The sequence below is a fragment of the Rhinatrema bivittatum genome, chromosome 6 (genome assembly GCF_901001135.1).
Source record: "Rhinatrema bivittatum chromosome 6, aRhiBiv1.1, whole genome shotgun sequence".
Taxonomy (NCBI): domain Eukaryota; kingdom Metazoa; phylum Chordata; class Amphibia; order Gymnophiona; family Rhinatrematidae; genus Rhinatrema; species Rhinatrema bivittatum.
In genome coordinates, this window is record NC_042620.1 from 91,667,914 (window position 1) to 91,956,271 (window position 288,358).

The window sequence follows — 288,358 nt, forward strand, 5'->3', positions numbered from 1 at the left end:
AGAAAAAAAAAAAAAGGAAGAAACTTAGCAATGATTAAGGCTCTTGATTAGCAATCATAAATCAGAAGTCCAAATAGATTTTGTATTCATGTGCTTAACAATTTCAGGACAAAGGAAGTGTTTCTGGGACGGTAACTGATGTGTTTTGGATGTTGCCTGTGCTGTCAGCTTGGCACACAAGAATGTCCTCTTTCATTAAATCAAGAAAGACCTTTCACTGATTTGATGTTGCTGGCTTCTAACACTTGAAACACAAATACACTTATAAGCTATTCTATACTTGTAGATATATAAGAGGAGCAGCGCAAGGCTGTCTTGCGCTGCGATTGTGACATGGGGGGAATCTGCGTGATTTAGCCAGGCATATTAGCTTGAGGGGGAGGGGTGATTGCGAGGTTAGGCGGGAAGAGAAGCACCAATAGGGAGGACTCCCTGGCTGCGCTTAGCAGCATTTGAAATCTGTAATCCTGATTGGAGGTTAGCTGTGACGTGGATATCCCAAACGGCCAGAATTCTTAGGCACTGAGAGGGCAGGCGCCTGACTTGTTGTCTTCCCCACGTTGTCTTCCCTTCCTTCAATTAATAATTCCAATAGTTGAGACGAAATAAGCAGGATCAGCGACGTTAGATGCTGAGAGGTAAAGAGAGGGGAGGTAGATCGGTTTCCTCTCACACCACGATGTCAAAGCGAGGGCGGCGAGGGCCGATTGCGGCACGCCTCCTCGGGCAGACGCCATGGAGCGGCGTTTCCCTCCCTCCCAAGTCCCTCCCGCCTTACCCGGAGGAAGCCAGCTCAGGTGAAAGTGGCCCTGAGGCAGCACCTTCTGAGGTGAGAGAGACAGGGACAGCGAGCGGTGCAGATGTTGGAGCTCATGCGCTTGAGATCTCTCTCAGCGCCTCGGGCAGTGAATTCCCGCTCTCCCCTTCCTTCGGGGGCAAACAGCCCAGCACCCCTCCCTCACCTGGGGGTCCCAGGCCTGAGTTTGTATGCGTGGTATCCGGCTTGGACGAGGCCCCTGCGGGTGATGGGGCCCCAACAACAGCGCGGTGGGCTAGGCAGACATCTGGAGAGCGGCAACAGACATCCGGAGAATCGTGAGATCAGAGAGAGGGGACAGGCAGCGAGGAGACGGGTTTAGGAGAGCGTGAGCAGAAGGGGCAGGCTGCCGCAGATACCGGAGGTCCGGAGTGGAAGACAAGTGATTTGAGGACGCAGCAGAGGTTTGCCCAGGGTTGCCTTTCAGGACGAGAGGCGTTCCGATCGTTATAGAGGAGCAGAGGGTCAAGCATTCGGTGAGTGTGGACACAGGTTTTCCTACCTCAAGGAGTCTGTAGTGGAGAGCCGGGGAATAAGGGCAGGGAAGGGATTCCTTCCTGCGCACCCTCGCAGGGTTCATGATTTTGGAGGTTGGGAAGCTTGGCATCCACGTCCCAGCGGTGACACCTTGGGGTCCCCAGCATTAAGTTCCCCAAGCAGGGAAAGGAGGGAGGTAGGCACACAGCATGGTTCACAGCTTAGATGTGATCCTAAAGAAAGGACAAGAATTAGAAAGGAGAGTGCAGTGTATGGGATGGATATTGCCGCTGGTACTTCTCTTGTTTCAGGTACAGAGGAGGAAGAGACACCAAATATGTCCTTAAAGGAGGCCTGGAGAGCAGTCCATGGGGAGATTTTCTACACAAAGGAGACAGCATGACGAGGCTTTTGGCAGTAGAGCAGCGGAACCCATGTCTGGCATCTTGCACAGGGCGTTATAGAGGAGCAGAGGGTAAAGAGGGTATAGTTTGTAGCAAGACAGCTAGCAAAAAAGAAACGAAAAGAAAAGAGCTTATACAGATAGCTCCAGTTCGAGTTCTGACTCATCCACTATTTCTTCATCAGATAGTAGTGGCTCGAGGAAGTCTACGCGAGTTGGCAGAACAGGCCCCAGTCAAGACATGGGTCACCCGGCTTTAGCCTCCTTAACAGAATTATGGGAAGGGATTCCCAGGAAGTTACGCAGCAGAATCAGGAGAAGAAGATATGTCACCATATTTCAATTATTAGATGGAAGGAGGGGGGTAAAAAAGAGTGGAGGAAGGGGAAGAAGGGTGGTAATACTTCGGGGCCCAAAGTTTCCAAGAATATAATTAATTGGGTACGAGGTTTCTTTAGGTTAGCAAGCATTGTCGGCCATCACCAGCCCGAGCAATACGGGGCACACCTAGCTTATGACGATAGCATCCTTGGCGCGTTCAAAGATTATGAAGGTCGGGCGTGGCTCAATTACAATGAAAGATTTAGGGAAAAAATGGCTGGGAACAGGTTTATGTCTTGGGGCACGCAAGATATCAATTTATGGCTAATACAAATGACCAACAAGAGTGCGGGGACTAGTAAGCTAAGAACATAAGAACATAAGAAATTGCCATGCTGGGTCAGACCAAGGGTCCATCAAGCCCAGCATCCTGTTTCCAACAGAGGCCAAAACCAAGCCACAAGAACCTGGCAATTACCCAAACACTAAGAAGAACCCATGCTACTGATGCAATTAATAGCAGTGGCTATTCCCTAAGTATAATTGATTAATAGCCATTAATGGACTTCTCCTCCAAGAACTTATCCTAGCTCAGGGAGTTTCTGCGGGAGTAGGTGGTGGCGCGCCCTCAGCTGGAGGGAACTTAGGTTCAGTGCGCGAAGCATGGCCCAGCGCGAAAGGGAGTGACTGACTCGAGAGGGGTCCCGGGAAGTTCAGATGTATGCTGGAGATTCAACAAAGCCACCTGTTTACTCCCAGAATGCAAATTCCGGCATGCTTACTCCTCTTGCAATGGTGCCCATCTGGTGTCCAAGTGCCACGAAGTGCAGCAGTCACTTGGGATCAAAGGAGTCAGTCAGGTCAAGCGCCCGTCTTAGGGTACCGGGGTAGGGACCAGTAGTTGAAAAGGGGGGGGGGGTGTTAAGCACACAGGGTTCAGGACAGGGATAATATCCACAGCCCTAGCACAGATGGGAGGTACAGTGTCTAGGGTTTCTCGACATGGTGGGGAGATGCAGGGATGCACATTACGGTAGGGGAGGGCAAGTGTTAAAAAATAATAATAATAATAATAATAATAGTAACCCCAGCACAGGAAGGTAGTACAGCCACATGCGACAGGGAATAGGGAGTGGCCGGAATTTAGGAGTATCCGGTGCTGTTCCCCAACCAGGTTCGTAAGCAGAAGTGCAACGTGATCAACAGGTGGTTCGGGGTAGTTAGGTAGAGGGCGTGATGATGCATTGTTTAATTCTAATGGTGTTCCGGCAGAGTGTCTCAGGAGCCTGAAGTATGGAGATGTTTATCCCGGATTTTGCAGGACATCAGGGGAGGAAGAGGAATGGACGATGATTCAGAGCTCGGTTGCACTGGCAACTTGGAAGTCTTACATTCAAGGAACCAAAAGCAGTGTCAGGTTTTTTACAAAAATAGGGATGGAGAGAGGGAGGAGTGCTAGAGCATGCTTTGATCAAGTTCATAACATGGGCTAAGTATAACGGTTATTCTGTGGCCACCGTATGGTCGCAACTGGCGGGTTTTGCTTTTTTCTAAAAACTACTAGGATGGGGGAACCCTTTGAGTAGCTTCAGAGTGCGTCGGGTACTGGGGGGCTGGCATCGCAGTTTAGGAAAAAAGGTGGACTTACGACGGCCCATTCGTTACGACGATTTGGTAAAAGTGTCAGAACAGTTGCCTAAAGTATGTTGGTCAAAGTATGAGGTGATGTTGTTCAGAGTAGCGTTCTCGTGGGCCTTTTTTGGAACCATGAGGGTCAGTGAATTGGTGACCAAATCGCGGCGCAGTGATCGAGACTTGGGGTTAACAGTTCAGTGCGTACAAGTTAATTATTCAATGGTGAAACCGGTTATCCCTAAGTCTAAAACAGACCAGACAGGAAAAGGTTCCTTCATTACCCTAGTACCGGCAGCGAATGTTCGGGTGTGTCCGGTCCGGCAGGCACAGTATTATCTTGTTTGGTGCCCGGGTGTGAGCGGATCTTTTCTAGTTCATGAGGACGGTAGCCCTTTGACATGTTATCAGTTTGCCAGGGTGTTGAGCTTGACCATTAGCAAGGATGGTGGAGATGCACGGTTCTATAGCTCACATTCATTTTGGATCGGAGCAGCCACATCGGCAGCGGAAGTTGGCATATTGGAGATTGGGATAAAAGGTATCGGGCATTGGAAATACAATGCTTTCCAATCATATGTAAGGCATTAAGATGAGACGGTAAGGCAAGTGAAAAGAGGGCGGGGGGGTTGGGAGATTGCTAACTTTATCCATTTTGTATTTCAGAGCGTATGGGGGTACGGGGTTTCGAAGGATGTGCCTGGATTGTGGGCCATTCATACATTCATCGGGTGCAAAGAAGAGCACTGAAGCATCCGTACGGGGAACATTTGGATCTAGAGCGGGTGGGATGGCGTTTGGCATGGTTCAGCAAGAGGGGCATGGGTTGGGACAAACTCTTGCCTTTCCTGTTGGAGAGAATTGAAATGTGGGGTGAGCCGAATGTTCTCCTCATACACCTGGGAGGCAATGACATAGGATCAAAATCATGCAGGGAGCCTCTCACCTGCTTGAAGAAAGACTTATCACAAGAATGATCAGATGGCCACGGGTGCTTATTGGGTGGTCAGTTGTCATAGTTAGATTGCGGAATAAAGACGAGGTGATTTGGCAGTCAGGAGTTAAAAAATTAAACAGACAGATGGGAAAATGGATGGGGTGGGAGGGGGTGGGAGGGGGGATTCTGGGTTGGGCATCCCTGTCATGGGCGGTAGAAGTGGGGTTATTCAGTGGGGATGGGGGTCCACCTATCTGAAGTGGGTATGGACCTGTTTAAAAACTCATTACAGGAAGGGCTTGAGAAGGAAATTAGGACGTGGTAAAGAGGCTGCAGTTTGGGGGAGCAAGTCGACCTAGGTCGGCTTGTCTATGGCGGTATACCCGAGCCCAGGGGATCTGAGCCTCGTGTAGTTGGGAGAGCTGCTACACGGGAGGACCGGAGAACTACGGGGCTAAAGTTCCCGGTTTGAGCTTACTTTTGCTGGTTCGAGGCGGAGTAGGCAGGGAAGGGGGAGGGGTTTCCCTTCACCACTGGGGGGCAAGGTGGTGGAGAAAAAGGAGGGAGGAAAGGGAGGAGGGGCAAGTTGGGCTGTTTAATATTTTCAAATTGAAGGGTTAGTTTGTGAGTTAATAAACCGCAGCCTATTTAAATACCAGTTAAATGTGTTGAGTGTTTATTTCGGGGGGGGGGGGGGGGGGAGTGGACCACAAGTCGAGCGCAAGTATTCCATCCCTACGTTAATGCAATAACCAAACCAAGCATGTTAAGGGCTTTAGAATGCTTCTAAAGTCAGCCAGTCTATAATTCGGACACTTCCCATAAGTGCAGTGCCGGTACTGTAGCAATGCTGGTCCTGGAGATAGCAGGGCATTTGTCATCTAAAAGCTCATGTACTAGAACATCTTTATTTGTTGGTTCTTTAAAAGGTGTAGCAACCTACTGAACCTTATGTCCCTTAACAAAAATACTATTTGAATCTTATTTCTCAGAGTGATTGCTTACACTTGCATACAAGATGTGTTCATATTAACTCTTTACTTGTTTTCCTACTATCAGTCCCAGCAAAAGCAATTTTCACAAAAAATTAATGCAGACTGCAAAGTTGACCTAGAATTTCTTTTTTAAGTAATTAACAGTTCAGATTATCTAAAGATGCACCATAAACAGGTATTTCTATATCAGCACACCTCTAATTAAAATTAACATTATTTACAACCAGGCATTAAGGAGTCTGAAGCATCTGTAGTGACAAAGAAATATGTGACAAAAGACTGCAGAAGCTGGAAGAAAATTAATTGGCTTGAGCCGCCTTCTTAATATTAGAGAAAAACTACTGGAAAGCAAAATATAATCTTTAGGCAGAACCAGCAATTATCTCCTCCTACCTCATTTGTAAATACATTCAAGTCTAATTTTGTAATATTGCGCAAATGTTAGCTGGCAAATATGTGTATAAGTTACACCAGTTTTCAAAGTGGACTTAACATGCATAAGTCCGCTTTGAAAATTATCCCAAGACTACATGCACACAATTACACCTGCTATTTGATGGGCGTAGTTTTACTGAGAGAATTTATACACATACTTTTTTTTAAATCAAAGAGTATGCGCACTAGCCCCAACTGTGCCCAGACATCACTCCTGGAACACCTCTGCCCTAAGTGGGTAGTGTTCTACTTTACCTGCAGAAGTCCCTTTGAAAATTATCTTCTTAGGGTAAAATCAACAACTGTAGTCACAAAGATGTTCTAGCTCCCTGATGAACTGAAAAGAAGCAGCAGGAACTGACGAAGCATTTTGACGGAACAAGGTAAGATAATGATAATGTCATAGAAGCTGATTCACCCCCGATGGTGACTTAGAAAAGTTTCCATCAAAAACGTACTTGCTGATATGGTGAAGTGAAAAATGCAACCATGAGGTTCTGTGCATCTCTACAACCCCAAATACCCCTCATTAGGATTTTAGGCCTGCTTCTATCCTCTGCTATGCACTATTGCATTCTGTGCATCTCTACAACCCAAATACGTCTCATTAGGATTTTAGGCCTGCTTCTATCCTCTGCTATGCACTATTGCATTCTGTGCATCTCTACAACCCAAATACATCTCATTAGGATTTTAGGCATGCTTCTATCCTCTGCTATGCACTATATTATTGACTTCATTACAGAGCATAGGAGGCTCATTGTCCCTTTACAGAAATGCAAAGTCATTCTGCTGAAGCTGCCAACATCTGGAACTGGGAAAAGGAAGTCCATGGATTTTGTTCTCATTTGATATCAGTGCAATCTAATGGCAAGAAGCCAAAACTGCTTGCCATATTTTAATCTGCTCATAGTCTCATTTAAATATGTTCTACAACACTTCCACTATCCAGCTCCACTGGGCACAATGATAAAATTTTTTTTAAAAAAGTAGAAATAATGCACATAATGAAAAGCTTGCATTAGAGTAAAATTAAACCTTTAGCGACCTAGGAAAATAAAAATATTAACAACTGCAGTCTTGAAAGGCCAGCCTGTACAATATAAAATAAAAAAACAAACAAACCCAAAAACTAAATATTTTCCCAAATGTGTACTCTAGTTTTTCCTTAATCGATGAATGTTCTCCTACCCATAAAGGTGTAAAACAATTTCCTCAGATGTTAAAACACTTTGAAGAAGTAGGATTCCACTTTCCCAATGCTGCAGTGGCCTAACAGCTCGAACAGACCAACCATTTTAAACAATCATTGGAAATGAAGGGGCAGTATAGAAAGGTGTCCTGTCTGTTCATATGTGCCATTCCTTATAGAATGGCACCTGAAACAAATTGTAAAAGTGTCAGGTCATGAACAGAGACAGCATCTGTAATACGATCTTCATTTGGGTAATGATACAAACACATCTACCAATCAGCTCTTAGATGAAATACTCTTGTACTTCCCAAGCTGTCTGGGATGATGCTCTTTGACCAAACTCTTCACCATCCTCCAATTATTTCCCCCTCCTCTGTATCTCTTTTCTGCCTTCGAGGCCATTTTGTTTGGTCAGGGAAGATAGGCAGACAAGCATTGTACACAATGAAAATCTCACCAGGATGAAGCAGAAGGCTCTAGTGCAGAGGTTCTTAACCTTTTTTTGGCTGGGACACACCCGACAAATGGTTCTCACAGGCATGACACACTGAACATGTGACCGTCACTGGCTAAATGTAAACATACACTCTGAATCCAGAGGAACCCCCTCGATCCCCAACAATGGGTGCAGAGCAGAACTAGGGCATTACCTCTATAACTCCTCATACAAAAAAAGATATTCTGGTTCTGGTAACATCTTAGTAAAAGCAAACAAACTCTCCACTACCAGGTGCAATAGCCTTTCTTATGAAAAGACAGTAATTTACCACCAATGCATATCTTATTGAGAAAACACAACAAATAAGATTGATGCAAATCCCTACATGCTTAGTAAAATACCTCACCTCAATCACACAAAAAAAACGACCTTCACCAAGTACAGAAAGACCACAAATTATAAATATGGAGACAGAAACTGGAATGAAAACTCAAAAAAGCCACTCTGCATGCAATTCAAACCTGGAGAAATGGAAAGAGAAATATAGCACCCAACATAGTCCCAGGATCTGCAATAATGCACACAAATTAATCCGCACAAAGTTACAACTGCATTATGGAATACATTCAAACAGTAGCAACCCTATCTATGAAAAGGCAACACTACAAATATTAAACCAGGCCCTAAACACTAATACACCTCCTATTAGGAAAACAGAATAAGCCAAGCTGCTATAGATCCCCACACAGAAATAATTGTAAAACTATACTAATAAATAATTACAAAACAGCTGATGAACAGAATAACATCCAACAATTAAAAACTCATAAAAGTTATTACAAATTGTCCAAATACCAATAAAATATTTCAAAACAGCAGACATCAAATAATGCCCAATAAGAACAATGGCAGTCAAACAAGAAAAATAAACAAAAAGCCACCGTTACTTACCCTCTCCAGCAACTCTCCTACTCCTTTCCCTTGCAGGCCAAAAGCACTCACCAGAAGCAGCACTGGCTACTGAAGCTCTGTCCTCACAGTCCTCTTCCTTAGAGCCCACAACCAGTCTCTTCCTTACACATACCAGTCACCTTCCTGACCAGTCTCTGTCTCTCACACACATACACACACACACACCAGTCACCTCCCTGACCAGACTCTCTCACACACCAGTCACCTTCCTGACCAGTCTTTCTCTCACACACACCAGTCACCTTCCCGACCTCTCTCTCTCACACACACCAACCAGTCATCTCCCTGACCAGACTCACTCTCAATCACACACATGCTCTCTCACTTACATACAAACTCTCAATGACACACAAATTCTCTCTCCCCCTCTGGCTCAATCTTACTCAAGACCCCTCCCCCCCCTTCTCCCCAGCACAAATGGCAGCTGCAGTAGTCTCCTTCTCCAGCTCCTGTGGACCGAGAATGAAGAATCCCATCAGCTGGGGGGGGGGGGGGGGCTAACTCTGTTCTTTCTTCCATTGCTGATCGCTAGATGCGCTTCATTTTGGTCCGGGCCCGCCCTGCTGCTGGTACTTTATGCACATACTTGGGAACTTTTGATTTACAGTTATTCTGAGATGTCATCCATTATTTGGGTTGGGGACTGGCTCCGAGGTATGCGCACAAGCTTTCTCCTCTCATACACACTCACTCTTAACACACTCATGTTTACTTTCATGCTCATTTTCACAGACCTGCTTGCTCACATTCCTCGCATTCTTCCACACAAACTCCCTCTCCCTACCAGCAGCAGCAATCTCCTCCTTTGAGCTCCTTGGCAGCAATGAAACTCCTCCTCTATCTTCTTCAAGCCATGCCCTCTTTGTCTTCTACTTCTGCTGTAGGCTATGGGATGCCCCCTACTTCCTGCCCCACCAACCAATCAGAAGCTTCCTCCCTTCTTACTACTCCCACTGGCAGGAAGAAGGGAGAAGGCTTCCCATTTGCCAGCGGGGGCAGGAAGAAGGGAGGAGGCATATGATTGGCCTCAAAAGCAGGAAGAAGGGAGGAGGCTTCCCATTGGCCAGCAGAGACAGGAAGAAGGGAGGAGGGAAACACAACAGGTCAGTGGGATACTGGGAGCTGCGACACACCAGTTAATAGCTGCTCTAGTGAACGAAACCGGCTTTTCAGTTGCCCAAAGATGCATTCTATAATGGTTCTGGTGGAGCAATGAACATGGTTGTAATGCTCTTTAGAGGCAAAGAAGGGTTGGCGGTAAAGATCAATCAGGCCAACAGAGGATTGTTTCTTGGTTATGAATCCCACTAGGTCTCTTTGGCCGAGTCTCCAATTTACCATCTCTAAGCAGGATGCTAGAATATTGCTGGAATTTTCAGCTCAGTATTTAGAAGTGATATAAATTTAAATTCTGTTTTTTTTTTAATTTTTATATATTTCATAAATCAAATACAATTGTACTATGCGATTTACATAGAAAACATATAGCTTTCAGTTTTTCACAAACATAAAAACAAGTTTGCTTACTGTAAACGTTGTTTCCGTAGATAGCAGGATGAATTAGCCATGCTGTCATGGGATCTGTCCATCAGGTCCGGGAGGCGGAGCTTGATAAAGCAGAGGTTGATTTTTGCATCCTCTGCGCCTGCGTGTGTGTGTTCCCGCGCAGGCAGATCTACTCTCCTCAGTCTGTGCTTAAGCAGTTGAAGTGTTTGAAGTATTGTGATTGCCAGGGTGGCGGGCAGGTCAGCATGGCTAATTCATCCTGCTATCTACAGAAACAACGTTTACGGTAAGCAAACTTGTTTTTTCCCGTCGATAGCAGGGCTGAATTAGCCATGCTGTCATGGGAGTCACAAGCTCCCCAATATATGATCGGAGTGGCAATCACTTATTATGTTCTGTTGCAGATTGTAGGACCGTGTGACCCAAACTAGCATCTGCTGACGTTTGCTGATCTAGGCAATAATGTGTAGTGAAAGTATGTAAGGAAGTCCAAGTAGCTGCCTTACAAATGTCTACTGGTTGAATGTTTCTGAGATGAGCCCAAGATGTTGCTAGGGCCCGAACTTGGTGAGCTTTTGGCTTACATGAGAGAACTGCATTCCTTTTGTCATAACAGAACTAAATACATTGGACTATCCAGCTGGAAATAGTTCGTTTGGAGACTGATTGTCTCCAAACGAACTATTTCGTTCTATCGAAAGATAGAAAGAGTTGTGATGGGCGTGTCGAAGAAGACGTCCTATTTCTGTAATAAGCGAGTGCTCTCTTACAGTCCAGGGTGTGAAGCAAAGCTTCCCGTGGCATTGTATGTGGTTTTGGAAAAAACGTAGGAAGTTCTATACTCTGATTAAGGTGAAAAGCAGACACAACCTTCAGTAAAAAGGAAGGGTGAGTTCGAAGAACCACCTTTTGGTGAAAGAACTGTAAGTAAGGTTCATAGTGTACTAGTGCTTGCAACTCACTAACTCTCCTAGCCGATGTGACTGCTACGAGGACTACCACCTTCCAGGTAAGGAATTTTAAGTGTGCTGATTCCATAAGTTCAAACGGAGGAAGCATGAGTTGTTCCAATACTATATTAATATTCCACGGAACCGGTGGTTTGGTCGTGGGGGGTCTGATATGTAGTAGACCCTTGAGGAAACGGGCAAGCAAAGGGTGAGTTGCTATAGAGCCTTGCTTGTAGGGCTAATGGTAGGCCGCGATGGCACTGAGATGGACTCTAATTGAAGTCGTGGCTAGGTCTGATTCAAATAATGAATGAAGGTAGTCTAGCAACCGTTGTGGTGAACAGTCCATAGGTGATACCTGTTGGGCTATACACCATGTAGTATACCTTTTCCATTTATACTGGTAATTGTGTCGGGTAGAGGGTTTCCTAGATTCCATTAGGATACGTTGAGCTTGAAAAGAGACGTTTTGTTCCGTTAGCACCCACCTGTCAATCTCCACGCCGTCAAGTGTAGGGACGAATGCAGTGGGTGTAACAGCGTTCCCTGGTCCTGCAATAGCAGATCTGGGCGTTGTGGTAGTCGTATCGGCGTGTCGCTGGAGAGGTGCAGTAGGTAACTGTACCAGGGTTGTCTCGGCCAGGCTGGAGCAATGAGGATCATCTGAGCCTTGTCCAGTATGCATTTTTGAATTGTTCTGGTGATCAAGGGAATGGGTGGAAACGCATATAGCAGTCCCGCCGTCCACGGAATGAGGAAAGCATCCTGTACCATCCGGTACTGGCTTGGACGAATTGAACAGAACTTTGGAAGTTGTGCATTGAGTTCCGTCGCAAATAAGTCTATCCGTGGCGTGCCCCATTTGGCAAAAATGCTGAGCACTACCTCCCTGTTGAGGGACCATTCGTGTGGGTGGAAGATTCTGCTCAATCTGTCCGCTCTCGTGTTCGCTATACCTGGCAGGTATGTGGCCTGGAGATGTATGCTGTGCTGGTGCGCAAATTGGAAGATGAGTAAAGCTTCCTTGCAGAGGGATCAGGAGCCCGAGCCTCCTTGCTTGTTGATATAGAACATCGCAACTTGATTGTCTGTGTAGACCATGACTCTTCGTCCTTTCAGAAATTGCTGAAAGGCCTGGAGAGCGTTGCGAATCGCACGAAGTTCCAGCAAATTTATCTGCATCGTTTGTTCCGTGGATGACCAAAGACCCTGTGTCTCGTGGACCTCTAGATGTGCCCCCCAACCTTTCCGAGAGGTGTCTGTTGTTAGAACCGAATCATGCATTGGCTGTCTGAATAGAGCTCCCTTTACTAATGTGGACGGGAGAAGCCACCAGGTTACATCCCTCTTCATGTCTGCGGTGAGGGCAATTACTTGCGTGAGTGGTTGGGAGTGTTGGCTCCATTGTCGTTTGAGTCCCCACTGTAGCCGTCTCATGTGTAACTTGGTGTTCGGCACTAAGAAATTGGCGGCTGCCATGTGGCCAAGAAGAATTAGGATTTGTCTGGCCAACGAGGTTGGTCTCAGAAAGAGGTCGTGCAGAAGCTTCTGCATTTGCACTTGGCGGTCCTGTGGCAGATATGCCCTGGATTGGGTGGTATCTAGATACGCTCCTATGAATTGTAGTTGTTGTGTCGGCATTAGGTGAGACTTCTTGAAATTTACCACTAATCCTAGTTGATGTAAACAACGAAGTATTTGATTGAGATGGTCGAGAAGGCGGTCCTGCGACGGTGCTACTACTAGCCAGTCGTCTAGATAAGGGAAAATTGTCATCCCCCGTTGTCTGAGATGAGCCACCACCACTACCATGCACTTGGTGAACACTCTGGGTGCCGCTGATAACCCGAAGGGTACTACTCTGTATTGGTAGTGCTGCTGCTTGTAAGTGAAGCAAAGGTACTGCCAAGAAGAAGGATGGATTGGAATGTGAGTATATGCATCCTTCAGGTCGATGGAACACATCCAATCGTTGGGTTGCAGTAAGGGTAGGATCGATTTCAGGGATACCATTTTGAATTTCTCTTTTATCAGAAATGTGTTGAGTTCCCTGAGATCCAGAATGGGTTGGAGGCCCTCCGATTTCTTGGGAATTAGGAAATATGGGGAATAGAATCCTCGATTGTAGCTGTTCGAGGGTAATCGCACTATTGCCTTCTGTTGGCAAAGGTGTAATATCTCCGTCTGGAGTTATGGATGGTCCCGGGACGGCCTGAGGGTTAGGACGTGTGGGAGATTTGGTTTGGACTGAAATTGAAGCCGATAACCTTGATTTACAATGTCCAATACCCATTGATCCGATGTTATTTGATCCCAAAACGCAACCCGGGCTTGGATTCTTCCTGGCGGCGAAGGGGTGAGTGATGGTGGCTGCAGGCTCAAAAAGATTGAGTGGCTTTAGGAGCAGCTGACTGCTGTTGCGGTTGTTGGCCTTGCGCTCGTGGCCTGCCTCTGCGGGGCAGATTAGATTGTTGTTGTTGATGCTGCTGCCTCTGATATGGTTGATACGCCTGGTAGGTTTGACATCGGTATCCTGGATATTGACGGAAAGGCCTTCTTCCGTAGGCGGATCTACGTTGGTAAGGATAAACCCGCTTCAACGGATTATAATGTGATTGAGAGTGAAGGGATTGAACCGCCAACGCCTCCTTAAGTTTACCGACTTTTTCCTGTAATTTTGCCCCAAAGAGGTGATCACCGGCACAGGGGAGGTTGGCAAGTTTCCCGTGCACATCGTCTCTGATGGAGCTGGACCGAAGCCATGCCGTTCTACGAGCTGCTATGGCTGTCGCTGAAGCTCTTGAGGAGGTCTCCATACCCTCATAGACTGATCGAAGCAGGTGTCTGGAACATTCCTCCATATCATGTAGGGTTTGAGGTGTTTGTGCACCTACAGTCGAAAGGAAGCTTTTAGTTGCCTGGATGCAGTCATACAAATATTGCACCATATAAAACTGGTGGTGCATAATGCGTGTGGTAAGCATCGAGTTTTGGTATATTTTTCTTCCCACTTCATCCAGATAGCGATTGTCCCTACTTGGCGGATAGGTAGTATGGATTTTTGGCTTCTTAAACCGCTGCATAGCGGACTCGACAACCACTGATTCATGTGGCAGTTGTTGCATGGTATATGGAGGTTCTTTTTTGATCCTAAATTTAATATCGGATTTCCTGGATACTGGTTGTATAGTTTGAGGAGTCTCCCAAGACTTCAATAGTAGTCGATGGAGTAGGTCATGAGGCGGGAGCGTGGTTGGTTCTCCCGGCACATCGAAAATTTTCAGAAGCCCCAACGTCTCCGCTCTGGGGTCAGGATCTTTTTGAATTTGCAGGTGAAGGATCTTTCCAATCTTTTCCAAAAACTTCGGATAGGAGAGATCTTCCGGAGGTGAATACGGCTCCTGTTGACCTTCTGGAGGGTCGGAGGGAAACCCTGTTGATGAAGTAGGGGAGTCCGAAAAGGAGTCGTCAGGTTCATGCGATACCGAAACCGCCGGAGAAATCGAGATAGCTCGTTCTGCGAGGGGAGATTGTTTGTCACTAATGTCCTCGAAAGGGTCCGAAGATCCCTGATCTTGCGTGGGGCCTGCGTCATCCTTGTCTAAGATAAAGGACTTTTGAATGGTTTCGTAAAATCCTGACAAGGATTGTGACAGCTGCCAAAAGGCATCTTTTGTGGCCTGTGGCATCACTTGTGGTGCTTTGTGCACTGGTTGATCTTTCAGAGGACTAGATGGAGGGTATGAGCGCTCCCGTCCACACCCCAAACCTGGAGAAGCGTGCGAGGATGTGAGATATATCGGGGAGTCGTGGTCCTTGCGTTGAGATAACCGTGAGGATCGAGACGTGGAAGGGCTGATTTCCCTATGTCCTCGATGCTTATGTCTATGGCCCCGGTCTGGATCCAGTTTCCTTTCCTTTCCATGAAGAGAAGCTGAATCACGTGAAGAGGTATGAGTTCTCCGGGAATCGTGTGAAGAGGAACTTGACCTCCTATGTTGAGAACTGCGTGAAGTGGAGCTGTGCGCGTCCGATCTTTTGCGTTTGTGACTTCCCTTCTGCGTTACAGCTAAAGAAAACAATTTTGGATCTTTGTTAGTAGGTACTGACACAAACAATCCTGCTTGCTCCTTCGTCTGCTGCCGTGGTGGAAGGGGAAATGCATCCTTAGAAGAAGCTAGTGTCTGCCTTACTATGTGCGACTCCGGCTCTTGTATCGGCGCCGTTTGGCCTTCCGATCGCCTTGGGGTCTCAGGCGCTGTATGGCGTTTCGGTTCTCTATGGCGTTTCGACGCCGTGTGGCTTCCCGGCGCCGTGGTATCTCTGGGCATCTTATGGCTTTTTGGCGCCGTATGACCTTTCGGCTCCTTTTGGTTGTTCGGCGCCGTATGGCTCTCCGGCGTCTTGTGGCTTTTCGGCGCCGCTAGGTCGTCTGGCGCCGTGCGGCCTTCCCGCGCCATATTTTTGTCCGGCGCCGTATGTGGTTTCGGCGCCCTGCCGACCTTCGGCGCCGTGATGGTTTTCGGCGCTGGCGCGATCTTCGGCTTCGTACGATCTAGCGGCTTGGAAGACGCGTCTTTTGGGCCCTTAACTGTTGGCGCCAACATATGCCCCTGTTTCTCCGGCGCCATGGAGGCATGCAAGGCCGGCGCCGACTCCTTTAGAGATGTATGGCGCCGTTCCTGCGCCTCCTGCCCCGTGTCTCCCGAAGGGCGCGGCGATCTGGGCCCTAGTTTCAGCGTCGTGTGGCGCAAACCGTCCTTACGTCTATGAGGCGATCTGCCTCGCTTCGAGCCTCTATTGGACGTCGATTGACTAGCGGATTTTCGGCTGTGAAGGGTTGCAGGGCCCTGCTCCCCTGTTACCTGGCTATCCGAAAGAGCCTTAGGTGCCGAATATTTCACCTTCTTCACCGGTCCCGGTGAAGAATGGGCCTCCGAAGCCTCAGGAGTGCTTAGGAGCTCTTGAAGTCTGTAGGCCCTTTGTCTTTTCGCCCTGGGGGACATTTTCGCACAAAACTCACAGTTAGACACATCGTGTGCGCTGCCGAGGCACCGGTAGCACCGGTCATGCCCGTCGGTGACCGACATCACCCGGTTGCAGCGGCAGCGTTTAAACCTGCTCTTGGACATGAGGAAAGTCTTGGCTCCGCGTGCGATCCCGCGCGCGGAAAAAACAGACTGAGGAGAGTAGATCTGCCTGCGCGGGAACACACACACGCAGGCGCAGAGGATGCAAAAATCAACCTCTGCTTTATCAAGCTCCGCCTCCCGGACCTGATGGACAGATCCCATGACAGCATGGCTAATTCAGCCCTGCTATCGACGGGAAATAATTAATTCACCAAAAGCATCTAAAATAAAATAACATAAAACAAACTATAATACATACAATAAAATCCTATCAATTTCCTAGTTAGACTTTATTTACTATCTCTCAGCTGTAACTAAACATTTCCAAAGGCTTAAAAAAATAAAAAAGGTTTAAGCTGTTTACGATATATCTTAATATCAGTAATAACATGTAATTCTTTAGATGGAGAATTCTCTAAGATTGGCCCTATAGTAGACAATGCCTGAGAGCATATCCTAAGTTTTGTTCTTTTACAGAAGGGACACTTAACAAAAGATCATGCTGTGGCCTTAAATTGTAATCAGAGAATATCTTGAAAATATTTCTGACAAATAAGATGGCCCTGAACCAGAAATGGCTTTAAAAATCAGGTCCAAAAATTTTAAATGTTATTCTCTGCTGGACTGGTAGCCAATGCAGTTTAAAATAGGAGTAATATGTTCTCCAAAATGCACTGGTAGAATCAAACAAGCAGCAGCGTTTTGCAACCACTGAAAAGCTTTTCAATGAGATTTTGGTAGACCAAACAATAAAGAATATAATTTATCTTTGTTAACAGAAAAGCCTGAATCATGTTTCTAAAATCAGCTACCAATATAATTATTGTCACCAATGTCACAATAAAGGTAGCTTAAAAAAAACCATTCTGTGTTACTCTTCAAATATGTAATAAACCAGATAAATCAGAAGCAAAATAAAAACATAGATTTCAAACCGATTTCACAAATGGGATAGAAACCCATTCAATATCTTATATTAGATCTGTAGTAGGTGCAGAAGTTTGCGATAGTCAAATAGCTTGAGTTTTAGCAAAGTTCACAGCTACATAATTGGATGTCATCCAGCTTTTAACAATCATTAATTTGTGTCATTGTAATTTGCAAATTTGCTTGTACAGGGAAAAAAAGTTGGATGTGATTTCTGTATATTTTATAAAACAGAAAACTAACATCCAAAGAACTGATGTAACGATTAAAAAGGGTCGCTGAAAGCACTGATTCTTGCGGGATCCCAAACTCTAAATTATACCAATTAGAACATTGTTGGTCAATTCGTACCTGAAACTGGCAGGATTAGATAAGATTCAAACCATCTGTATACGCCATCTCTTATTCCAATATCATGTAGTCTAGTTTTGTACCATTGAATAATGACCGATGATTATTGATAAGGCCGAGTAATAAATACTCAAACATACACCGATGACCCCTAGTATGAAGGTCATTCATTCAGCATCTAGATGAAGTGATATATTTAAAAATTTAAAGGGGCTAAGGAGCACTATTGTTTGTTTTTGATTTATTTATTCCACCTAACCTCTGTATTATTGACATGGGAGTGAAGTGTTTTTTGACTTTTTTTTATGACTATACAGTAGTCAGTCAAAGAGGTGCAGTGTGTGTTGCCTATCTGGATTTTAATAAGACCTTTGGCACTTTTCCACACAGGAGACTTGCAAACAAACTAGATAGTATGAGAGTAGTACCAAAGATTAACTCTGTGAGGAACTAGTTAAGCCATAAAACTCAGTGTGGTGGTCAGTGGAATTTATTCTGAGGATCAAATGTCCGGTGGGATACCTGAGGGCTCAGTGTAGTGCAGAAGGACTTAAAGGGGAAAATGATGAAATTACATTCTTACTTCCTAATTTCCTTTCCTTGAGTCCTGTCAGATCAATCCAGACAAATGGGATTTGTTCCTCTCTATCAGCAGATGGAGGCAGAGGGCAAGATTTTACCTGACATCCTTCCCTATATAGCCTGGTACAGCAGGGAAGGCATCAGCAGTCTGTTGCCCAAGTTAGTGCATAATCTTCTCTTGAGACTTAAATACAAAATATTGAACCCAACTAAGAAGAGAAAAAAGCAATAAAAAAGAAATTATAAATGGAGAATATCAATGGTGGAGAGATTCTCGAATGCTAATGTGATAACCAAAAAGAATTGAGCACTGGCCTTATTCTTCCTTCCCCAGCTATATTTGCCTCCTAGGGAAAAACATTTTTTCTCTTTTACAAATTGCATCATTTGTCTAGCTACTTTGCTTTTTTTTTTTTTTCTCTGACCACCATTCCTTCAGGATAGGCTATAGACTTGTCTACAGGACTCAAGGAAAGGAAATTAGTAGGCAAGAGTCAAATTTCATCTTCTTCATCGCCAGATCAGACCAGTCCAGGCAAGTGGGATGTACCTACGCAAGAACTATCCCAGATGGGAGTATCCCAGAGCGGTATCCAGGACCCCTGTGGTGAAGGCAGTGTCCTTCTTTGCCTGAAGATTTAATCTTCATTAATGGGATTTAATGACTGCAAGAAATCCCATGTGGCTGCCTTGCAGATTTCTGTTGATGTCACCGACCTGTATTCTGCCCAAGATGCTGCTTGCACTTTCCTGAACCCAGGCAAGGAAACCACTTGGTTAAGATGAAATTGATACCACCTTCGGTAAGAACCATGACACCAGTCTAATTGAAATTTTCTCTCTTGAAAACGTAAGGTAAGGATCCTTGAAAGCTAACTCTTGCACCTCCGAGTTTTTCCTTGTCGAGCAGGCCGCTACCAACAATACAGTCTTATTATTTATTTATACTCCACTTTTCAAGCATGTCAAAGCAGATTACATTCAGGTGCTGTAGGTATTTCCCTGTCCCCAGAGGACTCAAAATCTAAGTTTCTACCTGAGGCAATGGAGGGTGAAGTAACTTGCCCAACGTCACAAGGAGTGGCAGTGAGATTTGAATCCTGGTTCACAGGAAATATGAGAAAATACTACTTTGCCAAGAGGGTGGAAGATGCCTGGATAACCTGTGGTAGAAGCCAGCACTGTGCCAGAATTCTAGCATACGTGGGACATACATAGAGGACAGTGGTTTGAACAGAGTTGAGAGACTGTTGAATTGCAACTAACCAATTCTTAATCCATCAAGAACAAAGGCAGGGAAAGAGGTGATAAAGTGAAAAGAAGACATAAATAGAAAAATCACAACTTAGTGATACTGGAACCAGCAGGCTACAAATCTCTAAAAACCAACTGGGTTGTGCCATCATAAGAACATAAGAAATTGCCATGCTGGGTCAGACCAGGGGTCCATCAAGCCCAGCATCCTGTTTCCAACAGAGGCCAAAACCAGGCCACAAGAACCTGGCAATTACCCAAACACTAAGAAGATCCCATGCTACTGATGCAATTAATAGTAGTGGCTATTGCCTAAGTATAATTGAATAATAGCCATTAATGGACTTCTCCTCCAAGAACTTATCCAAACCTTTTTTGAACCCAGCTATACTAACTGCACTAACCACATCCTCTGGCAACAAATTCCAGAGCTTTATTGTGCATTGAGTGAAAAAGAATTTTCTCTGATTAGTCTTAAATGTGCTACTTGCTAACTTCATGGAATGCCCCCTAGTCCTTCTATTATTCGAAAGTGTAAATAACCGAGTCACATCTACTCTTTCAAGACCTCTCATGATCTTAAAGACCTCTATCATATCCCCCCTCAGCCATCTCTTCTCCAAGCTGAACAGCCCTAACCTCTTCAGCCTTTCCTCATAGGGGAGCTGTTCCATCCCCTTTATCATTTTGGTTGCCCTTCTCTGTACCTTCTCCATCGCAAATATATCTTTTTTGAGATGCGGCGACCAGAATTGTACACAGTATTCAAGGTGCGGTCTCACCATGGAGCGATACAGAGGCATTATGACATTTTCCGTTCTATTAACCATTCCCTTCCTAATAATTCCTAACATTCTATTTGCTTTTTTGACTGCTGCAGCACACTGAGCCGACGATTTTAAAGTATTATCCATTATGATGCCTAGATCTTTTTCCTAGGTGGTAGCTCCTAAAATGGAACCTAACATCATGTAACTACAGAAAGGGTAATTTTTCCCTATATGCAACACCTTGCACTTGTCCACATTAAATTTCATCTGCCATTTGGATGCCCAATCTTCCAGTCTTGCAAGGTCCTCCTGTAATGTATCACAGTCTGCTTGTGATTTAACTACTCTGAATAATTTTGTATCATCCGCAAATTTGATAACCTCACTCGTCGTATTCCTTTCCAGATCATATATATATTGAAAAGCACCGGTCCAAGTACAGATACCTGAGGCACTCCACTGTTTACCCTTTTCCACTGAGAAAATTGACCATTTAATCCTACTCTCTGTTTCCTGTCTTTTAACCCGTTTGTAATCCACGAAAGGACATCGCCTCCTATCCCATGACTATTTAGTTTTCGTAGAAGCCTCTCATGAGGGACTTTGTCAAACGCCTTCTGAAAATCCAAATACACTACATCTACCGGTTCTAATGTTTATTAACCCCTTCAAAAAATGAAGCAAATTTGTTAGGTAAGACTTCCCTTGGGTAAATCCATGTTGACTGTGTCCCATTAAATCATGTCTTTCTATATGCGCTACGATTTTGATCTTGAGAATAGTTTCCACTATTTTTCCCGGCACTGAAGTCAGGCTCACTAGTCTATAGTTACCCGGATCGCCCCTGGAGCCTTTTTTAAATATTGGGGTTACATTGGCCACCCTCCAGTCTTCAGGTACAATGGATGATTTTAATGATAGGTTACAAATTTTAACTACTAGATCAGAAATTTCATTTTTGAGTTCCTTCAGAACCCTAGATGCATACCATCTGGTCCAGGTGATTTGCTTCTCTTTAGTTTGTCAATCTGGCCTACTACATCTTCCAGGTTCACAGTGATTTTGTTCAGTTCGTCTGACTCATCACCCCTGAAAACCATCTCCGGAACTGGTATCTCCCCAACATCCTCATTAGTAAACACGGAGGCAAAGAATTCATTTAGTCTTTCTGCAATGGCCTTATCTTCCCTAAGAGCCCCTTTAACCCCTCTGTCATCTAATGGTCCAACCGACTCCCTCACAGGTTTCTTGCTTTGGATATATTTAAAAAAGTTTTTATTATGAGTTTTTGCCTCTATGGCCAACTTCATTTCAAATTCTCTCTTCGCCTGTCTTATCAATGTTTTACACTTACCTGGACAATGCTTGTTTTATCCTATTTTCTTCAGATGGATCCTTCTTCCAAGTTTTGAAGGATGTTTTTTGGCTAAAATAGCCTCTTTCACCTCACCTTTTAACCATGATGGTAATCATTTTGCCTTCTTTCCACCTTTCTTAATGCGCGGAATACATATGGACTGCGCCTCTAGGATTGTATTTTTAAACAATGTCCAAGCCTGTTGAACACTTTTAACCTTTGCAGCTGCACCTTTCAGTTTTTTTCTAACTATTTTCCTCATTTTATCAAAGTTTCCCTTTTTAAAATTTAGTGTTAGAGCTGCAGATTTACTTATTGTCCCCCTTCCAGTTATTAGTTTAAATTTGATCATGTTATGATCACTATTGCCAAGTGGCCCCTCCACCGTTACTTCTCTCACCAAATCTTGCATTTCACTAAAAATTAAATCTAAAATAGCTCCCTCTCTTGGTTCCTGAACCAATTGCTCCATGAAGCAATCATTTATTACATCCAGGAACTTTATGTCTCTAGCAAATCCTGATGTTACATTTACCCAGTCAATACTGGGGTAATTGAAATCTCCCATTATTATTGCACTGCCAAATTGGTTTGCTTCCCTGATTTCTCTTAGCATTTCATCATCTGCCTGACCATTTTGTCCAGGTGGACGGTAGTATACTCCTATCACTATACTCTTACCCAACACACATGGAATTTCTACCCATATAGATTCTACTGAGCATTTACTCTCTTGTATGATCTTTATCCTGTTGGACTCTATACCCTCCCGGACATAAAGTGCCACACCCCCACCAAGTTGATCCTCCCTATCATTGCGATATAATTTGTACCCTGATATAGCACTGTCCCATTGGTTATCCTCCTTCCACCAAGTTTCTGTGATGTCAATTATGTCAATCTCATCATTTGCTGCTATACACTCTAACTCTCCCATCTTACTTCTTAGACTTCTGGCATTGGCATACAGACATTTCAAAGTGTGATTTTTGCTTGTTTTAACAACCTGCTTTTCAGTTGTTTGGGATAATTCGGAAATCATTAGCGTTGGTGATTTTTTACATATAGGCATATTGGTGATTGCAATGAAGATCAAGTATATGAAGATCGAGCCATATTACTTTCAGAAAAAAATTAAAAACTTGGCTGTTCACCCAAGCATACCCTTGAAGAAGCCTCAGGGTCACCTTCACAGTCACATACCACACGTGATCGAGTGTGGTATGTGACGAGTATATGAAGAGTGCAATGAAGATCGAGCAATGAAGATCGAGCCATATTACTTTCAGAAAAAAAATTAAAAACTTGGCTGTTCGCCCAAGCATACCCTTGAAGAAGCCTCAGGGTCACCTACATAGTCACATACCACACGGTTGCGTCCTCTTTCCGCAACTCAAAGGAACTGTTTTTTCAGTCAACTGCACTTTCACATAACTTGCCTTATCATATACACTATGTAAATTTGTAAATCTGCATATAATTCTTACCATGTAAGCACCTACTGTAAGCACCTACTGTCTGCTTATATGCTCTGCTCTCCAGTTAGAAATTGTTAACCTATCCTTTTTTCTAACAGCCTAGTTCCATATTCCCTGTTATAATGTAACTTTTTGCTTTCATTGTTAACTGGTTCACCCCCTAGTTTATTGTAAACCGGTACGATAAGACCTGGTCTTGAGCGTTGGTATATTAAAAGAATTTAAATAAATAAATAAGGTAAGGAGAAAATAAGGGGATGGATAAAGAAAACACAACTTAGCACCACCACAGGCCATATGGTAGGTGGGGTGGTAACAACAAAGTACAAATTCCCAGAAACCAACTGGGCTGGTGCCAGCAGGTTGGTACCGGCTGGGTACCATTCAGCAAGGCCATGGAAACCTAGATGGACAGATATTTGGGCAATAGCTTGTGTCCCACACCATGAGCTCTCCCAGCAAAATGGTTATAAATATTTTAAATAATCTTGGTAATTGTTTAGATTATTACAAAGTTTAGTGGTAAGACATGGGGGGGGGGGGGGGGGGAATAGAGTTCCTTTAGTGTTGAGTTAAATATAGGAACATTTATGCACATCTACAGGGAATGATACAGAACCAAAGAAGACAACAAAAACTTGGATAAAGAGGGGTATGCCACAAGCACTCAAGCTTCTAAAGCTGGCAGTCGGGATATATCCTTAGCAGAATGAACTAAAATAATTGAATAGACTGGATGGGCTAATAAGTCTTTTTTTTTTTTTTTTGCTTTTATATGTTATACTGCTAGGAGCCAGATATTCTAAGCATATGTCTCAAAGACACAAAACAGGAAAAAACTATGTACTTCAGCCCCTATATTACTATGTAACAGAGCTAAGGAAGTGTATACAGGCAGGAACCGGACAGGCTAGTAGGCCAAATGGTTCTTACTTGCTAACACAGAGGGGAGTGACCTAGTGGTTAGAGTAGTGGAGGGAGACTTCTGTACAAGACTGCTTTTCATACTCATGTATGAATTTTGTAATCTGATGTGATTTCATATACAAAGAGGACCACAAATACCGCCATAAATTGCGATATAAGTTCAACATCGAAAGATGAACGCAAGTCTCCCTCTAAAAACCGTCTCACTTGGTAACTGCTCTCTTGTTCTTTACAAACGCCCTCCTTAACCTCGGCTGGGAAAATGCGTGAAGTAGCCGCTGATGGGACCAGACCGGGCAGTCCGCCTCAATACGGGACAATACAGCATTAAATCCCAGCAGCACGCCGGAGTACAGAGGCCGAGATTAAGGTCCCAACGCCTCAGAATCAAACACACCCCATTAGCCAGCTCCCTCTCCCAGTCTGGTCCTGCGCACATCGCTGCCGGAAGTCGAAGCGGCCCTGACCCCGGAAGTGCTTCTCATAGCAGGCAGTGCAACTCTTTTGAATGAAATCGAGCTGATTCACTGCCACCGCGGGAGCCGGGGGAAGCGAGAGACTCAGGTATGGGAGCGCTGAGGCTGTCGGCGCGGTCAGTGAGACTATCGTGCTCTCGGGCTTTGCTTGGTGTGGGCCTGACGGCTCCCCGTCAGCGAAGCAGCGAGTGAGCGCCGGGCCTCAGCTTTTGTCTCCGGGATGTGGGCAGACGCTGTGCCACGGCCTCCCCTCTGTGTACACGCTAGGAATGTTCCCGGAGCCCCGGGCCGGGTGTATGATCGCTGCTTCTGTAATCTGGGGCGTGGAGGTTCTGTTGGATGCGGTATATGCTGTGAGTACAGTACATGGGGACTGCGATGTGTGTACTGTAGTGTTAGATTGTCTCTTGTAGGTCTGTGGTATACATTGTGTGACTGGAGAGTTTCATGCTGTGTACCAGGAACAGAGAGAAATGCAGACTCATGGCAGCTGCCCCTTGTCTGTTTTCCTTGTATTGTAAGACAGTGATTGATTTACACCTCCTTTACAGCTGAAATTTTAGGAACTGTTTTAAAATCTTCACTTTTTTTTTTGCCTTGGAAATCATTGTATTTTTATTTTGCTCTGTATATAGCAACTTGATTTTGAAATCAATAACATTTATTTCAAGGTGTACAGTTAATTACTGGCATATGTCTTTGGAATTGAACAAGCCCATTTGGACATAGTGCAGTACATACCATGCTGGATGTTAATGCTAGATGTAGCTTTCAGCTGATGTCATACCTCAGTTTCCAGTTAAAATCAATTGGACTGGATCAAATTTTTGTCTGGTCATTGTTGTTTGTATAATTTATATTGATTTATTTGTATTTTATATGCCATATGTAAATTGCTGTAAGATCATGAGAGGTCTTGAATGAGTAGATATGAATCGGTTATTTACACTTTTGGATAATAGAAGGACTAGGGGGCATTCCATGAAGTTAGCAAGTAGCACATTGAAGACTAATTGGAGAAAATTCTTTTTCACTCAATTTAGGGACTAGTTACTGCTATTAATTGCATCAGTAGCATGGGATCTTTTTGGTGTTTGGGTAATTGCCAGGTTCTTGTGGCCTGGTTTGGCCTCTGTTGGAAACAGATTGCTGGGCTTGATGGACCCTTGGTCTGACCGAGCATGGCAATTTCTTATGTTCTTATTGTTAAAGATGAAGCGTTACATAAATGTTAAATAAAATGCAATTACTGCAATTCACTTCTGACAGGACTACCTAAAACGACATTAAGACCACTCCAATTACTGCAGAACGCCACAGCCAGAATCCTCACTGGCAAAAGAAAATCTGACCACATAACCCCTGTGCTAAACAGTCTACACTGGCTACCCGTAGAAAAAAGAATTGAATTCAAAACCCTAACCATCTTACACAACACAATATACAACGCTGAAAGCACCTCCCTAAACAACATTTTACAGAAACACAGATCACAATACATTACAAGAACCACTAGCAAATTGCAACTTGACGTTCCATCAATATCTTACGCCAAACTATCCAACATAAGAAACAGAGCCATCTCCATAGCAGGACCTAAATTTTGGAACTCATTACCAGAGTACTTAAGCTCACAAATCAACACCAAAACATTTAAAAAAGAACTCAAAACATGGCTCTTCAGGCAAGCCTCCAAAGACTGAATCGGCTAATTACACACAACATAATTAACCACTGACTGTTAACTAATATCACTGATGATTATATGATGGATGAAGGTTAACTCTTTATTGTTATTATTTAAAATGTTGATATTCTATATTTAATCATAGGTTTAATTGGTGTTGATACTTGAAGTTGGCTATAAACAACTCGCTACCAGTGTCATAATCCGCCTATATCTCTTACCTTCCTGTTACACTGTTCTACCAGCTGTTACTAAAATTGGAATATGTTCCATAACTTGTTTTAATATGTTCTATCAGTTGTTCCATAACCAGTTGTTCCATAACATGTAATATATTGTTGCTATCAGTTGCTTCCCAAATTGTAATATGTTGTTTTACTTGTAAACCGGAGTTAAGGCATCTAGCTAAACTTCGGTATATAAAAACCTATAAATAAAAATAGATTATAAATTGACCATGGAGCCCTACTACTTCTTTCCTGTCTTTCAACCAGTTTTTTTTATGTACTGTATTTCAGACAACATTCTAGTTTCATTATGAATTTATGGTGCAGATCTTATGAAAAGTTTTTTTTTGTGTGTGTTTTTTTTAATTCAAGTGCATCATATGAACAGGATTTGCAAGCAAACTTGCCCAGATAAAGAAACTGATATGAAACTTTTATAATGGAGATAAACAGCCCTAATGTCATCATACACATAAATGTGCTTGACATCTTTTTTAACAGATCCTTCCTCTTTTCAGGCCAGTCAGTTCAGCACATAATGAGAACCGTATTATCTTTTTCATATCTGAGCTAAACAGTGATGTCTTGACAATCAACATGCACAGTTTCCCATGTGGAAAAAGGAGTAAATAATAAGGTAGCCAAAACTCATGGTGAAAAACCCTAAAAATAATTGTGAGGCCCAAAGTTGTAGGATTAGCAACCCCTGTCTAAGAAATGAAGAGTAGTGGTGTTTGGTGACTCTTGTGAGGGGCATGGAGGCAGCTACTAAACATGCTGTCCTGGGATGCATGCTGTCAGGTGAAAAGACATTAATAAGAGATTGTCAAGAATCATCAAGCTTACTGACTATTATCTGATCCCTTGGAACATATCAAGTGACTTCATGACTTTGGGAGAGAGGATGAGGCAGATAGATGCTCAGGCGATTTTCTCAATTCTCCTGGTTGAAGGTAAAAGCAGAGGATCTTGCATTCTGGAGGTGAATAAATGTTTATGTAGATAGTATCAACGAGAGTGTTTCAGCTTCCTGAACAATGAGATGGTGTTCAAGGACTGATGAACAGAGATGGTATTCATTTATCGAGGAAAGAGCAAAGTATTTTCCAGAACAGTCTGACAGACATACTGAGGAGGGCTTTAAACTACAATTATAGGGGATGGGTGAAAAAAGCCCTTGGGTAAGTATAAACTCTCAGGTAAGTAAAACAAATACTTGAATAAAAATGGGGGAAATACAGGGCAGAATCTGGAAAGCCATGTATACCAATGCCCATAGTATGGGAAATTAAAGTTGTGAATCTAGAGGCAGTCATGGCAGACTTGGATGTAGTAACTGTCATGGAGACCTGGGAAACAGAAAACAAGGGCTGGGATATAGCTATATCAGGCTACAGCTTATTCAGAAAGGACAGGGTAGGAAAAAAAGGGAGTGGGAGTGATGCTATATATAAAAACAATATTAACCAACAGTGTCTTATCTGTGGCTTTAATCTGGAAAGAGGAGATGGAACATCTCTTTATATTGATGTGATATACAGACCTCCTTTGCAGGCAGAAGAAACTGATAGAGATTTAAAGGAGGATATTCACAAAATTGCGATGAAGGGGGAGGTGCTATGACCAGGTGATTTTAATCTGCCAGATGTTGATGTGGACATCCTGGCTGTAGTATCCTCTAGAAGGAGGGAGATCCTAAATTCTCTTCAGGGAGACTGTTCCATCAACTGATAAGCTAAATGGGATTGGGTGATACTGGACCTGGTGCTTTCCAATGGGGACAGTGCTTTGATCTCATACTGGATGATCTGGGATCCAGTGATCACCATATGGTGTGGTTCAATGTAAGAGCATAGGTGGTGATGGTTCATTCCAAGGTGAGGGTCCTAGACTTCAGGAAAACTGACTTTGTTAAATTTGGGAGAACCTCAAGGAGTCGTTATCTGGATGGTAAAATCTAGAGGCAGTAAAAGAAGATTGTAAGGGCAACAAACATTTTTATTAGTAAAGTAGGAAAAGATAAGAGAAAAAAGAGACTGATATGTAGTTCTAGAAGTAGCTGACAAGATAAGGGATGAAAGGTTAGGTTTGACAAACCATAAGAGATGTCAGAAAGAGGAAGACAGGCAACAATATCTGGAAAAGCTAAGAGAAGCAGGCAAAGTAGTCAGAGTGAAAATGCAAATTTAAGAAAAAATAGTAAATATGGAAAATGAGGGCACTATTTTTTTTTTTTTTTAAACATATTAGTGATTAAGAGGAAGTACAAAAGCGGCATTGTAAGATTTGGAGAGAAATTTGTAGAGGCTGATGAAGAAAAACAGTTATTTTGTTCAATGTTCACCAAGGAAGAGCCAGAAAACAGACACAAAGATTGGGTGTGAGTAAATGTCATGATTTTGTAAAGGTTTTGTTCATGGTGAGCTAACAAAACTAAAAGTAGATAAAGTGATGGGGCTGGATGGGCTACATCCAAGGATTTTAAAGGAATTTAGAGAAGTCCTGACAGCTTTGCTGTCTGACTTTTTCAATGCTTCTTTAGAGTCTGAAGTAGTTTCAGAGGACTGGAGACAGGCAGATGTGTTTCCTTTCCACAAAAGCGGAAGTAAGGAGGCTGAGAACTACAGGCAAGTTAGTATGTCCTCCTGTAGTGAGTAAATTAATGGAATTGCTGCTAAAACAGGGATAGTGCAGTTTCTGGAATTACATTACTAGATCAAAGGCAGCATGCTTTTATCAGAAGTAGGTCTTGTCAGATGAATCTGATACATTTCTTTCGCTGGATGACCAGAGAGTTGGATCAGAGGAAAGTGTGAGATGTAATGTACTTGAATTTCAGTAAGGCCTTTGACATGGTTTTGCATAGGCGACTTATAAATAACCTGAGTGCCCATAGTATGGGTCCTAAAGTGACTGACTTGGTTAGAAACTGGTTGCATGGGAGATGAAAAGGGTAGTGGTAAATGGTGTTCACTCTGAGGACAGGGACAATAGTAGCAGTGTGCTGCAGGGATAGGTCATTGGACTGGTTCTTTTACACATTTTTGCAAATGATATTGTGGAAGGGCTATTGAGAAAAGTTTCTTTTTGCGCATGATACCAAAATTTACAATAGTTTAGACATCTAAGAATGTGTGGAAAACATGAGGAGGGCTTTACTGAAGCTTGAGAAGTGGCCTAGAGTCAGGTAGCTAAGATTTAGTGATGAAATAGTCATATATTTGGGCTGCAAAAACTCAAGGGAGTGGTACAGTACAGGGGGTGAAATTCTGGGCACAAAACAAGAGCAGGATCTGAGGGTCATCTTATCTGAATGTCTCAAGGTGCCAAACAGGTGGATAAAGTCATGGTAGAAGCCAGAAAGATGCTTGGGCACATAAGGAGAGGGAATGGTCAGCAGAAAAAATGAGGTGATATTATCCCTGGTGAGATCTCATTTGGAATACTGTGCACAGTTTTAGATATTGTACCTTCAAAAGGATATCAACAGGATGTTGGTGCAGAGTGTGGCTACTAAAATGTAATTTTATTATGCGTGTTTTCTTGTACCCCGCCTTGAGTGTATGAAGGGTGAGTAATAAATATTCTCAAATAAATAAATACATTGGTCAGTGGTCTTTATTTTAAAGTGTATGGGGACAGGGGAGATATGATAGACATTTAAATACTTCCAAGGTATCAATGTATAGGAGACGTGTCTCTTTCACCAGAACGAGGGGGGGTAATGGGATAAGCGTGAAAGGGGGTAGACTGAGGAGTAATATAAGAAAGTATTTCTTTAAAGAAGGGTGGTGGATGCATGGAACAGCCTCCCAGTGGATGTGGTGGAGATAAGGACAGTATCTGAATTCAGGAAAGGTTAGGACAAGCACAAGGTTTCTCTGAGGTGAGTGGTAGGAATTGCAGAGCTAAACAGTTGTGTGAATGGGCAGACAAGATAGGACATATGGCCTTTGCCCTGATGTTTCTATAAATCCAGAAGATATGCTGCTGATGCAAATCTAGCACGTCAATGGGTGGGACAGACAGTGGCCCTGGACCTATGGAGCTTTTAGCGTAGTGATGATGACTTCTGGGCTTGAGTACAGCAAACGGGTCTGCTTTTCCAGATAGTCAAATTATAAACAAGTTAAGATAAAGAATGCAAATACCAATCCTCAAGTGCCACAAAATGATCTGACTTTTGGAATTTCCACAATGAATATTCAATAAGATATATATTTGCATGCATTTGAGCATTAGTGCACTAGGTAAATATGCATATTTTCTATTTGAAAACAATATTTTACATTTCTGTTTTTTATTTACACATCAAGTTCATTTGAAATATATTTCCATAGAGAGAACATCCGCATTATGCAGTGGAAAAGAGGTCAGATAACATGTAGTGCTTCTTTAAATTTAGAAAATATCAACAGACTGCAGCTTGACTCTTGTGGTGTTTCATTTGCTTTCCTTAATGAGTTTCCATCTTGTTATTCAAGTCTTCACTTCTGGGTTGGACCCACAGGTTGAGAAGTGCTGATGAAGCAGGTGGTTCTGTGGCAGGGCAGAAAGTACTTGGTCCCTATTGATTCCTATTTTAGCTCTCCCTTGACCTATGTGGCATCACATCATTGCAGTAGTAAAATAACAGTGAACTGCCTCGCTTTCCAACATTGTATTTGTATAGAAAGCAGAACGTGATAGCAATTGTTTCATCACTCACTGTAGTTGAGAAGGATATTGGTACAGATTTGACACTTTGGGTGTCTGGTAGCTTTAGTTTTGTAATTGTCAGACAATGCTGCATTCTACCAGTCTAGTGGTAGACAAGAATATTGGATGCCGTCCATGGGTATTATGATTTTTGTCTTTCAAGTAAAGAACATATGTGTTCTTTAAGAAAAAGCATACTTTAGAAATATATAATTGAAAGCACATTTGTATTCTGAGATAGCAGATTTTCTTTCTTTTTGTATGCTTTTTTTTTTCTGTTGAAAGGCTAAATCTGGATGGCAGTAGCAGGAAGTCTCAAACACTTGTATGGTTACAAACATCAGACTAATTTAGATTACAATTTATTGAATCTTTGCCTACATATCAATGGTTTATTTCAAAGAAATTGGCATAAAGATGAGAATACTTTACCTTTAAATCAGCAGCACTATCTGAATTTCATACAATATAAACCTGCCTGATAGTTGCTTGTGTTTTTATTTTGGTCTTATTCATAACTTTTTATTCTACTGACTTTTTCTTGTACAGTCACTGTTTTAAATAGAAGGTTGCACCTTTTGATTATGATCACACCTATTCTTTATGAAAATGTTCTCTGAATTTAAGGCTATCTTACTTTTCTTTTTGTAATATCTGTATAGGATTTTGATGAGTTACTACAGCAGGCTTCAATAAGTTACAAAAAAGTAGAGTTTTACATCGATAAACAAGATGAATTAGCCATGACATGTTGCACTGAACGGACTCATCTTTCCTAACTAGTAGAGAGCTTTGAGCTTTACTGAGCATGTGCAAGAAATCTCATGTGGGTGTTGCCTAGTGAGTGTTCTCAGTTATTTTTTGTTCAAGCACAAGTACCTTTTTTCTCAAAATCTTCAAATTTCTTTCTTCTTTTCTTCAGTAATATTCATTTTTCAGTTCCCTTGCTGTCCCTGCAGCACCCGCACAGCACTTTCCAGTGCTACAAAAAAGGAATAACTTCCTCATTTTTTTTGCCTCCTCAAGATGTCTGGCAAACAGAAAAACACAGTGAGCGGTTTTGAGAACTGTATCTGTGGTAATATCCCTCATCAAAGAGCACAAATTGTGCTAATGCTACCTTGGCCAGACAATGACCAGGCAAACAGTTATATGTAGACAGTTGTCCCCGTGCTCGCAATGCTCCAGGGCTTAGAAAATGGAAGTACTGTGTAAGTCCCTCCAGAGGCTGCTGTCACTTCTCCACCCACAGTGCTGCTTTGCCTGCTTCTTTGGGAAAAAGTTGAAAAGGAGCTCCTGAAACCTCCATTAGTGCATAAGGCCATTCATTGTATTCATTGTAATTCGCCTCAAAGTCTGCGGGAAAGAAATATTTTTAAATAAGTAAATAAATAGTGCTGACTGCCCTGCGTCGATAAAGAAGTGACACCACTTTTCATTGCTTATTGGTGCAATTGACCCTGAAGAAATATAAGTTGAAACATGGTGCATTGGCGCCAATGAAACATACCTTGACGCGTGGTGCACAATTCTCTTTGAAGCATGGTACATTGGCACCAATTACTTTCAACATATCGATGCATGGTGCAGTAGCACCATCTGCGCATTGTGCGTCTGCACCACCGATGCATAGCACACAGGCATATGGTGCTGATGTCCTTTCAGTGCAACCATATTGAAGCCTTCAGTACATGCGCCATCAGTACAATATTGGTCGACATCATCTTCATTGATACATTTGAAGCAAATCCACTCAACACATTCGAAGCAGACTTCCTCCAAATCCTTGAAGCACTCTGTGCCGTCAAAACATAGCTCGTCTGTATTGACAGCATCAACACTGAGCAGTATCGTATGACGCTTAGAGCCCTGGATCATGGCCATCTTGCGAGCATCTCCATGCAACTCTATGCTGGGTGACCAAGGAAAGGTGAAGAGAGAAATTTCTTACCTCTACCTCTACCTCTCTCCCATTACCAGAGCCCTTATGCCATCAGGGCTATTAGCAGAAGGATTGCGTCTGGAAACACCAGATCCAATCTGTTCCTTTGTACCACTTACCTTGAATATGCTTCTTATTCAAGACCAAGAGCCCATTCTTGTCTCTAAAAAAGATGTTCTACCTCATACACCAGGTCAGAGGACATGTCACTTGCTTGATCAAATAGATTTGGTAAAGAATTTCTTTATCTCTCTGACTAAGGAGACTCCAGGAATTCTACATGCTCTGCTCTCCTTTAATGCTACGGTAATCCCACATGAAGGAGTCCCAGTATCTCTTATTAGGGTAAATTCATCATCAGAATCCCTCCAGAGAGATTATTCATCATCTGTTGCAGCAGAGTTCAGTTGTTCAGAGGTTGCAGACCAGATCTTCTACCCTCAGAAATAACTGGGGGAGAGCCTCTTTCTCCATCTTCATCACTGGGGTCCTGGTTTAGTGTTCTTATGTCCTTGGGTTCCAAGGAAGGTTCAATAGGAATACCCTCTGACCCCGTCCAGAGCATATTTTTTCCCTGGAAGACCTCACTTATTCTATGTTTATAGAAAAGTTGAGAACTCTGTTAGGAGTAACTATATGAAAGGACAAAGACCCATGAGCGAAAATGTTTTGTCTTCAGATTCTGGATTCTCTACCTGAACCAGTGACTCTTCCAGTTCACAACATTCTCACACAGTTGCAAATGAGAATATGGGAAAATTCTATTACCTATATTCCCTCTGCAAAGAAATTAGGTCTTAAGTATAGAGTGTAAAAATCATCTGGTTCAGACTGGTTCAATTATCTCATCAGTCCATTATCGTGGAATCTGTATTGAAAAAAGACAAAACATGGATTTATTCAAATTCACTTCCAGGGAAAGGTCCCAGACTTCTTGACTTTTTTTTTTTTCCCACAAACTTATTTCAAAGCTCAATGTTAACTGTTCATATTGCTGTTCACCAGTTTTACATGGTATAGTATCTCCATGAATACATGCAAAAACTTAAACCTTTCCTTCAACCTACAAAGGGAAGAAATTGTTATCCTCAATCTCTTCTAGATGCAGAAGAGGTCATATGACAACATCTTTGTTCTGCTTTATGACTCATTTGATGCCATATCAGGTACCTTGTTTTCCTCCATAGGAGTTTGATGTATGGCCTGATTAAATTTTGCGGATGTGCCTTGTTTGGAGGACCACCTGTTTGGAGAAAATCTCAAAGAAATGATCGCTCAAATCAAAGAACAGAATGTGATGATCCAATTCCTCTCATTGGGAATTAAGCAGCCCTTTACTTCGAGACACTCCTGCTCTTTTATAGAAGACAATACTTCCAGAGATACTCTTTCTGCCCTTTTTAAGAGGTACCGACTTCCATTTCTTCTGGCTCAGCAACAGCAGCAACTTCCATTTCGTCGTCGTGAACACTTTCATCCTGAGCCAACAAAGCAGATTCAGCCAAAGCCTGGGCCTAATTTTTGATCTCTCTGAATCTCCGGCAGTTCCACTCTCCAGTAGGGAGAAGAATCCAAATCTTTCTGAAAGAGTGGCACCAGATAACAAAGGACCTCTGAATCCTCAGATCGTGGAATTTGGATACTGGTTGCGTTTCTTCCAGTTATAACCGCTTCTTCATTGTTTGATTTTCAATCCAGGTCCATCTCGCATAGCACAACTTCTTCTTGAAATGGAATCTCTTCTTCAGCAATGGACAATAGACAGTCTTGATATCCCAGCCCTTGGATGACAAGATTTAGTTAATCATTTACAACCTCATGTTCTTGAGAGAGAATTTGCAGCACTTAATATATTTTTCCCAGATCTACGTAGATCACATTATCTATAGTTCATTAAACAGGTACACATATATCTTCCTTCTTTTTTTTTTTTTTTAAATTCTTGTGCCATAGTGTTTCCTCTTGTTTCATTTTTTATGTGCAATTATGTCAGTATTCTAATTTTTTATTATATTTTTATTTATCTATATGCCTGTGTATGGAGTTGTGCAATATTACTTATGTTTCTATTATTTATTTGATTAGCCTTATACGTTTCCATATTATTTACATTTTTATGTGAGATCTTTGTGTTATTTATGTTTTTATATGTATTTTAATGTTATTTTAAATATTGCAGCTCCTTTTGTGTGGGCAAAACTCGGCCATGGTCTGGCAACTACTGGGCATTATTCTTAATCACAATAAAGAATCTGTTTTAAGGACTTTTGATCTATCTCTTCCTTTGTTTACCCAGCATGGACAGGAACTTCTTTTCTCATCCCCAAATGGATGAGTGGATTGAGACCTCTAATCCTAGAGAAATTCAAAATTCCCTCAGCACAATTTTTCCTCCATCTAAAAGGGGGAATGGATGTGTACCCTGAAACTGAAAGATTCATATACTTACATATCCTTCCATCCCACCCATTGGCACTACCTTTGCTTCAAGGTAGCCTTTCCCACTATAAGTACTTCCCTTCGGCCTGTCGGCAGCTCAGAGAGTTTTCATGAAATACTTGCAGTGGTAGCTGCTCACCTATGGTGTCAAGGAGTCCAGGTATTCCGGTATCTAGACAATTGGCTAGTGACGGCCATCTCCCAAGTGGAAGTATTGCTTTCCTTCTTCAGTGTCTTTTTCTTTTTTTCCTGTAGAGCTCTTAACTTGTGGTTGAGTGAGCTTGTGGCTTTTCTTTAAGAAATTGCCTCTGAAACTTTCCACCGTCCTTTTTGGGTTTTCTCATGATTTCATCGAATGCGGGTCCCTCTCAGTTCCCTCTAGTTTCCCCAGTCAGATTTTTCGTCGCTTCGGTAAATTTATTTTTGCTTCCATTCCCCCAGTGGCAGTGTTGACTGCCGGCCGTCAACATCTCTCATTTTTTCCTTTTCTTTTCATTTGTCATAGCCTCATCCGGTTTCTGTTAGAGGACCATGTCCATTATGGACCCCCACGAGATGTGTGTCCTCTGCCTGGGCGCATCACACTATGTCAGGGGTTGCCACGTGTGTAGACAGATGATGCCTAAGGGACATCGCGCTTGATCCGACAAGATGGAGAAGCTTTTTGGGTCGAACGTCCGAGCCATCGACGTCTGCATTGGCGGCATGTGCACTGATGGACCTTAGAGCCACACCAAGCCATAGGCATTGTGGGGCTGTCTGTTCTGTCGACGCTGTCGGCAGATAGGGGCGCTTCTCTTGGTCTCTTCTAGATCGAGGATATCGGGTTCGTTGTCATCGACCTCTGCACTGGGGAAGCCAAGAAAGATTCGGCACTGGTCAACTTCAGTGCACAGTGCTGGGCTTGGGAAGGTGCCGGCTCATGCCGTAATGCCCCTGAAGCAACCCTGCGGTGAGGAGTGCCCATCCTCCATCGATGCCAGGGGTCCGTGACGGTATCCACTAGTTCTGGTTCCAGTTGCCAAAACACCTCGGGGATCCGAGGAAGATTTGGCCACCCCTCCTGCCTCTCAGTCGGTTTTGGCATCGGTAACTTTTCGAGGAATGCAGGGTCCAGGTAGCGGTGCGGTGGGCATTGTAGGGCATCAGACCGGTGGCGCCGGCACTTGCCCTTCTGGAACCGTTGCTGGAACGGCTCAACATGCTTATCAGTGTGTTATCTACCCAGTTGGCGTCTGTTCCCGGGAGGCTATCGCCCAGTGGGAACAATAGGGTGCTCGTTGCCAGTTCCTCTGACAAGGAAGCTCCATAGAGGCCGGCAGGGACACAGAGGCCTCCAGCCCACCATCCAGCTTTGCTGGGACTGGCACCAGTGTCACCGATGCCCGTGCCTCTGGACGAAGGCCGGTGCACACAGGGCCCCATCCCCTGTGAGCTACAGTGAGGATGAGACCCCATATGACCCCTGGAGGGACAACACTGTGGAATTCTCCTCCGAGGACTCGGAGAGTCTCCCTTCAGAATTATCTCCTCCAGATGAGTGAAGGAGATCTCATTTGGAGGACTTGACCTTCACAGGTTTTGTAAGGGCAATGGCAGAGGCCATCCCGTTTCAGTTAATGACTGAGGAGGATACCAGACATAAGATGCTGGAAATTCTCCAATTGATGGAGGCTCCTAAAGAGATCGTGGTGGTCCCTGTGCACGAGATCTTTTTAAGGAGTTGCTGCTGAGGATCTGGGAGCACCCCCTCACAGTACCTCCCGTCAACAGGAAGGCAAATGGGGTTTACCTCATCCAACAGGCTACCGGATTCGAGAAGTGTCAGCTATCACACCAGTCGGTAGTGTTCAAATCTGCTCTCAAGAAGGCCAAGTGCTCTTGGACCACGCCTCGGCGCCCCGGGGCAAGGATCATAGAACGATGGACGCTTTTGGGAGGAAGGTGTTCCAAGGAGCTGTGCTCATTGCCCGCATTGCCTCTTATCAGCTCTACATGAGCCAGTACTCACGCAGCCTCTGGAAGCAGGTGCAAAAGGTGGCTGAACAACTGCCTCAACAGCAGCAAGACCCCTTCTTATTGCTGGTGCATCAGAGCCTGGAGTGTGGAAAACACTAAGTTCATTGAACCGTTGATGTCTTTGAGATGGCATCTGTGCCCGCAGAATGGCATGATTGTGGGCCTCGTATCTCCCACCGGAGGTCCAGGAAAGACTCGCTGACTTGCAGTGCACAGGAGAGAATATCTTTGGAAATAAGGTGAGGGACCCATTGGCCCAGTTGCGGGATCACCATGAGACCCTCCAGCAGCTCTCCGCCAGCAATTCAGACCCGCCCTTCTCAGCCAGGAGATCTGCGAGACGGGGTCAGAGTAAGTCTTTCTACCACCAGAGGAAGTACTATCCTCTGGCCCGTTTGCAGAGGGTGAGCTCTCGTGGCCATCCCAGGCAACAGAGAGCTCCCCAGCCTAATCTGGGGATGGGGTTTTGACTGGATTGTAAGGAGTATAAGCCAGCCCACCTGCACCTGAGATGCTGGACCCCCCAGTCGGGGGCAGGCTACGGTTTGCGGATTGGTGGCCCAGTATAACTTCGGACCAGTGGGTTCTGTCCATCGTCTGTCAAGTGTACAAATTAAGCCTGTTGGGTGTCCTGCCAAATTGCCCCCTGTTCCCGTTTTTGGGGCCAATAGCACATTGGGAGCTACTATTACAGGAGCTCTCCACCCTTTTAATGGCCAGAGCAGTTGAGCATGACCCACCAAGGCAAAAAGGGCAGGGATTCCAAAGAGAACAGGGGGACTCTGGCCCAACCTAGACCTGAGGGCCTTGAACAGTTTCTTAGAAAAGAAAAGTTCAAGATGGTTTCTCTGGGCATCCTGATTTCCCCTGCTGAAAAAAGGGGACTGGCTATGCTCCCTAAGTTTAAAGAACGCATAAGCTCACATCGAGATCTTCCCAGGTCATAGGACACAAGTGAGATTTGTGGTGGGAAAATAGCACTTCCAGTACAGAGTGTTGCCATTTGGGCTAGTGTCGGCCCTACAGATCTTCACGAAATGGCTGGCCATGGTGGGTGTTCCCCTCCACAGACCTGTAATGCATGTTTTTCTGTATTTGGACGATTAGCTGGTCAAGAGCACCTCTCAGGGGCCGATCTGGCCTTGCGTTTGACCATCCAGATGTTGGAGTCAGTAGAGTTCATCATCAACTACCCAAAGTCCCATCTCAGCCTGTCACCTTGATTGGACTTCATAGGAATCCTTCTAGACACAGCTCAGGCAAGAGCCGCGCTTCATGGCGGTCACTTGGTGTCCATAGTGGAGGTGATTCAACAGAACCAGCAGATTTTAGCTCGGCACATGTTGAGGCTTATTGGGCCACATAACCATAACCGTGCATGTTAATCCCTTGGCATACTTATACATGGGCAGAGCACAATGGACCCTGAGGTCGTAGTGGCGCCAAGCCACGCAGAACCTCCAGGCTCGCATCCGAGTCACTCTGTCTCTCTGGAACTCTGTCTTGGTGGCGGGCTCTCTCGAATTTGGAACAGGGACTATCTTTCCAAAATCCCCTACCCAAATTGTCCTAACCACGGATGTGTCCACCTTGGGGTAGTGAGCTCACTTAGAGGGGCTCCGCACCCAGGGCTTATGGTCCGTCCAGGAAGCACAGTGTCAGATCAACTTCCTGGAGCTCCAGGCAATCGGGTATGCGCTATGGGTTTTCAGAGATCGTCTGTCCACAAAAGTTTCCTCATACAAACAGACAACCAGGTTGCAATGTGATATGTCAATAAGCAGGGAGGCACAGGGTTGTCCTCCTGTGCCAGGAAGTGGTCCAGATCTGGTCGTGGGCCCTTCGGGGCCATATACTGGCTGGATCGGAGAATGTGATAGCGTACAGACTGAGTTGTGCCTTTAAACCCCATGAGTGGTTTCTGGACCAGGGGGTAACGAACCGGATCTTCCGCCTCTGGGGGAGTCTGGAGGTGGACTTGTTCAAGTCCCCCTGCAACAGTAAGTGATTCTGTTCTGCTCCCTGTACAGGTCAGAAGGCAAACCAACCTTTGACGCATTTGCCTGACATTGGGGCAGGGGACTTCTGTATGCGTATCCTCCAATTCCTCTAGTCACGAAGACTCTCTTGAAGCTTCGCGAGGACCATGGGACTGATACTCATAGCCCCTCATTGGCTGAGATAGATTTGGTTTCCACTCCTTTGGGACTTGTCCATTTGGAAACTGATCAGTCTAGGGACTTCCCCAGATTTCATCACGAAAGAGAGCAGAGCAGGTTGCGGCATCTCAACCTCCGGGCTTTGTTGCTCACAACCTGGATGTTGAGAGGTTAATCCTGCAGCTGCTCGATCTTTTATGAGGATGCGTCTCTGGTCCTAGTGGCTTCCAGAAAGCCTTCCACTAGAAAGTCCTCCGGACCTAAGTGGAGGAGGTTTTCTGTGTGCTGTGAGCAGAAGGCCCATGATCCGTTCTCCTGCCCCACGCAAAAACTGCTTGACTACCTTCTACACTAATTGGAGGCCGGCTTGAAGGCCAACTCTGTTAGAGTCCATCTCAGTGTAGTTGGTGCATACCACCGAGGTATAGATAGTGTACCTATCTCTGTACAGCCGATAGTTGTACTCTTCATGAGGGACCTGCTTCAATTGAAGCTTCGCTTAAGGCATCCCACTGTGTCTTGGAACGTCAACAAGGTGCTAGCTCAGCTGATGAAAGCTCCTTTTGAGCCGCTGTGCTCCTGTGACCTGAAGTACCTGACTTGGAAGGTCATATTTTTGGTGGCAGTCACTTCAGCACACTTTAGTCTACTCTCCACGATGGTGTCTGGATTGTTTATTTGTTGCTCTGCTGCAATCCTCTGCTTGGGACTTGCCATATGTTATGACTAATTTAGCCTGCTTATAAACGGAAAAAGTAAATTTACTTCTGTAAACTGTGTTTTCCATAGATAGGATGAATTAGCTATGCTAAATGCATGCCCACCTCCCTGGAGAGTGGACTACTTGGTTAGGATTAGCTTTGAGGAGACTCATGAGGAAATGCTGCGTGAAAATTTTCATACCTGCTCAAAACCCTACTAGCTAGGGGAGATGAGTCTGTTTGGTGATGCTGGATAACATTATTCACTTGTCATGGTTAATTCATCCTGCTGTCTATGGAAAACACCGTTTATGGTAAGCAAACGTGCTTTTTTCCAAAGAGTGAAAAATTAAGGACTAGGGGTCATCATATGAAGCAGAAGGACGTGAAGCTGAAATGGAATATGAGAGAATACTTTTTCACTCAGGGTGGTAGACTCCTGGAACAGACTTCCAGTGGCGGTGATATTAACCAAACCAGTAGGAGAATTTAAGCATGTATGGAACAGACAAAGAGACATTAGTGGTGGAGGGATTGAGAAGACCATGGATCTGTTACAGGTTCATACTCCTTGGGGGAATTCTGTCTCCTCACATACACCTCTCACACACACACTCTCTCCTCCCCCCCCCCCCACACACACACACATATACACAGACTCTCAGGCAGACACTTAACCACCCACATGGCTTACAACAAACACACGGGCTTACACATACACTCTCAGGGCCTGGGCCCCATTTTTAGCTGCCAGCAGGATGCGGTCTGCTGGCAGCCCCCTGGGTCTCTCTCTCTTTCACCATGGTGGGAATGGCGTGAGAGAAGGTAAACAGGAACAGAAGCAGAGGTCAAAGGAAGATTCACATCTCCACTTGCTCTAGGCCAGTGGCAGCAACCCATGGCACTGGACAGCTGAGCAGACAATGACCTCTGCTGCTACTGAATCAGGAAGCTAGCTCCAACCCTCAAATGCAGCAGCAGGAGCTGCATTTAACCAAACATCTCCAGCTGCTGTGGGGCTGGTCGCGCTCAGAAGGAGATGTTTGACTTCACCCGCAGAGGTAGCGTCTAGAGTCCGCTCAGCTCCTCAGTGCCAGAGCACACGTGTAAAAGGCTGCAGACCTCTGGCCCAGAACAAATTGAAATATGAATCCCCACTTGACATCTGCCCTTGTCCCCATTCACCTGCTTTCCCCTCATACCTCGAGCCCCCACGAGAAACAATATTCCCCCCTCTCTCTCTCCCTTTCACTTCTTTCTCTCTCTCTCTCTCTCGTTGGTCACCAATTGTATGGTCCTGGCCTTCACGCGGTGGAGCGTGCTAACCTCGCCCATGCCGCGCTGCCTCTGCGCGCTTCCGGTGATGCTTCCTCTTCCGGCAGGCGAGCATACTAGCATGGCAGTCTTGGTGTCAATGTAGCTGAGACTGCTGTGCTAGGCGAGGGAGGAAATTTTGCTGGAAGGGAAAATTCTGCATAAATTCTGCATTCCACAATAGCGCAGAATTCCCCCAGGACTAAGTTCGTGAGTCGGGCACAAATAAGCAGACTGGGTGAACCACGTGGTCCTTCTCTGCCAACATCTGTGAACCACAGTTAAATGTTTGGCAGGCTTAAAGAGTTAAAATATAATTCTGTTCTTTTACATTTATGTTGGCGTGCTCCTTCCTTGCAGCCTCTGTGTGGCAGGGAATAGTCCCAGTCTGCCACTGAAGTGGCTCCTCCTGGGCCAGAAGCAGGTGCCAAGTTCCAGTTTTAAGGCAAATTGGCACCTGGAAATTTTCCTCCTCTGGGAACCATAGTTGCTTTCTATCTTATGCTCCCACTTGCCCTTCCTATTTTAGTACTGCAAACCAGTTTGCTGTCTGACTTTATTCTTGCCTCCTCCCCACTCTTTAGCTTCTCTATTTTCTCCTTTCTTTCTTGAATTCTCTTAGTTTTGCTCTTATCACCTCCATGGGTTAGTCATTCCTCTTTCTCTCAAGAAATGCGTCCTTATCTTTCTCCAACTTCATATCATGACCTTCTGTCTTACACTTACTTATATTGAAAAATGCTTGATATATCTGCATTGTTTATACTTTCTGAGATATTTGAATGCCTGTTTTATATTTTCCTTCCCCTTCTCTCCTCTGTGGCCTTTTAAATGTCGCCTCATGCATGTGCTGCAGACGCTGCATCGCTTTGGTAGCCCTCTTTTGGACTGCCTCTGACAGGGCATGCAAGCTCAACCCCAGCTTCACAAACCACGAAAAAATGTACCTTCATAAGACTTTTAAATGCATAAACTCCTAGCATTTTAGAGGTTGCCATACCTGGGAACTGTTGGGATGTCTCATTCCAAAGTAAATGGCTTTGAAGGTTTTGGAGAGATGACGGGAAAGGAAGGAGGAAATTTAAATCCGTGTTACTTGAACATGATCATGCAAATTGTGACATAGGTACAAATATAGTTTTCATGCAGGTAGATGCCTCCAGAAAGGTAAGGTTAAGGAAACTGAGAGACCCATCTTATCCACACAAAAGCAGTAATTTCTGACACTGTTGTGTACTGCAAAATGTCATCTATTGCTGTGCTTCGGAGGCATTGTTAGATAGTTGGAATATTTGGGTCCCAAAATTCACAAGGGAGGGTGGAGATCCCCCTCTGAAGATTTGTAGAGGAGGGATCTTGAAAGATTCACTGTGATGATAAACAATCTACTGGCAGTCCATATTGTTCAGCCACAAAATCAGCTAAGTGCAGCACCTTGCCTGACCTGCCCTATAAAGGCTTATGGATCAGTGGCGTGCAGATCACTATAAAAATATTTGGGGCATAGGTCGCCTATTTCTAGTGATGCCCCTGCTATGCTTCCTCTCTCTCATAGGTTCCCCCCTCCCTCCCCTTCTTCCTCTTCCATGCGCAGCCTCTCTTCCTTTCTTTAGGTCTGCTTGAGCTCCTCTTCCTCTGTGCTGAGCCTTGACTTCTTATTCCTGCAGTGGTGCAAGGCCATGGGTCCTCTATGTCCCCCGCCTCAGCCCCTACTGCTTTTGCTTGCTCTCTTTTTCATCTCTTCATTCTCTTACTCTCTCTTGTTTGCTTTCTTGTTAGTCTCTTCTTGAGTTATACAAAATAGTATGGGATCTCTACAACAGTGCTTCTTAGCCAGTGTTGCATCACAGTCGCAGCAGCTGAACTATTACTCTGTTCCTTTGGCTGTCAGGAGGAGAGTGCCACTTCCTCTAGCTTCACGCTGACATCTGAACACGTAGGACCTGTTGGCACCACATATTCAAAGAGAGTCAAGCCCACCAGTAGTGTAGGCTGATAGAGATAAAAAGTGCCACTCTTCTCCTGATGGATGGAGGGGGAGGAGGATCACTTGGGACTGAGGTGAGGGGCAGTTGAAGAGGAGAGAGAATTGTCCTGGGGGAAGGAGAAGGAAGAGAGATGATTATGATTCCATGGGGTTTGGGGGAAGATGATGGCTTCTGGGTGGAAGGGTGTGTGGAAGGGCGACAGTGATGATTGTGTCCAGGAGGAAGGGGGCATGTGGGAGGGAGATGGACAAGAGATGATGATGGTGGTGGTGTCCGGGAGAGGGTTTGTGTGTGTGGGAGGGAGATGACTATGATGGTATCTGGTGGGGCTGTACAGGCTATTTCACGCCAGACCCTACAAACCCTAAGGTCAGCCCTGCATGTGGAGTTAGCAGGTAGCAAGTTTTTTTTTTCTCAGGCACTGCTGATCCTACTTTCCTGTCTAACCTTCTGGTTATGCACACTCGTGCTGGAGACTAGTACTGGCCAGATATGCCTGTAAACATCTGTGGCTGTTAATTGTGTAGGACCTTCGGATGCCAGTGCTCCTCCTGAAGGTGAGGGGTAATGGCATCTAGGGATGTACTATTGTTTGTTTCTTTTCATTTAGCACTTGATAAAACTCAGAATGAGAAATTAAATGAAAATTTTTTTCCCCCTACATACCCTTAATAGAAATCAGGAGAGATTAGAAGGGTACATAATGTGAGGTGGGGAAAGATGGATTGATGACAGATGAGGAAAGGAAGAAAAGAATTGAGTGATGCTGATCTGAGACAGGGACAAAGCAATTAGAAGAAATCTCAGGAAGCAAGCAGCCCTGGTACACAAGTGTGTGTGTGTGTGTGTGTGTGTGTGTGTGAGAGTGAGAGAGAGAGAGAGGCCAAGATTGTTGACAACTGGTGTGTGTATAGATGAGAAGATGCATGTTTTACAAAGGTTTGCATGTAACACATATTTGACTTTTTTCCTATTTATTTATTTATTTATTTTATTTAACAGTTTTATATACCAACCTTCATAGTAAATAACCATATCGGATCGGTTTACAATTAACAAGAATAAAAAACTGGGGTAACTATTCAAGTAAACGAAAGATAAACAGTAAGTAGGAATGAGTCAAAGTTACAATCAACAGGGAAGAGAACTTGGAAGCTTGCAACAAGCTGGAAAGAAGATAAGGCAGGAAATAAATATGAAGTGATGCCATAGGGCGTACGGGTTAAAGCTTAATGGTGCTTTAACCTGGGAGAGTCAGAGTCCATTCGTGAGTATAATCATCATAACGGGTAAGCGTGAAGGACAACTAGTGATTGTCTGGTGGGTCGGTGAAGGCTTGGTGAAAGAGCCAGGTTTTAAGTCTTTTTCTAAAAGTTAACAGGCAAGGCTCCACTCTGAGACTTGAAGGGATGCTATTCCAGATAGATGGGCCAGCTATCGAAAAAGCTCTGTCTTTGGTCATCGAGAGGCGTGAAGCTTTAGTAGGGGGAAATTTCAGGGTGCCTTTGAGAGTATCTCTAGTTGGTCTGTTAGAGGAGTGGAGTTTGAATGGGATTTCCAGGTCGAGTTGAAGATGATGATGGATAGTTTTATGAATTACGGTGATTGATTTGTATAGAATTCTGAAATTAACTGGTAACCAGTGTAGGTTCCTGAGGATGGGAGAGATGTGTTCGCTGCGGCTGGTACTGGTCAGCAATCTCGCAGCCGCATTTTGTAACATCTGCAGTGGTTTGGTAGTGGATTTGGGAAGGCCTAGGAAATGGGCACTGCAGTAGTCTATTTTGGCGAACAGTAGCGCTTGGAGGATTGTCCTGAAGTCGTGGAAGAATAAGAGTGGTTTAAGTCGTTTTAGAATCTGTAATCTGAAGAAACAGTCTTTGGAGGTTGTGTTGACCATTTTCTTAAGGTTTAGACTATTGTCTAGTATTACCCCAAGGTCTCTAACCTGCTTGCAAGTAATGTGAGAGATGTGTGGAGATGGTGGGGAGATATTGATTTCGTTTGAGGATATGTGGAGCAGCTCTGTCTTGGAGGCATTAAGAACCAGGTTTAAACTGTTGAGTAGATTAGTGATGGATAGAGGGCAGTTGTTCCAATGGGTGAGCGCTTTTGAGATTGATTCTGTTATCGGTATTAGAATCTGCACGTCATCTGCGTACAAATAGTGATTAGGTTGAGGTCTGTTAACAATTGGCAGAGGGGGAGGAGGTAAATATTAAAGAGGGTAGGAGATAAGGAGGAACCCTGAGGTACGCCAAGAGTTGATTTAGTTAGGGGTGACTCTTTATTGTTGATTTTGACTTTGAAAGTCCTATTGCTGAGGAAGGACTTGAACCAGTTGTGGGCAGATCCGGAGATGCCGATGTCTGTTAGGCGATCCAGCAGGATGGTATGGTTGACGGTGTCAAATGCCGCCGAGATGTCTAACAGGACCAACAGAAAGGAGTGTCCTTTGTCCAACCCCATGATAATATGGTCAGTAAGTGAAATGAGAAGGGTTTCCGTGTTGCGTGATTTACGGAACCCATATTGCGATGGGAATAGGATCTTGTGGTCTTCAAGATATTCAGAAAGCTGGGTGTTTACCAGTTTCTCCGTTAGTTTGGCAACAAATGGGAGGATAGAGATGGGTCTGAAATTAGCTGGTACATTAGGATCTAAGTTGTGTTTCTTGAGGAGGGGCTTGAGTGAGGCGGTTTTTAGACTGTCTGGGTAGCTTCCTTGCGTTAGAAGGCTGTTTATGATGCCAGTCAGAGGTCCTGAGATCACATTTGGGATGAGAAGCAGGAGTCTCGATGGGATGTTATCAGCCGGATGGCTTGATGGTTTCTGCCTTTTTAAAAGGGATTCAATCTCTTTAGTGGAGATTGACTCGAAACTGTCAAATTTGGGTTTAGTAAGAGACTGGAGATTCTCACCTGGCTTGGGAGGTGTAGAATTTGAAGGCAGGAGGGCGAGTGTATTTAAGATCTTCTGTTGGAAGAATGTAGCGAGCTCATTAGCCTTGGAAAGAGCTTGTTCGTCTGGAATAGGTGGGGGGGTAGATTTGGTGATTTGTGTCACGTAGGCGAATAGGGCCTGGGCATCATATTGGAAATGGTGTATTTTGTTTGCATAGTATTCCTTTTTTTTTCTGTAGAATGGCGGTCCTGTAGTGATGTAAGAATCCCTTGTATGTAGAAAGGGTAGAAGTGTTAGGGTTTTTCGCCATCTGTTTTCCTTATGGCGTAAGGTCTGTTTCATTTGTTTAAGTTCAGCGCTGAACCAGGGTTGATTTCCCTTTTTTGTTGGGTTGATTGATTTGGAGACTAAAGGGCACCATTTGTTTGCGACCGCTTCTGTAATCTTTTGCCAGGAGGATAGGGCTGAGTCGGGGTTAGCTAGGTCTAAGTTAGAAAGTTCTTTGGAGAGATGATCGCTGAGAGTATCTGATGGACATGCTTTCCTAAATTGAATGGTGGAAAGGAGTGGGGCGGTGTGTGTCTGTTTGTGTGTGGAGAAGGAAGATTCTATCAGGAAATGATCTGACCAAGGGATCGGGGTACAAGAAGGTTCTATAGTGCATGTGAAATTGGAGTTGATGAATATTTGATCCAAAGTGTGTCCAGCTTTATGTGTGGGGCTATTGATGGTCTGAGTAAATCCCATAGCGCTGAGGGTGGTGAGGAGGGCTTCACAGTTTGCAGAAAGAGGTGTTGCGTTTGTATGGAGGTTGAAATCCCCCATGATCATTGTTGGAAGGTCTGAGTTAATATGTTTCACGATGGATTCTATGAGGGGTGACGGGTCCGTTTCTAGAACTCCCGGGGGAGCGTAGACTAAGAGTATTTGTAGATGTTTTGACTTGACTAGACCCATTTCCAATTTGGACTTTGTCTTGATTGAGAGTGCGGTCAGTCTGAGTTCTTTCTTGGAGGCTAGGAGGAGTCCACCTCCTCTTTTTTTGTGTCTATGGAAGGTGAAAATGTCATACGTCTGGATGGGTAGTTGGTTGGTTAAGGCTATGTCCGAGTTTTTTAACCAAGTTTCTGTGATGGCACAGATGTCTGGGTTGGAATCCAAAAGGTAATCATTGAGGATATGTGTCTTCTTAGTTAAGGATTGCGCATTGAAGAGGGTGACTGATAGAAGCGTGAGGCCTAGAAGTTGGTTCAATGGAGATGTCATGATAGGGATAATTCTTTTTTGTATGACGTTAGTGGAATTAGTTGAAGGTATTCTCCTTTGGTTGTGGATGATTTACAATAGAACCAAAGTCAGTGCAAGAAGAAAACTTGGTGTAGTTCAGATATTGTGATAATACTGATATGCCCCGGGATTATTTTTTACTTTCCTCGCCAGAATATACAGGAGAGAAAGCTCAAAACTATTTCCTTCTACATTCATTTTGTATTTTTAAATTGCAGGAATATTTTGTGTAAAGAACGCCTCGTTGCTTATGTCACAATCCATGATCTGTGCTCACCGATCTCTTGTTTTATAAATGCTTGAAGTTTTGCTTGAAGAGCCCCATTTATCCAGGGATTGCTATTGAGGCAGAAAATCAACATTTGAAGAAGTTACCCTCCAAAGTAAAACAGAATTAAGTAGCACATTTTACTTTTTGTTGTGTTGCAGAAAATGGTAGTAGTCAGGTTTTTCCAATTTTAATATTAAATTCCATAGGGAAAAATATTCCAAAGAACCTGTCTTAGGGCCTCATTTACAAAGCTGCTTAGGCTGGTTATCGTGATGTAAATGGCCCTGGCTGGCTGAGCCATGCTTTGCCCCATCATATGACAGGGTAGCCAGCACCATTTTGGAAAATGGCCGCTGTCTGGCACAGATCCTAGGCAGCGCTCCAGGCTCCCCACTACTTCACCCGGATATTCAATTATAAGGGGTGGGCTGGGGGGGGGAGGGGGGTCTGGAAGGTGGGCTAGGGTTGGGTTCCTAGCCTCCGAAGGCCAGACTTTTGTGTCAAAGGGAGTGGTTGGATGTGGGGACCTTTCCCCAGAGGTAATTACCTTTTTAAATATGTATTTTTTTAAAACATTTTTGTCTCCTCTAGGGCGGCAGGGGGTATATGGAGACACCCAAGGTCTTTCATGCACCTTAAGTGGGATTAATCAGAGCCAGTTAGCCCATATAAGACATGGTGGCCCAACAGTCCTAGGCCCACCATTGTGTAAATTTTAGGGGCCCTTTAATGCCATGGTATTTTTCCTGGTGGCATTTTACCACTGGGGAAAGTACTGCGGTATTCACAAAGTGGCAGTCTTGAGAACTGCCACTTTGTATGTCCCCTGGTATTTTCCCCTCTGGGGGAAAAAAGCTTGATAAATGAGGCTCTTAGCTGAAAATGAGCTTAATTTTGTTAGCTATAAACTAGCTTTCTAGGTTGAGGCTTAAAATTAGCCAGCTACGTTAAATTCTGCAGTGTTTGCATCCAGAGTTAGCTGAGCTAAACTTAACTGACTCGCTGAAAATCAGTGTTAACTGGCTACGTCCTTCCTTGACCACTGGAATGCCTCTGGAGCCACCCACTTTTTCAGCGGCTAAATCTAGCCATGTAGTTAAATTAGGAAGCTAGATTTATTTATTTAAATATTTTCTATACCGTCACAACGGTTTACAGTAAGGTGCATAAAATGTAGCTGCTCACTGGGGTGATATTTTCACCCTGTGAGATCTCCTGCTCCTGGACATGCCTGAGGGAATACCTGTTTACTCCGCAGTTAAAAGCATGCATGCTGTGGAAGCCTGTAAATACTTTTAACCAGTCTGAGGAGGGCAGTTTTTCAAACTAGGCAAGCTACGTAAGTTAATTGCTTTGAAAATTGTCTTCTCCATGTATACCTCTTCAGTATTTTTTTTTTTTTTTTAAAGTATAATGAGTTTCATTAATAAAAACTTTTGATGCTTATCCAGAGACTCATAATCTGCTCACAGTATCCTTCACATGCAATTTTGATGATAACTGACAAGCTGTAAGTTAATTAGCACAGAACTTACTAATGAGGATGTTACAATTTTTAATTCAGGTGTAAGGATTTCTATTTGTACATTTCTGGACAAACTGAAAGATGTGCATTCCTTCATGTAATAGAGATTTTAGGCACGCTCTTGGTACAGGTATTAATTAATAGTCTACAGGAAGAGAATATTTATTGAATTACTAGTAAAGTTTTGAGAAGATAGTTGAAATGGCTCGTCTGCAAAGCTAGGGATAACCCAAACCAAAGCAGTAAAATAAGGTCTGTTAATTAGCAGGGAAGACGGCTTCTTGAATTAATATGTGGTGTTAATTAACAGGAAGTCTGATGTTGTGTTGTAATTACCACCAATATTTTTGACATACTGAGTGACTGAAGGTGAATTATATATATGACAATTGAGTAAACACGTCTGTGTTTAAGAGAATTTTCTGTCGTTTTCTGTTTTCTAGAAATATGGACAGACTCTTACGGCTCGGAGGAGGTATGCCTGGGCTGGGCCAGGTTAGTACACAGCACAACCATTTTTCCTCCTGTTTTTTTGATTTGTGAATACCTTACTGGTTAATACGTTGTACCAACAAGAACTACAGCAAATATCTAATCCAGTTGTGTAAGTAGAGCACATATGAGGCATAATCTACTAGACCTTTTCTCCCAATCTGTCTGTGTGGGGCTCTAAAGCTTAGTAAATCAGGCCATAGTATGCTATGGAACAATGATATATGTCTTTAAAAAAAAAAAAAGTGAATTCATGCTTAATCCATTTTTGGATAGAAAGCTTGGATTGAATTCTGAAGTTGTTCAAGAGTTGCCTGCCTCAACAAATCCTGGTGTTCTGAGCTCCTCTTAGCCAATGCTATGAAGTTTTGTCCCGTTGTAAGAATATTTTTTATGGATTGAGCTCTTCAGGGTTTTTAGGCCTGGATTTTCTATCTGCGCATGGCTTTCTGAATCCCACGGTGGCGGGGCGGGGGGCAGGCCTGCGAAAGCCGGCAGTGATCACACCACTGCGGTGGTATCGCTGCCGGCTTTCGCACCCATAGCGCCACTGTGAAAGGTGGTGCTATTGGGCGTGCTACTGGCGGCGATAACTGGTCTTACCTTATCGTTGCCAGTGAAGTTACCGCCATGTCTGCCCTGACGCCGCCCCGACTCTGCCCCTATCAAGCTATCGCACGCGAAAAGAGACTTTTCGCGTACAATACTGATAGAAAATGACCCCCTTAGTTTGTAAGTCTGCGAGTTGTGGCTTTTGAAGATAAAATCCCACTAAATAGTTCAAACAGTTTTAGAGGGAGAACTAAAAAGGATAATTTGCTTTGAAGTGTCTGAAAAATCTGAATATAGATCAAAATAAAAAATATATCTCTCTCTGTGTATATATATATATATATATATATATATATATATATATGTGTTCAACATACTTCTCAAAGAGGCATAAATTGAGGACTAATGCACACCATTAAGATAGCATTTGGGGGAGGGGGGATCTAGCATCACCCACAATTTTACATAAGTTTCCCACCGCCACTCTAGACAAAAGATCAAACAGTAGTACCTTGGGACAGAGGGGTAATTTAATTTTTGTCACACTGTAGATATAACTCACTCTCTTATCCCAAAAAACCCGTGATACAAGAACATGACCAGAAACCCAAGTACCCTCCACCTGAGTGCACTTAATACACATAGCCACAGTTGCCAACTGGAACTTCTGTGCTAATGTTTGGGAAACATAACTTGCCAGAAATTTATATTGTATTTCTTGCAAGTCCACCCGGCTACTATTAGAACGGAGCTTGCGGAGACATCGTATGTAATGCTCACCTGGAAGTTGGAGCCCCAGGTCATTAGCTCACCCCTGTATTGATGACTCGTAGGTGTGCCTAGGTTTGTGTATATAAAAAAAGAGAGAGTTGAGTCAGGTCTTCAAAGTCAAAAAGGTCTGTGAAGAATTCCCTGTGCACATGAGACCAATCTGATACCCCCAAGGAGCGTATGTAATGGCGTAACTGCACGTACTGAAAGTAATGTTTATCATTCAAAGAAATTTCTCCCTGAAGATCAGGGAATGATTTTATCTGACCCATATCATCTAAGAAGTGGGCTAGCAGAGAAACGCCTAAAGTAGCCCAGGTTGTGAATACAGTGGAAAATGTACATTTCCTATGAGCGGTAGAAACTGAGAAATAGAAGGCCTAAGGCATAATAAGGAGCATAATTGGTGCCAAGCGTGCATGAGAAGGATAACTAAAATATTATTTCTGAGAAAGTCTGGCAGAGCTGATTGAGATGAATGCAACCCTGCTCCTGGGCTGGCTCCTAAGTAACTGCATTCCAAGGGCAAAGAAACATAATAGCCAGTATTGAGGAGCCAATCTGCCACAAGATTTAAGTTAGAAGCAAGATTATAAGCCCTAATAGTGAGCCCCTTCCCATCAGTATCTCATTTACCCTTTAACTTAGATAGTGCTGTACGAGGTTTCTTCCCCCTCCAAAGGAAATGCCTAAGCACCTGGTAAAATTTCTGAGTGTCTCGGGTTGTTCAGATACATGGAAAAGTTTGCAAAAAATAAAGCCATTTAGGTAAAATAAACATTTAGAAAAGGGCTATTCTACCTGCAAGAGATACCGGGAAGTCATGCCAGTGTCATAAAAATCATTGCATAGTCTGTAGTAACTTATTGAAATTGAGTTGATAAATGCAACTCGGATCAGCATGCAGAAAAATCCCCAAGTACCTCATGGACCCTTTGACCCAGCGCATAAGGAAATTTGGCCCCCATAATTGTTGCGTAACTGGAGAGAGTGGTAATGCTTCTGGTTTATCAAGGTTTAATTTCATCCCAGCTAATGACAATTTCCTTAAGTAACTCTTCAAAGGAGTGCACAGGGTTAGTGAGATGCAGAAGGATGATATCTGCAAAAGCTGCGAGTTTAAATTCAGAAGCATGCCCTTCTTATGCTCCTATAGCAATTCCCTGAATGGCACTGTTATCTCGGAGGCTACTTAATAGAGGTTCTAGGGCCAGTATAAAAAGCAAAGGGGACAGAGGGCAGCCTTGCCTCGTACTGCGCCCCAAGAAAATATCAGAAGACAGGTAGCCATTCGCATAGAGGGCCTCCCTACAGTTATTATAAAGGGGTACAGACCGCTTTAGCAAAAAAACCCCAGTACCATAGGCCTGCAAAGTATGCAGCAAAAATGGCCATTCCAACCCATCAAAGGCTTTTTCTGCGTCTAAACTCAACCAACGACTGTATCTTATGTCGACGGCTCCATTCCATAGATGCCAGAAGCTGACGGATATTGGTGATGCTATATTGGCCGGGAAGAAAGCCAACCTGATCTGACCCAACAAGAACAGGGATATACTTGGCCAACCGTGTGGCCAAAATCTTGGCTAAAAGTTTAACATCAAAAGAGATTGGGTGATACGAGGCAGGCAATTGCGGATCTCTGCCTTTCTTAGGTAACATCATAATCCTTGCCCTATTCGGTGCTAGCAGAAATAGTTCTACCTCTATCAATGTCTTGAACATTTCTCCCAGTGGTAAGGCTACCTGCTGGGCTAGGATTTTATAGAATTCGAAGGGAAAGCCGTCTAGTCTTTGCATGGGTGTATTTTATTTCATGTATAATATTTGTTGGTTGAGATAACAATTAAAGAAAGAAGCAGCAACAAAAAAAGCTCAAAGAATCCATACAGATTTTTGAGAAAGAAAAGTGTAAAAAAAAAAAGTCAGGTTGGAGGAGCCTTGGCGATTGCATTTCTTCATGGTGAGTGAATCTTGGGTACATTTTTCATTCCCTTCTTTGAGGGTTTACTTGTTCACAATGTTGGATCCACTTGTGAATCTTACCATATAATTCTACTTGGTTGTTTAAGGCAGAGTCATTAAATTTTAAGTCCATTTAAATGGTTCAAAAAGAAAAGCAGACCTTTTATAACAGAGAATAGAAAGTTTTGACTTTTTTTTTTTTTTTTGGTCCTTTTATTTATGGATTTTCAAATAAATGTACAGAAACATTGGCAATTTGGTACAAAGTTCTGATATCAATACACCGAAGCTCAAAGCAATTGAGAGAAGATCTGAAGGAAAAGCTGATGCATATCATGGATCAAATGGGACCTACTATGACCTTAGAGGTGAAGAAGAAAATAGTAAACAAATTCAAAAAGGCATGGGATAAAAAATGTGGATCCCTAAAGGCTAGAGGTAGAAAGGAAGAAAAGGGTGCATGGAGTGGCAGCTACTACCCCTATCCAATTAGCTTTCATGATTTTGACGCAACTGCAACATCACTGTCTTTGACAGCGGTGGTGGTGGTGGTGAGGCGGGATGTCAGGGTCCTGACTTTTGCACTCTGGGATACTGATGCACAGACATTAGGGGAAAAAGTCAGGACTGCTTCTATGGACAAATCCAAAAGCATAACATGTTCAAGCAGCATTGTCTGAATTATCAAGAAGACTGCCCATCCTGTAAAAATTTTGACAGCAGTGATTTTAATATGGGTTTGACAGTGCAGGGTTCTGGGAACCCTGTAGAAATGATCAAAATCAAAACTCAATAAATGAAGATGTTGCCAAGCATTTCCAACTTTCATTCAAAAGTGCAGTAGATTTTGGTCCACCAACACGGACCACGTATTGCCACTTGGGCTGCGTCGAGAAGGACAGAAACCCCAAACTGCCAACAGATAGATAAAAAGGGAGGATGTAGACAAACAAGGATCTAAAATGAAACAACAAAAAATGACAGAAATGGCTACATAAAGCAACATATATGTAACAAAGTATGTAGCACCAAATCTGAAACAAATACTGAACAGGAATATAAAATAATAATATATAACAAAAACTAAATAAAGAAAAATGTAACAAGAAAAATGAAACAGAAAATGTAACAAAGGGGAGCGGGAAGGAAGAACAAGGCAGCGTGGCATTAAATAATGTGTACAGTGTGAAGGCGTACCTAGTTTCACAGTGTCAGGGAAAATATTCACTTGAAGTGGCTCCAAACACTATCAGATGGGTTTAAAGGTGAGTAGAGGCGGAAGAGGAATATATAGGATACAAAAGAACACATTGTAGTGTATATTTTTAAGAGTCCATACTGCGTGAAGGAAATGCAGGCAAAGTAAAAATGCCTGGAATGGTCCTTGCAATAGCTTCTCTGATAACTGAGCCAAGAGAGAGGGCAAAATCAATCTGGATGTAGAGAGTGAAAAAGGAAAACTAAAGATCTAAAGGGGGGGGATACATATCATAAAACGGATAATATATATTTTTTAATGGCGATGAATGTCGGGTCAAAAACTTTTATAAGCAGCCATGAAAAAGCGCAGTGCCGTGGCATCAAAGAATTTTATATCGGGGCACCCTGCAGAGATACAGAAACAAAAGAAAACCGCTCAAAAAAACAAAACAGAAAAACACAAATCGGGTACTGCCACGCAGAAGAGCAGAGAAATCAGGGGGAAAGCAAAAGTGGCATGACCTACCGTCAACAAGATCTGATCAGTGTGAGTAAGAGGGGGCAACAGTGGGAGTAAAGCACTAAATAAAGCTTAAATGGGGGTGGGGCTACCCTCCGAAGCGTGCAAAAACAGGATAAGGAGGAAACAATCATTATGAAGTAATCCAGGGAAACTGTAAAGGATCGAAACAAAACCCAAATGCAAAAGACAAAAGCCAAACAGGAATAGAAATAAAAAGAATAAAAATTAATAAAAAATGGAAATAAGAAAAAAAGCAAAAATAAAACAAAGCAGACAAAATATAAACAATCAGAAAAGCAGTTAAAGAATTATAAAGGGCAGATCATTGGATATCACTGTTTAAACCGAAGGGATGTACCATGTTTAAAGTGAAAATCCACCACTGTTCCCTTTTGATCAACCATTCACCAAAGTTGCCCTCGTGAGTTCATGGAGTAGGGTCCTCAATTGCAAAAAAAAAAAAAAAAGGAGGTCTTCGATGTGATGATGGAGATCATGCCAGTGCAAAAATTAAAGGGGCTTCTTCACTGGAATTGCGTATGCAATATTTCTTACACTTTTCTTGTTTAGTTTTTGTTATATTATTATTTTATGCTCCTGTTCAGTAATTGTTTCAGATTTGATTCTGTATACTTTGTTATATATATTTTGCTTTATGTAGCCATTTCTGTCATTTCATTTTGGAACCTTGTTTGTCTATACCCATCCAAATATTACTAGCCTTAACAGAAACATGGGGATAACCTGCATGGAGCGGCAGTTACTTCCATAAGAAACTTGCTGGGCAGACTGGATGGACCATTTGGTCTTTTTCTGCCATGTTATGAGAGATGTCCTATGCACTATGTTATGAGAGATGTCCTATGTACTATGTTATGAGAGATGACCTGGACATCTTAGCTCTAACGAGCATATGAACCTGTGAGTTATAAAGTTAAAGCTACAGGCTTAAAGGTGTTGGTGCTGAGTCACTAAAGGTTGCTTTTCTGAGCTCCAGGGGGAAGGTACTTGGGAGGCTATGCTTTTCCACCTTAAACCTGAGATATCCAGTTCATGTTTACAACACTCCTACAAATAAAAATGTATCATTGTTTTAAGATGCTTCTAGATACTTTGCCTCTATTTGCTGCTTTCTCTCTTTTCTTCCTGTAAAAAGAGTTTTTGTCATCTAGCTTGCCAAACCTCAGACTATATTTTTTATATACACTGATTTTCTATAAACTGTCACTCTGACTGGAGTTCTGCAGTCTGCAACTCAATTAATCTGAGTGACAACTCAGGGCAAAGTAAACCAGTTTTAATGCACAATATGGTGACCTTGAAACTGTGGTGTGACTTCAATCTGATTTTTTTTTTTTTACTTTCCAAGAGTTTTATAAACTCAGGTTTATTCGTCATCAACTGCTGTCTTTGATTACAAAGGCTGACAACTGCAGTAAAACCAGATCTCTCTCTGCCTTTTTCTTTCTTAGCGTCCAGTCAGATGAATCCAGAACAAGTGGGTTATGCACCTCTACCATTAGATGGAGACAGAGCAAACTGATGTCACAATATATATACCACTACAGTGACATCAGCCTGCCAGTATTCTTAGCCTCCAGCAGATGGTGGACTTGCATCTCCTACTGGATATTGCTTCATTTTGAGAAAGGAGAATTAAGGAAATTTGCTCCATTCTCCTACAGTGATACCAAATGGTCCTTCCCCCAGTTGAGAATTCTTGAGGTGACTTCCATGGTCCCTCAGACGAGTGCCTTGGTCTGGTAGTTGGTTTTCAGCTGGTGTGGACTTAGCTGCTTAAGCAGCTGAAAGGCAGCGGGTGCAGGAAGCAGAGCACGGTGGTGACGGAACATAGCCTCTCCACCCCCCCCGCCCCCACAGCCAGAGACCATCTCTGTACTCAGCCAGATAAGGCTGAGCTCCGGTAAATTAAAAGAAAAAAAAAAAAGTAATATACAGAGACTTAGGAGGCTTTTGTTGCATAGGGCTTCCTCCTTTCCCTGGTCTCCGTGCTCAGCATTCTGTTCTGACGTTCATTCCACTCCGTGGGAGGTCGAGAGATGTGGGCAGCCTGGCGAGTTTAGCAGCTTCCTTAGGCTTGGCCCCGCTCTGAGGCTTTTTTGCTGCGCACTGTGTGATAGGCCACAACGGCATTTTGTGTGCTTTCTCACTGCCCTCTTCAGGATTTTCGGTTCGGCGTATGCATCTAGCTGTGCACCCAGTTTTTGAACACACAGATGAGCCTTATAGTCTGTGCGCCCAAGTTATGTGGCACTGTAGTGGCTGCACACTTATCTGTGCACACAAGTTGTACTGTGCGCTTAAGTTTTTAGGGTGCTTATCTTTGGGACTCCTAAGCCTTGGATGCCTATTTAGGTGTCTAGGTGTGGGTCACCTAAGTGTTGGATGCCTAATTTGGAAATATGTATATATTATTAAAAAAACAAACAAACAAACCAGCTAAAAGCGTGCCTCAGACTGCTGCTCAGCACGCTGTCGGTCATAATAGCGCTTATACCTAAAGGAGCCTAAGCACCTTTCTCTGCACTGCCTGTCATATTAGGGCATCTCAGCCAGGAGTGCCCTCTAACATGCCAGCGTTGTTTGGAGGCTCAGGGAGATTTATCTTCCTCTGAATTCACTAAACCTGGTTCTTCCCAGCCAGATGTAGGTCTAGGTAAAGACGACTCAGGTTGGATATCTGAATTTGGACCTCCCCTAAGTGGTTTCTCAGCAGGGGATGGTGCTCAGTGAGTATGCCTCAGGTGCCTCCTGGTTTGCTTCTTCTACTTTTTCATGGGTAGAATTTTTCCAGGGGTTGTATTCTTTCTTCAGGTGCAGTCTTCAACCCTGTCCAATGCTCCCAGAGCAGAGGCACATGTATGATCCTTGCCTGGACCTTCTGTTAAGCGCTGAAATACTCCTAGAACGGCTGCGGGACTTTTGGATAGAGATCTGGAAGGCATGGATCATGGTGCCGATCTTGGCTCTCTTGAGGATGGTGTAATTCCTTTAGGATTAGAACCGTATAGAACTATGCTATGGTTCTTTCATAGAGGTGAACTGCCAGCTCTGTTCTCCCAGACTTGGGAAATGGTCGGGGTTCCTGGGGCAGATTCCGGGTTTGAGCCAAAGAGAAATCCCATCTTGGTTTCCTTGCGTAAAGCCTCTTGTTTTTTCCCCCATGATAGAGGCCATTCAAGAATTGATTGATCTTGAGTGGGGTGCCCCAGTGGCTAATTTCAAAGGGGCTTGGGTTCTGGAAGGGCCTATACCTTCTTGATCCAGTGGTAAGAGAGTGCTTATGTTTTCTGCAGGTAGATGCACTTGTATGTGCAGTATCCAAGTGGACCACTATTCTCATGGAAGTAGGCGTGGCCTTGAAGGATGCTCATGACAAAATGATTGAGTCTATCATTAAGCAAGCATTTGAAGCAGTGTCGGTGACCTTGCATATCGCTGCTTCTTGTTCCTTGGTGGCTGGCTTTTGTTTGCTTCTGACCCAGGAGATTGATGACTCTGGGGTAAGCTCCAGGGCAGTTATGGAACCAGCTGCTTCCTTCTTGGCAGCTGCAAGCTGTGACTTGGTCATCACTTCAGCCAGAGGGATGGCTTCTATAGTAGCAGTCAGGCATCAGTTATGGTTGAGAAATTGGTCGGCTGATGCGATCTTCAAGGCTAACCTCACCAAATTGCCCCTTTAAAGGCTCGCTTTATTTGGGAGCGAGTTTGAGGAACTGGCCAGTAAGTGGAGCAAATCTCTGGTTCCTCGTTTGCCGTAGGATAAAAAGCAGATGCAGCGCTCCTTTAACATGAGAGGTCATGCTTGAGGATCCAGGTGTTTTTGACCCTATAGAGGAGCGACCTTTCAGAGGACTCAACCTTTCGGTGGGTCTCCATCCTTTCATCCCAGACAACCCTGAAGAGATGTGGGCTCGGGTAGTGGCACCTCACGAGCCTCCCAATAAAGGTTTGCTGACGCACTCCCGGGAACAGAAATTAAGGGGATACCTCTCTTTTATCAGAGGTGGGTTGAAATCACAGTGGGTCTTGGAAGTGATGTGAGAAGGATATGCAATGGAGTTTCGCAGTGTTCCTCGGGACGTGTTCATGGAGTCCCCCTGCCTCTCCCTGTAGAAGAAGTGGGCAGTGGAGAGTACATTGACGAGGCTCCTCGGTCTGAGGGCTGTGGTCTCAGTGCTCACATTTCAAGAAAATATGGGACAATATTCCATTTATTTCGTTGTGCCAAAGAAGGAGGGCTCCTTTCGTCCCATCCTGGACCTAGAAGGTGAAACATTTTCACATGAAAACCTTGTGCTCTGTTATAATGGCCTTGCAGTCGGGGGAATTTCTGACCTCTCTGGATCTGTTTGAAGCATATCTTCACATTAATGTTTTCTGTGGTTCACAATTCTGGGTTACCACTTTCAGTTTCAGGCGCTGCCCTTTGGTTTGGCCACCGCTCCCAAAACGTTTTCCAAGGTGGTAATGATAGTAGTTGCGGCAGTGTTGAGAAAGGATGGAATCCTAGTACACCTGTAATTGGAATACTGGCTGACTCGAACCAAGTCACCAGAAGAGAGCTGCATAGTGACTTACAAGGTTATTTGCCTGTTGCAGGAGCTTGGCTGGGTGGTGAACCTAGCCAAGAGCAGTCTTCAGCCTACTCTGTCACTAGAATACTTTGTGGTTCAGTTTGACATGAAGATGGGCAAGGTTATCCTGCTGGAAGCTCAAATTCGGAAGTTGCTAGCTCAGATCCGTCTGTTGTTGAACATTCTGCACCCGACCGTATGGTCTTACCAGCAGGTACTTGGCTTAATGGTGCCAACCCTGGAAGTGGTACCATGGGCAAGGGTGCATATGCGTCCTTTTCAGCACTCCCTGTTGGCTCAGTGGAATCTGCAGCGTTTGGACTATTTAATTTGGCTCTACCTGCCGATGGAAGTCTCCTCCCAACTGCAGTGGTGGCTGCAGGCAGATCATTTACGAAAGGGAGTTTCCCTAACCCCACACAACTGGCTAGTACTGACAATGGATGCGAGACTTTTTGGTTGGGGAACTCAAGAGTCGGGAGCTGACAGCGCAAGGGGCTGGAGTGCAGAGTCTCTCTGGAACATCAGTCAGCTGGAAGCTGGGGTGGTCCGGTTGGCATGTTTACAATTCGGCAACAGGCTGCATGGTCAGTTGGTCTGAATAATGTCTGACTATGCAACAATTGTGGCTTACATCAATCGGCAGGAAGGTACCAAGAGCCAACTTATGGAATGTGCAGAGATGCATCTCCAGATTATCTCAACGTCACACGTTGCGGGCGAAGACAAAGTAAGAGCAGACTTTCTCAGCAGGGAGAGTCTGGACCCAGGAGATGTTGTCAGACGAGGTGTTTTGACTGACTTTGAATTGCTGGGGTCTCCCGTTCCTAGACCTGTTGGTGACTGCGCAATGCAAAAGTTCCGTGTTTCTTCAGCCACAGGAGGAATTTATTGAAGATCAATGCCCTAGAGCAGGAGTGGCTGGAAGGCAAGTTGCTGTATGCCATCTAACATGGCCCATGTTGGGCAGATTGATTCGAAGGATTGAACACCACAGAGGGATGGTGCTCTTGGTCGCTCCAGACTGGCCCAGGAGACTGTGATATGCAGATCTGCGGAGGCTCCTGGTGGATTCAACTCTTTGACTTCCAGTGCACAGGGACCTATTCTTCACGAAGATCTGACTCGATTTTGTATTATGATATGGCCCTTGAAAGGGCTCGCTTGCTGAAATGTGGATATGCTTCGGCAGTGATTTCCACCTTGCTAAGAGCTAGAAAGTTCTACACTTCCTTGGTCTATGTGCAGGTTTGGAGAGTGTTTGAGGCCTGGTGTGAGGATCGAGGTACTCTTCCTTTCCTTGGTCAGAATTCTGCTCATTTTGGAATTTTGCAGGATGGCTTGAATAAAGGCTTGGCTTTCAATTCTTTAAAGGTACAAGTAGTGGCTCTTGCCTGTTTCAGGGGTCAGGTAAATGGAGGATCCTTGTCTGCTCATCCTGATGTGGCTGTCTTCCTCCTTTTGTGATTCCGGTGCCCCTATGGAGTCTTAATTTGTTTTTGGATTTTTTGGCAGGCTCTATATTTAGACTGCTACGTACTCTGTCCCTGCAATTTCTGACCTTGAAAACTGTGTTCCTTGTGGCAATTTGTTCTGTGAGTAGGGTTTCCAAACTGTAGGTCTTGTCTTGTTGGGAGACATTTCTCCTGGTGACTCCAGGGGTGGTTCAGCTGCACATATACTGTTATTTCCTTTTTACCGAAGGTGGTTATTGAGTTTCACTTGAATCAGTCCATCTCCCTGCTGTCTCTGGACAGAGAGAGAGAGATGTAGAGGAGTGTCATCTGTTGCGACCCTTGGATGTTGAGGCATATTGTCAGGTATCTGGAAGTTACTGAGCCTTTGCGGAAGTCAGAACACCTGTTTGTCCTTCATGGCGGTACTATGCAGGGAGAGCCAGCCTCGTGGGCTACAATTGCATGCTGGATTAAGGAGGTAGTCTCAGCTGCATGCATGGATGCTGGGAAGCTGTTACTTAGTCAGGTTAGAGCTCATTCCACTAGGGCTCAGACAGTGTCATGGGCAGAAGTTAAGTTCTTGTCGCCCATTGACATTTGCCGAGCTGTGAAGTGGTCCTCCTTACACACCTTTTCCAGGTATTATTGTCTGGATGTTCAGACCTTAGAGGATGTGTCCTTTGCACGTTTTGACTGGATTGTGGACATCCTCCTGCCCTATTTGGGAGTAGCTTGGGTACATCCCACTTGTTCTGGATTCATCTGACTGAATGCTGAGAAATGAGAAATTACTACTTACCTGATAATTTCCTTTTCTTTAGGACAGTCAGATGAATCCAGCTTCCTTCCCTTGGCTGCCGAATGATTGCATAATGATCCTCCTGTGTGCCTACATGTTATAGGGATTACTGGTAAGTGTTACTCAAGTCCCTAGACTAGTGTTACATTCTTTTCTTTTTTTTTTTTTGTTTGTTTGTTTATAAACTGTTTTTATTATAAATCTCAAACAGATTCCATTTGAACATTGCAACAATAGAACTAAGAAACATTACATCAGTGTAGGTCTTTCGTTTCTGATAGTCCACATGATGTTTAACTGCTTAATATGTATACTGACTATGTATTCTGATTGTACAGTACAATACTGTCAAAGTGATATCCTTTACATCTATAAACACGAGTCACATCGTCTGAACTGTATGCTAATAAACAACTGTTTCTCAACCGCCCAATGGTATCATATGTGTATGATTTATTTCCCTTCCCCTCCCCCCCTCCCTCTCCCACCCTCCCTTCGGTCAGCTGTTTTGTAGCTATGAAAGGTGAAAAGTGAGTCTGTGAGGTAGTCCTCCCTGCAAACACCTCCTTGGGAAATTCATCTTATGGAGTCTTAGTCTATGGTAGCTATTGCGGCATCACATTTGAACTTTATATTGAAAGCTGTTTGGAAAGCCAGAGTTCATAGGGAGACCAAATCTTATGAAATTGTGATATTCGTTTTTGTTTATGTGCTGTGATTTTCCCCAGATTATGTAGTGTCTGTACCCTGGCTTGTATGAACGCCATAGAAGGGATTTCTTCGGATTTCCAAAATTGTGCTATAGCACTTCTAGTGGCAACAATACCAAATTGAACAAAATGCATATGGACTACCTTTTCCTTTCCAATCTCCAAATTGAGGACCGCCTGGGAAGCATTGACTGTAATTGGTTCGCGGAGGATGTCTCCCAGCCAATCAAATAACTCTGACCACACCTTTTGTATCTTAGGGCAAGTCCACCACACATGTAGAAAGGTGCCCGTATCTCCACATAACTTCCAACATTTTATTAGAAATATCTAGGAACATGTGATGCACTTTGTCCGGGATAGTGTGCCATCTATATAGCAATTTATATCCATTTTCTATGTGTCCGGCTGATATCAGGCCCTTTCCGATGTTTTGAAATATATGTGTCCATGTAGTTTCTGATAATGTGGTTGGTAAGTCTCCATTCCAAGCCCTCAAATGTGAATGTTGAACGTTAGTTTTCCCAGCAAGCATGGAATATAGTTTTGAAATAATTTTTCCCATCTTATCGGCATGCCTACACATACATTCAAAAGCCGAGATGCCCTGGGACAAGATCCTCCCCTATCACCCGACTATGAATAAAATGCCTAATCTGTAAATATGAGAATATTTCTCTAGGGGACAATTGATACTTATGTTGTAATGTCTCAAAAGGAATCATACCTACTGGATCGCATAAATGTTCCAATTTATATATTCCTTTTGTTCGCCAGTAGCTAAAAGCTGACTGGTGTTGACACGGCCCAAATAGATTATTGTGGAAAATATGGGAGCTGTGAAAATAGGTCTTGTTTCCCACTAACAGCGTGACCATATATTGTATGTTATTTGAACTGTTTCAGGAAGTATAGTGGGTAATCGCCATGAGGATTTAGGTTGCCACACCAAAGCTGATTATAGGCATAGAACCAAGGATGGCCTATTCCAGTTTCACCCATAGCGGTTGTTTTCACTGCTTATTCCAATCTATAATCGCTTTTAGGTGGGCTGCTGCATGATCCCAGTGTAAGTTAGGAACACCCATTCCGCCTTGCACCTTTGGTAAATACAGAACTTTTTTTGCTATTCTTGGCCGTTTTCCTTTCCATACAAATTTGAGAAGCCGCCTCTGCCATTTGTCTATCATTTTTGGCGGTACAGCAATTGGAAGAGTTTGGAAAAGATATAAAAGTCTGGGGAGAATATTCATTTTAAGGACCACTATTCTACCTATCCAGGATATATGGTAATGGTCCCATTCCTCCAGACTTTTGTATACCTTCTCCAGTAGGGGTGGGTAATTTAGTGTTACATTCTTTTCTGAGCGCAATGTTGCCTGTTGGCTGAGTATTGCAATAGTTATCTGTTGTTAATCAAGTTTTATTAGTCTGTCTACAGTTGCTTTTGAAGGAAATACTGGCAGGCTGAGGTCACTGTAGGGATATATATACTGTGATGTCAATTTGCTTCGTCTCCATCTGCTGCTAGAGGTACATAATTCATTTGTTCTGGATTCATCCAACTGTCCTAAAGAAAATGAAATTATCAGGTAAGTAGTAATTTTTCATTTTTTATTTTTAAATCTTGACCTTTGTTTGTTTTTTAATTTTTTCATCCTAGACTACTTGTCTCTTGTTTTTGTCTTCAGTTATGCTCTCCAGCACTAGATTAGTTATTTTGCCAGAATCTCTGGATGACATTACCATTAAATCTTATTTTCCTTTTGACTAGGTCTTGCACCAGGATAATTTCACCTCCTGCCTTCTCGTTTGAGATCGTGCTTTTCTAGCTAACTTTCAGAATTCTCTCTGTAACATAACATTTCAGATGCCTGGAATTTCGTTGTAATCTGGGAAGATGTATGTACTTGGTAGCCTTTTCTTTAACTTTTAATAAAAGTTTTCCTAAAGCTCCTGACAATCTCAAGTCTTTTTTTATTTTTTATTTTTTTGCCATCCCAGTTCTTTTTAGACATTTTCCATCGTTTGATTCAACTAACTAGATATTTATATTCTTTAATATGTTCCATATGCAAATATTGATATTGTTTTCTGATTATCATAATTTTCTTTGGTGTCTAAGATCAATCCATAGACCTTACAAGTTATGCATAATCTATTTATCGTCTCATGTAGGTCTTATTTCTTGGATGCCAGTAATACTGTGCCATCAGTATATTGAATCAAGTTTATGCATTCCTCATTTTTCCTAAATTTCCAAGATTAAAAATTCACTGTATAAATTAAGTAAAAATGGGGAGAGGATGCATCTATATCATACTCTCTATTTCATGTTCTTTGCATTTGTTGCCAATGTTCTGACTTTAGCTGTTTTGATTCCCGTATAAATTTATGACTAAGCTTTCATGTTTAAGTATCCCAGCTCTTAACATTGGGCCTGATTTTCAAAAGTGTTTACACGCTTAATACTGGGTTTTACATGTGTAAATGCACATTATTCATGTAAATGGGCTTTTGAAGATTAGTACTTAGTAACATAGGTCTTTTTCTGCCATCACTTACTAAGTGGTCTATTCAGTCTGCCAAGCAAGCTTTAGTTATTTATTCTTTTAATTCTTTTTTTTTTTTAACATTTTTATTTTGTGAAGGGTAATAACTGCTGCTCCATGCAGGCTACCCCCATGCCCTGTTAAGAGCAGTAACTGCTGATCTGTGCAGGTTACCCCTTATCTTCACTTCCATCCTTTTAGCCACCAGTGTCTATCCCAAGCTCTTTGAATCCCATTACAGTTAGTCTTAACCACCTCCACCAGGACGGCATTCCATGAATCCGCGACCCTGTCTGTGAAGAAATATTTCCAGAGTCCACCCTCCTTGGAGCTTCACACCATAACCCCTAGTTTTACAGCTTTCAATTAGAAAAGGCTTGATTCCCATGGATAATTTATCCCTTCAAGTATTTGAATGTCTCTATCATATTCCTCAGTCCCTTTTCTCCTCCAGGGTATACATGACCAGGTCCTTCAGTCCAATCTCATATGGCCATTGAGGCAGACCCCACACTATCCTGGTTGCCCTTCTTTGGATTGCTTCAATCCTAACTTAGGAGCATAGTAACCAAATGGTCCATACAGTCTATCCAGCAATTTGCTTATGGTAGTAAATGCCACTTTACGTGGGTTACACCCATGCATTCTCTTAAGGGTAATAACTGCCGTTCTGTGCAGGTTACCCCCATGCAGACATGTTATATCGCCCCCTTTCTTCATTTCCAACAAGCTAAAGCCTTTAGGGATCTGCAGTGTTTGTCCCATGCTCTTTGAATTCATTTGTTTTCATCTTCTCCACCTCTTCTGGGATGGCATTCCAGGTATCCACCATCCTCTCTATGGCGAAATATTTCCTAATATTGGTTCTGAGTCCTCCTCCTTGGAGTTTCATATTGTGACCCCTAGTTCTACCATTTCCTTACCAACAGAAAAGGTTGGAAGTTTGTGCATAATTAATACGTATCAAGTCTGTATCATATCTCCCCTGCATTTCCACTTATGCAGGGTATATATTTTTAGGTCTTTCAATAGGTTTTGCCCTCAGTAAATGCACTTAATTCGGGTAAATGGCCTTTGAAAATTGCTGCAATAGTATGTTACATTTATACGCATAACTCCTTTGAAAATTCACCAGTTTTATGATTTCTCTAGTAAATGCACCGGCACAGTCAACAAGATTGGAAAGTTGTTTCATGGAATACACAAAATTTCCAAATGCATTCTTTGCCTTAGCACTTACTAACCAGGGGTGAAATGCAATCACTATGTTCTTCTGCTTTCTGACACTCTCTTCTTCCCTTTAAATAATTTCCTTTTGAGAGAAAGGTGGCAGGAATACATGATATGTGTATGTCTTTCCTGGCACCTCCTGCTCCCAGTGCATTTTTCTCTCTCACATACTTTCCCACTTATGTTCTTCACTCCCCAACATCCTCTGTTTTCCCATCACTTTCCCCTCTTCTTCCTCCTACCCTACAGTTTCTTCCCTTCCTCATCACTCTCCTGCTGTAGTGTACCCTTCCATCCCTTGCAGGTGCCTGAGATATGGCCACCTCCTGCCAAGCATTGTCTCTCTTTCACCCACGTGGCTGTAATGGGGAGGTGAGCCAGCCTAGACAGTGTATTTATTTTGCCCCATATCTGCATTTGGAGGGGGCAGTTTTTTGGCTTCTGCCATTCAGGTTTGGGAAACTGCCGGCTTCCTCTACTGTTCTCCATCTTTTCCGTTTATCATCTGGCCATGTAGACAAACTTATACGTGTAACTTCCTTTGCCAGGAATGATATCTGTGTAAGTTTCCCTGCATGCGCAGATGAAAAACACAGATGGACCTGGTCAGATATACAAGGCATTCCAATACGTACTTTAAAGAAAACTTTTGAATCATTCTTTCACTATCATTCATAGAAAGCAAATGCTGCTTTTATTCCTTTTCTAAATTCTAGTTTTCTTATCTAGATGCTGTTTTTAATGATCTGCAAAAGCGGCATTGTTGTGATATCATTTACTAAGCCATTGTAAGTGATTAACGCACAAAAAACATTGTTTTATCACAGCGATTATCACATGATATTTGGCCTAAAAAACACCTCCTTTTTAGATGAGCTGTTTCCAAGCATTTGCATGCATAAAATTTTCAAATGCATACAAAGCAGCTCATTAATAGGTAATCCTATGCAAATAAAATAATGCAGCTTTCGTCAACTGCGTTATTTCCCAAAAGGTTAGCTAAAACTCGAGAGTTATAGCTTACTTTATCCCAGGAGGCATGGGGACACTAATGCGTATCATGATGCCTCCCTACATCAAACTAAAGGGCAACACAGCCCGAATGCACCTCCAAGCCTAAAGGTTCTCCTCCCCTGCAGGGGCTCTGAGCAGACACCCAATCCACCATCAGACCACCTGTAGAGATGGCCCAACATGAGAAAAAGTTAAAAAATAAAATAAAAATAAAAAAAATAAAAAACATTTAAATAAATAAATAGATAGACGATGTAGTTATGTGGTGACGCTCTATTCCCAAACCCCTCCCTTTTGTAAAAAGTCAACCTCCCAACCAAATACCTCCCCTGATCAAATGCCCTTCCCACCCTGACACTCCACCGGACCCCCTCTCACTTAAATAAAGTGATCCTAGTGGTCCATTGATGGCTTAAGGTGACCCCTAGGTTCTGGGCCAGTTGATGCCATCTTTAAAAATGGTGCTGATTGCCCTTTGCCCCATCACGTGATTGGGCAAAGACCAGTCTGTTCCATTTTGGAAAATGCCATCAGCTGGCCCTTAGCCCAGGGACTATGTCTGGCCACCACTGTATCACCAAGATCACTTTCTTTAGGTAAGAGGGGACAGGCCACTAGATCACTAGGGTGCCTGTCTTATATTAGAAGTGGTGGGGGCACTAGATAACCAGAGACTAGGTACTCTGTAAGAAGGTGTTGGGGAAGGGTGGGAAGGCTGCTACTGGGAGTAGGGAGTATTTGTTTAGTAAGAATTTGACCTTTTACAAAAGGAAGCATTTGGGAAGGGGTCGGAGTATTGTCATTTGACTATATCTATTTTTAAGCTTTTTTTCTCACGTTGGGCTGCCTCTACAGACAACGGGGTCTGCCGAGACTCCTGGGGGCATTTTTGCATATTGGGTATGCATGTTCTTGGGTATGCATGTTCTTTTAAGATAATGGCGTCCCTGGGTGGCTGCCATTGCATGTTTTTGCCCATTTCGCCACAATATATTTTTCTCCTGGCATTTTTCTGTGCTTCCCCACGATATTTTACTGGGGAGGGTCCAAATATCATGGGAAGGCCTACCCCTGTGATACTTTTCCTCTCCCATGATAAAATATTGTGGCATAGTAAATGGCCTCCTAGTTGTCCACGTAATCTCTGTGATCCAGTTCTTTGTTAATTTTGGGAGCTGGGATAAAGCGATTTGATTAGGAAGTCTTCTGGGAATTCACCAGTGATATAAATTCTTCACGATTCTAAAACAGATCTTTTTGTTAGTTTGGTAGTGGTGGTGATGGGGAATTGGTTTGGGTGAAGGAAAGGACCAAGGAAAGGAAAACAAGATTAATAAACATAACCTTTTAGGTTTGGGAAGAACAGTGCAATCCCTCAGATTGTTTCCAGCTGTATATCCACGTAGCTGTGTTGATATATATTTAAAGCTTCTATTCTTTGGTGTTTATAAATTATAAATTTAGGTGTGTGTTTTGTTTTCCAGCCAGATAGGGTTCTTTGAGAGTACAAAAATCAGTGGTTACCTGTATTTTCATAGAAGTTATTGCTGGGTACCTTTTTCCAGTTGAATTAAATACATGCATTTGTGCAGTTCAGGAATCATAATCACAGAAAAAGCCAATAACTGAGTAGAGGGTCAAGGCAAGGGGGAGAGAATACCAGGCAAAGTGGTGTTTTTCTGGTGTTTATCTAAGAACACCTCTCATTATTTTTTTTGACCTGGGGCTTTTTTATTAGTGTTTGTAGGGCTTCTGATTTTAGATAAACATGTAAGTCTGGTTTATTTCTTCCATTTACTAGTATTCCGAAACTGTTTTGAGCAATTGTCTTCAACTTCTGGTCTTCATTTTTTGTTCTTCCACTGAAGGTCCAGGAGTCTAGAAGATTCCAGGTAATTGCCATCAATGGAGAGTGAGCAGAGCACTCTTGTCAGAAGCGAGGGAGGAGAAGATAAGGAAGCAACGGGGTGGAAATAATAGCAGCAGGAAATCGGTCAGCAGTGCCTAACTCCTGCCTACTACTGCTCCTGGAGATTAGGAGAGAGGGAAGTAAGGAAATCTTAAAGTAGAATTAGAGGGTGAGATAGGCAGAAGGTAGAGAGGAAGGGCTGGAGCTGGGAGAGAAGAAAAAGGGAAGAAAAAATAAGTGATAGAAGTGCAGTTGATCAAATTGACAAAGGAGAAGGAGTAGCTGTCGGATTCAGAATTTCAGAAAAATAGATCTCAGATCTTATTCTTATGTTCTTATCCTAAGGAGAAAAACAGAACATGTTCATGCTAGTGAATTTCTCTTGGCATTATAAAAAATATCTGCTGCTTGTACATGTACATGGCACTTTTGGTAAAAGGGAATTCATCACTGTGTCTCTAAGATATTCCTTAAAGCACTGGTGGATGAGGGAACATTGCCTCTTGAATGAAGTTGTGTGTAGTCTGCTCTTCTTCTCTCAGCACTGTAGACTACATTTTAAATTTCACTGTTATGTAGTTGAACCTTAAAGTTTCATGACAAAATGTCATAGTGGATGTTACTAAACTTTAGGTTTATGCAAACTTCTTTATTTTTCAGTTTTCAAAATAGTCTTTGCTTATTTAACATTAGATGTCTAATTTTAATGTGCCGTTCTTTTAGATATTGTCATCATTAGCTGTTTTCTGTCCCCTGATGTTTAAGGGTTTTCCTAGCAACTTTTCAGATATCTGCAAAACCTACTGTCTCATTTCTTCATTTTGTAATTCATTTGACACCTCATTATAATACCTTCCACACTCATTGAAGCACCGTGCTCTGGAGCCAAGTCTTTTTTACTTTTAAAAAGTGCTGTTGGTGGTATTTATAATAATGGAATTTCATAAATTCTGAAGATGTTATAAAAGAGAAATACTTATGAATTATAACATTTTTAACAGTCTTTACGCTATTTTTCCTTTATTTTTTTGCTTTCAGTTTTTTCCTCTAGGATCTTGTTCTGCTTCTAATTGCTGGATCTAAATGGAGCCCATCTCATCCTTGTACTTTTTCTTTAGAAAGACAGAGTGGATCTCTTGTGCTCTTCTAATCCCCTTTTCCTACTTCTGACCACAAAGCCTGCCAATGTGGATCTCATTAGCTTATGTAACCATCTCCCTCAGCAGCAAAATGTAGTCCTGGGGGAATTCTGAGAGAGAGGAGAGGGTGAGAGAGCAGGGAGAGAGGTGTGAGAGGGGAGAGGTGTGTGAGAGAGAGCATGGGAGGTGAGAGATTAGGGGGGGGATGCTTGAGTGTGGATGCCAGAGGGAAGGGAGCCTATATGAGGAGATTGTGAAGGAGTGTGTATGTGAGTGAGAGATTGGGAGCTCATTTGTATGTGAGGGTGCTAGCCTGTGTGAAGGGATTGTGTATGTGTTAGACAGAGCCTGTATGAAGGGGTGCATGAGAGAGAGACATAGGTAGCCTGTGTGGGTATGTATGCAAGAGAGAGGGACCCTGTATGAGGGGATGTGTGTGTGCGAGAGAGTGAGTGACAGTACTGAGAACGGGGTCCAACTCTGGGACTAGCGATAGTGGAAGGGGTTGAGCCTAGAGGTGGAGGGGAGAGAGGCTGGCAGGTAGAGGAGTTGGGGCCTGAGAGCGAGTGGAAGGGACACTCTTACAGTGAATTTCTAGGGAAATTCTGCTCAAAATTTTTAAAATTCTGCATCTCTAAATAATAACTTTTTTCTGTTTTAATTTAAAATGTAATTACTTAGACTGTCATGTAAATTGTTATTTTGACCAATATAAAGTTTGCAGAATTTTTTGTGCACAGAATCCCCCCAGGAGTAAAAATGTAGAATTTATTAGGCATCTGTGCTCAAACTGCCTGTAGATGTTACTAGAGAGGAAAGGTTTTTGCTCTGCCTGTTTCCAAATAGATTTGCCCATTATCAGATGACACATGACAGTGCTAGACCCAGATGGACTAAAATTCTGAAGATACATAACGTTTAATTATTTCTTAATAGAACTATACATTTACTTAAAGCATCTCATCACCAAACTTTGGGTTAACTGTGTTGAAATGGTACTTTAATTACTTACCATTTTTTCTTTAACCTGTCTGAAATTACTGATGTTTGAAGGCTGAAATTTTGTGTCAGCTGCCATTCAACATTTTTCTGAAATGCCTCTTAATTCATCTTTTCTTTTGCTAAAGTTAACATGTTACTTATGTAACCTTAATTACAAAACAAAAGAATAATGTAAAGTGAAATATACGTACATGTGTATATGAAATATATATACACATACACAGGCATAATTGCTACACATTGTTCATTGCAGGTTATTTCAGCAGATTGTACAGGATGCAATAATGAGACATACTCTGTTACAGAAGCGTGAGAAGGAGAAGCATACTACAGAATTTGGCACAATCTGCCAGTAGCTGTTGAAGCCTAGAATAGCAGGGGTGTTGCAGGTCAGGATTGATGTGCATTGGCAGAGATGTGTGGGGAGTTTTATAAAGCTTTTGCCCACACAAAGTCTGACTATAGCCAATGCAGTCAATCCTTCACTTTCATGAAACTTGTTTACAGTTAACCATTCACTGTTAGAAATCATAATCAAGGTATCTCGAGATGCCCTTTTTACCTTCAATACCCCATCTCTTACTTTCAGCATTCAGTCTTCTGTTATATTAAGGATGCCCTAGTTAAGCATCTGTGGTCCTTCTGTATCTCCAATAAACTGCAGCCGATTTTCAAAATGTGACAGTGAATCTAAAGACTGACGTGTTGTGTGTGCCTGATTTTTCCAAGAACATAAGGAAGATGCTGAAGCATTAGAACCACTCACCAGTTCTGTTGTGGGTGCTAGTAAACACTGAATACCAACAGCCAGTAAGAGATTATAAAATGTCTCATAATAGAAGTATAGTGCAGCTTTCCAAACAATGCAAAGTAAATCCCTAGCTCAGAGCTCCCAAGCCATTCCAGTCAGTTAAAAATGTCCCCAGCCCCAAATTTACCAATGGGTTTGTTTGTATAACATTTTCCAAATGTTATACAAACAAACATTGACATTATAACTTTATCTCATATATGTTAATAAGAGTGGATTCTTGTAAGTCATATGATTTCTTATAAATTAAGCATTTTAACAGCCTTGGCAATTTCCCTTGGTTATTTTTACAAGTCTGATCAGTGCAGTCTCATTGTACTAGAATTACTCTTTTCTTCACTGCACCCAAACTAGTCTGGCTTCAGAGAGTACCTTCTCAAAGCACCCTTACATCCCCGCCCCCCCTGCTTTTTCTTATTTAGTATAACAATATATGTTCCAAGTTCAAATACTGCTGGCCTCCATCCTGTGTCTTATGATGCTTCCATGAAGGCTCGGCCCATGGAGCAGTGGGTTAGGCTTTTACCCATCATAAGGGTGAAGGCTCTGGGTTAGTATCATGTTAGCTGAGGTTAATAACATAAGAAATTGCCATTCTGGGTCAGACCAAGGGTTCATCAAGCCCACCATCCTGTTTCCAACAGGGGCTAATCCAGGCTACAAGTACCCAAACACTAGGTAGATCCAATGTTACTGATGCCAATATTAGCAGTGGCTATTCTCTAAGACAACTTGATTAATAGCAGTTAATGGACTTCTCCATGAACTTATCCCCAGCTACACTAACTGCACTAACCACATCCTCTAGCAACAATTTCCAGAGCTTAATTGTGCATTGAGTTCAAAAGAATTTTCTCTGATTAGTTTTAAATGTGCTACTTGCTAACTTCATGGAGTGCCCCCTAGACCTTCTATTATCCGAAAGAGTAAATAACAGATTCACATTTACCAGTTCTAGACCTCTCATGATTCTAAAGATCTCTATCATATCCCCCTCAGCCATCTCTTCTCCAAACTGAACAGCCTTTGACCTGTTTAGCCTTTCCTCTTAGGGGAGCTGTTCCATCCCATTTATCATTTTGGTGACCCTTCTCTGTAATATTTGGAATTCTCATTTATTTTTGGAGGGAGGGGACACAGGAGAACAGAAACAGTCAGAGAGTTTCTTCTTTAAGTGGAGATCAGAAAGTTCAGTAGGAACTGGAGATGAGGTCGATACCATCATGGAAACCATAAAACTGGTGGTGGACTTATAGTTGAGACTTATTACACATAGCCAAGGCTCAAGACAATAAAGAAAATTAATGCAACTGCAGTAATAACAATTATGTACATCAGTTTCTTTCCCAAACTTTTAAACCAGTTCAGGCTTAGGAAGTCTCAGACATTCTAGTCCTACTTGTAATTGGATAAATTGCAGCTTTTTGAAGGAATAGAACATATTTTAGAAAATGAGCATGACTTTGATTCAAATGGCAAATAAAAGAAGGTCCATTGGGACTAAAAGTCAAATCAGTTCCAAACCTTGAGCCATCAGAATACAAAATGTTATTCTTATTGCAGATGGGCCTTTATCTTGGCCTTTGGCACACATCAGCACTTGACATAGGAAATACTGACATTAAAAATCATTTTTATCTCTGTCTTATGTCTGCCCTTAGTGGGGAAGGGGGACTGAAAATGACCAATTGCCTTTTGTCCACACAGCATGTAATTAGTAAGGCTTAAATAAGTGTGCTGTAAAATTAATGTAAGTGTTTTGTGGGATGTGTTAAGCCTTCAATACTAGTTAACAACAAGGACATGGGTTTTGTAAGACTCCTTTGGCTGGGGACTGTATTTCTGTTCGTAAACTTTCTATCCTATTAGTAGTTTCATTAGTCAGGGATTCTACCATGGTTGAGATTACATGTAGCTGCTACAGTTAGGCTATACCCAATTGGGGAAAAAGGACTCCCACAAAACCATGGACTCGTGTGGATCTTCCAGCAAAAGGACTTGCATTATGATGTGGGCATGTAGGAAGGTTGTTCAAGTGGAAGCAAGGACTAGTAAAGTGCTGGAAAATGAAAAAATTGTGGTGTTATGAATTCCAAGGCTATAGCACTCGTTCATGCATTTGCTCCCGTATTCATTCTAGAAAATAAACCTCAGGAAGATTGTCACCGTCGTCCTTTTTTTTTTTTTTTTTTTTTTTTTTTTTTTTAAGTACAGGATAGAGGCTGGATTTTCCCTTATTATAATAGTTATGGGCAGGGGTTGCAGTATTAGTAAGTTTAAAGTAATGAGTTTGGATAATGGAGCACATATAGGTGGGTGTACTATCATTATGGAAACAGTACCATATATTGGGCATAAATCTAGTACCATTGAGATATAACAGTTTTAGTACATTTAAGTTTGAGGGCATGTCTACGTGTTCCCATACATTGCACACACAGGCTCGCATCAAAACAGAAGGCTGCAAAAGAAAATACTGGCACTGGGTGGTATTTATAACTGCAAAAATAGTTTTGTTCAGCGTCTCAAAGAGTGGAATGAAATGACCAACACCTCTTTGTCCATGTTGTATGCATACCCAACAGTTGGCCTAGTTCAGCAGTCGCCAACTTAGAGCCACAAACAGGGGCATGTTTTCAGGATATCTACAATGAATATACATGAAATAGATTTACAAACAATGGAGGCAGTGTATGCTGATCTATCTCATGCATATTCATTGTGAATATCCTGAAAACCAGGTCTGTTTGTGGATCTCCAGGACCGGGGTTGGCCACCCGTGGCCTAGTTCATAGTCAAAGTAATACAAGTATTTGTAAGGTATGAGCATTCTTCTGGTATTAATCTGTGAATCAGAAAAACAGTATGTAGAAATTGCCATGGTATGTTTCTAAACCAATGTGCAAAGCAGTAGGCTAAGGAGGGGGTTTATTATACCTGAACATAAACCACCACTTCTGATGTCACCTCAACTACTCGTCTGCTTCTTGGCTGTCTGGTTCTTTTCCGGGTTATTTGCCTTTCTGTTCTTGGTCAATGCTGTCATCTGCTTCTTACTGGATTGGGAAGCTTTAATGTGAGATACAGGACTCAGTAAGGTCCCTTTCAGCATGGTTTGAGAGCGGTTCCCTGAAGAAAGTTTCTGATCAAGATTGTCATCAGGTTGTATTCTGTGTGTGATGTCAGCTTGTGGGTTTGGCAATGCAGCACTGCTCTCTTGTGAGGTTTTAGAAATAGTTTAAGTTAATACTTTGTGATTTGTTTTCAATGATTTAATATTGCAATCAATCAAGTTTATGACCGGAGCTGGGGGTGTTGGCATGGGGCACCCAGTAACCACTTCAAATGGGTTCAGATTAGTGATTCTGGCTGCTGAACCACTAATACTTATCAGGAATGCTGGCAGTGTCTTTGGTTAGTCTAGTTTAAATGAATTACCGTAGTTCATCCTTTTCAGTTTGCAGTGATCACTTATTCAAGTTCTCAACTTTTTACATATGCATAGAGGGTCCATTTGCAGTGATAACGAAATATTATGTTGTACACACACAATACAGTTTTGTACAAATAATTTTTCCACTGACCTCAACCTTGTATAAACATTTTCTCCCTTTGGCCACATGTGCCATTTCATTAAAAGGCAATAAAGATTAGGTTGGCAATGATAACTATATGTTATCAGAACACCATTTACAATTATCTTTTGCAAGTTAATAACTCATATAGTAAAAAAAAATAATAATAAAAATTCAGTCAATGTATGTGAAAATGTTTGAGTTAGCATAAATGTCTTTCTGGATGGCTCATTTAACCAAGGCAGGTATCGAAACAATATCGAAAAGGAATAGTAGAGTTCAGAAAAACTATGTATGAAATTAAAACAGAAATGTCCAGCATCCAATAAATGATAAACAGAAAAATAACATGATAGTAAAATTCGGTTTGTTCACTTTTCAAGATTTTACTCTACGTAAAGTAAGATTTAAGCCAATTCTACTTTCAAAAAAGTGTATGTCAGGTGCTTTCATGCTTCTTTATAATATATGGATTACTGGAACTTTGAAATTAGATATACTGAAATTAGTGGTGCTGAATTTTATCCAACCTTGGTAATGAACAATAACATGTCTTTTTCATTAAAATGTATCTTATACGGATATAAAAGCAGGTAAATATTTTATAATATTTCCAGCATCTCCTAAGGCTATGATTTAACACTACAAGTCCAACAAAATCCACAAGAGACAGACCTTGTGAAATATCTGGTTCTATATATGAAGCTTTTTAAAAAATATACAGTATGGTATACATTTGTGTATTGATGAATGTTGATGTAATATCCAAAAATCTTTGCTTAAATGCTAGTATTTAAAATATAATTTGAACCCTGTAATTAAACTATACATTTATCCATTTTTCAGTATTGTGCAACTTATATTTTAGTAAGAACAATTTATGAATAGATGGGATGATTGTCAGAAACAGCCATATTTTGTAAATAAAATAGTCCAGATATGAGCATTTTCTTTTAAAAAGTAAAATTAAAGAAAACAAAGAAATTAATTCAGTTAATGGGTAACTCAATTTAGTTTAGCTGAGGAAAATAAGTATTGTCACTGTGCATTCATGCATTGTTTAATACCTGTTCAATTTTTTCCCTATGTGGCTTATAAAGAAAACTTAGATGCTAATATGGTCATCAATCTAGATAAATGAGGCTTGACCGACGTGCTGCAAATGCACAGTAGAGAGCAGCTCTACTGTGCATGCGCAGAACAGAATGCTCTGAGCGACATGCCGCCCCAAGGAACAGATCGGACCAGGGTGTGTCAGAGGGGAGGAGGAAAGGGCAGATGAGCCGCCGCTCCGAAAAACGGCTCCTCTGACATGTTAACAGCTTGTGCCTGTTCCTCCACCGCCGGGGGCGGGCTTAGGCTGTTAACATGTCGGAGGAGCCGTAGGGATGGCTGAACCGGCACGCACAGGGACAGGAGGAGGAAAGGGTAGAAGAGTCGCCGAGCCCGTCCGTCCACCAACGGGGAAGGGGGGAGGGAGTTGGGACAGCCGGAGCAGATCTAAATCTCGCCTGTTTTAACCGTCACGCAAAGGGACAACAGCCAGCCCTGTAGAAGAGAAAAAGAGGGAGTGGAGGGAGGGCTGAGGGGGAGAGGGCAGGGGTTGTGGATGAGGTGAGAGGGGATGGAAGGAAAAGGGAAGAGGATATGAGTGAGTAAGTGGGAAGGGTAAGAATTGAAGAAGGGAGCAGCTCTGACCGATGGAATTTCGCCCGTTTGAACGGGCCTAACAGCTTGTATACAAAATAAACAAAGTTTAAAAATTGCTTCCAGTATCATTTGCATACTGCAGTATATTGCAAAAGGTAATCAGAATTATCTTGAATGATGACAAAATTGTGGTATAATTATCCAGAATAATACTATATCTGTTTAATAGGTTATTAAAAAAGCATACTTAAGTTTATTGGAGTAAACACAACTTTGATAACAGAGAGCAGAGCTTTCTCTGAATTTCTGCAGATAGAAAAAGGAATTTAAGACAAACAGTAGTTCTTTAAATTTGTTTAGTCAGATGGTACCATCTTACCTTATATTATATCATAGTCCGTGCCGGTAGCACTACCTATAATATATTTGGGATTGGGTTTTTGGCTAAAAAGTGCCATGTGCTCTCCCTCTTCAGCAATAACCAGGTAATATAAACTGTAGTACTAAGGCTTACGGTTTGGGATATTTTTGTTTATGCTTCTACGACTCATTTTTTTCTATATTTAATATTTTGATAATTCAGTGATGGTTATGAAAGCTTTTAACATGGGTTGCTACATGAAGAAAGCATACACAGTGAAAAAAATCTTAATGAATATTAAATGGGGCATTCCTCTAGCGAGGTCTTTTTTTTTCTGTTTTCTGATATGTTGTGTGTGTTGGGGTTTATGAGGTATTTTTCCTTTTGTTAAAAATAATTAAATAAAATGTCAGGGCCCTACCAGTGGGTCTTGAGCTGCAGGCTGTGGGAACAGCAGGCTGGAACCCTTCGGGGAGAATCTAAAAAAAAACATCATGGGCTGGTGAAAGAAAACAACCTACAACAATAAATCTTTCACTTGAATGTTAAATCTTGATTTTAAAAAATGTCTTGGAATCTTATGAATGTGAAAAAATGGAGGAAGAGACCTCATGCTGGCTGTTGAATGGTGGGAAAGATCTAGATAGATATATCTATCTAGATAGATATATCTATCTAGAGCTTTCCCACCGCTCAACAGCCAGCATGTCAAAAGTCTGAGGCCTTTTCCTCTATTTTTTCACATTCATAAGATTCCAACCAACTAATCTAATAGTTGCAAAGCTTAAAGCTGTAGTGTGCATGATAGTCCTTATAAAAAAAATTAAGGTTTGTTGGAGGGGACCTATTTTCATATGTGATGGGAATGCCTAGTGGTGGCTACATTTTGGAGCAGAGTTCAGGTTGTTATAGGCCAAATGATAGGGGCAGATTTTTGACAGGCACCTAAGCTGTGTCTACTGAGTTGTTGAGAGGCTCTTTATCTGCCCACATCAAAAAGGATCTTGGCTGATCACCTGTTGTATGCTGGCAGATTTACAATTGCCCTGTTGTTGAAATTGGCGCCTTTGCTTGAGGTCTGGAACAACAAATTTATGATATTGTTATGATAGAGAAATTAACTCACATGCTGATGTGTAATAGGGACTTGTATGAGAAAATCTTGGGGGCCTTCTGGGTGTATTGGAATGGTTGCATTTAATAAGGATTTGGTATCTTTTTGGGGTCAGGCTGGTCTGTATAAGACTTTCTGTACTTGTTCCTTTGCTGGGAGGGGATAAGTTTATGGGAAAGGATGGCTTCTCCAGCTGGACGTTTTTCTGGTGTATTTACATTGTGCTCTAATCTTCTTTCACTGTATATTGCTTTCCATGTAATGGCATGCTCCTAAGTTGTTAAATAAACAGTTTAAAAAAAAAAAGGTTCAACTGTTACATGAAGTTCCTACCTGAGCTGATTAAAATATTCACATTTAAAAAGTTGCAAGCATGCTTTTTGACTGTTTAAAGATGGTAAAACAGGAAATGTTTTCAAGATCTTTTAAACATTTGCTGAGAGCAAGAGTTGTCAAACTTTCATACATTTTTTTTTATATTTTGTAAACAAATTTTCATTCATAAGTAACTTTTTTTAATGGTTGTATATTAATGAACATGTAGCGTGTAGAATCTTGCTGCAACGAACTTGGCAGAAAATTCTATGTCATCTTGCTTGTAATGTCTAAGACATTAATTAGGGACTAATTTTTATTGGGAAAATATTTTTCATGCTGTAAACAATTCATGGAGAATGCTTGCATTGATACATTTTTCAACCAATGCAATTTGAATAACATTTCACTTGAATGATAGACACACACAAGAATTCATATCTGCAAAACGTTGTGGTACATGGCAATGCATTTGCGTTTTCATACTTCACAGGGATTTACTCTGAGGTCACAGAATATATTTGGTGGCAGTGAATAAAACTGTTTCAGTAGCTCTTCCAATGTACAAATGTAAAGGTGGATTTTAAAAGCCTGAAGCGTGCCAAAACCGGGATATACGCGAATAAGTGTGGCCGACGCGCCGAGCAGATTTTAAAAACTGCAAGAGTACGCGCACACTTGCTGCTACGCTCACAAATGAAAAGTTCCGAAAAAGAGGCAGGTGGGTGTTCCTGGATTTCACCTTGAAATTTGCGTGCTTGGGGTCCCCTGAAACGTAACTTTACTTCTGCTATGGATGGCGTGTAAGTCGTAAAACAAACAAACAAAAAAAACTAAACAAATCAGTGGGGTTTTAAGAGTCAGTACTAACGGGGAGAAGGGAGGCTATTAAACTAAAGGGGCTTTGAAAGTCCTATCCTTTTCCTGGGCAAACTGGGAATGAACTGGTAAAACGGATAATGGTGTCGGCATACTTGGCTTTTAAAATCCCCCATTTACACAGTTGAAGCGGCATTTGTGCACATAAGCTCTTGTCCACTTAAAATTGCGCACACATGCGAGTGTTCAGGATATTTTTTAACATGCACACCTGTTATAAAATGGCTGCATCTCTGGCACGGGCTGGCAAACACGCGCACATGTGCGCCTGCGTGCCTGTTTAAAGGTTACTGTCCCTGTGTCCATATGGTGACACGTGGTTTTCACTTTTCCCTAGTTCTTATTTTCAGAGCTAACTATACCTTCAACAAATATCACTAGCATGTTTCCTTGACTGAACCTCTTGAGTGCTTAGTTAAATGGCCAAGGATCAAATATATTCACCTTTTTTTGCTCTAATTGGAACATTTTTATCACTAGCTCAAATATATTTCTATACAAATATACATTTTAGTTATTCACTTATCTGCAAGAAATATATTTAATAATTTAAACAGAACTGAACTATTACATTCATTATCAGATGATATTTATCTAAATGAAAAAGTGCTGCGATTTATAAATCAATAGAGGTGGCACATTTAATATGAAAGGAAAAACTGTTAAGTAAAATAGACTTACCCCTTACTTTCTAAAGTAGCTGGGGCACTGAAGAGAACTGCAGAGCTGAGGGCTGATTAAAAGGTGGTGGAGTCAGGAAACAAGTGCGGCTATTTACCATGGTAGGACAAAAGAGCTAAAGAATGGTTAGGTAACATGGACCATTAGGATCAGAGTACCCCAAATAGCAGTTTTTAGAGAGCAGTTATAATTTAAAGAAAACAACACGAAAAGAAAATCAATGTATTGGAACATCTGACAGTCAGCAAGAAGGAAAATAAGGAATAGAATCTGGGGTGGAACCTGAGATAAGGCAGGAAAAATGTTAATGTTAATGGTAAATGAGCAGATTTAATTTATTGTACTTTAAGATTAGCTTATGAAGTCAAAATACGATTCTAAAAGTTAACAAGACAAGCAGATACAGTTGCAATGATTTTTGACACTGAAATAAACTTAATCAATTATGCTTATCAAGCTAAAACTCTTGTTTACATTCACACAAATGCATTACTTTTACTACTAGAAGCAGTATAATGAAAACAATTTGGAAAAAAGTTAAACTCCAAAATTAATTATTTTTGGGGGGGAAAGGGGAAGGGAGGGGATACTTAAAAAAAAAACAAAAAACGAAAAAAAAAACAAAACAAACAAAACAATTTTCAGATGGATTATCCTACAAGTCTCAATTGCATCACTAAATATTATTGAGCTTTATTGATCTTTGCTTAAACTAAATCAGATGACAAGCCAAATTAACAAAAATATATCATCATTCTGTAAACTGTAATGGAGGAACATTGTAAGACCCATTTGTAGGAGGAGTCTGATAGTTCCTCCTCATATTTTGTAAGCTATCTAAAAATAGATTAATATTGTCTGTAAATAAATATCTCTTCCCTGCATCATCAACTCACAATTTTGGAATTAATATAGCACTCTCTGTCTTAAGGAGAAATTTTTTTTTTTAAGAGTTCAAAATTTCTTTTGACAAATTTGTGTAGCTCAGGAAATACATAAACTTTGAGAGCTCTGGTATAATAAAGTTCCATATGAATTAAATAGAGAAATAGCACATTGTTTTGAGGATTCCATCAGAAAAGTAATATGCCATTCAATTAAATAAACTTTCCAGAAATCTCGTCCGTTTTTAAAAGCAAGATACGAGCTACAGCTTGATGAAAAATTGTTCTTAACAGGGCTGGCATGGTGGATCAATTGCAGTGCACTGCTAGGTGGAAAATCTGTTTCATTCCTGGGTCAAGCGTCTGCTCCCTGGGCTGATTGAGTGTGCTGCAGAGATAGTGTTCATAGCCCATGAATGGAAGACGAGCCAACTAGTGCTTAATGGTGACACCTAGTGACCAGATAGCATCTGTGCTAGCCAGGTTCTGGAGTGAACCTCAATTTATGGTCCCTGCCATCAACTGTTGCTGTGATGGCTGTGTCAAGTCGGGAGAGGGATATAAAAATATGGGGGGGTGGGGGGGTGGGGGGAGGGGGGGGGGGGGGGGGAGAACCTGGGTAGTAGCAAATGAAGGTGCTAGGTGCTGTAACCCAGTAGAAGCTGGTTCCAATTAATCTAGAATCCCAAAGTAATAGAATGCCCCCCCCCCCCAAAAAAAAAACTTCTTTTCAACAAACTAATAATAATTTTCACATTCATAATACAAGATTTTACATAGAAGACCCTTCATATTTCTCATCCACATTTTGTGTTAGTCCTAGAAACCTAATTATATTAGGTTTGTTTGTTTTTTTAAAGATGGGATGTGAGATTCAGCAATCTCTGCCTCTTCCTTTGGGCTTCCCTCTCATTTGAAACTGGGGCTAAGTTCAGGAGCCATGATCTGTCCAATGTTTGGGTACTTGCCAGGTGCTTGTGACTTGGATTGGCCACTGTTGGAAACAGGGATACTGGGCTTGGTCAGACCCAGTATGGCATTTCTTATATTCTTATGTACTTATGCAGCATCCTTGGCCCCAGGAACAGAAGACCTAACCCAGAGATCGAGGCCAAGTCCTGTGCATAGTAGTGCACAGTGCTGTTACCAGACTGGCCCCTTAGATTGTATTTTATTACTAAAAGCCTCATTCTGACTAGTAACAGCAGACATTGATCTGAGTCCGACTAATTTATCTATAACCGAAATATCTTCTTTTATCACTTTCATTACAGGAAAGGATCAAAAGCTTTCTGGGACAAACTAGTCAATTTGGACTCAGATCAATTTTCTGGTCAATTTTTCATTTCAAGAGCAATAATTCCTTGAAGTACTTGAAAGGTATTTTCACCAAACACTGGTAGAACTTTTTCACCATAGAAATGAAAGAGAAATCTGTAATAACTTGTTTAACCAATAATTCAGAGATATGTACAGGAGCTCTGCAGATATTCTATAGCTGGAAAGATAGAGGATCTAGGTAAATCAGTGAGCAAATGTCTATCAGTGCCAGGGGATTTACCCCATTTCCACCTGTGACAGGAACTGAAGCCACCCCTTTGACTAGTGCTGTAAGAGAATGCACTACAAATGAATCCATGGCTACTTGGATTCTTGGGCTCTGGGTGACTCCTAAAATTGAATTATGTTGTGTTAGACCACCTTCCTTGAATAAATGTTTGATGCAAAGCAGTTTGTAACAAGCAAAAAATACAATAATAATCATAGTGGCTTGCAAAAGTATTCAACCCCCTAAAAGTAGCAGATTTGTGTGGATTACAAATGATGCTTACACAGATTATTCCAGATAGTAAGTTTATTGCAAACCAGTATGCTTTTAAAGTAAAATTTCAAAGTCGTATTTCATTATTTCTTTGCATTTTTTGTAAAAAAAAATAAAAAAATAAAAAAATCTGAAAAATGCTGCTTGCATAAGTATTCACCCCCTTCAGACTGGTAGTTGGTAGAACTATTATTTTGCTACAAGAACAGCTTTAAGTCTTTTGGAATAAGTTTCTTCCAGCTATGCACACTGTTTGGGAATGATTTTTGCCCATTCTTCCAGGCAGATTTGTTCCAGGTTGTTCAAGTTGGTTGGATGACGCTTATGGACTACAATTTTCAAATAGTGCCACAAATTTTCAATTGTATTGAGATCTGGACTTTGACTTGGCCATTGTAGAACATTCACTTTTTTGTTTTGAACCACTCCTGTGTTGGTTTGGTTTTTGTGCTTGGGATCATTGTCCCAAGTTTTAGGGCCTCATTTTCCATTATCGCATTGGTAACGCATTAGGGGGCGTTACCAATGCAAATGAGGCTTCTTTCGTGCAGTGGGAAAACATCACGTGCGGCGATGTTTTCGCCATTCACGAAAACAGTAGCGCAATTCACGATGTTTTCCCAGTGTGCGATGATGCTTTGGGTGTTTCATCGCAGTGCACGATATTTGCCGGTTTTTGCAATCGAATCATCGCAGTCCACGATAGTTCCAGACAGCCCGTTTCAGGCGCCGGAGGGGGGGGGGGAGAGAGAGAGAGAGAGAGAGACTTACTATAGTGCCTATGCCCTAGACAGGTATTTTAACCCCTATGGGAGGGCCACCTACTAACTCGGGGTGGGGATTAGGTATGAGCGTCGGGGGTTGGGGGCCACTTTCGCATTCCACATGAGACCTACGGACAGAACAGTGCTCTCTAGTGCAGATTTGCTGGCCGTCGGAGTGAGGACGCTCACTCCAAGAAGTGGTTGGGCAACGTTCTCTCCACCTAGCTTGTTGTTGCCCAGGTAGAGTGTCCATCAAGCTAGGTGGAGAGAACGTTGCCCAAACCACTTCTTGGAGTGAGCGTCCGTAGGTCTCATGTGGAATGCGAAAGTGGCCCCCAACCGACGCTCATACCTAATCCCCACCCTGAGTTAGTAGGTGGCCCTCCCATAGGGGTTAAAATACCTGTCTAGGGCATAGGCACTATAGTAAGTCTCTCTCTCTCTCTCTCTCTCTCTCTCTCTCTCTCTCTCTCTCCTCTCTCTCTCTCTCTCTCTCTCTCTCTTCCCCCCCCCCCCCCGGAGCCTGAAACAGGCTATCGTGGACCGCGATAACCCTTTAGTGGCCCCCGTAACGCAAATCTCAGGGTTGTAGCTATTATCCGCGATAACAGCCGCGCTAACACTGCGGCTGTTTCGCCACACACGATAGCTTTGCATATGCTCCGCCCCCTGACAAATTTGCCGTTATCGCGATTTGCGAATTTATCGCGCGCGGTAAACTCCTTTGAAAATGAGGCCCTTAGTTTCTTAGCAGACTGAAGTAGGTTGTCTTTCAATATCTCCCAGTATCTCCCAGTATGTTGCACCATCCATCCATCCTTTAATTTTAACAAGATGCCCAGTCCTGCTGAGGAAAAGCTTCCCCACAACATGATGCTGCCACTCCCATATTTTACTGTTGGGATGGTGTTGCTGAGGAATGGGCAGTGTTAGGTTTATCCATACATAGTAAGAACATAAGAAATTGCCATGCTGGCTCAGACCAAGGGTCCATCAAGCCCAGCATCCTGTTTCCAACAGAGGCCAAACCAGGCCATAAGAACCTGGCAATTACCCAAACACCAAGAAGATCCCATTTTACTGATGCCAGCAATAGCAGAGGCCATTCCCTAAGTCAACTTGATTAATAGCAGTTAATGGACTTCTCCTCCAAGAACGTATCCAAACCTTTTTTAAACCCAGCTACACTAACTGCACTAACCCCAATCCTCTGGCAACAAATTTCAGAGCTTAATTGTGCGTTGAATGAAAAAGAATTTTCTCCGACTAGTCATAAATGTGCCACTTGCTAACTTCATGGAGTGCCCCCTAGTCCTTCTATTATCCAAAAGTGTAAATAACTGATTCACATCTACTCGTTCAAGATCTCTCATGATTTTAAACACCTCTATCATATCCTCCCTCAGCTGTCTCTTCTCCAAGCTGAACAGCCCTAACCTCTTCAGCCTTTCCTCATAGGGGAGCTGTTCCATTCCCGTTATCATTTTGGTTGCCCTTCTCTGTATCTTATCCATTGCAAATACATCTTTTTTTGAGATGCGGTGACCAGAATTGTACACAGTAGTCAAGGTTTAGTCTCACCATGGAGTGATATAGAGGCATTATGACACTTTCTGTTTTGTTAACCATTCCCTTCTTAATAATTCCTAACATTCTGTTTGCTTTTTTGACTGCTGCAGCACACTGAGCTGCTGATTTCAAAGTATTATCCACTATGATGCCTAGATCTTTTTCCTGGGTGGTAGCTCCTAATATAGAACCTAAGATCGTGTAACTACAGCAAGGGTTATTTTTCCCTTTATACAATACCTTGCACTTGTCCACATTAAATTTCATCTGCCATTTGGATACCCAATCTTCCAGTCTCACAAGGTCCTCCTGTAATGTATCACAATCTGCTTGTGATTTAACGACTCTGAATGATTTTGTATCATCCACAAATTTGATAACCTCACTCGTCGTATTCCTTTCCAGATAATTTATAAATATATTGAAAAGCACCGGTCCAAATACAGATCACTGAGGCACTCTACCCTTTACCCTTTTCCACTGAGAAAATTGACCATTTAATCCTACTCTCTGTTTCTTGTCTTTTAACCAGTTTGTAATCGACGAAAGGACATCGCCTCCTATCCCACGACTTTTTAGCTTTCTTACAGGTCAATACAGTAAAGTGCGGCCGCGGTTACCCCGCTCCTAACCCGCTTTCTACTCACTTTCCGGCCGCATTAGCCCTTCCTGCGATACACAATCCCCTTTAACCGATTCTTACCGCCTCTTTAAATCACCGGGTAACCCCTTCCGCCCGCAGCATGTATATTAGATGTAAACGATCGAATTAGCTATTCCCTCCCATACAGTAATGTGCGTCCCGACTATTGCTTTTTTACCCTGCTGTTTTGCCGCGTGTTTAACCTGCTAACTTACCGCCTACCCTTACCCCTGTTTTAGAGGCAGGGGTAAGGGTAGGCGGCAAACTTTCCCCCAGCCCCCGCTCACCTGCCCTGGCCGCGTCAATGGGTGCTGGTCTCCGGGGTAGCCCCAGTCCTCTCCCCCCTCCTCCCGAAGCAACGAAAGCGGAAAAAAATCGAAAAGGTGAAAAAAAAAAGTAGCAACGAAGTGGATGGTTCTCCTACGCTCGGGATTGCCAGTCCTCTCTCCCCTCCTCCCGAAGCAAGGCGCGTAAAGCAGCCTTGCTTTGGGAGGAGGGGAGAGAGGACTGGCAGTGTGAAGCAACGACTTACTTTTTTCGCAGCCCTCCTCCGGAGACGGACCACGGCTCCCCTGCTTCCCGGAGGCGAAGATGGATGCCTGCACGGGCGAAAGCGGCCCCTGTGCGTGCATTTGGGCTGCTCAAGACGTGACATCACATGTTCTTCGCTGGGAGGCAGGGGAGCCGTGGTCCGTCTCCGCGGATGTCCATCTCCGGAGGAGGGCTGCGAAAAAAGTAAGTCGTTGCTTTACACTGCCAGTCCTCTCTCCCCTCCTCCCGAAGCAAGGCTGCTTTTCGCGCCTTGCTTTGGGAGGAGGGGAGAGAGGACTGGCAATCTAGAGCGTAGGAGAACCATCCACTTTCTGGTACCTGTCATTTCAAATGTCATTTGAAATGACAGATACCAGCGTGTCTGTGAAGCATTAGGCCAGCGCACCCAGGATACTGTATAGCGCTTTATATAGTAAAATGGGTTGCGAGGGCCTAACGCTTCACGGACGCTTCTTGGACGCGGCTTGCATTTGCAAGCAATTTTAAATACAGTATCGAGCGGTAGGTGAGCCGGACTGTGCGTGCAGCAACCGCGGGTGCGCCCGGCACTAACGCAGCTCTTCCTACCACTCCTTACTGTATCGGCCTGTTAGAAACCTCTCATGTGAGACTTTGTCAAATGCCTTCTGAAAATCCAAATACACTACATCTACCGGTTCACCTTTATCCACACATTTATTAACCCCTTCAAAACAAGAAGAAAATTTGTTAAGCAAGACTTCCCTTGGGTAAATCCATGTTGACTGTGTTCCATTAAACCATGTCTTTCTGTATGCTCTATGATTAGTATAGTTTCCACTATTTTTCCCGGCACTGAAGTGATGAGGCTCACTGGTCTATAGTTTCCCGGATCACCCCTGGAGCCCTTTTTAAATATTGGGATTACATGGGCCGCCCTCCAGTCTTCAGGTACAATGGATGATTTTAATGATAGGTTACAAATTTTTACTAATAGATCAGAAATTTCATTTTTGAGTTCCTACAATATTTTGAATTTTGGCCAAGAAGCTCCATTTTTGTCTCATCTGACCACAAAACCTTATCCCACATTTTAGCTGGGTCGTTCTTATGCTTTCTGGCAAACTCCAGATGTGCTCTGATGTGATTTTTCTTCAGTATTGGCTTTTTTCTAGCCACTCTCCCATGGTTGACTGGTGCACCTGCATTCCAGGGTCAGCCACTGAACTCTGTAGCTCCTGCAAAGTGATTGTTGGCCTCTCTATGGCTTCCATCACAAGTCTCCTCTTTGCTCTGATGTCAAGTTTTTAGGGACGGTCTTGTCTAGACAGCGTCTGGATAGTATGATGCAGCTTCCATTTCCTCATAATTAATCCAACAGTGCTCACTGGGATATGAAAGCACTTGAATATTATTTTGTGGCCTTTTCCTTTCTTGTGCATGTCTACAACTTTATCTTTAATATCCTTAGAATGCTTTTAGAATGGTACTGGAATTAGATGGGCTTTTATCTTTCTTTTTTTTTTTTTTTTTTAATGATTCTAATGACTTTTAATGATTTTAATGACTTAGTTTTTGGGTAATTGCCAGGTTCTTGTGGCCTGGATTGGCCACTGTTGGAAACAGGATGCTGGGCTTGATGGACCCTTGGTCTGACCCAGTATGGCATTTTCTTATGTTCTTATTCACAGGTAAAAGCCAATTGTTAGGGGAATATCTTTAAATTATTTATTTCTCTTTTTTTCTATACCACCTATTGTCAATAAATAAATAAATAAAATACAATATCAATACAATCTACTAGATAAGGGAGCCCTGACCGACGTGCCGCAAATGCGCAGTAGAGAGCAGCTCTACCGCGCATGCGCGGGCGAGCACGTCGGCCAGAGTGCCCGAAAAAAAAAATGGCGCTGGGTTGCTAGGAGCGGCGGCAGCAGCGGGAGGAGCAGTTGCGGCGGCGGCGCACGAGGGAGGGTGGCTGGGTTTTTAGGTGTGGATGAGCTGAGAGGGGGAGGGAGGAGAGAGTGAAGGGAGGGAGGAGAAGAGGAGGGAGAATAGAGGGGAGAGGTGGGAGGGAGGGAGGAGAGGGGGAGGGGAGGGAGACTAGAGGGAGGGAGGGAGAATGAGGGGGAAGGAGTGGGAAGGAAATAGACCGAAATTTTTTTTTTAAATGTAGCCCGTTGTTACGGGCTTAACGGCTAGTATAGTATAAAATATACAACATGAATAAATAAGTTAACCTTCCCCCTCTAAACCCACTTGCTGCATAACTCTTCAGCCCTGTTTCTTTACCTTTAGAACTGATTATAAGTCTCCTTAAAAAGCTAGGTTTTTAGTGTTTCCCTAAATAGCTTGTGCCCTCACGTTAGCTGTAACTCCTCCAGCATTGAATTCCAGAGACCTAGTCCTGCCACTGGATCACTTATTTATGCACCATGTTCAACCTAGCTTCTTCAGTGGCAGTCACTAAAAGACCTTTATTCACAGACTGGAATTCCCTTTGTGGCATATACCACTGTAATCCGATCTTTAACCATCCATTTTCCAGTTTATAGAGTACCTTATGTATTATTACTAACACTTTAAAACAGATTCTAAAAGATACTGGCAACCAATGAAGGTCCTTAAGTTACAGGCATGATATGTTCGTACCTCCCCACTCCACAAAGTACTCAGGCCGTGGAATTTTGTAACAACTGCACTGATTTAATCATGTTTCGTGGTAACCCTAGAAGAAGTGAGTTACAATAGTCAATATTAAACTTAGAGCTTCCACAGTACATTTTTTCAGTTTTAATTTTGTTCTATAAAAAGTGCAGATAAATTAATGAATTGTGACTTTGAAAATTTACTTTCAGAGCATACTGGTTTGCAATAAACATACTGTCTGGAACAATCTGTGTAATTTGTAATCCACACAAATCTGCTGACTCTTTAGGGAGGTCAAATACTTTGCAAGCCACTGTAGTTTAATACATCAGTAAAATTATGTGTTATATATCTGAAAAATCTAGGATACATCAATAAAATGCAGTAATACACTGACAAACTAGACACACAATTGAGTCCAACCCCACTCTCACTAGGGAATGGCAACTACTAACCCAGCTGCTAAAAAAAAAAAAAAAATAGCCTGTGTAGAACCAATTTGCTCCCTAAAGTCTCTTCTTTGTTACCCATTTATAGTTGTCTACCCGCCCCCCCCTCCCCCATGGCAAGCTGCCTTTTGAGCTAAGTCTGCAATGACCTTCTCAAGAGGGGCAGTTCAGATGGCACTCACTGGAGTTGGGCTAAGCAGTAAACAGGGCAGCCTGGATTTCCATTGGAGAGGTTGGAGCAGGATGACACAGCTCCTCTCTCATGGCCCCCTCAGTCTCCCTTAGGTCAGTTACTTCCTGCTCCAGTGTCCTCTCCAAGACTTGAGCAAGCTCTAGCCTATCACTTGACAATGGATTGATCCTAGTTCTGTCCTCTGTATACTGCACATGTACTTCACAATCACACAGTAATTAGCAGTAATCACCATCTAATGCAGGGGATCCCCAAATCTGGTCTTCAGGAGTTGCATTTCAGTTGGGTTTTCAGTATTTTCACAGTGAATATGTATGAGGTATATTTGCATACAGTGGAGGCATTGCATGTAAATAGCATGCGTATTTGTTGTGGAAATACCGAAAACTAGACTGGCTTGTGGCCCTTGAGGACCTGATTTGGGGATCTCTGGTCTAGCTATTGAAAATGTCCCTGTCATTTTTTAAAAATGTTTGGAATTATGAATGTATATGAAAAATGTGCAACTGGACAGTAGCCAGTGTTAAACTCCTGGGCTCTAGGTCACTCTTAAATGTGAATGATCTGGATCAACCATCTTTAAAGGTAAACAAACAGGAAGACTTCACCAAAGTTGCAGAAACAATACCAGAAGTATGCCTCGTTGCATCCTCAAAGTAAAATTCCACACAAAAGAAAGTGTAGCCCACTGTACTTACAAATAAAGAGAAAACTACAGTGACACCCTTCAATACAGATCTCTGCCACAACTTTTCCCAAGACTTCCACTGCACATCCAATGTTAAAAATCAGACAGCCTCCAATACTGGCATCTCAACTGTTTCTCATAGAAAGAGCCTGGAACACACTTCTGCTCTTTTGCAGTCAAGCCAACAACAGTCACCTCTAATACCAATAGAATAGCAGCCCAAAAAGCAGCTTGGCCTTTCTTGTAAGCACAGCAAACCAATGAACACTTCCAGTGCCAACATAGCAGGAGTCTGAGAGAAACAACTCAGCTTCTGCCTTTAACAAAATAAGAGCCCGAGAAGTGGTTTAGTATCTGCTGGAAAAACAGGAGTCTGCAACTTGCCTTGTCCTCCCAGCAGGAGCCCAGAAAGCAGCTCAGCCTTTCTTGCAGACAAAATGGTCCAATGGGCAGAGCACAGGTTGGATCCCTTCACTGACTGGTCCCAGAAACTCAGACCTGATGTTGCAGTGACTCTCATCCTATAAGGAATAAGAATGCTCTGAAAAGTACAGAAAATTAGAATAAAGTGGGGAGAAATAGGCTCGAAGGAAAAACCAAGAGGGCTCCAGAGTCACAGAAAAGGGAACAATTTAAAAAAAAAAAAAAAAAAAAAAAGTTACATCTCCACCTGGAATAGATAGAGTGAGAAATGTTGATGATGACAATGTTATCCCTGAGTCAATCCACAAGCAGTAGGGGATTGCTGTAGAGAAGATTGTTTAGGACTTATCAGAGCATTTGTTATTGGAATAGTGTTCCTCAGATCTATAAAACACTCTAATATAAGTATTTGTTGGATATTACTTTCATGCAGGCGATACAATAAGAAACGCAGGAGAACGGGTGCTCTGATTTGATCACTCGCTGTCCCAATGCTCGCCCAGCAACCTCTCCAGGGCACGCGATCCTGTATTTAAATGAGGGGGTCACGCTAAAAAGGAGGAGCTAGGGACAATAGCGCATCCCTAGCTCCTCCGTATTAGCAGAAACCCAGGAGAGGTGGCTATCAGCAGTTCAGGAAACCGACGCTCAATTTTACGAGTGTCTGTTTTCCAAGCCCACTGACAGGCATAGGTTAGGAAAACGGACACTGATTAAAATTGAGCGTCCATTTTCCTAATCTGACCAGCTGACACTTTAAAAAAAAAATTTAAAAAATTTAATTTTTTTTTTTAATAAACATTTTTGGTTCCTCCAACTTAATATCACTAGGATATTAAGTCTGAGGGTGTACAGAAAAGCAGGCTTTTCTGCAAGGGCAGGCATTCATTTCTGAGCGTAAAATGTGTGGCTTGGCCACACTTTTTTTTCGGTATCCCGGGTGCATAACTAATAACCTCATCAACATCCATTTGCATGTGATGAGCGCTATTAGTTTCGGGAGGGGGGGGTAGGATACGCGTTTTCGACGCACTAAACCCCTTACAGTATAACAGTAATTGTAAACCGGTGCGATATGTATCCTGTACAGGAGCATCGGTATAGAAAAGTTAAAAATAAATAAATAACAGGTAGTGGACGTGCGTCAAACAGTGTGCTGGGCCAAGTGCACTTTACTGTATCGGCTCGATGGTTTGGGACTTTGAGTGGGGATTCTGGCTGTACTTTTTGACTAGGTAAGACATTAAGAAGTAATTTGGTTGCAAAAAAATGAGAAAAAGCCTTCATTGATGTTTGATTATGCTATAAATTGATCACTTGTAAACCAACTGTTTTTTGTTTATGGTAGTGTTCCCAGTCTTTTCCCAAGGCACATTTATATTAACAAAACTTGTTTGGCGCACCAATCTCCGCATTGCAGGCACTGTGGACATGGAGAGAGCTCATATGGTGAAAAGAAGAAGCTATTGGCTCCATTTAAAAAAGATTTGGACAAATTCCTGGAGGAAACGTCCATTAACCATTATTAAAGTTAGAGATGCAGAAATCTGCTGCTTATTCTTGGAATCTATCTACCCCTTGGGATCCTGCCAGGTACTTTGGCCATTGTTGGAAACAGGGTACTGGGCTTGATGGACCTTTGGTCTGACCCAGTTTGGCAAGTCATATGTTCTTAGGAAGAGCTAGGGAAGCACTGACGTTCCCACCAGTCTCTTTCAAATTTAAAAACAAAGAGCTGGGGGGCAGGGGTGTGTGTGGAGACACACACAAACCCTTCACAATGGCCTAGTTCCCTCTATATACAAGTAGAAGAGAAGGGAGAAGTCAGTGTGGTGTGGGTAGACAGCTCTTTTAGATACCTCGGCTGCTGCACATGATTGCCAGAGCTCCCAACACTCAGAGTAAGTCATATCCAGTGCTTGGTGCATACGCTCTCACTCAGCTTGGAGTGGAAAGACTCAAAGGGGTGTGCCACAGAAAGCTTGAACTGGCTAGCCATACTTTTTATGCTGCCCATTAATTTCCACACTCCAGAGCTCAGACTGCAGCTAGGAAAAAAAAGGCATGCATGGTTACACACATTCTCAGGAAGGAACTCCTACGTATTCAAGAGCCATCGCTGGTGACTCTTGTTACTGTGAGAAACTGAGAGCACAGCCCAGATGCTGTTCTGGATCTGCGCATCAGACAGTGGTGACTTTTCCGTGGCACATCTGATCGGGACTAAAAGGCATGGCACACTGGTTTACAGAATAGCGGTGTTACAGCATCTTTCTGCTGTAATCGTCTTTTTTACTTTTTGTTTGTTTTTGACTTATGTACACTTTTAGGTGGACCTTTGTGGATATCAAATTTAGCCGCCTTTTGCTTTTTTCTTTATTAGGTACAAAGTATGTGGCTCATAAAATAAAGCATCTATTTCAATTTCATCCTGCTACACTAGTTCTGTCCAGTCCTTATATATGTGTGAATAGGACTGGACTGGACTGGTGTAGCAGTATTCATGGAAAGAATAACTTGAAAAGTTTTCCCCCTTGGAGTGTAAATCCTGGGAAAGTTGACCTTTTAAGGATTCATGTTGAAATGTTTTCATTTAAAAAAAAAAAAGAAAAGTAAACTTTTTAAACAAATCTAATACTTTGAAAGAAGAAATAGAGCTGTTTTATACCAAAAGTCACTTCTTCATTTTGCTCTGGTTTGATCTTTTTGACAGTGCTGTTACATGTGTGTAGTTTCTGAAAACTTGTATTTTATTTATTTATTTGTAGCTTTTATATAACATTTGTTTAGTAACATCACATCGGTTTTTTGTAGTTTCTTAGTCTTGATTCTTAGTTAATTGGGACATTCTCCAAGGAAAAGCAGGATGGTAGCCCTCATACATGTGTGACATCTTCAAATGGAGCCCAGATTCTTTGATCTCAAAGAATCTAGAACTTTCAAACATGCCCTACTGAGCATGTGCAGCTGTGGTCATCATCCGTCCCTCAGTTGCTTTTTTTTCCCGCGCAGCCGTGTGATCACGGGAGCCGTGTGTCTCACGGAATTCAGTTTTGCTCTCTCCTTACAGTTTTTGTAAGTGATTTTTTCTAGAGCTGCAGCTGTTTCTTTCCTTTTACCTTACGGTAATTTTATTTCTTTTCCTTTTTCTTCTTTGCTCTGTCTGTCAGCCACATGGCAGTCCTTAGTTTCTGTGCTGTCTGGCAGAATCTATTTCTATCCCTTATTAAAAAAAAAAAAATCTGCGGCAGTTTAGTATCTGTGTCCTCTCCTTGCTCTGTCTGTTTTTGTACCTTTATCAGATGCTGGCAAGACTGACTGAATGAGGTCCATGGGTGATCTGTGTAAGTTGCTGAATCTGAGTACTCACCTACCCGGGCAGGAGTTCCATGTCGTTTTCACTGATCGATTGGCATCGATGGAGGTTCAGACAGTGCAGAGACTGAACCCTACAAGGGAGTAGGCACCAGGAGGGTAGTATTGGGAGTCGTCGTCTTCCTCAGAAGAGGAATATGTCTTTTGACCCCTCCCGTTTCACAAATCCCCTTTGTGGGGAAGCCCCTGGGAATCCATCCCTGGCAGTTTTATCGCTGAACCGGAGCTTCAATTCTTTGAATTGGTGCATCTCCTTGTAGGCCAGGGCCTGGGGATGGCAACGGCGGTTATATGGCCATTTTTGCTGGGGTCCTTCGTTGATTACCGTGGTGACCCTCCTCTTCTGAGGGTGGCTGCCAGTGGCAGATTGGTTGCTTCTGATTTTGTTTCAACTCTCAGCTGGAGAGTTGACAGGTTTTTCGGGATTGGGAGGCCCTGATTCCCATTGCTTTCCTGTTCCTTCAGGAAGCGGGGCTTCAACTTGGTTCTAGGGCAACTCTTTGGGTTCCCCTCTGGAAGCCTGGTTGTCCACCCCTGCAAAGAGTGTCCCTTGTTCTCCATTTCCCGGAGAAGGCATGTCACTGCTTCTGACTGGTGCGTGCTTGGCTCCTTGTGGGATCTGAGAGCCGGTCGAGCAGTAGTGCTCTTCTTAGGTCATCCTAAGGCACACCAGAGTAGCTTCCCAGTGAAGATTGTGGGTTTCTCCCATCCAGGAGTCACCTTTGATACCTGCTGATCTCAATGGGCGATTTTTGTTAAGAATCACTATTTGCCAGTCATTTTCGCCTGCGAGTCCCTACTTTAATCTATATAATTGGCAAGTATGCCTTTCAACCTATCGCCATATCCATGGCTGAGGGAGTTGGGAGACAAGAACCTCGCAACAGAGGTGCTGCTCTTTGATTGCAGTGGCTTGTAAGCTATACTTCCCCATTTTAGGGATAACTCTGTCTGCAGGTAGGGGAATCTTGGTTTATGCAACAATTGTTCCATTTACTGAACTGCGTGCTTCCTTGGGGGAAGTATATGCTATCATGGCCGAGGTATTAATACCTAAGCCAGTTCAGGTAATCTGTTCCGAGACCCTTAGAGTATCCAGGCTGGTGAAGAAATCTTGTTCGACAGGGGTTTGTACTTGTGGCACCTAGGCTTCCTGTCTCTTAGTGGAGTGTTTCTGGATTTCTTCCCTGTGGAATTCACTCTCAGTTCCAAGCAGGCTGAGGGCTCTATCTTGGTAGGTAACTCCCTACTGGAATCAGCAGCGAGTTATTCGCTTGCAGTTGAGTTGTATAACCTAGCGACTTGTGTTTACCCTGGCAGACCGGTGGTCTGCCTCCTTGTGTTCTTGGCTCCTTCCAAATTCCAGTTAGAATTTCGAGGGGAGGGGAGGAAACTAAGGCATTTGTGGTATATCTTTGTGTAAATCTGCAGGGAAAGATACACCACTTTTTCCCTATATTTTCGCCAAGCTCTTGCCAATACTGCCATTAGCTTTCCTCACCTTGCTAGGTTGCCCAAAGTGTCTTCCTGCTTACCTGAACTATCCTGTAGCCAGGATAGACAGCCCTGCCCTTGATAGGGTGCAGTGTGGGTGAGCTTCAAGCCTAACGTATCACCCTGCTTGGGGGTTTGGGCTAGTGATACCATTCAGGAAATGCCTTTCATTTCGTGAAACTCTTGATGCTGTCCTGCTGGTCAGCTATGTCTGGTGCTTTGGCATGTAGGGTCTGTCGCAGACCCTGCCATTGTTACTGATTATTCTTCCAAGCGTTGTGTGGGTTTTCTGCCCATTATATCTATTAGCTAAACATGGGCATACTTCTGCAGAGACATTCTGTCCTTCGGATGTCAGTGGACCACAGTTTCTTTCTGGGAAATTCTCGAGCTCCAGTTGGTTTTTCGGTTGTCTTGTAATACCAAAGAAAACCGTGCGGTCTTCAACCAAGAGTCCTTCTCTTGTTTACTTCTCTAGACTTTTTCCTGTATCCAGGAGGTTCTAGACCTAGTGTCATTATCTGGGTTTACTGATCCAAAACCCTGTTTGTAATGTTTTCTGTGATGTGGAGTATGTTTCTTACTAGCACTGTCATCACTCCCCTGTCTTAGGTGCCTCTGCTACGCAACGGGGTTTTGTCTCAGTCTTTTCTATGTTTTTTTCCTTTGTAGAACCCAGCTTTTTTCCCGCCTAGATCCCTTTGTGGGTTAGCTGTATCACAGGCAAAAGGGAGAGAGGTGCTGCTTTCAGCATAGTGAGGTTTCCTGCTTTGTCCTGCTCAGACAGCTTATATAGCTTGGGATTCACCCATGTGTGAGGATTGCCATCCTGCTTGTCCTCAGAGAACAGGTGTTCTCCGAGGACAGCAGGATGTTAGTCTTCACAAAACCCACCCATCTCCCCTGGCAGTTGGTTTCTCCAGGTATTAGCTATATTATGGACCGAGGGACTCTGCCTAGGGGGCAGGGTGATGACTACAGCTGCACATGCTCAGTACAACATGTTTTGAAAATTCTAGATTCTTTAAGATCAAAGTTCTGTGCTGGGCTCCATCCGATGATGTCACCCATCTGCCCACGGAGAACACCTGTTACAGATAAGCAGCTCTGCTTTACAGTGCTGACCCGCATTTGAACGCCATGCAGTCATCACATTGATGCATGTAAAGCGTGCATATTATAGAAACAACTTGGGGGAAGGAAAATTGATGATAAATAAATAAAATTGGGTGTGGCTATAATAAAAAAGATGCATACTGTTATCCCAACAGAAATATAAAGGAAACAAAATATATTAGAATGGGGGTTGGCTCTGTGGCTCAGCCAAATTCAAGAGACTTGAATTTGAGTGTCCTGTCCAGTGAGGCTGGTAAAACTTCATGATGAACTCAAGCTCAGCAGAGGAAGAGAGGGAAGATTGCTGCTACTCCACTGGCCAGTGAGCAGTGCCTAGGAGGGTTAAGTCTCAGAGGATACATGCCAGACTGATACAAGAGATTCTTGTATCAGCCTGGCATGCCACCCATGGGGGGAGAGAGGGAATATACAAAAGAATGAAAAAATAAGTACAGAGCTTGGATCAAAAATTAAAGGAAACCCTTAAGTAATACATAAGGAGAAGGAATAGAGTTGATATTTTGAAGAATACTTCAAACAGAAAAAAATTGAACATTGTTCATGTAGTTGCACATATATTAAAAAGTAAAAAATAAAATGTATGTGTAATACATAAAGCCCATTCCTTTAATTAAAACTGAAATGATGCTGTGCCTTAAATGAGCAGTTTAAAGTGTTTAGAGTTAACAGTATTCTAAATAACGCTCTTCTCATCTCCGTTCACCAAAGTTACATTTCCTTCCTCTGATGAGTTCTGAAAAGTGCTCATGAGCAGATCTTGGCAAGATCCTGCACAGTGCAAGAGCCATCCTTTAAGCAATGGGCAGAACTAAAGGTGCTGTACGATCTGCTTATTACTACAGTCACAATTGGTTCTGATAAGAGTATTCCCATTATTGCCATGTTGGCTTTTGCTGACTTGGCTACTAACTCAATTTGGGACCTTCCTAGTGGTCCATTCCTCCTCTGCCCCTGCAGGAAGCTGCTCAGTTTATACAAGACAGACCTCATCTGTCTTGCATGCCCATGCTAATCCCTGTGCCAAGATCTTTGTAGCACCTGCCACGTCAACTCACTGGCAGTCACAGGTACAGTATTGATTTAACTAAGTAACATTACACTCTCAAAATTATTGACTTTGATTTCTTATAAATTCTGTATAAGTTATTGAATGTGTGTTGTCTATCAAGAAGCATGGTGTGAAAAATGTCTTCCTAAATATTTACTCTTTCAGTCAGTGGATTTGTTATATACTGCATCAGTAACATACAAGTTCTTCAGTGTAATAACTTAAAAACATTGTGGGTTTTATTTTCTTAGGTAGTCTTACAGCAGCCAGTTTTTCTTTTTAGAATGATTTGGATTTAATATGAAAGAGAGCACCTTGATTTACAGTAAGCATAGAACAAGATAGCAATAGCTGTTTTATTAATGGACTTGCCAATTAGCCATCAAGTGCTTCCATCTGTGAAAATGTTTTATCAGATGGGCTAGCTGGGATGTTTCCAGATTAGGGTATTATTGATGGCACTTGAAAACCTTGTCATTTTGATTAGGAGATTTTAAGCACTGCACTGTTTAGTGCCATCAAACCTTTTTTTTTTTTTTCTATAGCATAATGTCTTGTAACATAATGATAATATTTATGAAATCTCTGACACTAAAGACCTGGGTGATCAGACCTGAACATGAAAATTCTGCCTTATCTGCTGCGATATCCTTTTTGCAAGAAATAAAAAGTATGCTTAATAATTCCCTCTGTTGCCTTCAGAATTGTTCTTTTGTGTTATGACTGACTTATATCAGTGGCATCCTGATTTGTGTTTGTCAGCATTTGTAAATTTCCCTTTATCTTTGCAGCTAAGCTCTCTAGAAGAAGATGAAGTCTGTCTTGTATATAGTAACACAATTCTTAAAGTGAGGCTCAGTTCCTCAGCCAATAAGAAAATCAACCAGAGGGAAATCCTGGTTGATGAGACAAAAGGCTTGGTTCTTAAGCAAGAGATATTGGCCTAGATGGGAATAGCCAACAGGGTCAGCAGGAACAGCCCTCAAAGTTTTTTGTTGTGCCATATAAATTTACAAGTAGATTTTCAAAACCCTTTGCGCGGCCAACCCAGAAGATACGCACGTGACTCATAAGCGCGCGGGCACGCATGTATCCCCAGTACGTGCATTACAAAGGTTTTGAGCTATAGGGGCAAGACATGAGCAGGCTGGGTCAGCGCCACGAGAAGTCGGTGTCGCACATAAGCGCGTGCTGGGATCCCACAATGTATAACTAGAATCTGCTACAGGCTGTGAAATAAAAATAAATTATGGTAGTTGGTGGGGTTTTAGAGGTCGGGGCTAGTAGAGTAAAAGGGAGGCAAGTTAGGTACGGTGTCTAGGAAGCCCCCTCCTTTACTGGGGGTGAAATGGAAGGGAATAGGGAAATAGGCCTAATGCATCCGAGCGCAATCCGGCTAAAAATTCCCCCCCACTTAGCCATGCGATATGACATTCGCACACACGCGAGCGTCGATGTAAAATCATGCACGTATGTATGTGCGGGTAGCCGATTTTATAACATGCGCATAAACACGTGCATGTTATAAAATCAGCGCTCCCATGTGCTTGTTGCTTGCCGGGTATTAAAATTTAGAGCAGTTGCAAGTGAGGGAGGAGACGGGCAGAGATCCAAAACTGTGAGGCTTAAGGGTTTTCCTTATGGGTATGGGAGATTTGGCTAGGGTTGGGTTAAGAAGTTTGTCTCCAGTATTAGGCTTTGACAAACGCAAACTTCTGTGCATCTGTCCACTGAGTACAAGAGCGGTATTAAAGGGACTGCCCTATGATGAAAAGTGAAATTTAGCCTTCATATTATTTTGGCCCTGTACTACATAAATGATAAGACTAGCCCCCTACCACCCTGTGTGAAGTGATGTTGATGTGACTGTATGAACCTCGGAAATTAAAGGGAGCAATAACTGCATTAAGGATGGTCATTGCTGTAAAAGCACTAATTTCATTAGTCCGTGATAAAATGGGTTTTGCTGGTGTATCTTTGTACATGTGTGTATATATAGCACCCTGGTAGGGAGGTTCCCTTTCCTCTATCCCAGAGGATTGGGAACCTAGGGTTTGATAGGCTTGTAGGCTGCTCCCCCTTCCTCCCTCCTGCCTTCTTTATGTGTGGTTTTTTTTTTCCTGCCTTTCTCTTTGCTGAATGTCTCCTCTCTGCTCTTGAGAAGGAGCTTCAGTAAAGTTAAAAACAAACAAAGAGTTGCAGGAAACCACAATTCTTGGATCACAAGGACCTTGGCTACAGATACTGCAGGACTCTCTATGGGGTGAGTATATTCTTTCATCCTCTGAGGTCCTATGGGGAGGAAGAGAAGCGCTGGGAAAATCCACAAGAGAGCCATGGTAATGCCCACAGCCAGTGTTTGGGGTAGAGCTTAAGCCTAGGGGAGGGCTGCTGCCTGAGTCAGAGACCAAGGCTTGATCGGCGTAGAACAGTGGCATGGCTTGTGGGTGTCCCTGCAATGAGGGCTCTGCCAATTTAAAAAAAAAAAAAAAAAAAAGGGAAACATTTATAAGGGGGTCTAAGTGCAGAGCAGGGTTCTGAGCACTGTTTTTTTTTCTTTTTCTGCAGCACCTTCCCTTAAAATTAAAAAAAAAAAAAAAAAGAGAGAGAGAGAGAGAAGGCCATTATGAGAGGCCAAAGGTGTGCGACCTGTGACACCAAGAAGCTGCTAACTGTTGTAGAGTCCTTATGCCTAGGAGAGGAAAGAACAGTTAGAAAGTCCATGGAGTACTGCTGCAGAGGCTGGAGAGGGTGCCATGTTGGAATCCTACAGGCCATTGTGCTAGGGGACCCCTTCCTCAAAGTTCCCTTGGGAGAAACATGAAAAGGCTCTATGTGAGAAGTGGCCACTGCTCTCTCAGGGGAACCATGCAAGTGGAGCCAGTGGTATAGCAACCCCACTCAGGGTTTATTCACCTTATGTATTAGGCATTTTCGGCCTTTCAGAGGCCAGTAGCAGGGCTCCCTTCTTGTCAGCTGGATCCATCTAATATTGAGGAAAGGGGTTTTCCTGCAATGAAACAGGCCAGATTAATGATGAGAGACTGGGGCTCCTCAGGTCTCACGCTCGCCCAAGGTTCCAGAGAGGACACCATATCTGATCTGGACTGTGATCATTCTAGACTCTCAGAACCACTAGAAGAAGGGGAAAGCTTTTTCAGAAGAGCAAATGTTAGCAGTGTTATGTGTATTCCGTAAGAAGGAACTAGTGTCCCTCATTACGAATAGAATGGCCACCCTTAAAATACTAGATCCACAAGGGGATGATCAGATGGATAGAGTCCCCATACTTCAAGGGCTTTGCAAACCATCAAAAACCTTCCCCTGTGCTGAGGGCAATGGTGCTAACAGAAAGGGAGCTTAAAGGGTAGAAAAATGAGCAGCATCGATCCCCTGCCAATAAAGGACCGAGAAGCTCTCCTAAGAACTCCCAAGGTTGACACTCTATTATCAGTAGTCACACACAAGACAACCATACCAGTGGAGGGTGGAACCTCCCTGAGGGATCCTCAGGATAGCAAAATCAAGGCAATTCTTAAACAGGCATTCTCCACTAATGCTTTGGCCCCGGCCATGGGCCTCTGGCTTCAGCAGCTCCTGGAATCAGAAGAGATGGCAAGAATTAAGTCTGGGATAACACATTTAGCTGATATCCTATATGACTAATAAGATTGGCAACATGGTCAGTAGCCGAGAAGACTGTTATGACTCCAAAGCTGGGAAGTAGACACATTATCCAAAGCCTGTCTTGCCAAGTTGCCCCTCAGAGGAGGACTAATCTTCAGAGAGAAGCTAGAAAAACTTGTGAAGAACCTAAGCAATGCTGAACCCCAGAGGTTGCCTGAAGACAAGCTTTAGAGTAAATACCAGAGGATTAAAATGACAGCGCTTAGAGTCTTTCAGGGGTTTCAAGTGGATAGGATTATCCTGCAGCAAAATAGGAAGTCCAAGGCTCAATTTTTTTCAAGGAGCTAGGAAGACCAAGGATGAAGTCCCTGCAACTGAGGGCTTGGGATGCCCTCAACAATGATGGACAGTGAGCCTCCTCAGTAATAGTCCTGGTAAGTGGCTGCCTTTCAACGTATTATATGGATTCATGTCAGACCAGTGGATCCTGGACATTGTCCCTGTGCCCCCAAACCAGCAAGACAAGTTGTAAATATATTATTAGTATCCTCTTGCATTTCACAACTTAATAAAGGGACCATAAAGGGAATGCTGCACAAGTTGCAGCTCCTTCAGGCCATTGTGCCAGTACCCCCATAAGAGAGGGGACAGGGTACTTATTCAATTTTATTTTCTGGTACTGAAGGGGACGGATCCTTCCATCCAGTTCTGGACCTCAAGGAGGTCAACAAATGTTTTCATGTCCCCCACTTCCGAATGGAGATGCTAAGGTTAGTGATAGCGTCAGTAAGACACGTGAAGTACTTAGCTTCCCTAGAGTTAGCAGAAGCATACTTTCACATTCCTATCTGAATTACCCACAAGTATCTCCTGAGGCAGCGTTTCTCAACTGGTGTGCCACAGAAGGGTCCCCAGGTGTGCTGTGGCTGCAGAAACATTCCTGTAGCTCGTCTTTGAAAAAATCATTCATTCTGGAGCAGGTCCTTAATGTCGGCCGAGGCTCCAGCTGCATTAAACATCATTGAAACTGCCGTGACGACAATGTCCAGGAGTGACGCACAAAAACCGGGCCAACATGCCTCCCAGAATCCTTCACCCGTAGACGTGGGATTGGCCGGTTGGCAGGCCACTGGAGACTATGAAGGGTTGGTTGATTTATTGATTTATTTATTTTAATTGTCGTGTTTTGTATACATGTATACCCCAATATTTTTGGTCTCACTTTAGCGGAGATTGGGTGTTTTGTATACAGTCATTCGGTTTTGCCATCAGAATGGTTTACAACATTTGTGTAGTGTGTTAAATAACATTACAGCGTATTTTTGTTACATCGGTTTACAGTTTCGTGATAGGTTGTGGGTTAGTTTCTATAACATGAGCTAATACACTTAGGATGGGGTTACGGGTGAGGCAATAGGGGTAGTAAGGTAGCTGGGGAAGGTCAAAAAACACGTAGGGTTAGTGAAACAGGTTTAGACGCGCATGTGCACTGCCACTGAGAGGACCATGTGGATGCAGATGTGCCCATGTGCGGGAGGAACCAGACTCACAACCGCTGATGGCTAACTGTGACTGTGAGCATACTGCTAGCAGGAGGAATCAGTTTTGCGGTGAGGGAGGCTGTAGGAAGGAGTTTCTGGGCTGCTGGGTCCAGTGGGATGGGTAGTAGTGCTGAAGATTGCTGCCACTGAAGACCATTGCTCCCAGCCAAAGAGAAGAGAAGGAGCGAGTTTTGAAAGTGCTCATGTTCCCATAGCAGTACTGCAGAAAGGAAAGTGAAAGAACAGCAATGAAGACTTCTGCCCAGAGTCAGTGCCTGCTGGTGGCAATTGGAAGAGGCCAAGAACAGGGCCGCACACAGTAGAGCTGGCAACCTGCACATAAGTAAGTGAATGCTACTGAATAGAAAAGGGGCAAGTAAGGAAACTGTTTTAAGTCTCAGCATGAAATCCTTCCTATCTCTCTCTCTCTCTCTCTGCCCCTCCTTCCATAACCACCAAACCCAGTCTACAAAGCTCTTCTGTTGCCCTATCATAACCTTCCCTTTGTTCTTTCGTTCCATCGTACTTTTCACCTTTTCCAACCACCGAAGAATGGAACGGGGCCACAGAGGAGTGTATGAGGACTGGACAGAGGATGGGATGGAGAGGAATTGTGGAAGGCATGAGAGGGGTTGATAGAGAGGAAGGGAAGAATTGCTCCCCCCCTTGACAGCTCTGTAGGCTGGGTTTGGTGATTATGGAGAGAGAGAGGAAAGATTCTCACACACGTTGAATCGTGGAGGGAAGCCATGTAAAGCTGTCAGCATGTGAATGGGGGAGGGGGGAGGCCACAGTCTGGGTAAAGCAGTAGGATGCATGAGTAAAGAGTAGATGGGAGGGGTAAGTAAGAGACAGGGATGAGGAGGGGGGGGTGTCGAAAGATGTTGAAGGACCTGGAAAGCTAGGGGGGATGGTGAAAGGTGGAAAGGGATTTGGGGCTGTGAAGGGATGGGTTTGTGGAGTGAGCAAGTGGATGAAATTGGGGGTAGGGGATTCAGGAAATAGGAGAAGACATAAGAAAATAAGTTGTCATACTGGGTCAGAGGATCCATCAAGTCCAGCATCCTGTTTCTACAAGTTCCTGGCAAGTACTCAAACATTAAATACATTGGTTTTTATTATTAATAATGTGCTGGGGCCTATGAGGGGTGTGTTGGTGGAGGGGGAAGGATGAGAAGCGGGGGTGGGGATCCAGTGTGCCACAAACATTTTTTTTGTTTTTGTTTATGTAAGTGTGCCTTGGGCTGAAAAAGGTTGGGGAAACACTGTCCTAAGGTTCTGTGTCTTAGGACAGCATTCCAGTTCCAGGCTCTTCTGTTTGGCATAGCAACCACACCCAAGCCCTTTTTTCCAAGGTGATACGGGTAGTGGTTGCAGTCTTTCGCAAATGAAAAATTCAGTACAAAAGAGCTGCAGGTGCTCAGAAGAAATGACCTAGCTCTTACTGGAGCTAGGTTGGGTAATAAACGTTTCAAAGAACTATCAGGATCCAACACAGATCTTAGAATTTCTAGGAACCTGCTTTAACATGGGGGAAGGAAAAGTCGCACTGTCCCCCAAAAGCGTGGCTAAACTGATAATAGGTGCAGGCCTTCCAAGAACAAGATTCGCCCAAGGCTTGGGACTACCTCCAGTTGCTTGGCCTTATGGCAGCAACACTGGACTTGGTCCCATGGGGTAGAGCCCATATGAGACCTTTACAGCGGTCCCTACTATTACGCTGGTCACCTTCCTCTCAGGATTATCAGAGCCAGCTATAGGTGCATCCAGAGATTAGGAGGAGTCTGGTCTGGTTGATAGTCTTCCAACATGTTGAAAGGGGGTAGTACTAGAGCCCCCCAACTGGATTGAGGTCATTATCAATGCCAGTCTGTGTAGTTTGGGGGTGGAGATGGGAGGTTTCCAAGAATCATGGACAAGTTTCCTCACAATAAGGTGGTTGTGCACACACATCTTAAGTTCTTGCCTAAGGCTATGTCAGACTTCCACTTAACCAGTCAATCATCCTTCCTGCATTTTTTCCCAGGTCACATGTCTACCAGGAAGGACAAACACTACACAGCTTGAACTGCAAAAGAGCCTTGGCCTTCTATCTGGAATGGGCTGAGGCTCTTAGAAAGTCCAGCCATCATTTTGTTTCTTTTGAAACCAACCAGCCTGGAATTGTTGATACTAATTGGCTAGCAGATTGTACCTCCTTCTGTTATGCCTAGGCATGCCTGAATCTGGTGGGATCATAGTGTGAAAGAATTGGTGACCCACCTAAGATCAGCCTCCATGGAGATCTACAAAACTATGATTATGGATCTCTCACCATACATGCGTATCACGCCATTGCTTAGACAGATGCCCAACACAAAAGGTTTGTCTAGTCTGTGTTGCAGAGTCTGTTTGAGGTGTAGAATCTATCTCCATATCTTCCCCCCCCCCCCCCCCCCCCAGGGCCTATTGTTTTGATTCCAGACTACACCTATTAAGAAAAAAAAAGTTCTTAAAATTAAAAAATGGCTTGTTGGCACAAAAAAAATACTTTTATAACTGTTGACACTGTTGTGGATTTTTCCCTCCTTTTTTTTGTTTGTGACAATCTATTGCTAGGGATTCCCCCATGGGTGAGGCGTTATGTACCTGTAACGGGTATTGTCTGAGGACAGCAGGATGTCTGTCATTAGAAAAAAAACGCCTGCCTGCCTGCCTCCCCTTGGATTTGGTTTCTCCAAGTTTAAGCTAAATGATGAACTGAAAGTACCTTGTGCTGGATGCATATCATGCTGCACATGCTCAGTAGGTCACACTCAAAGTTTCTAGAAAGTACTGGATTTTATCTGATAACATCCTGCTGTCTTCAGAGAACATATATATTACAGGTAAGAACTCTGCTTTCTCCTTTTTTTATTCTTTGTTCCTATCCAAATCATTCCTAGCATTCCATTTGCTTTTTTGACACCAATCAGAGGATTTCGCTATATTGTCTATAATGACTCCAAGATGCTTTTCCTGGGTGATGACTTCAATATGGAACTCAGCATTATATACCTATAGTTAGGACCATTTTTTTTCCCCCCTATGTATATCACTTTGTACTTGTTCATGTTAAATTTCATCTGCCATTTAAATGCCAGTCCCTCAATCTCTCAAAGTCCTTCTGCAGTTCTTCACAATCCACTCATACTTTAACAGCTTTGAATAAATGTGCATCATCGGTAGATTTGATCACGTCACTCATTGCTCCTTTTTCCAGATCATTTATGAATATGTAAACAGAACCCGTCTCAGTAAAGGTTCCTGGGCACTCCGGGGAAAGGAAAATGAACAATAGGCAAAATGCCTGTGGCCAGGGGATTTTCTTTTGCTGGCGGCCAAAGGGGAAAGCCTTTTAGCTGGTGCGGTCCTGATCTTCCTCCTGCACTGCTCAGGATGGAAGTCAAGAGGCCAGCGGTGAAGAAGACATTAGGAGTCCCCACAGCTGCTTCTGCTGTTCTTCACATTCTTTATTTCAAAAGCCGTTGCTGGAGTAGGAGCTGTGGGAACTAAGACCACACAGTCTTTTGTTGTCTTAATGCTTCTTTACTATTTCTGTGACATGAGAGGAAGCCAAGATGGAAAGGAGGAATATAGAGATTGGACATATGAGGGAGGAACACCATAGGACACCATAGGAAGAGATGGAAGGGAAAAGAGGAATGAAGATGGAGGTGGGGTTTCATTTTGTCTAATTTGATAATGAAGGGCACAAGGTAATAATTTTAATTTAAGCCCCCCCCTGTATGAAGGTGTCAGCAAGCTTGACATTGTGTATCTTCCACAGACACCAGTCGGTATCATTCACCTTCATATATTTATTTTATAGCAAAAAAATGTTTTTGAAATAAAATAAATATATGAAGGTGAAATATTAAAAGACCGATTGGTGTCTGTGGAAGATACACAATGTCAGGCTTGCTGATACCTTCATACAGGCGGGCTTAAATTAAAATTATTACCTTGTGCCCTTCATTATCAAATTTGACCTTTTTTGGGTAACTAGTGTCGACTCTCCTCTATATTAATTTGTGTTTCATTTTGTCTCCCAGAATCAGCCAATGGTAAACTCTGGTCCTCAAGTACCACAGACAAGGTTGTTTTTCATGGTTACTATAATGGATATTAGAGATGTATTTTCAAACATTTAATTCATAAATCATAGGGTGGGGGTTGCATAATTTGACTGCTCTTAAAGCCAGAACAGATCCTCTTGCCGTACTCAAGAGCTGGCATTTGCCATCCCCGCCTGATTCCTAATTTTTTTTTTTTTTTTAAAAGGTCCTGCTAGTGTGCCTAGAATTTTAAAAATATTTTTCTAGCTTTGTCAATCAACTTTCTGGTTTGAGATGTAAGTCCCATACATTGTTTCAGTAATTCATTCTAGTAATAAATGTCTCTTTCTAGGCGAAAAACTCTTAGATAGCTTTATGACATGCTGAGTGTTGGCGTATGCCAGGTCTTTTTTCCCAGCATTATCTCAAGATTTCAGATCTAATTCCTTGTGGGGGTTTTCTTTTTTTGTTCAAACAAAGTTTATTGCTTATTGAAGAAACAAGAATATATAAAAATAAAAGGAGGAGGAGAAATCCCATTGATCATTATAAGTCAGCATTTAGAAAAGAGTAAAAACAGACAAGCATTACAATTATTACAGTGTCAAAAAATCAGTTACAGGTTTCCAAATGGCATGAAAATTAGCTTACTGATAGCCCAACAGAGTGTGGACTCAATGAAGGTCCTTACAAAAGTCTGAATATGTATTTGGGATCTATGCTGTTGTTCCTCTCCAGGCAGCCTTTGGGCAAAACACAGGGTCCATGTCAGGGAACATTTTTTTTTTAAAGATTATTGATTGAACATATTCAGGCAAGAGGAGTTGTCTTGTGAATAAAGCACTTTGAATCATTAGACTTTTGTAAGGACCTTTATTGATTCCACAATCTCAGGCCGATATAGTACAGTGCGCTCCGGCGGAGTGCTCTGTTAACCCGCGATTGGATGCGCGTTTTCGATGCGCTAGCTTTACCCTTTATTCAGTAAGGGGTAATAGCGCGTCAAAAACGCGTGTCCAAACCCCCCCCCCCCCCCCCCCCCCCGCGAACCTAATAGCACCCGCAACATGCAAATGCATGTTGATGGCCCTATTAGGTATTCCAGCGCGATTCAGAAAGCAAAATATGCAGCCAAGCCGCTTTCTGTGCACCCTCCGACTTAATATCATGGCGATATTAAGTCGGAGTTCCCAAAAGTTAAAAAAAAAAATTTTGAAATCGGCCCGCGGGTTGAAAACCGGACGGCGTCCATTTTCCGAACCCGTGGCTGTCAGCGGGTTTGAGAACCGACGCTGGCAAAATTGAGTGTCGGCTGTCAAACCCGCTGACAGCTGCCACTCCTGTCCAAAAAGAGGCGCTAGGGGACGAGCTAGTGTCCCTAGCGCCTCTTTTTGCCGCGGGCCCTCATTTAAATACAGAATCGCGCGGGAGAGCGGGTGTTCGCCCGCTCTCCCGTGACTTTTACTGTATTGGCCCATAAGTTGGCTATCTGTATGATTTATAGAGTGTGGAATTCTACTTTATTTCCTTAAGAAATTTAGCTTTACATTGGATTTTGCCCATAGCAACCGTTCATATTTATACATTTTTCCACCCAAAATGAACATTTAGAAATTGATGATCTTTCTAATTACTCAAAATTGCCTGTATTGCCAGTGCAATAAGGATATCAAGGAGTTTACAAGAAGCCCATGGGAGAGTTCCAGCAAAGTATTGTGATCTAAGAACAATAATAGGGAAGGAGATATCATCAGGAAAAGACAATATTTGCAAATATATCCCCACCTGGGACCAAAAAGGATGAATTTTACAACATGCAAATAGCATATGCTCTAGAGAACCATCATAGTTTGAACAATGCCAACAGAGCTTGAAAGGATGCAGTCCCGCCTTATTCAATTTCACTGGTGTCCTTGTAGTTCGGTAGGTGAAAAAATGCAATGATTGGATAATGCCAAAGGACAAAGAAGTTTTAATTATACTTAACCAATAATCATTCCAAATTGACTGTTTCCAATGGTAGAGAGAGATCTTTTTCCCAAACCCTCTCTAACCGCGCACACTTTGAGGATGACAGAGAATGCAGTTCCCTGCACAAACGAGAGAATATAACTTAGTGCAAAGTGAGAGAATATCTGGAGTGTCACATAAACTGTTTAGTTGTATCCCACTATGTTGCAAAAAATGCTGCAGCTGAAGCCAGTGGAAAAGCTGGGAGGTAGGTAGGTTTTATTTTTTAATTAGATTTGCAGATGAGAGCAGTCTCCTGGCTTCCATAACATGACCATTTAACCATATGCCTCTCTGCTGCCAAAGTGGCCAATTGATTACTAATTTATTAATCTGGAGTACAGGCTTATGCCATAATGTATGAGAACTAGAATCCTATTTTCTTTTCACTAGCGAATCAAAAGCACGTAAAGCTTTATGGTTAGCTGAAATAGTAGAGACGCCCCATATTTGGGTTGTGAGCTCCATCCCTTGTAGTAAATGTAATAGTAAAAAGCAGCCACTTCGAGGGGACCATCAACTCGTTTTCTACAACTAGCTATCGAGAACCATACCGAAGGAAAAATGTGTTATGATACATATAAAAATCTGGGATGGCCATCCCACCTTGTTCTTTAACAAGCTTCAGTTTCCATAATGCTATATGAAAAAGTTTAACTCCTGTGGGATAGCTGAGTAACTTCAGGCTTGAGACACACTTCACACTGACTCCAGCCTCTTTCTGGAAGATTTCAGCTTTATTATAGTAATGCAAACAGCATTCACAACATAGCATGTAGACTGCTTACCTTCATCAGTGTACTCACAGCTTCAACTTAGGTAGAATGTTACAAGAGCTGCCTTCTGCTGGAAATGCAGGGGCCCCCTGATCCCACTTGGGCTCACCCTCATATCCTGCCTCTGCTGGTCCTCGCCTTCAGGATTCTCCCTGCCCAGCAGGGTTCCACCCACAAAGCTCTCTCCCTCTGTGGGATTTAAGGGGGACCAGGCTAAGGATGGAAAATAGGGTCACTCCGTCAACCTCTTTCTTATGGAGAGGTGTAACATTTTATCCAAGGGGGCTATAAATGTTCTGAGGGAGAAATTCCAGGGCCATACTTAATATATAATTAATCTGCGAAGGGAGAACCATCCTGATAGATTTGTCTCCCCCACCAGGTTAGAAAAAGGGGAGACCACTGCTTGATGGTGCTATCAACCAATCGTAGAAGTCAAGCTTTTATATCTTCAATCATTCAATCAATGTACAGGAAGAAACAAATGCCTAAATATTTAAACCCATCAAGGGACCATTTACAATTCATTCCCAATACTGCTAATTGTATACAATAAATATTCAATGGGATAAGTGAGTTTTTTATCCTAGTTCATTTTATATGCAGAAAATACCAAAAAAGCTGTGAATAAATCTAAAGGAGAAGATAGGAAGGTCTCTGGGTGTACCAGGAATAGTTACGAATCATCAGCATAGGCTACTACTTTACAGCTATGTCTCCAGTAATCTACCCCATGAATATTCTGACTCTGATGTAGAACCAATAACAGAGGTTCCAGAGAGAGGATGAAAAGTAGGGGGGAAAGGGGATTCCCGTGTCGTATTCCTCAAAGCAAATCAAGGTTGTCTGAGTGGGTATTATTGGCCATCAGCTGTAATCTTGGATTACTACAGAGAACCATATATTGTTATGAAATCATCCCCAAACCAAGCAAGCATCTTAAGCATATAAACCCATTCTACATGATCAAATGCTTTTTCTGCATAAATAAACATTGCCAGGATAGGAAAGCTCTGGATTTCAGCAATATGAATAATAATATGGAATAGACATGCATTATCAAAACTGTAACACTTCTTCAAGAATCTCTTTTGATCAGGATGCATAAAATCTTCCAATATTGAATTTAGATGTGTAGTGAGTATTTTGGAATAGATCTTGCATTCAAGAGAGAAATTGGTTTACAGTTTTGAACACAATAAGGGTTCTTTGCTTGGCTTTTCCAGTAGAAAAATAAGAGCATCAGAGAAACTGCCCGTTGCTCTGCCTGAAGAAAAAAAAAAAGGTTTGATATAGCCTTGAAAGTTTGAGAGTTAGCAGAGAATAAAATTTGACAGTCAAATCATCAGGTCCAGGAGACTTGCAAGTAGTTAGAGAAGAGATCACTAAATCTATCTCTTTCATTTGAATAGGCGAATCTAATTTTTTGTCTTCATCTCTCAAGAGGGGTGCAGTATCTGGGATAGAAACATTTCTTGTTGGTTCTGAACATCTGTAAATTCAGGGGAGTAGAGGATAGTAGAGTACTCTTTAAATTGTCTTAGGATTTCATCTCGCGTGATCATGGTATTTTGGTTCACTTTGAGTGAACTTTGAGTACTGCCAGGTACTGCTAAAATGTTTTGACCTATTCTGAGAAATATCTATCTTTTTCATAAGAAATGCTTTCCAGCCTGTTGACAGAGCAGTGTATTATAACAGTATTTCAACTTAGTAAGTTGGAAGAGAAACTCCGAGGAACCTGTACGTAAGTGATCAGATTCCATTCTTGATATCTCCCCCTCCAATTGTGAAAGTTCTTTTTTTCGAACTTTATTACTATGTACTGTAAAGATTATAATAGCACCTCAAATAGTTGCTATAAAAGCATCCCATATAAACGATTAAGGCAAAGAATCAGATTCATTAAATTCAAAATATTCACTGATAAGATTCAGCTAGCTTATTCTGAAAGCTCTGATCTTCCAATAATGACAAATTCAATTGCCATAGTGGAGATCGGTGTTGAGGTGTGAAAGAAAGAGATATAGTCACCGCAGCATGGTCAGAGATTAGAATAGGTAGGATTTCTGCATTACAGATCTCAGTTATGAGAGTTCTGAAGATCATAAATTAATCAATTTGAGAGTATGATTTATGAGGCGGTGAGAAAAAAGTAAAGTCCTTTGTAGTAGGATATAGGACACACCAAAGATCATTAAGACTGAATTCAAGCTTGCAAGCCTTGTAAGATGCTGAAAGTTTTCATTCTAACCGGTTTGAAAATAGATTGTCTGACCAATGTCAAGTCTAGTGGCCGGTTAAAATCACTACCTAAAATGAGATGGACATCCCCACAATTGAGTAATTTAGTTGCTATCAATTAAAAATTTCTGGGGTATCTGCATTGGGAGCATAAATATTAATGAAAATGAGTCAGATACCACTTATTAGGACCTCCAACTTAATTCATCAAACTTCCAAGGATTTTCTGAAGAGCGTTATCACTCCATTCTTTCATTTTTTTTTTTTATAGGCCTCAGTGTAAGTACATTAACCTATCCAATTCTTTTTTTAGTTTCAATCTTCTTTACCAACCAAATGAGATTCTTGGAGCATAAACACATCTGCACCATTTTTTTTTCAAACATAATCCAGCACCTTCTTTTACTTAATAGGATGATTAAGGCAATTAACATTAAGACTAAACTTTTAGGGAAGCTAATGTTCCCTCCATCGTAGTGGACTCTTACTAAATCAGGAAGAAATATGAGATCAGGATGAGCCCAATACGACCATTTCAGGGAAAGATGCCAGGTAAGATGTAAAATTGAAAAAGGAATTTCATAGCGTAGATTCCATGCTGAAGATAGGGATTCCTCCTGTAAAAAGAAACAGAGAACTCGCAGCTATACAGCTCAATAAAAACATTAACAAAAAGAAAAAAGATCTGTAGTATAACAATAGTATTGAACCAAATGGGATCTGATATGAGCCCAGTCAGCAGCATAAAGTAAGCTCCTCCCTTCAATATTGGATAACATTCCTGAAGAAAAGCAGTAGTGTGTCATAAATTGTCAAATATAGTCAGAGATGCTATAGTAACAGTGCCGGAGATTAATAAAAAGAAAAGTATATAATGAACCAGGAATATAAAATCCTGACACAATTACATCCTGCCTGTTATGAACCTCATGCAATGATGGACTCTAATTCAACAGTTGACAGGGCCTTTTTCAGCAGCAGTTTATGTCATGGTTTCTCACAGCATCAAACAGTACAAACCGGAACAATGGACCAAGGAAGTTGATGTGACACTGTTCAAGTCATAACATGATCTCCCTTCTCAGTAGCAATATAAGCTGCCGATGATCCAGGATCATTGTAGGGAAGTAGTGCAATTGTTGAAAGTAATACTCATTTGAGCCAGATATAATGGACCATATTTTGCTTCAGCTCTCGCAATTGCGGGCGTAGTGCCAAGAAGTGTATTGCCATTGTGCAGTAGTTCTCAGGTCAGGTACAAAGAAGATTTTTTTTTTTCCCCCTTTATAAATCAGTGGCACCTTGACTTTAGCTGCAGTAAGGATTGTTAGCACCTAAGGGTACCTCAGGATCCTTGCCACCACATGCCTCAGATATCCCGAATTCAGGAGTGGTTGTGACTGCACGAGGTAGGCCCTTTGGATTTGAAAGGGCTTTTCAAAGTGGATTTGCAGCACTTTAGGTACCATGTTTTCTGAAAAGGACAACATTTCTGTGCCTTCCAAACCTTCAGGAATACCCAATATACGAATGTTGTTTCCCCTGTTACAGTTCGACAGATCCTCAACCGCAGTTTGAGGAGCAATAATGGGTGTGGCTTGGTGATGCACTTGGTCAGGAATTCCCTCAGTTTTCAAAGGAGTAATTTGGTCTACTAGTTGTTCCATTTTGGACTTTATATCCTGAGAACTATTGAAATCAGCCTCAATCAGATCTCATAGGCTATAAATCTCTGTCAACACCGAGTCAAACAGATCAAGCGTATCTTTTGCTAGCCTGCCTTTCTCAGGTGTTGGAAGATCCATGTTTGTCCATTTTGCACCAAAATGGACAAACTTCAAGTATTCACTGTGAGAAAATTGCTACAGGAAATCTGCCTAGAAGGTGTGAGGAAATAAAAAAAAAATCAGAGCAGCTAAGAGGGAGAGAAAAATTATGCTGCCATCTTGTGCTTCCAAAGTCTTTGTGTTCTAATTCGTTCACGGCCATGGCCCCTTAACAAATTTAATACAAGACTGCAGTACTAGGGAGAAAATTCCCCTGCTTGGTAGCTCTCCCGCTGGAATTTCCATTTGTGTCATTCTTTTCTGTCTTACACTACCATGTAATTTTGGGATACTCCACTTTGAAGTCAATCCCCTTGAGTTTTTATTTTTATTTATTATTTAAAATCCACCATTTTGGGCGTGTTCCAAACTACATTCATAAAAATGGTGAAAGCAGTTAGGGAAAAATAGTGTTGAATATTAATGAAAGTTTATATATATAATTTACTAATCACTATAAGAAATCATGATACTTTAATTACTATTAATAAAGTAAGGGGTAATAGCGCATCGAAAACGCGCATCCAACCCCCCCCCCCCCCCCCCCCCGAACCTAATAGCGCCCGCAACATGCAAATGCATGTTGATGGCCCTATTAGGTATTCCCGTGCGATTCAGAAAACAAAATGTGCAGCCAAGCTGCACGTTTTACTTTCAGAAATTAGCGCCTACCCAAATGTAGGCGTTAATTTCTCCGGGCACCGGGAAAGTGCACAGAAAAGCAGTAAAAACTGCTTTTCTGTGCACCCTCTGACTTAATATCATGGCGATATTAAGTCGGAGGTCCCGAAAGTTAAAAAAAAAAAATAATAAATTTGAAATCAACTCGTGGGTTGAAAACTGGACGCTCAATTTTGCCGGCATCCGGTTTCTGAACCCGTGGCTGTCAGCGAGTTTGAGAACCGACGCCGGCAAAATTGAGCGTCTGTTGTCAAACCCGCTGACAGCCGCTGCTCCTGTCCAAAAAGAGGCGCTAGGGACGTGCTAGTGGCCCTATCGCCTCTTTTTGCCACGGGCCCTCATTTGAATACAGAATCGCACGCAAAGGAGAGCAGGCATTTGCCCGCTGTCCCGTTACTTTTACTGTATCGGCCCGTTAGATATACCAAACAGCTGCACTATTCCCACTTTGTTTAGACCCATTTAAGATTTACTTAAACTAGGCCTAGCAAATAGTTTTTAGATAATTCAATAAGTGGTTAGACCAAACAAAATTGTTTCAGTTCCCTCTTTTTGTTCAAGGTTTGTATTTCATTCACATTACATAGTAAATAATAGCTTTGAGATCAGTATTCAATAGCACAGTGAATAGGAAGTTAGCCGGTTAAAGTTAACCAGCCAACTTTGTTCAGGATATTCAGTGGGACTTAACCAGATAGGTCTCCCACCGAATATACGTGGCTTAATTCATCTGGATAAAGTTAGCCGTGTAACTATACTACTCACTGGGCTTTTGAATATTGAAAAAAAGAATACCTAGCATGCTGAGCAGGTGTCAATTTCCTTCCTCCCTAGGTCCTCTACCTTAAAAAGGTTGTTGGCCAACTTTCACATCCCGAACCCCCAAAAGTGGCCTGCTGGGCTGAATACTAAATGCAATAGAGCCGACAGCTACTGGCACAAGACCAAGACTTAATCCAACACCCATGCCCTCTTCAATATCTTACTGCCAAGTTTTGTAATAACCCACACAGCCCCCAGAATTTGTAAAGTTGTTGCCCAAAACATTGATGAGTTGGTTTTAACTAAAGTAATTTTATGCAGATTACCCCAGCTGCCTTAAGAGCCTGATGTAGTCATACCATTGCTGTTTAGAGCTGTAACCACTGCTTTGTGCAGATTACCCTTGCACTGAACACCTGATGCAGATGTACTACTCTAAATAGTATTGTGACTTCTACTTCATGCAAGTTATCCTAGTGCCAATTATGGTTGTTTAGTGCAGGTCACCTGTCTTATTGAAATCCTAATGGAATCGTACCACTACTCTCTACCCAGTGGCTTGTATTTTTCTGCATTGGCCTCATGAAGTTTTATATGACTGAGCAAACACTCAAGGCCCCTCCATTTCTTCTGTCTGGGATATCTGCATTTAAAGGTTTTGAAAGTCCCTCCAGTTCAACCACACCTATTGTCATAAATTGGAGTGCTTCTTGGCTGATCTTTATCAGAATTCTACATAGACCACTTCATGCTGATACATGTAGACTATATTAGCATTAACTGAAGATTACACACAATGAAGTAGATTTATCTTGGTCATGCTAAGGGATCTATGTACTAAAAGCACCCTCAGAAATGTGTGCTGTAATGTTAGCACTAGAAAATTCCCATGACCCCAGAAGATAACCAAAACAAATGAGCTCGCCTCACCCTGCCCATACTTCAACTAATCTCCTCTCTCAAACTCCACCTCCTCCAAAATATCTCCTCTCCTCCAGTGTACCCACTCTCTCAAACTCTGCTCCTCTCACCTCCTCGCCATTCCTCCCACTCTCATCCTCAGACATTTCTTATAACCTCAACTGATCCTCTGTTATTCCCTCCTCCTCTCACTGCCCAGCCTTCCCTCCTCCTCTCTAACCCTACTCTCACACTCCTCCCCCAGCTGATGCCCTCTCATCATCTAGCTCTATTTATATCCCCTTTCCCTCCACAACCAATCTCTTTCCATCTTATCCAACCCTCAAGCCCTCTGCTTCTCATCCCTCCCTTCAAATAGCCCCTCTTCCAAACATCCCCTCGCCAAGGTCAGCAGCAATATTTTCCTTTGGTCCCTGGGCCAAAGATGAGTGACAACTTGTGGTAAGAGTGCAAGCTGATAACAGGGGCAACCTTTTTCTCTTGCATAGGTTCAGTGATGGGTGAGGAGAAAAAAACAATGGCAGTCTCCAGTGGCCTATGCACACTTATCCCTCTTGTTCCCCCATGGATGCTTCCAAGCCCAACAGAGATCTGCAAGGACAGCAGCATTACTGATGAAAATCAGCACAGGACCTGTAGGGTAGTGCAAACGTACAGGCCCTGCAGTGGCCTTGATCTTGCCTTGTGCAGGGATTCCTGTTACCCTGTATGGGCAGGCCTTGTGAGCATGTGCTGGCTCCTAGGCTCCATGCTGACTTCTACTTCTAATACTGCTGCTGCCTAAAGAGCACTGCTATTTGAGGCATTTGTGACCCCCAGCTGAAGTTTTTCTTTTATTTTTCACCATTGCTGCAGCAACTGCTCAATGTTGACTGCTCCAGGCTGTCTCCACTTAATGAACAGTATCAAGCTAGGCCTACAGCCTACTCAGTTAAGATTTTTTTCTTTTCTCACGAGTTATCACTCTGAAGACCACTTTTTGTTGATTTTGTTCTTACTATTTTTCATCCAGTGGCATCCTCATTGGCCAACAACTTAAAATAATTTTCACAGTGCACTTTCAAACTGTCAATGGCCATCATGAAAAAAACTACAGGCGCTTCATAGTTTCTGTTTCTAGGTTGAATAAAGGCCATAGGTTCATTGCATCAGTCCTTCTTTTGGTTGCCTAGCAGTTATATCTACATGGTAATTCAAGATGAAAAACACTGCCTTTATTGCCAGTTGTGCAGCAATAAAAATTCCTTCTTGTCATCAAGTGTGGTAATTGTCTGTCTCAAAATTGCTAGCTTAGTTCTTTTCCCTAACATAGTTATATCTTCATTTCCATCAATATCTTTTCCTGTATAATAATATCTAATTTACTTTTGAAAGGAAAAGTCATGTCACCTTCCAATGGTGCATTTGTGCACATTGCCTTGAGTGGTTTAGACCCTACAGCAATGGTTTGGGGTTTATCTCACCAATCCGGATGTCCAACTCAAAGCTGGCCTAGAGTCCATGAATAAGGCACAGGGTTCATGTCAATTTCCATTGGTAGTCAGGCCCTCTCGAAGCAGACCTCAACTGCTTTGACACACTGTAGCAAGAAGATAGGGCTCATAGTAAGTCACAGAACGTGGACATTTATGGTGAAAAATAATTATTTCAAAATATTACACTTAGCTCCTGCAGAGCATCCTACCAGAGCTCTAAGATTAAATTTATGCATTCCATTCTGGAAGGCGCACTGAAATTCATTTGTTTCTCCCTCCAGAGAAATAGGAAGAATTTGTTCACTTATTAAACCAAGGAGAGGAGTGTGGAAATCACTTTATCTGTTTGGCCTATGATGCTTTTAAGATGGTATGATGAGCCTCTGCCATGGCTATTGGAGTCCACATACTCGTGGCTATGGCCTCAGAGAAGACTTGCATGATAGATTTGCAGATGTGTCATGGGACAGAGGGAATATTTTCAGAAATAGTCAGAGATGGTAGATCTAATTACAGTTTAAGTTGGTGGGAACAGAGGCTTAAGAATATTCTAAATAAGTGAATCCTACCATTTCTGCTTTGGATCCGTGCTCTTCTGGATTAGTCAAAGGAGGGGCAAGGAAGTTGAAAACTGGCAAAGAAGGGATAGCAAATGTTTCATTGACTGAAGGTGTTTTTCCTCCATCTATGAAGGAGGCTGTAGTCCAACTAATCATTTTAAAAAAAACCTCACTAGATCCACGATATTTGAATAATTTTCACCCAATCTCCAACAATCCTTTTTTGGCTAAGATAATTGAAAAGGCAGTTGCACTTCAATTAGTAGAATTTATTGCTATAGTAGGGTACCTGGATCAGTGGCAGTCAGGTTTCAGGCAAAATCACAGCACAGAAACTATAATTGTAGCACTGTTGGATGCAATCCTAAGAGCAGTAGATAAAGGGTTCTTGTCATTATTGATATTATTTGATTTAAGTGCCGCATTTGTTCACGGGAACTGGTACTAAATTGGTGTTTGTCCTTTTGAATAGATCAGACAGAGTAATTGTATATGTAACATCTTTATTCAGCCAACCAGAAACAATGATAATTCAAACAGAGACAAATGTAATTGACATAACAGATAATCTATTTGTCGTTATCTTCCAAAATGACCACCATACAATACAAAGGTATACTTACGTGGCTCCTTCAATGTAATGTCAGCTTTTTATATTTTTTCCACTTTTAAAAGAGGGGGATCAGTGGGGGGAGGTCAAAAGTTGGATCCCTATTATCTCCCTTGCTTTTTAATTTATATTTATGTTCTCTTACAGAGTTATTAGAGGATTATGGGTTTAAGCGCTAATTCTCATAAGTGCAGGCAAAAGGGTTCCAAGCTGTTTACTGTCACCAAATAAAAAACCAAGTTTGGGTTTTTGACTGAGTTTAGAGGAGATGGCAGCTGCCTTTTATAGGGAAGGCTGAGGTTTTCTGCAAACTGATTGCCCCTATTAACCTCAGATAACTGGATTCTAAACATTGTCAAAGGAAGATACAGATTGCATCTTTGGAAGTTTCCACAATTTGCTTCCCCAAAAGCTATTTAGGACTTCACATCACAGGATCTATTGATATTAGAAATCTCCTTTTTTAGGAACCTATGTGGTTGAATCTTACCCATTCTAGGAAGGGGAGATAGGGGTTTTACTCCATGCACTTTTGGTTCTCAAGAAAATAATGAAATTAAGATCATTCCTAGACCTGAAGGATGTGAAACACGTACCTGAAGGATGAAAAGTTCATGTTTTTTTTCCAAACACCAGTCTCCTCTCAAGAAGATTGGCTGTTTCCACATAGGGATGCATTCTAACACAGTAAGCATCTCAGAATTGTGGGTACACTCACTTCCAGTACTGTTATCTACCTTTTATTCTGGCATCAGCTCTTCAACTTTTCACCAAATTCCTTTCAGTAGTTGCATCATATTTGCGCAGGGTGAAAGTGCGTGTTTGTTTTTACCTGGTTGATTAGCTGATCAAGAAGGACATGTCTCAAGACAGCAGAAAAGGGATCATTGTTTATTATCACCCAGGAGTTGAAGTTGCTAGGGTTCATGATCAATTTTGCTAAGACCCATCTCCACCTGTCACTCTGATTGGATTTTACCGAAGCTCTGCTAGAGGTAACTAAAGACATGCCTCAGCAAGAGAAATAAGCATGACCCATGTTGAGAATGCTGGACCTAATACCAACAGAACAAATTACTTTCTTGGCATGTGTTCATAGATGGCAAATCCAGGAGATATTGATGTCTCAGGATACCCAAAGCATATAAAATTGCATCTAGGTCACAGAAAAGCTATGAATATCACTGACCTGGTAACTCTCCTAATCCAATCTGAGCAGAGCTTTCCCTTCCAAGTTTCAGAGCATCAGATTGTTCTAGAACAGTGGTTCTCAACCCTGTCCTGGGGACCCCCCCAGCCAGTCGGGTTTTTAGGATATCCACAATGAATATGCATGAGAGAAAATTTGCATGTTATGGAGGCAGTGTATGCAAATTTTCTCTCATGCATATTCATTGTGGATATCCTGAAAACCCGACTGGCTGTGGGGGTCCCCCAGGACAGGGTTGAGAACCACTGTTCTAGAAGAAGATACAATCTACTTGGACTGGGGTCACATCTAACGCGGCTTCACTCCCAAGGCCTTTGGGTGAGATAAAAGAGATGTATATCAGCTACCCAGAAATGAGGGTCCTAATAAATGCTCTGAAGGCCTTCTGAAGCCAGATGGTAAACAAAATGGTGTTAATACTAACTTAACAAGAAGTAGTCCTCTACTACCTGAAAAAAACAGGGTTGGATGGATTCCAACCTATATCAAGAAGCCATAATGTTTTAGAACTGGACAACCTTTCATGGGATAACTCTTATTTGCAAACTACTCAGAAGGAAAACATTCTAGCTGGTAAATTGAGTCGGAGTACACTGGACCCTTGAATAGTCCCTGAATTAACATGTAGAAAATAAGATCTTTCTTGAGTGGGGGTTGAACTGTATGCAACAGACCTCAACAAGAAGGTATACATTTTCTGCTCTAGAAAGAGATCAGAGAATAGTATATTAATAAACGGCTTATCCTTTCACTGAGGAAAAGACCACCTGTAGGTGTATACCATCAGAGTGAAATTGTTGGTATAACTCAGAAGAGACACAGATTCTATGATCGCTAGAATCTTCTGTTGTGTAAGGCTGATTTGGTTCTCTCTTTTTTTCTGATCACTCAGAACTAAAACACTGTTAAATCTGGGTTTCTAATTCCTAGTACTTAGGTTATTGATCAGTAGGTTTGGCATATCTTATGTAATGTCTCCAGTTCTTCTGGCTTCTTGGAAGAGTCTTCCAGGTGGGCTTACAATTTTCAGTGAAGGATGTTCCCCTTTTAATTTGAGGGGAGGTCATATAAGAATATAAGTTGCCATACTGAGTCAGACCAAGGATCCATCAAGCCCAGCATCCTGTTTCCAACAGTCGCCAATCCAGGTTACAATCACCTGACAAGTACCCAAACATAAGAAAAGGGATTGTTTTTCTTGTTCTACATAAAAATTGCTTGTTTTATGTTTTACACTTTTCAGAGTCTGACTTAAAAAAACAGTCCTATTAAGATCTATTTAGCTTCAATTTGTTTTTCTCCACTGATTTGTTGATTGGAGCCTGATTGCTGCTCATCCTTTATTTATCCGGTTTATATGGGATCTGTTTCATTTAAAGCCTTCCATTAATTACCCCTCTTCCTCAGTATTCCTAGTTTAAACCTAGTTAATGAAATTCTCCTTTTGTGCCTTTCTACTTATCTGAGCTTAAGAACTTAACCTGGAAAGTCATACTGTCAGTAGTAGTCAGTTTTGCAAAAGACAGTGAGCCCCAGGTCTTAGTAGTTTGTTTATCTTGCAACACCCCATTGTGATGAAATGTAATGCTTTGTATCCATCTTAAATTTATGCCTGAGATGATGTTGGACTTCCACATTAGTCACTTATCTTTTGAATGATTTTCTATTTATCTTTGTGCTGCTATGGGAGAAGCTGAATTCTGTCTTTCATGTGATAGGAGGCTGCCTACATCTAATACTAATTCATGATTTACACAGTTTGTTGGACATTCCTCCTCCTTATCTGGGATGGCTAGCTGCAAGTAGTGCCACGGCATTTAAATCTACTAATAACTCAGCTCACCCCCTCCATGATGACATCCTTCAAACACTTCCTGCATAATGCCTTAAGAGCCACAAGCCATTCATCAGAGCGACATATTCATGTAGATGAACCACCAGGGCAGGAGTGAATGAATCAATGGAGGAAAGAAGAATCATGTGGAAGGCTGCGGTAATTGCTGCTCATCTTTACACCTTCAAGTTACAAACTACCATGTGCAAAGGTAGTGCTACTTAAATTGTCCGTGAATAGGATTTGGACTTTTCAGCTCCTCTATATAACGTGAATTTGAAAAAATGCGAATAGCTGTCATCTGGTCAAGAAGTACCCCATTAACTGACTTGGAGGAGGATAGACTTTGCTCAGCGAGCTTACCATTGACAGACCGTGCTGGCAGAGGTCTGCCAAATTCAACAGCTGACTACTTACAAGAAATCTCTAATCATATACAGAAAAACGGGAGAAACTGAATTTCATACATTAGACCACATGAGAGCTGTGGCCTTTATATCTGAAGAGGATTAAAATCCTTGGGTAGTCTGCTCAGTATTTTGTTTATTTTTACAATTTTTAATTGGCTATTTGGATAGCATTTATCATTGTTACCCTCTTGCAGGATTGATGTGAGAGGAGCATGTCTGAGCTCATGCTGTTCTGGTGATGGTGATGTGTTGACAATCTAAGCTTAGCTTCCTTTGAGATTTGGAAGACTGCAAAAGATAATTCAGCCCTTACATTCACCAAGTATTGTATTGGTATTGTATCTTATTGAGATTTGATATTTAGTGTTATCCATACTTGGAGGCCAATATTCAAAGTCATTTAGCTTTTTAACTAATAAGTTATCCAGCCAAATGTTGACTTTTGAATAGCTACGGTACTTATCTGGTTAAAACTTAAGGTGTTTTGGAGCAGAGCAAAGTTATTTGGCTAACTTAGCAAACGTGAAACTATATCTTGCTAAGCTAGCCACATTACTCTAGGATTGCCTCAGAGCACGACTAAAGTTATCCAGCCACATGTGGCCAAATTATTTGCTACTTAAATGGCTATATTCAAAATAAAAATTGCTTATTTTTATCATTTGGGTCTATTTTCCATTTTTTAAACAAAACCCTTTTAGCTTTAACTGCTTCTTTTATCTCACAGTTAAACCATGCTGGCAGTCGTTTAGTGGTCTTTCTCTCTTTTTTTAATGCATGGAATACATTTTATCTTGGCTTCCAAAATGGTATTTTTAAACAATGTCCACACTTCATGCAAATATTTAACTTTTGAAACTGTTCCTTTTAGTTATTTGTATTTTTCTAAATTAATTTCCTCATTTTATCTTAGTCTCCCTCTTTTAAATTTATATGCTATTGCAATAGTTTTACTTTGTCCTTCTTCCAGTAATTATGTCATATTTGATTGCACTATGATCGCTATTGTTTATTAGCCCCACCAGGTCATGTGTTCTGCTAAAGTAACTGCCTCTTTCATTGGTTCTAGGATCAGCTGCTTCATGAAAGTCATTTATGGCATCTAAAAACTTAACTTCTCTAGCATGTCACAGTGAGACACTGACCAAATCAATACTGTGGTAATTGAAATCTGCCATTATTAATGTGTTGCCAAATGTTTGCTTTTTTTTATTTCAGCTAGCAATTTACAGTCTTTCTTCATATTGGCCAGGTGACTGGTAGTATACACCTACAGCTATACTCTTACCCATCACACATGGAATTTCTTTCCATAAGGATTTTAAAACACATTTTGTTTTCTGCAGGATTTTTTATCTTGCTTGACTATATGCCACTCTTTCACCAATTTGATCTGCCCTATCGTGGTGTTATAATTTTTACCTTGGTATTGCAATTTCTCATTGGTTATCTCCTTCGACCATTTCTCTGAAATGTTTATAACATTTATGCACTCATATATAATAATAGCAACAACAAAATGACTGATATACCTCCGTCATCAACATCATATTAATGCAAGACCATTGACAACAACGGATTTAGAACATGGTTAATGTTCAAGAGACCAATTGGGTATTGAACGTATTAAAGGAGAAGTATATCTCTATATATTTTTGTAGAAGTAGCACTATATTGAAAGGAAAAAAATCTTTAAAAAATTATTTCATTGGACTGGTTATATTTGGACCGATGATTATATAAGACCCAAAGTCATTTGTAAGAATACAATATGCCCCTAAAGCAAGGACAGCCCAAGTGTGAGCTTAGCCATTTCTGTGTGCCTCGGGCCTTGGAGGTTGAGTTCACAAGCAAGAACCTCCCAGGGTCAGTGAACTGAGAGAGAGGAAAAAGAAAGGGAGGGAGTTTGAGACCTCAATCAACCTCCTGTAGTCAGGACACCCACTGAAAAGGGGATTACAGTCCAACCTACCGGACTTGGGGGTAGGGTGGTGGGAAAAGGGGTGCCAATCAGCTGGCAGGCCTTACACTTTCAGCGTTCTTGGGGAGGAGGAAGGGGAATTAGGCTGCCAAGCCCCAGCATGGCCTCATGGGTGGCAGTGGGCAATTAGGCCACTCTCTGCTCCTTTTTTATTATTAGCTATATCAAATGAAGGCGTGTGAGTCCAACATAAGCAAAACAGTTTTATACTTTTTATGTAACATACATTGAAGAATTAAGAGTAGACATGAGAAGGGGGGGGGGGGGGAATCCCAGATGATGTGGAGTCACTTCCCAAAGCTCCTGGCTCCTAAGCCAAAACTTCATATTTTCTTTTTCCTTGCAATTCTTTTTTTTTTCTTATCTTTCCATGGTGAAAAGGAAGGGGAAAATAAGCCCTTTCTGTCTTTTCTGTACACTCTTTAAAGCAGTTTTGGTTCAGGGACCTGGCATTGACTCTCCAGATTATTCCCTGTTCAGGACAACACTGCTTGTGGTATTTCAGTTGGTGATCAATACATCTCTTAGCTCCAGAATATGATGACTTCTCTGTGCACCAGGCAGCGTGACAAATGCCAAAATTATTCTGAGTTTTGGGCTCAATGGAAACAACCTTGGAGCCCATGACAAACTGGTGGAGAGTGTTGGGCGAAAGCAGCCCCGAGTGAGGAGAGATTTCATGGGCTTGGAAGAGTGGACCTGGGACTCCTACTGACAGAGTTAAGGCATGGTACAGAATTGTGAAGCAGAGACTTGGTCGGACACTCAAGGTCGAGGCAGGCAAAGTCCATTCAGAAACTGGAGATGAGTAAGGATCAGGGCAGACAGAAGCAAGGTCAGGAGGAACCAGACTGGGTTTTTAAAGTAGCTGGTAACAGGAACAGTCCGATGCAGAGGAACGAAGAAACAAGACTTATTGCTCGGGCACCAGTCCAGAGAAGTGAACTTCCTTTTATGTTAGAGCAGTGCTGATGTCACCAGTCCCACGAAATCCTGGGCGCTGGCCCTGTAAAGTGATGTAGCCCTTACTTGGAGCAGCAATAAGAGCAGGATACCAGGAGCCATGCTGGGAGGCCCCAGCAGGTCTCAGGACACAGCACTGAGCCTGGGATCATGAGGTACAAGACACCGACCGTGTTGCAGTACCCCGTGGTCGGTGGCATGTTACAAGAGGTAGATGACTCTGTGAGACCAGAGTGGAATAGAGCAGTGGTTATTTGTGAAAACTGGGTTGTTGGAAGAGGGGGTGATAGTTGCCAGGTCTGGAGTTGGTTGGCATCTTGAGAAGGAGCTGATGATGATAATGATGATGCATAAGACATGCATGGCTTAATCAGGAGATCTGAATAATCTTTCTCCTCCCTTCCAATGCATTCAAGGTTGAATGGAGCAGTGATCTGAGAAGGCCCAAAAAAACAACATGCTGGGAAAAATATGGGCTGTGATTTGTCAACTTGGAGGTGTCTTTCTTGAGATGTATGAGTGAATGTTTAAATATTTCTTTTGATTATAAATCAAAGTCCCAAAGTCAAGATCAAATCATTAAAGATCATAATTCTCATGGTGTTCATAGAGAAGTAGTTATTGCCCTACAAGTAACCAGTTCAGGTTTTTTCTTTTACGTAATAAATTAGAAACCATAAGCTGTGGTTTATAAATTTACTCAAATCTTCTATTTCTCCAGTGGATAAGTTTTAAAAATATCTTTTAAACTAGCAGTGGTATCAAACTGTTATCGTGGAGGTTAGATTTTTAGGATATCCCTATTGAATATGCATGAGATACATTTGCATGCACTCTATTGTATGGAACTATATCTCATGCATGTTTATTAAGGATATTCTGAAAACCAGATTGTTGTGTGGCCCACCAGGACTGCAGTTTTTTTATATCTCTATTTTAGAGTTTTGGAAGATGCCTACAGAGGCAGTCCCACCTATCTTTCATATATACTGCTCTGTGAGGAAGTGAGCAGCCATGGTGTGGCAAAAGAGAAGATAAAACCAATACATAGCTTGGATTTAAGTCACATCTTACAGAAACTCCTTGAGGATGACGTTACCAAGGCCATTTTAGTGGTTTGTTATATTCTTGAACCTGACTGGAATTGGACCTAAAGATTGTTTTTTAATTTCTTTTTTTAGCATTTAGGTGTTTCCCAGTGTCTGTAAAGTAATCTAAAGCAAGAGGAAATTGTTCTTGACAATGTCAGTAAGCCTTCTGATGGTACAGAATTTTTCCTTTGATTTCCTTGTAAAATGCCTCATATAGAAACATAGAACATGATAGCAGATAAAGGCCGTACAACCCATCTAGTCAGACAGTAGGGGAATCAATTCAACTGAAGTATTTTTTTAATGATCATGCAGGCTCGAAGGTCAAAGCCTCTGTCTCCTGAATCTCCCAGTGCGAGCCATCTAGGAGGAGGATAGAATTACTAATGTTTATATTTGTCATCCTTGCCAGGATTGGTGGTATTAGCAGCTATTGGAAGTAGGGAACCTGAATTTTCCTTTTTTTTTTTTTTTTTTTTTTTTTAATTTCATTTGTTTTCTTTTTTTTTTTTGGCTTGAATCTGACTTGGAATTAGAGGGCTAGATGGAACTTCATACCTATGAAAAATAAGAAATCTTTTTCCTAAAATTATTTTTTTCCCAGGTGCAAAGTGTAATGTTTATTTCCTGTATTTTTTCCCTATGTCAAATTATTTTTCATTCTAGTGTTATGTAACAATTGTGACAATGTTTCATAAAAAGAAAAAGGGAAAATATTAAAGGATACACATTGTCAAAGCTATGTGCAGTCAAAGTTGCTTATAATGAGTTCCTATGCTGTGAAAAACTGTCGTTATGTCATATATTACTAAATATTTGAGCTTTTTCAAACATGCAACATTTTATATCACACGTGTGCATTTGTCTTACTGTTTTTTCATATGACTAAATTGTGAGGCTTTTTTTCTTTCTTACACTGGTAAAGAGGAAGAGAAAACAGCTTCAAATATTGTTTCTCATGAACAGCAGTGACCTAGCCAGTGTTCCCAAGAAAACAAGAACTGTTTGCTAGAACAAGAATTGCTTCTACTGAGGATGTTTAGAAATATTTACTACCTCTGGGAACGTGCTGCAAGTTTATATCGCTATGTATCCTTCTAAAAACTATAGGGATTTATATGTTAACAGTATTTTTAGTAAGTCTAAACATGTAGAAACTCTTCCGAGGTTTTTTTTTTTCCTCTAAACATGCACACATTGATAGAAATACACTTTTTAAGTATTTCATCCTCCTATCCCTAGAGTGATTATATATAAACTTTTTTTTTTCTAGCCCAGCAGTTTCTTCCTGCTCCTTATCAGTCAAAATTGAGACTGGGATCCACCATCATAAGCCTTTATTCATAATTACTTGGGGATTGTTCATCTATTTTTCTATTGCCACCCAACTTAGGCTCAGGCATTGATGCAACGGTTCTTGGGTTGGGGGAGGGAGGCAGGCCATATTTCGGATCTCCTTCTGAAATCCTGCTATCAGGGGCCCTATATTGCTGTTATACACCTTTCCTCCCCTTCCTGGCAAATGATTGCCCTCTGGCAGAAATGGAGCCCACATCCTCCGCATGGCAGTGCATGACTGCCATGAGCCACCGGGCCACTCCTATATTGATATATATATGTATATATATCCTGTTATATGTGACTAAGTAAATTATAATTGAACAGTATGTTAAGAAAATATATATATTTTTTTTTTTTTGCTGTATTGTGTAGAGTTATTGACAGATTAATTTCATGAGAAAAACAGTGCTTCGGCAGGAAAGAAAAGTTATTTTTTCAGAAAAAAACCCTTTTGCTTTTCTTGAGGCCTGGCAGATGAAATTATGTTCCTAAAGGGTTAAGTCAGCAGGAAAGAATTCATTTCCACTTTAATGACCTAGCCTTGCTGGGCTAGGACGATGGGGAACATGCTTCTGACTTGTACTCCTATTGCCAATTAACACCTCCTATAACAGGTTGCCTCAGCTAGTCATTGAAGCAGATGCAATAGAAATAGTTTACATGCAGCTTGTTTTTCACACTAGTTGTTTAATACTCACAAAATTAAAGTATTAAAAGGTTGCTTCTTGCCTTGCAGGACAAGCAATAAATAGTCTAAGTGGATAGATGTATATTTGTGACACATCCTTAATTTATATTTTTTTTCTACCTTAATTTTAAAGGCTTTTGAGGATAAATTTGCCCTATATTTTACATTTTATATAAGAAATTGATGCTCCTGAATGCCAGGAAGTTAAGATTTGTTCTGTACAAGCTCAGCTCATCATTTTATTTTTTGTTAATTATTATCTCCATTTAAGGAACCTGGTTTTCCTCGGTATTGAAAACATTATGTGTATCCTTGTTAACTAGAATTTAAGAACAAGCTAAGCAGGTTCAAGCAGACACAGCTTTTTAAACAACTATAAAGCACAGGTGACACTGTTTCAAGTTTGTTTTTAGCTAGATGCTGACATTTTGAATTCCCTCTTTTCCAAAAACCATAAAATGAATGTCAGTTGTTATCATAATTAAATAATCACAACTTCATCTGTATTCTTTTTTTAAAGACCTGTAAAATAAATAGTATGAGTGTGCTGGTGTGCTCTAAAGTGACACTTTGGTTCATGTGTAATCAGCAGGTATTTTAATAACATATAATAAAATTGGCTTAATAATTGATAGAAGTTCACACTAAGATGAAGGTGGAGTAATATAACTAATAGTGTTAACAAATTTGCTAAAAGGCCTGAGTAGATAACACTTTGCAACACAAGTTTTATGTTGCTATGATAGCAAATGCCTTTCTTAGCACTTTGTCAGCAAGGGTTGCCCATAGAAAAACAGCTTATTATACTGCATCAGGTTTTAAACTAATAAAGATAAAAATGCCCAGTTTTCATTTTAACCTGCTAGGATATTCCTAAGCACTGCATAACTATTCCTGAAAGATTTTTTTTATTATTGCAAACTGATAAGTTTTTATTAGATTCTGTTAGGAAGCCCTAGCTACGATGTTTTCAGTTTACCAAAAACCTGTGCTGGTGATCCCAGTTTAATCTGGTAATGCAGCTTAATTTGTCATATGGTCTTCTTTTGCAATCCATGGCTGAGATTCTTGCCCTGCGGGCAAGTCAGTTACCTAGCTAATATGCTTTCTGACAGTCAAAGGCAGATTGAAGGAGTTTGTTTTCCCAGACAACAATGAACCGCACCAGTTTTTTTTTAATGCTGTGCATCCTACTAAAGTGTTGAAATTTATTGGAACATCAAATATACCAGAGACATGAAATTGTATTAGTTTATTTTTCTACGGTTGTAATTTCCTGAGAAAACATTACAGATGTCTTGAAAAGAGTAGGTGATTTTGATACAAGACTCATAGTTTTGAGTGTCTTCTGTTGCTACTAGAACTGGTTGTTAAAATGTGCTGTGCTGTATGGAGCAGTGAGGGCTCGCAATTTATGTCATCGGCATACAAACAACCTTGTACACAAGAAATCTTAAGTTTCTCTAATGCGTCTTTATATTTTATTTGATTTCCATTTACTTTTTATTTTAGTTGGGCATTTTTACTTCTTTTCTTGAGGCACAGCTCAAAATAATGTTTAATAAAAGATTGGGGGGGAGGGGGGATGTTTTCCTGAATTCTATTAATCGCTTCCCTTTTCTGCTTCCTTACTATGAAAGAAATACTAAGCAGAAGACATTTGTCTTGTAGTAATGGTGCAGTTACTGTAAATGCTCTGTGCCAGAACATGAGCCTTTCATTTTTTTTAAGTGCCTGGGAAGTGTGCCATATTTTACAAAACTAGGAGCTGACGTTTTATATTTTATCCACAGAACACACAGCGAGACAGCGGCATTGCAAGCTGTCTGACACTGTCCCATTATTGTACCTTAAACCTCTTCTTCAGGGACCACCTTTTGGGGTGAAAAGAGTTCACTACTACTACTATTCCTGCTGCTGCTGCTACTACTATTGCTACTACTACTACTACTTAGCACTTCTGTAGCATTACTCGACATATGCAGCACTGTACAAAAACACGGTAGCGACAGTCCCTGCTTGTACAGCTTACAGTCCAGTCAAGACAAACATACTTCGCAAAAGAGACTTTAGGAATTTAATTTATTAAGAAAATGATTGATTAAAAATTGAGGCTGTAGGACAATCAGGGGTTAAGATTTAAAAACGGCATAAAAAAGGTGGGTTTTTAGACAGGATTTAAAAAAGGCAAGAGAGGAAGCATGACATACCAGCTGAAGAAGTCTATTCCCAGCATACAGTGCGGGCAAGTGGAAAGCACAGAGTCGGGACTTAGTGGTAGAGGAGAAGGGCATAGATAGGAGTGACTTGCCTGGTGAGCTGAGTGCATGAGGAGGAATGTACAGAGAGATAAGAGAGGAGAAGTAGTGAGGAGCTGCAAAGTGAAGGCTCTTGTAGGTGAGTAAGAAGAGCCTGAACTGTATTGATAACTAGGGAGCCAATGTGACTTGAAATAGGGGTTATATAGGTGTAGTGATTTTGGCGAAGGATAAGTCATGCAGCTGAATTTTCGATGGACTGTAGTGAAGAGAGATGGCTCACTGGGAGATCTGTGAAGAGCAATTTACAATAGTCTTAAAAGGGAGGTGATGTGAGAGTGGATAAGGGTTCTGGTAGTATGTTCAGAAATGAAGGGATGGATTTTGGTGGTGTAGCAGTGTTTTGGATATGCATAGAGAAGGAGAGAGATGAGTAAAAAAAACCAAAAACTCCAAGGTTATGAGCTGAGGGCCTGGGAGGATTGCAATATTAGCCACAGAAATAGAGAAAGGAGGATGAGGGAAAGTGGGCATGGGGAGAAAGATGAGCTCTCTCTCTTGGCCATGTTGAGTTTAAGGTGATGGTTAGGATATACAGGCATCAATGTCAGATGAGTAGGCTGAGATCTGGGTCTGGATTCTTTATAAAATGTTTGATGGAGAGAGGTAACTCCTGGGAATCATCAGCATAAAGATGAGAGGAAATCAGCTCACCAAGAGAAGAGGGCCAAGGACAGAACCCTGAGGCACACCAGTTGATAGTGTGTGATGGCAATGAAGGAGGATCCACCAGAAGAAACATTAAAAGTGTAATGGGAGAGGTAAGAAGAGAACCAAGACAGGACAGAGTCCCAAAATCCAAATAAGCATAGAGTATCAAGGAGTAAGTAGTCATAGTGTCAAAAGTAGCACATAGGTCAAGGAGGATAAGGACTGAGTAAAGGCCTTTGGTTTTATCCATAAACAGGTCATTGGAGACTTTGGCAAGGGTTGTTTCTGTAGAACGTAAAGGGTGCAAACCAGACTGGAGGGGATCAAGAATGGCTTGAGATGAAAGTCAAGGCAGGGGCAGTGAACAGCACGTTTAAGTAGTTTGGAAGCAAAATGGAAGTTGGAGATGGGATGATAGTTATCAGGTAGGGTCCAGTGAGGCTTTTATTTGAGGAATATGTTTGAAGGCAGCACGAGCAGTAGTAGTGGCAAGTGATAGATTGAGGATGTGATAGATGGAAGGGAGGAGGACTGCAGTGAAAACAAAGGTGAGGAAATGGGTGGAAATGGTTCAGAGGAATTAGTAGTGAGTTTGGAGCAGGAGAGATGATGGACAGTTTACTCCACCCTGACTTCAGAAAAGGAGGAGAGAGTGGGAAAGTGTAGAGGAAAGAAGTGGAGGGAGCAGGGAGGTAGAGGTGACCTAGTTGAACATGAAAGACTAATTTTGTGAATCTTGTCATGGAAGTAGTTAGCCATAGTCTGGGAAGGGATTCCAAGGAAGTTTGAGTGAATTGAACTTGGCAAAAAGATGACAAGAGCTGGATACAAGAGAGTTTGTAAGATGAATAAAGTAATATTGCTTGGCTAGTGCAATAGCAGACTGGAAGGAGATCAGCATGAATATGAAATATATGAAGTTTACATGGGCACAGTATTTTAGCCAGAGACGTTCTGCAGAGCAGGCACCGGAATATAGGAAGCAAATTCTAGGGGTGAGCCAAGGCTGGATTTTTGTGTGTTTTACAAGCAGAGTAAGGGGAGGGGCACAAGTATCTAAAGCAAAGGAGAATATAGTATAAGAAGAAACTGCTTTGCCAACTGACTCAGACAATTTAGTGAAGGAAAGGAGAGCTGAAACAGTACTGAAAGGGTTACAAGGGCTGACAGCTTGGACATTCCTGAAAGTGTTGAAGGCGAATGGACAAGGCTGTGGGAGAGGATGGTTTAGTGTGATAATTATCGGATGATACTCTGATAGAGGAAGAACTGAGGTAGAGAGCTCTGAGACAGCAGTTAGAGAAAAGGACTAGGTCAAGGCTGTGGCCATGCTTGTGAGTAGGTTCAGTAGAGCAGAATTGGAGATCAAATGAAGAGGTTAAGGAAAAGGAGTTTTGAAGCATAAGAATCTGATAGGTCATCAACATGGAGGTTAAAGTTGCCAAGAGTAAGAGAGGGTGAAGATGAAAACTAGAATTAGCAAGAAAGGAGGAAGGGTATTTATCAGGGGGTCGATAAGTGACAGCTACTTGGAGAGGTAGCAGATGGAGTGGACCTCGAAGAAGAGTGGCAGATCAACACCAACACTACCACCATTACCTACTGAACAAAGTGAATGGGAGAAATATAACCTCCATGACAGCAGTGAGTGAAGCAGAGTCTTCAGGGGAAAGTCAGGACTTGGTCAAGGCAATGAGATGAAGTGTATGAGAGATCAAGTGGTCATGAATGTAGGCAAGTTTCTTGGAAATAGAGTGAGCATTCCACAGGGAACACGAGAGGAAGAGAAGAGTGCAGGAGAAGGAGAATAGTGATATGATTGGAGGGGTAATGGTTTGATTATGCACCAATGGGGTGAAAGCTGCCTTCAGGGGCTGAGAATAAGAGGAGGAGCAGCAGAATACTTAGGTGTGATGACAAGGATAAGGTGGTGTCAGGGAGAGTGGAGATGGATGGATGAGAGGAAGAGAACTTTGAGGTTTTAGAGCAGTAGGCATGGCAGGTGAGATGAATGTAGGGAATGGGGAAGATGGACTTGGTTCAGTAATGGTTTGCAGCAGGGGAATTAGCATTAGGAAGAGAAAATGTAGTGGAGCCATAGGAAATAGAGAGACCTTGTAACCTCCCCAGTATTTGGCCGGCTGCACAAGGAATGCAGGGTGGGAGCAGCTCAAGCCAGAGGTGGATTGTGGAGACTTTGGAGTGAACCACCGAAGTAGCTGGGAAAAGTATGCAGATAGGTTGCAATTCCCCAGAACCTGGCTGGCTACTTTGAAGAGCACAGAGTGTGGGAGCAGCTGAGGCCCAAGATGGATTGTGGTGGCTTCTGAAGTCAACCATCAAGGCAGCTGGGAGAAGTATGCAGATAGACTGCTACTCTCCATACCCATGTGTCCTCTGCAGCAGCCATCAACTTATGTGCTGTTGGAAGTGATGTGGAGATTTGTCTGTGGGGAAGTTTCAGAGTTCTATTTACATAATGTTATTGGATAGCCATCATGTGGTCAACATTTTAAACTGGGGAACCTTTTCATGTGCAAGTCAAGTTCTCGTTAGAAAATATTCTATTTGATAAAGGCAAAACATCACACTTGCAAAGAACTTAACTGACTGAGGTGCGTGCAGATGAGTTCTAGCACTATGGCAGCAATTTCAGTTCTGGAAAAAAATACAAGTTGGTATTTCAGAAACAGCTTTCAGATGGCTTAATTTGAAAAGGCAAAGTAAAAGATTAAAACATTGATTAGTAACAATAGAATATAGACTTAATCTAAGTAAGGTATACTTGTACCAAGGAAAATAAGGGGAAAAAAACCCTGCAAAGTATATCCATTGTAGCCTTCTTTCCTCTGGAACACTGATGTCAAACACATTATTTTTTTCTCAATATATTCCTGTTGTTAAAAACCTTTATCACCTTTCAGCTGGTTTTTATTCTGTCATAGCAGATGCTAGGCCCCTTTCCTGACTTGGCTCTGCTACTTAGTTCAGAGAATCTCTGATTTGTAGTCAGATAGCAGACCTTTTTAATTTTCAAGGAGTAAGGTGAGCCTTTTAGAAAGGAATAGATGCTTCGAGTTTGTCTAGTTAAATAAAAGCACGGCTCTAATTTGCATTGCCTTTGAAACAGCACTTTTAACTGAGCTCCCACCTCTGAAACAGAAATCATGCCAGAGATGGCTCCTTTAAAAAGCTGTGGAATGATTTCCATTCCCTTTTTTTTTTTTTTTTTTTGCTTCCTTTCAAAAGTAATGGACTGTACATGGGAGAGGAAATGTTATTATATAGCGAAGGTGAGAACAGGCGAGTAAAGCAGCAAAGGTTTACCTCAAACTTCTATATTGTTCTTGTAAACAGAACAAATTGAGAATACTTTTCATCCTTTTTAGCCTGACATCAAGAACATGATGTAAAGCAGGGCTTCCCATACCTGTCCTGGGGACATCACAGCTAGCGTGGATTTCAGGATATCCACAATGAATATACATGAGATGAATTTGCATATACTGAATCTCCTGTCCCCAGGACAGGTTTGAAAAGCCCTGATTTAAAGAAAGATATTAGCCTGACTTTTAAAATGAGTTATGACAAATTCAGAGAAGGGCATGGGGTGGTGAAAGCTAAACGTTATACTTATGGTAATTTTCTAAAAATTAGTAAACCAGGGCTCTAGTATACAATTGCAGTTCTGCAATGTAATAGAAAAGATTTTCCCCCAAAATAATAGCATCTGACTTTTTTTTTTTTTTCAAATTCAACAGATCAGGTTGATGTTTGATGTGTGTTAAATAAATTGTGCTAATTTTTTTTTTTTTTTTTTTTTTTTAAGAACTACTTGTGTGACAGAGCAAAGCATTTTGTTCACAGCTTTTCCACCTAGGGACTGGAGATCCATTTTTTCACTGTACCTGTGTATTTGCAAAGTGCTCCCATAGCCCTTATCTGCAAGTTATCTTTAGCTGCTGAAGCAGAGGGAAATTGCTGTTTGTGTTGGTGCCAGTTAATCGTGCTACCCCAGCAGCATTTACATTCACACCACTGTAAGAAACACATAGGTAATTGGCGTATTGAAGACATTTTGCAGCTAAGGAAGGGTTAGCATTGCTTAAAGAATAACTGTGTCCAGTGGAAAAGTCCTCCTTTCCTTATTCATTTTAGGCTCAGCATAGCATGTGCAAGTTTATTTCATTATGGGGTTTATTGTGGAATCATTTCCTTAGAGGGAAAAACTCCTCTAAGTAGGAAAGCACATTTATAGTTTGGAAATTGTGCTGTATTATAGGAAAATGTTAATGTACATAGCATGAAAAGTTAGTAACTTTGTCATTCTATAAAATCAAAATCTTTAAACTGCGCAATGGTATTGAAGCGATACAAATATTCTAGGACTAAAGCTGTTTGCTGGTGTTTTTTTTAGGGCCCACCTGCAGATGCACCTGCAGTGGACACAGCAGAACAGGTGTATATTTCCTCCCTTGCACTGCTAAAGGTAAGCTTTTCCATGAAAACATATAAGGAGCGACGGATGGGAACATGCACCCATCGTTCCACAAAATTAAAAAAAAGAATATTTACAAGCCTGCCTGGTTGCATCTATTTCATATGTGAACAGTGGTTGTTTTGGAGTCCATGTAATGTTACTGTAATATTTTTTGTTTTTGTTTTGCAAATGTTTTGTCTTTTTATATTGCATCATGAAAGACACCACTACTGCATTGCTGTAGAAACAAAAATGATTTAAAGACATGACCAGCATTATTCTCAGAGAGAACTGACTCTTGTACCTTTGTGCATGTTCCTTCTTCCCGACAGATGTTGAAACACGGCCGTGCTGGTGTTCCCATGGAAGTTATGGGTCTGATGCTTGGAGAATTTGTTGATGACTATACCGTTCGGGTGATTGACGTGTTTGCCATGCCACAGTCTGGAACGGTGAGCACACTCTCTTAACGTCCTCGTTACAGTAAACATTTTATGTATTCAATTATTTTTTGTAATTTTTCATTTTCATATCACTTTCCAGTCTCCATTTGTGGTGCTTGTAGGATACCAGCATCAGAAAGAATTCTCAGCTAGAGAGGTGTGAAAGGAATGCTACCTCTGAGACTGAACCCATGCATGCTATTGTGCAGCTGGATACACTGATAGTATGTTGGTCTCTCCCAAGGCCTGATAACTCACCCTGGCTGGCAGAGCCCAGACCTGAACTTCAGTCATCTGCACTGTGCTCTGCAAAAACAGACGATTAGCTCTTTTCTAGCCTTAATCACCCTTGTCTGCACCATCAGAATGCTGTTATTGCTGGTATTAGAAATTGAAATGTGTGGTTAATTTTGAAAGCTTGACAGTAATCTTTGAGCATATCTGGTAACTGTGCTGACACCTCATCTTCTCCCAGAAGACTAGAGAGCAAACATATTCTCTATGTCCTTCTCTTTATTTTTATCTATTTATTTATGTATGTACTTATTTTTGCTTTCTCTTTGTCTAAACTTAAAACTGCCCTACTAGCACTGGTTACGCTCAAGTTAGTTGCCTGCTTTGCAAACACCTTAGAGCTTCAGTGCAGAGGACATGTTGCTCTGTGTGGCACTGCTGTAGGGAGTAAGTATGTAACTTTATGTTCATTGATCAAACTGCAAATGGAAGATTTCAGAGTTTATTTATCATGATGATTCTAGGATTTTATTCTCTCTCAAAGCCATTATAGTTTTTCTTGTGCTAACTTAACTGATTGCTGTATAAGAAAAGCAGTGGACATTGCTTGACTGTTGAGCAGATGTCCAGAAACTTAAAGGGAATGTGTTATTGCTGTGAATTGCGTCTTATCTGCTCTTCAGGATGCAGTTTTGGCATTATACAAAACCTGAGTTCAAAGCTGTAGATTGTTTTCTTTCTGACCTGAAACAGATTTTTGCATGCTAAAGTTTCTGAAATGTTCATCATATGGATGTTGCTATGTGAACAAAAAATGGCTATCTTTTCTTTTAATTCAGGGTGTCAGTGTCGAGGCGGTTGATCCAGTGTTTCAAGCTAAAATGTTGGATATGCTGAAGCAGACAGGAAGGTAAGTAACAGATGTTAAAGCAGCAACTGACAACTGCATTTCCTGGGGCAACCCAAAAAGCTGTCTATGTTTAAAAGTGCAGTTACAAATGCATGGTGCTGTTTTGATGCTATATGGACTTTGTATATAGAAGTAACTGTTGAAAAGTTATTTTCTCCTTAAATTTCAGAATAGTGAAAATGTTGCGCTCACACCCCCTTTGTTGCTAGTTCTAATGTGGCAGAGCCGTTGCTCCTTGAGTTATATCTGAGGCCATATGGGACTGCAGGAACAGGAATACAGATCAAAAATTAGAAATCAAACAGTTTTTTCTATTAAAAAGTTGCTTTACTCCCAGAGTATGTAAAGCATTATATAATTCCATCCATACACTTTATACACATGCCTTAACATTTTAACAGAGCCTTTCATGCATCTGAAATGCTATACTGGGTCAGACTAAAGTTTCATCAAGGCCAACATCTTATCTCTAACATTTTGATATCTAGGTCCTATATATCTATATACTAAGGAACTTACCCATTTTTTATGAGGACATTAATGGCAGTTTCTATTTCTCTGTACACATGGTTACAGTCTTTGCAAAAAGTAAAGGCTTTAGTTTTGTTGAAAATTAGTTTTCTAAAAAGGTGTTGTAAGCATGGTCTGTAAAAGAAGAGAGAAAAGTCTGTGTGGCAGCTGTTACAGCAGCTGCTATTAAAAAAAAAAACAAAAACTGCTTGCCATCCAGTGCCCATGGCTAGCATGGGCCTGCTGATCCCCTCCCTTGAGCCAAGGAGAGAAGACAGAAATCAGCACAGGCCCGCAGATCCCCCTTCTATGATTTTCTGCAGGTTTCCATTTCTTGATCTATAGCATAATCAACAATAAATTCATAGATAATCTATGATCACTGGCATGTGAGCTGAGGTAATGACAAAAAAAAGAATACTCTGCCCGCTCTGTGCCACTGCTTACCCATTCTCTCACAAGGCAGCTCTTCCAAATGAAAACAAATCTCCTCTTCCTGGTGTGACCTGGTGGGCTGATACAGGGAAATTTGCCACCCGGTGAGATGTTGGTGCCAGCACAATCAAGGCACAGCACTTAATGCAATTTGCCTGGGATTCCCTTTGACTTTAGTTTCATTTACTGGACGGTTGCTTGTGTGCTCTCTCCCTCCCCACCCCCCATGCATTGGGGACCAGCCTTGCTCACTTTAATTTCAGAAAATATTTTCCCATCTGCATTGTTTAACTGTCAGTGCAGTAAGTGGTTAGGAAAGAAGAGATCTTGCAGTATTACTGTAACTATTTTTACAAGCAAGTGGTTAATTGCTTTATTTGTAAACAATTTTCTCCAACAAAACATATGTATGGTAGTGTTAAACAAATTTTTATGGTATTTTACTCTCTACCTCTCAACAGTTGTCATCTGCTTGCTCGAATTCTTTTACTGTGAAAAAACTTCAAAATTAATGTTAGCAAAAGGCTCAGCAGCTGAGCAGAACAGTGCAAATTGCTTTTTGACTGAGTTCCTAGTTCTACTGCTGGTTTAATTGATATTTAAAGAGTAGATATTTACTCAAGTGCTGAAAGGGTAAAAACTGGCTCAGGGAAGGTGTGGTAACAGGGTGAAAAAATTGAAAGCATGATCTACCATTGCTAATGTGCATCCCTTAATGATAGCACTCCTTTTGTCACACTTATTCATTTCCATGTTTTCACGATAGTTTGGTGAATGTTTCTAATGGTACTCTTTTTCACACCTGGGTTTCCCTTCTCTGGTCCTAATTTATACCCTGTTACCTTCATGTTTCTTTTCGTATCGTACGTTGTTATTGCTGGCACTGTTAAAGGAGACTCTGACTGTGCCCTCACTGTTTCAGGCCTGAGATGGTGGTTGGGTGGTATCACAGTCACCCTGGCTTTGGCTGTTGGCTGTCTGGAGTCGATATCAATACTCAACAGAGCTTTGAAGCCCTATCGGAAAGAGCTGTAGCAGTAGTAGTGGATCCTATTCAAAGCGTAAAAGGAAAGGTACAGTTGAGTGTTTTTTTTTTTTCCTGTTTTGTTTTTCCACTCATTAAGTTACAAATCAGAAATGTTAAAAAAAAAAAAAAAAGCCTTAATTGCTTTTTTTACATATGTGGGAAACAAAAAGAATTAAAATCTGCAAATGACACATTAAAATTCTTGCAGTTAGTTATTAGTGCACCAAAGATCATCTGCCATATGTGTGCTACTAGTTACCCTTTTTACTCAAATGAAATGCAGTTGAGTGAACTTGGAACATTAGCATATTTTCGTGCTTATTTCAAAAGCTGAATTCAAATTTAAGGTGGAGGTTATGACTCTCTGTTCTCTTGTACCCTGGTATTCATTCATTTCTCCCTTTTGTTAGGGGAGGTATAGTCAAGCCATAGTAAATGGGATATGAATTTAGAATGCCATTGTAACCTTTAACCTTTATGAATTTGGTTTTCTAAAATCTAGTGCTTTAAGGAGCAGGCAAAATTGTTTTAATAAGTTTGGGGGAGCTAAAATATCCAAAAATCTAGTTAGAGTGACTGATACTGCAGACCTTGATTATGATATATTCTGGGTGCTTTTTGATATGCATTCAGTACATTTTAGACAATTAAAGTTCTCCCAAAGATTGTCTCAACCATTTGCATTTTCAGTGAGGAGCCAGATGAATGATTAAGTATGTTAAATGATTCTGAAAAGAGATTAACTTGCAAAGCATATTGGGTTATAGTTGTCCTTTGTTGAAATCTCTTTTGTTCTTGTTTAGTTCCTTTTTTTATTTCTTTCTAGCCCCATATGCCATTTTCCTATTTCCTGCCTCATGACAGCAGGGAGCAGCTCTATTATCACCTTCACAGAGCTGTCTGCAAATGTGAGAGGCAATTCGATTTTGCTCAACCACAGGGAGAGTGGATTAGAAAAACTACAGAATATACAGAAATTGGCTAGGTGGTTTACTGCTTTAAAATACTGCTGAGGTGTCTTGTTTGAGCATGTACTTCCTTTGTAATGTAGAATAATCGTTAGAATAAAATGATCATAACGCACGATTATGAAAACTGTTTTTATGATGGTAAAACTTGCATATTTTCTTAAAATAAATATTGGTGTGCTGCACCTATGAACTAATGCAGTTTGTAATTTAGTTTATGTTCTCAATGACCATCTACTCTAGAAAACTTAATATATTACTGTTATTTCTGATTGTTTACAATCAAACCTTTCCTGACATGAAGTCTTTGAGCAAGGAAAATTGGGGTCTGCTCAGAAGCCTGCTCTTAACAGTCATGATTTAGTTTTCAAAACAAAAACTGTGCAGGCAATAATAACAATGATATGCAAGCGAATTAAAACTGAGCAGATTGTGTTGCTCTGGTTAGATACATAGGTGTAAATAAGAGAAACCAGACAGGTTGGTATGAGATGATTAAAGCAACGGGAGAAGAGTATGCACTCCATTGGTAATTTTCTGATTCAATGTGTTATCTCGGTGCACAAAATACTTGTGATTTCCGCAGTCTTCAGTGTACGAGGTGCCCTTTGTGTTTGCCTTCTGCTAACAAAATCCAGACAATACATTAGGAGTTGCTTTGCATCTTGTCAAATGGTCAAATAAATATATTTGAAATGGTACCCAATGTGATTTAATGTTAAAGGGGTTATGAAGTTGGGCTATGTTTAAGCTCCATTTCTTTCTTCTGGTTTTGCACTGTGGATTGTAACAGGCATCATCATTTGTTTCACAAGAGGAAGAAAGGGAGATAGTGTGAGGAAGAGCCCTAGTTAATAGCCCTGAAATCTTGCATTTTAACACATTCATTAGCCTATTAGCTGGATTAGCTATACTTTTGTAGGTTTTCTTTTAACAAATCTAATCTACAAAGCATGTTGTAGGTAGACACACAGTATGCATCTGTGTTTTCTTCTGTGTTCCATGGCTTTCTTCTGCTTTAATAGGAACAAATATCTTCTTTTAACTTTTATTTGTACTAATGAAATTAGTTTTGATCTGTTCATACTTTATGCTATGAGGTGAAACAAATATTTTTAGAGCCATATTAGGGATTTTCTCTATTTGTTGTGCCCATATCAGCAGTCATTGCCCGAGAAAAGAATGTTAAGTTCTGTACCGATAGTTTTAATTTTGTTTGGTAGGATCTCAATAATTCATTTTTATAGCTTTTAAAGTTTCAAGTCTTAATGAACTGTATCAGAAGAAACTTAGCACCTCATCAGCTGAGGTGGTGGTGTTGGAATGAGATTTTATCATAGTTAAGAGAAAATGGTATAAAAAGAGTCTTTAGAAGTGTGGGCTTTAATGCATGTTATAAAAAGATATGACTGAACATATTCATTATTTACAGATGAAAAATATGCCTCAAACGAGATTATAATTAGCATGCAGCATTCAACGGTATAGTCATAATTTCTAACGTTTGCCTTAAACTGCTTGAAGTGAACCATTGGGAACCTTCACACATACACAGCACACTATGAGCTGTTCATGCTTAGAGAATGACTAGGTGTTAAAATATAAAAGTATGGGACTGGGTAGGAGCTTTGTAGATGTGCTTTGAGGGCAGTTTTGTAACATTGCGGCCAGTTTATGTGGCAGCTCTGCATGTAAGTTTCACGAGGTTTCACAGTGATCTTATGTGAAATAACATGCAAGAATTCACTTGCACAAGGTTACACTTGCTCTCTGCAGGACAAAACTTGTGCATGCACATTTACGCACTTTCTTAAAAGTGTGCTCGTAAATCCAAACTTCAGCCCCTGGAATGCCTCTCTTGTGCACATAAGAAAGGCGTGCAAGTATGAAATTGGGTCACATGCTTCTTTTTGTGTGTGCAAACCCCAGGCAGTTTTATAAAAGATAATTTCTGTTTTATGCATGGAAATGGCTTTGAAAATTACCTCTTAAAGGCAGCGGTCAGTATTAATTCTTTTTTTTCCCACATAAGCCTTTTCGTATGCATTTCATTTTTGAAAATAGACCACCTTTTGTATGATATTGAGCCCAGAATAATTAGTACTGTACTTGTAGTTAGTATGCTGATGTCCTCAGTATGCAGCTACTAACATTTTCTTTTTTTATTTTAGCCAAAGTAACTGGTCATAATATTTTTGCATTTTTAGGATATTTTGGGCTTTATTATACAACTAATATGTCCTTTTTCTTATCCTGTTATGACAAAAAACTGCTTGTTTTCCTTCCTCCATTTGGATTTTAAAATTATAAAGAACCTAGAATGGGCAATAGTGCAGGATACAAGTTTTTAGAATAGGTTTTTTTTAAATAGATAAATCCAGATATAAATTCTGCATTAGTGAATTGTGTATTTCATAATTGCCATGCCATGTTTTCTTCCCAGAAAGTTATAAGTTGTGTTTTTTTGGAATGCTTGATACAATTGCATTTTTATATAAGGCTCTACAAAACACTGGATTTATTCATGTATGAGAGTTACTAAATAAAGTTAGTTGTGGCTTCATCTTTTGTGAGTTATGGTTGTTGAAGTCCATTTGTCAAAATGTGTTAATGCTGGTCCGTCCGTCCGTCCCGTTCCCCGCCCCCCCAGTCCATGTATTGAAGATGTATTGAAATCTGGCCACTATGAGAAATTCTCCAAGGATACAGCAAGAAAATGCACATATAACTAGAGATGTCTTTTCCAGAGCCAAAACAAACATTTTATAAATAATTTCAGTATTTCTGACTTCAAGCTTCCAAACACCGCAATTCAGTGATACTCATTTGGCATGAGTCAATTTGAGTTTTAATGCTTTTTATTGGTAATGGCACAAAAAGTACAGTTTCTCTGAATTGTTTTAAGCTTACAAGGGACAGAAGAGGATGTTTTTCACTTCTGCTCATGTGCCGGTGCTTGGCAGCATAAATAAGCAAGGATTCATAAGCCTCAGCTTCCAAGGTCACATGGTCAGTTTAATAATTAAAGAATCTAGGAACATACTAAGCAGCTGATAACAGAATCAGTTGCAGGTGATGAAAGATATTTTAGATGTGACATTAATTCTTATACCATACCTGGCATATGGGTCTGATTCAGTAAGACTTTTTTCCCATTCTGTGTCCATGAGGAAAAAACCTCAGTGAATTGGGCCTTTTATGATGTTCAGAGACTGTTAGGTGCGGTCAGGTTTGCATGTAAGTCTATGTATCTTTTGTTTGTAGGCCATTGTTTTCCTTTGTACAGGCACACACCACATATTCAGATAGCTTCAGCTTCTATAAACATTTATCTACACCACCGATGTCCTGATTAATACTCAGAATGGTAAGGCAAAAAAGAGCCCACATCCATTTATGTAGCAGTTTTTTTTAAATTCACGCTTTATTAAATTTTACATCGTCATATAAACAGGAAAATCAGGCAATAGTCAATCCTTCAATAACTAGCAAAAGACAATATTGAACGAGTCCACATATATCAAGGGGGGATAGCTTATTAAGCAAATTAAAGAAGAAACTCTAAAGGGACTAATAACCCAGGAACATACCTCAGCCTCAAAATCACAAATATAAATTTGTCTTAACTAAAGTTTCAAGATGTACAGGGTCAATAAAAATAAACCCATTACCTTGAAACATTATCACACCTTTACAGAGAAATTTCAGATAAAAAGAAGCTCCAATAGCCAAGACTTGAGGCTTCAATTGGAGAAACTGTTTCCTTTTTAAGTATGTCTCTCTAGAGACATCAGGAAATACCAGGATCTTTTGGCCACAAAATAAACTACCCTTATATTTCAAATATTGGCGAAAGAAAATATCCTTATCGGATTCTAACTCTTGTTGCAATAATATCTGAGGAAGATTGATGAAAAAGTGAAAGATCAGAACCAGGGGCAAGGTGCCAGCATATCCGAGGCACCCTCCTCAGAACTAATGACCTTCCTCTTATCAGGTAAACAGGAATTTTCCTTGGTCTAAGTATTACTATTAGGTAAAAATTGTAGAACTTCAGTAACATACTTCTTAATTCATTACCAGAAAGAAAGCGAATTTGTGGAAAATTCAATAAACAAAAATTTCTGGATTGCATCTTATTCTCTAATATTTCACATTTGTAATGCATAGCCAAACCATCTTTAATGCCTGTAGCCACAGCAGATTGCAGATTAGTAATAGTCCCAGAATAAGCATTAACAGACTCTAGAGTAATAGTTCTTGTCTCAAGAACAGAAAATGTCTTGGTTGCTCCAGTGGTATACTCACAAAGCTGGTTCACAGTCCTAGAAAGAATTGTCTCAGTCCTGTAAATCTCTTTCCAAATGTCCCTCAAAGAAATCTTGGCTATCTCCTCAGAAGAACTCAACTCTGTCCTCTTGATGGACGTACGTATTTGCACAGGATCCGCAATACCACATGCAGATCTTGTCGGAACGGTTACATTCTCTATATCAGGTGTGGCTGACATCCCATCTTCAAAATATTATACTGCCACAGGAGGGCTTGCCTCATTAACATCTTCCTGCAAGACTATCTGAGTTTGAGGCCATGGAGGGATCATGCTTCGGGAGAAAGAGAAGCCTCTGCTAACTCTGTGCTCAAATTAACTTGCACTATTAGCTCTCTGTAGACGTAAATCCATGGGTTTGCGTGTAGAAACTGAAGTTGAAGAGGACACTGATGTTTTGCCTTTCCTTTTCCTCCCCATTGAGCTGGCGCCGCAAGAATCCAACATAAGGAGTGTGCCTCTTTGGCGCGTGGCTTTTGCACACCGGTGGCAGCTCGCTGCTTCTTATAGGCCCCAGGAACAAGAAGCCTTCAACAACAGGTGTCCTCAGTTGTGTCTGCAGCTCTTGCCTCCCACGAAGCCTCAGGGGACTCGAGCACTGGTATTCCAGCTTGTCCCTATGTATCAATTTTTAAGTATTTTGGTTTTTACTTCATTTCTACCTAGTGATGCTTCTTTTTTTAACTTTCATTTTTTTATTAGTGGAAAATGTTTATTTACATTATCAGTAATGCACCAAATGATACAATGCTCTACATGTGAGGCACAAAAAGTATTTAGCGCACATTTTATGTAAACATTAACAGGCCAATACAGTAAAAGTCGCAGGAGAGAGGGCGAGCGCACAGGCCACTCTCCTGTGCGTGCGATTCAGTATTCAAATGAGGGCCTGTGGTAAAAAGAGGCACTTAGGGACACTGGCATGTTCCTAGTGCCTCTTTTTTGACAGGAGCGGCAGCTGTCAGCAAGTTTGACAGCCGACGCTCAATTTTGCCGGCATCGGTTCTCAAACCTGCTGATAGCCACGGGTTCATAAACCGGACGCCGGCAAAATTGAGCGTCCGGTTTTCAACCCGCGAGCCGTGGGCTGATTTTAAATTTATTTATTTATTTATTATTTTTAATTATTTTTTACTTTTGGGACCTCCGACTTAATATCACCATGATATTAAGTCGGAGGGTGTACAGAAAAACAGTAAAAACTGTTTTTCTGTACACTGTTTTCTGTACACTGTTTTTCTGTACACTTTCCTGGTGCAGGCAGAAATTAACGCCTACCTTTGGGTAGGTGCTAATTTCTGAAAGTAAAATGTGCGGCTTGGCTGCACATTTTACTTACTGAATCGCGCAGGAACTAATATGGCCATCAACATGCATTTGCATGTTGCGGGCGCTATTAGTTTCGGGGGGGGTTGGCTGCGCATTTTCGACGCACTATTACCCCTTACTGAATAATGGGTAAAGCTAACGCGTCAAACGCGTGTCCAATCGCGTGTTAACAGTGTGCTCTGCCAGAGCAGCACTGTACTGTATTGGCCTGTAAGTAAACAGTTTTCTGCCCCTATGAAACATGGAACTTATGAAATCTTTGAGTTCCCCAGTTTTTAAAATACTGATTGAGTAAAACAGATTTTTTTGGTCAACATTTTGCTGACATATGATTTTAATCAATGTGCACCCCCTACCCTCCACAATAATTAATGTTCATGCTGTATATATCAACTATGCAAAATGGTTGTATTATGAAATTCAGTGCTTTAGGGGATTATCTTTTAAAGGACAGTTTTCCTTTTATGAAACAGGATTTAAGAAAGTAAAAGGACTGCACTGTATTGCACCTCCCTATCAAATATAATTTTATTGTTCTGTGGCACTGGTTGTGTACTCATTGCTGTACAAAGTGACCTTAGCCAAGTCAATGCATGGATACAATGAATGTTTAAAATGAGCCATGCAGGTGTCCCCTGGGTAAGAGGTTCTCTGACCCATGTCGCTTACAATGTAAGTAGAAAGAAATGGAGAGCAGACGAGGTCAGGGGGGAACAGGATGGTGCCTTGAGTGAATCACGATCTGTGAAATGCTCTCTCCTTTTGCTGGTATTCTCCAATTTACCTTTGATTCGTTGGGTAATATTATTTTGTACCATATACCTGGTCAGATGAGAAAGGAATGACCAAGAGTTTCCTCTGCAGGCCCAAGTCCCATTCCAGCAAGGGGTCCAATTGATCACTTATCTAATGTTTTGTGGAAGGTCTGCAAGAAAGGTTGTTGAGGAGTTCGCAAAAGGAAATGTCTCCTTCTCCCCTGACCTCAGTGTTTTGCTAAGTCCCCTTCCGAGGCTTGCTGCTGTTTATCTGACAAGCCAACAGGCTGCCTCCACAGCTCCTGGATAGGCTATAACAGATATCATCAACCTGGGCTTGGAAGCAGGGGGAGCCATGGGGAGGAATTGTTGCTGGTGGTAGAAGGTGAAGGAACAAGAGACTTTGGAAGAGTTATGGGCTGAAAGATATTCTTTATACCAACATATTAACAAGAGAGAAAAATCATTTGAGATATCCCAGAAAGAGAGTGCAATTACCAGCAAGGCCATTCAGGAGTAATCTCGGTGAACATTTGTGATTCAATAGGTTAACTAGGTCACCACCTCTAATTTGCCCCATCAATGAGTTAGCTACTTAAGGACCCTTATGTAAGGACCCCACAGAGTTATCTGTCCTCTTAGGGGAATAGACTATCAGGTTTGTAAGCCCTTGTTGGGACTGGGGAGACACAACAACAACAACAACAACGTGAGAGGAATTTTTTACTTGGCAAAATCTGACCAATTTACCTTAGAGGAAATCTGGAAAGTCATAACGGGACTGGGTCATTCTCTCTCTATAGAGCTCCTCTATAACAAATAAGGTGTAAACTTTAGAGTCAGAATTTTGCTCAAGAGGAGAATGGAAGATTGAATGCAGTTAAGGAAAATGTTTGTAAATTGGAAATGTACAAGAAGCCCTAGTTGAATACTAGGAGAACCTGGAAATTTTATTTTGGCGAAGTAATGTACTTTTTAAAAACATTTCCAAGAGTGCAATTTTTGTTTCCTCTGGAAATGTTTAAAAGATATGTGGTAGAAATATTAAAAGTACCAGAAAAATCAGTTCCTCCTGTTGCACAAATTTATTATATTCCACCATTTAAGAAAAAAGACTTGGATCAGCCTATGGAAACTTTCTATCCATATCTAATGACAGTTTAAATTTGACTGGGTTTGTAGAAGCTTCAGATAAGTTGGTGGAACCAGCGACAATGATTGTAACTTTAGCTTTGGATCCAGATAGGGATCGGCTCTTAAAGTTGTTTTTCAGACATCAGGAAGAATTATTTCTGAAGATGAAAGTAAAGGTATTCCAGGATGTTACTAAGCTATTCAAAGAAGGTGCAAGCAATTTATTTTGTTGGAACCAAAGGTTCTTCAATTGAGGGCCTCATTCTTTCTGAAGTTCCCTTGTAAATGCTTAGACATCTAAATGTTTTCTTTTTTTTTTTTTTTTAACCGAGCTAGCTCACTTTTTCTTAGTGACAACATAGTTTAGGACATCTAGTTAATAAGCTTTCTCCTTATTAAGTCTTCCCACAAATTCCATAGTTTTTTCAACAATTATTAACTTCTCCTAGACTTAATTTCCTATGATTTCATTCTAAGATTGCTTGGGATTGTGGGGATTTTTCCCATTAATGGAGGACTGCTAATGCCTATCTATATGTATTTGTATTTTTCTTTATTTCTATTCCTTCAGAGATGTTTGATTTTTCTCAAGGTTTATTGAAGTATAACTTTAGAAAATGAACAAAAAGTAAATTGTAAAAAAAAAACCCCAAAAAAACAGATAGATGCAGTATATATCAAGTATACTAAAGCATTTTCTGTTGACAAGCAGAGCCGAATTAGCCATGACATGTGGGTGATGTCATCTAGCGGTTTGCGTTGTGAGCCCCTCTAGTCTATTTTTGTCCAATCTACTACCAAATGTCTTAAGCAATTTACTCATAAGTGCTTGAATTTGTCTAATTATCCCTGAAGCAGGGCTTGTCCAAAACACCTGCTGATGTCGGGGTTGCTTTTGTGACTTGAGATTAAGATCATCTGTTGCTTCAAAGACTTTTTATCTGCAACTAAAATTTATAACATTAATGGAAATGATGCCTGTTGACGATATTGTATTAGCTGTCTCTGGCTGTGGTTTGGACATCCAATGTAACCAGTCCATTGTCCTTCCAGCATTCTTTCCCAGGCTACATGTTCATAAAACTTGAACAAGCACTGCATAATTTGGACTACAGGAGATAAGGGAGGCCTTCTATCTGAACTGGACTGTGTACCTTAGAAAGTCCACCCGGCTTTTTGTTTCTTCTGACAAATAATCTGGAATTTTCATTGCCAAGTGCACCCTTTCTATTTGGCTAGTAGATTGCATCTCCTATTATGCCGAAGCAGTCCTGAATCTGGTCACATCAAGGCTCACAGTATCACAACCATGGCAGCATTGGTAGCCCACCTAAGATCAGCCTGTATGGAGGAGATCTGCAAGGTTGCAACATGGCTTTCTTTCCACACATTCACATTGCACTATTGCTTGGACATGGACTCCTGATGTAACATTAGATTTAGCTGGTCCTGAGGAGTCTCTTTGAGATGTAGAACCCAAATCCATCTTTCCTAGGGCCCATTATTTTGGTTCCAAGTGGTCCCCACCCTCCCAAAAAGTACAAAAATATTCTGTTGCCACTAAAAACATTTTCTGCCTATTAGTGCTTTTTTGGGGGTATTCCCCCTCCCCTTTTATTTGGCGCAGTCTTTAGCTAGAGATTTTCCTTGTGTGAGGACTGCCATCCTGCCTATCCTCAGAGAAAGCAGATTTACTTGCCTGTTCTTCGAGGATAGCAGAATGTCAGTCTTCATAAAATCTACCCGCTTCCCTTTGGAATTGGTTCTGAAAGTCTAAGCTAAATGTTGTGGGAACTCTGGAGGCGGTCCCATCTCTGGGATTTCGTGTACACTTTGGGCCACGACACACCACAGAGGAGCTCCGGCAAGTGCCGTGGCAGGCGAGGAGTATCCAAGCATGGGCTGAAGATTCAGGAATGCTGAACCCTGGCCACTACCGAACCTGATCGCATAGAGAGACCCAACAGCGCAATGTTGGTCTCTGAAGTAGTCCTCCGGCCACTTGATAGCCCTTTCGGACCTGCTGCACGGGAGCAGCAAATGTGACAGGATGGACAGTGGCTGAAGGGTGAAGACATTAAATGAAGACGAAGACTCGGGATACGTGAGGGCTTCACGGAGACTTGGTTACATGAAGAGTCAAGACGAAGACTTTTGAAGGGCTGAGTCGAGACTCAAGGTATCCAATGAAGGGACGAAGTCTTGTAGGCTAAAGCGAGCCTTGGTATATGGAGCTCGAGCGGACTCGGAGTAAGGACGCTGATGCTGGGAAGAATAAAAGTCTGGATCATTTGGAGTATTGTGCTGCCCAGGTGAAGAGCATCTGAAGAATGAAACATCAGCAGATCTGGGAAGAGAAAAGACATCAGGACAACAGGAACTGACAAGACGAAGATGCAGGGTCAGACAAGAGACCGTGGCGAAGATGAAGACATAGACATGGAATTCCAACAAAGAACAAGGAACAGAGTGCCAATGAGAAGCTGGATTGAAGAGAAGTCCTAAGGAGGACTGGCTCCTTGTGAAGGCAAGGGTGAATTGAAGCCAGGCCCTTTTTATAGGGCTGAAGAGGAGACTCCCTTGATGACATCAGAGATGCACCACTCCCTCGCTGTACCTTTAAGAAGGGAGAGGAGGCATGGCTTCGCCCCTTAGGAAGAAGGGGCAGGACCTTGGAGAGCGGCATCCCTGCTGCTGAAGACTGCAGGAACAGGAGCTAGGCCCCGAAGCAAGCCCCGATGTTTGAGGCGGCTCCTTGCCGCAGAAGATGGACCAAGGGACAGCTCCAGGCACCAGGCAAGGCCGGGGATGATGGCCCTCTCCCCACAGAGGGCTCGAGGTAAGGTCGGTGGCCTCCAGGCCACCTGGGGATACCTGTAGGCGGCCTCCTGACGCAAAGGCAACACCCGAGCGGCTCCCTGCCACCGGGTAAAACAGGCAAGTCGGCAGTGGCTCTCTGCCGCGTTTGCGGCAGCAATGACGGCAGCTCCATGTCTCAGGAGAAAGTAGCAGCGCGGCTCAGGTCGGCAGCCTCCGGGCTGCGCAGGGTGTCTCAGCGTGGCTCCAGATGCGTGAAGAGAGTATCTGCGGCCTCCGGGCTGTGGAATTAGGAGAAGAGAAGGACGAGAAGAGAGGTGAAGGAGCTGCCCATAGTGGAGCTAGGGCAGGTTCATAACACTAAAGCAGCTCCAGATGGACATGTAGAGGTATAACATGCTGCACATCTCCAGTAGGATATGCTCAAAAGTTTCTAGAAAACTTTGAAGTCAAATTTTCATGTTGGGCTGCATCTGATGATGTTTCCAAGATCAGCAGGAAGGCAGTCCTCAAAACATGGATATCATCTGTTACAGGTAAGCTACTCTGCTTTTTGGATATCATAGATGACTGCTTCATGGAGTAGCTGGTTCTGGAAAGGATGAGAGGAGGGACTATTTTAGATGTAGTTCTCAGTGGAACACAGGACTCTATGCAAGGGGTAAAGGTGGTAAGTCCACTTAGCAATAGTATCCATAATGCAATCAAATTTGACTTTCACTAGAGGGAGGACATTAAAAATATTGGACAAGCATTTCACTTTAAAAAGGGAGATGATAAAATTAAAAGTTCAGTTAGAAAATAACTAAAAACTGATTAAAAGGGTTAAAAGTTTAAAAATGCCATATTGGAAGCCCAGATAAAATTTATTCCATGCATTAAAAAAGATCAAAGGACAACCCAATATGTTTCAGCATGATGAAATGAAGAGGTGACCTCACTACTTGAATGTAATCAGCTTTGAAATTCATAAAAGTGGAATATAAATCATTTAAATGAATAACTATTTAAAAAAATGGAAGACAGGTCCAAATGAGGAAAATAGGAAAGAGCATAAGCACTGGTAAATTAGATGTATAAGATTAAAAATGCAGACCAATAGTTAATTTGTAAAGAAGCTTGCCATGTAGAAAAAACTAATAATAAACATTTTTTTTCCCACTGCATTCAAAGTAGAAGCTTCTGAGGGAATGCACTGGACTGTTAGGCAAGGAGTAAAAAGGGTGATCAAATATGAAATTAAAGATCTATTATTGGTTATCTTATGATTAAAAACAGCCACAGTACCTAAGGACTGGAGGGTGGCCAATATTATGCAAGTTTTCCATTGACAAGCAGGGCTGAATTAGCTATGACCCATGGATGATGTCATTTGATGGCACCGAATAGACCCTTTTTTCCTAGCTCATAGAGCTTTTGCTCTACTGAGCATATTTATTTATTTATTTATTTATTTATTTATTTATTTAAATTTCTTATATACTGGCATTCGCGATGGGAGTCGCATCATGCCGGTTTACAAATAACAAGGTGTGACAAAAGAATAAATACTTAATAACTTAAAACATTAACATGTGATAGAAGAATAAGGTAGCAGTTACAATAAAACAGGGATAAAATGCAACTTGGAATGTAGAGAAGGCAAAAGAGAGATTAACAATGAGATAACAAAAGAATAACCAAGGTAAATAAAATCTGCCAAATTAAAAGAAAGAGCATTATTGAGTTGTCAAAGGTTGTTGATTACCCTGACGGGATATGTGGAATATGTGGAAGTTCCCGCATATGTGGAAGTTCCCGCACTGTGATGCCTCGTGAGCCCCTCAATCTGTTTTTTCCAAGCTCCTGCATGGACGTGTACCCTCTCTGTATTAATCAATGTAATACTTTATTATTTTTCCTTTGTCTTTAACTCACTCGAGTTGCCTCACTGCTTTGGCATCCCTTCAACAGCACTTTTCAGTGCTACCACTCAAATAAATGAATAAATAGTTAAAAATAAAAATAAGACCTCCAAGAAGGCCACTCCCTTCAGGGATTGCAAGTGTGACTGAAAGATATCCATCACCAATGGCCACGATATTTGCTACAAATGTTTTGGGCCAGATGATTGCCTAGCCCATTGCTATGATTGTGGTCACATATCACTGAGGTTCTAGAGGAGGCGCTTGGAAGATGGCGGAACTTCACAGATTGGAGAAAAGTCGAAATCTTTCCTCCTTTTAGAGTTGGGCCTCCTTGGGCTTCCTCTGTGCCGAGTTGAGCAGGAGCTTCTTGAGCAAAACCCCCTTTCTGCGGTTCTGATTCCTGGATCCGCTGCTGTGCTGGGGTCAAGCAAGGCGCGAAGGCACTCTGAATGAGAGTCCATGAGCCCGAGAAGAAAAAGCACCATGGTTTAGAGCCAGCTGCATAATTTGCTTTGCTGAAGTTGAGGTCCTGATCAGTTCCAGCACATCCAGTGCCTTGACATATAGAACTGTGGGCCCTACTTTCTTGTTAACACATTGGGCCGTGATTCAACTGACACAGCTGTTTGCTCCATCGATACATTCATCCTCGGATCCATCGACATTTCATGCCCCAACCATAATCGGAGCACCAGTCCCTGGTCCCTTCAGTGCTCTTGACGCATTTGAAGCAGTAATTATCTTTGAGGGGCCCTGAAGGTCTTTGCACTTAACACTATCCATTTTGACATCCTTATCTCCATCCCATCATCTCAAGCAAGGACTTTGTTTGTTTGTAGATAGCAGATTCAATACGCTCCATTGTGCCTCTGTCTCCATGCATCCACCAGTTCAGTTGATCCAGAAGGGGGCTGCCTTCTGGAGGCCATTAGGAGCTTCTCAAGAGGATAAACCCATAGTGGTCTCAGTAGAGGATGTCTCTTCCCAAACACCTGGTTAGAGGACACAGCAGCCCATAGACTGATGAAGACTTTTTTTTGCCTCCTTGGCAGCAAATGACAAGGAGGGCACCCTTCAACTTGTCCTGTCCAGAGTAACACGTATGTTACTTCACGTCTTTGGAATTCCCATTAAAAGTCCCAGTGGCAGCATCTAGCCCCCAACTATCCCTCTCTGCAGAGAAATCTAGCAAGTTGGAGGAGGGAACACGTGACATCACTGTCTGGAGCATGCCCCAAGACTGTTCCTCTCCAAGACGACTAAGGACTCCACCCATATCATCTTCATCATCATTGGGGGTCATGATTTATTGTCCTCTCACCTTTTGGTTCAAAGGAAGGATCTTCAGGAATTTGCTTAGATATCCTATCTGATCCGCCAAAGAATTCTTCACCGCCAGAACTCTCATACTCTAAATTCTTGAATATGCTGGGTAAGACTATGAGAGTCTATGTCTGTAAGGCAAGAACTTCTGCACCAAGATCTTTGGGCTTCTCTAAATTCTGGAAACTCCGTCCGAGTCTACAACAATTTCAGTTTATTCGATCCTCTGGGATTTACAAAATAGAATGAGGGAGAATACAGTGTTCTGTCACCCAGTAGCCAGGAAACTGGATTTAAAGGGTAAAATACAAAAAAACCCAAAGTATGGAGTGGTTCAGTTGGTGGCAGTGATGTTGGCATTAAAATGGGCTAAGAAGACTAGAATATATTCCAACAAACCACCGAGTAAGGACCCTATATTCTAAGGGTGCTTTGAAGGAGTTCTCTATGAAGACAGACCAGTTGGTGGTGGTGAAGAAGCAGTAATAATAGCAGCATAATAAGATTGACCATCATTCAATTTTAATTACTTAAAAAGCCCAAAATCTTGGTGTCAATTTGGATGCACAATTGTCAATGACTCATCAGATTTCTAATAATAGTAACATAAGATTGACAGACATTCAATTTTAATTACTCAAAAAGTCTGAAACCTTGGTGTCAATCTGGATGCACAGTTGTCAATGACTCATCAGATTTTTCCTGTTGTCAAATCTTCTTTCTTCAAAATTCGCCTTCTGAAATAGCTAAAACCAAAAACCACTCCTTGACAGAGTCAAATTTTTGATCAGTCCTATAGGCTGTGATTCTTACTGGCTTAGGTTACTGAAATGCTCTTTATATAGGCCTTTCAGCCAACTCAATTTGTCCGCTCCAATTAATCCAGAACTCAGCTGCTTGTATTCTAATGAATTCCACTCATCGCAAACACATCACATTATCCTCTACTGTTTGCACTAGTTACCTATTTCTTTATGTATACAATATAAAATTCTTACCATGATTCATAACTTGATACACAATACATCCTCTATCTGGTTATGCTCGATACTTCGCATTTATAAACCCAACAGACATCTCCGTTTGGCAAATAAAAATCTCCTAGATATTCCTACCACAAAAATTGCTAGACTTGACCTTACCAGATAGTGTGCTACATCGACCCTTTAGAATGCTTTACCTGACTTCCTCTGCCTAAGACCAGATATTAAAGAGTTTAAAAAGAATCTAAAAGATTACCTCTGTAAAAAAAAAAAAAAAAAAAAAAAAGCTTTTGCTATATCTTTCTTTGTATCATCACTTTTATTTTGAAGCTCATCTTTTTTTATACTGTAGGTTTGCTTTTGTTTGTTTTTATTTTAATGACTTTTATGTATTATGTTAAATTAACTTTTATGTAACACTGTGAATGTGATATTGTAAACCACCCTGATCAAGCCTGTTTGAAAGTGTGGTAAATAAAAATCTCAAATAAATTAATTAAAGATTGAACTGATCAGATCTATGGAAATAACCAGGGGTGTTGGAATGCTAAAGTATGCCAAATGTCAACATTAAGTTTCACTTCTGGGCTCTACTTAAAAGAAGTCATATGATTTCCAGGAAAGCAGTATTAGCACATATAAGATAAGATAGTAGTACTAATCAGATGAAAAATGTTATGCTTACAAAGAAATTAACCCAGCAGTGAGCAGATTTGGAGGAGGTGACATGTATAACCATATTACAGCTTTAGATGAGTGAGCTCTGCATTTACCTTACTCTGCTATGATGTTCCACATTGCTCCTTAAGATATCTTACTACTAAAAATGTTCTCTTTGTCGGCTATCAGTATTCAGTGTTCATCCCAGCAGTGGGGAAGCCCACAACAGGACTGTTGGATAATTTTGGGAAAAGGTCTTCCAAAACTTGATGCTCAGTGGCCACCTGTTCTGCATGATGCAATACTTACACATTTTATTGACAACTTGAAACCCCTGATAGTCACTGGACAGAGAACAGGATGACTATTGGCATGCTGTTCTGCATATGGAGGAGTGCGAAGGCCATCATCTCCAGATATTTTTTCAAAATCCTTTAAAATATTTTTCTTTTTCATTATTTTGTTCAGTTTTCCTACTTTTAGTTGCCTATCTGCTTAAAAAAGAAAAAGTTTGCATCCTCAGAATAGATGGCAAGAAGAAACCCCAGTAAGTAGGTTCAAGAACTGCATCTATGGTAAGGTAATGTTTCTCACCAAATGTTATCCTTGCTTTGCTTTGGACTATGACCAGGCAAACTTTTATGCCTATAGATGGTCTTTCTTGCATTCTCAACACTCCAGGTTGCACCGCATAGAGGAATTGCGAAAGTCTATCAGAAGCTGCAGTAATTCCTCCTTCCACAGTGCAGCATTGTTTGCTTTGCCAGGATATAGGTTGAGCAAGAGCTCCTCAAAGACTGCCCCTTCAGCCCAATTTGAAGCCTTTGGGTCGAGAGATACAATCGCCCTGCATCAAACTTGTAGTATGCATCGAAGAAACATAGGTCAGCATTGGCACAAGATGCATTAATGTGCTCGATACATCACTTGCTGCGTGGTGCACCAGTACATTCACCATACTGTGTACTGATGCATGCATCAATGCACTTGACTCATAGATGTTCATGATGCACTCAACTCACCATCATAAAGGCCCATTGATGGACAGCGCAAAAACAAGCATGGATGCTTATTCAAAGCCAATCACTTCGTTGTAACTGTTGCATTGACAAAAACATCCTCGCTCTACACTCCAAAGCATTCAGTGCACTGAGCTCCAAATTAGAATCATCGAGCAGCATAACCAGCTGTGTGCAAGCCACTTTAGATCAGCTGCTGAAGAGGTCATCTTGTATCTGCCCTTTCCAATTACCACAGCCCTCGTTCATTCTAGGTTGATAGCGGAGGGCTTCTGATTAGAGACTTCAGTTCTGGTATGCTTCATGCTTGTATTCCCCCCTCCCAAAAAACAAAATGAGAGAGCAAGAATCCTCTTATTGCCTATACCAGGTCAGAGGGACATTAGTTATACTACCAGATTGCAGATCTAGTGAGAATATTTTTTACCTCTTTAAGGAGATAGAATAATCCAGCTGCTCCTCTCCCACATTGCTGCAACAATACCTCAGAACAGAGTCCCAGTATCGCCCATCAGGGTGAACACATCATTAGAACCCTTGATACAGGGTGGTTCTTCTTCCCACTCAATGACAGTGGAGTCAAGTCACTCCGAGGCAGTTAAGGACTTCCCCTCTGAGGCAACCGGAAAGCTCCCTGGTTCGCCTTTGTTGTCATTAGAGTTCTAGATTAGTAAAACTTCACATTCAAGAGGAGAGGTCTACAGATATATCTTCTAACCCATTTCCAGATGTGCCTGACCATACTTCGCACAAGAACACCTGTCATATTCAAAGTTCATAGGAACAGCCTGGATAACATTTAGCATCAAAGACATCCATTTAGAAGTTGTTGGGGCCCCTCCAGATGTTGGATGATCCAGCAGCTTACCTAGTCCATAATATTCTAAACTGGTTGCAGGTGGGAAAAACTTCTCTCTGGCATTCCTATACCTGAGAAGCTGGATCTCAAATACAGAGTCCAAAAATCTCCAGGGTTCAGAGTCGTCCAATTGCTGCAACAGTCAATTGTTGTTGAGACCTCCCTGATAAAGACTGCTATACAGTTTTGGCAAGAAAGTCTTCCAAAGCTCTATGCTCCTGCCCATATCTCTATGTACCACCTCTATATGGTGCAATATCCTGAAGTCTTTTCTACAATCTGCGGAAGGATGGTCTTATTATTCCCAACCACTTTTGAAGGCAGAAGAGTGCATTCGTCCACTGGCCCACCTTTATAGGCCTTATTTATTCTTGGGTCTCCACTCTCAATGGGATCAGATAACCCAACCATTATCAATCACAGTCCAGATTTGCAAGGTGAGAGTTACACTGGTAGTAAGCCCCCTGCATGTTTCAGGATGGAGCTCCATTTTGTGCTTTTCCTCAAGTCTCGCTAGCGATGGACACATCCTTGAAAGGAGGAGGCACTCAAACTGAACCATTCCAAATCCCAGGGACCTTAATCTCAAGAGCAGAGCCATATTCACATCAGTCTGCTGGAATTAAGGCATTCAAATACTCTTATCAACATTCATACATCATCTTCGAGAGAAAAATATCTTAATTCAAACAGTCAACCAGATTTCTATGTTGAATGTCAGCAAATGGGGAGGCATAGATCATCTCTGCAGGGAAGAGTTAAAGATTTTGGAGTGCATATCCATACATGCAGTGCATATCCATACATGCAGTTCTTCCATGAAGGAGAAAGAGCCCTTCAAACCTTAGATTAGATACATAAGAACATAAGAAATTGCCATGCTGGGTCAGACCAAGGGTCCATCAAGCTCAGCATCCTGTTTCCAACAGAGGCCAAACCAGGCCGCGAGAACCTGGCAATTACCCAAACACTAAGAAGATCTCATGCTACTGATGCAATTAACAGCAGTGGCTATTCCCTAAGTAAACTTGATTAATAGCCGTTAATGGACTTCTCTTTCGAGAACTTAACCAAACCTTTTTTGAACCCAGCTACACTAACTGCACTAATCACATCCTCTGGCAACAAATTCCAGAGCTTAATTGTGTGTTGAGTGAAAATGAATTTTCTCCGATTAGTCTTAAATGTGCTACTTGCTAACTTCATGGAATGCCCCCTAGTCCTTCTATTATCCGAAAGTGTAAATAACCGATAAACATCTACTCGTTCAAGACCTCTCATGATCTTAAAGACCTCTATCATATCCCCCCTCAGCCGTCTCTTCTCCAAGCTGAACAGCCCTAACCTCTTCAGCCTTTCCTCATAGGGGAGCTGTTCCATCCCCTTTATCATTTTGGTTGCCCTTCTCTGTACCTTCTCCATCGCAACTATATCTTTTTTGAGATGCGGCGACCAGAATTGTACACAGTATTCAAGTGCGGTCTCACCATGGAGCGATACAGAATCATTATGACATATTTCCGTTTTATTAACCATTCCCTTCCTAATAATTTGTAACATTCTGTTTGTTTTTTTGACTGATGCAGCACACTGAGCCGACGATTTTAAAGTATTATCCACTGTGATGCCTAGATCTTTTACCTGGTTGGTGGTTCCTAATATGGAACCTAACATCGTGTAACTATAGCAAGAGTTATTTTTCCCTATGTGCCTCCTTGTGCTTGTCCACATAAAATTTCATCTGCCATTTGGATGCCCAATCTTCTACTCTTGCAAGGTCCTCCTGTAATGTATCACAATCCGCTTGTGATCTAACTACTCTGAATAATTTTGTATTGTCCTCAAGTTTGATAACCTCACTAGTCATATTCCTTTCCAGATCATTTATATATATATTGAAAAGTACTGGTCCAAGTACAGATCCTTGAGGCATTCTACTGTTTACCCTTTTCCACTGAGAAAATTGCCCATTTAATCCTACTGTCTGTTTCTTGTCTTTTAACCAGTTTGTAATCCACGAAAGCACATCGCCTCCTATCCCATGACTTTTTAGTTTTCTTAGAAGCCTCTCATGCGGGACTTTGTCAAACGCCTTCTGAAAATCCAAATACACTACATCTACCGGTTCACCTTTATCCACATGTTTATTAACTCCTTCAAAAAAATGAAGCAGATTTCTTAGGCAAGACTTCCTTTGGGTAAATCCATGTTGACTGTGTTCCATTAAACCATGTCTTTCTATATGCTCTACGATTTTAATCTTTTAGAATAGTTTCCACTATTTTTCCCGGCACTGAAGTCAGGCTCACTGGTCTATAGTTACTCAGAGCCCTTTTTAAATATTGGGGTTACATTGGCCACCCTCCAGTCTTCAGGTACAATGGATGATTTTAATGATAGGTTACAAATGTTAACTAATAGATCAGAAATTTCATTTTTGAGTTCCTTTAGTACCCTAAGATGCATACCATCCGGTCCAGGTGATTTGCTACTCTTTAGTTTGTCAATCTGGCCTACTATATCTTCCCAGTTCACTGTGATTTGGTTCAGTTCATCTGACTCATCACCCTTGAAAACCATCTCCTGAACTGGTATCTCCCCAAAATCCTCATTAGTAAACACGGAAGCAAAGAATTCAATTAGGCTTTCTGCAATGGCCTTATCTTCCCTAAGAGCCCCTTTAACCCCTTAATCATCTAATGGTCCAACCGACTCCCTCACAGGTTTCTTGCTTCGGATATATTTTTAAAAGTTTTTATTATGAGTTTTTGCCTCTATGGCTAACTTCATTTCAAATTCTCTCTTCGCCTGTCTTATCAATGTTTTACACTTAATTTGACATTGCTTATGTTTTATCCTATTTTCTTCAGATGGATCCTTCTTCCAATTTTTGAAGGATTTTTTTTGGCTAAAGATCCTTTGCCCACTATAAGAGAACTCAGCTGCATCACTAGGCTTTGCAATTATCCATTGCATGCAACCCTAACAAACATAGCATCACAGTTGCCAAATGTCCATTTTCTACCTGGATAGTGGAATGCATTCATGTTCTATACCTTAACAGGATTGCAGATCATAGGTTGTATTGAAGCTCATCACGTCAAAGCTATGACTTCTACTATTGTTCATCTTAGAGAAGTGCCCTCAAGGACATTTGAAAAACTGCAATTTGGTCATCAGTTCACATATTTATGTCCCATTACTGTCTGAACAACCTCTCAAGAACTGACAAATTTGAACAAGCAGTTTTATGTAATCTATTCTTGTAGTAGTCTATTTTCCACAGTGGGATCCAGGTGGTTTGATTTATTTATTTATTTTATGTATTTACAAATTCTTACACCATCCACTCAGATACCAGACTTGATCAGAGCGTACACCATGAAACATACAATAAAATCACATATAAAGCAAAAGTATAACAGTAAAACCCCTCATTATCCCAGCAGTGCCTGAGGAGCCATCCACCACCTCCCTACCAATATCAAGATGGACTAGCTGCATGGGAACAGCCATGCCTTCACCTTCTTTCTGAACACCAGATAATTAAATTCCAACCTAATATCCAAAGGTGCAGAATTCCAAATTTCCAGGTCGACCACCAAAAAGACCCTTCTTCAATGAACCATCTTGTGCATCTCACAAGCAGATGGAAAATTAAATAATGCTCTCTGTACCAAGCACAAATTACGCTTTGGAATAGAACCATAAACCTACTTTTTCAAATATCTGGTTCCCCATCCCCTGATCCACCTTGTACAATCAGGGTAATGATCTTAAATGCAGCCTTTTCCTTAATTGGAAGCCAGTATAATTGTTTTAATAAAGGTCTTGCACTCACTTTCTGAGGACAAGCAAAAATCAACCTTGTTCAGTAATCGTTCTACTGCAACCCACAGCTTGGGACTCCCCACATATAATGGTTAATTCAGCCTGTTTATCAATGGAAAAAGCAAGTAGATAGCAGGATGAATTAGACTCCCTGGAAAGTCGACTACCTAGCTAGATTTAGCTTTGATATAAACTGAGGAGGCTCACGGGGCAACATCTGCGCAGAAAATCCTGCATATGGTCAGTAGAACTCAAAACTCTATCAGCTCTGAGAGACTAATCTGTTCGGTGCTGCTGGATGGCATCACCCACATGTAATGGCTAATTCATCCAGCTGAATACATAAAACAGTCCTAATCTCTGTTTCATGTCTTTAAACAATTATCAATCCACAGTAGCATACCACCTTCTATTCCATGATCTTTTAATTTCCTAAAGAGTCTCTAAGAGACTTTATCAAATGCCTTCTAAAACTTCAAATACATTTTCTGTTTTATTCACCATTCCCTTCTTAATAATTACTAACATTCTGTTTGCTTTTTTTGACTGCCGCAGCACACTGAGCCGACAATTTCAATGTATTATCCACTATTATGCCTAGATCTCTTTCCTGGGTGGTAGCTCCTAATATGGAACCTAACATCACGTAACTATAGCTTGGGTTATTTTTCCCTATATGCATCACTTTGCACTTATCCACATTAAATTTCATCTGCCATTTGGATGCCCAATTTTCCAATCTCACAAGGTCTTCCTGCAATTTATCACAATCCGCTTGTGAATAATTTTGTATCATCTGCAATTTTGATTATCTCACTCATTGTATTCCTTTCCAGATCATTTATAAATATATTGAAAAGCATGGATCCCAGTACAGATCCCTGAGGCACTCCATTGCCCACCCCCCTCCACTGAGAAAATTGTCCATTTAATCCTATTCTCTGTTTCATGTCTTTTTTAACTAGTTTGTAATCCACGAAAGGACATCGCCACCTATCCCATGACATTTTACTTTTCCTAGATGCCTCTCATGAGGAACTTTGTCAAATGTCACTCTATCTACCAGTTCACCTTTATCTACATATTTATAAACCCCTTCAAAAAAGTGAAGCAGATTTGTGAGTCAAGACTTGCCTTGGGTAAAGCCATGCTGACTTTGTTCCATTAAACCATGCCTTTCTATATGTTCTGTGATTTTGATCTTTAGAACACTTTCCACTATTTTTCCTGGCACTGAAGTCAGGCTAACTGGTCTGTAGTTTCCCAGACCACCCCTGGAGCCCTTTTTAAATATTGGGGTTACATTAGCCACCCTCCAGTCTTCAACTACAATGGATGATTTTAATGGTAGGTTACAAATTTTTACTAATAGATCTGAAATTTCATTTTTTAGTTCCTTCAGAACCCTGGGGTGGATACCATCCAGTCCAGGTGATTTACTACTCTTCAGTTTGTCAATCAGGCCTACCACATCTTCTAGGTTTACCGTGATTTGGTTCAGTCCATCTGAATCTTTACCCTTGAAAACTTTCTCTGGATCGGGTATCTCCCCAACATCCTCTTCAATAAACTCCAAAGCAAAGAAATTGTTTAATCTTTCCATGATGGCCTTATCTTCTCTAAGTGCCCTTTTAATCCCTCGATCATCTAATGGTCCAACTGACTCCCTCGCAGGCTTTCTGCTTCGGATATATTTAAAAAAGATTTTAATGTGAGTTTTTGCCTCTTCGGCCAACTTCTTTTCGAATTCTCTCTTAGCCAGTCTTATAAGACTAAATAAGTTTGTATTATATTATATTACTTTACTTATTCTTGCTTTAAAAATTTTTTTAATGTAATTGGCCATTCTCTGTTTAGTCACCATTATTTTTATTTTTATTGATTACCTAAAATGTTGTATTTTTATTCATACCTATTTTACTGTTTTAAGTTTTATTTAGTATTAATTTTAACCTTTTTAATTGTTAAGGTTATTTACTGCTGTAAACCGTTTTGGTCAGTAAGCCTTACTGGAAAACAGTATATAAATTTGTTTAAATAAATAAATAAATCAGTGTCTTACATTTAACTTGCCAACGCTTATGCTTTATCCTATTTTCTTCTGTTGGAGCCTTCTTCCAATTTTTGAATGAAGATTTTTGGCTAAAATATCTTTTCACCTCACCTTTTAACCATGCTGGTAATCGTTTTGCCTTCCTTCCACCTTTCTTAATGTATGGAATATATCTAAACTGTGCTTCTAGGGTGTATTTTTTAACAATGTCCATGCCTCTTGCCTACTTTTTACCTTTGTAGCTGCTCCTTTCAGTTTTTCCCTTACAATTTTTCTCATTTTATCAAAGTTTCCCTTTTTTTTTTTCCTTCAATTTATAATTTTTATTGCCGTTACTCATACAACATGGAAAAAAGTGAACAATTATCCAATCTGGAACAGCATTGGCGCCTTGGATTTGCTTACTGTCCCCCTTCCAGTCATTAATTCAAATGTGATCTCCCTTCCAGTCATTAATTCAATGACTGCACCTTATGTATTGTGTGCAGTTCTGGTCGCCCCCATCTTGAAAAAGATAAAGTGGAGCTAGAAAAAGTGTAGAGAAGGGCAAAAAAATGACAAAGGTAATGGAATAGCTCCCTTATGAAGAAAGGTTAAACAGGTTATGGCTCCTCAGTTTGAAGAAAAGGCAACTGAGAAGAGATTTCATAGAGGTTTATAAAATCATGAGTAGGTAAATTGGGGACTGCTTACCCTTTAAAATAGTACTAAGACTAGCATACACTCCATGAAACTAACAAGTGGAAGATTTAAAACAAATCAGAGTATTTTTTTTTTTCACTAATGCACAATGAAGCATTGGAATTTGTAGCTGGAAGATGTGGTTAAGGCGTCAAGTATAGCTGGGTGTAAATAAGGTCTGGACAGATTCCTGAAGGACAAGTTCATAATTAGCCAGGTATAATTGAGAAAACCACTGCTTATTCCTGGGAGTGTGCAACATGAAACTAATCTGCTCTTTGGCATCTGCCATGTAACCCAGATTGATTTCTGTCACTCAACAGACCTTTAGTCTGACTCGGCAAGAGCATGTTTTATATTCTGATGCCCTTCTTTTTCTGACTAGGCAATTGTCTCCTCTGTTTTGACCTTTGCTTGTCTTGCCTGCCCTCCTCCCCCCCCCCCCCCTCTTTACTTTTCCTGATATTTTCTTTCTTCTCTTCAGTTTTTGTGTATTTGCTGAATGCTAGTCTCTCTATACTTTTTCTGCTGCCTCCTTAGAGATCCATATTGGCCTATTTTTCTCTTCCCTTTGCTCATCTGCCCTACATAGAGGCCGTTGTAATAAACTGTGCTCTGCCAAGTGCACCTTAACATGTAGTTGTGCGCAAACTTTGTGCACAAACTTTACTGATGATACACAAGGAGTTTTGCATACAAAAATGTTGTGCAGAAAAATGTGCATACAGATTAGTTTTATAACTCCCGATGCATTAACATATACCCTTTGCTTACTGCATTGGGAGTTACATTTCTTTAACCTGCGTGGAAAAAAAATGTATGCTGAACTTCAGTGCACAGTTTTACCATGTGCCTTCTTACATTAGATACACAGATTTGTTGCTTTTATTCCTGCTCATTTCTCCTATACCCTTAATTCCTCCATTCTGATAGCTTCTTTAATGCACATGTTTACCTTCATGAAGTATTTTCTATAATAAGTAAGATGTGTATTACTTTGTAGTGCTATGATTCAAGCAGCTTCAAAGCTCTTGGATCTATTGAAGTGCACTTTCTAATGTTTCAGAGAAGAAAGCCTTAAAATAAGAAAGCTGTTAAACTATCCTCTGGTCCGAAATGCCCAGATAGTACAAACTGTTTAAGGAAATGAAATTTTGTTTTGAAAATTGAATTAGTAAATCCTCAATGCTGCTTTTTTTAGACTGAATAATTTATTTTCAGCTTCTTGTTTAATCCATTTTAGAATTTCTGTAAAAGTTCTGTTCAGTTGTGTAACTACTATGGTGGTAATCTTGAACTTACTGGATGCACCACATGGATATGAATTCTTGGAATTTTACAAAGTTGAAACACTTCTTAAATGTTTGCAAATGCTTAATGCAGTTAATCGGCCTTCAAATCATTGTATTTGCCAAATAGTGTTCTTCATTATTTTAATAATTGTAGTCATACAGCAAATCACATAATGTACAAGTATTTTGAAATCTGTTATGCATTACTGACCATGGGTTATCTAAAAAGCACGAGTTAAAAAAACAGTGGCACAGTACCCAAGACAAACATATTTCTGCTAAAGAAGCCAAGAAATGATGGGTTAAACTAATCTTACAAATAATCTGGCTTTTGCTTGTTATTACATAATTTGTAATAACAAAACTCATGGGTTGATGACCTTACATCTTTGTATAGAATAAATATGGAACTCAATCATTGTTTTTCAAATTATTATGTTCTTTCACGCTAACACAGATGTACAAAAAGATGCAGTTTTTATTTTGTATTGGCAGCTTCCAAATATTTAGTATCTATTTCCAAGATTTGCAATTAGTAAAGCATCCATGGTTCTAAAATCCACACATCCCACAAGCTAATTATATTTGCAGGGTCAGAGTGAATACATATTTCAGAAAAATAAAGGGTTATATAAATATGTGTCTTCTACTTGGCTGTTATAATCACAGTTTGTTGATCTGGAGTATAATGTGTACAATTCACAAATTTGTCTGATAACAGAAAGTGGTGTGTGTGATTGTGTTTATTTTACTAACCAGTATATTCACAGCAATCACTTCCAAATATCTCTCCAGTAAAGATGTGTTAATTACAAAACAGACAAGGTCTTCTATTATATTAAAGCTACTAACAAGAAGACAGCAGGAATCACACATGTAAATAGCATCATCAACCCCTATTTTAGTCCTCTGTTTTGATCTGTGAGTTGCGCATAGACCAAAGGTGCTATTAAAGACTGAGTGTATGAAATAGGCAGCATTATATGAACAAAATTATTCAACAAGAAAACAGACCTTTAACATGAATTTAACAAGCCTGAGAAATTATAAACTATCATATGCTGCAGATTCATGCAGTGATAATAAACAGAAAAGGAAAGTAAGAGGTTTCCTTAAGCTAGCCAAACTGCTAATGGTTTTGTTATAAGCTGTCTACTGTAGCAGTGACCTCTGAAAAGTCTCAAGACACTTGTACCAGGAAATAAAAGTGGCCAGGGACACTGCGGGAAAGCATTAAAAATAGTAATAATAAAATCCTTATCATAATGTACTGGAAGGTGGCATACACCTTTATAATTCAATATTTAGTCATAAGTAAAATAATTTTATTGGGTATTCCCACAATTGAATATGAATATGAATGGTTTTTCTAATTGCCGTAGTAAGGTGCACGTTACTTTTAAATAATTTAAGGAAGGCAGTAGACTTAGGGCAGTGATACATTCGGCTATTCCAAGAATTTTAGAAACTTTGGAAAAATGGGATTTTTTTGCTCTGCATTAATTAATCCTTAGGGTGTGCAGTATTCATTTTACTGTGTCTAAAGTTTCCATTCTTCACCAGGAGGCGACCACTTTGCTGTCATCTGATTGCATCATGCTGTCTTTCTAAAATACACAAACAGAGGGAAGAGCCTTCAGCTTGTACACACCTCCCATTACCCACCAGGGCATATTCTTGAATCTTACTGTGGTATAATTAACACCTACTTCACCTATTACTCATTAGTGCTCTGGACATTAATGAGTCTATTTATTTTGATATGAGGCTCTAAAGGGGGAATGGATTTTGTTAGTACAAAAAGCAATTGCGAGATTTTGCAGAAATTAGAGTATACAAGGCATTACTGATTTAATACTTTTATTGCTCATTTGATCAGATTTTAGACTGCAAGTTGATTTTACTAATTTCATTAATGCAGTTGCTATAGTGATGGCCATGAATGCCTTTAAATTATGTGGTTATTCACCATAGTTGAACGTATTCTATTTTTATTGGCTATCAAAATTGCTAAAACAAAATCACTGAAATTTATTAATTCAATTAGAAACCATTATATATACATAATGAAATGCTTTTTTTCTTCTGTTGTTTTTGGCCTTACGATTATATTCGAAATGTGCAGTTAATTGTGGCCAATTTTAATTTTTTTTTATATAAAGCATATGAATAGGTAGCCATACTTGATAGGTTATGTTATATTATCTTCATAAAAGTTGCATATATCTTCAGAAATAACTTCTGTAATGAAACACATGCATGCCACAGCTGCACAAATAAGCTCTCTTTTCCCCTATTTCCAGTCATACAATACAGTGAAATTCAGATGGAGTACTGGAGCCGTCATGAAGTAAATCAAACAGCGATTATTGTGCCATGCCAAATTATTGTTTCTTGTTCCTCAGGGTAAATTGTTGTTTGTTCTATTTCCTATATAATCCTCCAGAGACTGTTAGAATGCTTTGTTTTGCTTTATTTTTTGTATTTAGAGTTCACATCTGTTTGTTATGCATGTTCCATGGGTATTTACAGATGTTTAGTATTGAAAAAAATTGCATTAAACCAAAATTTCAACAGTTAAATAGCCAGTAAAAGTGCAGCATGTTTATGTGAAAGTTATTTACAAAATTGTACAGTGCTAAGAGACCAACCTTTAGAGATGGGGATTACTGTATAAAAAAAAAAAAAAGGAAGAAACACTTAGATTTATGAAGGAGGAAAACATATGGATATACAGAAACTGTCAGTTTCAAGAACATGTTTTGTAGATGAGTGAAATTATACTTAAAAAATGTTCTTAAATTCTTTAGTGATGTGTATTATTCAGCCTGGCCAGCAATTAGATTACTGTTCTAGAAATACAGTTTCAACTTAAAGCTTTGCATATCGATATTATTCACAGTTTATTTTTGGGAAGATAAGGTTATGACTTAAACCTAATTTTCACAACTCTTAAATGAAGAATCGTGTCAGAGATTGTGACATATGGGGGTAAGATTGATAGAACTGTCTAAATTTAAAATGTGCACTTAGCACTGATGTTTTACAGTCTGTTTAGTTCTTAATTTTTCATACTGATTATCCTCCCTGGCAGTGTCTAAACATTGCTGGTTGAAGGCATACACTACCCTTTTAACTAAAATAGGTATTATACGTTTGAGGTTTTCTATGCACACTTACCCTAAACCTATATCTGAGCACACTGCATTTTTTGCACTATCATTTAGTTTATCATGGGCCATCCAAATAATAATCTGCGTGTAAGTCGTTAAATAATGTAGATTAGTGATTTTATATCAAGTCAAATGTGTATTAATTATTGTGATAAAATATTCTTGAAAAATATTTGCCCCTGTATAGTTTATATTTACTCAAGAACAAGCAATAAAAAATATAGTGAACTGTTAGTCTGATTGCAAGGTTGGTTTGCCAAGACAACAACAACAGGAACATGTCCAAAAATTCTACATAAGGTTTTCAAATCTGTGGGAGACAAATCAAGCGTATGAAGATGACAAGCAATTGGATTCCAAAAGCATAAAGTAATCTTGGCAAAAGAATTAGATCATAACATGACTTTGGTTAGAAGTGATAAGATAGTGATTTAGGTACATGACAGTACTGTGATCTTTAAGCATTTGTTACCTCTCCTAGGGGCCAATGTCAGTGGTTTCAGTTTGTAGTGTGCATGGCTTTATCTGCACGGTTTCCCACACAAACTCTAGATGGGTATGTAATAAAGGTTTGAGCATGGGGAAAAACACACACACAAACCTGCTTACCAACCCGTGGCTTGTTCTGCGTGAATGCATGCTAATGGCATGCAAAGGAGGCGATTATCACAGGCTATGCAGGGAGCTGCACTAACAGGGAGATTGGGTTAGTGCAGGTTTTTTAATGTGGGTTTTTAGCGCCTGGCTCAAGGCATGTTAAGTGAAAGCACTGGTGTGGAGTCCGGTTTTCTGATGCATTTGTGGGTCAGCCAAGCAGCAGACGAAGGGTATAGAGAAGGCAGCTTCTCAGTGAGGCAGAATCGCCAATCTGCACTTCACACTCACGCCAGCAGGCGAAGTCCATTCTTGAAGGGTTAAATATTGCTTTATCCACCTTCACATCAACTTCTAGACCCTGATGAATTCACTTTTTTGAAAAAGAATGGCTTTTTCCATGAGGATCAATCACAGATGTCCACCCTCCGATGGGTGTCCACATGATTTACTACATAGAGCCATGAGTGCGCAATACTGCGTGCATTATGGCACATGTGTTTGGTGTACGTGGATTATATGCACATATATAATTTGCATATGTGGCCATTGTTGCATCCAATGCTTCCGCTGGGTTTTGCGCGCACACAAAAAAAATCCATGCAGAAAAATTGGCGCAGATATCAGTGTAGGTCTTGTTACTTCGGCCCCTTAGAATTTGAGAGCAAACGCACATGGATTTCTAGTATCATATGTTGTGAATCACAAATGCCCTTGAGTTTTTGGGGGACTTTTTTGTCTACAGCCCTAACAGAACATTTTTAGTTCATCAAATGGAGCAGATATTATTACTACTTTTAATCAAAAGAAGCAGAAATTATCTGACTAGAAGGGAATAAAAAGGCCAGGTTCCTTGCTGGCTATAATTTTGTTGTCATTTCAAGTACTATGATGGTATAGTTGATGTGACAGGACTGGGCTTGAGACTCTGTCCCTTAGCTTGTGCTCACTTTCAGTTCTAGCCTCTCTTTGTCATTCATATTGATTGAAGAAAATGTAGTTAGTAAACTTATGCATTATTTTTATGTCAAGATAAATATGCTAAGTAGGAGATGTATTTTAAATTCTGCATTTTATATATATATGTGTGTGTGTGTATGTATGTATATATATATGAATATTTTCAGAGAAATTGCAATAATTAGTGCCACTTTGCATTAGTAGATAGATGGTGGTGTGTTGATGGTTCACTCAGCAGGATGCTATTTTTTTGTATTAAGATTGTAATTAAGTGATTTTCTGGAGAAAGGCCAAAACAGATATGAGCATATCATGTTCTGTCCAGTGTTACTTGGCACCATTGCTTACATTTTCTAAAAATAATTGACATGACACCTTGTTTTTACAGGTTGTTATTGATGCCTTTAGGTTGATCAATGCTAATATGATGGTCTTGGGACACGAACCAAGACAAACAACTTCAAATCTGGGTCACTTAAACAAGCCATCTATCCAGGTAAGGATAAGATCAAATTTTAATAATCATTATGGTGTATAACATAGTGTGATTGCATTCGGTTCTAAATGCTTTGCTTATATGTTCCTTTCCATATCAGTATTTCTTAATGAATACCATGTGACTGGGCAAGGGTCCAGCTGGTGGTGTTTTGAAAAGTAGCGGCCACCGGACCCAAAGCCTAGGGATTTTCTGAGCCCTACTGGTCCACGAGGGACTCATTTGGTAGTAAGGGGGAAGTGAGGGGTCAGGAGGGTGGGGGTCCCAGCCTCTGGGTGCCAAATTCTTTGATTGAAGGAGAGGGGATGGGAGTGGAGCTTGGCACTGACTGTTTAAACTTTTTATTTTAATTCATGCACCTCAGCCACCTCCAGGAATGGCAGGGGGAGTGTAGTGAGGCAGGGATTCTGTGCAGATCTCCAGGACTTTTGACTACTAATGTTGCGGGGGAGGCTTGCTCGGGGCTGTTAACCCCTTTAAGACAGGACCCCAGGAGCATCGGGACTTAACATGATGCTCCCAGGAGAATGAGCTGCACATTACTTCAGATCAAAAAACTGAACTTAATTGTTTACATCAAGCCATGCTATTTGATTTGCATCGTTTAGGGTATTTATAAACTGACTAGCAGGCATTTTAAACAAGCTGCTAATCAGCTTATTTAAAAATGTGTGATGCCTGGGTTGAAATAATGCGAGGTATTTGAAATACCTCGCATTAGGCCGTTTACCGCGCGAAAACAGCATTTTAGTTTAGTGAATGAGCCCTTACATTTGTACCTGTGGCAGTGGAGGGTAAAGTGACTTGCCCAAGGTCACAAGGAGCATCACCAGGATTTTGAACCCTGGCTTCCCTAGTTCTCAGCTCGCCTCACTAACCGCTAGGTGGATATTTCTCTAGTAACAGCTGTAGCTGAAATCATATTCCAATAGCAGACATATAGGGATGTAAAGTGGGTATGAATGAAGATTTATTAGATCTATGAAAACATTTTTTGATTGAGAAGTGATGGAATTGTTGGAGTATTTAGAAATCTGCAGGGATCTTTTTCTAACATTTGGGTTTAATTCAGTTGGAAGAATAATTAAATTCATAAGCTGTAGTCTTTGGGGCAGATTTTAAAAGCCCTGCGCACCGAGCCTATTTTGCATAGGCTCAGCAAAGCGCGCAAGCCCCAGGACGCGCGTATGTCCTGGGGCGGGGGCGTGGCCAGAGGCTTCCGAAGGCCTGCTAGGCTGGGGGATCGCGCACCGCAACCTACGCCTGCCCAGAGGCAGGTGCAACTTAAATAATAAAGGTAGGGCTGGGGGCGGGTTAGATAGGGGAAGGGAGCGGCCTCGGAAGGAACGGGGAAAGCCATCGGGGCTCCCCTAGGGCTCGGCACGCACAAGTGTGCACCCCCTTGGGTGTGCCGACCCTGGATTTTATAACATGCGCGTGGCTGCGCGCGCATGTTATAAAATCGGGCATAGATTAAAAAATCTGGCCCTTTGTGTATTCTTGGATTCTCCAGAATAGGAATACAATATCCATCAATAGCTGAAGAGATTTTAGAAGATCTGGGATTATAAAATAAGATATATAACATTTAAAATGAAAAAATATCACCAGCCATAGATAATAAACACACAAAATGAAATATCTATGGTCTAAAAAGAATGAACAATTATTCATAAGATCCACTGAGAAAAGGACATGGAAACTTGATATTTTTAATTCACTGGTTTGTTCTACCAGTTTAACAAACTAAAGGCCTGATTTACTATTTATTTTATTTATTTTATTTAGAGGTTTCTTATATACCGAGGCACGTTTGCAAAACATCACCTCGGTTCACAATGTAACATAAATTAGCAACAGGCTTTACAATAATAACATTAACAGGTAGGGATTAACAAGGGCAGGGGAGAATAATACGAGAAATATATACAAATGTACAAGTTGATATTAACAAGTAGGTTAAATAAGCAATAAGGATGATTGGGGGGGAAGAAGAGGAGGGAACCTAGAGTAAAGAGGGGGGGAAGGAGAGGGTGGGGGGTGTAGAATGGGCGAGGGTCAGAAGGGTGGGGAGAGGGTCAGATGGGGTAGGGAGAGAAAAAAAGAAGGTGAGAGGGTCAAATGAGCGGTCGGTAGGTGGTCAAATGGACGGTGATGTCGAATCTATGTGGGGAGTCAGTTTATTAGTCAGGATACGCTAGTTTGAACAGCCATGTTTTAAGATTGTGCTTAAATGTTTTGTGGCAAGGTTCCTGGCGTAGTTGGGAAGGCATTTTGTTCCAGTGGGAGGTTCCTGATATGATAAAGGATCGCTCTCTAAAGGTGATATGTTTCAAGCACTTAGGAGAGGGTATTTGGAGTTTGGCTAGGTGATGTGTTCTTGTGGGTCTTGTCGGAGTGTGAAGCAGGAGATGTTCTGGGAACCATTGCATGTCCTGATTATGAATTGCTTTGTGTATTAGCGTGAGTACTTTATATATTATCCTGGAGGTTACAGGGAGCCAATGTAAAGATTGAAGGACTGGTGTGATGTGGTCATGACGGTGTGTGTTGGTAAGGATGCGTGCCGCAGCATTTTGTAATAACTGTAGAGGTTGTAGGGTACTTTTTGGTAAGCCAAGGAGGATAGCGTTACAATAATCAAGTTTGGACAGGATCATAGCTTGCAGAACTGTGCGGAAGTCGGAGGTATGAAGAAGAGGTTTGATTCTCTTCAGTGTGTGGAGTTTGAAGAATCCGCTTTTTATAGTGGCTGAAATGAATTTTTTAAGGTTAAATTGGTCATCTATTATAATGCCAAGGTTGCGGACTTGTAGTGTAGGAGGGCGATCAGGTAGTTGGGATGTGGGGGAGAGATAGCGTGAGGGGTTGTTAGGAGGGGAGAGAAGGAGTAGCTCTGTTTTGTTAGTATTGAGTGCTAGGAAGTTATCGGAGAGCAAATTATTTATCTCAGATAGCACAGAGTTCCAGATCTTCTACTAAGGCTGTTCTCCTGTTCTTAGGATGCTTGGATGGAAGCTTAGTAAATCAGACACTAAAAGGATAATAATGAAAGCCATTTCTGCTGATAAACTATTTTACCTGCAGAAATGATATTGTCCACCCTCAGTGCAGGTAAAAGTACACATGATGTTCCACAAAGTGTACTTTTACTCACTTTGAGGATAACTTTCTAACAACTCTGTCTGGTCCCATATATGCGCATATATAGCCATGCGGATTTCTATGATAGTATTTTTTAAACCACGTGTATCATCAGATATTCACATTTTATAAAATACACATACCGTATTTCCATGCGTATAACCTGTGGGGTATACACGTTTTTACATTCAAGCAGTCACTGATGTGGGGTAAACAAAGGTGCAGGTTATATTCGTTTTACAATACGTGCGTACCTCACTATAGGCATTATAGTGCAGGCAGAAATACCAGATATGTGCATATTAAAAAAAAAATATATATGAATGCATTCTGTTTTTTCACCAAACAGAAGAAACAAATGAACATCACTAGATATTTTTAGCAATATATATGAAGCATACGCAGCTTTGTTAGTAAGTGGTATAGGTGCGAGTTATATATCGATTTTACATCTGCTAGGATTACTTTTATGCGGACTGTACACAGGTGCAGGCTGTATATATATGCAAAAATACGGTATATCTACCTACGCGCAAACACATGCAATACATTGAAAGCGAATGTTTCAGTGCATTGAGTGCATGTTCTTTTCCTACTATTTTTTTAGAATATACGTGCATATATTTTACACACAAAAACAGGTAGGACTTGTCACGTAAATTGATGTATTTTAAAACATGCACGCCTGGTAACTTGCCCGCCTGATGCGAAGGTGGCAGACCTCACGCGTCATCTAGATAGGATTATAGACAGTGCTGGGGAGGAGCCGGCTGTCGTGGTACATGTGGGCACCAACGACATAGGAAAATGTAGGAGAGAGGTTCTGGAAGCCAAATTTAGGATTTTAGGTAGGAAGTTAAAATCCAGATCCTCCAGGGTGGCATTCTCTGAAATGCTTCCTGTTCCACGTGCAGGTCCCAGAGGCAGGCAGAGCTCCAGAGTTTCAATGGTTGGATGAGACGATGGTGCAGGGAAGAGGGATTCAGCTTTGTAAGGAACTGGGGAAACTTTTGGGGAAAAGGGAGACTTTTCTGAAAGGATGGGCTCCACCTTAACCAGAGTGGAACCAAGCTGCTGGCACTAACTTTCAAAAAGGAGATAGAGCAGCTTTTAAACTAGAACAAGGGGGAAAGCTGAAAGTCACTCAGCAGTGCATGGTTTGTAGAAATGTATCCTTGAAGGATACTAATGAAACAGGAGAGTTAGGGCATCGCAATAGAGAGGTTCCATTAAATGCAAACATAGTTCATATGCCTATATGTAAAAAATCACCAAAGCTAATGAGTTCCGAATTATCCCAAACAACTGAAAAGCAGGTTGTTAAAACAAACAAAAAACACACTTTGAAATGTCTGTATGCCAATGCCAGAAGTTTAAGAAGTAAGATGGGAAAGTTAGAGTGTATAGCAGCAAATGATGAGATTGACATAATTGACATCACAGAAACTTGGTGGAAGGAGGATAACCAATGGGACAGTGCTATATCAGGGTACAAATTATATCGCAATGATAGGGAGGATCAACTTGGCGGGGTTGTGGCACTTTATGTCCGGCAGGGTATAGAGTCCAACAGGATAAAGATCATATAAGAGACTAAATGCTCAGTAGAATCTATATGGGTAGAAATCCCATGTGTGTTGGGTAAGAGTATAGTAATAGGAGTCTACTTCCGTCCACCTGGACAAAATGATCAGACAGATGATGAAATCCTAAGAGAAATCAGGGAAGCAAATCAATTTGGCAGTGCAATAATAATGGGAGATTTCAATTACCAAAAACAACAGAAGCAACCTTGCACATAAGCAAGTATCCACATAAACAGGTGCAGGAAAGACGATAAGGTCCCATTCAAAATTTCACCATGTATTTATTATATATCCAAAAAGATCACAGTGCGTTCAAAACGGCAACTCCTTCAAGTAAACAAAAAGGTTTTTTATAAATCTGTCCCCCGACACGGTCCGTGTTTCGTGTTAACTGCATCAGGAGGGACCACAAAAGTATAATCTAAAATAAAATAAATTAAATAAATAGGAATGGAAACAAATAGGCTGCAAACAAATATAACATAGCTATTACATACCTCAGTAGTGGTTTCACAGGAGCGCAAGCGCCTTATCAAAGGAGAGAGCATCGATAGAATGACCCAGGTGGGTCATTCTATCGATGCTCTCTCCTTCCTGGTCCTGGAGGTGGTCGCCCGTCCTTCACGGGGGGGTGATTTCTCCGGGATACTCGGTCGGAGGGAGCAGCGCTGGATTTTTACGCTTGATACGGTCCTTCCGAACGGCCTTAACAAGGAGATAGAATGGTACCAATTCTTTTAAATACCCATTAATTCTACATGTGTGTTGCTGTGCGCATTCGCTGTTCCAGCATCTCGCGAGAGGGTTTACCTTTCGCGCCCTTTTTTCCCCTTTAAATGGCTGTCAATTTGATAAGGCGCTTGCGCTCCTGTGAAACCACTACTGAGGTATGTAATAGCTATGTTATATTTGTTTGCAGCCTATTTGTTTCCATTCCTATTTATTTAATTTATTTTATTTTAGATTATACTTTTGTGGTCCCTCCTGATGCAGTTAACACGAAACACGGACCGTGTCGGGGGACAGATTTATAAAAAACCTTTTTGTTTACTTGAAGGAGTTGCCGTTTTGAACGCACTGTGATCTTTTTGGATATATAATAAATACATGGTGAAATTTTGAATGGGACCTTATCGTCTTTCCTGCACCTGTTTATGTAGATTTCAATTACCCCAATATTGACTGGGTAAATGTAACATCAGGACGTGCTAGAGACATTAAGTTCCTGGATGTAATAAATGATTGCTTCATGAAGCAATTGGTTCAGGAACCAAAAGGAGAGGGAGCTATTTTAGACTTAATTCTTAGTGGAACGCAGGATTTGGTGAGAGAGATATCGGTGGTGGGGCTACTTGGCAACAGTGATCATAACATGATCAAATTTAAACTAATAACTGGAAGGGGGACAATAAGTAAATCTGCAGCTCTAACACTAAACTTTCAAAAGGGAAACTGATAAAATGAGGAAAATAGAAAAAAACTGAAAGGTGCAGTTGCAAAGGTTAATAGTGTTCAACAGGCTTGGACATTGTTTAAAAATACAATCCTAGAGGCGCAGTCCATATGTATTCCACGCATTAAGAAAGGTGGAAGGAAGACTAAACAATTACAGTCATGGTTAAAAGGTGAGGTGAAAGAGGCTATTTTAGCCAAAAAAAATATCCTTCAAAAATTGGAAGAAGGATCCATCTGAAGAAAATAGGATAAAACATAAGCATTGTCAAGTTAAGTGTAAAACATTGATAAGACAGGTGAAGAGAGAATTTGAAATGAAGTTGGCCATAGAGGCAAAAAACTCATAATAAAAACTTTTTAAAATATATCCAAAGCAAGAAACCTGTGAGGGAGTTGGTTGGACCATTAGATGACAGAGGGGTTAAAGGGGCTCTTAGGGAAGATAAGGCCATTGCAGAAATACTAAATGAATTCTTTGCTTCTGTGTTTACTAATGAGGATGTTGGGGAGATACCAGTTCTGGAGATGGTTTTCAGGGGTGATGACTCAGACGAACTGAACGAAATCACTGTGAACTTGGAAGATGTAGTAGGCCAGATTGACAAACTAAAGAGTAGCAAATCACCTGGACCAGATGGTATGCATCCTAGGGTACTGAAGGAACTCAAAAATGAAATTTCTGATCTATTAGTTAAAATTTGTAACATCATTAAAATTATCCATTGTACCTGAAGACTGGAGGGTGGCCAATGTAACCCCAATATTTAAAAAAAGGCTTCAGGGGCAATCCGGGTAACTATAGACCAGTGAGCCTAACTTCAGTGCCGGGAAAAATAGTGGAAACTATTCTCAAGATCAAAATCGTAGAGCATATAGAAAGACATGATTTAATGGAACACAGTCAACATGGATTTACCCAAGAGAAGTCTTGCCTAACAAATCTGCTTCATTTTTTTGAAGGGGTTAATAAACATGTGGATAAAGGTGAACTGGTAGATATAGTGTATTTGGATTTTCAGAAGGCGTTTGACAAAGTCCCTCATGAGAGGCTTCTACGAAAACTAAAAAGTAATGGGATAGGAGGCGATGTCCTTTCGTGGATTACAAACTGGTTAAAAGACAGGAAACAGAGAGTAGGATTAAATGTTCAATTTTCTCAGTGGAAAAGGGTAAACAGTGGAGTGCCTCAGAGATCTGTACTTGGACTGGAGCTTTTCAATATATATATAAATGATCTGGAAAGGAATATGACGAGTGAGGTTATCAAATTTGCGGGTGATACAAAATTATTCAGAGTAATTAAATCAGAAGCAGACTGTGATACATTGCAGGAGGACCTTGCAAGACTGGAAGATTGGGCATCCAAATGGCAGGTGAAATTTAATGTGGACAAGTGCAAGGTGTTGCATATAGGGAAAAATAACCCTTGCTGTAGTTACACGATGTTAGGTTCTATATTAGGAGCTACCACCCAGGAAAAAGATCTAGGCATCATAGTGGATAATACTTTAAAATAGTCAGTTCATTGTGCTGCAGCAATCAAAAAAGCAAACAGAATGTTAGGAATTATTAGGAAGGGAATGGTTAATAAAATGGAAAATGTCATAATGCCTCTATATCGCTCCATGGTGAGACTGCACCTTGAATACTGTATACAATTCTGGTCGCCACATCTCAAAAAATATATAGTTGCGATGGAGAAGGTACAGAGAAGGGCAACCAAAATGATAAAGGGGATGGAACAGCTCCCCTCTGAGGAAAGGCTGAAGAGGTTAGGCTGTTCAGCTTGGAGAAGAGACGGCTGAGGGGGGATATGATAGAGGTCTTTAAGATCATGAGAGGTCTTGAACGAGTAGATGTGACTCGGTTATTTACACTGTTGAATAATAGAAGGACTAGGGGGCATTCCATGAAGTTAGCAAGTAGCACATTTAAGACTAATCGGAGAAAATTCTTTTTCACTCAACGCACAATAAAGCTCTGGAATTTGTTGCCAGAGGATGTGGTTAGTGCAGTTAGTGTAGCTGGGTTCAAAAGTTCTTGGAGGAGAACTTGGATAAGTTCTTGGGGGAGAAGTCCATTAACGGCTATTAATCAAGTTTACGTAAGGAATAGCACTGCTATTAATTGCATTAGTACTCCAACATGAACATGTAAGGGAATAATTGCTTGGTGGTAATCTTGTACGGAGGTGATCCTATGAGGGTAACCGATTTGCAGTTATCCTCTCGTGGACCTCCGTCTATTATTCTTTTATTAATTTGACCGACATCTTTTTTTATTTTTTTGGAATTTTCAATTTTTTAATTTTTACTAAAAATCCCTTCTCCCCTGCTGCTTTTCCGCCCCACTGGTATTTGATTTCATACTTATCAGGACGTCACCTCTGAAATGTCTCATGAGTACGGAGCTGCTTGTCCGACACGGGCCATGTTTCGGCACGGGGTGCCTGCTTCAGGGACTATGGAAGAATGAGCTGTGTCCAATACTGGGTTCACAGCGTGTGGAAAACCTTCAATATATGAAAAAGTTAATCTTGAATAGCAAAAGCCTTCTATAGCCTTTATTGCACATTTAATGACAATACTTAGCCTAAGACCCACCTTGCCTTTAAAAACTTACTGTTGTGCTGCTTTTCTTTGTCGTACGTGGGACGCCTGTAGTGCTTGTCTGGGCGTCAGCTCAGTTCTGACTGTTTATATAGACCTGCCTAAGGAGCCCACCTCCTACTCTCTGTCAGACCGAGGCTATCTCAGATGTAGGGAATTAAAATGATGCTTTGAATTTTCCGGCGGGAACGGACCTGACGGGGAACTGCTTAATTTTGTCTATGTGTTTCTGCCTTATAGAGCGGACCTGGTAGAGAACCGGTGCTCACCACGTCCGTTCAGAAGTTTTTTTTCCTTTTCAGAGGGCGGCATAAATTAAACCAGGGGCGTTTTCCAGGCGGGGCTAGCCACTCTTAATTTTTTCTTTTAGAGGGCGGGTTTGATTCAATAGAGGGCGTCTCACAGGCGGGGCTGACAGCCGCGCCTGTTTGTAAATTAAAAACTTCTTGTTGCTCTATGAAAGGGCAGGTTTGATGCCATCTCACGGGTGGGTCTAACTGCCGTGCCTGTATGTGGGTTGAGAACTTTTTGTTCCATCTCCTTGCCGGCATTAGCGGACCTCCCGGTGAGATGTTGATAATGAAACGTATATTTCTACGTGTGAAACGGATCTGGTGAGTGACTGATTCTCACCACGTCCGATGTGATATCACGATTTTTCAACAACATCTTCAAACAGGGGGCAATGCCTCGGCGGGTCTGTGGGCCACGCCGACCCATAGGTTAGCTGCTAGCTGTTAAATGAAATATTTAGTCTCTTCGGGATAATTAAATGCATCCGTGGAGGTTTCTTAAGGTTGATAATGCTTTTGTGGCTAAAAAAAGCCTGTAGTCATCTGCCTTGGTATCTCTGCGGTTACTACTGAAGTGATTCAGCCTTTGGCTGACCTATTAGGGAACTTGTGCCCCCTGTAATAAGGGGTAATTTTGAATGATCATGATGCGTGAATCAAAAGTTTAATATGGAGAGTCAGCTGCTGCTTTTACAATTTGTGTACTTGATCTTTCTTAATTGAGGCTTCACTGCATTCTGATGACTTGCCCTCAGCTTAATGTCAAAGTGAGGTCCTTTCCCATAATATTATCCTCCGAGTTCATTGGTGCTGATAACAAAACGGTTTTACCAAAATATTGTCCAATCGATTTCCCGATTCAGTCCTTTTGGGTTCACTGTGTCCCATGTATATATGTACTTCTGTTCCATCTGTGTAAGTCTTGTATTCAGGTCGCCTCCCCTTGGATGTTCTTGTAATTGAAAAAGGACCGCCGCTTTGAATTCTTCTGATGGATGCCCCATTTGTTGCCAATGATCTGTTAAAGGAGCCCCTTCAGTTTTGTGTCGCAGTCGACTGACATGTTCTTGAAGCCTGTTTTTAATCTTACGCATTGTCTTGCCAATATATACCTTGTGGCAGGCGCACCAGAGTGCGTAGATGACTCTTGTTGAGTTGCAGGTATAAAAACCTTTATAGGTGTATTTCCTCCGTCCCGGGATGATTACCTCTGTGCCCTCATGCATGAACTGACATGCACTGCATTTCCCACATGCTTTTTGTCCTCTTTGTGTGTCTTGACTGCGAACTTGTACGGGTAGTAAATTGGAATGTACAATGTAATCTTTCAGATTTTGTGCTTTTGTGAGGGCAAAAGTGGGTTTTTCCTTTAAATTAGGATGAACTTGTAGAATGGGCCAGTATTTTAAAATGCTTTTTTTTAACATATGGGTTTGTGGTGTGTGTGGTAACACACATATTAATTTCTCGCTCTCAGTGTTAGTTTTAGGCTGGAGAAGCAGCTCTCTATTGGCCCATCTGGCCCGTTTGTACGCCTTTTTCACTGTTGCTGCTGGATACCCTCTTTGCAAAAATCTTCTGGTTATGTCTTCTGCTTGTGTCTTAAACTCTGTAACAGTGGAGCACAATCTCCTCAGCCTGAGAAATTGCCCCACTGGTAAATTGTTTCTGAGATGATTTGGGTGAAAAGATGAATAGTGTAACAATGTGTTTCTGTCTGTAGGTTTCCGGTATATGGTGAATTGAAATCCTTCTTCTGTAAGCATAACTTGAATGTCCAAAAACGGTATACTGTTCTTGTGATGTTGGCTTGTGAAATGTAAATGTGGATTACAACTGTTTAGCCATTGTACAAAGTTTCAGTTCCTCCTCTTCTCCATGCCATATGACAAAGATGTCATCGATGAATCTTTTCCACAGTTTAATATGACTTTCATAGTTGTTCCGATATACCCATCTTTCCTCAAACTCTGACATGTATAAGTTAGCCAAGTCGGGGGCCATAGTGGCCCCCATAGCTGTTCCTTTGATTTGTTTGTAATACTTCCCTAAAAACATGAAATAGTTCTCTTGAAGTGCAATGCTAGCAAGTTCTTGGATGAAGGTTACTGGAGTTCTCCGTCGTATACTGGTTGATGTTAACTTCGCCGTTATAACCTCAATTGCCTCATTCTGAGGTATACTAGTATACAAGGCTGTCACATCTATGGTTACTAGGTAAGTACATTCTGGTTCTGGATGAAGGTCCTGTAGAAGAGTCATTAGGTGTGCGGAGTCCCGTAGGTATGAGGTGATCTGTGGGATATACCCACGAAGGGACCTATCCACGAACTGGGAGAGTGGCTCTAGAAGCGACCCTTTTGAGGACACTATTGGACGTCCCGGAGGGGACTCAAGTGATTTGTGTATCTTTGGTACGGTGTAAAACACCGGACAGGTTGGATGTTTAACTGTCAGAAATCAAGCCTCCTTCTCTGTAATCCAGTTCGCTTTTCGTGCTTGGTCCACTATAAGATCTATTCTCTTTTTGATATCTTCAGTTGGATCCTCTGACAATAGTTGGTAAAACTCAATATCATTGAGTTGGCGCTCTATTTCTGTGATGTATTGTTGTCTGCTTTGTATCACAATAGAGCCCCCTTTATCAGCCGGTTTTACTACTATTTGTTGATTATCTCGGTCAAATTAATAAAAGAATAATAGACGGAGGTCCACGAGAGGATAACTGCAAATCGGTTACCCTCATAGGATCACCTCCGTACAAGATTACCACCAAGCAATTATTCCCTTACATGTTCATGTTGGAGTATTTTTGAAAAGGGAAAGAGGTTGGTTAGTGACTAATTAATTGCATTAGTAGCATGGGATCTTCTTAGTGTTTGGATAATTGCCAGGTTCTTGTGGCCTGGTTTGGCCTCTGTTGGAAACAGGATGCTGGGCTTGATGGACCCTTGGTCTGACCCAGCATGGCAATTTCTTGTGTTCTTATGTTCTTATTGTCAGTTTTCCGATTCCTCCGCCAGTTCGCCCATTCCGTCTCCAGGTCATCAAGACCCTTCTGTTTTTTTCGTCTGAACAACCCTCGCCCTTCCCAGTTCACCATGATCTCCCTCCCAGCCAATATTACATGATAAACAAGTCTGATCTCAATTATGCACGATAATTAGCAGTAAATTGCCAAACATACACGCTTCGGGGGGGGGGGGGGGGGGAACGCTGATTTTCGGGTTAGTGTGCGCTAACTGAAGGCTGATGCAGTGAATAAGGAATGTACATAAACTGTGTACTTAAAATGTTGTACGCATACTTAGGATTGGAAAAATATTTAGAAATGTGGGCACCAGCCACATTTTTTAGAAGCTATGCTTTCTTTTGTTTACTTTTTTTTTCTCTTTTTTAAATATATTTTTTGTTTTATCTATGATATAGGAAGTGTGGTGTTGTTTTTATTGGGGGAAGAGTCAGGGAAAGTTTCCCTTCTTTACCTTGTTTTAATTTTTTGATTTTATTTGTTCTCTTCTTCATCTCCTTTCAGGCATTATTCCCATCTCTTCCAGTTTCTTCCCCTGCTTCCAAGCACGTCTTTCTCTGTCTTAGCTTCCAGGCAATCTCCACACTAATAGCATCTTTTCCTCCTTCAAGGCATTCTTTCATCCTCCTCAGCTCCCTCCTTCATAGCTTCTTGGTACTCTCTCCTCCCTTTATATGTATCCCTGGCCTGGGCCAAGCTAACAGTGATGAGCGTCCTATCCCTCTCCAGGCCCCACTGGCAGCTGTGTCTCAGCCTGGACTCTGCCGATGGCAACTACAGCTGCATTTCCGCTCAGGCCTGGCCGTGTTTTATGTTGATTTTTAGGAGTCAGGTGTTGAATTTTAGGTACCATGGTGATCTGGTGCCTGGGATTTTTCCTGCCCTACTTAACCTCAAAAAGAGTACCCAAACTAACCCAAAAATTAGAAGTCCACCCATTTTTCCATACACACAAGAATCGGAACTTGCCCAACTGGGTATGAACCAGCCTACTCTGGCAACTCTAACTTCTTCCCCCTTGCTCTGACCTCCTCACTTTCTAGAATCCAGATGCTACTGATGTCATAACAGAACTCATTTTCCATATAAGACAATTTCGTGGGAGGAGGTGTACTAACTCAGTAGAAAGTGGCTAGAGTAGCAAGGCTTTATTAAACATTTTCAGTATTTTAACAAAAAAATCATGTTACATCACATAATGAAAGTAATCTTGTATTTAAGTTTACATAATTCCAAGTAAAGGAAGTTCCTAATAATAATCATTATCAACTTACAAAACCTTATAATCATGGGGGCCCTTCATAAGGACAAACTTGAGTTTATAGCAATCAGAGAGGAGGTGGTTAACTTAAATTTCTTACAGGCCTTCTTCATCTGGTACTCTTTGACTCAGATTTACCTCAGCTTTATCCTTTAGGAAAGTTTCAAGGTGGGGTGGCTCCGAAAAGAAACTTCTTACCCTGAAAATTAACAAAACATCCACAGGGAAATTTCAAATAAAATGTAGCCCCTATTTCTAGGGTTTTATTTTTCAGGGCTAAAAACTGCCTTCTTCGAGCTTGGGTAGGCCTAGAGACATCCGGAAATACAAACACTTTCTGGCCACAGAAAAATATATCCTTGTTTTTAAAAAAATCTTTCAAACACTAACTCCTTCTCTTTTTCCAAAGAAAAAGAGACAAACAATGTTGCTCTTCTATTTATAACATCAATTGTGACTCCTCAAGAAAAGTAGTTAACCCTGGGCTATTCTCCTCTACCCTGCCTGAGATGTTATTAGGCTGGGGAGAGAAATAGAAGATTTTTGAAAGAGATGGAATTTCATGATCTTTATACGCTAAATTCTCTCGTAAAAACTTCACAAACATTTCTAATGGAGATAGCAGTCTTGCTATTGAGAAATTAACAAATCTTAAATTCTTAATTCTTATCAAGTTCTCAATATTTTCTAACTCTGTGTGTAACATCAAACAATCTATTATATGCATATTCTCAGCATGTTGTACATTTTGCATTTTCATAGACATAGTTTTAACTGAAGATTCTAACTCAGTCAATCTTTTCCCATTATCCTGAATAGAAAGTCTATTGACATTCACCAAGGAAGATAGAGAAGTATTAACATGTGACAAATTTGAGTCTAATTTGACCAATACCCTCCACAAGTCCCCAAGTGTAATATTGGAAACGTCTACAGAATCTGAGAGACCTCATTCATGCCAGCGATGATTAATTTTTCTGCCTCATGGAGTTGTGTACTGAGGCAAGATGTTAATACAAAGTTCGTCGTTGAGAATTTAATTCTCGAACACTTACGTTTGCTGAATCACTTCCAGATGATCCTCCTCTTGCTGACACACCTGGAGGTTGTGGGGGGGTTGGGCCATTGCCCGGACTCAACGAGACATTTCATATGTCTCGAACACCGTCTGTTCGTGGCATTTCTAGCCTATTAACATGGGCGTCCGTAGGGCCTAACCTCGGGATGGCTGGAGATGAGGTAACAATCCTAGCCTTTCATTCCGGCCCATTAAAAAAAAAAAAAGAAAACACACAATCTTCAGGCGTATCAAATTCGGTCAAAGCTGGTCTAAGCCATGCGCTGGCAGCAGCTGTGCGCCGCTCTGCCGCGGGCTTTAAAGGACCCGCTGACCCTGGAAGATGACGTCGGCACGAAGCTTGGGACACAGCTGATCTTAATATCTGTCTCACCAAGTTCACCGGTCCAGGTAGGCTGCCGAGTAGCAAGTCTTTATGTACCATGTATGCAAAGCAACCTGAAGAATAATAATGTAACTTTTAGATATTTTATTTCCTAGATAGCCTGTAAAAAGAAAACAGACATAAAGACTGAGTATCTCAATAGGTTTGAATTGACTTTATAGAATTCTGTTTCTTTACCCTGAATTAATGATCCTTGTTTTCTGTCAAAATCTTTCCAGCTTAAGTCTTGCTTTTTTCAAGTCTATTTCTCCACTTTAGTGACAAATGCAGATACTCTATTCTTCAAGCCTTGAGTTGACAGAATAGCAGTTAGATATCTGACTCGCTGCCATCCATTGTGAACAAATTGCTTGCTCTTTCTTCTTTTCTTTTAATCATTTGTGCCATATCCACTGTAGTGGATAATTGCAGATTTTGTCAGACCCAGAGTTTGACTGTACTTGTACCATTTTTTTTTTATGTGAGTTGTATATTATGTCAGACCACAGTTTTGTTCCTGACCTTATTCTTCAATTTTTCAAGCAGCCTAAAAATATCAAACCTTATTTATAGTCAACCACTCTTTTAATAATTCCAACATTTTGGGCATTTGATTTTGTAACCAATGGTGGATTTTGGTGGATTTTGTAACCATGTGGAGGAAACTTGTAGGTTAATAATGCAATGCCATTGCAACTGGTTAAAAAAGAGGCCCATAACATGCTTGCTCATATATGATTAATTTACTGACACCATGATTACCACAGACAGGAACAAGACGCATCTCTTTATTTTCTTCATAGGTAATAGGGCATGACATAGAAATGACAAAAACATTTTGCATTGAACTGTCTTCAGGAATATAACAGAAACACAGCATGAAAAGCAAATACTATTGTATTTTGGAACTCACTAAACAGTCTTTCACCTACAGTCCCCCATGCAAAGGGATCCCGATGACTTCAGCGATTGCTTTGCTGGCTATTTTCTGGCGAGTCTTGTGAAAATTCTGGTTCAGTGGATTGATGGAATGTCTGCAATATTTTGTTCGCTTGGAACAAACATCAGTTCTGCTGTTCCATCTCCCTCCTGAGATGGTGTTTGATGGTGATGTGCTTTGTCCTGAACTTGTTCACTTAATTCTTGCTGTGAGCAATAGCAGCTTTATTGTAACGCTTTACTTGTATTGGTCCACTGTACCTAGCTTAAGCTGGAACAGGAGCTGTCTCGTCCAAGTCACTTCTCTGACATGCTGAAACATACTGACAAGACCATGTACTCTGCTTTTGTCATGCTTAATATAATCACGGTTTACTTCGTTGCTCTATGAGCTGTTCACTTCCTTAGAAGATATTGGTGATCTTATAATCTATACTTCTTACATCTGTCAACTTGGTTGTCCTGTTTCCCATCACGACTTAGATGATGTTACTGTTGTTTTTCTTCAACGTGGAAAAGTAATTTTTGTTTGGTGTCATGTGGTGTGTTCTAGAATTGATGATCCAAATCTCCAAGATTCATTGAGAGCACCGCATGCCACAAACATATTGCTTGTCTTCTGTCATACAGCTCATGGATTTTCTATGCTCTTCTGTCTTGGACTTGCATTTCCTTGTGCACTCTTTAGCAAAAAGGCCATTTTCTCTGCACTTGACACACTTCAAGTGTGATTCATTCACTGGTTTTTTGACTGTGGATGGGCATTTTTGCTGTATGCATTTATCTATTGTGCTCACTTGGAATGCTGCTTCTTCTCTCCAGCTTAGCCAGTGACCTCTGCTTTGTAATCATGCACATAAATTCTCACTCAGGTGGGTTGCATACAGCCGACACTACCCAGTCCCATCCTCAAACAAACCTCACAAGATAGTAATGATTAAAATACTATTTTATGATCAACATTCAAAGTTTCAGTCACCGTGGGGGCAATTTTCAAACTGCATTTGTACAGTCTGCAGATACTTTTTTACTTTGCTTTGAACTAAATGTCAAAGGGAAACTATAAACATACTTTCCTTTTTATACCCACATACTTTTGCAACTGTTTTTTATGTAGGTACATTTTTCTTAGAAAATGACATGCTGCGGAGATACTGTAGTATTTTCAATTCTACACACATTATTTTCCAACCTGTCCAAAACATGCCCCAGGAATGCCACACCGAAATTCAACTAAAAAGTACATGTGTTGTGGAACACTACGCATGCTTAAATGGATTGAAGGAGGGCAATTTTCAAACAGACAATTGATGAGGGTAAATTGCTATTTAACCTTGGAAATGGCGTTGAAAATTGCCCTTTGTACAATTTGATTTTCACAAATAGGAATTCATACTAGGGTACTCACTAAGCTTTTCAGAATACAACTGTCATCTCAATAAATTGAATTATACAGAGCTTACTGTTTTTCATTCGGCCTACAAGTTCTGAAGTTCTTCCCACATTTCCTTGGGGAGTTTAAGTGCTGAACATGCTAATGCTGTTCATAGCCCATCTTTAGTCAGATCTTTGCAAATGCTCTTTTCCGTCTTGATGCAGACTTAAATAGTTTTTCCATTTTATTGTCTTTGTATCTCACCTTAACCAGTTGGACAGTTATCCATACATACCATCAATACTAGTTTCATCTGGTAGGTCCACATGGTGTAGGTTAGGCCGGTCAAATTAGTTGATGACCGTGGGTTTCATTGCAGTTATTGTAAATTTAATTACCCAGCTTTTTTAACTCCTCGCTCAAGGTGAGTTACAGTTCAAGTTCTGTTGTTATTTCCCTGCCCAAGAGGACTTAAAAATTGTACTTGAAGCAGTGGTGGGTGAAGTGACTTGCTCAAGGCCACAAGGAGCATGAGTGAGAGAAGCATGATTTGAACCTTGGTTTCCTTGGTTCTTAGCCTGTTGCTCTAACCACTAGGCACTACTCCACTCCCAACATCTTGGTTTTGCAATATTATTAACAATATCTCATGTAATTGCTTGAACTGAGCCCATAACCATTGTAGGTTTTGCAATATTATTAACAATATCTCATGTAATTGCTTGAACTGAGCCCATAACCATTGTAGGTTAACAGTGTGGTATCAGTGCAAGTGAGTTGAGTTGTGAACTGGTTATGAAAGAGACACATAAGACATACTTGCTCAAACGTGATTAATTTTACATCATTCCATGATCACCATAGATAGAACAGGATGTATATTTTTTTTTATTCTAATTCATACAAACCGGGACATGACTTAATATTGCTAGGCAATCTTATGGCGCAATACCTGTGAACATTTCACACTACAACTTCAGGAGAATAATAAACAAAAAGGAAAAGCAAATGTTGTATTACTGAACTTGTTAAACTATCCTTCCCCTACTAAAGTTTTCATAAATTGATGTATGAAAATCCAATATTGGTTAGTCAAATTAATAATTTTTGGGAAAACTGTCAACCTGTTTTATTGTTTTCATTATAAAACAATTTTAAAGAAACACAAAATCATGTATACAGTTTTATCATCAAACTATAAAATCCCATGTCAAAGTGGATTGTAATGGTAATTGGGGAAGAACTTTGGTCTAGAAGCTATTGGTTCATTGACCTGGCAATGAACAGAACTCAAGAACCTGAGATTGATGAGTGCAAGTAACTTTATCCAACTCAGATTGTTTTAATAACTTGTGACTAGGAGACCAAATACTGTTTTCATATGGTCCTAGTGACAAAAATGTGCTGTGCACTTCCAAGCAGAAGGTCCCTAGTTCTATTCCCTGGTAGTCTTCTGCAATCCTTGTCGGCTGGGGATGCTGCAGAGGTGATGTTCATAGCCCCTGGAAGGAAGGAAAGGGAGCTGTGGTCATCGTTAAAAATTTCTGGTGGCTAGATTTAGAGCCTGAGATACAGGGCTCTGGAAGGAGCCCTGGTGCGTGGTTCCAAGCCTCAGGACCATTGTGCAATGAGCAGACTAGAACAGTGGGAATGGCCTATTAAATTGGGGGAACTCTCCTGGATAGTTGTTAATAAAAGCTCATGGCGCCACGCTCCCACCTCTGGTACTGAGTTAAGCTGGAAAAAAGAAAAAAAGGGTGAAAAAGTGCTGCCAACCCATGCACCCCATAGGTGGCTGCATTGTTTCTGAAATTGTAAAGTCCACTGTGATACTGTTTGTATACTAGAGGCTGTTTTAATCCAATGTACTGAAGGTTTCTCTGTTCCTGTAAAACTTGCAGATTCAATAGTCTTGAGTCTTCTTTCGTGGAAATACAGCCATTGTTATGAAAGTGTGTGGTACTCTGTGTTTTATAATGTCTTTGCATCATTCCTTGCACCTCTGCTGTTAGACAGCTGTTCTTTTCCCACTGCAAAATATATTTGAAACACTGCTAATTGCATTTGTAAGTGCACAGGTACCTGCAAATTTTCAACTTAATTATTTCTAGGTTGATTAATTACAAAAATGTAGTAGTACTCTGTGTTGCTAAATACAGGCTGTTCTGTATAAAGAAAAATAGTAGCCAGCATAGAAATGAAATTGGAGACTGCACTTGTTTTACTCTGTCAAATGTCTTGGGAGTTGTGGTTTTGAAAGCCAACCATGGTTAGACCCTTGTCTATCAAATCAAAGTGGCTTTCAGTTTTCTGGAGATTAATGTGGTGTTAACATAATTGTCAGTCTGTAAAATATTCAAGTAAAAAAGCTTTTCTATTTCAAAGGTTGAAGTACATTGCTTATCATTTTTTTGGATAAGAGTTGGTGAAAACAGCAAATTATAATGAGTATGAAATAGACTACTCTTGTTTTTATTGGGTACAGACAAGCCCATACTTGCATGTTTCAAGAGAATATATTACTGGACCTATATGTAATGACCTCTCTTGTAAACCCCATAGCATCATACTGCTTCATTATTTTTTTGCAAAAGGTTAAGTAGCATCTCCGTCTTTAGTCACAGTGAGTACAGCATAATATTTCTACCAGAAGTTTTCACTAATTGGAAGTCAACAATAAGATGGTATATATGTCAAATGTAAAAGACTAACTTTTTTTAAAAAGCTGATTTTAAAAACTGATGTACAGGATTTTTAAATGTAAAAATATACCTGCTTTCTTCTCAGCCCATATTTTGAATCCCATCAAATTTCAGAGTTGGCTTATTTCCTCACAAGTGGACAGAACTGCCAGTTCCAGTGGGGGACTGTGTATTGTCCATTGTCTGGTGTAGGCTGTAGGAGTTGAGAAAAGTGGATTCTTTGCAGGTTGTAAAATCACTGCTTGCACCAATGTTCAGATGATTCAATCGTATCGAAATGAACTTTTGTGACCAGGCACTTGCCTCTGTCAACTAGTGCAGAAACGTCCGTGCATGCTTCTTATTAGCCCAAAATAAAAATCATCTCAGTCTGCAAAGAATCCAGTCTTCTTGGAAACCCAGATGACTCCCAAAACTCTTCCCAACCAAAGTGCAACAGGTCTAACAACAAACAGCAATAGGTACGATTGTAAAATATAAGCATTAGAGTTGTTTTGTGATAAAACTCAGTAAACAAGATGAATAGTTTTGCTTAAGATCTTTTAAAATATTTATCATTTAAAACAGCCATGGAGCCTAAAGACTGGAGGGTAGTTAATGTAATGACAGTTATTAAAAAGGGTAATCTGGGAAACTATAGACCAGTGAGCCTGACCCTGGTGCCAGGCAAAATGCTAGAAGCTTAGAAACAAAATTATTGAGCACATGGATAAGACGTGGTTTAATGGGTGAGTGTGAACATGGTTTTTGCAACGGGAAGTCTTGCCTTACCAATTTACTAGATTTTTTTTGAAGGTATAAATAAGCAGATAAAGAAAGGTGAGCCAATTGATATAGTGTATCTGGATTTTCAGAAGGCATTTGACAAAGTCCTTTATGAGAGACTAGTCAGGAAATTGGGATGTCATGGAATAGGAGGCAGTGTCCTATGGTGGATGGATAAAAGACAGGAAACGGAGGGTAGGACTAAATAGTTTTCCAAATGGAGAAAGTTCATGAGTGGACTACCCCAGGGGACCTGAGATCTGGAAAAGGGAACAATGAGCAAGGTGACCACATTTACAGCTGACAAGAGGTGCCACCTGCCTCTTGTCATTTTTGCTGCACCAGACTAACATGGCTATCCCTCTGAAGATCCATATTTACAGATCACACTAAATTGTTTCGCGCAGTTAACAGCAACAGATTGTGAGGAACTGCAGAAGGATCTTGGGAGACTGGGCTTCTAAATGGCAGGTGTAATTTAATGTGGAAAAGTTCAAAGTAATTCACATAGGGAAAAGTAATCCCAACTACAGGTAGGAGTCACCACCCGGGAATAAGACTTCTGAGTCCTTGTGGATAGTACCTTGAAATCTTCAGCTCAGTGTGCTATGGCAGTCAGACAGGGAAATAGACTGTTAGGAGTTACATGGAAAGGAATAGAGAACAAAACTGAGAATATCATGCCATCTTTGTATAGATCCATGATACGACCACACTTTTAAGAATTGTGTGCCGTTCTGGTGGCCCCACCTCAAAAAAGACACAGCAAACAGAAAAGGTACAGAAAAGGGGCAACAAAAATGATATAAACTTAATGGAAAACCTACTTTATGGAAAGGCTAAATAGATTGTTAGGGCTCTTTAACTTGGAGAAAAGATGACCCGAGAGGGGATATGATTGAGATTTATAAATCACAAATGAGTGAAATGGGTAAATAGGGAACGGTTAATCACCTTTTCAGTCAATACTAGGACGAGGGGATGCTCCATAAACTAGCAACCAGCAGATTTAAAAAAAATCATAGGAAATATTTTTTCATTCTGCACACAATCAAGCTATGAAATCTGTTGCCAGAGGATATGGTCAAGGCAACTAACATAATAGGGTTCAAGAGAAGATTGGATACATTTCTTAAGAAAAAGTCCATAAACAGTTACTAGAACCTGGAAGTGAGATACAAGAAAAAGATCAACTACTGGTGCCAGGTGCTTGTGACCTAGACTGGCTACTGTTGGAGACAGAATGCTGGGCTCGATGGACCTTGTTCTGACCCAGCATGGCATTTCTTATGTTGTCTTGCATTAATTAGGGTTTATTTCTCTGGACAGACTTCACAGCTTTCATCGGGTTTTGAGTATCAGGAACCCTTGTGAATCACTTTCTAAAAAAAAACATTTGTCAGACATTTTAAAGTAAAGAACTTAAAATAAAAACTGAACCCATAGATATGTTTTCATTTCTCATTTCCTCACTTTGTGCAGAATACATTTTTGCATAAAATAGGTGGCAATACTTCTTTATGGCTTCTTGTTAAAGTGTGACCAGTATCCCTGGACTCATTGGAAGGATTGTGGTCAGAACAGTAAGATGATTCAGATTTGGTTTGTTTTTATTTCTGGTGAGGCGAAGTAACAATTAACATTCTAACCATAAACCTCTAGCATTCTGGAAAAGAGCATGCCTTTTTGTTTGCAAACTATAGTAATATCCTTTATAATCGCTAATGTTATAAGGGATAATTGTCATGCATGTTTCATTATTACAAATATTACTGTAAATTTACCCTGTAATTATTTACTATAGGAAGCTATGGTTTGGGAATCTGTCTTTTGTAAAAAAAAAAAAAAAAAAAAAAAAAAATTGTCTTTTTTTCATTATGCTTTTTAACAGACTGGCTGTAATTGAAGAAAGTGGGGCCAAGGCTTTTGACAACACTTCAGAAATTTTATACCTGCAATATTATTAAAAGCCAAGTTTCCATTATAGTGTACTTCATTAATTATATGCAGGAAGTTGCAACTTTCCATTACACACATGTATATGTGGATTAAAAAAGAAAATACCATTCAGGATACCCTTGGATCCCTTGACTTTTGCTTAAAATTTTGTGGAATTGGACACTTAAAAACAAAAGTTATTAGGGTGAGACATACACACGCACACAGACATGTCCATTTTCTTCCTTTCCTTCAGAAAGCAGGCTAAAAATGGACATTTTTTTTTAAAATCTAATGATCTTTCCAAAATCACAACTTTTTAAGATGAGGTGATTACAGAATTCATTTACAATAATCTTTTAAAATAATTCATGATAGTCATTTAACTTGCCAAGGTGTAAATTTTTATGTAATCCTAGAAGCCTATTTACATGTTAAGATATAAAGAGGTCAGTATTCAGTGCCACTTAGCCGACTAAGTGATAGTGGCTGAATATCGCCGCATTTAGTGGCCGCCATTTATCTGGATGAGTAATAAGAACATAATAAGGTTTGCCACACTGGGTCAGACTAAGGGATCATCAAGCTCAGTGTCCTGTTTCCAACAGTGGCCAAGCCAGGTCCACAAGTACCTGGCAGGATCCCAAGGGGTAGATAGATTCCAAGCTGCTTCTTCCAAGAATAAGCAGTGGATTTCTGCAACTCTACCTCAATAATTGGTTATAGACTTTTCCAGCAGGAACTTGCTCAAACCTTTTTTAAACGCAGCTATACTAATAGCTTTCACCGCATCCTCTGGCAACGAATTCCAGAGCTTAATTACGCATTGACTAAAAAAATATTTTTTTTATTAGTTTTAAATGTATTACCCAGTAACTTCATTGTGTGTCCCCTGGTCTTTGAACTTGTCAAAAGAGTAAACGTTTACTTATTCCATTCCACTCATTATTTTATAGACCTCTATCATATTTCCCCTCAGCCAACTCTTCTTCAAGCTGAAGAGTCCTAACTTCTTTAGCCTTTCTTCACAGGGGAATTGTTTTATCCCCATTATCATCTTGTTTGCACTTCTCTGTATCTTTTCTAATTCTACTGTATCTTTCTTGAGATGTGGTAACCAGAACTGAACACAATATTCAAGATGAGGTTGCACCATGGAACGATACAGAGCCATTAATATATTCTCTCAGATGCAGGATTTTCTTGCTGTGTGAAGAGAAGGAATTTCCAGTGAAGAGTCCTGGTTGGGACATATACTTTAAGAATTTTACTGATGCAGGGAGAATTGATATAGTATAATAGATTATGGATTATAAGTGCAAGTTTGTATTTCATCCGGTGCTCATTAGGAAGCCAGTGTAGGCTGTGGAGTATGGGAGTAATGTGTTCATGTCTAGGAGTATTGGTGAGTAGCCTAGTGGCAGAATTTTGTTTGTTGTAGCTGACTCAGTAAGGTATAAGGAAGACCAGTATTCAGAGCGTTGCAATAATCTAGAGATGTGATGACCAAAGACTGCAGAATTGTTCTAAAGTTTTGAGGGTCCAACAGAGGCTTAAGATGGCTTAAGATGGCATAGTAGATGGAGTTTGTAAAAAGAAGAATAGATAATTACTTTAACGTTCGCACGTTGAGAGAGTAGAATCAAGTTGAATGTCTAGATAACGCACAGAGTTGTGATGGAGATTGACAGAGAATTCAGTTGGAGAGAAATTGGACCATGCTGGACAAATCTTGTCTGCCCTGGAAGCGGAGTGAATATGACCCCAGCTTCTTTGACCAATTCTGCTGCCTTTTGATTAAGCTTTCCCCAATCATCACCTCCCCGGGGTCTTGGAGAACCCTTATCTCAGGACTTAATTCTTTTTCCCCACCTCCCTGGTTGACTAGTAGGGCCTCTCTCTCCTTCCAAGGTTTTAGCACATTTACATGATAAACTTGGGTCCTCCTCCAGTACTGCAGCACTTCCTGATTTAACTCCCCAGCAACCACCTCATTTCAGAGGGCTTCTTCCACTGGGCTACTAGTTTATTTGGTGAGTTAGACACTAATACCAAAATGTTCTATCCAGGTTAGAATTCCCTTTCCCTAGTCCCTTTGTTATAATATGTTTTCTGCATTTCTTGTGCTTGTAGCAGATTGGTCTGAGCCAAGAATGATAGATGCTGTAAATGGTCCCTCAAATCGCTCACATAGTGGACCATTTGTTTCCCCGCACCCTTCCACCTTCCCTCATCTCCTTTACCACATCTAATTTGCCCCTGGTTTGTGTTCTGTGCAACAATTCAAAAGGTGAAAACCTTGTACACATCGCCTCAATATGGTTTTTTAGGGTTTGGTTAAATCTTTCAACCAGACCATCTGTTTGAGGGTGATACGCAGAAGTTTTTAGATGTTTCACCCCAAACAGGGACCAAACTTGCTCTAACAACTTTAACATAAAATTGGTACCCCGATCTGTTACGATCTCCTGTTGAAATCCTACTTGGCAAAATATTTTAATTAACTTGGTCGCAATTACTTGCACTGAGGTGGAGCATAAGGGTACTGCCCATGGGAATCGGGTGGCATCTTTGACTATTACTAGAATATGTTGGTGTCCCTTTGTGCTTTTCTCTAGGGGCCCAATTATATCCACAGCCATTTGTCTACAAGGGTCCATATCTTAATACCCATCCCATTAGTGATTTATTTGGAGATATTCAGCAGCATAGCTGTGTTGCTGAATTTCCTGTGTGGGTTAGCCAGATATTTCTGAATATAGACATCAGAGTTTTACTTTGTATCATTTAAAATACTGTAATAATAAAAATAATAGTTCTATCTAGTTTTCTTTTAATCAAGACCTCTGGCTTGTATTGCCCACAGTCACTCTTTTGGAGAAGCATTATTGATGATATTCCATGAAGCTCCATGTTACTGCTGGCTGGTGCAAATGTTTCATTTCTGGCATTTTTTATGATTTTCTAAAATAGTTTCCCATAGCATGCTATTTTTTGTTGCGGCAATAAAGTGTTGACAGCTGTTGTCTCCGCCCCTATCCACAGACCAGGAAGCAGATTGAGACCACACCAACCAGTTTTGGGTATAAAGGCCACAGCCAGTTTTATTATTACTGATTTCAAGAAAAAAACATTTCTGTCCTAGCGTACTTGAGCTGAACACCTTTCACCATAATATAGTTGCCCCTATTTCAGCCTCCCGTCGTGGAGCGAGCAAAGCAACCAGATCAACCTGACCCCCTTCTTCCCCCCCGCCTGCCCGCCATGTTGACAAGCAAGGATCCTTTTACTGAACATTATCATGCCCACACGTGTAGTCACTACCGGTCATGAAGGCCCAGCAAACAGATGTCCAGCCCTTAAAACTGTCCACCAGCTCCACCCACCACTAGCTGCGACAGTGAATAGTAACATAGCACAATAATTCAAGAAAAGTAGCTTAACATTATCTTCTATATACACATATTATAGCCCCCAATAAACGGACAACCTCCCATCAAAAACCCCCCAAAATGACCGAATTTTCAAATCGGCCCCTTCAATACACCCATTTCTTACTCTCAAAGGCTAATCCTCTGTGCTAGAGTGGGCAGGATGGAGATGCTGGCTCAGCGTAAAAGGAGGACTAGTAGGCCGCAATGTGGCCTAAAACCTCCTGGTGACATCATAACATGCTGGGCATCTCCCCTCTCCTTGGCCGTATAGCCATAGCCGCGTTATCGCGCTGTCCGTTACCACCAGGGAGGAGGAGAAGCCTGGCAGCACTGAGGATAGGTTGTAGGTAGGAGGGGAAAGGGGGGGGGGGGGGGTGAAGCAGGCAGCCAGCACAGGCCCACGTTCTTTGTTCAAAGATTTAAAGGAGCCTGTGGCAGTGATTAAATAACAGAGCTACCTTCGTTATTAGTACTAATACTGGTTCTGTTATTATTATTTATCTTGTTTGTTGCCAAACACATTCTGTTCAGGATCCATTTAAGTTCTGACCAAGTGGGAACTACCGGTACATAAAATTTAAATTCAAGTCAAAATACTATTCGTATTTCTCAGGCGATGTTTTTAAATCACAAAAGTGTTATCTTACTTTTCTGCCTTTTACTTGTGATTTGACTGGCACCTTTTATTAAAGTGCCCCTCCTTACAAATGTCTTTAATGCCTTTTAATAGATCCATGATGCAACATTTCAGCAGAACTTTTTGGCTATGTTAAAATGTAGGAAATCTATATTTATTTATTTATTTATTTATTTATTTCAGATTTTTATATACCGGCATTCGAGACAGCAGTCACATCGTGCTGGTTCACATAAAACAGGGGTGCATAGTAAACATAACTATAACAATGGTGTTGAAAAGGCAGTTACATATAACAGGGTGATAAGAACTTGGCTGAGAAGGAAGAGAAAGGAAAGGTTATTGAAATTCACACAGGTAAACGATAGAAGATAAGGATGACCATGGTGTATTTGGAGATTAGTTAACCGAGTTGGAGATTAGTTAACCATGTTGGAGATTAGTTAACCATGGTATAGTTGGAGATTAGGGGTGGCTTGGCGGTGTTCTATCAATTGGCGTCCGGGAAAGCTTGTGTGAATATCCAGGTCTTTAGTCTTTTTTTGAAAGTTGAGATGCATGGTTCTGTTCTTAGATTTGAGGGGATGGAGTTCCATAACGGTGGAATGGCTGTAGAGAAAGCCCGGTCTCTTAGTGTGCAGTGTCTGGTGGATTTGGACGGTGGTACCTGTAGAGATCCCCTGTATGCATCTCTTGTCGGTCTTGACGAATTGTGTAGTCGGAGAGGGATCAGTAGGTCAATGGGAGCCAGTTGGTTGATGTTTTTGTAAGTGGTAAGAATGGCCTTGTATATTATTCTAAAGTGTATAGGTAGCCAATGGAGGCTCTTTAGAATGGGGGTTATGTGGTCCCTTCTCCTGGTATTTGTCAGAATTCGTGCAGCTGCATTTTGCACCATCTGAAGCGGTTTGGTGTATGAAGCGGGAAGGCCAAGTAGGATGGTGTTACAATAGTCTAATTTTGAAAAAATGATTGCTTGTAGAATGGTTCTGAAATCTTGGGCATGGAAAAGTGGTCTAATTCTTTTCAGCACTTGTAGTTGGTAGAAACAGTCTTTGGTGGTTTTGTTAATAGTGGCTTTGAAATTCAGGCGATTATCAATTAAGACTCCTAGGTCTCTCACTTGTGTGATTGTTGGCGTGGCTTGTTGTGCAGAGGTGATGGTGCTGTTTTCTGAGGCGATGAGCAGGAGTTCAGTTTTGCCGGAATTTAATATCAGGTTTAGGCTGGTGAGGAGGAGTTTAATTTTTTGAAGGCATTTATCCCAGTAAGCCAGAGTTTTTGCGAAGGAATCCTTAATGGGTATCAGGACCTGGATATCGTCCGCGTAAAGGAAGTGTTTGAGGTTGAGGTCGGTGAGAAGTTGGCATAACGGTATAAGGTAAATGTTAAATAAAGTAGGAGACAGGGAGGACCCCTGTGGGACTCCTACTGACGACGGGTGTTGAGAGGATTCTTTGTTCTGTATCTTGACCTTGTATCCTCTATTGCTGAGAAATGATATGAACCAAGATAGAGCTGTGCCTGAGATACCTATGGAGGCTAACTGGTTAATGAGGAATGAATGATTAACGGTGTCAAAGGCTGAAGAAAGGTCCAGTAGGATCAGTAAGAAGGCTTGACCTTTATCGAGGCCCAGGATGAGGTGATCTGTTAAGGAAATGAGGAGGGACTCCGTGCTTAGTGTTTTGCGGAAACCGTATTGTGATGGGAAAAGGAGGTTGTTTTCTTCAATGTAGTTTGAGAGTCGGGTGTTCACCAATTTCTCCATAATCTTGGCTATGAAGGGGAGGTTGGCGATCGGACGGTAGTTGTTTGGGTCATTAGGATCTAGATTAGGTTTCTTGAGTAGTGGTTTGAGAGAGGCCAATTTTAGGTCATCTGGGTAAGATCCTTGTGTTAATGAGCAATTTATGATGTCTGACAGGGATTTGGAGATGGGGTCAGGAATTGATAGAAGCAATTTTGAGGGGATGTGGTCCGAAGGGTGAGAAGATGGTTTCATTTTCCGTAGTATACCTTGGATCTCAATGGAAGAAGTGAGTTCCAGTTCTTCTAAGCAGGAATTTTTGAAGGCGGTCTGATGTGGTGTTGAAGTAGAAGTAGAAGCGGTGTTAGGGGGCAGTTGAGTTAGAAGTTTGCTGATTTTGTTGTTGAAAAATAGCGCTAGTTCTTCCGCTTTAGATTTGGCTTGGTTTAGAGCGATTTCTGAAGGGTTTATTTGAGTGAGGTTAGAGACGTAGCTAAAGAGGGCTTTAGCGTCGAAGATTAGGTGGTGGATCTTGGATGCGTAGTAGTTCCTCTTGGATCTTAATGTATTGGATTTGTATTGGTGAAGAGTTAATTTATAGGTAGATAGAGTGACGGTGCATGGGTTTTTGCGCCATTTAGCCTCATTTTGTCTTAGCAGTAGTTTAAGCTTTCTTAGTTCTAGGGTAAACCATGGTTGCCTTTTGGAGGAGTTGGGGTGAGGTTTTTTTGTTGTTAAAGGGCATAGCTTGTTTGCTATCGATTCCGTGATGGTGTTCCAAGATCGAAGCGCTGAGTTCGGATTGGTGAAGTCTACTTGGGTGAGATATGATAAGTGATTGCTAAGATCTTCTGTGGTGCATGTTTTCCTGTAAGTGAAGCAATGTGAGGGTATGTGAGATGGACTGGTATCTTTTATTGAGAATGAGGAAGTTATGAGGGAGTGATCTGACCATGGTACCTTCGTGCAGGTGGGGTGCTGGACCAGTTTGATTGCTGTATTGACGAAGATAAGGTCTAACGTGTGTCCGGCTTTGTGTGTGGGTTCGTTAACTAGTTGAGTGAAACCTAAAGCGGAGTATGCTGTGAGTAAGGCTTCGCAGTTAGGTGATAATATGGAGTTGTCGACGTGCAGGTTGAAGTCACCTAAGATTATAGCTGGGGCATCTAGATTGATAAGGGAAGTAGTTAATTCGACCAGAGGAGAGGCGTCTGTTTCCAGTAAGCCTGGAGGAGCGTAGAGAAGTAAAATTTGGAGTTTGTCTGACGAGAAGAAGCCAAATTTGAGTTTCGAGTCGGTGTGGGAGGAGTGTTGAGTGAATCTGAGGTCCTTTTTTGTAGCTAGGAGGATTCCTCCTCCTTTTTTTTTCCCTGACGTGGGATGGGGAAGAAGTTGTATGTCTCTGTGGGTAATTGGTTAATTATTGCAGTGTCTGAAGGTTTGAGCCATGTCTCAGTAATTGCGCATATATCCGGTTTCACATCGATGAGATAGTCGTTTAGTATTACTGATTTCTTAGTTAGGGATTGTGCATTGAATAGTGTTAACGTTAATAGTGAAAGGCCTAGCAGTTGGGTAATGGGAGTGATCACGATTGGAGAGAGGGATTTAAGGTTGTGGTGATTGGCGTGTCGAGTTGAATGTCCTTTGGAAGGTGGACAGTGTGGGAGGATTGGGATTGGAAAGGATGGAGGCATTCTTCTCAGATTGTTGGAGTGTAAGCTGGAGTGGCTGGACTGGATGCTGGACTAGATGCTGGACTAGATACTGGAAGCTGGAGTGGATGGACTAGATGCTGGATGCTGGAGTGGATGGACTGGATGCTGGATGCTGGAGTGGCTGGACTGGATGCTGGATGCTGGAGTGGCTGGACTGGATGCTGGAGTGGCTGGACTGGATGCTGGACTAGATTCTGGATGCTGGAGTGGCTGGACTGGATGCTGGACTAGATGCTGGATGCTGGAGTGGCTGGACTGGATGCTGGACTAGATGCTGGATGCTGGAGTGGCTGGACTGGATGCTGGATGCTGGAGTGGCTGGACTGGATGCTGGGCTGGATGCTGGACTGGATGCTGGATGCTGGAGTGGCTGGACTGGATGCTGGAGTGGCTGGACTGGATGCTGGACGCTGGAGTGGCTGGACTGGATGCTGGATGCTGGAGTGGCTGGACTGGATGCTGGACTGGATGCTGGAGTGGATGGACTGGATGCTGCGGTGGCTATAACAGGATTTGGCTGTAATGCAGGCAGTAAACTCCGTAGGGTTTCAGCACGTTTACTATCTGTTACTATAGTGTTGTTATGGCTGAAGTTACTTACGTGGGTTACTTAAGGGGCCTGCCCCTTTGTCGCGCTCCTTCGACGCGCGGCGCACGACGCGCGGCGCCGAAGGTGTGAGTAAATTTAAAACCCCACAGGCTGGCTCCCGATTGGAGGCGCGGTTTGGGTGGGCGGGGCTCGGCGATTTCGGCGCGATTCTGCTTTTGTTTCAGATTTAAGTTGTTATTTTTGCCTGGCTGAGTGCCGCATTATCGGCATCGAGGCCGGCTGGTTGGGGAGAGAGTATATATAACAGTATGATATGAAAATGTCCTGGTTTTCACGGAGTTATGCAGTCATTCTGGAGGCAATAATCAAACTGCCTACATTTCTGCAGATCCCATGGGTAGTTTTCACCCATGGAGTTTGCCGGAATAATCAAAGCAAAACTATGCTGTTAGTTTTGCTTTGATTTTTATCCCATGGAAAAGACACCTGCACAAATTTGCCCCTCTTTATTGTGCAGATACTTTTTCAAGGCAAAATATGTGGATAGTTTTAATTATTCAAAACTTGCTTGCCTAAAAGCCTTCCCAACAAAACCCTGTCCGGAAATGCCTCCGAACATATGCGGCTGAAAGTACCCTGCATTGCTAACATAAGTATAAAGGGTGGGCAGTAATCAAAAAGCCCCTTTATACAGGGTAAACCTCGTTTTTTTTCCATGGAAATGGCTTTATCACCCTCCCACTAGCACAGTTGTATAAATAACTGAAAGTCATGTTGCTTTTCATTGTATATTCAAGAGTACTTAGCCAACATATTTGCCATAAAAAGTAGGTGCTTTGTAAAATGGTTATACCGGTTTCTTCTGTGCTGTACCTGTACAGAGAATACACTAGAATGGTACTCTTGTAGATGAACTGCATGCTGGAGCTAACTCAAATAATTTTATTTGAATTAAAAAAAAAAACACTTCTTTTTTTTTTTTTCTTTTTGTGTAGGCTTTGATTCATGGATTGAATCGTCATTACTATTCCATTACGATCAACTACAGGAAGAATGAACTGGAGCAGAAGGTATTTGTAGTGCTCATAGAATATAGCAAGCTATCTTACTGTAATGTTAACATCAAATTTACAACGCATTTCTTCAATATGTTGCTTTCTCTTTTTACATGGCATATTATTTTTGTTATGATGCAAAAGTAATGTAAAGCTGCAGTGATTTCCATGTACTCACTTTACTTGGGAGAGTTGTTTTTATAGGCAGGTAGATTTTGAATGTGATATAATTTAGCATTGACCCATATATCTTTTCTTTATGTGCACCAGGAACACAAATTTGCAAAGTGTATTTTAAAAGTAAGCTATTTTTCTATCTGAATAGTTAGCACGTGCATTGGTATCACTTTAAATTAAATTATACATGCTTTTCTTTTCCAGATGTTGCTAAATTTGCATAAAAAGAGTTGGATGGAAGGTTTGACGCTTCAGGACTACAGTGAACACTGCAAACTAAATGAAACAGTGGTAAAAGAGATGTTGGAACTGGCTAAGAATTATAACAAGGTATTCCAGTTTGCTTACAACACTTTCCTGTGGTGCGCCCAAATTTCTAATATAATGCACATTCTAATGGCAGTAGGGCCTACATAAATGCAGTAAAGTCAAATCATTTTTTGAAAATATATTTCCTTCTTTCACCTCATCCATCTCTACTGATGATCTGACAATGCCAGCTAGCTGAGTTGAGAGAAAATTTGTAAAATTTTAGTGCTTGTTTACCTGTAAAAATCATCCTGTATGTCTTTCATCCACGTCTTTGGTGTATCCTCTCCATCACCTGCATAAATTCTGAAAGAACAGATACCTATCCAGGTCTCCCTTACAATAGTATTTGCATTCAGCTGAGGAGCCACCCTTATAAAGCCAATTTATATATTTTCAGTTATTCCATGTGATAACATGAAGTGGCGTACCATCCATAGTGCACAGTGGTGCATAGGAATCACCAACTGAAGAAAAAGGGGTGTGCCGTGCATCACCAACATCCTCTGCAGCCCAAGTGCCACCGTTCTAGGCCAGCACTGGTCATAACATTTCCTCCTTCCTGCCTGCATGGGCCCGGAATTGGAAGTAGAGTAGCATGGGTCTGCATGGGCAAGAAGGAGGAAATGCTATGGCCGCCAGCAGCAAAATCCGCCCCCCCACCCCCACCACCAAGGCTGCCATCAGAAACATTATGAGCACGTCACCATATAGGCTTGTGCAATAAGAAGCAGAAGAGTGAGCCACAGGGCCCACCCAGCTTCAGTAGCAGCAAGAGGATGAACCGTGAACCCAACCAGTGTTAGAAGCAGCAGAGGCAAGAGCTGTGGGACCTGCATGCAGACTCGGAAGAGCCACAGGGCCCAGCCGCAGCCTTAGTAGTAGCAGGAGGAAAAGCTGCAGAGCTCATCCGTGGCCTGGGAAGAGTTGCAGGGCTTGCATGTGGGCAGGAGCAGGATGAAGAGCAGCATCGCAGCTCCCATGGCCAAAAGCAATAGGAAGTGTCCCCATCAGCTATGGGAGCTGAAGGAGTAGCCTACTCTTGCTGTTTGTGCCTCTGGAGGAGGAATGAGTGTGTATGTATGTATAAGCAAAAGAACGTGTTTGTGTGTACAAAACAGCATGTGTGTATATGAGAGCGAGAGAGTGTGTGTGTGTCTGTGCATGTAAGGTTGAGAGAGCGAGGAGAGCGTTTGTGCACAACTACCCTCCCCTACTGCTAATCCAAGGTAATATTTCTGTTTTCCGTGGTTGTAGTGTATACAAGGTCTGGCTTGTGGTTTCCAGTTTGGTTTTTGTCTCCATGTTTCTATTTATGTTTTATGGTGTCTTTATTCTGTATTAGGTAAGGGTTTGTCTGTGTTCTATATGTCATTGTGGTGAGGTATTCTGCTAGCATGTAGTTTCTATAAAGGGATGTTTAGCAGCCTGGCTTGTTCTGTTTTTCTAATAGGAGGTATATTGCTGTTTAAGGCCTGGTGTAATATTTTCTGTGCTGGCAGTTAATGCTGTTTTGACATGGGAAGTTTACTATATTGTAATTGTAATTCAGTTTACTCATGGCTTTCTGAGGGCCAAGCCCACACGCAACACCTCAGTAGGTAATATTATTAATTCCAAGTGTCTTTTTGCACTGTCTTCTGGCTGGCACCAGTGCATGTAAGTCTATGTATTTTGTAAGTGATATTTTTGCCTCAGAAGACTGTACTTTTAATGTCCTTTTTTCATGTAAAATCAGTCATCATAAATGCATAATATTTTAATTGTCAAGAAGGAGGGTGTGTGCAAGTCCATAAGGTTCACCTAGGGTGCCTAATACCCTTGCACCAGCCCTGGACCTGATCTGAAGCAGCCTCTGGGCTTCCCCGGGAGCAAAATAGCGCCAGTTTCAAGGCCGACACCATTTTCCAAAATGGTGCTGGCCGGCCCTGAGACTGGTGCCATTCTGACATCACTATGGCACTGGTCTCAGCCATCCGGGGCCATTTTTAAGGAATGTCAGTGAGTAGGAGGCAAATAGGCATCTCTCCTACCCCTTTTTCTATGCCAGACCCCCATGGGAGCTAGGATGGTTCCTGGCCTTAGTACTTTTTGTGGGGGTTTTTATTTATTTGTTTTGTTTTTTTTATATACTGACATTCGATGTCAATTGAGATATCACACTGGTTTACATTCAGGTACTGTAGGTATTTCTCTATCCCCAGAGGGCTTACAATCTAAGTTTTTGTACCTGAGGCAATGGAGGGTAAAGTGACTTGCCCAAGGTCACAAGGAGTGACATTGGGACTCAAACACTGGTCTCCTGGTTCATAGTCCACTACTCTAACCACTAGGCTATTCCTAGTGGTTAGGGTTGGGGCAAGTGCTCTAACCACTAGGCTATTCCTAGTGGTTAGGGTTGGGGCAAGGCTCAGGTCCATACTGGTACACCACCAATTTGATTAGTCACCTTCTCCCCTGATAACAAGAGATTTTCATTGAAGGGGTTCAATTAATCCGTAAGACATGCATAAAGGAAGGTCACATTATTGGGACAATTTTTATCAAGCTACCTAGTGGCAGAGTGTGGAAGTACGTTTGTACCCATGTACCTGAAATTAATTTTTAAAAAGGAACTAGTCAACTTGTTTTTCTTTGGAAATTCACTAACACACAGATGGATACAAATGTACCCACATACTTTGCTCCTTCTATATCAGCAGATGAGGTTAGGCAGGGGAAACTATACGCATCTATTGAAATATTCAGCAGGCCCATGCAGTATTCCCTCTCCACCAAGTTATGCCCCGGGAATGTCTGTCTTTTAGAGCTGCTAAATCTAGCTGCCTAGTAAAACTAGATATCTGTCTTCAGCTGGTCTTAGCAGGACAATTTTCATCATGGGAGAATCTAGCTCGCTTAACTGCCTTTGAAAATTATCCTCTATTTTTTTAAATAATTGTATTACATGCTGTACCTTATAGTAATATTTACATTTTATTTTGTAGTTTCATATTGTACAAACCAACTGACAATAACTGGGAGTTGTGAGATATACTTAATGCATATGTGTTTTTCTCCATGAACAAGCATGACAGTAATCCATTCAAGAAGGTGATGTTATCTGATGGTGGCAAGACAGAAAAGCACTCTCAGAGCTTGGAAAAACTGAGGAGGTTTTTCTGAGCATGCCGCAGGGGTTCCCACACAGCCGCCACCACTTTGCCAGTCTCCTCAGTCTGGTTTTTTTCTACTCATGCGAAAGAATGCATTTTTGCTCTTCCCTAGCCACTCCTCAAAAGTTTTTGCTCACAGAGCTTTTACTTATTTACTTTTAATTTCTTTAATTAGTGCTTTTTTTTTTTTTTTGGCGACTCTCCAAAACAAAATTTGCTATTTTATTTTTGAAAATTGAGTTTCTTGGCTTCAACTCTTTTTGTAATGGCAGACAAGAAACCAATCTTCACAAAATGTCCCATGACTTCTGTCTTCATTGTTTGGGACTGACACATGATGTCCCTAACTGAACTGACTCTGCATGACTGTCTCCAGGACCATATATTTCAGACATTTCACTCAAGGAATGTTTTTGAGTACCCCTTAACCTTCTAGAACAGTGAAAAGGAAACAATCAGCAGCTGAGAGATCAGTGTCTAAATTAAAATGGCCAGAGTCCTCTGGTGCTAAGCACCAAGACTCTGAAGTTTTGACACAAATAATATTCCCTCTTTATTAAGCAGGGAGAGAAACTGCACTCTTTAGCACCAAAGCAGTAGGCACTGAGGCTCTGTCCTTGCTAATGACTCTTCAGTTCTTGGAATAAAGATGCCTTTACTCCTTGGAGAAGAAGTCTCACTCACAAGTGCCACCGACAAGTTAAAAAGCAAAACAAAACCCTTATCCTTATTAGCACTGTTAACGTCTCTGTGCAGAGACATTTCTTCCTCCTTTGTGAAGAAAATGTGGCTTAACTTTGACAAAAATGATTTTATTTACATTCATGGTTTTTCACATTAGAGTCTTCTATTTTAGAATCAATGGCCCAGAAATGAATTTATCTATAATTCCACCACATTAAGCCAGACAAGATATCATGCAGCCTCATTTGCAAATGAAGTCTCAATGTTCACCTTTGTCCAAGGATAGAGCAACATTAGAAGAACAATCTATACTGTTGTCAGATTCTTGAGAAGGGATCACAGTTATCCAGATTTGGACCCCTCTTCTCAACTTCCTAGAAGTACATTTTTGCCGGAAGGTAAGTTATACCCAGTTTTCTTCAAAAACTGGCTAAAGTGATTCCATTTACTTTGGAACCTAGACAGAACCTAGGTTCCAAAGAGAGAGAACCTAGAGAAAAACACGTTCAGTATTCTAAAATATATCCAAACTCCTAAACAAGCAGTGCCAATTCCAATACAGGACCTTAAAACAAGAATGTGGCAAACGCCATTATCTACGGCTGGTATAGATGAAGCTCCAACCTGTCCTCCATATGGGCTTCTCAGCCAGCTGCTGGTGTGGGCCTAGTGGCTACACTTGATAAAGCTGTGCCAATCACATCGCAGCAACAAGGGTCACTATCCCTGTGGGTGTTACATCAGCTATGTTAACATCCGGAATAACTGTTCATCAGCTGTATATGGTACAGTTTATATATAATTCTTTACAAAAGCTGCAAGATATGACCAGCAGCTTTCTACAGATACCATGAATTGTTTTATTCCAGTATTGCATGAAGCAAAGGAATATGGAAAGCCTCTGATTCGATCAGTTTATGCTGCATATGATGCTTTCTCTAGAATTTCTGCAGTAGCCATGAGAGCCAAAACGTTAGCATGGCAGCAAGCACCTGGTCTTCATGAGGATGTTCATGAAAAACTGGCTGCTGCTCTATGCACATGAGATCATCTCTTTAGAGGCAAAGTAAAAGAAACAGACCAATATTGTCACTATATAAAGAGATCCATGCATCAAAGGGTATAATCATCGGTTACTGTAATTCTTTTAGAGAATTCTTACTTACAAATAAAAGTATTCTCAATCAAAAAAAAATTAGTTTGATTCTTGATCGGATGCAGCCCACCACAGTGACAGTGTTTCAAATATATCCTTCAAACATCAAAGCAGTATTCAGTAAAATAAATAGATATAATCAAAATCTACATTGATTAAAATACAATATGGTATTAATGGGATAAAACTTGTCAAACAATTTAAGTACAGCATAATCTAGTTACAGAATAAAACATGATGAAAAAACATATATACAAAGACACACATCCATGCAAACATGCATAATACATTTTATAAATCAAATTTTTATTTTACTTTCAAATAAAATTGCATATGTAGCAAGATGTTTAATTTTTTTAATATACGATACAATTATTTACCCTTACAGAGAGATTCAGAAACACATGCCCCTAAAAACAATGGGGATAATTTTCAAAAGGATTTGTGTGTGTAAAAGTGGTGCATATCATAGCAATTTTCATAACATAGGAATGATGGTAGAAAAAGAACAGATGGTCTTTCCTGCCCAGCAAATTTCTTATGGCAGTAACTGTGCAGGTTACCTCCAAGCCTTATGTTAGCAACATGTTTACTTGGTGAGTAGCCTTGATAATTCAGACAATGCTGCTTGACCGTTCGTTGCTTTTGGACTTGTTGATAGAAGTAGTCCTGCGCTTTTTCCCTAATATTTGCATATCAGTACCCCGGACCGTAAAAGTCAGGGCCCTGGGTTAACTCTTGTCTGAATCCAATTCCTCTTTTACCCCTGCTGTTGAAGTGGAGAGCGATATTGCAATTACATCAAAATCATGAGTTATTTGGTTAAAGGTGGTAACTGCCACAGCAGGTTACCCCAATATACACCCTTTTCTTCATTTCCATGCTCTAGCATTTAGGGACCCACATTGTTTATCCATACCTTTTTGAATTCGTTTACTGTTTTTGTCCTCACCACCTCTTCCGGAAGGGCATTCTAGGCATCTGCCACTCTCTCCGTGAAGAAATACTTCCTAATGTTGATTCTGAGTCATCGTCCTTAGAGTTTCATTTCATGACCCCAGTACTATAGACTGCTTTCTGATAGAAAAGGTGTGACGTTCATGTATCATTAAAACTTTTCAGGTATCTGAAAGTCTGTTTCATCTCCGTTACACCTCTTCTCCTCCAGGGTATACATATTTAGATCCTTCAACTTCTCATAAGTCTTCAGATACAGACTCCACACCATTTTGATTGCCCTTCTCTGGACCACCTCCTTCCTGTCTCCGTCCTTTTTGTGATACGGTCTCCAGAACTGAACACAGTACTCCAGGTGAGGCCTCACCAAGGACTTGTACAATGGCATTATCACCTCCTTTTCCTTACTGGTTATGCAGCCCATCATTCTTCTGGCTTTAGATATTGCCTTGTCATATTGCTTCACCATCTTCAGATCGCCAGAGACTGTCACCCCAAAGTCCCTCTCACAGTCCGTGCACATTAGACTTTCACCCCAATCACAGACAGCTCTTCTGGATTACTACACCCCAGATGCATGACTCTATACTTCTTGGCATTGAATCCCAGCTGCCAAGTCTTTGACCACTCTTCAAGCTTTCTTAAATCACTTTTCACTCTCTACTTCTTTAGATGTGTCCTCTCTGTTGCAGATCTTAGTATCATCCAAAAACAGACAAACTTTACTTTCTATCCTTTCCCCAATGTTGCTCACAAAGGCATTGATCAGAGCCAGGTCCCAAAACTGATCCCTGTGGCACTCCACTTATCGCTCTGTCTTCAGAGTAGTTTCTATTTACCATTACATGCTGTCTCTTGTCAGTCAACCAGTTTGTAATCCACTCCACCACCTTGGTGTCAACTCCAAGCTTCTCATTTTATTCATGAGCCTCTTATGCGGGACCATATCTAAAGCTTTTCTGAAAGCCAAGTACATCTCATCTAGTACTCTTCCTCAATCCAGTTCCCTAGTCACCCAATCAAAAAAAAATTGGATAAGTCTGACAGGACCTTCTCCTGGTGAATCCATGCTGCCTAGGGTCCAGCAACCCACCAGATTTTAGATAGTTCACTGTCCTTTCCTTCAGCAGAGAAGGTGAGGCTAACCAGCTTATAATTTCCAGCCTCCTCTCTGTTAGCATTCTTGTGTAGTGGGACAATCACCACTCTTCTCCAGTCATATGGCACCACTCCTGAATCCAGGGATCTATTGAACAGGTCTTTCAGCGGACCTGCCAGCACATCTGTGTGTGCTCTTTCAGCCCCATGGCCTTGTCCACTTTGAGTTTTCCTAGCTCTTCTCATCCATTCTCTTCTGTAAATGGAGTTTTATCTACCCAGTTCCCATCTACAGTCTTGTTAACCAGCAATGGCCCTTCTCCAAGTCCACAGAGTGTATAGATCACATTGTTTCTCCTTATAAGTCCAACTTTATTTTATTATATTGTATTTATCTTTAAAACTATACCCCAACTTTAGGGATTTCTCACTTCTTTATTTAAAATGTCTTATTCAAATCTTCTATATTGTTGGTTACTTTATCAGAGCAGTCTCAATCAAAACACAGTCTCAGTCACGAGAGCATAAATTTCCCACTTATCTTAATGTTAACATCATTGCCCCAACATGAATCCACATTTCGAATTCTGCATCAGGGAGTCTTTATCTTTGAAAAATCTCCTCTGTAATCAGTCAGACTGCTCCCGAAAACAAATTTTTTGCACTACAATCTTCTGCAAGATAAATACAATATAATAAAATAAAGTTGGACTTATAAGGAGAAACAGTGTGTGATCTATACACTCTGTGGACTTGGAGGTCCTACAAATTTGTAATTTAAAAAATATTTAAAAATATAATAAAATAATTTCACTGGTGCACATATAGAATGGTTAAAGTGCAACTGGGTGACTGACTGCTGGTTTTTGTGATTGATATAGAAGTCCCCAGATTACTTGTAGTTCTGGGCATGGTTTTTGTGATTTTTGTAGCAGTGAATGATGACATAGACATAATTGGCATCTTAGAGACAGGGTGGAAGGAGGATAACCAATGGGACAGTGCTATACCAGGGTACAAACTATATCGCAATGACAGAGAGGAGCCACCCGGGAGGCAGAGTAGCGCTTTGTCTGGGATGGCATAGAGTCCAACAGGATAAACATACTGCATGAGACTAAATGCACAATCGAATCTTTATGGGTAGAAATCCCTTTGTTGGGGAAGACTATAGTGATAGGAGTATACTACGGTCCACCTGGCCAAGATGGTAGACGGACAATGAAATGCTAAGAGAAATTAGGGAAGCTAACCAAATTGGTAGTGCGGTAATAATGGGAGATTTCAATTACCACAAAGTCACTGGTGCAAGTAAAAGAATAAGGTTCCATTCAATAGTATAAGAATTTTTATTAAACCCAAAGTTTATAAATCATTCATTTAATACGGCAACTCCATACGGGTAGCAGCAAGAAGAGTTAAAGTCCCCCGACACGGTCCCGTGTTTCGCAGAGGCTGCATCGGGAGGGACCAACAAGACGTTTATTACGTCTTGTTGGTCCCTCCCGATGCAGCCTCCGCGAAACACGGGACCATGTCGGGGGACTTTAACTCTTCTTGCTGCTACCCGTATGGAGTTGCCGTATTAAATGAATGATTTATAAACTTTGGGTTTAATAAAAATTCTTATACTATTGAATGGAACCTTATTCTTTTACTTGCACCAGTGACTTTGTGGACTTGTTTATGTGCAAGCTTGCTTCTGTATATTTCTAGATTTCAATTACCCCAATATTGACTGGGTAAATTTATCATTGGGACATGCTAGAGAGATAAAGTTCCTGGATGGAATAAATGACAGTTTTATGCAGCAATTGGTTCAGGAACCGACGAGAGAGGGAGCAATTTTTTTTTTTTTGTAATAAACTGTTTATTCACAGGGTATCCATCAGTAAGAAAGAGACACAGCCAGTACATAGTAAGAAAAATTATACAAAGAAAAAGAGCACCAATAATACAGGCAGTACATCCAGTCCACCAGAACAACCCTGTCTTTTTAAACATTAACAAAACCACCCCCAACCCCCCTCCCCCTCCCAATGAAGAGAAGCAAGAAGCAAAAAAAACATTGTACAAAAATAAAGAAAATATAAAACGAAATCAGAGAACATGTGCAGCAAAAATAACCATTATCCCCGTGTCCAAGTACCAGGCCTCACCCAAAACTACCTCGTCAGAAGAACAAAAAGGAACAGCCCCAACCACTTAATGCCAGTGGAAAGGTATGTTCAAAGAGGAATCTGACAATGTGTCAATTGCCACTGCCGATACCATTTCCAAGGCTCAGCAAAACGTGCTAAACGATCATATTTAATTGCAGTTAATTTCTCCATATAGTATACCCAGTGAAGGCGTCTCAAAACACTATCAAACGGGGGAACATGGGCACTCCGCCAATCACGAGCTAGGACCCCCCGCAGTGCCATTAGAACAGCCTTCACAAAAGAACATTGAGATTTAGGCAAAGAATCTACAGGGAAATTCAAAAGCGCAACTTGAGGAGATAATGTTACTGGGGTGAGCAGCACCTCAAGAGGGAGCAATTTTAGATCTAATTCTCAGTGGAGCACAGGATTTGGTGAGAGAGATAACGGTGGTAGGACCGCCTAGCAATAGTGATCATAATATGATCAAATTTGAATTAATGACTGAAAGGGGGACAGTAAGCAAATCCACGGCTCTCGTGCTAAATTTTCAAAAGGGAAACTTTGATAAAATGAGAAAAATGATTAGAAAAAAACTGAAAGGAGCAGCTACAAAGGTAAAAAGCGTGCAAAAGGAGTGGTCATTGTTTTAAAAAAAAAAAAAACCCATCTAGAAGCACAGTCCACATGTATTCCACACATTAAGAAAGGTGGAAGGAAGGCAAAACGATTACCGGCATGGTTAAAAGGTGAGCTGAAAGAAGCTATTTTAGCCAAAAGATCTTCATTCAAAAATTGGAAGAAGGATCCAACAGAAGAAAATAGGATAATGCATAAGCAAGGAAGTGCATTGAGGAAATATACGCTCTTTGGGGTAATCGGAGCGGCCTCGGAGGGAACTTTCCTTCCCCCCCCCCCCCCCGGCCCTATCTAGAAACCCCCCCCACCACCACCACCACCACCTTTATCTTAAAAGTTACTACTGCCTCTGAGCAGTAGTAACTTACGCGCGCCGGCACAGCAGGCCCCGACACAGGCTGCTGTGTTGGGGCACTCGGCCATGCCCCCGGACCGCCCACATGCTCCCGAACACGCCCCCGATCCAAAACCGCGCCCCTGGCCACGCCCCCGACCGCCCCTTTTTGCAAGCCCCGGGACTTGTGTGCGCCGCCGAGCAGGGGGGTTCTGAAAGGGTTACATGCGTACCTTATGCGCGTAACCCTTTTAAAATCTGGCCCTAAGTTTCTCCAGCACTGTGGCCACCTGCATACAGGATGCTGGAGCAAGCCCTGAGCTGGCAGTACCACAGCCTCTGCCTGTGGTGCTGGTACTTCCATGAGACGTCTTGGAAATAGCCTTTGTTGTTCACGTTGTTCTTCTTCCACGGGTTCTCGTGTGGCAAGGCATCATATATGCCTTTGCAAGTACAATTGACACACACAAAATGGGTTTAGGAGAGTTGACTTGATAAAAACAGATGTTTTTATTGGTCCAGGAAGGCATGGTAGGGGTGGTGTGTCTTTTACATTTGGAGTTCTTTTCGTGCCGAATACGCACCACAATAATACCACGCTGCGCGATACCGGGTGTGATAATGACTTTTTAGCCTATAATGCCAAGAAAAAGGGTGTAGTTATTTGCCACGAAAAAACCCACGATAATGTGCGAAAGGGATTGCAGGAAGCGCTATCCAGGCCTAGTTTGCATTTTTCCTGCCCCACTCCACCCACTTTTATATTAATGCTAAATTTGCATACGTAATTTGCGATGCACTGTTTATCACGTGCGTTATCAAGTTATCGCACTTGATAATGGCGTATCGCAAATTGTTGAATGACCCTGTATATCGTCTAATGATCACTGGTGCACAGCTGGGCACCTACCTGGACATTGGATACATTTTTCCCATTTGTGAGTACTAGATAGATTATCACACCCTCCCTAGTGGGGTCCATTACCATTTATTTGAGCAGAGCCCCTTGAAGGACATCCACTATCTCCCTACTTGAAGATTCCACAGAAAGGATATTCCATTCCACATCTGGCAAATTTAAATCTCCAGCGAGCAACATCTCCCTTCTTTCCTATCTTTTGGATTTCTTCAACCAGATCTCTGTTCAAGTCTTCTGTTTGAGTTGGAGGTTTGTAAACTACATCTATGTAAATGGAAGCACCATCCTCTTTTTTTTTTTTTAAAGAACCAATGCTTCTTCCCTTCCCCACATCCCTTGCATTTCAGCTGCTTGAATATTGTTTTTGACATAAAGAGCTACTTCTCCCCCTTTTGTGTCCTCTCCTTCCTTCCTTTATCAAGATATAACCAGGGATGGTCGTATCCCATCGTGAGACTGTTAACCAGGTCTATATAACAGCAACTATGTCCAAGTCCTCATACTTACATGTGTAAAGTGCACTTATGTAAGTAAACCTACTTTGCAATTGCTGTAAAAAATAGATGCTTGGCCACTAATGCAAGATAGCTTTAATATACTCTTATTTTTTATTAATATATAAAATAACCATACATAACATGAAATATAAATGCTAATGGTTAATTAAAATATTCAACCATATTACAAATGATACATTTTTAAAAATTGTGCAATTATAATTCTGAAACAAGCAACAAAAATCCACTAAAAACAATCAGGCATTTTCTGACCTTTGCTGAGTGGGGTCACAATGGAATAATGGTCTCCCAATTAGTTCAGTAGCTGAGGAAATGTACTCTTGTATGACACTATGGGCCTGCAGGCTATGAATAACCATCTTAATTTTCTTTAAGATGCTTTGTAAGCTGATTCATAACAGATTCTACAACAGGAGAAACAGTTGATGGATGTGAAGAAGTCTCATTAGAATTTCCAGATGTAATATTTAGAAATGGGAGCATGTTCCTGAGTTAACAGACAATTGGATAAAGTTGAAGAAAATGAATCCGTGTTCAGGCTAGATGTTTCTATTACAATAAACACAGTATTAATGCAGATAAGTTATAAATGTTAACTAAAATATTTTCTATACAAAAATTGAAAATAAAAATAATTGCTCTTCGATATGCTTTTTCATATATTGTACACGAGTAGCAAACAAGGAACTGTGCAATTATGATGTATTAAACAAATAATCAATTCATACGAACATCATGAGTGGAAGCTGTTTTGTAGAATGTGATACCTCATATGATATTTGAGCCTCTGTATATTTATCAGTGTACTCACTTCAAAGGTGTCAAATATACACAACGTTAACCATAATTCTGAAAATTGGTTTAACGCAAAAAGACCTTTTTTATAATCATTGGTATCAACATTCAAAATTTCCGTGCTTCCTTTTTTTTTTCTACTAACTGTTCCTCTCTATGCAGCCAAGCATCTTCCTGGCACTTAGCATGATCTTATCTACCTGTTTGGCCACTTTGAGATCATCAGATATAATCATCCCCAGATTCTGCTCTTGTTTCGTACATAGAAAAATTTCACACCCCCCCCCCCCCCCCAGACTATACCGCTCCCTTGAGTTTTTACAGCTCAAATGTATTTTTTAGAATTGCATCTTAGCTGCCAGACTCTAGACCAGTGATTCTCAACCTTTTTTCGGCTGGGACACGCCTGACAGATGGTTCTAACATACACTGATCATGTGACCGTCACGGGACTAAATGTAAACATATACTCTGTATCCCCAGGAATCCCCTCAACCCCCAGCAATGTGTGCAGAGCAGAACTTAGGGCATTACCCTGTACAACTTGCCAAACAAAAAAGATATTCCGGTTCTGATATCATCTCAGTAAAAGCAAAACAAACTCCTTTTACTACCAGGCACAATAGCCTTCCTTATGAAAAGACAGTAATTTACCACTAATGCATATCCTATTGAGAAAATACAACAAATAAGATTGATACAAATGCCTACATGCTAGTAAAATATCTCACCTCGGTCACACACCCAGAACTGTCCTTCACCAAGTACAGAAAGACCACAAATTATAAATATGGAGACAGAAACTGGAATGGAAAACCAAAAAAGTCACTTTGCATGCAGTGCAAACCTGGAGAAATGGAAAGAGAAATATAGCACCTAACAGTCCCAGAATCTGCAATAATGCACACAAACCAATCTGCACAAAGTTACAACTGTATTATGGAACACACTCAAACAGTAACAACGCTACCTTTGAAAAGGCAACACTACAAATATTAAACCAGGCCCAAAACACTAATACACCTCCTATTAGGAAAATAGAACAAGCCAAGCTGTTATAGATCCCCACACAGAAATAATTGTAAAACTATACTAATAAATGTTACAAAACAGCTGATGAACAAAATAACACCCAACAATTTAAAAAATCATAAAAATGATTAAAACATTTATAGATATCAATAAAATATTTCAAAACAGCAGACATCGCATAATACCCAGTAATTAAAATGGCAGACAATCAAGAAAAAAAAACTTAAAAAGCCATCTTTACTTACCCTCTCCAGCAACTCTCCTACGCCTTTCCAGTGCAGGCCAATAGCATCACCAGAAGCAGCAATGGCTGCTGAAGCTCTGTCCTTACAGTCCTCTTCCTTAGGGCCCACAACCAGTCACTCACAAACACACCAATTAGACCCCACGACCAGTCTCGGTCGCTCTCTCTATCACACACACACACACCAGTCATCTTCCTGACCAGTCTCTCAGTCACACACCCAAACTCTCACCCAGGCATCCATTCACACCCACACATCCGCACCCATTCTCCCATGCATGCCCTGGGCCTCACTGCCAAACCTCTTCTTCCTTCCCTGCAGGGATGGGCTCCAGTTCCGCCACGGTTTTACTCCGGCAGGCCTTCTTTTTTTTTCTTTTTTTTTTTTGCCGCCACGTTGATGACTTCCCGTTGCTTCCTTGCTTGGTCGAGGTTGGATTTCCTCTTCGCTGCCACAGGAATGAGCTCCAGTGGTGGCCTTGCTTGTCGGGGTCAGGCTTCTTCACCGCCAGGGGGTGAGCTCCCATGGCGGCTTTGATTCGTTAGTGTCGGGCTTCTTCGCTGTCACGGGGATGAACTTCTGTGGCAGCCTTGCTTCATCGTGATCGGGCTTCTTCACCCCCATGGGGATGAGCTCCCATGGCGGCCTTGTTTGGTCAGTTGGGCTTCGACACTGCCATTCCTCTTAGCCCCCTCAAACCACCCCACCCTCGAGCTATGCGATGCCCTTTCTTCCTGCCTCACCAGCCAATCAGAGGCTTCTTCCCTTCTTCCTTCTCCCACTGGCAGGGTAGAAGGGAGGAGGCTTCTGACTGGCCTGCATGGAGGCAGGAAGAAGGGAGGAGGCTTCCCATTGGGCAGAGGGCAGAAAGATAGGAGGCTTCCCATTGGCGCGTGGGGGCTGGAAAAAGGGAAAAATTAAGCTCAACTGGGGCAATGGGATACTGGGAGCCGCAACATACCTGCCAATGCTTGGCGACACACCGGTTGAGAATCGCTGCTCTAGTCCACTTCTCATGTTTCACTAGATCCCTCATGTTTTCCACACCTTCCTGGCTGTCTACCCTGTGCAAATTTTGGTATCAGTCAAAAAAGACAGACCTCTCCTGATAATCCTTCCACAATACTACTTTTGAAAATATTGAAAAGAATCAACACAAGGACCAATAACCAGTAGCAATGCCTTTTTATTGGAGTAAACTCCATTTACCACTTCCCTTTGTCACCTCCCACTCTCAACCAGTTTCTAACCCAGTCACTCACTTTAGGACCTACACAAAGGGTGTTCAGTTTATTTTATAAGTCACCTAGGTGGAACAGTGTCAAAAGCCTTACTGAAATCCAAGTATATTACATCTGAAGCTCTCCCTGATTCAATCAATCAGGGCAGCATCTTCAGAAAAAAAGGAAAGGCTTATCAGATCAGAACTATGGCAACTTCCTTGGCATATCTTTGCTCTGCCTCTTTAGAAGATATATACAGAGCAGTCACACCTGGTCCTCCATCCTACCTTTACTGCCTAGAAAATGTCTCATGTCAAGACAGCAGGTGTGACCAAGTAGGCTTAAAAAATGTCCTTCAACTCTACCCTCCAGCCTCTAGCTAAAATATGGATTGTATGCTTCTCAAAGAATATTTAATATATAACAAAGATTTCCATGCAACCCTTAGCTCGGGAGTCCCCATTGTGTGGCTGATTTTTGTCCTGCTTGTTCATGGATAAAGCAAAATTGTTCACCTATAATAGGCATTCTCCAGATTCAGCAAATAAATCAGTCAAACAATACCCCCTTCTTTCCCTTAGAGTTGACGGTTAGCTTACTAGAAAGACTGAGGAGATTTGTGTGATGGCAGCCACGTGGGAATGTCTGCACATGCTCTAAAAGTCCTTTTCTGATTTCTGAAAATGCTTTTCTGTCTTGCCGCCATCGGATGATATCACCCACTTGTGTGGCTGATTTATTTTTTTTCTTGCTGTCTTTGGAGAACACCTGTTACAGCTAAGCAACTATGCATTACTCAAAGCAAAGCAAGTTACTGGAATCCTGCAAAGATGCAATCCCCTCTCTTTTTCAGTTAAACCTATTTATTGCTATGTTCCATTCTCCAAGGCCATCTTTGAATAGGCAAAGATTAAGTGTTCACTTCATTGGATGTTCTACTGGCACTTTGGATTAAGACCTATATAAAAGGATAGTTACAGTTAAACCAACAGTGACTTCAATTCAGCCATGCTGGAAGTTGTATGTTTTTATTTTCTTTGTTCTGCCACTTTTTCCCATGTGAGGGAGGATCCGTGACAAGCTGTTGTCATGTTGCCCTCCGGCTACTATATTTATGAGCAGAAGCATGATATTTAAAGTGGCAATGCCTACTACATCTGACACTGTCATTTTATTATTTTTTTTGTTTTTGTTTTACTGTGATTAGAAGGCTGCTGAGAGGACAGGAAATGAAGACCTAGCCTGATCTTTATTGTTTAAAAATGGAATGTTAAGCTGTAAACAGATCTCCAGCTAACGAATTAGCTGGGCTCTGAGAAAATGCTGGCAGCAGACTGTGGCATCTACAGCTCCTTTTCAGCATTCACACAGACTTATCAGAGGCAAAACCACCACCTGGGCAAGTACTGAAGCAGCTCCCAGTTGGTGGCTTACTTCTGACAAGTCACAGAAGAGGCGATGAGAGGGGAAGGAAGGAAAGATTTATTTAAAAAAAAAATATATATATATATATAGATAGATATATCCTGCACATATCCAATGTTCATGGTGGAGAGCAGCAATAACATACAATATTGAATAATAAGCCTTCCTCCCTATTTATTTATTGTACAACAACCAAATCATTATCATCATTTTTTAAGGAGAACTTGCATTGTTGGCCTGGAAAAGATAAATATAAAGATAAAATGACTTTTTCTTTGTAGGCTGTTGAAGAAGAAGATAAAATGACACCAGAACAGCTGGCAATAAAGAACGTTGGTAAACAGGTGAGGGGATTTTATCTGGATGAGATAGCATAAGATGCCCAGACATACAATATGGGGTACATATACTCTTCTATGAGGTCAGCTGAGAGGGGGAGGGGTCAAACTAACTTAATTTGCAAAAAAGATTCTCAGAAATTTGAAGTCCATCAAATCGTCAGCATAAGACTTGGTCCTAAAAAGATTAAGAATCCAGTTCATCATGAATCAGTGTAGCAGAAACATCAGCTAAATAAGCAGTGATGAAATGTGCATTGGGGCATGCAGCATTGGCACCCAGATAGGCTGCTCAGCCAGCAATTAGCCAATCTATTGAGAATTTGTTGCTTTGTCACCCGAGTTTTATTTTCCCACTTTTCTAAGTTTGCCTCAGATATTGTAAATTGGAAAAGAGATGCATGGACCCAGAGAATTGAATGTTTAAGCTGTATTTTTTGTGTACCATGTAGTAATTTCAAAAATTTAAATGACAAGTGGAAGAAAATTCACAATTTTAATTGCTAAGTCACTGTTTTTTAGATTCTTTAAATGACTGCCTTTCAGTTCCCTTAAACCTCTGACTAGCCATGTTAGCAAGTCACAAAATACTTCATTCAGTGACTATGATTGGTCTGTGATTAACTTTTGTCACAAATGTCACTTAGCCTCTCCCCTCTCCTGGAGGCCCACCTAACCAGTCAGGTTTTCAGGATATACATAATGAATATGCATGAGATAGACTTGCATACTTTGGGAGGCCCAGGATATGCAGACCTATTTCATGCATATTCATTGTAGCAATCCTGAAAAACCCATTGGATAGGTGTGCCTCCGGGATTGGACTGGGAAATGCTGACTTTGCCCTCTTATTTTTTTATCTTTCATATACCTGAAAGAATATGGATATAATATCTTGTAAAAGTAAGAAAACATTAAATGGCAGATTGTGGTGCGGATATGAGGTGTTAGTGCAGAGCTTCCCAGACCTGTCCTGGTAACTCTACAGCCACTCAGATTTTCAGAATATCCACAAGGAATTTGTATAATGAACATTTGCATATATTGAAAATCCACTAGATGTACATTTATCTTGTGTACATTCATGTGGATAATGTGAAAACCCAGTTGGCTGTGGGGGTCATCAGGATAGGATTGAGAAGCCCTGCATTAGTGGTTATCAGTGGTGCATCCCGTTTTGAGCAAGGAGCAAGCATGCTTCTGAAGAAGATTCTTCCTACTTGTATCTACAATTTTGTAGTCCATCTGCTGCAAATCCCTGTTAGTAAATAGGCTATATGAGGAGATAGCCTTCATTGCTTACTAGTCTTTTAATTGACTAGATAAATATTTTTTTTTAATTTAAAAGGGTACAAACTGCATTATAAATTCATTGTCCACAATTAATCATATGTCTGTCTACAAGTTCGTTTTGCAGTAAATAGTTTGGATATTATTGTATTATAGGTGTGCTATAGGAAGCAGAGGAGGAATTTTTTTGTTCTTCTAAGGTTATTTTTACTGCAAATTTATAAATCTTAGGATGAGAAGTCAAGTAATCCAGAGCCTCCCTCATCCATACATGCTGCTTCAGATTTTGGGCATTCTCCTTGGACAAGCAGGATGGTAGTCCTCACATGTGGGTGACATATTCCGATGGAGCTCGGCACGGAAAACTTTTGTCAAAGTTTCTAGAAGCTTTGACCAGCACACTGAGCATATCCAGCATACCACTATCCACGTGAGGTCTCCCTTTCAGTCTCTTCTTTTCCAAAGTGCAGATGCCTCACAGTTCACGGAGTCCTCTTTTCTTATTTTTCTCGAGAGTTTCAGGGTTTTTCCCCTTCTTCCTCATCTGGTCCCCCTTCGCAGTCAGTGTCTTCTCGGTGCAGTAGGTTTTTTTTACTACCTTTTTGTCTCATTGAGGTCTATTCCCAACTACCCGCCTTGCGTTAACCACTGGTCATTAACTGCACACCGGGTGTTTTTTCATGGCGTCATCTGGTTTTCATCAGTGCCCATGGACCATGTCCATCACAGATCTGCTGAGGTCTGCATCCTCTGCCTGGGGACTTCGCACGACGTCCATGGGTGTCGTCTGTGTGACCAGGTGGACCCCCAAAGGCTTTCGGGCACGTCTCGATAAGATGGAGAAACATTTTGGTTCTTCGAAGTCTGCTCCTTCCACTCCTGCATCAGAGCCTTCGACGTGAGAGGTTGCAGGGAGCCCCTTGATACGCTCCCTCTCGCCGTTCCTCTTGCTATTTCCTCGAAGGATTGCAGGGATGGTGACAGATCCTTGATGATTTCATCGCTATCCTGGACATTGGGGTCTTCTGCCTCCTTGGTACCAGGGAAAGACCGGGCTGAGCACCATGCGAGATCCCGCAGGCATTGCCACTGATCACCATCGGCGCAAGGTTCCGGTTCCGGCATGGCAGCATCGGCAGCCATACTGCCACCAAAGCGACACCAGCCATCGGAGGCCCCTTCCTCTGATGTTTCTGGGAGTCCCAGGCATTCCCCACTGATATCGGTGCAGGGCACCAAGCCACCTCGGAGACCCGAGGAAGAGCCGGTGATGCCTCGTCCCCCTCCCTTAGTCCTGGTCACACTGGACTTTCAGGAGGAGCTGGACCACAGGGTGCAGTCCAAGGTGCTCAAGGCATTCCAGAATGTTGAGCCTCCCATACTGGTGCCTGAGCCTCTGCTGTCTGTTCATGCACCCCTGCTGGAACATCTGGACATCCTTTTAGGCGCCCTACCGATGCCCGAATGACCTTCGGTTCCCCAGTGGCCACCGATTCCTTCCGTCAGAGTGATCCTGATCTGGTCCTCTGAGGAGGAAGATACGGCCAGCGCCATGTCCCTAAGGCCTCAGTTCCCCGATCCCTTACCAGGTCCTTCCAGCCTCTGCAACCTCCAGTCCCCTCTATGCCAGAGGAACCGTTGATTCCCGCAGTGCCCTCAAGACCTCCGAAGCTGTCGGAGCCCAGGGCTGATGTCCCTCACAGGCCTCACCCGCATCGTGCTGACCCCAGTGAGGAGGAAGGACCTTATGACCTCTGGGGACATGATTCCACAGAATCGTCCTCTGAATACTGACGACCCCCTCTCAGAACCCTCCCCGCCTGAGGAATGGTACCGGTCGCCCCCCGAGGACTTGTCCTTCGCAGGGTTTATCAGGGCCATGGCCAAGGCCATACCCTTCCAATTGCTCATGGATGCACAACATAAGATGCTGGAAGTACTCCAGTTCGTCAATGCTCCTAAGGAGATCGTGGCGGTTTGCATCCACAACATGCACAGCCTCCTCCTCCAAATGTGGGAGCACCCGATCTCTATTTCCCCTGTCAATAGAAAGACTGATGCCACAGCAAGCTCCTAGGCCCCAGCCAGCGCCCCAGCAAGCTCTGACTATGGGCTTATGACTGGCAGCAAGGGAGCATGAGTCAGTCAAGCGCACCCCTGACGCCGGATGCCCCAGTGGGAGGCAGGCTTCTCGGCTTCGCCCATCGCTGGGAGGAGATCACTTCAGATCGCTGGGTCCTTACCATCATCCATCAAGGATACCGTCTCAGCTTCAGCCAGCTACCAGAGACCTCTCTCCCATGTCCATTGTGGGGTTCGTTCACCCAGCAGGTCATGCTTCAAATGGAACTCTCCGCGCTTCTGTCAGCAGGCACGGTAGAGCCAGTCCTTCGCCCCCAGTAGGGCAGAGGATTCTATTCGAGGTACTTCCTCATTCCAAAGAGGAAGGCGGCTTGCGCCCCATCCTCGATCTCGGGCCATTGAACACGTTTCTCGCAAGAGAAAAGTTCAAGATGGTCTCTCTGGCTATGCTGATTTCTCCTCCTCAAAAGAGGAGATTGGCTCTGCTCCCTCAATAAGAATATAAGAATATGAGCATAAGCCTCTCAAGGAGGCTTATGCTCATATAGTCTTCTTCCCCGGCCACAGAAAATACTTCTGCTTTGTGGTGGGGAAGGCTCATTATCAATACAGGGTGCTGCCTTTCAGGTTGGCCTCAGCCCCCCATGTTTTCACCAGGTGCCTGGCGGGTGGCGGCCTATCTCAGGTGTCAGACAGTGCATGTTTTCCCATACCTAGACGACTGGCTGATCAAGAGTGGATTCCCGGCAGGGGCTTTGAGTGCTTAGCCCTGACAGTACAGATGCTACAAACCTTGGGGTTTGTCATCATCTACCCCAAGCCTCATCTCTGCCCGTCTCCTCAGCTGGACTTCATAGGAGCCAGACTAGACACTGCGCAGGCAAAGGTGTTTCTGCCCGGGATTGGGCTCCTGCCCTCCGCCTCGCTGGCGGCCTTATATCCGCATCATCCAGCAGGTGACCACCCAGCTTCTGCTCAGTCTGTTGGGCCACATGGCGGCTTCAGTCCACATCACCCCTCTCGCCCGCCTGGGCGTGCGGAGGGCTCAATGCGGTCGCAGTGGCGACAGGTTGCAGTCACGGAGCCCCTGCCTATGTCTTTGGTCCTGGTGGGAAAACATCTCCAGTTTGGAGCAGGGGATTCCCTTCCAAGCTGCCCCGCCTCAAGTGATCTTCACCACCGACACCGCTCTCCTGGGCTGGGGAGCCCATGTGGATAGCATCCACACTCAGGGTCTCTGGACTGCTCACGATGCCTGCTGTCAAATAAACCTTCTGGAGCTTTGGGCGATCTGGTATGCCTTATGGGCGTTCAGAGACTGGTTGTCGCACAGGGCAGTCCTGATCCGGACAGACAACCAGGTGGCTATGTGGTATATCAGCAAACAGGGAGGCACGGGTTCGTTCCTCCTGTCACGAGGCGGTGCAGGTGTGGGCCTGGGTCCTGTCGCAGGGGATGTCGCCAAGAGCGACATACCTGCCCGGAAATCTGAATGTGCCGGCAGACCGGCTGAGTCGCTCCTACCAGTCACTCGAGTGGTCCCTCAACCTGGAGGTAGTGGCCAAACTGTTTCATCGGTAGTGTACACCAGAGATGGACCTCTTTGCCTCCCCACACAATCACAAAGTGAGCAGATGGACGTCTGGCCTGAGATGCCTTCTCCCACCAATGGGGGAGAGGTCTGCTGTATGCATACCCTCCTCTACCACTCCTCTTGAAGACGTTGCTGAAGCTTCAACAGGATGGAGAGACCATGATCTTAGTGGTGCCCTTTTGGCCCCTACTGGTCTGGTTCCCGCTCCTGCAGGACCTGTCGGTCAGGGCCCCCATCCGGTTGAGGACTGCACACAATCTGATCATGCAGAATCAGGGCACCTTGCACTCTCTGAACCTCCGGGCACCAGTCCTGACGGCTTGGATGTTGAGCGCATAGTCCTTCAGCCCCTGGCTGTCTCGGACAGTGTCTCCCAGGTGCTGGTGGCTTCTAGAAAGCCTTCCACCAGGAAGTCCTACAGCTTGAGATGGAGAAGATTCTCTGTCTAGTGTGCGGGCTATGATTTGGATCCATTCACATGCCCCCTTCCCCAGCTAATGAACTACTTATGGCACCTTTCTGAGTCTGGCCTTCAAACCAACTCAGTTAGGGTTCAGCTTAGTGCTGTCAGTGTGTACCCTGGAGGTGTCTCTGGCATGCCCGTATTGGTGCAGTCTTTGGAAGGTTGCTTTATGAGGGGCTTGCTCCAACTGAAGCCTCCTCTTCGACCTCCTGTTGTGTCCTGGGACCTCGACATTGTCCTTGCGCAGCTCATGCATCCTCCTTTTGAGCCACTGCGTTCCTGCGATCTGAAGTTCCTCACTTGGAAAGTTATTTTCCTGGTGGCGATTACTTTGGCTAATAGAGTCAGTGAGCTTCAGGGCATGGTTACGTACCTACCATACACAAGGTTCTTTCATGATTGTGTGGTCTTGCGTATGCACCCCAAGTTTCTGCCTAAGGTTGTAACTAAATTCCACCTTAATCAGTCCATCGTTTTACCCACCCTTTTTTTTTCCCTAGGCCTCATTCCCACCCAGGGGAATGGGCTCTTCTATCTAGATCTCACAGCTGGCCATAGGCAGTCCTCTCAGCTCTTTGTGTCCTTCAATCCCAATAGGCTGGGAATGGCAGTGGGTAAATAAACCTTATCCAACTGGCTGGCGGATTGCATTGCCTTCTGCTATGCACAAGCAGGCCTTCCACTGGCTGGCAGCGTAAAGGCTCACTATGGTGAGCCATGGTGATGTTGGTGGCTTATTTGTGAGCAGTCCTTGTCGTCGAAATTTGCCAGGCCGCAACCTGAAGTTCTCTTTGCACATTTACGGCTCATTACTGCCTGTACAAGGATGGGCGTCAGGACAGTGCCTTTCGTCAATCCGTCCTGCACAATCTGTTCCAGACCTGAGCCCAACTCTTCCTGATCGTGCTTCTAGTGGTACCAAACCCCTGTCGATCTACAGTGCCGCAGTTGTTGTTGTGCCTGTTGGCACTTTGTTTGGTCGCTGTTGGTCTCTTCTTCTACGGGACCAGTCTGGAGCTTGGTATTCACCCACATATGAGGACTACCATCCTGCTTGTCCTAGGAGAAAATGCAGTTGCTTACCTGTAACAGGTGTTCTCCTAGGACAGCAGGATGTTAGTCCTCAGGAATTCCGCCCGCCTCCCATGAAGTTGGGTTCTCCTTACGGTTTGTTTTATTTTTTCGCTCTTATTTTTCTGTTACGAGATTGAAGGGGGACCTCGCGTATACATGCGGATAGAGGCATGCTGGGCATGCTCAGTGTGCTGGTCAAAACTTCTAGAAACTTTGACAAAAGTTTTCCATGCTGGGCTTCCTTTGGATGATGTCACCCACATGTGAGGACTAACATCCTGCTGTCCTAGGAGAACACCTGTTACAGGTGTCAAGAATTTTTTTTTCTGGCAGCCTGGGTTGAGCCTAGAGAGACAGCAGCATCCACATTATTACCCTACACGGCCAGTTCCATTAGTTCTTTCTCTCTGTTGGATATTAATTGTTTGTAAAAGAGGGAGACTAACCTTCTATGTGCTAAATGGAAAACATAATATTCATACTGATATGAAGACAGGACTGATTCAGGTTCCCAATTTAAACTCAAGAGGGAAACTCATAATATGCTGTAATCCATTTCTAACCCAGTCCTGGAGGCATACCTGACTGGGTTGTTAAACCCGGGATTAAAAAGCTATGAATGAGATTTGTATAAACTAACTATGCAATGGTATCTTATTCATATTCACTATGGATAACCTATGGATAAGTGTGCCTCCAGGACTGAGCTGGGATACACTGCTATAATCACTAGCAGAGGGATTATAAATCTTAGCATTCTAATCTGAAGTTAATTCAATTGTAAACATTAGAACAATATACCTAACAAGCCTGGCTTTGCACAGTTTGTTAGTTTAAAAAGAAAATAATTCTCTGCCTTCACTAATCTTTAGTCATCAGGTTTGCAGAGAATACTAGACACTTATTTTGAGATTCAGAAGTTGTTTTGTTGAAATAGTGTCTATGCTGGTAGCACCAGCAGCAGAAACAAATTTAAATGCTGAAAACTGATGGCAAAGGATGTATCCCATGTTATGGACAACAGGTGTATTTATATATTTGAGCCAGTAACTAGGGTGAAGGAAGACCACAGCTCACAATAATTCCTGACAGTCTCCAATACAACTACTCTCTAAAATGCATTTTAAATTACAAAAAAAAGAATATTTATTTTGTTTCCAGCTAACTAGCGAACATTTGTAGAGAGTGACACATTTGTTAGTTGCAATTTCAGCGTACCTTTATTAGATGCAAATTATTGCTGGAGTAACAGACTAGTAATACCGTGCTTTGTTTTTTTCTTTTTATGCAGGACCCAAAACGCCATTTGGAAGAACATGTGGATGTTCTTATGACATCAAATATCGTTCAGTGTTTAGCAGCTATGTTGGATACAGTTGTATTTAAATAGCGAGCTGAATGGGAATGGCTGTTGACTTACTTTCTGTGTATATTTGCCTGTTGTTTCTAACTCTCAGAACCAGGGATTGCTGATAGTTTATTTGGTTAACAGAAGACATCTGGCATAATTTGCAGTCTAAGAGCAGCACCTTAACACCTTTCTGTCTGATATGTAATTACTTCTGTTCCTTTATGGTGGGGTCTTTACAGATCTCCCCAGCAGTTAAAGAACATGTCAAATTGGAAAAATTTTATCAAGTTTCCATTTAATATTGTAAAAATAATTAAGTAGTGCATATAAATTTTGATTGTTACTACCTAATAAAAATACATTTACATTTATCTAGTTGCTTGCTTAGGAACTTTTTGCCATTGGTATTAACTAAGTGTAACATGTCAACATATTTTTTTTTAAGATGTAAACAAATCATCTTTTGTATATATGAGAAGCTCAATGTGGTAGTGTTCTTAAGAAAACAATAGCTCATACTTTGCTTTGGCACAGTTCTGTCAGCACTATTTTGTTACATTGCCATTTTATTTCTGTTAATGATTTGCCAGAAAAGGTCTATTTGTAATTAACTTTGGCAGATAGGGTTGGAAACCTAATCTCTGTCTGTATGTCAGATTCCAGAAAAATCAATTCCATAGTTTAATATAGACAAGGACCGAAATCTGAATAAATTCTGTAAACTTTTCATTTATAAAGACACATAAACATTAACAAGTATATGCAGAATCTGATACTGCACCATAAAACTAATCAAAAATATAAAATAAAAACCATCCCATTTAGAGTTTGTGTGCTAATCCTAGTAAGTGTAGAGCAAATTAGGTTATAGGTCTTTACCTCTCCCATAAGTGCATAGATCAACTTTTCTAATGGAGTGCTGTCATCTACCTTGCTCATCCAGCACTCCAGCTGTGGCAAAGTCTTCCAGCAAAACACTATAGTTAAACATACAGCATGTAACAGCTGGTTAACCAGCCTGAGAGGAATATGAGATGTGGACTTCTCCAACTCCCCACCCCAAGTAACCCAGTAGACTTAAGAAGGGATATAAGGAAAAAGAGGCCACACAAATCCTAGAATTTTTTTTCAACTGATAACCAAAAATCTTGGATAAATTTGGTGTGCCACCAACATATAAATATGTAAACCAATCTATCTACTTTGTTTTCAACATAAGAACTGGACTTGCTAAATTTAAAGGAAAAATAGGTATTTGGTACTTATGCTGTAATAATATCAATTCCCAGTTTTTTGTAACAAACTATTTTTTATGAGCACAAAGTATAAAGCCAATCTTTAGAAATAAAATTGATTTGACAGTCCAGATTCCAACTATATATTAATGAAAGTAGTGTCTCTATTCATCAGACAGTTGTATATATGTATAGGGTGAAGTTGGATCAACATTGATGCTTGAGAATTAGAGATGGGTATGTCTTCCCACTGATTTTATAAGGCAAGCTATGTCTTTACATAATTTAAGGTATAAATAAATAATTGACTGAATGATTGCAAACTCCAAAGCCAGTTTCTGGACAGTCTTAATATTGGGTCCCTTGTATAAGTAATCAAAATATGACTGTTCCCAGCCCCCAAGTATCAGGAGAGAAATTAAAGAATGATAACTGCAAATTAATATATAATGGAGAAATAAGCACCAACAGGTCTGCCTTTTTATGGAGCAAATCTGCAAACACCATATCCTCAATGTATGTACAGTGATCTGATCATCTCTGCAGATTTGGTTGTAGACCCAAGAGCTCAAAGCCAGTAGCATGATAGTGAAAGACTATAGCCTCAGACTTGGCCCTGTCTTTGAGAAGTCACCAAGGTTAGATTAGATCAGAGCCCAACTGCATAACATAGACAGCCTAGCATTCTCGTAATAAAATTGAAAATTGGATAAATCCATTCAGTGATAATCACTTAGCACAAGTAGTAAATAAAATTTAAATCAAGGGGTCTTAATGGTTCCAAGTAAAACTAGAAATATCTCCCAACAAACAGCAAATATGACTGACAACAAATTACAGGGAACATGCTGAAATGGGTATAGGAAGTGAGGTAAAACAATCATCTTATTATCTCTTTATTGATTTTTTCAAAATTATACAAAGCATCCACTTTGCTAAAGAAAATATGATGACACATAATAAGGTGATAAACATTTCAGGAAGACATAAACAACAATCATCTAATAATGTTAATCCTACCCATCCAAGAGATAGGGAGCGATGTCTACTTCTCTGGGGGACCCGCTTACTAAGCATTTTTCCTATAGACTTACAGTGAGAAAAATCATTTAATACATCAGGCTCTAATTTCACTTTAATCTTAAGAAACACAGGAGCATAATTAAGTCTAAACAACTTGGAGAAGTTTGAGGAAATTTGTGTTCCCAATTACTTAATCTAAGATTAGCAACCTTAAAATCAGCAAGGCTCAGAGTTGCATGTTCTCAAGGATCCACACAGAAGATCTCTGATGTAATTGATTTTGTGCCCAGATATAATTGATTAAAATATTGAACAAAGCAGGGCAGATTTATTAGAGTTAGCAATGTATATTGTTGGTGTAGAAAGAAATTTTGTAAGAAGAATCACAAAAGTCAAAGCTAGACATCAAAGATGACTTCCTACTAGCCTTGAGCAAGAGGCTCCAAAGCAAGACTGAAAAAGAGAAGAGATGAGAGGCATCTCTACCTCTAAGGAGAAGGAACAAGGTCGTTAGCATCCCATTTGAAACTACCTGAGCTCAGGGATTAGTATAGCTATCAGGAAATAACCAATTTTTCCAGGTTATAAAAAAAGAAAGTTCAGGAAATCCTATCAAACTCCTTATCGGCATCCACTGAAATAACTGCCTTAGATATATGGCCATTCTTGGCCAGATATATATATAAACAACCTCCATGTATTATCTTCTGAAGATCTTCCTTTATTGAAACCATATTGGTCTAAATTTATCAATACTGGAATATCTTTAACCCAGTAAAACTTTGGCTAGCAACTTAATATCTACAGAGATTAAAGAAATGAGCCTATATGAGTTATTATCCATGCCAGAGATATAAAATTATAAACCTGTGTTCATATATTTGAATAGAAATTTTGGCATGCTGATGTAGTTGCATAGAACTCCATTTAGGAGAAGAGATTGCATAATGCAAGTTGTGTGCTTAATCAGCAATTACTCTTTGTCCATTCAGACAAGTCCAACCAAGTGGGTTATGCTCACTGGCCAGCAGATGGAGACAGATCAACAAGTTTACCAATGTCACCCCTTATAGACACCCATGCTGCTCTCAGCCTGCCAGTATTCTCTGTCTCTAGCAGATGGTAGGCGTGCATCCATGCTGTCAACTAAAGCCTGGATAGTCTTAGAGGAATATATCAGAGGACCTCTCCTGAGAAAAAGTACTAGTATACCCTCTCTCCTGTTGAAAATGGTTCTAGTCCAGTGGATCTAAAATACAGGCCAATACTGTAAAAATCGCGGGAGAGCGGGCGCTCCATGTTGAGCGCCTACTGTCCCAATGCACACCCAGGCACCTCTCTTGGGCGTGCGATTCTTCATTTAAATGAGTCCACGTGCTAGAAAAGAGGCGCTTATTAGTGGAAGAGGCAGCTGTCAGCGGGTTGACAACCAACGCCGGTAAAATTGAGCGTCGGTTGTCGACCCACTGACAGCCACAACTCCCACCAGGTGAGCCAGGCTGACCTACAGCTGAAGCCGGAGAGCTCTGACAGCGAATGAGGGGGGCAGGCAGACAGAAGGGGGCAGCACGCCACAGCCAATCAGAACATGGATCGCCCGACAAGCGACCAATCGACTGCCCGAGCAACCCGGGGCTCCCTGTGATAATACAGCTGCTGGCGGGTGAGGCTGGGCACTGTGCAGAAGGAAGACATGTGAGAGCTGCCGATCCTAAGTACGCCGACCTGCTCCATGAGTAGCAGAGCCACCACCTTTCCCTCTCTGCTAGTGCAGCCTCGAGTCCCAAATGTTTCACAGGTTGCTCAGATCTTAACACCTCTCCTTGGGCAGGCATTAATTTCTGAAAGTAAAATATGCGGCTTGGCCACACATTTTATTTTCAGTATTCCGGGGGAATACTGTGATGAACATTATTATTTTCGGAGGGGGGGTGGCCGCGTGTTTTCCACGTACTATTACCCCTTACAGTATAAAGGGTAATAATAGTGTGTCTAAAATGCGCGGCCAAACGGGCTAAACGCACTGTTCTGTATCGGCCTGAAAATGAGACACAGTCTCCCTCCTGCAATTCAGCAGTACCAGGATCAGAGGGTTTTCAGCTTGTCTGGTTGAGAATTAGGGTATCTTCTTTATTTCTCCCCTCCTCTCAGCCCTCTATTCAAACCCTCTCCCCCTTCTTGAGCACCACCCTCTATCCTTTTATATCTTTAAAAAAAAAGTGAGTGTTTCTTGTTAGCTTTCCATGGCAAATAATACAAATAAAAAATGAAGAGAAACTGAAAGGTAGTGCTCAAATTAAACAGCCCGTAGTAGGTGCAGGCCTGCTGTAGTGTTACAGTCCGTGCTGCTCTGAAGAGGCCTGGATGGGGCTGGATGTCTTCACCTTGCAACAGCTGCTGTTCCCCATGGGTTGATCCCATGGGTTCAGGTGGCTGCCAGAACATCCGATGAAGTAGGTAGCAAGGCTAAATTTGAGTGCAGAACCAGAGCAGGAAACAGGCATGAGCAGAATCTGAGACCAGGGACCACATGAAGGTGAGAACTGAAGCACAGACTGGGCGAGGAACATGAAAGAGACAGAGACTAATAGCCGAACCAATAGCACTTCTGCGGAGTGGATGACAGTTGAGCTGTCTATTAGAGCTTCATTTACTGCTTGTCCAATAGGAATCCTCTGTGGGCAGTTGTTGCGTCCGTCGGTCTCAGACGGCTTCAACCCTTGTGCCTCACCTTTTTCTCTGCTCTCCCCACTAGCCTTGGTAAGATGGCCACTGCCACTTCTGCAAGCCACTCTCTCTGGCGTCCCCAGAAAGGCTATGGCATTGCCTTCCACCATGTTCCTCCCAAGGGCTTCCTAGGGTGCGCGTGTGCTACCCACGACTTTATTCCAGCTATGGCGCGAACCTCGGGGGCATCCCCCTCGAGTGACGTCACAACATCCGGGTATTTAGCCTTCACTTGTTTGCTAGCTTGTTGACAGCCCAATCCAGTAAAGTCCGTGGGAGAGCGGACTAACGCCCGCTCTCCCGGCGCGCGCACCGGCCCCTCGCCGGTGCGAACGATCCAGTATTTAAATTAGGCGACGCGGTGCAAACGAGGAAAAGGAGGCGCTAGGGACACTAGCGCGTCCCTAGCGCCTCCTTTTGGCCTGGAGCGGCGGCTGTCAGCGGGTTTGACAGCCGACGCTCAATTTTGCCGGCGTCGGTTCTCGAGCCCGCTGACAGCCACGGGCTCGGAAACCGGACGCCGGCAAAATTGAGCGTCCGGTTTTCGGCCCGACAGCCGCGGGCCGAATTCAAAATTATTTTTTTTTTTACTTTTTTTTACTTTTGGGGACCTCCGACTTAATATCGCTATGATATTAAGTCGGAGGGTGCACAGAAAAGCAGTTTTTACTGCTTTTCTGTGCACTTCCCTGGCGCCGGAAGAAATTAGCGCCGACCTTTGGGCGGCGCTAATTTCTTAGAGTAAAATGTGCGGCTTGGCTGCACATTTTACTTACTGGATCGCTCGGGCATACCTAATAGGGCCATCAACATGCATTTGCATGTTGAGGGCGCTATTAGTGCCGCGGGTGGGCCGCGTGTTTTCCTCCCCTTACTGAATAAGGGGTAAGGGAAAACACGCGTCCAGAGCAGGGTGACAGTGCGCTCCGACGGAGCACACTTTACTGGATCGACCTGTGAGTTAGCAAGGATTGGATTTGTCCGGTCTACGCTGCTCTGCCGCTTCCATGCTGCCACTGGAAGCGCTCTCTCTGCCCTTCGGGGTAACCGCTAACCTGGGTACCCGCTCCTCGGGAGCCCTTCCTTTTCTTTCAGGTGCCTTACTGGGATCAGGTACTCGGTCCTCGAGGGCCTGCTCTCCCTGCCTTGGTGCCTGGAACCATCTACTTCTGCCTGTTGGAAACCTTCAACATTACAGCTACCATCTAGTAGGGGTGTGCATTCGTTTTGAACTTAAATGGAAAACGCAACTTTTTTTTTTTTTTTTAACTTAAAAAAACGATGAGGCGTAAACGATCGGATTTCCAACTTATTCAACATAGCTATGATGAATAAGTTGGAAATCGCGATTGTTGATCTAAATACAAATTTAAACCCCTCACCCTCCTTAATCCCCCCCCCCCCCCCCCCAAGACTTACCAAACTCCCCAAGCTGGCCAAAAGTTCCGTGAGGGTCCTGGAGCGGACGCGTGGGGAATCACGTGACGTCCGCGTCACTCCGACGTCACGTGGTCCATCGCGGTTCCGCTCCCGGACCCCTCGTTGGACCCAAACGGCACTTTTGGCCAGCTTGGGGGGGGCCTCCTGACCCCCCCAAGCTGGCCAAAAGTGCCTTTTGGGCCCAAAGAGGGGTCCGGGAGCGAACCCGAGGGGAATCACGTGACGTCGGCGTGACGCAGCGTCACGTGATTCCCCTCGGGTTCGCTCCGGGAACCCTCGTTGGGCCCCAAAGGCACTTTTGGCCAGCTTGGGGGGGTCAGGAGGCCCCCCCAAGCTGGCCAAAAGTTCCTTTTGGGCCCAATGAGGGGTCCGGGAGCGAACCCGAGGGGAATCACGTGACGCCGCGTCACTCCGACGTGACGCCGACATCACGTGCTCCTTGCAAAGGAGTTCAGGAATGGCGTCCTGACCCCGCTGGACCACCAGGGAGTTTTGGTAAGTCTTGGGGGGGGGGCGGGATTAAGGCGGGTGAGGGGTTTAAATTTTATTTGCACATATGGACATAGACTCAACTTATGGAATTCTCCATATGTCCATATTGACCGCAAATGGGACCCCCTTTCGACTTATGGACTTATGAACTTAAACTTTTGGTCTGCACATCCCTACCATCTAGTGAGTAATCTAATTCCCAGTCTGTCTCATCTACAGCTTTGCCGTGCTAGGGATCGTAAACCGGAACCTCCCTATAATCATCTTGGTGAGACGGGTCCCCTCTGCCGAGGGTCCCTGGACTGCTACTTTAGGACCTATTCACTGCCACCTCTGGTGGCTTAATCTGCTGTATAATAAAAGACAATTCAGTGTTTGTGCATCCTGAGTCTAGCCCAGTACTGTGGCTCCCCACGGGGCTCCTCCCGTGGGCGTGGTCAACGTCTACAGTACCCAAGAATCCACTCAAACACCTCAAAACCATAACAGTATTCCCTGTCTTCTCTTGATCATTACCAGAAGTTCTTTGCTGTTTGAGTCCCTGTGGCTATGTTGTCAAATTCCCACACTCTGTACACCCGGGACCATGGTTTTGAATCTCCCTGACCCTGACAGAATTACCCCGCCTCCCCTCGGTAGCCTCTCCTTGGGTTTTTTCTAGTGTTCTTTATGGAACTCAGTCACTAGGTTCTTTGCATGAACATCTGCCGGTTCTAAGCTGCAATCTTTGGGACTGTATCCTTTCCAATCTACTATCTTTCCAATCTGTGTAACCATCCCCAAATAAATATTGCATCCAAAATCTGACATATGATAAATTCCTGGTGTTCTTTTATCATAAATAGTACTGATGAAGGGAGGTTGCTTGCCAGGGAAAAAGGGTTAGATCTGTACAGTTTCAGAAGAGCCACATGAAAAACAGGGTGAATATGCAGGTTATCTGGAAACTGTAGTTGAAAAGTTACTGAATTTATCTGCTCCTTGATCTAGAAAAATCCCATGAACTTCTCTTCAAGTTTTTGGATGGTGTGGGACTGAGCGGTGACCCCCCCCCCAAGCCTGGTGACACAAATGCAGCCTTTCTTAAAATACCTATCTTATTACAAAGCTTCAGAATAACACAACAGTAAACTGTCTTCCCTTTAGAACAGTGTACTCAATTACTCACAGTTCAGTACTGCTTCCCTCAATACTCATAGTACAGCTTCCGTACAGCTCAGTGTTTGGAAAGTCTTGCTTTACAGGAGCTGCCTTCCTCCTGGAGACCTGGGCCTGGTCTGACTAACCCACCTGGGTTAGCCACTGGTTTAAGGGAGAACATAGGGGCATTGCCCCACCTACCCCCCCCCCCCCCCCCCCCCCAGCTTGGACCCGTTGGTCTGAGCATTTTCACTCCCCCTGGATCCTATCCAGGGGAGAGTCTCACCTCCCCAGAGCATCTTAGTTAGGCTTGGGGTCAGGGCTCTAGGGTTGTGCTTGCCCCAACCTCCTAGGGTAACCCTAGACTGCCTACCATCACCATCCAATTTACAGCATGCACCCTTGTTCTTCAACCAAATCTCTTGCTGGCTCCTCGTTCAAATTCCACCCCAGCAGAACCTTTTGGACTGGCTTTGGTGACTCCATTGGTGGTTCCTCCAGTATTCTCTCAGTGCACTCTGGCCACTTGCCCACTCTGGTCGCTGGCTCCTTTGCAGTCTCAATCGCTGAGATCTCCACAGCACCATCCTCTGGGCTCTCTGAGGTTCTTTCCTCTAGGTTCTCTTTCGCAGCCTCACTTGCTGAGATCTTCATGGCGCCTCTCACTGGGCACTTCATCATCTCTCTTACTGGCCTTTTCATGCTTTTTCTCTCTGGGCTTCTTATGGGAGTTGTCTTTGGACTCCCAGTAGTGTGTGGGCACCCTACAGGGTCTTCCTCAGGATCACCTGTAGCGCCATCCTCTGGCTTTTCAATACTGCCTTCTGGGGCAGTCTGTCACCCTGCCCAGGGCTCTCTGTGACCCCTCTCTCAAGGGTTTTCACTGCCCCCTTCTCTAGGCTTCTCATGGGAGCAGTTTCTGGACTTCTGGTAGTATTTGGGAACCCAACAGGGCCTTCATCAGGACCTCCTTTAACACCCCTGAGCTGCTGGGCCTCCACTAAATTCCCTGTGATTGTATCCTCAGCTCCCCGGCCACATAAGTTCCTTTCCAAATAGGAAACAATAGGAGCCTGGCCTGCTTCCAGGTTCTTTCTTCCCTTCACTATGGCATGCTCATACTTCATGAGGCTCTCCTGTAACTTCCTCTGTCATTCCAGGACAATCAAGAATAATGCTTGCCACTTTCCTTCACTCATCCTCTAACTGCTATATTCTGATGCTGCAGTACCCTGGCTGCTCCATTCCAGGTTTTCTTTTTTGGCTGCACACTTTGAACTGCAGAGTAGCTTGCTTCCTGGAAGAGGGCCCCGCCCTGTTCCCAGTCACCACACTCACAGCCCACTCTGGTAGCTCTTCTAGGGCCACACCCTACTTAGCATAGCCTTGCTGCACCAGTGATTCACTCCCTTTTCTTTTCAAAGGAAAAAAAGGTTAAAAAAGCCCTCCATGATTAGCATTAATCTACTTATTATTAAATCCCTATCTACTTCCAGCAGAGCTTCTCTTTTTAGTCCAGTGGTTCCCCAACCCTGTCCTGGGGTGCCCCCAGCCAGTCGGGTTTTCAGGATATCCACAATGAATTTGTATGAGAGAAAATTTGCATGCACTGTCTTCATAACATGCAAATTTTCTCTCATGCATATTCATTGTGGATATCCTGAAAACCCGACTGGCTGGGGAGTCCCCAGGGCAGGGTTGGGAACCACTGCTTTAGCCAGTTCAAACCTGCCACTTTCTGGCTGTCCCTGCCACCAGGCCCACACACAGTTTCCTCTCCACCTGAAACTATTTTTTTTCTTCAGTGCAGCTTCTGAGCCACATTTTTTCACAAGCCACCGTGCTCTGTGCACTCTGTACTTTGCTTTAGAGCCACAGGACCTCTTTCCAACTTTTTGTATTCCAGACACTTTCTTCTCTCTTCTGCAAACTGTTTGGCCTCCAAACTGCTTCTGGCAGGCCACACATGCACCAAACTTTTTCTCGGAGGCTGAGTTTTCTTCTGTACTAGGTTTAGAGAAAAAATTCACATGTATGAAACCATATGTGGGACCAAGTGGTGATTTCCCACCACCACTACCAGGCCTGGAGATAAAAATGTAGTCTGACTCCAGCCTTTCTTAAATCATCTATCTTTATTACAGCTTCACAATCACACAACAGTAGACTGTCTTCTATTCAGAAAAATGTACTCAATTAATTACTCACAGATCAGTACTTCTTCCCTCAGTACTCACAGTTCAGCTTCGGCACAGCTAAATGTTTGGACTGTGTTACTTTACAGGAGCTGCCTTCCTCCCAGGCTTGGTCTGACTAACCCACCTGGGTCCCAGCTCTTTTTCCTCCCCATTGGGGAATTATAGGGGACTAGGCACCTAGCCTAGTTCTGTACCAGTTTATGGGGGGAACATAGGGGCACCTCCCTGCTCCTACTTCCCCTTATATTTAAAAAATTAAATCCTATACACTCCAGATTCCCCCCCCCCCCCCACCTCCCCCCTCCATACCTTTATTTGAAGTTGGTTTCCAGGATCGCGGTAGCCTCCTTCTGTGATCCAGGACCGGTGCCTCTGCTAACGCCTCTGCCCTTGCTAGGCAACTATGATAGAGGTGTATGCTTCCATCATGTTGCCTAGCAATGACAGAGGTGCAGGTCCCGGATCACAAAAGGGAGAATATGAGCATCTCCAGACTTCAATCAAATTAAACATGTGAACTAATGCTCTTAGTGAACCAGATGGCTTATGGTGTGCAGTGAGTGCAGAACAGTCCATGCTAGGATTCTGGCATGCATTCCAGTAGTCATGTGTTGTTCCCCCCCCCCCCCCCTCCCATTATTAAAGAAATACCTGAATACCCACCCAATACAGCACATTAGCCAAGACCTGAATAAAAATAATTTGGATTTGGACTGAACTAAGCCAAATTCCAGGGACCCAAGGTAGCAATGCAGGATTATGACCCTCCTCTCCCCCCTCTATCCTTGTATCTAAGATCTGTAAAGGGGTCTGCTTGTGCACTAAGATGCATACCCCCCCCCCCCCCCCCCCACTATGGGATGCATATGGTGTCATCTAAACCTGTCCAACCCAGTCTCTTCAATTTTTCATGTTCACAGGAAAAATGTGTGTCTGCAGCAGTGCTAGCTAAGCCTGTGACTGCCTAAGAAAAACTGCAGCATTCATTTCCCTCTTAATTGGATGTAAGATCCACTCCCGCTTATGTTCAAAGAATAATTCTAAGTTAGCCCATTAGTAGTATATGTCAAAATAAAAGCTAACAGTAATACACTATCCGCATAACCTACTATACAACTGCTTGCATTCAACCTGCTTCGGAAGATCTTGCCATGCACTACCAAAGAAGATAATGTGTATTTGCCTGATTTTTATAAACCGAAAAAAATGTCCCATCCAACTTTTCAGAGCACCTCCTCCCCCAGCTTTAGAATCCCAGAAACTTCCAATTGAACCAAACTCAGAAAAACAGCCTGCTATGAAGAATGCTGGCACCCTCCTCTCAGAATTCATCCAGTGGGGTGTCTCCAAGGACCCAGAGACCCCTGACTTTCTATATATCCTCACCCTTACCCCACACCACCCCAACAATTGTGCCCCTATCCCATACCACTAATTAACCAACTCTCTCTTTTATCACCATCCTACCCTCCCTGACAGTGCCAACTTAACAGCTAGAAGTGTAGTGGCTCCTCAATCTTCATCTCCCCCTCAGTGCATCATACAACCCCATCCCATCACTTCCCATGCCCATCCAGCAGTTCCAAAATAGTATCCAATCATAACAGGAGATCAAAGAAGAAAACCTGACCAATCTATGTTGCAGAAAAGTTGTCAATGGCTCCCCACTATGAGAAAGCAAGCTCAGAATCAGCTACAAGCTAATTAGGGAGCCTAAACTCAAAAACCTGAGGATTTTGATCCATCCACCCATGTTGCAATTTATAAATAGAAGAATTGGCAATGTCTTTACCCTGGGTAGTGATGTAAACTTCTGTCTAGTGCTCCATGTTAACAAGGTGATCCTTCTGTGTAAGACATGTTGATGGGGGTGCCAGCTTGACTGCATCCATCCAGATCTCACATGCCTTGACTTTTTGCAGGAAGAAGACTATAGGTGAACATTGCTCAGACAGCACTGAAGTCCACTATCTTGAATCACTGGCATTAAAACAAAAATCCCTCCTGTACCTAAAAGCAGTCCAATGACCCCTCCACCCTGCTCCCCAGCCACCCTCACCATTTACTCTCCTCTCTGTCCACCACCCATTCCCCAACAAACAGCCAGAAGTGTGTGCTCTAAAAAAAAAAAAAAAAAAATGAACTAAGAAGATAAGTAATTGCCTTACTGGGTCAGACCAAGGGTCCATCAAGCCCAGCATCCTGTTTCCAACAGTGGCCAATCTAGTCTTACAAGTACCTGGTAAGTACCCAAACACTAAGTAGATCCCATGCTACTGATGTCAGTAAAAGCAGTGGCTATTCTCTAAGACAACTTGATTAATAGCAGTTAATGAATACTCGCAAAACGGAACACATCACCCCTATTTTAAAGGAACTGCACTGGCCTACCTATCGCCTTCCGCTCTCAATACAAAGCCTTGACCATTCTTCACTGCTCACTACACAAATTCAACCACACCTGGCCTGAAGAAATGCCTCGCTTCCGCACATCGAACCGCCCCATAAGAAGTGCCCATGCAGGCACCCTACACACCCCTTCCCTTAAGTCTGTGCATCTGTCCCTCACCAGAGAAAGGGCTTTCTCCATAGCTGGTACCTCCCTCTGGAACTCCCTCCCCGCCCCCCTCCGTATAGAGCAGTCTCTCACCAAATTCAAAAAAGGAGTCAAAACCTGGCTCTTCAAGCAAGCCTACCCCGATACAAACATAACATAGACCTTAGCCTAAACAGATCTCACCTATGACCTTTTCCCCAGCCAGCCTCCCCCCTCCACACCCTTCCACCTCTAGTGCCTCCCTTCTAATTTCCCCTGATTCTTTTGAACTCTACCCCTTCTCCTCCCCTGAATCTTGCTTGGAACTCCGTCGACCCACAAATTCTTAGTTAAGATAATGTTGTATTGATTGTATAAAGTTCTTTTCTCCCCTGCATTTCTGCCCTTTGCTCACTTAACCCTCAAATATCTGTTTTATAATGCCTCTTTATGTATATAGTTCCCTCTTTTTTTCCTCTTTGTTTTGCTTTGACTACGATTTGGTTTTTTGTTTATTGTATTTCCTCCTTTTCAGTTCATTGTAAGCTGGCATGATGTGCCTTACGAATGTTGGCAAAGAAAAGCCTTTAAATAAATACATAAAATAAATAAATAATGGACTTATCCAAACATTTTAACCCAGCTACACTAACTACACCTAACCATATCCTCTGCTAACAAATTCCAGAGCTTAATCATGTGTTGAGTGAAAAATAATTTTCTCTGATTACTTTTAAATGTGCTACTTGCTAACTTCATGGAGTGTCCCTAGTCCTTCTATTATCCGAAAGAGTAAATAACTGATTCACATTTACCCATTCTAGACGTCTCATGATTTTAAAGAACTCTTTCATATCCCCCTGAGCCATCTCTTCTCCAAGCTGAACAGCCCTATCCTCTTTAGCCTTTCCTCATAGGGAAGCTGTTCCATCCTGTTTATCATTTTGGTCACCCTTCTCTGTATCTTCTCCTTCGCAACTATATCTTTTTAAAGATGCGGCACCCGGAATTGTACACAGTACTCAAGGTGCAGTCTTACCATGGAGCGATACAGAGGCATCATGACATTTTCCATTTTATTCACCATTCCCTTCCTAATAAATCCTATCATTGTTTGCTTGCTTTTTTTGACTGCTGCAGCACACTGAACTGATGATTTCAAAGTTTTATCCATTGTGATGCCTAGATCTTTTTCCTGGGTGGTAGCTCCTAATATGGATCCTAACATTGTGTAACTACAGCATGGATTATTTTTCCCTATATGCATTACCATGCATTTGTCCACATTAAATTACATGTGACATTTGGACACCCAATTTTCCAGTCTTGCAAGATCCTCCTGCATTTTATCACAGTCCATTTGTGATTTAACTACTCTGAATAATTTTGTGTCATCTGCAAATTTGATCACCTCACTCGTCATTCCCCTTTCCAGATCATTTATATATATGTTGAAAATCGCCAGTCCAAGTACAGATCTCTGAGGCTCTCCACTGTTTACCCTTTTCCACTGAGATAATTGGACATTTAATCCTACTCTCTGTTTCCTGTCTTTTAACCAGTTTGTAATCCACGAAAGGACATCGCCACCTATCCCATGACTTTTTACTTTTCCTAGAAGCCTCTCATGAGGAACTTTGTCAAACGCCTTCTGAAAATCCAAGTATACTATATCTACCGGTTCACCTTTATCCACATGTTTATTAACCCCTTCAAAAAAAAATGAAGCAGATTTATGAGGCAAAACTTGCCTTGGGTAAATCCACGCTGACTGTGTTCCATTAAACCATGTCTTGCTAATTGCTCTGTGATTTTAATCTTTAGAATAGTTTCCACTATTCTTCCTGGCACTGAAGTCAGGCTCACTGTTCTATAGTTTTCTGGATCGCCCTGGAGCCCATTTTAAATATTGGGGTTACACTGGCCACCCTCCAGTCTTCAGGTATAATGAATGATTTTAATGATAGGTTACAACTTTTAACTAATAGATCTGACATTTCATTTTTTAGTTCCTTCAGAACCCTGGGGTGCATACCATCTGGTCCAGGTAATTTGTTACTCTTTTGCTTGTCAATCTGGCCTACTACATCTTCCATGTTCACAGTGATTTGGTTCAGTTCATCTGGCTCATCACCCTTGAAAACCATCTCCGGAACTGGTATCTCCCCAACATCCTCATTAGTAAACACAGAAGCAAATAATTCATTTAGTCTTTCTGCAATGGCCTGGTCTTCCCTAAGAGCCCCTTTAAACCCCTCTGTCATCTAACAGTCCAATCGACTTCCTCACAGGTTTCTTGCTTTGGATATATTTTTTAAAGTTTTTATTATAAATTATTTCCTCTATGGCCAACTTCATTTCAAATCAATGTTTTACACTTAACTTGACAATGCTTATGCTTTTTCCTATTTTCTTCAGATGGATCCTTCTTCCAATTTTTGAAGGACTTTTTTGGCTAAAATAGCCTCTTTCACCTCACCTTTTAATCATGCCAGTAATCGTTTTGCCTTTCACCTTTGTTAATGCATGGAATACATCTGGACTGCGCTTCTAAGTTTGTATTTTTAAACAATGTCCATGCCCGTTGTACACTTTTAACTTTTGCAGCTACACCTTTCAGGTTTTTTGGGTTTGGTTTTTTTTTAATATTTTCCTATTTTATCAAAGCTTCCCTTTTGAAAATTTAGTTTTAGAGCTGTAGATTTACATATTGTCCCTCTTCCAGTCATTAGTTCAAATTTGATCGTTGTTATCATTATTGCCAAGTGGCCCCACCACCGTTACCTCTATCACCAAATCCTGCGTTCCACTAAGAATTAAATCTAAAATAGCTCCCCCTCTCATTGGTTCCTGAACCAATTGATCCATGGACTAGTCGTTTATTTCATTCAGGAATTTTATGTCTCTAGCATGTCCTGATAGAGGGCCGGATTTTAAAAGCCCTGCGTGTGTAAATCCGGCCGGATTTACAGGCGCAGGGCACTCGTGCGCCGGCGTGCCTATTTTGCATAGGCCACTGGGGCGCACGCATAGTCCCGGGGCTTCGTAAAAGGGGCATGTCCGGGGCGTTTGGGGTGAGACCGGGGCGTGGCACCAGCCTGGGGGCGTGGTCAAGGCCTCCAGACCAGCCCCCAGGTCGGGTGATGGCACGCAGCAGCCCGCTGGCGCGCGCAGATTTACACCTGCTTCCGGCAGATTTATGCCTGCTTCCGGCAGGCGTAAATCTGCCAACAAAGGTAGGGGGGTTTAGAAAGGGCCGGAGGGGTGGGTTAGGTAGGGGAAGGGAGGGGGAGGGGAAGGGAGGGGAAGGTGAGGGGAGGCGGAAGGAAAGTTCCCTCCGAGACCGCTCAGATTTTGGAGGCAGCCTCGGAGGGAACAGGCAGCGTGCGCCAGGCTCGGCGTGCGCAGGTTGCACAAATGTGCACCCCGTTGCGCGCGCTGACCCTGGATTTTATAAGATACGCGTGCTACGCACGTATCTTATAAAATCCAGCGTACTTTTGTTCGCGCGCAGCGTAAATTATAAATCTACCCCATTATCTTTACCCAGTCAATATTGGGGTAATTGAAATCTCCTATTATTATTGCACTGCCAAATTGGTTAGCTTCCCTGATCTCTCTTAGCATTTCATCATCTTTCTGATCATTTTGGCCAGGTGGACGATAGTATTCTCCTATCACTATACTCTTACCCTACACACATGGGATTTCTACCCATATAGATTCTACTGAGCATTTAGTCCTGTTGAACTCTATACCTTCCCGGACATAAAGTGCTACACCCCACTAAGTTGATCCTCCCTATCATTATCCTCCTTCCAGCAGGTCTCTGAGATGCCAATTATGTCAATCTCATCATTTACTGCTATACACTCTAAGTCTCCCATCTTACTTCTTAGACTTCTGGCATTGGCATACAGACATTTCAAAGTGCGTTTTTTGTTCGAATTAACAACTTTCTTTTTGGTTGATATGGATAACTTAGAATTCTTTAGCTCAGGTGATTCGTTACTTATAGGCACAAAGGCTACTTTTGCTTTTCTTGGAACCTCTCTGTTGGGATGCCCTAACTCTCCTGTTTCATTAGTATCCTTCAAAGTTACATTCCTCCGAACCATGCACTGTTGATTGACTGTCGGGACATATGCCCCAGTTCAAGAAGTGCTATTGAAAATACTCCTCTGAGCCCCCCAATCTCATGTAGCTTGCCCAGATACCAGACTGTCCATCAGGCAGTTATTCTCCATTGTCGACTTCCTGTGCGCTGCTTCTTAAAGGCATTAGGTTCTCCCTGCTGGTCCAAAACCCTCTGCAGCTCAGCCGGGGAATCAAATAGGTGGTGTTTATTATTATCAAGGACTTTTAGCTTTGCAGAATATTACAGGGCACAGGAGAGTCCTCTCTGCTGCAGAGCCTTTTTTTTTTTTTTGCAGGCACATAACTTGCTCTTTGTTTCTGCAGTACTGCAGAAGAGTCCTGAAAGAACATGATCTTCTTCTGTTTATAATAAACCTCTCCTGTAGATCAGGCAGCAATTAGGATTTTTCACTTTATCGGGGAAATGATGTAACGCCAAAATAACTGCCTAAGGACCAGGAACTGGAAAGGGTGCAAGTGCATAATGCACACGTTCTATCTTTAAGGAATCTCATTTCACTTGCAGATCAAGCAGCTCCAGAATCCAGCGAGAGAAAAAGGTAATCGGACTGGAACTCTCCTCTCCATCAAGCAGGCCCACTTTACAAATATTCTTACACTGGCCACTTTCTATGTCATCCATCTTATTTAATGTGTCTTTCAACTGCCTTTCTAGCCAGTCTATTTTTCTGCAGGCCCTGGTCAGGGTCATTTCTAGCTCTTCCAATCTGTTCTCCATGGCATCCAGCACCTGGAATTGTCCTGCACAGACTCTACCAGTGTTTCCACCTTCTCCACTACCACCTGCAGTTTATCATTAATGCTGTCCTTTAGTCTCAACAATTGCTGCAAGACTTTTATCGTATCCAAGGGAGTGGTGCTCTGCAGGCATACTGGCTGTTGTTCCCCCCCCCCCCCCCCACCTCTGGTTTTTACCTGCTTGATCAGCCCACATTGCAGGGAGAGAGCTCTTAGGGGAGATCTCCTTAGACATTTAGAGGTCGATTTTAAAAGGAGCCATGTGCGCAGCGCGCGCAACCATGTGCATGCCGATTTTATAATATGCGAGCACCAGCACATGCATGTTATAAAATCCGTTGGCTGTGCACACATGCACACCAGATTTTAAAATTTGCACGCGCAAGGGGGGTGAATTTTAGTAATTACACATAGCGATGCAATCAGGGCGCTTCCACAGTTCCCTCCCAGTCCGCTCCAATTAAGGAGCGGACTGGGAGGGAACTTTCCTATCCCTAACCCTACTCTTCCTACCTCTTTCCCTCTCCACCCAACCCCTACCCTAACCCTAACTGTCCCCATTGTTTTTGTTTTTTTATTACTGCTCCATTGGAGCAGAAGCAACTTCCACGCGCCGGCTGGCTGCCAGCACATGCTTCCCCAGAACAGCGGCTAATGACCACTGTCCTGGCTGGCCTCTGCCCTGCCCTGCCCCTCTCCGCCCAGACCACGCCCCCTGGTCCGCCCCTTTTTCAGGGCCTGGCACTTGTACGTGAATTGGGACTTGCGCGTGTGGCCAGGCCCTTTTGAAAATGCGCAAGGTGCATGCAAGTCCTGATTTTTACACGAGCAGCCCTTTAAAAATGCACCCATTAGAGTCTGGTGCTGCGCAGTTAATAAGTAAATTATGAAGTATTATTATCCAGAATCCGAGGAGCTCTGAGCTCACACACTCATATGACATCCCCCCCCCCCCCCCCCAGCAGCTCCTATTCTAATGCAGCAGTCTATTGAGCTGGCTTCACAATAAATGTTGAATTTCCCAGTTTTACTTTATATGTTTATTAGCAAAAACTGCCTGGTGTTGCTCACGTTCTCTGGTCCATACCAGCTATACATTTTAGAATTAAACAAAAGTGAAAATGATAAATATTAGTTTATTTTAAGTAATTAACAAAGCATATAATTAAGGACCCTCTCTATAAAATATATTGACAGTATGTATGATGTCTCTCATTGCCCAATTGTAGAGAACACTAAATAGCGATTGTTACAGAGGAACATTAAAAAGCACCGGCTCAGGGGAATCCAAGATGGCAGAATAGTTGGACACACCGAAAGAGTTCTCGATTTCATATTCTCATTTATCTTTTTTTTTTCTTTGCTTTCCTAAGATGGTTAAGTGCAGGGGTAGACTTTGGGGGCAATCCCCCCCCCCCCCATGACCCCTCCAGCCTTACCTGGGCAATAGTTGATGATCTTTGACCACTTTCAGCCTGTTCCTGATCCGGGCGGGTGCGGTCACCATTGTGGCTCGTGCTGAGGGAGAGGCAGGGCTGCTAGGAGATGAAGAAGAACTTTGCCCTGACTGCAGAATTCCTTCTTCCCCTGCAGTGTTGTGACAGGTGCCACCCGTCTGTGCCATTGGTGCTGATGTTAAGGTCCAGCATGGTGGCGTGGAGGGGGGGGATCGATGGCATCAAATGGATCTTTGCGGGCTGCTGTTTTTAAGTTCTGCAGATGGCATTTGGTTAGTAGCGTTGGTGAGTTGCTGGAGCAGGAGCCAAGGCTGAAGTCCGTGAATCAAATCAGACCTAATTTTGCCGAGCAATGCTCCGCTGCCAACATTTGGCCCTCTTTGATTTTATCTGGGACTCCTAAACCCTCTCCTATCACACTTGACACTATCTGGGAAGTACCTTTCTCTGTGGAACAGTCTTTGATTTCCCTCACTGTTCTTACCTCAAATGTTTACGGTCGGATGCAACCTCATGAAGATCTTTTATAGTTTCATACTTCACAGATTGAGACTTTACAACAAATGACCACTGGGCTGTCATCTGTGCAAGCTTCCTTGGTTCAATATAGGATTGTGGTCAGTCGGAGGCTGTAAAATGTGACTAAAAATTTTAATCTGTGGATTTAACATTTTCCTGTAGTCTCCATGATCTCTGCAGAAGAACTTTTCAGATCTTATATGAGAGGTATCCTTAAAATACCCTCCATGGCTATTCCCTTTTTTCTCTAAATCCTCCCTGGTGGAGGTTGAGCTCTGGATAGGGAACCTGGAAGGAATGATGGAAATCATGGAGGTCTGGATTTAGATCTTACAAAACTTTTGGAGTCCACTGTGATAGATGAAAACCACCGAGCTACTATGCTTAATGAAGATATTTTTTCCTTCTGTCTTGGGTAGTCCAGGAAAAATCAGGATATATTCAAACTATGAAACCCATAAACAAAATACGAGCTCAACAAAAATGCAGTCTCTGAATTGTGTCTCGGTCTCACCATGAGGTAAATGTAATGAGCAAATTAGCTCGGTGGTCTTCATCTATCACAGTGGACTCCAAACGTTTTGTAAAATCTAAATCCAGTCCTCCATGATTTTCACAACAGTAGTGAGGCCATGGACCACCCACTTAGGACTCAGGCTCATGCAATCAGGGCTGTTCAACACAAGAGGAAGAGGCCTACAGGATGGTCATCACAAGACCCCATCCCATGGCGGCCAAAGAAGGAGAAGGCCACTGCAGACCCCATCCCATGGTGGCTGAAGAAGGGATCTGGCAGTGCCTGAAAAAAGTTGCCCTATGTTTATGTATGAGTGGGAACCTGCAAGGGTGAATTGGCCTATCGAGGCTTCAGGCATGCCCCGGTGGGCCGGTCAGGCCAGTCATGTGACACTGGTATTGATCACAGTGGCCCCTATGCCCGTGGAGCTGCTACGATTAAACCTGGCCCACAGCAGCTGTTCTCACAGAGTGGGAGCCTCCAGCGAGGCTCTCTGCTCATTTCTGTTTGTTTTGGGAGGTTTCTCTTTTCCCGCAGCTGCAGCCACGGGTTCCATGACTTTTTTTTTCTTGTCTCCATAGTTGCAGCGAGGCTCTGTAGATCTGCATTTTTGTTGCTGAGCTCTGCGGGATCACTCCCTTCCCCTCCCCTCATCACTGAGGCAGCAGGAAACATTCCCAAGGCTTTCCCTCACACCACCCTGTCGCTCTCTGTTTTGGGAGGCAGCCAGCAACCTCCCGTTGCTGCTTCACCATTGCTGAAGGCCTCAGGCTCTGACTGATGGCTTCTGACTCATTTCTGCCAATGGCCCCCCCTTATGTTGGGGCCCAAGGCAAAAAATAACCCCACCCCGCTGCATCGGGCCTTTTTACCTGCCTCTTGCCACAGCAAGGCCATCAGCTAGTATCTCTGCCTACATTCCTCTTGCCCACTAGTGTAAGTAATTTATATATATATATATATATATATATATATATATTTTCAGAGGTCGCAGGGGAAAAGTGAGAGAGTGGGAGTGTGCGAGGGAGCATGCATGTTTACATGTGTCAGCGGGTATGAATGCGCGTGCACATGTGTGTGTGTATTTAAGCCAGTGGATGTGACTGATGTATGTATATATGTGTTAGTGGGTGTGAGGAAGCATGTGTGTATGGATATGTCAGTGGGTGTGTGCATGTGTGAGTGAGTGAGTTTGTCAGCGGGTGCGACGGAGTTTGTATGCGTGTTTGTGTGCCAGCATGAGTGTAAGGGAAGAGAAAATGTGTGCACTCCCTCACCCCCCACTAATCCAGAGCAATCTCAGGGCGACTGGAAAGTATAGAAAGTGGGGGATTTTTTAAATTCTTATTGGTTTTATTTATAGGGTATTATCTGTTGTGCCTGCTGTTTAAAAATATTTTATTGGGTTTTGGAAAATTTGTAAAACTTTTATGAGTGTAATTATTGGTTGTTCAGCTGTTTTGAAATATTTATTCTTTTTATTGTTATTGCTTTACTATTGCTGATTTATATTTCTTGATTTGATATTTTATGAGGAATGGTAAAGTTTCTCTCTATTGTTGCACTGTAAAAAGCATCTAGCTTGTTGCAGTTTACAATTCAATTTTTGCCTGCACATTTCAATTTATACTTTATGATCTGTTTTCTGTATTTAGTGAGTCAATCTGTATTCTGCATGTGTGACAGAGGTCAGGCATTCTGCTAGCATGTAGTTTCAGTGAGGGACCTATAGTAGCTTAGCTTGTTCTAGTTTCCAAATTGGTGTGTTAGACCCTGGTGTAATATTTGTAGCATTGCCTTCTCATAGGTAGGATTGTCACTGGCTGTTATTGCTGTTTTGGTATTGGAGTTTTACTATATTTTAATTGTAATTCAGGTTACCCAAGGCTTTCTGAGAGCTGAGCCTAAACCCAACATGTTACAATAGGCTTAATGCAATATGGGATCCAAGTGTCTCTTTATTTTTTATTTTGTAGGGTTTTCTGGTTGGCACCACAGCACTGCATGTAAATATAATGTACATGCTACAAGTGATACTTTTACCTGATAAGATGGTACTTTGAATGTTCTTTTTAATGTAAAAGCAGTTATAAATGCATAATTAATTGTGGTTTGGGAGGGAAGGGGCTAGGGGTACAAGGCTGTAAGGTTTACCTATGACTCTTAATACCCTTGCCCCACCCCTGGATCCACATGGGAAAGCAGGATTCTGGAGCTGTACTGCTTTGGATCCTGTGGCTCTCTCCAATCTCAGCCAGGGCTTCGCTTTTCTTTTTAAGTCCTGGAGGAACAGACACATCTGGTCTTTCCACCCCTCCCCTGTAGTAGGTAGGCAATGCAAAGCCTGGGGAACCATAAAAGCAGCAGATTCTGTAGCACTCAGTCAATGGTAATGCTCTGGAATGGTGGCGGGGGCATGGAGAAGTGGAGACAAGATACGGTCACAAAAAGGGATGGAGTGAGCCAAGAGGAAGTGCCTGTATAGAGTTTGGGAAGCTTCTGTAGGCTGGTCTTTCCTTCTGAAAGGGTTAACTAGCTGTAGAACCAGTGAATCTCCTGGAGTGGGGGTGCCAGGAAGGGTGGAGGTGGGAATGAGAAAGGGAGAGGGCTGCTGCAGGCTGGGGAAGGACTGGCAGCAAGCAAAAACTTTTTACAGAATGCTATGGCAGTACTGGACCAGGGGCACTCACTGTGTGAGCATATGAGCAGCAGCACAATGACAGAATGTGTGTCAGAGAGAGAGAGTGTGTGTATGCATATGGGTCTTTCTCCCTAACACAGAAAGACAGCTATACACACACTTTCTCTATGCCACACCCATACACTGAGAGTGAGAGTGTATGTGTAGGTGTCTTTGTGTCAGAGAGAGAGATAAAGTGGGTGTATGAAAGAGTGTGTGTATTGTTTGTGTCTGAGAGACTGTGTGTGTGTGTATGATAGACCCTGGTTGGCACTGTGGTTGTCACATTACTTGGTGAGCGCAAGGGGGAATGAAATAATGCAATTTTCATGCACTTATGAATCGCGGCCTTCCCCAGTTCCCTCCTAGTCCACTCCAATTAAGGAGCGGACTAGGAAGGAACTTCCCTACCCTATCCTCCCTTCCCTTTCCCCTCTCCTCTCCACCCCATCCCTATCCTAGCTACCCCTGTTTTTTTTATTTTACCTTTTGCAGTAGCAAGTTTCACGCGCCAGCAGAGTGCCAGCGCACACTTCCCTGCCACAGCAGCAAATGACTCAAGCCCCTTCCCTCCCCACCCCCCGGACCGCCCCTTTTCTTTGGCCAGGCACTTCTGCATGTAATGGGAGTTATGCACACAGCGCGCACAAGGCCCAGTCGCTCACATATTTTACACACGCAGGAGATTTAAAATCTGCCTATAATTCTGCTTGGTCAGGGAAATAACTATAGTACCTGAATTGTAACTTTCCTCCTGCTTGGATTTGGAAAAGGTGAGTAATTAAATCTCAAATCCAAATCTAACTTGACTGAAAGCCATGACCAATAAAATTAAATGTTGGGGGAAGCCTACCAGGAGAGTGCTTCTATTTCAAACTGGCTGAGCAACCAGATCAGAATATAAGGGCATTTAAAGAAAAAAGCAAGAATAGAATGAATATAATTAGTAATACAAAAATAAAATACATGTTGAAGTACCTTCTATGGTAATGTTTGAATACCCTTCATTCTACCTTCTGGAGACAGAAATTCATGCCAGGCTACAGGCTACCTATATGAAATTTAAGCAGGGTCATAAACTGACGAAAATAAAGTTTCAATGCTTAGCAGTACAAAAGTAAGCAGCCATCACTGCCTTAAGACTACCAGGTTAGATGCAAATTTCCTTCAGGTAAGCAGGATGGGTAGATAGGCTGAGCTGCAGAGGATATTTACTATCTTGTTAGAAAGGAGAGGGAGAGTCACCATGGAAACCTCCTCCACCTCCTAGTCAGAAAGCTCTATGTCACACTCTGTCCTAAAATGTAATCAAAAGGGAGTCAGACATCCCTATTTGTGCTGACACTAGTCTAAATCACATCATCGTGTACTAGTGTGCAATTCAAGGAACAATTCAGGAAATGAAGTATTAAAAAAAAAAACAATGCTTAGTGCAAAGGCCCTGTGTTTCAGTAGCATTTCATAATTTCCGTGTTGCATAATCTTCCCAGTTTCATAATCATTGTCCTCATTTTATGGTACTTTGACATTTAAACCTTTACAAGTCTTGGCCTTTTTTTTTTTTTTTTTTAGCATAACAGAACCCTGTTTCTTCTAACCTTCAGAAGCTGAAAAGCCACGGTGGTGGTTTCAATCCCACATGCATATTTCTGGAGAGCTGCAGTCAGAAAATGTTTGTTATGAAAACCTCTGTGAGCAGTCTTAAAAACTGTGATTAGCACGTGCACAGAGCCAGAATTGGGATGTACAATCACTTTGCCTCCTCCACCGCCACCCCTCCCAAGCCCGAATGCCCTTTACATCAGCATGGGAATGCTAGTAAGCATGTACAACACAAGGAGCATGCATTCATTTTTCCCCGGGGCTAAAAAGAAATATTGAGAAACATATTCACTTGATTTTACAGCAGTTTTGTTGCCCAGATTATAAACAATGTCTAAAGGACACAAACTGAAATTATATTCACAAATGCATTCTATTGCATTGAGAGGCACAGGACTTTAGTGGTACTGATATTAGCATTTTTGATCATGTTGCTTGGGAATCTTTGCTAGCCTTCTTCCTTGGAGCCTGGGTTTGTTGACAGGAAAACGCTCCTTCCTACTTGCTAGATGTTAGTGGTATCATAAGGGAGTAAAATTCCTTAAATGGCAATTTCTGGAAGGTATTTACTCTAATGGAGGAAAAAAATTATTTGATTAAAGTTATACATTGGCCTTTGTTGCCTATACATTGGCCTTTGTTGCCTATTCTGCGACCACTGCTTTTGACATATTTATAAATGACCTAAGCCAGGGTAGGCAACCTTTTTGAAGTAGTGAACCAAGATTCAAATTGGGGGTAGGTAACTCTGGTCCTCGAGTGCCACAAGCCAGCTGGCACCCTGATCTGCCAGATTTCTTTATCACATCTCTTGAATATTAATTTTAATTGACATTAATTTTTAGTTTATTTGAGTTATGTAAATATATGATTGAAACTGATATGTATTTCCTCAATTAAAAACAAAATTATAAAAAGGAGATGAGAAAAATGTCTCTCATCCTCCTTCTCCTTGCCAATACACCCCTGTTAGGAAAACTGAAAAGACCAGGATGCTATAGATTATGCTAGCTACTGAACTACCTCATCTCAGTCATACATTCAAAACCTCGCCAAATATAGAATAAAGTGACCATATAAAAATATAAACAGAAATATGCAGCCAAAAACTGAACTGGAAACTGCAACAAGCCAAACTCTGTAAGCAGTGCAATAGAGGGAAAAACAGAAACATTACCATGCCTCATAAAACATCAAATCAATAAAATTAAGAAATATAAAACATCATAATAGTAAAACCTTACCAATAAAAGGAATAAATATTTCAAAACAGCTGATGAATAGAATAAGATCCCAAAATTAAAAACTCATACACAAATTTTTTTAAATTTTCCAAACACCAATAAAATATTTCAAGACAGCAGACACTTCAAATAACACTAAGTATAAAAAGACTATTCTCCATATCTGTAAATTTTTGTTTTCCAGTCACCCTGAGATTAACATAAATTAGTTGGAGTGGGGTAGAGTGCACACAAACGTTATCCTTTCATATACACACACATGCTTTCTCTCTCTCTCTCTCTCTCTCTCTCTCCCACATGCAATCACACACACACACCCACACACACACACACTCTCTCTCTCCCCCCTCCCCCCCCACATGGATTCATACACATACACACTCATTCTCTCCCAAATGCACACATATACACACATTTTTTCTCCTACATGCAATCATACGCACACACTTTCTCTCTCTCACATGCAATCACACATACATGCACGCGTTCTCACATGCTATCACATACACATTCTCTCCCACATGCAATTACACACACACACACGTATGCATTCTCCCCACATACAATCACAAATGTATGCTCGCTCTGTCTCCCCCACATGCAATCATGCACACACTCACTCACAGGCAAACGTGTTCTCTCACATGCAATCACATGCATCTCTATCCCACATGCAATCACACTTATGCTTTCTGAAATATGTAGTCACACACACATGCTGTTTTCCTCCCACAAGCAATCACACATGTGCTCTTTCCCACATGCTATCACACATACACTCTCTCTCCCACGTTCTCTTTCTCATATGCATTTGCACACATATCTTCTCTCTCTCGATAGTGAACTATCTACAGTCAGGAGGTTTGCTGGACCTGAGGCAGCATGGATTTACCAGGGGAAGGTCGTGTTAGAGAAATCTGATTGATTTTTTTGATTGGGCAACTAAAGATTTGGATTAAGGAAGAGCTCTCAATATCATCTGCTTGGATTTCAGCAAAGCTTTTGATACGGTCCCATATAGGGAGCTTGTGAATAAAATGAGCGGCTTGGGAGTGAGCGCCAAGGTGGTGGCATGGATTATAAACTGGTTGACTGATAGAAGACAGCATGTGATGTAAATGGAACCTACTCTAAAGAGAGAATGGTGTTAAGTGGAGTGCCACAAGGATTGGTATTGGGACCAGTCCTGTTCAATATCTTTGCGAGTGACATTGCGGAAGTGATAGAAGGTAAAATTTGTCTTTTTGCGGATGATACTAATAACCGTAACAGAGTGGACATGTTGGAAGAAGCAGAGAAAATGAGATGTGATTTAAGGAAGCTTGAACAGTGGTCAAAGATATGACAGCTGGGGTTCAAAGCTGAGAAGTGCAGTGTCATGCATTTGTGGTATGGAAATCCAAAGCAGTTGTATGTGATGGGGGTGAAGAGCTGTTGAACACAGAGCAAGAAAGGGACCTTGGGGTGATAGTGACTAGCGATCTAAATATGGTGAAGCAATGTGACAAGGTGATAGCTAAAGCCAGAAGAATGCTGGGCTGCATAGAGAGAGGAATAACTAGTAAGAAAACGGAGGTAATAATCCCCTTGTACAGGTCCTTGGTGAGGTCTCACCTGGAGTATTGTGTTCAGTCCTGGAGACCGTATCTCAAAAGGGACAGAAAGAGGATGGAGGTGGTCCAGAGAAGGGTGACAAAAATGGTGGGAGGATTCCATCAAATGAGTTATGAGGAGGGGTTGAAGAACCTAAATATGTATACCCTGGAGGAGAGGAGGTGCAGGGGAGATATGATACAGACCTTCAGATACCTGAAAGGTTTTAATGATGCGCAATCATCAAACCTTCTCCGTTGGAAAGAAATCAGTAGAACCTAGGGGTCACAAAATGAAACTCCAGGGAAGACAACTCAGAACCAATGTCAGGAAATATTTCTTCACGGAGAGAGTGGTGGATGCATGGAATACACTTCTGGAGGAGGTGGTGAAGACAAAAACTGTGAAAGATTTTAAAGGAGCATGGGATAAACGCTGTGGATCCCTGAAGGCTAGAGGATGGAAATGAGGAAAAGAATTCATGGGGATAACTTGCTGGTGTGGCAGTTACTACCTTTAACCAATAAGCCTTCATACTGTTGATGCAACTTCATTATTGCTCTCTGCTTTAGCAGCAGGGGGGAAAAGAGGAAAAGGGAAATTAGTTTCAGACAGCAACCAAAAAAGGACATTGAATTTTACGGTCTGGGAAAACCAAACAAGCATGGGGTAACTTGCTGATGCGGCTGTTGCTACCATTAACCAACAAGCCTTATACTTGTGATAAAACTCCAATAAGAGGTAGTGGGGAATTGGACTCAGACAGCAACCAACAAGAGCCCTGACTTTGATGGTTTGGGAAACTAAGTATGGGGGTAACTTGTATGGCACGGCCTATGCTACCATTATGGGGACACCTGTATGGCATGGCTGATGCTACCATAAGATTGCTGGGCAGACTAGTTAGACCATTTGGTCCTTTTCTGCAGTCATTTCTATGTTACGCACATTTACTCTCAGGGCTTGGACCTCTTCAGCCACCAGAGAAATGGGTCTGCTGGCAATTTCTGGGTTCTCCCTCTGGGGCGGATTTTAAGATCCCTGCTCGCCGGTGCGCCTATTTTACATAGGCCTACCGGCGCGTGCAGAGCCCCAGGACTCGCGTAAGTCCCGGGGTTTTTCTAGGGGGCGTGTCAGGGGCGTGTCCGATCGGCACGGCGTTTTCGGGGCGGGATGCGGCGTTTTGGGGGCGGGCCTGGGGGCGTGGTTTCGGCCCAGGGCAGTCCGGGGGCGTGTCCACGTCCTCCGGAACCGCCCCCAGATCCCGTCTCGGCGCGCTAGAGGCCCACTGACGTGCGGGGATTTACTTCTTCCTCCGGGAGGCGTAAATCCCCCGACAAAGGTAGAGGGGGGGTCTAGATAGGGCTGGGGGGGTGGGTTAGATAGAGGAAGGGAGGGGAAGGTGAGGGGAGGGAGAAAGCGAGTTCCCTCCGAGGCCGCTCCGATTTCGGAGCGGCCTTGGAGGGAACGGCGGCAGGCTGCACGGCTCGGCGCACGCCGGCTACATGAAATCGGCAGCCTTGCGCGCGCCGATCCAGGATTTTAGCAGATACGTGCGGCTACGCACGTATCTGCTAAAATCCAGCGTACTTTTGTTTGCGCCTGATGCGCCTACAAAAGTACGCGAAGGCGCCCTTTTTTAAAATCTACCCTTCTATCTTCAGCAGATGCAAGATGGGCTCTGCGGCAGCCTGCCAGGCCTTTCTCAGTCTTCAGCTGCCAGCCGGATGAGGTCTGCTGGTGGCCATTCAATCCTCTCTGTCTCTCTTTGGCTGCCAGTGGTGTGGGATTAGCTCTGCGGCAGCCTATCAAATAATGGGGTGGGTGGCAGCAGGCCTCGCGTTTAACCAAATGTCATCTCCTGCTGCAGCAGGGCCAGTCTCATGATAAGAGCTGCAAGACTGGCCCCGCGGCAGCAGGAGATGATGTTAATTTAAATGTCACTCTGGCTGTCAGCATGGAGGGTTAGGGGAATATCACAGCCCCATAGCAAACTGCTTGCTTGATGTATTGGTAGCAGTGGCAGCAGCCGCCAGAGTTTCGGCTCAGCTGTATTCAGTGCCATGCCACCGCAGCCATGCCCCTAAAAAGGGCCTCACGTGCCACAGGTTGCCGACCTCTGGATTAGTCATAGGAACAACAAGTGAGGATCAAATTTGCTGATATAAAATTATTCAAAGTTTTGTGAGAGTGCAAGAGGTCTTTGTGAGACTGGGCATTCAAATGGCAGAAGACATTTATTGTGGACAAGTGTAAAGTGATGCAGGTAGGGAAGAGCAACCCAAATTATAGCTTCACCACCCAAGGTTCCATATTGGAAGTCAACAACCAGAAAATGGATCTAGGGTCATTGTGGGTAATATGTTGAAATCCTCTGCTCAGTGTGTGGCAGTGGCCAAGAAATCAAATAGAATACTAGTAATTAATAGAAAAGGAATGGAGAATAAAACAGATAATATTATAATGCCTCTGTATTGCTCAATGGTGATACCACCCTTGAGTATTGTGTGCAGTTCTGGTCACCACATCTCAAAAAAGATATAGCAGAATTAGAAAGGATACAGAGAAGGGCAACCAAAATGATAAAGGGTCTGGCATGATTCCCCTATGAGGAAAGGCTAAAGAGGTTAAGGCTTTTCAGCTTGGAGAAAAGACTGCAGAGAGGGAAACATGATAGAGGTCTATAAAATAACAAATGAAGTGGAACAAGTAAACAGGTGCCCATTGTTTACTCTTTCAAAAGGTACATGGACTAGGGGACACACAAAGTTACCAGGTGATACATTTAAAAAAAATAGGAGAAAATATTTTTTTTACTGAACACATAATTAAACTCTGGGATTCATTGCTGGTGGATGTGATAAAAGCTGTTAGTGTAGTTGGGTTTAAAAAAGGTTTTGAGAAAGTCATGGATGAAAAGTCCATAAACCATTATTAAGATGGACTTGAGGCAATTCACTGCTTGTCCCTGGAATAAGCAGCATGTAATCTATCAACCTATTGAGATCCTGCTAGGTACTTCTGACCTGGATTGACCAGTATGGCAAATTATATGTGCTTATTCTATGCCCATGGAACAACCAGCTTGAACCAAGGTCAAGGATAAAAAATAACTGAAACACTCAGAGGTATCAATCTGACCAATAAGATTCTCTCTCTTTCTCTCTCTCTCTCTCTCTAGAGAGAGAGAGAATATATTAGTCAGTCACACTTTCATGTCAGTCTGTAGCCACCGAGTGGCATCCTAGACAATGGAAGATGTACTGTGCAAAGAAAATATGCTCTGTCTACAAAGCCCTGTCTCTCAGGCACCACCCACAGGCACACAGACTGTTCTCTTGTTAATACATTAAAAGAATATTTATTTTTTCCACTTTTCATTAATATTCTCTGTCTGCAAAGCCTTGTCTCTCAGGCTCCCATACAGGTTTCCCCACGCACAAAGGCTTCCATACACACATTCAAGTACACAGACTCCCACACACACATGCACACACAGGATGTCGTCTTCAGGCACTGCCAGACCCCTTCTTCAGCACCGTGAGATGGGGTTGTCGGTGATCCTCTTCTTTACCTCCCACAGGATGGGGAACTGAGGCAGCCATCCTTCAGGCCTCTTCCTCTGGTGTTGGGCAGCTCTGATTGAGTGATCTTGAGCCCTAAGTGGGTGGATCATTGCCACACCACTGTTGAGACCTTGTTAAAAGACAGGAAACAGAGAATAAGATTAATTAGTTAGTTCTATCAATGGAAAATGGCAAATGGGATCTGTCCTGGAGCCGGTGATTTTTAATGTTCCTCTGTAACGATCACTATTTAGCGCTTTCTACAGCTGGGCAACGAGAGGCATCTCACATACTGTCAATGTAGTTTATAGAAAGGTTCCCTAGGGTCGATGTGCTTTCTGATAATTACTTAACAAAATAAAACAATATTTATCAATTTTTACTTCTGTTCAATTTTAAAATTTATAGCTGTCATGGACCAGACAACCCAAGCAACACAGGGCAGTTTTCGCTAGTAAACTATAAAAGAAAAATAAAAGAGAGACATTTAAAAGGGAAGATCACACCAAGACCATCATTAGAAAATTTGTTAGATCTCATTGGGGTTTGCCAGAATATTTTTACTCCTTTGGGGTTGCCCCTAAATAAAGCAAGCAGGTCACGGGGAGATTAACATTCTTATTGGCTAATCACTTCCCCAGTGATTGGCCTATTCGTTTCCATAGGTAGTGTAACAAAAATACCAGCCGGGTCACTATACATCTTACTGATCTGAGCACTTTATTCTTTTTGATATTTTTAAATAAAATGTTAGTTGAATGGTAGGAAAAAGTTCATCTGCTTTGACAAAGACATCTTAATTTTACTTCTCTTCTGTTTTTACTGGCTTTAGTGATAACAGCAATAAAACATTACTGATATTCCACAAAACTACTACCAGGTTTGTCTGTTTATAATATAGCAAAAGTCAGTTGTCTGCATGAATCTTATAGCTAAGCTGCTAAAAAAAAAATTTTGGTCATCAACACAAATGTACTTTTGCCAACTCTAGTGATGATTTTTCCAGAGAGGGAATAAGGCACACTGGAGAAAGAATGAGGACAGCCTTGCACTACCCCTATCTCTCCAAATGTACTTTGTTTTATCCATGGATGGCTTCAAGGTTCAGTGCTACCAGTCTAGCACCTTCTTATGAAATGCACTTTGATAACATAACATGCTTCCAATACGCAATCATAACATCCAACTAAAATACTATGCTGCCAAAAACAATATAAAAAAACCCCATGCTCCACTTTGCAGAAATCCAGTATGCTGGAGGGGCTTTGACTCCTTGACTAATGTTTCTCATATTCTTCAGACAAGAACTTTGGCCTTTATTGGTAACAAATCTGTCAAAATCCAAATTCTATCACAGAATCCAATTTCCCTTCCTCCTCTCTCTTCCCCCCCCTCTTCCACTGATGTTGGGGGGGGGGAGGGGAATTGGATTCAGACGACAACCACCATGGGCCTCGACTTTTACGGGCTGGGATACTGATACACAGACATAAGGGCAAAAGCACAGGACTGCTTCTGTGGCCAAGTCCAAAAGCAAGTCAAGCAGCATTGTCTGAAATTTCAAGAAGGCTCCTCACCCAATAAAAATGTTTCTAGCAGTAATTTGTTATGGATTTGATGATTGTAAATGTTACTACTCTTATCATAAGGCTTGGAGGTAACTGCACAAACTACCCTTAAGAGAAACATGGGGGTAACCTGCACAGCAGATACTACCCTAAAAAGCTTGCTGGGCAGACTGGATAGATTGCTGTCATTGCTATGTTACTATGATAAGTTGCTTTAAAAATTAACATATAATGTCTTGATCAAAATCACTTATTTGCAAGCCAGCTTCCACTCATCCTATAGAGAGTATCATCATAATATGCTGCCTGCCCTCCAACACTAATGAAACCCTGCAAGACCTCCTACAACTAAGATTGGAGATCATTCTCAAACATCCAAGGATGTTAATCTTGGGACACTTCAATATCCATGTGGACGAATTACACCCAGACATTCCCCCAAGACTTCCTGTCCACCCTTAAGACCCTGGATCTAACCCAACTAGTCACTGAACCAACCCATGAAGTGGGGCACATCCTCAATCTAATACTAACCCCAACCTATCTGCTTTATGACTATGAAATTGACATTAACCTTTTAGGTATCAAACGTTCCACAAGTGGAACATTTTTTTGATATACTTTTAATTACTTGCAAATTTTTTTATACCATATTTATACCATATTTGGGTCTAGTTAACTAACATATATAAAAAGGGGCATCAGGAAATAATTCCTTCAATGAGCAGGATCTAAAAGGTTAACCTGACAAACCCAACTCTCCTCGACTTGACCATCTCCAAATATTTTTTGAAATGCACTCACTTGTGCCCCAGAAGATCAAACTGGAAAAAAATACAAGATGAGTTTGAGCAATTTCTCACTTGAACCCACAAACCTTTCTGTACAGCCTTCCATGCAAAATGGAGCATTCTCCCACCTTAACCCCACCTCAGATATCCTGGAAAATAGCTGGAACTCAGACCTCAGAACAGCCATGGATAAGATTGTCCCATGGAAATCCAAGTGCATCAAAAACTCTAAACTAATCCCATGGTTCTCAACAGACTTTAAAAAACCAGCAGGAGAATGGAACAAAAGTGGAAAATAAAAATGTATCCGACATAGAACCGAATGCAGGTGACACTAGACAATCTACCATAAAACCATCACAGAAGCAAAAAGAAACTACTACTACTCAGATCCAATCAACCAAGCAGAAAACTCATCCAGAGAACAATTCCACACCATAAATGAGCTTCTGAAACCTGCCCATGTCTCCCTCCCTCACAAAGGAAACCCACTGCACTAAACCAGCAGTGCTCTTCACAGAAAAAAATCACATGCATCCGATCAGAGCTGTAGAAAATAGCAGCAAAAACCCACCACACCCAGTAAGGTATATAACTGCATTTTCTGATAATCTTTAACCCTTTGCAACTAGAAAACATAGACTCCCTACTCTCTCCACTCTCAGAACAACCACATCCCTAGATGACCCGACCTTCTTGGCTAATTAAACAAGCTAAATCTGAGTTATCACACCATATTGAGACTGTCAGCATTACATCACTTGCAGAAGCAAATCTACCAAACTTCCTAAAAAGAACAATAGAATAGACTACACTGAAAACCCCCCACCTGTGACCCAGTTAACACAAATAACTAGCACCCAATCACAAGATCATTGTAAAGGCAGTAATGCTACAACCTATGACCACCACCAATTCCTTAGACCCTCATCAAACATAGTAATGACAGCAGAATAGAACCTAATAGTCCATTCAGTCTGCCCAATAAGCTTCTCATGGTAGTATCTGCCATGCTGTACAGGACACCCCCATGTTTTGCTTAAGGGTAGTAACTGCTGCTCCTTGCAGTAATCCCCAAGCCTTATGATAAGAGTATTAATATTTACAATCAAAACTAAGCAACTGTCAAACTCATTAAAAAAAAAGCTTTACTGCTAGCAACATTTTTATTGACTGAGGAGCCTTCTTTGCTTTTGAACTTGGCCATAGAAGCAGTCCCGTGCTTTTTCTTTGTCTGTGTATCAGTACCCCAGACCATACAAGTCGGGGCCCCTGTTGATTGCTGTCTGAATCCAATTTCTTTTTCACCCCGCCCCCTTGCTGTTGAAGTAGTGACTTTGCAGGTGTGTCAAAAACATCAAGGCTTATTGTTAAGGGTAGTAATCCCCAAGCCTTCTGTTAAGGGTAGTAACTGCCGCATTCAGCAGGTCACGGTCACCTCCTTGCACTCTTTTCTTCATTTCCGTCCTCTAGCCTTTAGGGGAGCCACAGGGTTTAACCCATGCCCAGTTATCCCCAAGCCCCTTTGAATATGACGTCTGACCATATCACAGCAGAGAAACAACACTAATAAGCCTGGTGGACAAAACTTTGGTTCTGTCCATGCTTCCATCATCCTTCATTTTTCACAATTACTCCCTTTTAATCCTATGCTCACACTTAAAACCCTGCCCAGCATTCCTGATCCCCCACATCCTCTTCCCTGTGCTCCCTTTCTCCCCTTCTTGACGCTCCTTACTCCCTTCATCCCCTCTTCTTACCTGTTCACCTACCCCAACCCCCTTTTTCCCATCCCTTCCTGCTCAGCAGCCCCCACTTTACATCTCTGTTCCACCTTCATCTTCCCAGCATCCCCAACCTCCTTTCCCTCACCCGCTACAGGATGAAGAGATCATCAGCAGCATCCCTCCCAGACTCAGCAGGGGAAGATAAAGTTTACATCCCATCAGGCCCAGAACAGCCGGAGTTGGCAATGTCTCACTCTGATCTGGGTGAAGGAGGAAACATTCTCCCACTGGGCCAGAAAGAAGAGAAGAAAGTGAGAAAAGCCTCCCATCAGGCCCAATGTAACAGAAGTCACCAACTCCCACCTGGGCTGATAAGGAGGCAGCCATCTGCTGGCCCTGCGACACACCTCCCAGGACCTCGCGATACACCTGTTGAGAACCACTGGTCTAAAGTGATCATCTCACCAATAGTCCTTGTCACCTCTTTGGATGTTGCCTACCTTTTTCCCCGTGACAGTGCCACTGAACACCACCCCATTTCCTCCATTGTGGGCTGTCGCCTCTTAGCTATAGCTGGGGACTACTGCTGCTACTGGCCTGCCACCTGACTGGTAGAAGGAGCTGAAGTCTTGGAAGGAGGCTGAGGAACACTGGTCCCCTTTTCAAACACTAGTGTCCTCTGTCTTGCAGAAGGGGCCCCCCAGACTACTGCTACTACCATCCCCAGGTGGATATTGAAGGGGATGCTGCTTCAGGTGATGCTCCATCCCAGAATTGCTTAAGTGTCACAGTTGCTTCCTTCAGCTGATGTCCTTTGCACAATAGTTACAAGGTGCAAAGCGTGGGTCCTCCCTCATTTGAAAATGGCTCTAGATCACACATTTCTTTCATGATCCCTTGCCTCTGTCTGCATCCTTGAGGGGGGAGATATTGCTGTTGGCACTGAAATGACAGTGGAGACAGATGGAGCCTGAGAAACTGGGGCAGAGGATTCACTCATCCTCTCTTCCTGTATCAGTGCTACTAGCTGTGCCACAGTAGCACTGATACTACATTGGTTAACACAGCAAAAGGTTTAAAATTTAATAAATCAATGCAAACACAGCCACCGCCAGGCAGGCAGCAACCTGCCTTCCCCAAGAAGGGGATGATGGAAATGACTAACATTCCTCTAGGTAAGTGGCAGTGACAGTGCGATGTAAAAAAAATGTAAAAATCTGTGCAAATTAACACATTGTGACAGCAGCTAAAAGATTAGAAAAGAGGGAATGTTTCTAAACTTGAACAAAAGCACTGTTGATACAGAAGACTACAGTAAAATACAAAATTCCCACACAACAACAAAGCATTATGTACTTTTCACGAATGAAGGATCCAAATGCAAGCTATAACAGTCTGGGAATACTATAAGAATAGACAGAGCAGTGATTCGCTGATTTAGAAAAATGCTTCCCTCTGATACATTGCCTTGCTTTGTCAGTCTGGTTTCCTTGACAACAGATTCCTGGTTCTCCTCTGACCTCGCACATGAGTCATAGGCATCAAGGCTGGTTACTATGGAAACTCCCACAAGACTTGCTCAGCCTCAAGTTCTATCTTTCCAATGCAACCAGTGCTTTTCAATGGGAAACATAAACAAATGAAGTGAATGACATATGTTTCATTCATGGGACTTGCTCATTTGATTTCAGGGGCAATCAAACCAAATACAGCATATTTGTCACGAATCAGCCATTTGTTTTAAACAAATGCACATCCCTAGTCTGGGCTTTCACTAGGCCACTCAAGCCAGGGTCATTGAAAACATTAGGCAAACCAGGTGGCTGCCTAAAGCACCACCGTGATGGGGGTGGCACTATAGTATCTTCTTTTTCCTACCTCTGTGGCCTGGAAGAAGAAGCAGCATGGGCCTCAGGGTAGGAAAGGAGGAGAAAACCATCACTGCTGCCCTCAGGCACATGAGCAGCTGCACATCAGTGGTGTGATGGTGCAGTACAGTATTGGGCCTGGAGGTGATGAGAAATACATAAGAACATAAGACTTGCCATACCGAGTCAGACCAAAGGTCCATCAAGCCCAGTATCCAGTTTCTAACAATAGCATATCCAGATCACAAGTACCTGGCAGGATCCCAAGGGGTAGATAGATTCCAAGCTGCTTATCCCAAGAATAAACAGTGCATTTCTGCAACTCTACCTTAATAATGGTTAATGGACTTTTCCTCCGGAAACTTGTCCAAACCTTTTATAAACACAGCTATACTGACAGCTTTCACCACATCTTCTGGCAATGAATTCCAGAGCTTAATTATGCATTGAGTAAAAATATGTTTTCTCTTATTAGTTTTAAATGTAATACCTTTTAACTTCATTGTGTATCCCCTGGTCTTTGTACTTTTCAAAAGAGTATACAAATGTTTAACGTTTACTCATTTTATTCCACTCATTTTATAGACTTCTATCATATTTCCCCTCAACTGTCTCTTCTCCAAGCTAAAGAGTCCTAACTTCTTTAGCCTTTCTTCATAGGGAAATTGCTCCATCCCCTTTATCAATTTGGTCACCCTGCCCTGTACCTTTTCTAATGCTGCAATATCTTTTTTGAGATGTGGTGACCAGAACTGCCCACAATATTCAAGATGATGTTGCACCATGGAGTGATACAGAGGCATTATGATATTCTCTGTTTTATTCTCCATTCCCTTCCTAATAATCCTTAGCATTCTATTTGCTTTCTTGCCTGCTGCTGCTGCTGCACACTGAGCAGAACTGGGCCATGTGGCAATGAGGAACAGTATCAGCTGCACACTCAGCAGGAGGAAGAGCAGCTTGACCCACATGGCTCCCAAGGAGCAGAAGGAGCAGCCAGGCTCATGATCTCTAGAAGCAGAAGGAGCAACTGGACCCATGTTGTCCTCAGGAGCAGAAGGAGCAGCCGGCCTGTGTCCTCCTTGGGAGCAGGAGGAAGAGAGAGAGAGTGTGTGTGCGTGTGTACGTGTGTGTACGTGTGTGTACGTGTGTGTGTGTGTGTGTACGTGTGTGTGTGTGTGTGTGTGTACACGTGTGTGTGTGTGTACGTGTGTGTGTGTGTGCGTGTGTACGTGTGTGTACGTGTGTGTACGTGTGTGTACGTGTGTACGTGTGTGTACGTGTGTGTACGTGTGTGTGCGTGTGTACGTGTGTGTACGTGTGTGTGTGTGTGTGTGTGTACACAAAGCATGACAAGATGAAAGAGGAAGAATCCTGTGGCCCCCGGAGGCTGAAAAAGGAGATTACATCTGCTGCTTGTGCTTCCAGAGGATGGAAAAAGTGAGTGAGTGAAAGTGTGTGTGTTTACGCAGCAATCCCCCTTCTTCCCTGCTAATCCATGATAATCTCAGGGCATCTGGAAATCAAAGGTTCTTAGGTATGGAGAGTGGGGCATTTATTTTCATCTTTATTAGCTTTAATTATTGGGTGTTATTTGATGTCTGCTGTTTTGAAATATTTTATTGGTGTTTGGAAAATGTTTTATGAGTTATTAATTATTGAATGTTCTCTCAGCTGTTTTGAAATATTAATTCTTTCTATTAGTATAGTTTTACTATTAGTGACTTATATTTCTTGATTTTATTATTTGATGACTTGTGAGATTGGTAATGTTTCTGTTTTTCTATTGTTGGACTGTATACACGGTCTGGTGTGTTGTGGTTTCTAATTCAGATTTGTCTGCATATTTCTATTTAGTATTTTATAGTCACTTTATTCTATATTTGGTGAGGGTCTGTCTGTGTTCTGCATGTGTGCCCGAAGTGAGGTATTCTGCCAGCATGTAGTTTCTGTGTAGGGAGCTATAACAGCTTTGCTTGTTCTGTTTTCGAATAGGGGGAGTGTTGGTTTTTCAAGGACCTGTTTAATATTTGCAGTGTTGCCTGGATTTTTCAATGAAACCAGCACACAAATGCGTGCCAGAGTACCCTGCTGTTTAACTTTACTTCTGCATTGGATGGCATGTAAATCATAAAGCAAAAAAAATTACACAGATCAGCGGGCTTTTGAGGGTCAGGGTTAACAACAGAGGAAAAAGGAGGCTATTAAACTAGGGGGGTTTGGAAGTCCTATCCCTTGCCTGGGCGAATTGGGAATGAACTGGTGAAACTGTTAATGGTGTGGACGTGCACCCCTTTTATAATCCCCCCACTTACACGGCGCACACCACGCACACGTCCATTTAAAATTGTGTGCATAGGTACACACGTTCAGGGGATTATATAACATGCACGCATATAAGCACTAGAGATGTGCATTCGTTCAGGATGGATTAGGCAATTTCGTCCTATTGCAGGGACAACGAATCCCAAGCAAATTTTTCCCGAAATTTCAGGAAAAATTTGTTTTCGAGTTAGTGAGCACTAATGGGGAGTTAGTGCGTGCTAACTCCTCTTAGCACGCACTAACGTTAAAATGTTAGCGTGCACTAACCCAAAATTCGGGTCCCCTCGAATTTCAAAAGACCGAACCACGGGAAATTCGATATTTCCCACAGCGGGCCGAAAACGAAGCCCGAACAGAAAGGTTCCGGCTTTGCACATCACTAATAAGCACATATGTTATAAAATAGTAGCGTCTCTTGACCTGAGCTGGCAAATGCATGCACATATGCACCCTGCGCCTGTTTAAAAGTCACCATCCCTGGCCTCACAGTGACCTTCCCCAGCAATTTCCTTAACCCATAGCTACAGACCTGACAGTGCCCTAAGAGATATTCAGACATATTGAAATTTTCTTATAGCTTTCCCACCCCACTCCCCTCAATGTGCATCTTTGAATAAAGTTATCCCAGAGTTCTTTCAGCAAACCCTCGTGTGGCATATTTTAACCTTTGCTTCAGATTCCCTTCTTGCAACAGTTACACGATGTTAGGTTCCATATTAGGTGCTACCACCCAAGAAAAATATCTAGGCATCATAGTGGATAACACATTGAAATTGACAGTTCAGTGTGCTGTGGCAGTCAAAAAAGCAAATAGAATATTAGGAATTATTAGGAAGGGAATGGTTAATAAACGGAAAATGTCATAATGCCTCTGTATCGCTCCATGGTGAGACCGCACCTTGAATACTGTGTGCAATTCTGGTCGCCGCATCTGAAAGAAAATATAGTTGCAATAGAGAAGGTACAGAGAAGGGCAACCAAAATGATAAAGGGGATGGAACAACTCCCCTATGAGGAAAAGCTGAAGAGGTTAGGACTGTTCAGCTTGGAGAAGAGATGGCTGAGGGGGGATATGATAGAGGTCTTTAAGATCATGAGAGGTCTAGAATGGGTAAATATGAATCTGTTATTCTTTTGAATAATAGAAGGACTAATGGATACTCCATGAAGTTAGAAAGTAGCACATTTAAAACTAATCAGAGAAAATTCTTTTTTCACTCAACACACAATTAAGCTGTGGAATTTGTTGCCAGAGGATGTGGTTAGTGCAGTTAGTATAGCTGGGTTTAAAAGGGATTGGATAAGTTCTTGGAGGAGAAGTTCATTAACTGCTATTAATCAAGCTGACTTAGAGAATAGCCACTGCTATTACTGGCAGTAGTAGCATGGGATAGACTTAGTTTTTGGGTACTTGCCAGGTACTTGTAGCCTGATTGGCCACTGTTGGAAACAAGATGCTGGGTTTGATGGACCCTTGGCAAATTCTTATGTTCTTAACTTGTTTCTTCATTCAGGAGTATTTGAAGCAGTTCAGATACAGTGATTGGACACAGATGAGCCCTGTTTAACTTATTATGAGCCTTGTTAATGCAATTTTTTGAACTAGAGATAATTTGTGTTTGCTATAACAATGGGCATGAAGACTTATGCAATCAAGATATTTTGATATTTTATTCTTAAAATAATTACTTTTGGAATATTTCTATAATTGTTCTTTAATGATGCAAATGTAGATCAGTGGAACAAAGGTCTATTTTAATTAATTTTGATTTGTATTTTTTAGATAGAATGCGAAACAAAAATGTACAAAGGTGTGAAGACTTTTACAAGATACTGTATCTCCTCTTGCTGCTGCGAGGGAGATCATAGACGACATGGAATTTTCAAAGAAAAATTATCTTATTTTACAATAAGGAGCAGACTGGGAGGGAACTTCCCTATCCCCTGCCTAAACTTCCTTCCCTTTCCCCTCTCTACCCCGTCCTCTATCCCCTACCTAAGTAAAATAATTTTTAAATTTTTTTTACATACTGCTTCGTTGGAGCAGAAGCAACTTGCACAGGCCAGCACTTTCCCAGGACAGCAGCTAATGGCCACTGTCCCAGCCGGCCTCGTCCCTCGCCTCCCCTCCCCGCCCAGACTCCGCCCCCCCAGCCTGCCCCTTTTTCAGGACCCAGCACTTGTGCGCATATCGGCACATATGCACGTGGCCGGGCCCCTTTGAAAATGCGTGCGGCTCACTCAGGGCCTGGCCACACGCGTAGGTTGCCAGTATTTGCACGCGTGGCCATTTTAAAATTTGGCTAAAAAGGAACAGCCTGGGAGTGGGTCCCAAGGTAGTGGAATGAATTAGGAATTGGTTGACTGACAGAAAACAGAGGATAGTGGTAAATTTGAACCTACTTTGAGAAGAGGAGGGTGACAAGTGGAGTGCTTCAAGGATCAGTTCTGGGGCCTGACCAATGACAGATTTAGGTTTTTGCCACCAATTGGCATTGTTGCTACTATTGCATTCCTCCTTACCCATCAGAAGATCAGACAACAGGGTGCAGAAGACCAAAGGTACAGCCACAGAATTCTCCTGCAGCAGGAATTAGAAAATTCTGAAGCACATTGACAAACATTTCTCTCTTATATTATATTATGAAAATATTTTTCCAATCTTGATTATATGGCATGAGGAAAAATTGTCTCAAGTATCAGCATAGAGAAGAGATTTTGGTGATGAAGAGAAGAAAAGAGGATGATAGGACCAGAGATAGGGAGAGGAGGACCCACGGATTGGTTTGAGGTGAGTGAGAAGAATGAAGGACTGGGCTCAATGAAGAAGAGTGGAAAAGATAAGAAGAGGAGGACTGAGAATCTGGGATGGGGACAAGGAGGGAGGATCTGGTATTAGGGGAGGTTCCAGGATCTGGTAGAAAGAAAGATAGGAAAGAAGTGATGGTCCAGGATTTGGGAAATAGAATCCGTGATCAAGGGAGGAAAGTCATGCATTTAGAATACAGTAAACCAAAGGTGGCTGTATTTCATGGTGAGGTAGGGTGAGAAGCTAATGAATACAGACTAGGAGAGAGACCTCGGGATGATAGTGTCTGATGATCTGAAGTTAGCAAAGCAATGTGATAAGGTGGTGACTAAATCCAGAGAGATTCTGGGCTGCATAGAGAAAGGCATATAACCAGTGGGAAAAAGGAGGTGGTAATGCCCTTTACAGTGAGGCATCACATGGGGTTCGGTATCTCAAAAAATGTTTTTGCTGGATAATCGTGAAACAAATACATGATGATGATGAAAAAAGGATAGAATTAGAATAGAAGCAAGCCAGAGAAAGACAACCAAAATACTGGGGCCTGCACCCAAAGACATGAGGTGAGACTTGAAGACCTAAATATTATACTCTGGAGAGACAGGGAAGATATGGACTTTTAAATTCCTGACAGGTAATAATAATGCAAAAGAATGAAACCTTTTCTGATGCAAAAGAAGCTGTAGAACTAGGGTTCATCATATGAGGCTCCAAGGGTAAAGACTCAGAAAATATTTCTTAATAGAAAGGGTTGTTGATGCATGGAATACCTTCCCAGAAGAAGCGGTGAAGACAAGAACAGTAATGGAATTCAAGAGAGCATGGGTTAAACACAGAGGAACCCTAGTAATTAGAGGATGGAAAGGAAGAAACGGTGTAATATTTCTGCATGGTAGTAATCTGCATGGAGCTGCAAACAACTCTAAACAGATATGGGGGTAATTTACACAGAACAGCAGTTACAACCCTATATACCTTGCTGAGCGGACTGGATGGATCATCTTGGTCTTTATCTGCTGTTATTAGGGACATTTCTCAGTTTTCAGTTTATATTTTTTGTAGGATTTTAAATGTTATAATAAACAATCAGTGGAAAATTTACTTTTCCATTGATTTTTCTCCTGTGTGTTATAAGAAAGTAATTTTTATACTGATCATTTTTTTGTTAAATTCCCAAGAAAAATAAAATAAAAACTGATAATGAAGGACCCTATATTTTACTATTCCCTTATGAGAACCTATTACTTTAGGCTAAGATGCCATGTTTGTCTTACTGGCTCTGTGGGCTCTTGGTTCTATTTGGTGTTCTTTTGATGTTGCATGTTTTGTCATGCACTGTCTAGTAGTCAGCAGTTTTTTTCATCCAACATGCAAAATTTCAGTAAAGACCACTTAAAGATGAGAAAAACTTTGTTCTTCAGTTGCTGTGTGCCTCCTTCATTAGCCCTGCCATCAATGGCATCAGCTTATCCCTGGTTCTAAAGAAGAGGGTGGATGAGCCAAAATCAACACCACTTCTGCTGGGCATATGCTGGGCATATGATAACGATGGATGTGCCCAGCTGTTGAAAAAGTAGGATTTTCATGTCAGTTTCCTGGAGACCCAAGTAGTGTTGCTTACATAAAAGTTACCCTTTAAGTCTATGGTCTAGAACGCGACGGCCAGAATTCTCACTAACACCAAAAAATGGGATCACATCACCCCTATCCTCCAAAATCTTCACTGGCTGCCTATAAAATTTAGGATACAATTTAAATCCCTCATGATGATTCACAAGGCTCTTCACAACATCTCCCCCCTCAACCTATCCTTCCAACTACAGCAACACATCTCCAATAGACCAATCAGAAATGCATACCAGAACATGCTTCACACCCAGCCAACAAAAACCTCATTGAGGAAACGAGCTCTGTCCACTGCAGGTCCCCATCTTTGGAACCTGCTCCCACCGGACCTCCGCCAAGAACCATGCCTTCCGACATTCAAAAAGAAGCTAAAGACTTGGCTATTCACTCAAGCTTTCCCTGAGAGCTAAAATCTGGTGAAGCGACAGACGATATACCTACCTCTGTACATATGTTCCTGATTTATGGTTCCCAGTTACATTTAATTGAGTTTATGAAAGTTCTCTTTAATAGTTTTCCTGTATACTTGTGTTAATGTATTCTGCCTTGAGGCGACTGTTTTAATGTATTTCCGCCCTGGAGGCAACTGTTCAGTTCCTTGTAAACCGGTGCGATATGTATTCTTTACAGGAACATCGGTATATAAAAATTAAAAATAAATAAATAAATAAATAAATACTGTGTTTAGCCCTTCTCCAGTATTAAAATTAAAAGTCACAGCTATACAGTGGTGTTCTAATGTGCTATGCAAAAATGAGACCTCAAAGCTGAGTGTTTCATGATTTTGTGACTTCTAAGGTATAACTGCTTAAAGTACTCCATGATATATATATTTATTTTTTTTTTTTTTGCTTTATATATATATATATATATATTGCAAAAACAAAAAAAAAACAAATCAAGTTGCTTGGTAAAATCATACTACAAAATTGAGGATGTGTCCACTCTGTATTTGAGAGGACACAGAATTGCAGCAACTTTTGCATTGGTGGATAATCTTTGGCTAAAGAAAGAACATATACTTTAAATTCAGTTGTGTCAATGCAGTGACAATAAGCCTGATTTACAAAGGTTTTTTTTTATCTCATTCTCTATGAGGAAAAAAAGCTAATTGAATCAGAGCTATAGGTGTAGCTATTATGCAAACTAGTGAAAACACCAGCAGGCTGAGGAGTTATAGATGGACCTTGCCAGGCTAGGCATCTAAATCACAAATGAAATTCAAAGTGAAGAAGTGCAAAGTGATGAACCTAGGAAAAAATAATCCATACGATGAGGGTAACTTTAAAAGACCTGCGCACAACACCCACATACATGTGATTATGGCTGCATGCGGATCTACCTCATAATTCATACATACCCTGGCCTGGGTAAGTCACTTTTTATGCATATAAGTCCACAAGTCTTCTAACATATGTGTGTCAGTGAAATTACCAGTCCACCAGTTTGCCCAGTCCTTCTTCAGTTCATCGAGACTCTCCTGATTCTTCAGCTTCAATTCTCCTATTTCACCCAGACCTCCCACTCAGTCATTATTTTACAATAAAGACGTTTAATATAATTTACACCAGAGAATGAGCAGGTAAGTTGCCAAATCCATACATGTAAGTCTCTTATAAAATAACAATATTTAAATACATACTAGAATGTTGTGATTCCGCCCGTGGCTAGGGCCATGGGCGGCCTCTTATCTTCCTGCCAGCCGGCGCCCCGACACCATTGTTCCTCATGGCTGGGGGCTACCCAGGTTGCCTTTGGCATGGCGGGCCTGGCCGCCCCGCCGACATCATTGCCGGTCCATGGCCAGGGCCCGCCACTGTTTCCCGTGCTTTCCCCTGTGCAGCTTGGAGGCTGCCGACATTCCTGCTGCGTCTCGGCAGCTCGCAGCCAGGAGGCCGCCCTGAAGCCTTCCTGTATGGCAGCAGGAGGCTGCCAACGCCGCCGGGTCTGGTGGCGGCCTGCTCCAGTCTTTGCTCTTCTTCGCGGCATGGATGCCGCTTTCCAGGGTCCTGCCTCCTACCTGCCTCTAAAGCGCAGGGCCGCGCCTCCTTCCTATATTTAAAGGGCCAGGCCTTCTGGCTCCTCCTGATGACATTATCACCTGCTGACTATAAATCCTCTGGAGGCTTTCAGAAGCATTGCCCTTGCAACTAGTCCTCCTGTTCTAGTTGCCTTGGCTCCATGGTTTCAGTACCTGCCTTTTCATGCCTTGCGTCTTACCAAGCCTGACTTCCACCTGCCTGACTATGCTGCCTGACTATGCTGATCTCTCCAAGCCTGACCTCCACCTGCCTGACTATGCTCCTGGGCCTCTGGGGTTCTCCTGGAGAGATCATCTCTCCAGGAGAACCCCAGAGGCCCACCTAAGTCCAGGCGGTCTGGGCACCCAAGGAATCAACCTGTGGAAATCCCCGGACTGTTATTGGTGAAGCTCCAGCTAGCCTCAGTCTCCTCCCGTGCTCTGCCTCCTGGTGGCAGGCGCTCTCTGGGTCCGACCGGAGGACCATACAAATCCTGCACCAGCCCAAGGGTCAACTTCCAGCACAACAGGTTGCAAGGGCCATGGACTCGGCAGATCTGTCAGTTCTCCAGGCTATTCCGGGCTTTGCCCAAAAGATACAAGAACAGCAATATTTTCTGGAGGCATTGTCGGCCTCAATTGAATGAATAGAAGCCCGCTTGAACTCCGTTCCAGGGGACTTCACCACACTGAAGTCAATTCCCGGGTTAGTTCTGAAGCTTCAGAATCTCCAGGCAACCCAAGAGATGGTCGTGGCAGATGTGAGTCGTCTTGCTGGCCGTCAAAATTTCCTGCCCCCATTTAACCCATCATCACTGTCCTCGGCGTTTCCTGAACGACTTAGTCAAAACAATATTTATCATGTCCCTTTTGGATGGCAAGGCCTTGGCCTGGGCTTCCCCACTGTGGGAACATTCCGACCCTATGCTGTCCAGTCTTCCACAGTTCATGTCCGCTTTCAAACAAGTCTTTGATGAACCTGGTAGGCTTCCCACGATGGGCTCCAACTTGTTACAGCTGAGACAAGGGACCCGCTCCTTGTCCAATTATGCAATTGAGTTCCGCACATTGGCCACGGAGCTGAACTGGCAGGGGAACAATCTACATGCCATCTTTCTGGAGGGACTGGCACACCGGCTAAAAGATGAACTTGCCGCATGGGAGATCCCTGCATCCTTGAGGGTCTAATTGATTTAACGGGAAAATTGGACCGACGACTCCAGAAGCGGGTGTGAGGGAACCGGTCTATTTTGAGAAATAGTCCAAGGATTCCACTTCCTTCCATCGAGAACCATCCACTGTTCTTGGAGAGCTCTGAAGAACCTATGCAGCTGGCTCATACCCGTCTATCAGAAGAAGAGAAATCCTGTCGTCGCCAGCTCGGCCTATGCCTGTATTGCGGGAACCAGGGTCACCATTGTCTTTAGTGCCCTGAAAAAAAGGAACCTCCTCCGTGCCAAGGAATCATGGGTGCAGTAGCCCTCGGTCTAACTACCATATCACCTTTGCTCCTATTGTCAGCCTCCCTGGAGCAATCCTCTACCCGCTTCACCACCCAGGTTCTAGTGGATTCCAGTGCTGGGGGGAATTTTATCCAGCAAGACCTCGTGGAACAATACTGGATTTCCACGTGTCCTTTGACCCCACCAGTGACTCTAGCCTCTATCCATGGAAACTTCCTTCCCAAATTGGTGACTCGGGTTACACATCCTCTGACCCTAAGAGTGGGAACTGATCACAACGAGCTCATTACCTTCTACGTCCTGCCCAAAGCTGTGAACCCAGTTATACTAGGCCTACCTTGGTTACAAAAACATCAGCCACAGTTTGATTGGGCCTCGGCTGACCTTATTCAGTGGGATCCACAATGCTCTGAGAACTGCCTTGAACCAGCAAACTCCCCTCACACTTTAGTTGTGGCCACCGCTCTGCCTAACCTTCCGAGTCCTAGTAGGAGGTCTCAGGAGACTCAGACTGATTCCGATTTTCTCCATAAGAATCTTTCGAAGACCAACTTTCCACAGTGGTATGGGCAACTGGAACACAGGACGATCGAATACGAGGCTTTAGAAAGGGAACACAAGCAAGCCATGAATGGATTTGCATCCCTCCTGTCCTTTAAAGAAGAAGAAGTCCAAAATCTACAAGTCCTCCTACAACAAAGGAGACTGTCTCGTTCTGTTAAGTGTGATCGAAAATCCCATCAATTGTCCACCTTCCTCAGTCACACTAGGCACAGAGGTGATTGAGATAAAAAGAGTAGTTCGCAATTTGGGAATACAATTAGACACCAATTTGTCTCTAACACATCACATCTCCCATCTGATCAAGACCTCATTCTTCAAATTACAGACAATAAAAAGATTAAAGCCACTTCTACTTAAATCAGATTTTCAAATGGTTATTCAATCTATCATTTTCTCAGGTCTAGACTACTGTAATAGCCTTTTTTTGGGTCTGTAGGATTCCACCTTAAGACCGTTGCAACAGATTCAGAATACTGCTGCTCGTTTATTAACAGGAGCACCTATGAGACATCACATCACCCCCATCCTGTATGGGTTACATTGGCTGCCCATCAAGTTTAGGGTGAAATACAAAATCTTGTCATTAATTCACACACTAATACATGATCCGGATTCAACTTGGCTCTGCACCTCACTACGGTTATATAAGCCTACTAGAAATCTCAGATCTACCTCTAAATATCTACTTGATGTGCCTACAGTCAGACTGGCCAGACTAAATATAACCAGGGAGAGAGCATTCTCTGTGGCGGGACCCATTCTTTGGAACTCGATTCCAAATACCTTGAGATCAATCACGGATCATAAGGAATTTAAAAAGGTTTTAAAAACCTACTTATTCAAGATAGCCTATGCAGGAATCGAGGAAATGAATACCTCTCCTCAAAGTTCCTCATAATATCAGTACTGGTTTATGATATATACTTGGAGCTTAATAGCTTGTTTTTCGCTAACCACATGATAATTATGGCCTCTGGTTTCTTAACTTTTTTTTATATATTTCTGACTTTTCTTGTTTTGTTATACATTTTTAGTTAAGTTATGTAAAGAGTTAGGAATTATAATTACATGATGTATTTTTTTTCCAACCTTTTACTATATTTTATTTAATAATTTTTGTTTAGTTTTATTAATTTTGTTATTATTATTTTGTCTTGTTATAAATTGAACTTGTGAACCGTTTTGGTCAGATGCTCTCCGTGAAAATCGGTATATAAAAGGTTTTAAATAAATAAATAAATAAATAAACCTGAAGGTACGGACACCCCATGTCTCAGCCTACAAAAATCCCGTATGGGGGGCCTTGAGGAGGGGGTACTGTTGCAATTCCGCCCGTGGCTAGGGCCAAGGGTGGCCTCATACCTTCCTGCCAGCTGGCGCCCCGACGCCATTGTTCCTCGCGGTTGGGGACCGCCCAGGTTGTCTTCGGCATGGCGGGCCTAGCTGCCGCATGTCTATGCGGCCTGGAGCCGCTGACATCATTGCCAGTCCGTGGCTGGGGCCCGCCGGCGTTTCTGGCGCTCTTTCCCCAGCGTAGCTCGGGGGCCGCCGGCGTTCCTGCTGCGTCCCAGCAGCTCGTCGCCAGGAGGCTGCCCTGAAGCCTTCCTGCGTGGCGGCAGGGGGCCACCGACATCGCTTGGTCTGGTGGTGGCCTGCTCCGGTCTCTGCTCCTCATCGCAGTATGGATGCCGCTCTCCAGGGTCCTGCCTCCTACCTGCCTCTAAGGTGCGGGGCTGCACCTCCTTCCTACATTTAAAGGGCCAGGCCTTCCAGCTCCTCCTGATGATATCATTGCCTGCTGACTATAAATCCTTTGGAGGCCCTCAGAAGTATTGCAACTAGTCCTCCTGTTCTAGTTGCCTTGGCTCCATGGTTCCAGTGCCTGCCTTTTCATGCCTTGCATCTTACCAAGCCTGACCTCCGCCTGCCTGACTACGTTGACCTCTCCAAGCCTGACCTCCACCTGCCTGACTACGCTGACCTCCACCTGCCTGACCTCTCCAAGCCTGACCTCCGCCTGTCTGACTATGCTGACTTCTCCAAGCCTGACCACAGCTGACCTGACTACTCTATCATCTCTCCAGGAGACCCTCAGAGGCCCACCTAAGTCCAGGTGGTCCGGGCACCCAAGGGCTCAACCTGCGGAAATCCACGGACTGTTATTGGCGAAGCTCCATCTAGCCTCAGTCTCCTTGCATGCTCTGCCTCCTGGTGGCAGGCGCTCTCTGGGTCCGACTGGAGGGCCGTACCAATCCTGCACCAGCCCAAGGGTCCACCTCCAACGCAACACAGAATGCATCTAGTTTGCCCCTATTTTACATGCATATATGTATACATGAACCCTTATTTTTGCATGTATGTTTGAGATTTATAAAATATCATATATGTGAGTACATGCTGGTTACTCACATATACGCTAATTGTTACGGGCATAACTTTTTGAAAATTCACTTTTATATGTACAGAGGTAAGATTACAGAGAGACTTCAAGACTTTCAAAAAGAGCTTAAAGACATGGCTCTTTAGAGAAGCCTTTTCACAAGGAGAGCGAGAAAGAGAGAAACGCTGAAAGCTGTACACACAAAATCTTTATACAGCACTAGCACAGTATATGTATGTACGTCATGGTTTGTTTACTTCACCCTTAATTGAAATGTATAAAATAAGTCTTTATTGTAGTCACAGGTCAGATTAAACAACACTGAACATATAGCCTTTATTAAGAAACTATGTTACCGAGCTTATAAGGCACCACCCTACTATTAGGAACAGAAACATGTACAATTTACTATATGTGCCTCTATGTAAACCGTTGTGACGGTAATATACTGAATGACAGTATAGAAAAGATTTTAAATAAATAAATAAATAATGCTGGGCTCCACATTAGACATTACCACTTGGGTAAAGGACCATGGAATCATTGTAGACCTTGCATTGATATTCTCAGCTCAGTGTGAAGCAACAGTTAAAAAAAAAAATTAAAAAAAAAGCAAATAAAATGTTAGAAATTATTCAGAAGGGAATAGAGAATAAAACTGAGATCATCATTATCATTACACCTTTGTATAAATCTATGCTGAGACCACAGTGTTACGATGCTGCTTGCGGCTAGGCCACAAGCAGCTTCTTACCTCTCCACTGCCAGCTTTCCAATGCCGTTCCTCACAGCCCGGAGGCCGCTGACATCTCCCCTGCTGCCCTCCGCAGCGGGCCGCTGTCATCTTTGCGGCCTGTAGCCCCTACCGAACCAGCCTTCCCCTCCGCGGCCTGAGGCTGCCACCGGCACCGTCTCTTTGCGGCCTGTACGCTGTTGCCATCCATTACCTGCTATTAATTGAGTTGACTTAGAAAATAGCCACTGCTATTACTAGCAATGGTAACATGGAATAGACTTAGCTTTTGGGTACTTGCCAGGTTCTTATGGCCTGGATTGGCCACTGTTGGAAACAGGATGCTGGGCTTGATGGACCCTTGGTCTGACCCAGTATGGCATAGAGATGTGAATCGTGTCCTTGATCGTCTTAACGATCGATTTCAGCTGGGAGGGGGAGGGAATCGTATTGTTGCCGTTTGGGTGTTTAAAATATCGTGAAAATCGTTAAAATCGTGAGTCGGCACACTAAAACCCCCTAAAACCCACCCCCGACCCTTTAAATTAAATCCCCCACCCCAAATGCCTTAATACTTCATCAACTTTGGGAGGGAAGTACTTACTTGCCCTAAACCAATGGCAGGAAAACCGGCACACTAAAACCCCCTAAAACCCACCCCCGACCCTTTAAATTAAATCCCCCACCCTCCCGAACCCCCCACAAATGCCTTAAATTACCTGGGGGTCCAGCGGCGGTCCGGAACGGGCTCCTGCAATTGAATTGTGTTGTCTTCAGCCGGCGCCATTTTGCAAAATGGCGGCCGCAAAATGGCGGCGGCCATAGACCAACATGATTCGACTGCAGGAGGTCGTTCCGGACCCCCGCTGGACTTTTGGCAAGTCTTGTGGGGGTCAGGAGGCCCCCCCAAGCTGGCCAAAAGTCCCTGGGGGTCCAGCGGGTGTCCGGGAGCGATCTCCTGCCGCGAATCGTTTTCCGTACGGAAAATGGCGCCGGCAGGAGATCGACTGCAGGAGGTCGTTCAGCGGGGGTTCCGGACCGTCAAAAAATGATTCACATCCCTAGTATGGCATGTTCTTATGTTCTTATCCCTCTTCATGGCCAGGAGGCTGCTGCCGAAGTTGCTCCTCTTCGCTGCCTGGAGGCCGCTGTCGACCCTGCTGTTTTCCTAATGGCCTGGGCACCGCCTCTGCCATCTCTTCGCGGCTAGGCTGCCGCCAGCTCTCTTCTTCCATGGCCCGGAGGCCACCCAAAAGCTCCTCTTCCACGGCCCGGAGGCCGCCATTGCCTGGGTCCTCTTCCACACCCAGATGCCGCTCCGGAGCTCCTCTTCATGCGGCAGGGAGCCGCCATCACCCTAGGGAGCCGCCGACGTCAAGGCCTTCTTCCTTCTTCGCAGCAGGACATCACTCTCCAAAGTCCTGCCTCTTCCTAGGCATGGGGCCACACCTCCTCTCTTCATTTAAAGGGCCAGCAGTGGGATGTCTTCCTAGACTCCTCCTGCTGACATCCTTTAGGTGTTTCCGCTTCAGCCTTATAAAAAGGGCATTCCTTCACTCAGTCTTCGCCTTTGCAAGGAGCTGGTCATGGAGTTGGACTGCTCCTGGATCTTCAGTTCCAGCTCTTCGTTCCAGGAGTCCTCCGTGATCCTTGTTCACTTCTTCAAGGCACTCTGTTCCTCGTTGGTACTCCTTGTCTTCATCCATGGGTCCTGATGTCTCCGTGTCTCCAGATGTCCTGACATCTCCCTATCTCCGGATGTCCAGATGTCCCCTTGTCTTCGGATGTCCAGGCGGCTCTGTCTTCTGATATCTTTGTCTGTCATGTTCCAGACGTCCCTGAGGTCCTCCTCTCTAGAGGTCCCTGATGTCCAGATGTTCTGATGTCCTGTGGTACCGGTGTCCTTTTGTATCTGCTGTCCTACATTCCAACCCTGATGTTCCGAGTCCTGATCCTGAAGTCCCGTCAGTCCCTAGTTCCGGGTCCAGCTTTGCCTTGCCCCAGTCCTCGTCTCCAGCTGACCTTCCTGGGAGTAAATCTGTATCTATCCAGTGCCTGAGTTTGGTGGCTGGAGCCCTCTTCCAGTTGAATCTGTCTTTGAGCACTGCCCGGATTCCTCCTTTGTCCTGAGCCTCAGTCCTGTGCATATTCCACTCTCTGCGTGGTCCGCGACCAGCCTCTTCAGGTTGTTAGGGTGCGCAGTGGGACAGGGTGGTCCATGACCAGCCCATGTCAGCTGTGTAGGGTGCCCTGAGGGGCAGTGCCAGTCTAAGTCTCTGAGTATCCTGAGTCCTTATCCTCGTCTGAGTCTTCCCAAGTTCCAAGTCCTCTTTGGAGTATCCGGATCCTCGCCTGACTCTCTAGAATCCATCTCTGATTTTCACCCACATCTGAGCGTCTTGCATCTGAGTTTCAAGCTACCTCATGTCCTCATCTCATCTGAGTTCCAAGTACCAAGCGTCCTTGTCTTGTCTGAGTCTTCAAGTGTCCTCGTCTCATCTGAGTCCCAAGCTCCACATGTCTTCATCTCGTCTGAGTCTCCAAGCATCCTCGTCTTATTCAAGTCTTCGAGCCCAGTCCAAGTCCGAGGTTCCATCTTGTTCCAAGTTCCAGTACCATCGCTTATCCTCGACCTCTGTCTATCCTGCCGCATCTGCCGCTCCCCAGGGGCAGGTCCGAAAGGGCTATCGAGTGGCCGGAGGGCTACCCCAGAGACCAGCATTGCATTGGTGGGTCTCTACTGGTGCGTGCAGGTTCAGCAGAGGTTAGGGCTCGGGGGCCAGCCTGCTCCTCCCATGCTTGGACACGTCTTGCCTGCTGTGGCGCTTCCACGGAGCTCCTCTCTGCAGTCACGTTGTGGTCCAAGTGCACACATCTCCCTGGAATTGGGAGCACTCCCTAGCGCTCCCGCAACACACAGCTTGAATACTGTATACAGTTTTGATCTGATCACCTCATCTCCTCTCAAAAAGGATATAGCTGAACTGGAAAAGGTACAGAGAAGGGCAACAATTTTTTTTTTTTTTAGGGATGGTACAACTTCCATATGAGGAAAGGCTTGGAGAAGAAATGACAGAAGGGTTATCAAAATCATGAGTGATATGGAACGTTAATAGGCAGCAATGATTTCTAGGGATGTGAATCGTGTCCTCGATCGTCTTAACGATCGATTTCGGCTGGGAGGGGGAGGAAATCGTATTGTTGCCGTTTGGGGGGGTAAAATATCGTGAAAAATCGTTAAAAATCGAAAAATCGAAAAACCGGCACATTAAAACCCCCTAAAACCCACCCCCGACCCTTTAAATTAAATCCCCCACCCAAATAACTTAAATAACCTGCGGGTCCAGCGGCAGTTCGGAACGGCAGCGGTCCGGAACGGGCTCCTGCTCTGAATCTTGTCGTCTTCAGCCGGCGCCATTTTCCAAAATGGCGCCGAAAAATGGCGGCGGCCATAGACGAAAAAGATTGGATGGCAGGAGGTCCTTCCGGACCCCCGCTGGACTTTTGGCAAGTCTCGTGGGGGTCAGGAGGCGCCGGCAGGAGATCGACTGCAGGAGGTCGTTCAGCGAGGCGCCGGAACCCTCGCTGAACGACCTCCTGCAGTCGATCTCCTGCCGGCGCCATTTTCCGTATGGAAACGATTCGCGGCGGGAAATCGCTCCCTGACCCCCGCTGGACCTCCAGGAACTTTTGGCCAGCTTGTGGGGGGCCTCCTGACCCCCACGAGACTTGCCAAAAGTCCAGCGGGGGTCCGGAAGGACCTCCTGCCGTCCAATCTTTTTCGTCTATGGCCGCCGCCATTTTTCGGCGCCATTTTGGAAAATGGCGCCGGCTGAAGACGACAAGATTCAGAGCAGGAGCCCGTTCCGGACCGCTGCCGTTCCGGACCGCCGCTGGACCCGCAGGTTATTTAAGTTATTTGGGGGGGGGGGGGGTTCGGGAGGGTGGGGGATTTAATTTAAAGGGTCGGGGGTGGGTTTTAGGGGGTTTTAGTGTGCCGGCTCACGATTCTAACGATTTATAACGATAAATCGTTAGAATCTGTATTGTATTATGTTCCATAACGGTTTAAGACGATATTAAAATTATCGGACGATAATTTTAATCGTCCTAAAACGATTCACATCCCTAATGATTTCTTCTTTCTGAAAGCATTAGGACTAGGTCATTGGCTGAAACTAGATGTTAGCAGTTTTAAGAGAAATTTGAGAAAGTATTTTTTTTTCATTCAAAAGGCAATTAAACTGGAACTTGTTGCTGGGGGATGTGGTCAAAGCATCTTGCTAAAGGTCTAAAGGTTTGGACATGTTATTGGAGAACAAGTCCATAAACAATTATACCGGATTGATTTGTAGTCCCTACAAGAACTTCGGTATATAAAAATTAAAAATAAATAAATAAATAAATAGCCAGGCAGATGTGAGGAAAGCCACCACTTATCCCTGGGAATGAGTAACAAGGAATGGATTGGACACTACAGGCACTGCTAGTATTACCAGGTAACCTGCAATAGCAACCATTTGAGATAGGCTGCTGGGCTCCATGGACTTTTGATCTGGCCCAGCATTATACTTTTTATGTTCTAAACTAATTTTGGAATCTTAGTGGTTTGCGAAACCTTTGAAATGGTCAAATAAAAGATGCCATAGTGCAGGGTTGGTTCCTGCTCTTGGATCAGTAGCAGTGACTTCAGCTTAAATTTAAAAAAAAAAAAAAAAAGTATCTAAATTGACTTTTGCTAAGAAAATACCTGATTGTATCCAGCGATTTGGATATTACTTGTAATGATTTTGATATTACAAACATCCAATTATAAATCTGAAAATGGGAACACACTAATAAAAACAGCTGAAATATGCTTAGGCCATGATGCCTTGGATCACAATGCAACTATCAGTCCCTTTCTATGCAATTTTCTGAGGCCAAATGTGCTTGCACTTAGTGCCCTGATTTACAAAGCACTGTTTTCTATTTTCAGCCTATTGGGGAGAAGTCTAACTAATCAACCCCGTCATCTAATCATCAAATACAATTTTTTAAAGAGCTGACAGAAAGGAATTTAGATTTCCAGTTTCGAAGTGAATGTTGAGGCAGAATTATTTGGCCATGCTCTATTGACTTAGATATTTTTATACATGTGCAAGAATCATGTTAGACTAAAGGACTGATGCAAGTGCTACCCATAGCGCAATCTTCAAATTACATAAGCAGTCACAAGATTTTATCATAAGTAAACCTCTTTATTAAGGGATAGTGTGACTTTGTTCTTTGAACATAAAATAACCACTCACTTTAGGCAAGTATTCTCCTCGCTGAAATTACGCATTTATTAACGTAGCAAAGTAAGCCCATCCACATAACCTAGCTGGAACTTTGTGGCTTTCAAAAATATCCCTTGCAGACGCACAGAAATACCCTGTCAAATGTTATCTTCGCACCTATCCTCAACAGATGGAGCCAAGGCAACCCGTTTTCTACCACATTTCCTAATTTTGATAAAATACATGGCGGGAACACCGGGATCTTCAGGTAAGCTCCTATCCCTCACCTAATAAGTTATGCAATTCATTTATTCTGTACTTTGAGTTCAGGCAGAAGAAATTTTGAAATGATGTAAATTGTATCTTTAATTTAAATGGTTAAATTTTTTTTCCCCGATTTTGTAAAATGGAATTCTCAACAAGACATTTTGTACTGCAGAGTTCGCATGCAGATATGCATTCTCGGAATTTAAATCTGTGCCCTCTGAATACATTGTAATATTTACTAAAATGCACGCGTCAAAAATACTAGCTCTTGCCAGCTATCAATTAAAACCTGTACTTATATATCATTATTTATGAACTTCTGCTCCCCTCGATCCCTGGGAACAGTCACATTTCAAACAGTGTCTGAAATTATTTCACTTGAAATGGGATCTAATTGGTTCACGCGGAGCGGGTGTTGTCATTTGTGGCATCGCACTTCGGACCAATCAGATACGGCGAGCGTGATGTAATTGATGGCTCTTGCTAATATACCGCTGCATGCAGAGGTGTGGGGGTGGAGGGGGTTGCTGCTTAACAGACTTTAAAACGCGATGCCTTCGAATGGAATTGCGACAGAACGAGAACCACGATGTGTCACGGGCACTGCTGAAGCACGGCAGAGATAATAAGGCTCTCTCTCTTTGCAGTCCAATCTGGGGGGGGGGGGGGGGGGGGGGGGGGGAATGTATTTGACATAGAGTGGAGAGCCAGCTACCCCAGCCACATAACGAGCGCTTTAATCTGTCAGGGTAATACTGTAAGCGCTGGGAATCTCGAAGCGTTTCGCTTCAGCTGCAAATCGCAGGGCCTGCCTGTGAATGCCAGTCTTGAGTTGGCCTTAAAGGCTTCTGGGCAAAGAAACATCAACATATTTCAAAAGCACTAAGCGAAGGGCTGGTAGCAGGGAATCCGTCCAGCTCTGTTCTGTGTCATGTTGCACATGTCTTAACTCCCCGCACCTGCTCAGTATTTCCGATCAAGAAACCGCTCCACGCCGTGCACAGTATTTTCTTTCCTTCTGTAAATAAAATGAAATAATAATAATAATAATAATAATAAAAGAAATCTGTTACGAACAGGAGGCTGGGTCTCGCAGCTCGAATCGGCCTCTGCCGCTGCCTGAGGGCACCGCTTTCACGTTCAGCCTGGGGCTCCGCTTTCCTCCTGCCCAGGGTCCTGGCTCAGTATAACGCGGGGCAGCTCGGAGGGTGCTGCTGCACTAAGAGTTAGAGGCGAGAGAAGAAAGCGCGGGTCACGGCTTCGGTGATAAGACCTTTCTCTCCATCTGTGAGAGGATAGATCCAAATCTCTGAACCCTGCTTCGAATCCAGTTTTTTTAATTTTCTTAATCCAGATCCAAATTATGTTACCGAAATGCAAAGCATCTGGTTATAAAGTTGATTCTCCTCCAAAGTCCTCTGGAGGCTTAATAAACTAGTTGCTGCATTCAAAATTGAATAATGCTGCAAGGCCAGAATATGTGTAAAAAGGATCATAAAATGAAATTTTACCTAAAGGGCAATGGATCAAGTTGAACAAAGCTTGTAAATAGCAGGTTTTGTGATGTTTTTTTCCAGGTTGTGGTGATGGGTGGTCTCCCATTTTTGTGCAGGAAAATAAGTAGATATCTAAGATTTTATGAGGGAAAACGAGGTGTGTATTATAGTTGTAAACTGAATTAATTATTACCTAATGTGTGGTAAAACTGCAGGTCGTGATTTACTGCGCCCGCTTAGCTTTTCATCTTCTCTCCTATCCGTTCGCATTTTTTTAACACATTAGATTTTCTATAACTCAAGGTAAATATTCATAGGAAATCGAAGAAAAGACCAACTCTGCTTAGGTATTGCAGTCCCTTTAAATAGTAAAAACAACAGAAGCACAGCTGTACAGATGTAAGGCGTTCTATGCTTTTTCCTATAATCTCCAGTGTTAAAGCATCCAGATAAAATATGTATTTTCCAAAGAGCCCGCAAACATTCTTGCAAGCATGTTAAAGCCACTTCAGGTCAACAGCTTATAATTATTTCAGAAGTCAAAGGAGATGAGGATGCACTATTATTTTTCGTCTCTTTGCTGCATTCCAGCAGGAGACGACAGATTCGGGCGCTACCTGATTCCGAAAGGCTGCTGCGGGGTTTTTTTTTTTTTTGTTTTTTTTAAAGCGTTGCTGACAGTTGCAGGTATCAAAGGGGAAGGACAAGCTAAAGCTACCAAGTATTTTTTTTTCCCCAAGCAAATATCACTTTACTAGCTTGTGATGGTGAACACTCTAATACATTTTCACCTGCAAATCGTTCTATTCCAAGTGAGCCCTAAAAGATTTCTGATGCTTAATATGTATAGATGTAGTTTTATTGATGCAATTGTGTGTATATGTATATATAGGTAGGTAATATTAACCAAATGGCATGTTTGTCGTTTCTTTCTGAAACTGACCACGCAGGCAGAGGTGGTAGCAATGATAACACCAAAGGAAAACACATACAATTTTTTTTTTTTTTTTCTAAATCACAATAAAATTATATCCTTCAATTTGCCATTCCCCATGACCGGGAGCCAGGTGATTATCCTAATTAATGTCTATCTAATTAAATTACTGTCAGCAGTTAACCAATGGCAAGAGTCGTTTCATTCGCTCTTTAAGCAGCAAGATCAAAAAGTGAGTGTTTTCTGATTGCTGCATAGTGTCAATTGGCCAATCTCTTCTCCCAGGGAAAAAAAAAAAAAAAAAGTAGATCAAACCTTTGGGAAGCCCTTGCCGGAAAGAGGTGCTTTCCCCCCTTGCTTAGGATTTTTCCCTGGATGTCTAGTTCATGTTAAAGAGTGCTTTGGAAACGAGCTGGGGGCGGCGGCGGCGGCCGCTGGCGGGGCTAGGTGGGCTGCCTTGGGAGCTATGCAGCTGGAGCATTGTCTCTCTCCGTCTATCATGCTCTCCAAGAAATTTCTAAATGCGAGCAGCAGCTACCCCCATCCGGGCGGATCCGAGCTCGCCTTGCATGATCATCAGCCCATCCTCTCGACCACTGACAACCTGGAGAGAAGTTCGCCTTTGAAAAAAATCGGCAGGGGGATGACGAATCAGTCTGCCACAGACACTTTCCCTGACTCCAAGGACGCGCCAGGGGACGCGCAGAGGAGTAAGCTGTCTCCTGTCTTGGACGGGGTCTCCGAGCTTCGTCACGGCTTCGATGGCTCGGCGGCAGAGCGCTACCTCCTGTCTCCGAGTAGCCAGCCGCCCCAGCCAGCCTCCTCGGCGCCCGCCACCATGTTCCCGTACCCGGGCCAGCACGGGCCGGCGCACCCCGCCTTCTCCCTGGGCAGCCCCGGCCGCTACATGGCCCACCACCCGGTGATCGCCAACGGACCGTACAACAGCCTGCTGGGCAGCTCCTCGCCGCAGGGCTACCCGGCCGCCGGCTACCCGTACGCGCAGCAGTACGGCCACTCCTACCAAGGGGCGCCCTTCTACCAGTTCTCCACCAGCCAGCCCGGGCTGGTGCCCGGCAAAGCCCAGGTCTACCTGTGCAACAGGCCCCTCTGGCTGAAGTTCCACCGGCACCAGACGGAGATGATCATCACCAAGCAGGGCAGGTAAGGGAGCCCCGGGGGCCATCGCCGGGCCAGAAGCTCTCCCCGTAAAAAAAAAAAGCGTCTTTTTTTTTTCGGTTTAAGAGAGAGAGAGCGGTCAGACGTCTGCCCGGAAAGTGCCAGACTGGGGAGGGGGGGGGGGGGGGGGGGGGAATCCGATGGCATCGCCCATCCAGACAGGGGCAGAGGGGAACCCCTAACGCTAGCAGGGAACTGCGGGTTGTTGTTTTTTTTTTAGGGTCTCTGGTGGCTACAGAGAGGGAGAGACCCGAGAAGTTTGGGGAGCAGAGCTGGGGGGTGGAAATGGATAGGGGAGCACGGGGTTCCCGCTCCTTTTGCCATGCTTGCTTGGTTGCCCCGATGCCAGTCTGGGCTTGGGCAGCTCTCTCCCTCCCCGGAGAGCCCGCGACAGCCTGCAAAGCCTTGTAAAATGTCGAACCGCCTGGGGAGGAAAGGATGGAGAATTTTTGTCGGATTTTGGAGATTTCTATTGTCCCTTCAAGCGGGCTGGAAGGTGACTGGTTCGCGTTCTCCCGGGACACTAACTTTAGTGCAAGAAAGGATTATTTCTTTT

At 42.3% G+C, this 288,358-nt stretch overlaps 2 protein-coding genes across 3 annotated transcripts in view; both read left to right on the top strand.

Moving 5' to 3' along the window:
* The first annotated feature begins 24,272 nt into the window (after window positions 1-24,272).
* Window positions 24,273-228,297, top strand: PSMD14 (proteasome 26S subunit, non-ATPase 14). 2 transcript variants are annotated; one of them, XM_029605601.1, is made up of 11 exons: window positions 24,273-24,421; window positions 49,938-49,989; window positions 136,455-136,526; window positions 136,850-136,969; window positions 138,034-138,104; window positions 139,972-140,122; window positions 171,133-171,240; window positions 202,865-202,939; window positions 203,306-203,431; window positions 220,016-220,078; window positions 227,867-228,297. In XM_029605601.1, exons 2-11 carry the CDS (start codon window positions 49,942-49,944, stop codon window positions 227,963-227,965), a joined length of 933 nt encoding a protein of 310 aa, XP_029461461.1. In that variant the 5' UTR covers window positions 24,273-24,421; window positions 49,938-49,941; the 3' UTR covers window positions 227,966-228,297. The 2 variants fall into 2 exon arrangements, with proteins under 2 accessions (XP_029461461.1, XP_029461460.1); XM_029605600.1 differs by lacking the exon at window positions 24,273-24,421 and adding an exon at window positions 24,497-24,686.
* Window positions 228,298-286,963: 58,666 nt separating this feature from the next.
* The window catches only part of TBR1 (T-box brain transcription factor 1), an 8,780-nt gene continuing 7,385 nt past the window's right edge, over window positions 286,964-288,358 (top strand). The window contains exon 1 of the mRNA XM_029604897.1: window positions 286,964-287,787. Within this exon, the coding sequence (XP_029460757.1) occupies window positions 287,090-287,787 (698 nt within the window). The 5' untranslated portion in view covers window positions 286,964-287,089. The remainder of the gene's footprint in view (window positions 287,788-288,358) is intronic.

What these genes read in the sequence shown, in the direction of transcription:
- PSMD14 (XM_029605600.1), top strand. An exon ending in AGAATGAACTGGAGCAGAAG is followed by an intron (nt 202,940 to 203,305) that starts GTATTTGTAGTG and finishes TTTCTTTTCCAG; the next exon opens with ATGTTGCTAAATTTGCATAA. An exon ending in TAAAGAACGTTGGTAAACAG is followed by an intron (nt 220,079 to 227,866) that starts GTGAGGGGATTT and finishes CTTTTTATGCAG; the next exon opens with GACCCAAAACGCCATTTGGA.